At 43.9% G+C, this 252,500-nt stretch overlaps 11 protein-coding genes and 1 non-coding gene across 54 annotated transcripts; 8 read left to right on the top strand and 4 right to left on the bottom strand.

Annotated features, from left to right (window-relative positions):
- The first annotated feature begins 30,547 nt into the window (after positions 1 to 30,547).
- als2a (alsin Rho guanine nucleotide exchange factor ALS2 a) lies at positions 30,548 to 46,653 on the top strand. Of its 6 annotated transcripts, XR_014123422.1 has the most exons (35): positions 30,548 to 30,670; positions 30,939 to 31,036; positions 31,314 to 31,462; positions 32,164 to 33,552; positions 33,789 to 33,933; positions 34,020 to 34,116; positions 34,227 to 34,301; positions 34,422 to 34,601; positions 35,001 to 35,172; positions 35,566 to 35,755; positions 35,947 to 36,012; positions 36,106 to 36,268; positions 36,354 to 36,485; positions 36,684 to 36,812; positions 36,920 to 36,943; positions 38,175 to 38,245; positions 38,613 to 38,679; positions 38,904 to 39,103; positions 39,485 to 39,550; positions 39,658 to 39,756; positions 39,862 to 40,029; positions 40,673 to 40,784; positions 40,863 to 40,940; positions 41,034 to 41,173; positions 41,345 to 41,509; positions 41,633 to 41,750; positions 42,077 to 42,234; positions 42,650 to 42,760; positions 43,045 to 43,221; positions 43,369 to 43,414; positions 43,538 to 43,602; positions 43,725 to 43,874; positions 44,117 to 44,213; positions 44,356 to 44,556; positions 45,907 to 46,653. XR_014123422.1 is itself a non-coding variant. In XM_035521893.2 (34 exons), exons 2-34 carry the CDS (start codon positions 31,020 to 31,022, stop codon positions 44,398 to 44,400), a joined length of 5,061 nt encoding a protein of 1,686 aa, XP_035377786.1. In that variant the 5' UTR covers positions 30,548 to 30,670; positions 30,939 to 31,019; the 3' UTR covers positions 44,401 to 46,653. The 6 variants fall into 6 exon arrangements, 5 of the variants coding, with proteins under 5 accessions (XP_035377786.1, XP_035377791.1, XP_035377793.1 ...); XM_035521893.2 differs by having other exon boundaries at positions 44,356 to 46,653; XM_035521898.2 differs by having other exon boundaries at positions 43,541 to 43,602; positions 44,356 to 46,653.
- Positions 46,654 to 61,818: 15,165 nt separating this feature from the next.
- abi2a (abl-interactor 2a) lies at positions 61,819 to 85,384 on the top strand. 10 transcript variants are annotated; one of them, XM_027011853.3, is made up of 12 exons: positions 61,819 to 61,974; positions 72,846 to 73,013; positions 73,880 to 74,056; positions 74,312 to 74,329; positions 74,967 to 75,064; positions 78,731 to 78,877; positions 80,379 to 80,497; positions 81,080 to 81,310; positions 82,317 to 82,478; positions 82,918 to 83,004; positions 83,455 to 83,628; positions 83,904 to 85,384. In XM_027011853.3, exons 1-12 carry the CDS (start codon positions 61,858 to 61,860, stop codon positions 84,077 to 84,079), a joined length of 1,674 nt encoding a protein of 557 aa, XP_026867654.2. In that variant the 5' UTR covers positions 61,819 to 61,857; the 3' UTR covers positions 84,080 to 85,384. The 10 variants fall into 10 exon arrangements, with proteins under 10 accessions (XP_026867654.2, XP_026867656.2, XP_026867657.2 ...); XM_027011855.3 differs by lacking the exon at positions 82,918 to 83,004; XM_027011856.3 differs by lacking the exon at positions 82,918 to 83,004 and having other exon boundaries at positions 83,461 to 83,628.
- A 4,678-nt stretch (positions 85,385 to 90,062) lies between these two features.
- On the bottom strand, positions 90,063 to 139,744 carry raph1a (Ras association (RalGDS/AF-6) and pleckstrin homology domains 1a). 8 transcript variants are annotated; one of them, XM_081713510.1, is made up of 17 exons: positions 139,397 to 139,744; positions 126,084 to 126,152; positions 122,251 to 122,373; positions 111,727 to 111,846; positions 111,112 to 111,214; positions 110,154 to 110,794; positions 109,245 to 109,319; positions 104,798 to 104,875; positions 102,493 to 102,652; positions 98,958 to 99,079; positions 98,334 to 98,399; positions 98,033 to 98,176; positions 96,705 to 96,815; positions 95,380 to 95,478; positions 95,165 to 95,285; positions 94,941 to 95,080; positions 90,063 to 93,667 (listed from the first exon to the last, which is right to left on the bottom strand). In XM_081713510.1, the coding sequence occupies exons 4-17, from the start codon at positions 111,844 to 111,846 to the stop codon at positions 91,532 to 91,534; spliced, it is 4,116 nt and encodes a 1,371-aa protein (XP_081569636.1). In that variant the 5' UTR covers positions 122,251 to 122,373; positions 126,084 to 126,152; positions 139,397 to 139,744; the 3' UTR covers positions 90,063 to 91,531. The 8 variants fall into 8 exon arrangements, with proteins under 8 accessions (XP_081569636.1, XP_035391423.2, XP_035391421.2 ...); XM_035535530.2 differs by lacking the exon at positions 122,251 to 122,373 and adding an exon at positions 137,790 to 137,843; XM_035535528.2 differs by lacking the exon at positions 122,251 to 122,373.
- On the top strand, positions 138,474 to 142,888 carry LOC113578528 (uncharacterized). 3 transcript variants are annotated; one of them, XR_014123424.1, is made up of 5 exons: positions 138,474 to 138,488; positions 141,121 to 141,280; positions 141,733 to 142,047; positions 142,151 to 142,260; positions 142,454 to 142,888. XR_014123424.1 is itself a non-coding variant. In XM_027011832.3 (5 exons), the coding sequence occupies exons 1-5, from the start codon at positions 141,011 to 141,013 to the stop codon at positions 142,532 to 142,534; spliced, it is 675 nt and encodes a 224-aa protein (XP_026867633.3). In that variant the 5' UTR covers positions 140,996 to 141,010; the 3' UTR covers positions 142,535 to 142,888. The 3 variants fall into 3 exon arrangements, 1 of the variants encoding a protein (XP_026867633.3); XR_014123425.1 differs by lacking the exon at positions 138,474 to 138,488 and adding an exon at positions 138,807 to 138,821; XM_027011832.3 differs by lacking the exon at positions 138,474 to 138,488 and adding an exon at positions 140,996 to 141,019.
- Positions 142,889 to 143,380: 492 nt separating this feature from the next.
- cd28 (CD28 molecule) lies at positions 143,381 to 146,373 on the top strand. The gene is made up of 4 exons (XM_027011871.3): positions 143,381 to 143,536; positions 143,624 to 143,965; positions 144,935 to 145,074; positions 145,378 to 146,373. Exons 1-4 carry the CDS (start codon positions 143,488 to 143,490, stop codon positions 145,462 to 145,464), a joined length of 618 nt encoding a protein of 205 aa, XP_026867672.2. The 5' UTR covers positions 143,381 to 143,487; the 3' UTR covers positions 145,465 to 146,373.
- A 5,258-nt stretch (positions 146,374 to 151,631) lies between these two features.
- On the top strand, positions 151,632 to 155,305 carry LOC113578555 (uncharacterized). 5 transcript variants are annotated; one of them, XR_014123428.1, is made up of 6 exons: positions 151,634 to 151,779; positions 152,767 to 153,075; positions 153,330 to 153,766; positions 153,861 to 153,911; positions 154,042 to 154,189; positions 154,368 to 155,301. It is a non-coding gene; the product is annotated as an uncharacterized LOC113578555 (transcript). The 5 variants fall into 5 exon arrangements; XR_014123427.1 differs by having other exon boundaries at positions 153,330 to 153,490; positions 154,368 to 155,295; XR_014123429.1 differs by having other exon boundaries at positions 151,632 to 151,779; positions 152,767 to 153,079; positions 153,330 to 153,911; positions 154,368 to 155,305.
- A 1,599-nt stretch (positions 155,306 to 156,904) lies between these two features.
- On the top strand, positions 156,905 to 164,008 carry si:ch211-67e16.4 (uncharacterized). 6 transcript variants are annotated; one of them, XM_081713523.1, is made up of 6 exons: positions 156,905 to 157,823; positions 158,173 to 158,592; positions 159,659 to 159,712; positions 159,918 to 160,017; positions 160,178 to 160,337; positions 160,798 to 161,008. In XM_081713523.1, exons 1-6 carry the CDS (start codon positions 157,226 to 157,228, stop codon positions 160,861 to 160,863), a joined length of 1,398 nt encoding a protein of 465 aa, XP_081569649.1. In that variant the 5' UTR covers positions 156,905 to 157,225; the 3' UTR covers positions 160,864 to 161,008. The 6 variants fall into 6 exon arrangements, 5 of the variants coding, with proteins under 5 accessions (XP_081569649.1, XP_026867652.2, XP_026867651.2 ...); XM_027011851.3 differs by having other exon boundaries at positions 160,178 to 160,205; XR_014123432.1 differs by lacking the exons at positions 159,659 to 159,712; positions 159,918 to 160,017; positions 160,178 to 160,337 and adding exons at positions 163,547 to 163,643; positions 163,966 to 164,008 and having other exon boundaries at positions 160,798 to 161,268.
- fer1l6 (fer-1 like family member 6) lies at positions 163,556 to 177,752 on the bottom strand. Of its 6 annotated transcripts, XM_081713514.1 has the most exons (42): positions 175,599 to 175,899; positions 175,401 to 175,483; positions 175,169 to 175,292; positions 175,019 to 175,073; positions 174,762 to 174,893; positions 174,595 to 174,657; positions 174,426 to 174,504; positions 174,192 to 174,348; positions 173,734 to 173,920; positions 173,396 to 173,588; positions 172,838 to 173,166; positions 172,632 to 172,740; positions 172,327 to 172,516; positions 172,118 to 172,238; positions 171,936 to 172,036; positions 171,743 to 171,833; positions 171,515 to 171,634; positions 171,249 to 171,401; positions 170,899 to 171,076; positions 170,615 to 170,739; positions 170,271 to 170,405; positions 169,813 to 169,962; positions 169,487 to 169,585; positions 169,222 to 169,383; positions 168,900 to 169,080; positions 168,648 to 168,766; positions 168,400 to 168,528; positions 168,260 to 168,305; positions 168,106 to 168,150; positions 167,736 to 167,812; positions 167,502 to 167,630; positions 167,234 to 167,365; positions 166,781 to 166,908; positions 166,503 to 166,673; positions 166,227 to 166,381; positions 165,986 to 166,128; positions 165,141 to 165,229; positions 164,948 to 165,046; positions 164,575 to 164,816; positions 164,261 to 164,418; positions 163,952 to 164,052; positions 163,556 to 163,736 (listed from the first exon to the last, which is right to left on the bottom strand). In XM_081713514.1, exons 1-42 carry the CDS (start codon positions 175,628 to 175,630, stop codon positions 163,556 to 163,558), a joined length of 5,493 nt encoding a protein of 1,830 aa, XP_081569640.1. In that variant the 5' UTR covers positions 175,631 to 175,899. The 6 variants fall into 6 exon arrangements, 5 of the variants coding, with proteins under 5 accessions (XP_081569640.1, XP_081569641.1, XP_081569642.1 ...); XM_081713515.1 differs by lacking the exon at positions 168,106 to 168,150 and having other exon boundaries at positions 175,599 to 175,898; XM_081713516.1 differs by lacking the exon at positions 175,401 to 175,483 and having other exon boundaries at positions 175,599 to 175,897.
- Positions 177,753 to 178,217: 465 nt separating this feature from the next.
- On the top strand, positions 178,218 to 181,176 carry LOC113578529 (tubulin beta-4 chain-like). Its single transcript, XM_027011833.3, has 4 exons — positions 178,218 to 178,274; positions 178,553 to 178,661; positions 178,751 to 178,861; positions 179,118 to 181,176. Exons 1-4 carry the CDS (start codon positions 178,218 to 178,220, stop codon positions 180,173 to 180,175), a joined length of 1,335 nt encoding a protein of 444 aa, XP_026867634.2. The 3' UTR covers positions 180,176 to 181,176.
- A 348-nt stretch (positions 181,177 to 181,524) lies between these two features.
- On the bottom strand, positions 181,525 to 187,227 carry prkag3b (protein kinase, AMP-activated, gamma 3b non-catalytic subunit). 3 transcript variants are annotated; one of them, XM_027011835.3, is made up of 13 exons: positions 187,067 to 187,227; positions 186,387 to 186,429; positions 186,025 to 186,137; positions 185,660 to 185,741; positions 184,381 to 184,439; positions 184,189 to 184,234; positions 184,042 to 184,096; positions 183,826 to 183,952; positions 183,555 to 183,720; positions 183,415 to 183,452; positions 183,126 to 183,272; positions 182,734 to 182,827; positions 181,525 to 182,655 (listed from the first exon to the last, which is right to left on the bottom strand). In XM_027011835.3, exons 1-13 carry the CDS (start codon positions 187,082 to 187,084, stop codon positions 182,606 to 182,608), a joined length of 1,038 nt encoding a protein of 345 aa, XP_026867636.2. In that variant the 5' UTR covers positions 187,085 to 187,227; the 3' UTR covers positions 181,525 to 182,605. The 3 variants fall into 3 exon arrangements, with proteins under 3 accessions (XP_026867636.2, XP_026867640.2, XP_026867638.2); XM_027011839.3 differs by having other exon boundaries at positions 186,025 to 186,166; positions 187,067 to 187,220; XM_027011837.3 differs by having other exon boundaries at positions 186,025 to 186,169; positions 187,067 to 187,220.
- A 258-nt stretch (positions 187,228 to 187,485) lies between these two features.
- Positions 187,486 to 198,584, bottom strand: ttll4 (tubulin tyrosine ligase-like family, member 4). Of its 4 annotated transcripts, none has more exons than XM_081713519.1 (19): positions 198,400 to 198,583; positions 195,860 to 197,372; positions 195,470 to 195,552; positions 195,284 to 195,335; positions 194,041 to 194,159; positions 193,626 to 193,823; positions 193,456 to 193,532; positions 193,031 to 193,225; positions 192,842 to 192,924; positions 192,500 to 192,628; positions 192,244 to 192,366; positions 191,953 to 192,051; positions 191,063 to 191,197; positions 190,296 to 190,433; positions 189,968 to 190,070; positions 189,595 to 189,805; positions 189,361 to 189,431; positions 189,188 to 189,267; positions 187,486 to 189,029 (listed from the first exon to the last, which is right to left on the bottom strand). In XM_081713519.1, the coding sequence occupies exons 2-19, from the start codon at positions 197,302 to 197,304 to the stop codon at positions 188,843 to 188,845; spliced, it is 3,528 nt and encodes a 1,175-aa protein (XP_081569645.1). In that variant the 5' UTR covers positions 197,305 to 197,372; positions 198,400 to 198,583; the 3' UTR covers positions 187,486 to 188,842. The 4 variants fall into 4 exon arrangements, with proteins under 4 accessions (XP_081569645.1, XP_026867673.2, XP_081569646.1 ...); XM_027011872.3 differs by having other exon boundaries at positions 193,713 to 193,823; positions 198,400 to 198,578; XM_081713520.1 differs by lacking the exon at positions 193,626 to 193,823 and having other exon boundaries at positions 198,400 to 198,578.
- A 2,767-nt stretch (positions 198,585 to 201,351) lies between these two features.
- si:ch211-67e16.11 (uncharacterized) lies at positions 201,352 to 209,207 on the top strand. The gene is made up of 7 exons (XM_027011898.3): positions 201,352 to 202,130; positions 203,997 to 204,218; positions 204,516 to 204,686; positions 204,963 to 205,094; positions 205,315 to 205,484; positions 206,983 to 207,219; positions 207,362 to 209,207. Exons 1-7 carry the CDS (start codon positions 201,647 to 201,649, stop codon positions 207,533 to 207,535), a joined length of 1,590 nt encoding a protein of 529 aa, XP_026867699.3. The 5' UTR covers positions 201,352 to 201,646; the 3' UTR covers positions 207,536 to 209,207.
- Positions 209,208 to 252,500: the final 43,293 nt, after the last annotated feature.

Here is a 252,500-nt window from a genome sequence, read left to right on the forward strand (position 1 = left end):
CTGAGAGGAGCTGAGCTGATAATCACTGCTCTGATTAGATTTGAGCTCTGAAGGCAGCAGATGCTGACTCTGTAAACAGCCCTATCTTTTCACAGGAATGTGTGCTGATGCATTTAAAGAGGGCATTTAAAAATCTAAATGAATGATTATGATTATACACTGTTTATTTCTCAAAAGGAAAAGTAGCAATAGGACACCAAATAACCACTAATTACTTACCTGAGCCATGTATAGTCTTTCTTTTAGCCCAGTTATGAACACTCCAGAGGGGAGTTTTAGTTAATAGTAGCTCCCTCAAGTAACAGTGAGCCCCCTGCAGGCCAGAAGAGGAACAGCACCCACGTTTCTCAGCATGTGGCCTCAGCTTTTTCACTAAACCCCTAAACTAACACCCCTAATGTGAATGAGACTCGGGCCGTGCGAGGTGTGGATGTCACCACCTGAGTCGCTCCCACAAATGGTTGACCTAGGAGGTGAGGGTGTGGATGCACTGAACCACTTGCGACATGTGGACCTAACACTACACTGAGAGTCTCTGCCTGTTCCTTCAGCTGGGTGGATGCAGGAAGTGCCAACTGTTATCACGCGCCCATTACTGGCGCAATACACACCAGTAACGAAAGGCTTTCATTTGGGGCAGATAGGCATGGTTCATTTAGCATGTGTTTGTAGCAGGAAAAGAAACTCCAAATCACAGCAGGATATGATTAATTTGCCCAAACTCAGGCATTTTACATTGGATTGACTTAAAAGGTATGACTGCACTGCAGTGTGATAATATTAATAACCGCAACGAGATGGTCGAATGTGTTGCACTATTTTGTTAATATCACTGTGCTTTATACCTGACTCCCTGGGACTTTCTGAATGTTACACCACTGTGTCTGTACTGGTCTCCATTAAGCACTGGGTCCTCTGGATCTCTCCTCATTTCTGTTTTTAATCACACAGAGTGATCAGTGCTCTCAGATAACACTGTTTCACCCCCTCTGTGAGGGAGGGTGGTCACTTTAATAAGCCCTAAAAGGTGGGTGTCACACCTCCAAAAGAACACATACGGGGGACGCGGTTATGACACTACAGCACACAAGATTAAAGCCATAACCTATCTAGCTGGATAACAGAGCCGTCTGATTTGATTTACAACTCTGTACTATAAATTAACTTTTTACTCACCAAACTTGGCAACTATTTGCAGTGTTTAAATCTGACCTGGTGTACTGGAGGCATGAATTTAATCTTTCCCACTCTTCCTACTCTTCAAAAGGAAAGGGCGTGCTGAGCACTGAGAACATTTTTCTTTTTGGTATTTTCACACTGTTGCAAACATCATAACTGACTAATATTTAGAGCGTAGACTTTGTGCAGTTAGCCGGGAGGTGAAGTACAAGATGACTATTAAACCAGTGAAGAAAAAGCTATTTGTTTTGACATGTATGCGACCTGGTGACATACTAAAATAATATTGATTAATGGACAGCAACTAGCAATTCACTCCAGAAGAATGACACACAGATGTCTGCCCAGGCAAGGGAGATGATAAACTGGACAGTCCGGCCTAAAACCGGATGTCTGGCCGGGTACACACTACTGTGAGGGTACACATACGTGCTGTTAAACTGAATGAAGTGGATCGCAATGTGTTTGTGCGTGTGTGCGTGCGTGCGTGCGTGTGTGCGTGCGTGTGTGCGTGTGTGCGTGTGTGTGTGTGTGTGTGTGTGTGTGTGTGTGTGTGTGCTGGCTGGTTCTCTCTTTAAACAACATTATCTGGCAGCATTTGATGTAAGCCAGCCTGTCATGCTAGGCTCCCACAGCAATCTGCATTTGAGTGCTGAGCTGAATAATTATGGTGATGATAGATGGGTTTATCTGTCCCTCTATTCTTCTCTATTTCTCTCTTTCTTTCTGAGCCAAACTGCTGATGAGTAAATATAAATATATTCATATTTTTGTTAATTTAATTTAACGACTGGTTGGAATTTTAAATTCTACAGTAATGCCAATGCAAATAACTTCTAGATAAGCTTTAGAGTAGAGGTGCATGTGTGTGTGTGCGTGCGCATGCGTGTGTGTGCGTGCGCGTGCGTGTGTGTGTGTGCTTGTGCGTGTGTGTGTGTGTGTGTGTGTGTGTGTGTGTGTGTGTGTGCATGGGAGGAGCCCAGTCCAGGAATAGGCAGAACCCCTGGCGAGACAATCAAGCACAGGTGTCATGTGACCAGCTGGTGTAGCATTTTTAACCCCTAGCAGCCTCCTGTGTGGCTCCACCCAGCACACATTCCCCTGCTCCGACACCAGCCTGTCATATGCAGGGCTCTGATAGGCTCTGGCCACAGGCGGGACTAGGATAGCAGCACATACAGTGCTGGCCAGGTCAACCTGCTGCAGCTGGTTCGCAAGCTAAATGTGTCACAGACCCTGACTCAGATAAGGATATTAACTAGAGGCAAAGCGACAGAATCTTCCAATTCAAATGAACTTAACTGGAATGCTAATCATATAATAAGATGTATTGCTATCCTATTTTGTAGCTGACACTTCAAACTGAAGAAAGGCCATTATATTTAAAAAATAAATCTGATTCCTGATTCGCTTTCCTAAGATAGTCCTAGTCATGTTCAGGTCAAAAAAAAGGTATCATCCAGGTGTCTGTTTATGCCAAACAAGGCAAGGGTGGTATTGGAGGTGTGATTCCAGTTTTGCATCTCATCACTGGTCACACTTCCATATTATTAATAGGGAGAGCCACAGCTGGCAAATCTAGATCCCTTTACACATTCATCTAACACACACACACACACATACGCACACACAAACATGCTCGTCTATAGCGCTCTCATTCACCCCACACCGCACAAACTTGGACATGTTCAAATAGATACCTGCCATGCTGGGTTTGTTTCATTCAATAATAAAGACATAAACAAACAAACAAATAGAGATGATTTATGGACATGTGGTTCTATATGAATTGTCTGCTGCGACCATGCCCTTTGTATAAGGTGAAATGTTAATTTTACACTGGACACATGTGCTCTGCTGTGGCACGCTGCATAGTGAAACATTCCCATTAATTCCATGTAGTTGCCAGCAAATCCAAATCTCTGTGGTGAACTGTGTGTCCGCCAGTCCTGCCTCACAGCAGAGCTGTGAACTCAATCTGCACGCTTATGTAGCCAAGTGTACCGTGATGTTACACATGAGAACTCTGTGAGGTTTTTATATGGAAGGATGAACTGCATATTCCACATTAATAGTTTTGTTGACAGATTCTATTAAATCTTGAACAGAAGTGTATATGCCAAAGGGAAGCAGAGTCTTAACCACAGCCATATTTTCAGTTTGAGAAGTATACATGAATCTCACAGACTGCCATAATGTTTCTCTCTCTCTCCCTTTGTGTCTCGTGTCGGCGTGTGCTAGAAAGAGAGAGAAATTGTGTGTGTGTGTGGTGGGGGGGGTCTCTCGTTTTCCAGAAATTAATTAGAGATTGCTCTGCCTTATCTGCAAGGCAGTGAGGTGTGATGGTGGTGGGCCGACACCCTGTTCAAAGAAATGTCAGAGAGAAGGAGGATTGTCTGCCTTCGTGCCTCGACTCAGTCTGCCTCCGTTTGTACAACGAGCTGGGGAAGGAACATCTGCTCCACACACCGAAAACAAAGAAATCAACTTTTTCTGCTCAGGGGTTTGTTTGTTTTTCCTGTCACCTAAAATCCTTTATGAAGTTGAATCCCATGGAGAGTTTTCCAGGTGGTCAGTAACCTGGAATGATGCTCAGATTTCACCTAGGGTGTAGTTCACTGGGACCTCCGCCCTCAGATCTCTGCACTGTACTTTGTGTGTGTGTGTGTGTGTGTGTGTGTGTGTGTGTGTGTGTGTGTGTGTGTGTGTGTAATGATCTGCTGATCATCAAACCTTTTATGAGCTGTATCAAGTGTGTTAGAGTGGGGAGATCGCAAGAGTGTGCAAAACAGTCCAGAACAGGGACTGATATAGTTAAATATTGTGACTCATGCAGTCGCTTTTTAATGTAGATATACAGTAGTTTAGCACTATCCAATCTAACCCTTCCACTTTTAGAAAGCAGTCATCCTCCCTTGCCTTTAGTAGAGCTGAGTAGCTGGTATCTCTGGAAGAGGAATAACACTAAAGTCTTTCATTCATTCCCGGTCTGTTTTATTCATGTTAAACCTGACCCAGGCTGCTTGGGTGGTTTTGGACATCATAGTTCATTTTTCTTTCTCTCTCTCTCTCTCTCTCTCTCTCTCTCTCTCTCTCTCTCTCTCTCTGCATTACTCATTGCAGTGATTATCAGTAAATTGAGCTCTTCTTCTTGGGGACAGTTTAGGGGTTATCAGTTTCTCCTCTTTCCTGTTGTTCCTCTGCATTACAGTGTTAACACAGCCTTTAACACTGCAGGCTGGGTGTGTGTGTGTGTGTGTGTGTGTGTGTGTGTGTGTGTGTGTGTATATGTGTGTGTGAGAGAGAGAGAGAGAGAGAGAGAGAGAGAGAGAGAGAGAGAGAGAGAGAGAGAAAGTGTTAAAGGGATGGAAAATGGGAGAATAGTAGAAGGTGTTTTTAAAGGTTTGGAAGGTAGGAGATGCTGAGACTACTGCTATTAGTGTGGAAGATGAATGTTAAGAATGTACATCCTGTGAATTTCCTGTGGTGTGGGTGTGTGTGTGTGTGTGTGTGTGTGTGTGTGTGTGAGAGAGAGAGAGAGAGAGAGAGAGAGAGAGAGAGAGAGAGAGAGAGAGAGAGAGAGAGAGAACGGGAGAGAAAATGTTTGAATTAGATTAAATGGAACAGTATCTTCTGACTTTCAGAGACAAACAGTACAGTAATTTAAAAGGGCAGTGGTTACCACCACAAAACCAAAGCTGGATCTGTACAGCATGCAGTCATTGTATGACAAGTTGTGACTCTTAACTAGGTAGTATTGTTATTATCTTTGATTATTTCAGTTTTTCCTGGTTAATTTTACTGTGATTGCTCAGGTGTGCCAATGTTTGTATTCTTTCAAGCAATGAGCAATCATGTGGCTAATGTGTAGCCTGAACTACCACAATCCATTTTAGGAATATTTCTTTGATGATTGCATGTGTTGAGTTCCTGATCTTGAGCGATGAGGAACCTCTCTGTTTGACCCTTGGGTCCAGGGTTTCACAGCCATCCAAAGGTTAGTCTCATGTCAATATATCTGTCTGACATTTTTCTATAGAATGACCATGTTGTGTTTTGGCAAGACAATGTTGATTTTCTCATGTTAGTGAAGCGTTCATCCTGATCTTGGTGGAGTCCAGAGTGAATGTTGATGAATGGTCACTCGTATCAGGTTTGATGTATCAACGTTCGATCTCTTTGTTTCTTTGTCAAGAGGGTCATTCCGTTCTTCATGTTTTGTGTCTCATAATGAGTCTGGTATGCACGTGGCCCCCAGGCTTGATGCATTTGCTTGACTGTGCTGAGTTCTTCATTCATTTGACTATTGCAAAGTGCTCAGGGTCATCCATGTACCTTTTTTGTGGGATTTCATTGTTCCTCTTTTGATGGTTATTCTACTGGAATTGCAGCACAGTTTTCCACTCTCTCATTCCAGTGTCCAGGAACGTGATAATCATGCCGTTTGTCCTGTAGATCATCAAGACCACCTTGATCCAACTATGTGGGACATTGTCCAATTTTCGTAGTCAGTCCAGGCCATACTGAGGTTGTATTTCCTTCTTTTTGCATCTTATGGCACCGCTTCATCCTCATCCACTTTACACCCTCATGTCAATCCCTTTTGTTCTGGTGGTAGTATATTGTTAGATGATCTAGTTTTCTGAGATCCGAAGGGACAAGGAAGCAAACCTGTCTGGTAATATACCTGTGTCCCTGGTGCCCATGCACAGTGTCTGTGGACAGCACTAGAGCTTTTGATCCAGATCCTCTGTACTTTATTTGGTCCAGGTGCCTTCCAGTTGTGGCCCTCTTTGATGATTTGGCAGAGCTCTTCAAGCAAGAAGTCTGACCAAGGCTTGGCAGTCATGTTTTTGTATGCTGGGGCTTTTCTCTGGATCCAAATGGCCCCTGAGTTTTGATTACTGCCACCCCCAAGAATGTTGATCTAGAAACAGGGCTTTGCTTTTGGTGCAGGTTTCAGATTTTTTTTTCTCTCTACATGGCAAATGTTCCTTCGGTTTTTAACACACTGGCATTGGTCGCACAACAAATAAACTCGCGTTACTTGTTTGTGTTCCTCTCGGGTCCAGTTGTGCTTTTTTGACTTTGTTTCAGATGGAGGATCATTTCTGGCTCCATCTGAGCTAGGCTGCTTTGAGTGCTCTCACTGTGCTTGCTAGCCTTTGTTGCTGGACTTACAGATGCCAGCTTGTTTGGCGATCACCCGGAGACACGCTCCTTGGTGAGCCACATGATGACCAAAGGGGGCATGTGCTTCTTTTGCTTCTTGTTATCTTTTGCTTCCTGTTATCTTTTTTGTTAGCCACAAGCTGTGGCTCCATTAGTTGCATCACTCAAGCAAGCTGGATGCATGTGAGAGGCACAGGAGTGGAGGCAGGTGTTTTGTGACCAGCACCACAGGGAGGTGGAGCTTAGTTTCTTCCGACCTCATTATTATCAGTAGCACCACTACTACTAGAATTATTATTGCTATTGTTATTGTTGTTGCTGAAGTTATAACAAAGATGTTTTTGATAACTCTGCCGCTTCTAGCTGAGTGTGTTCAGCTACTCGGCCAAAACCTTGGTGTTGAATAACCAACCACAATGTTCACTGCATGAGGTCATTCAGCAGTGCAGGTCTTAACTCAACACTGGGGATTTTCCTCTGCACAAATGTGCTGTACAAATTCAGAGATTAATGGTGTGAAGTTTTCAACTACGTTTCTATGCTACCTCCACTGGCCATCAGAATGGATCTGCGGTGGGCCTGGTTCTATCAGAGAGAGAGAGATGGCTCCACTGCAGCTCTGGACATGAATTACATAGTCCAGCCTACCTAAAGCTTTACAATGAGATTATCCCTATTCAACAGATCTGACTGAAAGAATCCTCTGTGGTGTGATGTAATGCATTTAGCGGCAGAAAGAGTCCCCAGTGTGATGGGCTGCACCTGCTGTGGTGGGATTATGTGTCTGATTAGTAGCTGGCAGTGCTTTTGCAAGTTTTCTCTCTCTCTCTCTCTCTCTCTCTCTCTCTCTCTCTCTCTCTCTGTAGGTGTGTGTGTGTGTCTGTGTGTGTGAATGTGATAGTGTCTTCTCTCCTGTTTCCTCCTCAGAACCAACAGAGAGGAGCTTTTTAAACCTCATTGACCAACAACGGAACTCCCCCCACCCCCCACCCTTCTTTCTTCTCTCTCCCTCATGCACACACACACCCAAACATGTGTACATTCTCTCATTCTCTCACCAGCTTCTGGCGGCTGCTTTACTTTCTTAATGTCCGCAGCAAGGTAAACCTGCACACTAAGGGACACAGAGAAGAACACTACAGCCTAGCTGATGGAAGAACACTACAGCCTAGCTGATGGAAGAACACTACAGCCTAGCTGATGGAAGAACACTACAGCCTAGCTGATGGAAGAACACTACAGCCTAGCTGATGGAAGAACACTACAGCCTAGCTGATGGAAGAACACTACAGCCTAGCTGATGGAAGAACACTACAGCCTAGCTGATGGAAGAACACTACAGCCTAGCTGATGGAAGAACACTACACCCTAGCTGATGGAAGAACACTACAGCCTAGCTGATGGAAGAACACTACAGCCTAGCTGATGGAAGAACACTACAGCCTAGCTGATGGAAGAACACTACAGCCTAGCTGATGGAAGAACACTACAGCCTAGCTGATGGAAGAACACTACAGCCTAGCTGATGGAAGAACACTACAGCCTAGCTGATGGAAGAACACTACAGCCTAGCTGATGGAAGAACACTACACCCTAGCTGATGGAAGAACACTACACCCTAGCTGATGGAAGAACACTACAGCCTAGCTGATGGAAGAACACTACAGCCTAGCTGATGGAAGAACACTACACCCTAGCTGATGGAAGAACACTACAGCCTAGCTGATGGAAGAACACTACAGCCTAGCTGATGGAAGAACACTACAGCCTAGCTGATGGAAGAACACTACAGCCTAGCTGATGGAAGAACACTACAGCCTAGCTGATGGAAGAACACTACAGCCTAGCTGATGGAAGAACACTACAGCCTAGCTGATGGAAGAACACTACAGCCTAGCTGATGGAAGAACACTACAGCCTAGCTGATGGAAGAACACTACAGCCTAGCTGATGGAAGAACACTACAGCCTAGCTGATGGAAGAACACTACACCCTAGCTGATGGAAGAACACTACACCCTAGCTGATGGAAGAACACTACAGCCTAGCTGATGGAAGAACACTACAGCCTAGCTGATGGAAGAACACTACACCCTAGCTGATGGAAGATGATGAATAGGCCCAAAGTCATCCGAGGCCCCACATGCATATCAAAACCAGTCTGTGGTCCCCTTCAGCGCGCCAGGGTTATACAACCCTCTTTGTTTAATTTGTTGATGTGTTAATTTCGTTTAGAATGGGTCATTTTGTGTGTGTGTGTGTGTGTGTGTTTGTGTGTGTTTTCTTAGGTATTCTGTGTCATAAATCATTTCATATTTCATTTTGAGTATGGCCCCCATTGCCCATATAAGGTATTGTCTGTGAGCCCCAGAGCAATGAGCGGGGTGTGTATGGATTTACCATGTGCTTTAAGTATTTCTGCATAAACACAACTTTTCTCGTTTGAGCTCTTGGACTGCAGGTATTGAAGAGGTTTCCTTCAATGGCTGAATAGTAGAGGGATCAGCACATTCCTGACCACACACACTAATCCAGTACTCAGACTCAGTTCATTTATAGAAATATTAATCTAAAATACTACAAAAATAGAAATATTACTTTTAATTAATATGAATAATTTAAAATAAACTTACAAATCTTTTTACAATAACTTTTCATATATTAATTTTGTTTTATACTGAGGTTGTCACTTCCATAAGATGACCAATGCATAATTAGGGCATTAGTGTCAGCACATACTTTGAAAAATTTACGCTTTTAAGTCTTACAGTCAAATTCCAAATCTGTTTACTGAATCTAATCGGATTTGTTTTAGTATTAAAAACTCATTAATTTTGCTCAAAAATTAATGAAGCAGCACAAATAAGATTTATAAACACTGACAGCTCTGAGGTGATGATGTGGGAGCGTGTGTGTGAGTGTGAGTGTGTGAGTGAGTGTGTTTGTGTGTGTGTGTCTGTGTGTGTGTGTGTGTGTGTGTGTGTGTGTGTGTGTGTGTGTGTGTGTGTGTGTGTGTGTTTGTGTGTGTGTGTGCGTGTGCTAATTTTCTTCCCTTTTAAAACTCCTAAAGAAAAGCATTCCTAATCTCATTTAACTGGAACCAATTTGCTTAATAATCCTGTTAGAGAAGAAGACACACACACCCCACACACAAAAACTTATTTAAAGGCCTTGATGTGTGATTTTGATAAAACAGGTTTTTTGAAAATGTGAGGCATAGTTGAATCAAGTGCAGAAATACAAAAAAGTATTTAATTCAATCAAGTATGTGTGTCAAGCATGTGTATATATATCACATGTGTGTGTGTATGGTGCTTTTTGTTGTTGGTCCCTGTTCTGGACCTTTGTGTACATAGCAGATTGTAGATACCAATGTTATTTTTGAGTTTTAACCAAAGATTTCATGAAGTTTGTAGAGTTAACCAAATTGTCAAATTGTACTGTATAATTCTCGAAACAAACAAACAGCCAAGATTATTGCTTTGATGAGTGCAAAGTTTTATGGAAGTTTAACGAAGGGTCAGAATGATCGACATCAGGTGGCCATAAACCTCGGAGCTTGGGGAGCGGGTGTGTGTCAAGTGGAAAAGCCCTGACCGCATAAACCAACATAAGTTTATCACCATGTCATCATGTGCATGGGAAGAGTCCCATTTCCGATTCAGTACTGGCCCTCCTGTTTGACTGGACCCAGGGAAGTGGCTCCTGGGATCTCTGTCCACGCTTCTCCTGCAGTCCAGGCTGTGCTGGAGGGAGCACTCAGTAGCTGGGCACTAGACCACCCAGGCAGCTGGAGCACAGAAGAACGTCACGCTACTGGACATTTCCCATCAAAGCACCAGGGGAAGGAAGCAACAGGAACAGCGGGCTGTTGACCGGCGAGATCTTATCGGCAATGAGAGTAATTTTCTTCGGAAAAGTGCCGCATCGTTTGAAGATGTGGGATTTTGGTTTGTTCGCACAAACAGAGGGAAATGGCATAGAAAATAAGCAATAAACTGAGTGGGTAACTTGAGGAATGGAATTACTGAAACTGTGAGTCGTCAGATTGTGTGGCATACGTGTGTGCGTGCATGCAGGCGTGCGGGTGTGTGTGGGTTTTACGCATTTACATGACGAACCTGTCATTGGAGGCCAGCCTGAGAGAATCCAGTTTAAACACCCCATGGACTGTCAGAGGAGTGCGTGAGGGAGCAGCAGTGCCCTGCAGGGGTCTAGTCCTCTCCTACTGCTTACAGATGCAGAACCAAGCTGGGCTCAGAACCAAGCTGGGTTGGTTCTGCATGTGGCCTTCGCACTCCAAAGATCCCCTCTGTTGAGCTTCTCATTTTACTAAACACAGCGAGAGAGAGAAAGAAACAGAGAGATACTGTGATTTCTAGTCAAAGTTATATGATCTCATCCAGTTTGGATTTTTTTTGTAAAAACTGCAAGTTTGCCCTCTCTCTCTCTCGCTCTCTCTCTCTCTCTCTCTCTCTCTCTCTCTCTCTCTCTCTCTCTCTCTCTCTCTCTCTCTCCACCCATTACTAGAAACCTTACAGGATGGTCTTTGTTGTGTCTGTGGTACGAACATGGTAGACACTTTTCCTATACCTATGTGACATTAGCTCTGGTACTGTTATAGTATATTATGATGGACAATTGAATTGTTTGATACAGTTACAATTATATGATATAATGGTACATTAAGATTTGTCAAAGTCTCAACAAGAGTACTGTTGAAGGAGCAAGAATATTAGGAAAAGAATATTAGGAATTAACATAGTGGTTTACATGAGGAAAGCAATTGTTTATAAAATATTTAGAAATTATAATGAAATAATTATTTATTATTTAAAATTAATTATTTATTAATTATTTAACAACAACAAAAAAGCAACTATTTCAGATAACTGTGATTCAGTCATCAAAGACTGTCAACTCAAAGACTGTTGGACAGAACTTATATAACATAGAGCACAAAGCCTACAAGATCCAGAATGCACTGCTGTGCAAACCTGAGCCTCTCCGGAGAAGCCCCAGCTAGAGACAGCAGGAGCAGGGCGGACAGAAACCAGTGCTGCCGCTAATTAGTGTAGAGGAGGCGTTGCGGTGGGTCGCGGGCAGCGAGGGCAGGCCGGACAGGGGGACCGCACACACGTGGGCGGCTCTCGTCCACAACGAAGGGCTTTGGCTCTGGCTTCCGAGCGGGCGAGAGCTCCCCATCACTCCCTCGGGGGAGTCACACATTCCGAGACGCTGAGGCGGCCACACGCACACACACGCACACACACACACACACACACACAGCACACACAGACATCACAAACATACACACACAAACACACACCCAACACACACACACACACACTGCACGTACACATAAACACACACACAAACACACACACACATACACACACATGCACATGCATGCAGATATCTGTCAGGGATGTTTTTAGAAGCTGATATATCACCTGTGGCTGGATGGCTGGACATTTCCATGTTTTTGCTGTGTCAGACTTGCAGTGACACAAACACTTGAATGGTGCCCAGCAACAGTGCTGTGTCAGGCACACGTGAACCAGCTCAGTGCACGCAACCATATCATTACCACGTTGGTGTTTATGCTGTCCAGAAAATAACCCACCAGCTGAATAATAGCCAATCAGCAGTGCTCCTGTAGTCAGACCAGTGATGAATTTGACAAGGAGTGGTTGACAAATTGTGCATGCCCCCACATGGCCTAGAGTCTGGAAATGTAAACCATACACAATCTGTAACAGTACACAAAACACAGTCTGTAACGGTGCACTGTACACAGTTTGTAACAGTACACCTTTATTATGACCCTAAAGAAATAAGGCCTAGAAAGGATGTGATTATTGCGAAACAAAACTGGCCAACATGATCTTCCTAAAATCTGGATTCATACTAGCTGAACAGACAGGGACTGTGAACTGCTAGTGCCAGTATCTGTTTTATATGTGCATACGCGCTATGATTTCTGGCTTTCCCTATTTATATGCACACAAATTCCATTTCGTTCGCATATTTTCATGTGTGTATGCATGAGAGGGAGAGATAGAGAGACAGAGAGAGGGAGAGAGAGAGAGAGAGAGAGAGAGAGACGGACAGACAGACAGACAGAGAGAGAGAGGGAGAGAGAGAGGGAGAGAGAGAGACAGAGAGAGAGGGAGACAGACAGAGAGAGAGAGGGAGAGAGAGAGAGAAGGAGGGAGAGGGAGGGAGAGAGAGAGAGAGAGAGAGAAGGAGGGAGAGAGAGAGAGAGAGCGCATAATCCTCAGGGACTGTTTCCAGTTATGTTTCACAGATTGAGTCAGACAGACAGAGAGAGACAGACAGAGAGAGAGAGAGCGCATAATCCTCAGGGACTGTTTCCAGTTATGTTTCATTTTCTGTTTGCTTCTGATCTTGTGACTGAGGCATTTAGGTGAGAGAGAAGATGTGAGACGTGAGCCTCAGCGTGTCTGCCTCTCTCTGTTGTTACAGCAGTGCTGAACCGACATTATGGCAGCTTGGCTTTATTTTTGTCATGGGCGAACTCATCCTCAGAAGCTTTTTGTTCAGCTACCCCGGCCACGTTTCATGATTCTGATGTAGAAAGGTTATTGGCAGACCGTGGGTCTCCCAAGAGAGGGACTGAAATAGCAATACAGTTAGGTAAGCAGAATCAGTCCAGCAGAGGATAGGACGTATGTATATGATGGCAAGCTGAGAGATATACAGGGATAAGGCAAATAAGGATAAGTTATTAAGGGAGGGGGAGAAAGTAAGAGAGAGCGAGCGAGAGAGAGCGAGCGAGAGAGAGAGCGAGCGAGAGCAATGTCTGGTTGATGTGTTTGGCAGACACACAGACACCCTCAGCTTTGATAACGAGCTCTCATTAGTGCCCTGTGTCTCCCTGCTACACTTTCTTTATTAACATAATTATGGATTCAGTCCCCTCTCTCCACTATACACAGCACATGACTCCTATTTCAGCCCCTCTCTCTCTCCTTCTCTCTCCCTCTCTCTCCTTCTCTCTCTCCCTCTCTCTCCCGCTCTCTCTCCCTCTCCCTAGTATAGTGATGGCTCATTATCTTCAGCATCTGATGAGGCCTGACATATGAAAAAAGATGTTGATATTTAGCTGCAACACATCTAACGGTATGCGTAGGTGTGTGTTTCTTCACACATCACATACACACACACACACACACACAAATAAATCAGTAGACTCAACAGCATACTACATTGACAGCTCATTGTAATGTGGCAAATGCAGGCTAAGGGTTACTGCAAAAAGGTTTTGGTAAAATCAGTGCATTACCTGTCTAGTGCCACACACAGACCTGGACCAACAACTAAAGCACAGCCTTGGAAAGCACTACTCATAGAGTCTCGCTCCTTTTGAAATTCCCAGGAAACATAAATATTGCGGTGTCCATCACTGGCCAGCGAAAAGGTGGCAGCGTGCGTCTGGGGTTCTAACCCACAGTTGTAAATTAGTTCTGTTAATGTTATATTGCTGTTGTGTGAGGGCTGTTCTGTGTCAATTTGATTTAGTTGCGTCCTATAGTAGCGTGGGTATTTAACTAGCTGGTTGGAGTGTGTTATCGTCTTTGGGATGTCTCTCGCCCTTTAGTTCACCTACCCCCTTTTGCCTGTTAGTTGGAATCCCAGTTCTGCTTGCTTTTCTGTGTGCGCTCTTGCAAATATAGAACAGCTTCTGCCATGTAAAATATCTTCCTCGTCTTCTCTGCCGCCACCGCTATGGTATAATGAGTGTTAATTATGATTAAATCTAATTTCAACGAAGGTCAAAAAGAGATTGACTTAATGAAAGATAATTTTTCCACGGATTTTGTGCAGCCAATGAGGCATTTGGCTAAATGTTCTTCCAACAATATTATCATTAGCTTGCATTACAGCCTTCCTGGGTTCGTGTTTGAACATCAAGGGCGCTTGGTGTTATTATAATGCTGCACGAATTGGATCAAGACGTTACGGATTTCACATGCCGCATGTGGACTGTGGGAGCGGAAACGGCGCGTCTGCAGCATCTCCTTAACAAGTCTGGGACTGAAACCCTGAGTGAAGAGCCACAGCCGTGTCAGTGCTGATATCACCCCGGTTACTATTAATGCCACAATTCATCCTACAATAAGACCAATAATGATCACTGCTATTCATACTGAGCATGACAAAGAGCCCGAGTGGACCGAATGATTGAGGGATTGCATATTTTCCCCAAAATGCATTACTCCAGAGCGTTAAAGCCTGAGTGGAGAGAACATGTCCTCTTGACAATAAATGAACTAAGCAAAGGAATCAAGATCCGTCTTACACTCTCTCATGGTTTCAAAGGTGAATGACACTGAGATGAAAAGAATAGTTCGGTCTAGATAAGAAATATGTTTACTGCATGCAGAGAACCCCTTCCCTGCAAAACTAATCATGTGTAGCACTGACAGATGCTTATGTTCTTTATATTGAGGGCCCTCTCTGGGGAGAGTTTGAGGACTGACATGGAGACTCATGGGTGTATATGTCTCTTTGGATGCCAACAACTATTTACGCATTTATTTTTGGAGTGCCTATACATGCATAGCCCCAAGACATCAAAACAAACAGTGTACACCTAGCTGAACCAGGTGTGTGGGTGTGTGGGTGTGTGTGTGTGCATGTGTGTGTGTGGGTGTGTGTGCGTGCGTGCATGCGTGCGTGTGTGTGTGTGTGTGTGTGTGTGTGTGTGCGTGCCTGTGTGTGTGTGTGTGTGTCTGTGCATGTGTGGGTGTGTGCGTGCGTGTGTGTGTGTGTGTGTGTGTGCGTGTGCGTGCCTGTGTGTCTGTATGTGTGCATGCATGTGTGTGTGTGTGTCTGTGTGTGTGTGTGAGACAGATGTGGTTTATGGTGAGATGTCAGTAATGTATTGTGTATGAAATAATAAGTGAATAAGTGGTTATTGTTGATTATTGTTATTGTTGGCTTCAGGCTAACTGTTATCATTAGGTTGATGGTGACAGCTAGTGCCATTGACACAATCAGACTGAGGGCTAATCTAGTGTACTTAATCTAGCCTGTTATATATGGCTTTGAGTAACTGATGTGTCAGTGGCAAGGGTATATATAATCAAAGACATGTTTGTTTTTCTCAAAATAGATATTATACATTATATTGTCTTTTGGCTGCGAGCACGTGTGCTGTCAGCATTCGACGTCTGCAGAGATCTGTAACACCATCAACACTTTCACTTCTCTCCCTTTTCATCTCTCCTCACATCTGCTTATCCCTCGCGCCCTACTTCCCCACCTCCCCTGAAATCCCCTCTCCGCACTCTCCAGCTCGGCGTTCCTTTGGGAACGCCGAGCCAACGCTGTCTCATCTCGTTAGAGAGCGAGCACGAGAGGGTGAGAGGACAAGAGAAAGTGCGAGGAAGGGAAAGAAAGAGAGAGAATGGGATGAAAGGCTGAGAGAACCAGAGGCGCAAATGTTAAAGGGCAAACGAAACAAGGTAAGAAGGACAGGAACAGCTCGCCGCCTGAACCGGGGAGATGACGCACGGAGGTGTGCACGGGTTCTGCTCCGGTTTTTTTTTTTTTCCTTTGCTTTTCCGATTTTGTTTTTTTTTCCTGCACGGCCCTAATTGGCCCAATGGTGTGATGGCTGTGAAATGAGCAGCGGGGAGAACTACAGCAGGCTGGTCTGAAGCTGACTCACATGGTGATCCACCACGCGAGCCACGCTCACAGCGGTAATGATGTTTACCCTGCACATGTTGCCCCCCCCTCCCGCAACCCATACCCCCCCTCGTTCAGAGGTGAGGACGTGCCAGATGCCCGGGGTGCCTTTTTGCACCAGTCAGAAAGGGTTGGTCTCACCTCTTTGCCTTCTACCCCAGTGTGTGACGGAAAAATTCAAATGTCACTGCAGCAAGAACACAAGCACTCTGTTGCTGGTCTCACCCGTCATTTTAATAGGTCAGACAGCAAAGGTTTTTACAAATGATGCTCATTTACTTTTCTGAATGCTCATAACTGTAAATGGCTAATATTTGTAATGGCTTCACTGCAGCTGCTATTTATCACCCTCCTTGCAAACAAATGTGTCAAGATTAAACGTTTGTCCTCTGCAGAATGGTTACATATGCTGTGTGGTCTTTAAGCCACAGCAAGAGTTCCCAACCCCCCAAAGGCAGATACACAATTCACAATATCCAGCCAGTTTCAGCCTGGTCCATTAGGGGAGCTCACAAGCACATCATGCTTCTTCTAAAATGCACCATTTCAAATGCTCCAGAAATAATCATTACATTGACCAATCACCCACAATGACTTCTAAATTTTCTATCTTGTATATCTTGTAATGAATAGCAAATGGAGAGGACCCGAATCCTATTTAGGGATGATTAATTCACATGGGGCAGTCTGTAGATTTATGCATATTCTTTTGGGAGCTGAGATATATTTACATTTCTGTCACAGCCTGATTGTACTCTCTCTCTCTCTCTCTCTCTCTCTCTCTCTCTCTCTCTCTCTCTCTCTCTGCTTTGTATCTTATCTTCAGCAGCCTGGCCTGTCAGGGTGTAAAACTTCTTTCTCTCCAGGAGGTCCCTATAATTGCATCTATGGACAAACAGGCAGAAGGAGAAAATGCTCCGTTAATCAAACAAACTTGCCTCAGTTAAAGGCGTCTTTAAAATCCACAAATGGTCTGTGGTCCCCTCTCGCCCCACATCCCTCTTCAGCCTCCAGCTCCTTTAAGGAGACAGAAGATGTCCTTTTTTTTCTCTCACTCTATGTCTGTCTGTCTGTCTGTCTCTGTCTCTCTCTCTCTCTCTCTCTCTCTCTCTCTCTCTCTCTCTCTCTCTCTCTCTCTCTCTCTCTCTCTCTCTCACACACACACACACACACACACACACACACACACACAAAAGAGAGAGAGAGAAAAAGAGAGATTCAGTTTTCTGAGGTTTGACTCCAGGCTCTCTCCAGTTTCTCACTGAGGAATCTTAGCTGAAATTATGTGAATTTTTCTGTCCCCAAAGGAGAGTGTTTCGGTGGATTTCTGAATGTTAGTGTGAATCTTCAAACTAAAAAAAATATATTTGGACCCTCATCTCTATTTCTTGCTTGATTTAAATTGGTCCTTGACATGTTTGCCTTGAATAAATAAAATGTATTAGTAAATATAAAACACATACCACATATTTCCACAAAGTGTTTTATACACTAACATGACATTTCACAGCTAAAACCAAACAGCAATTTGGATTCATTGGTTATGAATTTACATTAGGTATGTCTATGTCCAATTTTTCACAATTATATTATAGGCTAACAGAGATATACAATGTCATACCTAAAGTGGAGCACTGATTCACGGTACCTTACACCTGTAGTTTTGTAGCCATTTTAATTCAGAGAGACTTCAATAAGGACCTGTTAGCAAGCTGATGTAATACGCAACAGCAATATACATTTGAATGAGAAATAACGAATAAGAAATCACACTCCTTAGACTGTCCATCATTGGAGCTGGAGTACAATAAAATTGCAACTTCGTTCTATATATTTTTTAAAACCCATTTTCGAATATCAGCTGCCCTTTGTCATTTTGGGACATCGCTACATGGTTGATTCTAAAAGTTGTAAAAAGATATAGGTGTACTAGCAGATGGTACTTTTTTTTTAGTTTTCAGAGATACTTCTTATGACGGGGAACAAATATAGACCCATAACTGGTACCCCATACTGTCACTGAGCCAAATCCATTATCAGTACCAAATGGTAAATGCTGCTTTTTGATAAATGCTAAAAAGGCAAAGATGGTGAAAAGGGGTAAAACAAAAAATAAATAATTTTTAAAAGATTCTCTACAATGCAACTCCCTTTTCTGTAAATAGTTCTCTCTCTCTCTCTCTCTCTCTCTCTCTCTCTCTCTCTTATCATGCTGTCCTATGATGTACTTTTAGTCTGGATTTACTGTCTGATTCTAGACACGGTATATCATATCGTGTGTGAACATCATGTCCGAACATATTGCAGCTGCTATGTCATTTACATATTTCTGCTTACGCATCTGTCTTGCTTTGCCATCGGCATATTCCCCTGTATCACTGGATAAAGTGTGCTTGCAACCAAACATAGGCGAGGCAAACTTTGGGATGAGAGGGACCAGGGTTAAGGGAAATAGGAATATTTTTCCTTACATTTGTTCTTTCTTTTCTGTCCAGTTTCATTTTGCCAACACCAAAAAAAAAAAATTTGGTGTTGGACATACCTTATATTTGGCTCACTAAACCACTTGAATTTTTACATTCAAAATTACCTCCTGGAAGTACAAAAATACCTCAGACTGTCTTTTCATGCCCCTTTGCTTTAAAAAAAAACAACATGAATACAGTTTAGATTTGGTAGCTAGATTTGTTCATGCTGGCTCATATGAGCTATTTTGTGTTCTTCAGACATAAATAATTGTAATCAGAAACTGTTAGCTGAGTCGTCAGCCACAAACGATCCCTGGAATGATACAGTAAATCATCCTGACACAGCCCTGCGTGGTTCGTACAGCAAAAGATGGGAAACTGCATAACCAACTCAGAGTTTCCAAGAAATGTTCCATTACCTCTTAGCCAAGCCAGGAGAGACAGCCTTAAACTAGGAGACAGCCCTAAGTCCGAGACGTTTACGGAGTCATGCCCTGCTGCTTTTTACACCGTGTAAAAATAAGAGCGAGTGTGATGTTCAGGTACAAGCTGCTGGTATGTTCCACCCCTCTGGAAGGCCATGGACAAATTCATTTCCCCTCTGTGTTCCCCTGCCTGGCTTCTGCCTCCTGAAAGGAGTGCCCATTATGAGGCATGCCGACACACACACACACACACACACACACACACACACACACACACACACACACTGGATGTCGCAGCGCTTGGGGCACAGAAAGCTTTACAAAGACGCTCCTGTTCACACTGAGCACTCCTGCCAACTCCTCCTCTCCCTGCTCTGTCTCTGTCTCTCTCTCTCTCTCTCTCTCTCTCTCTCTGTCTTTCTCCCTCTCTCTCTCTCTTTATCCCTCTCTCTCTTTCCCTTAATTGCTCTCTCTCTCCTTCCTGCATCCTGCTCAGGGCAAGGGCCTGCTCTAGGTCCAGGCTACGTGATAGATGTGTTCCGTTACACAACCCACACCACACTGGCCTCTCCCTGATTAGAAGAAGATTAGGTGCAGAGACAGAGAGAGAGAGAAAGGCACGTGCGCACACACACACACACACACACACACACACACAGAGGAATGTAAGAGCAGAAGTTCACATTCTAACGTCTCCCTCTTTTCTTAAAAGAGGCGGCATGCTTGTACTCCTCATGTAGACATATGCAACAGCACCACAGTAAGTGGTGTATAAGTATGCATGCCTTCCCTGCGACTATACAGTATGTTATTTTGTTTATCAGGAGGTATTTTAAAAAACAGGAAGACAAAAGCATGGGTCAGCATGAGGGCAGGAAATGCCACAATATGGAGTTATGACAAGCATCCCACAGAATGCCATTAATCGGGTTAATTTCACAAAGTTGTGGTGAACCACAAGACACAGAAAAGGCTGAGCAGCAACAGCAAGGCAGAATCGTGCCAGTCATGCTGATGAATGCCTCAGCTCGGACATCCCGTCAGCATGCCGGACAAAGACGTGCGGGATGCTGTCCCTGGGGTTTCTCTCCACTTCAGCTTCTGTTGTGCCTCTAATACCCTGTCGTGCTGCCAGACGCTGCAGTTTTTATCCAAGGCTAATGTAGAAGAGCTCCCAGTGTAAACATTCAGGAGACGCACCCATATCAGGAGACGCACCCATATCAGGAGCCTGTGTTACAGAGCGAGTGGTGGAAGCCATGGAGTGAGTGTCTGTGTGTTTCTACAGGGACTAAACTCATCATCACTGTTCGATTGTCACCCTCTTATCCATGACCCTGCTCGACCGCTGAGAAATGCCCAAAGCAATCTGCCTGCTTATCCCATCACTGGGATTAGCCCATCACTTATCCCACACTGTGCCAAAAGTATGCACAAAACAGCACGTGCACACACACACACACACACACACACACAGCACAAAGATGCGCACACATTTTGAAACCATGCCCTCCTCCCCCAACTTATGCACGCTCACACACACACACGTGCGCACGCACGCCTACACAGCCACACAAATCATCCAAAAACTCAAACACTCCTTTATTTGCACAGTTGCTGAACTTGTCGACTTTTCCACCCAGTGGCCACCCGGTCTCACTCGATGAGAGGTGGTCAGTCTGAACTTAATTCAAATCATGTGGAAAGCGACAGAGGGGGAGTGTGTGTGTGTGTGTGTGTGTGCATGGGTATGTGTGTGTGTGTGTGTGTGTGTGCATGGGTGGGTGGGTGTGTGTGTGTGTGTATGTGTGTGTGTGCATGGGTGGGTGGGTGTGTGTGTGTGTGTGTATGTGTGTGTGTGCATGGGTGGGTGGGTGTGTCAGTGAAGCTCCACTCTCCCCTTTGCTGGATCAGGGTACTGTTCTGCAGCAGCACTAGCCAAAGAATCTCTCCATCCATAAACACACACACTCACACAATCAGTTACGCTCTATTTACAGAACAGCTGCCAAAGCTCATTTGTGTAACATCAATAGTACATTTTTAAAAATGTAAAGTTAAAAATCCCAATACAGTCCTACAGCCAAATGTTAATATATGTTAATAATGTTGTTACTGACCCAATAAGGTCTGTGCATCTTCATGTTCAAGATTCAGAATATGAGAAGGTGTTTGGCTGTGTTGATGATGCAGCTTTCATTTAGTGCTCACCATAATGATGTAGCATATGTCTGCATATATGTATCAAGCCACATGTGTAGGCAAGTGTAAGTATGTGCGCTTTTAAATGTTTGTTGCTAGGCAGCGATGCGTTTGTCTACATGTGCTGGCTGAGCTGTACGTGTGTGCCCTCGAATGTGCACCTTAGCGTGGTGGCATGTCCACCCTACCTGTTCTGGAATGGCTTGAAGTGGAATTCGGGTGGAGGCGTAATATCCCAGGCATGTCTCACTGGCTAGCTGAACATTCCTGGAGACAGCTGCATGTGAAGCAACATCCTGTCCCGCGTCCGCCTGGGCTGGTGGCACCTGCCTGGTGTCTCCCCTGAAGGCTTGCTACACACTAACAGGGTTCCAAAGCTTGGAGATCTCCCTATACGTAGCGCGTAGGAGCCCACACCGGCAACACCGCCGAATGACAGCAGGCGACCCATCGCAGCATCAGCATGCTTTGCACACACAGAATTGGCCAAGAAAGCACAGCCAATAAATGACATGTGCATCCCCAGGATCACTGCAATTTCAATCCACATTAAACAGAGAACCACTGAGTGTTTTATAAGCTGTTTTTATAGGAGTGTAATTATGCTTTGGTGAGTTTCGATTCAACAGGATATCATTACGTTGCACACTGAGCTGGTCTTTATTTTTTCCTTAAGGCTCGGCTACCTTAGTCTGTTAATTTGGCAGCCGTGATGTCATGAGGAGTAAAATGAAAGCATGTGTGGTCTACAGCCAGTCCAGGAGACAACGCACAGCCAATGCATGAACGTGTGTGTGTGTGTGTGTGTGTGTGTTTTCAGTTGAACTCACGTGAATGTTGTATGTGTTTTATATGTGGTTGTGTATAGATAATGTCTGTTTAACCAGCAAATGCTGGGAACAGAATGACTGTGTAAAATTATATACATATTTCTGTCTGTGCTTCCACTACCCATGTGAAACAGAAGGAGCAGAGAAAGTGTGTGTGTGGGGGGGGGGAATTGTGTTTGTAAATAAACTGTTAGATGTGATGTAGATAAATATGATGTCTATGAACTGAACCTTTGAGCCCCATAGACAGTTGACCACTACACTCCCTCAAGATTATGTGCTAGTAACATATTTTTTATTCATATGCACAGACAAAGAAACACAGCGCACACACTCACACCCTCACTTTCAGTGCACACATTCATAAAGCATTGCTCACTTGTTTTCTTTATTACTGTGCTGTGTTTCTGGACTGCTCAGGTCTATGCTATATTCATAGTGTACTGTTTGATCCCTGTCATCAATTATTGAGAGTGCTATATTTTCCTACAGCACTCTTGTGGGGGGTTTTTTTTTCCCCACAATTCTGTCAGTTTTTTATTAAATCGATGGATATGCACTCAGATTTTACTTGTCCTTTGTGGTTATGGTTATGGCAACAGCAAAACACTTGGCATGGAGCCACAGATCATGTTTCCCTTACCTCCAAGGAAAGCAGAGCGGCTGCGTCTCAGGCACCGCACTGAGCGACGCGCGTCGGCTGGGGAGCCGGGCCCGGGGCCGCCGTATTGTTGCGGCCGCTCTCTGTCATCACCGCTGCTTCATAAACACGGCAGCTGCTTACTGTGTGATTAATGAATGGTGCCTGCGCACAGCTGACAGAGAGAGAGAGAGAGAGAGAGAGAGAGAGAGAGAGAGAGAGAGAGAGAGGGAGGAGGAGGGAGAGAAGGGGATGGCACTTTGAGTTTAAAACTAACAAGCCGACTCCGGCACACAACGGCGAACAACGAAAGTCTTAAAGGCTGAGCTCGACTGTCTAAAGCTGACAGGCAATACACTGCAGCACACAGCAGTGTAGCAGAGCCCTGCAATGACCACAGTAACTTTGGCAACTGCTCCCCCTCTGGTCATGTCTCTGTGCATCCAGAGCCTCTCCTTTAAAAAGAATAACCAAGTACGGGCAGGGATGGAGCAGGAATACCAGAACTGCCACATGGTCTGGAATACCAAATACTGCTAAATAGTCTCCAGCTGAAACTGGGCAACCGACACACATCTTTCATCGGGTCTCATATGGCGATACGTGATTATTTGTTGATAGGATGAATATCCATAAATAAACTGCCGGAAGAAAAAAAAAAACTTCACTGCCTACATATTCAAAAGGCTGCAGGGGCGCTGTACCCTGTTGTGGTGCGTTTTTGTCCATTGAGCCGGTTTTATTTTCGAGAGGCCCCGTCGTGGCTGCCTGCACAGACAGACATGTGCAGCTGCATGTGGAGGCATGCGGACCTCGCTGCCCCCTGCTGACGCTCGGGCAATGCACACGTCTGCAGAAAGCCTGTACCCGTATGATAAGCGCGGTCTCCACATGTAGGCTGCGGAACAAACGGAATCTCTATGGTCCCGGGAGGAGGCCGCGGGCTACAGTGGAAGGAACCGACCCGGTGGCGATGGGAGACTCCTGAAAGATGTTTCTTTTCACGCTGAGAGAGAGCGTGAACTCTTTCACGTTTCGGTGAGACCGCACTGGCCATCCAGATTGTTCACAGTGAATCTCTGTCCAGTGATCCATTAGCCAGCGAGAGCTGGATGAGAGTGTTGAAGGAGTCACAGCCAGAAAGCATCTGTTTGCGTCACTTTCAGTAATTCATTTACAGGTCATCCAAAGACCAGCATTTCTTATCAGTGACGAGGAGTCCTCTCCACTTTAACAGATGGACAAAGATCGGTCCTATGAAGCCTTTCTCTTTGATCGAAAGTTTGGAAATCTGTGTCGTGTTGCTTAATCGGCGTGTAATGGCACACTTGTGAGAAGTTATGCCGTTGTGGAGAAGAAGAGCTTTCAAGGCAGGTCACGGCATGTCTGGTGTTAAAGCGTTCCACTAGCCTCTGTGGGTTTCCTCCCGAGTGTCCACATCCCCTTGGCCGTGCCACTGTGTTATCTGCGAGTTACGGTACAGGGAGAGCAACAGTCTCACACAGACTCAGCTTGGGAAGGGATTGTATGTCTCTTCAGACATAACACCAATGTAATGTTTGCACGCGTTGCCGGTGCTGGTGTGATGCGCTAAAAGTGTCGCTGGAGCCGGATGAATGGAAGCATTAGTGCACGCTTTATATTCTACACACCTGTGACAATATATCCATCACACTTCCCCCAAAAACTGGATCCACAAAGGAATCACACACACACACACACACACACACACACACACACACACACACACACACACACACACACACACACTATCAACCAGTCAGAAATAGGTTATAAAGAGGTCAGCTATGTTGTAGCAATTACTGGACTAATTACTTTGGCGTATATACACACTTTACCGATGTCTGTACTACACAAAGTGCTGAGTTTAGGTGATAAAATCTTTGTGCTTGGATTAATAACTGTCCTCGGTTTTTTTTTCTTGCTTGCCTTTTTTCGCCAGCAGCACTGAACTTTATGATTTATAGTCTGTAAATGAGACGGTCTTGGTTAACAGCAAAGCTGTCACTGAGTTGCGCACCATGTGAGTAGTTGAAAAGTGAATTGAAAACATGCCATGCGTGTTCTTATCTTGATGATGGGTTACAGTAAAGCCCCCGTCCAGCTGCTCTGCCGGGGTGTTTGAAGAGCTCGTAAATGGGCCTTTCCTGGGAAGGTCACATTAAACCTCTCAAAATAAGAATAATGGGCCTGATGACATTACTACAGTGCCTATTCTATTCATTTATATATATGTGTGTATGTACAGTTCCTGCCAACTTATGGGAGGAAAGTGAGCCTTTTATCGAGTTCCAAACATATGTTTTTAATGTACTTGAAAGCAGTAACTATATATGTTCTGGTACCAAAAATCAGACTCCTTGTTTGAGCAGCAAGATTGTATATAAAAGGCTACTTTACATTTAAATGTATCCTCATATGTGGAAAGGTTTGTCATGATAGGCAGCTTCAGTGCGCAACACACTCGTCTGATTGGCCTCTTTTAAGTGGTCAGGGTTTTAGGCCAACTCTGTTTGGTTTTTAAGTCATTTACTGGATTTAAATTTTGAAGACCACTGAGGACCGTTTAACACTGCTATTTTGATGAAACGAGTCCGTACACGAAGGTCTTATATGCGTTAAGTGAACTGCTCATGTCTTGCACTTTACAGTTTCTGTACACAGTGCCATTCTGTGAAACTGACAGATTTCCTTAATGTAGTGTGCACTTACTATGGTGGTCTGCTGCATGGCCCGGTGTGGTCGTCCTTGCATGTTTCGGGCCTCCCTCCCTACTCCACCCAGCATCCACCCCTGCTGGCACCCAACTATAATCTCACACAGCACACTCAGAGTTCACAAGCGAGCAAACGTACACACATGCGCACACACACACACACACACACACACACAAACACACACAACCTACTTTGTGGCATCATAAAGATACAGCTCTCAGGCACAGGCATGGGCCGGGAGTTTACGAGTTTGGATGGAACACTCTGAAACTGAGGGTCACTGGTAGAGAGAGAAATGCACATGAGATCTGCAGGATTTATGCACACCTAGACTTTGATCAGCCCTCAGCAATGGAGCATTCCAAATGCCAAAATAATACTGGGGGTCCAGGCCAGGATTCACAACTTCAGTGGGGTAAACCTTCTAAAAAGTCTTTAATTTGTCAGATGGTGTTTAACAGTTTAACTGCACTGAGTCACTGTGTGAATGGAGTCCAAATCAGAACTGGAAAGTTCTGGTTAGATCTGTGTGCTAATTATTCTAGGAAAACCTTGGATACATGTAGGATCCACAAAGGAAAAAAATGAGTTGACTCTCTGTCTAAACAAAATCTAACCTCAAGTATTTATTACAAACATAATATATGTGTGGGAAACACCATCATAAGTTCTATAGCAGTATTGCAAAACAAAAGGAAAAAAGGAAATCTTATACAACCACTGCATGCACAGATTTAAAAAATAAACACATTAAATACAGATGTATATTTTATAATTGAAAAAGTCTAAAAATGAAAAAAGTGGAGTACTTTTAGCATATGACAGTGATTTCCATTCTCTGTCCAGTGTGTTAACCACACAATGCAATGGCTTCTCAAAAGTCCTCCACCCCAGAAACCGGAACTAGACCTTCAGTATTAGCACGGGAGCACGAAACAACTAAAGTGGCAGTAGGTAAACAATAACAGAGGACAGGAAGCGCTCTTGTGCTGATAGGCAGTACAGGCCAATATAAGAGAAATCAATGTAGGAGAGACCAATATAAGAGAGATCAATATAGGAGAGATCAATACAAGAAAGTTCTTTCTATATCCTCAGGTTACACATCTGCTCAGTGAGATTGACAGAGGGAGACTGACAGGTGATTACATATGGCCACATATCGGAGAGAGAGAGAGAGAGAGAGAGAGAGAGAGAGAGAGAGAGAGAGAATCTCTCATTTCAGGGCCCCACTGCAGACTCTCTGCTTTCATCTGTGCACCTGTTTCTCATTTCCTAGGCAGGCATGTGAGGACCATGCGGCTTGCTATACGGGCTCATCCGACACGGCTGTCAGAATCCGTCACAAGACGAGCGCTCTTCCCCTTAGCGAGGAGCATGGAGCAGAGCATCTGCACACACACACACACACACACACACACACGTGCGCACACACACACACACACACACACACACACACATACGCACTCCTTCAGCTATGGTTGGGTTAGATGGGAGTCTCAGCTACTAAGGACACACCCAAGTTTATCGAGTCCTCATACACACTCCCACATAAACACACATACATACGCACGCTGTACGTACATTGCTCCCACAACAGAAGGCGGGTCAAAGGAAAGTCCCAATTAACCTACACGTACACATACATCCGCCTTTGGTGTCAAACACAAGCAAAAGCGTTTAACGCGACAGCCGCTGCCTTATTGTGCCTTCAGTCCTTTTTCGCACACCCGGAGACGGGGGCAGCGACGCTGCACTCCACACCCCTATGCTACCCTCCCTTTTCCATCCAGCCACCCTCCATCTCCCCCTTCCCGTCCCTCCGGCTCCGTGTGCCGGCCCGCTGCTTTGATCACTCATCCGTCTGCAGTGGGAGCATGATGGGTGCAGAGGCCCAGCTTTGCCACCACTCTCCCACCCTCTCTCCCACGCCCCCCCCCCGCGCCGCACCCCAGCGTCCCTGGGCGGCTCTCCGAGTGCAGCTGCTTCCTTCGCGTGCTGGATGATGGAAGTGAACAGGGGTCGGGGGGGTTCTGCACGTGATCCCCTCACGTTCCCTTCGGCGGACAGACAAAACACAATTGCTGATTCGCCCCTGGGCTTAGTGTGCTGGAATGATGCCTTCTGGGGCTATTCTGGGGAATGATGCCTTCTGGGGACTTCTGGGGCATCAACACACGTCTAAATGCCTCCAGCTTGGGACATCAGAAGGGCGTCTTGATATATGTGCCATAATTCTATTTCTGTTATTCCTCCTAACTTCCTAATTTTTAAACCATCCTGCAAAGCTCTTGCTGTGAAATGACCACTCCATACAGTGACTTGAAACATAGCAAGTGTGGCAGTGTAATAGTGTCCCACTGTGTATGTTACTGCGTAACATGTTTTCAACTGAATGTTTTGCCTCTTTTCAGCTGTACCATGAGGTTTCACTGACACCTGACAGCCTAGACGTGGGATCAAAGCTTGGTCACTGGGTCCAGTGACTAAGGCTGTCATAAGAGTCGTAAGCCATGAAAGATGGATGTGTAACTTTGCTCTTTCTATCAAATTCACTTGCCAAACCTGTCGTCCTCATTCTGTGGCTTCAGGGAATAGCACAAAAGAAATGTATGTGTTTAATTTACTAGAACATAGAGAAGAAAAGAGAGATCAACCCAAATATGGTGGTGATTGAATCTGAAAAAAGCACAACACCTTTGATGATGCCAAGTGTATTGTGTAAGAGTAAAGAGTAAGATGTAAGATGTTTTGATAGTATGTGAGTGTGCATTACCCCTGCAGTCAGACTGCCTCTGAGGAATAGCAGTGGGTCATGACAGCTCCCAGGGCTATCCACACACTCCACACATCCCTACTTTGTCTGTTGGTGAACTGAAGGGTTAAGATACCTGTTCTCTCCATTCATAGGAGCTCAACACTGCTACAATAGCACCAGTGCATTTAGAGTTCTGGTACAGGTTTGCGACAGAGTCGGGTGGTTTTACAGTTGAACTTTGATTTTATAAACTCTTCACGCTATTACGCTTACTTTTAATACATACCGAGTCCTGCGCAAGACCGCAGTCCTTCATGGGAGAGCAGCTGGTGTTGCAGAGTCAGCACCGTGACGGATTAGAAGGCCACACTGAGAGAGCCGAAGGCATACCACAGAGCAATGTGACAGTATGACATGTCGGCGTGGTGGTATGACACCAGACAACTTGATGGATCATGCACAGCTGAGAAAGGGCCGGTGCATGCGTGGCTGACACCAGGAAATGGAGTTGTCCTTCCCAAAGCCTCACTCCGAGACATCTTGCATGGACTCGCTTATGACGGCATGAGGGACACAGAAAAAGGAACATCGGCATTCCTGTGTAACGGGCCCCTTTTTGTAACTACTGAGGGCCTCTGAAAGGTTTTAATTTATTTAACACAGGTTTGTTAAAAGACGAAATAATTAGAAACACATGGTAATGGGTGTTGGACATTCTTGTGATTCCTACACAATGCTTGGCTTATTAAATTACCGATGTATTAACCAATTTCCCTCATTCTGAGTCAACGCGAGAGCAGCTACAGTGGCAGGCCGGGGCCCCTGGCAGACTCGAGCTGTTTTCAAAGCCACAGTCAGATAGAACAGACTAATTGGGCCAACCAGGGCAAGGGAGCACTGCACAAACTAAGGCTGGCTGGAGTTGGTGACCTCTGCAGCCTTTGGGCTTTCTCTATCTCTCTCTCTCTCTCTCTCTCTCTCTCTCTCTCTCTAGCTCTCTCTCTATATCTCTCTCTCTCTCCTTCTCACTCCATTCCGTGCTAGCATTTACGACCACACACACTGAAATGCTGGATCAAAATCCTATGCGCAAAGCCCCTGTATTTTATATAGAAAACATGAAATGCGAAAACAAGCTGAGATCATGAAGGCGAGGGGCAGGATGGCAGAGCAGACAGCGTGCGTGAGAGTCTGGGTCTCTCCAGGCATCCCACAGAGATGCCTGTCCACCTGCCAAGCCTCCACTGGCTCTCTACTTTGCTGCTGGTGGTTTTTCCTCCCCAGAACTCAGATTCTTTCTGCTCTCTGTTCTGTGTTTCTCACTGTTTACATCTTTTCAACCCTGACCAACGTTGAAGTGAGTTTGGAGTCGTCGCAGTGCCACTGTCAGAAGCTCACTCTGGGTTTAGCAGCGCAGGAAAACAACTATTGATTACGGACAGTTCGCTGAATTGCACTTCAACAACACTAGAAGGATTCACAGATAATAGTCACAAAGAACAAAAAGTCATTTGTTTTTCCACTAAAACAGAGCTATTTTAGTTCAGCGATTTTATGCTTCTACAGGACAGAGGGGAAACATTTTAAGCCATGAAGCCATTGTCGCTACTACCAAAATGTGGAGAGTGTGGAAATGAGTTTGTTGAAAAATGGTACTGGTTTGACCTCTGCTGGTCGATATGGTACATTACGTCAATTTTTCACACAAGGAGGGGGAATTGATATCCTCAAGAATCTCACAGATTACTAGCCTTCCTAGTGGAATATGAAATGTATGAGTATGAAATAGGTGGCTGTGCCATATAGCGTCAATAAAAGACTTAGAAGCATGCACAGTACGTTAGGACAGCCTCTAGTTATAAAGTAGGGGGAAATGATGATGATGATGATGATGATGATGATGATGATGATGATGATGATGCATTATATTTATAAAGCTCTTTATATACCCTCAAGGACCAAAAGACAGTTAAAACAGTCAGTACATAAGAAAAGACATTGACGGGCATATAAAATAGAACATGTACAGTATACAGAAATGAAAAGCCATTTAGAAATCAAAGAAAAATAAGGAATGTAGACAGATTTACATAAATATACAAGAGATTGATAAATAAAATGCTGAATCTTCTGGTCCTACTAGTAAAGACACTAACCTTTATTCCAACATTTGGAATATGTAGGGATTTTATACACATATTCTCAGTAGATAATGTCACTCGACTGGTAATGAATTTGATTTTACGTAAGCTAAACTCATATTTACATTTTTACGTTATATATGTATATCTAACATTGTATTGCACGAGTGGGTTCAAGACTAACTTGGCGCTTTGGAGAAACGGGAGGTGGGCGGTGAAGTGTTTTGTCCCTCTGCGCTTCCCGTCACGGGCTGGGCGTGTGAAGGGCAGTAAGGAGTTTTAGTGCCAGTACTCAGCACTACTGACAGCTGAGGGTTTCACTCACGGGAATCGGGTAACGCGTGGCTCGATTTTGGACAGAAACGGGAAAATACGACCGGGAAGAATTGTGAAATATCGTAAGTATCGAAAGACGAATACTTAATGTACTTTCTGCTGTCTAATGAAAGATTTAACGCTTCAGTACTGTTGCTGTTGAAGTAATGGCTGTGAGACACAGCCCCTTTCGGCTCTGCGTTTCGTGTTTTCAGTATTGGCCAGCGGTTTTGTGTGTGTGTGTGTGTGTGTGTGTGTGTGTGTGTGTGTGTGTGTGTGTGTGTGTGTGTGTGAGAGAGAGAGAGATAGATAAGTACACTTATTTCGTCTGTCTCATGTTTGACTTTCAAGCTCTCTGAGGCCAGAAGTAAAAAATGATGAAGGCTGGAAAACTATGGGCACTTTGAGCAGGCCAGTGGAGCAGCCCTGCTGATGGAGGAACAGAGGAGGTAGTGTTACAGTGCTGTGTACTGTAGTTGTTTAATAAAGTCCTCCATTTAAGTGAAATCATAATTAAATCTTGGATATGCGTACAGATTATTTATTGTTTTAAAGGTGAGGCTGTAATTAATTCTAGTGGGCATAGAAGTTGCTCTCTAGTTTGTTTGCTTCTTAAAACTTTTGAAACAAATCTTTATGATAATATGGGCATTCTGACATTTGTATTATTGGGCTTTGTGGTTCATCTGGAAATGACTTTATTTTCCTGCATATATTTCTGTCTAGCTCTGAGAAGGAGAAAACCTCCAGAGAAAGGGGATTGCTCTACAGGTGGCAGGGCTACTCCTGCACCGTTAACCCAGAGAAGGTGCTTCTCCCTAGGCCTGTGTGTCATGCTGCATTGGGCATCAGTCATGGAGTTCTGCTGACAGAGGGTAGACACCAGTCCTGTCTAGACTTGCTTTCAAATTAATATCATAACCTCTTTTCCGCTGTGGGACCAAACAGTTCAGAGGACAGACAGTATCTAATCCAGTCACGTTTCTATATGAACACAGTTCGACATGGATGCTTACGATCTGTCCTCAGCACAGTTTTCTCTGCACAGCTTTCTCAGCACAGTTAGATAACTGTGCTCATAGCCGCAGAGCCGTTCGGATGGGCTGACTGAATGATGTGGGGATTTGCTGATTGGTTGCTTTCTCGTTGTTGACAGCATTCAGCATTTGAATATATCCTGTGGTGTTTTGCACACATAAAAAGAAACACTAAAACACTCCAGACAATTATCCATCTCAACAGACACACCCAACAATAGGAATTGTTTAGTAACATGATTTTGACAGGAATCCATCGCTGCCTGAAATACTTCCTGGTCTTGATTTACAAGCTCAACACTTGTGGAAAAAGAAAACACAGCCGGTTTCAGGAGTCCCAAAGGGCGTGGAACCGGCTGACATGGCCTGACATGGCCTTAGTAACAGCCTTACAAAAGACACCTTAGTTCTGTACTTAATTCTAAGTGGCATTTTATCACCTTAGGAATTTACACTGAAGTCTTCCTTACTTTTTGAAGAAAAAAGGTTGCATTTTTAACACTGATCTGTTTAATGTGTTTTTTGTTTTTTTTTGCAAGATGGGCTTGTCTACAGCTTCGGGGATCTGTACTGGAGGCACAGCTCAAGATCTCAGGCGTTGAGTCCCGTTCTGGAGGGCTTTGTGGGTGGCCAGCGTGTCCTGCGTGTGTCTGCGGGCAGCTTCCACTGCGCCGCTATAACCGACGATGGCGTGGTCCACGCTTGGGGCGAGAATGCCAACGGCCAGTGTGGCGTCTCTGATTTGAGCCTGGTCCCAAGCCCCACCCCTGTCAGCATTGTGGACGACGAAACGGTCCCTCCAGAAAGGGTCTGGATCCTGGATGTAGCATGCGGGGCCCAGCACACCTTAGCCTTGTCTGGCAAGCACGAGGTGTGGGCATGGGGCACTGGCTGCCAGCTGGGCCTTGTTACTAACGTGTTCCCCGTGCAGAGAGCACAGAAAGTGGAGCACCTCTCAGGCAGATATGTGTTGCAGATCGCCTGTGGTGGGTTTCACAGCCTGGCTTTGGTTCGCTCGCTGCCTCCTCTGAAGTCCTCGCGGCAGTCCTCGGAGACGTGTGGTCAGTGCAGGCAGCCTCTTTACACTGTAATTGACAAGGATGACCATGTCATTATTTCTAACAACCATTACTGCCCACTAGGGGTAGAACTAACTGATGAAAAGCAGGGTCAAAGGTCAAACCAGGGCTCCCCAGCTCTGATGGCAAAAACAGAACTCTCAGGACCTGACCAACAGGTCTTCACTGGGCTCTTTGAAGATTTCTGTCCCGGTCAGAAAGCTTTAGATGGATCGTGCCGAGACGACGCAGCTAAGAAGGAAACATTCCATCAGGAACCAGCCCCTGTGTCCGTCACTGACAGCTCAGCGGCGTTGCCAAAAAACCTGAAAAGGACAAAAACCAAAAGCTCCCCTTACCCTGATGAACAGGCTCTTAAAGACTACCTCAGGAGGATGTCTGATCAGTCTCTCTCAGAGAATTTTGAGGCCGTCCCCACAGAGGGTTCGCGGCCTCCAAGCCGCCAGACGTCACTCAAGGACCGATGTAGAGTGGACCAGCATGACAAACCCATGTTTCCTGCTTTAGCACCACTTACCATCAGAGATGTTACTAACCTGTCAGATGTTGCACCAGTGGCTACACAAAGCAGTGCAAGTTCTGCTTTAAGCAGCCAGACTGGTCGTGATGCACTACCACTTGGGGTTTCTGCTTGCGACGATTCTGAAGTTAAAGACAGGGCCGTCAGTTGTCAGGACTCGTTAACGGGTGGTGGCGGAGAGGAGGCTTGTGATGAAAGCCAAGCAAAAAATCAAGATTCAGAGCGGAAGTGTCTGGAAGCCAACAAGAGCGCCAGCCTGAGTGATGTCAGGATCGAGGACACAGATGGACTTGGCCGCAGGAGATCTTTACCTGGCTTGCTCTCAAAAGGTTTTTCTCTCTTTCTTTATGCTGATGACTTTAATGAACCAAAAGTGGCTTTGATTAGGTCTCTGAATTGATTAGTCAAAAAGTTAATTAATCTCTGTGCAGGTAGAAGAGTGGCATAACCTTGCAGTGAATGTGGGTTTTGTGTTCATCAGCAGTTTGCAAATCCATGTCTGGATATTTGTGCATGCTGCACCTTGCTCTCTATCCTAAAGGATCTCCATTGTTTGTACGTCAAGGGTTCCCGAAGAAAGTTGGAGCGTCCACTTTGACGACCTCGGGCGTCTCTAAAACAGAGAATCTCTTCCCTTCTCTGTATACAGAGGTGTGGAGTTGGGGGAGGGGTCAGGATGGTCAGCTAGGTCATGGAGACAGCTTGCCCAGGTTGAACAGCTTTCCATGCATATGTATTTCTAAAGGTTATTGCAATGGTGAGTGGGAAAATAACATTATCCCCTCATCCTTCTCAGGTTACAGCCTCTGTGTATCAAGAGCTTAAGCAACAAGGAAATTGTCAAGGTTGTTGCTGGATCAAATCACACTCTCGCCCTGACAGCGCAATGCCAGGTGTCTCATTGGTCGTTCAGTGCTTCTGGTTTTTTATTTCCCATCTACCCTATCATCCTGATGTTGTTGAATATTGTTGTTGTTCAGTGCTTTCTCTTTCGCCATGTCAGGTTTACTCTTGGGGTAGCAATAAATTGGGTCAGCTGGGTCACATGGACTCATCAACTGTGCCTCACCTTGTGAAGGTACTGGGCAGGTCACCTCCATCTCCCATAACGGAAGTAGCAATAATTTCTGAGTGTATGCCTGTAGCCTTGCACTGAAGCGGGTCCTTGCTGGTGTCTCGGCTCCTTGCGCTGGTGCAGGTGTCTGAAGGCATCCGTGTGTGGGACGTAGCGGCTGGGCAGACACACACCCTGCTGCTGGCTGATGGAGACTGCATCCAGCCTATACTGTACTACAGTGGCAAGCAGGTGCAGGAGGGGCAGGACTCTCATGCCAGCACATGCACCCAGACACCAACCCTGCTACCCTTCTGCATGAATGTTAGTATGCGCTGGGGTTACCACCATGCTACTGTTGCTAGGGGCTACGACCAATAATGTAATCAAGATGGTTATAACTGAATTTACAATGGTACAATTGATTTAATGTGGATGGTGAGAAAATTGGGTGAGGAGAATTAGGCTAAGCAGGACAATAATGTAATCATGATTTTTAGAACTAAATTTGCTACAGTAGTTTTTTTGTGGATTGTGAGAAGATTAAACAGATAAGTTAAACTAATTATACTTATAGGCTTATAAAAACAGCCTATACCTCAAGACAGACTCTACCTCAAGTTGCTACTAATGGAGGTTATTATTATAGAATGTAAATTCTGTGTGTGTGTCTGCGTGTGTGCTTTTTTGCATGGCATCTATGTGCCTTTTTTGCATGTCCAGCTAGGTTATGTGAGCAGTGTTTTTGCCGGAGGACTGAACTGTTTGGCTCTAGCTGATCAGAATGCGATGGGTTTCATTAGCACTCTGCATGAGCTGGCGTCTGCAGAGAGGAAGCTTTACTGCACACTAAGCAGGGTGAAGAGCCAGATACTACGTCCCCTACTGTCTCGGGGTACGTAGCAATCCTCAGAATTCTTTTGGCAAAATGGCCTTGCCTTGGTAGTGTGTTAGGAGCGTGCTATCTAAAGACACAAATAGTTGTTATGACTGTGACAGCTGTTGAATCACAAGTTGCCCATTTATTTCCGAAAGCCTTTATGAAATTTGACACATCGTGAAATAGCACACTTATAAATACAAGTTATTACATGTTTCTTTGAACAGAATTTCTGACTTTGTCGATTTACATACCAGATGTATGTTATATATAAGAGTATATAACACATTTGGCAGGGTGTGAGCTCATCCACTTTCGATGAGAAGTTATTCACAAAATAACACTAATAAATGAATATTAACCTGACCCTCTTTTTTTATGGTCCAACACTGATTTGTCTCTTTCTAGAAAGTGTCAGCTCATGTCTGGGCCAAACCTCCATGCAGCTGTTCCAGACTGTGGCAGGATGTTTCAGTCGTCTGTGCCATCTGACAGGGCAGCATGCCATCTCTCTCAACAGCTTCCTTCAGAACAGCAGAGACGTCAAGACTCTTACCATTTTGAAAAAGGCGGACATTTTTCTAGACACCTATAAGGAGTATGTCTTGTTTGTACACCCTATACCTGCAATGCTACTTGGTACCTAAAAATATACAGTGCAAACAACTTTATCTTCTAAAAAATGCACTGTGCAAACGATTTCACCTATAACTGCTGTTCCCACCACTGCCCGTTTTTTTTGATTAGCCATCGTGAAGGCCGATGTGTTGTCTTCACCTCCATCTGCAGGTACAGTGTGCCTTTAGGGAACTTTCTGGTAATGGGTGGATTCCAGGCCCTGGTCAAGCCCGCTCAGTAGGTCCCTTATTGTCCTCAGTCCTCACTCATCACCGGAGAGGGAACTCGAGATGCCTTTGGCTGATATGAAGATGATTAATCTGTTTCCAGAGAATGTTTTGGGAAGAAGTTGGAGTTGGCACAGAAGCTCCTGGAGCTGAAAGAGAAAGATGCTTCGCCCAGTGATTTGCTGCTGAAGCTGTTGTACATGCCACTGCAACACCTGTGTGACTATGGTAGGGTGCTGCTGAAGATGACTGCCTGCTTTGATGTGGTGAGTGCTGGACCTGGTTCTCAAGCCCCCTCCCAGTTACAGTCCCAGTGGCTGATGTACTGGATTTTTCGACTTTTCCTGTCAGTCCTCTGTGGAGTACCGAAGGCTTCAAGATGGCTGCTTGCAGTATGAGGTCTTGGCTCATCTCGTGAGCAAGCAGAGGAAAGATGCAGAAGCCACTCATTCTTTCTGGAAGAACTTTTCTGGAAAGAGCTTGGTGAGTCTGATGACTACACCTTTACTGTGGTTTGCCACATCCTGAAAATAATAGAAAAAAATGTTTCATTTATATAGGTCCTTTTTTGGCACTAAATTCTGAAGCTTTGGAATGTTTCAATTCCATTTTGATTGCTCTTTTATACAGTAAATTGCTTGTGCTGTTCCTGTGTGTGTGTGTGTTCACTAACCCTTACAGGAGTCTCTGCGGAAGCCTTCTCGGCGGCTGGTGTGCGAGAGCGGCAATAAGGATTTGACTCTGCAGAACTCCGGAAGATTCTCAGTCAACACGTTTATTCTCTTCAACGACACACTTGTTCATGCGCAGGTTATCATGCTTTTTCTGATGTTTTTTTTTTTTTTTTTTCTCCTCTGTGTTGCTGTGAATGTTTGGAAATTCAATGTCCTATCATGATTGTCTTTTTTTTTACTCAGGGTACCATTCCATCTAAAAAGTTTGTAAGTATGTTTTGATTTGTCCCCCAGCAGAAGCGCTTATGTTCCCTGCTCTTAGCTCAGGACCTTTTTTTTTTTTTTTTTCCTTTTTTTCTTTGACTTAAGGTCCTTCACAAAACATTGTACAAGTAACTGTGTGTTTTGCCTCCGTCCTTCGCGTGCCTGAAACCAAATATCTTCCAGGTTAACCCTGGAACATGCATGATCACAGTTTCCAGTTTGATCAGTTTTATTAAAGTCATTGATTGGTTGATCACAATCATTTCACGTTTTAAACAGTTTTGTTCAAGTCTTAGAACAATCATTAAATGGAGTTTAACCACAAGATACCTTGTGTTGGACCTTTATGTCAGTTGGTGAGTAATTTGGATTTGCACATGTAAAAAAAACAACAGTTTAAACCATGTAATTGCCTGAAAAGTGAAGATAATTCCAATCTGTTCCAAGCCAACCTCTCCCTTTCTAACCACTACTGAGATGGTTATGGGTGCCTCTGGCAACTTTTTTCATGCAACTGCACCATCTGATTTCTCTTCCTCGGAACTAAATACTGTTTGATTTGCAACTCGTTCCACTGATTTGCGATTCAGAGTTTGCAAAGCTGGTCTTGATTTTTGGGGGGTTTATTGCGTGAATGCTATTCAAATGATGCAATATGCGGATTGCTTTTTCCTTAAAAGAAAAAAAGCGCTCAAATGAAATCTGCTGTTGATCAGTTCATCTTTTCTCTTCCTCTTCTCTCTGAACTATAATCGTGAGTCATGCAGACTGTCACCCTTGTGCCCAAAGCTCCCTCTTTGTTTGAGTGGATGGCCACTTTTTTGCATTCTCACTTGTGCTGTTGAGTGTTTTGAGCAGCCATGATGTATGTGGATGATGATCTCCTCGGCTTTTTTTTTTTTCTCACTGCTCTACTGCACTGACATTATTCAGATCATTTGCTTGCTTTTGCAGTGAAGCCGGGGTGACACTTAGTCAACTGTGTGTGTGTGTGTGTGTGTGTGTGTGTGTGTGTGTGTGTGTGTGTGTGTGTGTGTGTGTGTGTGTCTGGTGTCGTGTGTATTTTCATGACATGATGTTCCCCTTCTCTGATGCCAAAATGTACTGATGAAATCTAGACAGATGTGGTTTATTTGTATAGCTTCTTGATGCATCAGAGACGGGTTTTGTTGGGGTGTACTCTGGGGCAGATTGTGTACTGTGCTTTTGTTAACACTGTTTGATCCTTTCTCAGTTCTCCTCTCATTTCATCTATCCACTGGCCACACTATGGATAGAGCCCGTCTCAGATGAGAATGTTGGCTTGTAAGTCACTCATTTACTCACGTTTGTCCCATACTGTAGTATCCCCGGCATTCAGGTCTCCCAAACGCTCGTTCATTTTAGTACTACCACACCAGGAACTACCTGTGAGTTAAACATTAAGTCTGGCGTCAACTGACTATAGATACGGCATTCCTCGGAGCGTTTCAAGGGCGTGAGATCTCCCATAGCAGTTAAGTTTTCCGTAGCTCTGCCGTGTAGTGTTTACCCAGCCCTCCTCATAACCCAGGCTTGGATAAGTAGCTGATCATTTGAGTTAGTAGAGGAAAAGCGGTTCCGTGGCCCTCAGAGACGGGGGAACCAATGTGTGTGTGTGGCGGGGTTCCACTGACTAAAAAACTGTTTCCAGGTTAGGGTTGAAGCTGACCACCCCTGAAGAGAGCTTCATAGTGCTGGCGTCCTCCCCCCTGGAGAAGGTAGTCACGCTTGGACCTTTTATGGCCTGAACTTCTTTTTTTTTTTTTTTTTTTACTGAGCCTTGATGTTTCAGACTGTGTGCAGAATTGTTTTTGATCACACCGTACGCTGGTGTTCTCTGCTAGCTTCTGTACCTGATTCAACATGCGGCTCCGTACCTGCCTGGCCGTGCTCCCTCTCTGTGTCTTTCTTTCACTGTTTCTCCCCCTGTCCATCTACTCAGGGGAAGTGGCTACGGGCCATCAACCAGGCCGTGGATCACGTCCTGGGGCTGGGTCAGAATGGGCAGGTCATTAGTCCGAGTGGCAGTCAGAGGGCGGAGCCTCCTGTTTCCCGCACTGCCACTTATACGTTCACTAAAGAGGGCAGGCTCAAAGAGGCCACGTACAACGGCCGCTGGTTGTCTGGCAAACCCCATGGCAAGTAAGTGCACGTGGGATCTTTACTTTGATGGATATTACTCTTTTTTTAAGCATTTTTATTCACAGGCCCATGTCAAGTCAGCAACCAGCCTGTTGAATTGACTGAGGGTTAATGTTCCTTGACCAAGTGTGCCTGACAGGGTATCATAGTATCTTCAAAGCTTTGGCTGTACGTTTAGTTTTTTTGTTTATACGTCCATAAAATAGACTTGCTATGAATGTACACCTGAATGAATATAGGCCATTTATTTTTAGGCAAATTTACATTTATAAAAAAATTAATAATAACTGCCACTTATTTGAGAGCTTTTATTACCTATGTTAGAAAGTGCACTTAAGTATTTGAGTGATTCAAAGCATTGTTTTACCTCTCTCCCAACAGAGGGACGCTGAAGTGGGCTGATGGCCGAGTTTACTGTGGCACATTCAAGCATGGTCTGGAGGATGGGTTAGCGCAGAAATCATGCACAAACATCGTTCACGTTTGCGAGCTAGTTGAAAAAAGATGTCGTCGTCGTCGTCGTCATATTCTGTTTGCATGTTCTTCATCTGTAGGTTTGGAGACTATATGATGCCCAATAAGACCTTGAACAAGTTTGATCGTTACAAGGGCCACTGGAAGGAGGGAAAAATGCACGGCTTTGGGACATACTGGTAAAGACGATGTGATTTGGAGCTTTGCAATCCATGCCTGCATACAAAAGCTCCAGCTGCGGATTTCTGCCCGCGCTGAGTCGGCGCCGTGTGCTCTTCGCACAGGTACGCCACGGGCGAGGTGTATGAGGGTTCGTTCCAGGACCACCAGCGGCACGGCCACGGCATGATGAGCAGCGGCCGCCTGGCCTCGCCCTCCTCCAGCAGTGTGTTCGTCGGACATTGGCTCAACGACAAGAAGGCTGGCTACGGCATCTACGACGACATCACCAAGTGATGCCTTTTGTTACTTTTAAGCTTTTTAAGGCACTGTTGAAATTGGGACGGATACGAGCGTGTTAGTAACACTGGGCAGCAAAATTAAAACGGTGGACCTTCTAGTACTTTTTATTCCAGTCTGTTTTTAGAATTTTTCTAGTACCTTTCTTTATTTGGTGACAAGGCAATACATTTTACAAGTGTCTATAATTTATTCATAACTAAGGCCGTTATTACACACAAAATATGTACAGACGTCTAAAATGTGTGATTTCCCCCCCCCCCCCCCCCTTATATTTGGCCTCAGGGACATCCCACTTAAGTGTCCAGCAGTAGTCTGCTAACAGGTTTTGTTTTTTTTCCAGTATACTCGAATGACATTATGTCAAGTATAGAGAAGCAGTACCAGTAGAGAAGAAAATAAATCTGTGTGATAGATAAAGTCAAACGGGTATTGTTTAGGATATTATTGTGTAACATCCTAAATATTACTCAGTACTTGTCATACGGTTATTCTGCATTAGCAATAAAACATTCTGTTGTATGTTACATGCCAGAAATAAAGGGAACACTTAACATTTTAAACTGCAAATCGCTAAATCCCTTTGTCTGACCTTGCGTCCTTTTCTTGCCTACGCGTCCTCTCCCCTTCACGCAGGGGTGAGAAGTACATGGGAATGTGGCTAGAAGACCAGCGTCAGGGCAGCGGGGTCGTGGTCACCCAGTTCGGCCTCTATTACGAGGGAGCTTTTAGCAACAACAGGATGACGGTGAGTGTTGCCCATCTCCCACTGCGTTCGCCCGCGTGGCCAGTGGCGGCATGGAGCTGAGTTCCCCTGTCCCCTCAGGGCGTCGGGCTTCTGCTGTGCGAAGATGACACGGCCTTTGAGGGAGAGTTTTCGGAGGACTGGCTGCTGAACGGGAAGGTAGCGTGGAACCAGCCGAGCGTGACCGTGCAGTACAAAACCAAACGCGGGAAGCGAAGGTCTGATTCACCTGCTGCGTCGCTGTCTGTGTAGGGTGTGATGCGCATGCCTAATGGAGACTCATTTGAGGGCATCTTTGTGGGCGAGTGGGGCTCTGAGCTAAAGGTTGTTGGTACCTTTCTAAAGCCATCCCTTTACGAGACTGAGACTGAGGTGAAGCAGAGTAAAACCCCGTGAGTATACTGCAGACACTCAAGTGTGCTTTAAATTTGATCCTAATTGTGTATGTTTTAGGTAAAGCGTGTGTGTGTGTTTAATTCTGTGTGTGAGTTTTATTTGTCCTTTGTGTGCTTCTGTATGTTTTTGTGCGTGTTTTGCATATGCTTGTGTGTGTGTGTGTGTAGTCAGGTTGGTCGTTACGCAGTGCCAGCAGAACAGAAGTGGAGGGCTGTTTTCGAGGAGTGCTGGAGTCGACTTGGCTGTGAATTTCCAGGTCAGGGGGAGAACGACAGAGCTTGGGAAAACATCGCAGTCATTCTCACAAGCAGCCGCAGAAAGCAGACAGACAGGTTCACACACACACATGCACACGTATTTCGGACTAAGCCAATACCTGAGCTTCTGTTGTCTCATTGTCTCATTTGTTGCTATGATGCATTTCAGTACTTAGCCTCTCATGTGTGGTTGTGCAGTCCACAGATGCTGAGTCGCTCACAGTGTAAGTTACTGGAGAGTCTGGAGGTGATCCCCCAGCACAGGGGGTCTGTTTCCGCCCAGGCCTATGACATCATCCGCCGCTACCTCATCAAGGTGAGGTCATGTCTCTGATACTCCTAATACTAGCAAAGGTGTGAGATTTTAAATCCTTTAGACAAGAATAAAGTACTCCAATGCTTTTAGCAATACCTTCTCAAAAGTGTCCACGCAATATATCCTTATGCATTCCATATTACATTTTCAGTCTAATTGGAACACATTGTCTATTGTAAGAACATTAAAAAGACCAGCATACATATCAAAGCCCCCAGTATAAACAGTTCCCAGATAGAGATTTGATCGTTTCCTTGTCTGTCATGTGCACACTAAATGCACGGGTTTTTCCTGTGTGTCGTGCACATGCCCTTACCTTACGACAGGCATGCGATACCCCGCTCCACCCGCTGGGCTGGCTGCTGGAGACTCTGGTCACTGTCTACAGGATGACCTACGTGGGCGTGGGCTCCAACAGGAGGCTCCTACAGCAGGCTGTGGAGGAGATACAGTCCTACCTGAGACGCATATTTCAGCTGGTCAGGTAACGGCTCAGGTGCTTTAGAGGACTCTGCAGTTCAAAAATGATTCATTATCCAGTGGAATTAAAATGCTATAATTTTACTGTCGACTTGATTAGGCCTAATCTTAGACTGTAATGGCTTTTGTAATTCAATTAAATCTGAAGTGTAACCTGTGGTATTTAGCTGACTCTTTTATCCAGAGCGAATTACAGTTATGACTGAATGTGACTTGAGGAATTGAGGGTTAAGGGCCTAGCAGTGGCAACTTGGCAGTGATGGGGCTTGAACTGGTAACCTTCCGTTTACCTTCCGTTTACCAGTCAAGCACCTTGACCACTAGGCTACCGCTGCCTCATTTAGAGCTGTTACCCTTTTGACCAGTCAGGTCCTTTTGCATCTTGGCAACCCTGTTTTATATCTTGCGATTCTGGCTAGGTTCTTGTTTCCTGGTCTGCCTGAGGAGGGGGGTTTCATCCCTGAGTCCTCAGAGGGGGCAGGCAGCGATTCACTGAGTGACAGCTCCCAGTCCGACAGCACCCAGCAGGGGTAAGGCCACAACCCCTCCGGGCATATTCACAGTTATTCGGAAACTGTTGCTAAATCCATGGGTCCATGTTTTCATCCTGAACTTTCACCTGTGGCCAGACTTTCACCCTCGGCATCATGTAGGATTTAGACTGAATCATTAATTTATGACTGAATTCAGAATGAACTGGAAGACAGATTGCGTGTATGTTGTTATGTGTGCGCGCATGCGTGCGTGTGTGTGTGTGTTGTGTGTATTTGTGGTATACTGTGTGTGTGTGTGTGTGTACGTTTGTGTGTGGCAGCTGGATCGTGAGTAGCTCCAGCCTGCTACTCCCCATTCTCTTGCCTCGCCTGTATCATCCTCTCTTCACGCTGTACTCGCTGGAGAGAGAGCGAGAGGAGGAGCTCTACTGGGACTGCATAGTCCGCCTCAACAGGCAGCCCGACCTGTCCCTGCTTACTTTCCTGGGAGTGCCTCAGTGAGTCACTGAGCTCACACACACCAACACTCCCTCCGCACTCACTAGAAAAGCCTTTGTATATAGTGTTTATAACCAGATACACCACTGTGTAGGAATTTTCCTTAATTTAAATGTGAGAATTGGATTTCTTTTCCATTTTTTTAGGAAGTTCTGGCCAGTCTCAGTGTCTATTCTTGGAAAGGAAAAAGAGGTGAGGCTGTGGATTTATATAACAGCACAAATGTAAGCAGAGATCAAATAGAAAACAGTTAAAACGTATTGACGTGTATTTTGCCTAGAAGAAACATGTTTGAATAATTCTTTTCTTAATCAGCAGGTGCTGCCTAGCACTAAAGATGCTTGCTTTGCTACTGCTGTGGAGACACTGCAACAGATTAGGTGAGAGAAAAGGTTTGACAGGAACTTGTCAGGAAGGAGGAAGTTGGGCGGTACATGTTTTCAGTGGGTTCCTATTGTCATTGGCTCTCTTTCATATGCTTGCCTTTTCCTCTTCTCTGTAGCACGGCTTTCATTCCCGCAGACAAGCTCCAGGTGATCCAGCTGACTTTTGAGGATGTCACACAGGAAGTGCAGACCATGTTGGGCCAGGACTTCCTGTGGAGCATGGATGACCTTTTTCCAGTGTTCCTCTATGTAGTCGTCCGTGCACAGTAAGCTCTGTGTGTCCGCCAGCATGATGTTCCTCTAACTGCTGCGCACGTGTCTATTAGCAGCAAATCTGAACTGTTTCTTTGGACTGCTGTAGTTGTAGAGGCCTTTCGTTTTGGTACGCGAGACGTATTAAGAGTCCTGATTTGGGTCCTAACATAAGCAAACAACAAAAATGTAAAAGAATGAGTAATGTTTGCACTATGTTTCTCTGCCTGTTGTGTCTCGGTGTGTGTGAATGTAGGATCAGAAACCTGGGCTCCGAGGTGAGCCTGATAGACGACCTGATGGAGCCTGCATTACAACATGGAGAGTTGGGTCTCATGTTCACTACTCTAAAAGTACGACTGACAGGATCATACTGCCTCTCACTTTTCCGCCTCACTTCCTCACAACAAAACATTAAATATTTACATGCTTATGTTGAGTAGTGTTTACCTGAGGCAGCTCTGACACTTTCGCTCCCATTTTCTGACGTGCCAGGCCTGCTACTACCAGATTCAGCATGAGAACACCACGTGCTTCTAGAAGCAGAGAGACCTGCATGCGAGTCTTGTCTCCAGTCTTTGACGCTGGCGCTCAGACAGAGTTTGGGATGCGGTAGGTTTTGAGCCGAGATGACAGCAAGAGGAAATGATGATGAACACGACACGGAGTGGCAGGAGACTGATAGTGAGAGTCCAGGTACGAGAGAACAGCCGGTGAGCCCTTGCTCCTCTGAAGAAGAGATCCCAGCATTTACAATCACTGCTGCCTCATCACACAGTGGCCTATAGGGTGTGAGCAGATTTCATTTGATCCTTTTTTTTAATATACATTATCATTTCACGATGGGGTACTATTTAAGAAAGTAGAAGTTCTTTTTTTTAAACGATTAAAAAGGGAACCTTTTTATTCTCTTTTGATATGAATCAGTTGTTTATTTCCTGCATTGGTTGGTGTTGTGTTATAGCGCTGATATGAATCTCCTTTAGTGGTTCTTAACTGTCTTTAATGTGTCCTTTTAACTTGCACTCAAAGTTGTGCACTAACTCGCCCTCCATTAGTTGTTTGCCTCATCCACACTTAAAAAAAAAACATTTCCACAGGGACTGCTCTGCCAATAAGCAAGCACTTCACTGAAGTGAATGAGATATTTGGTGGCATAAAATCATATTCAATATTTTTCACTAATTTGGTTTTAAGCAGGAATTTATCAGAATGTATCTTTTGTGGTATCAGTACATTGGAACATAATGTAACAACATTTTTATATATATATATATATATATATATATATATATATATATATATATATATATATATATATTATAGCACTGTACTAAATGTAGCATGGGGAAATAACAAATATTGAGATTTCATTTGAATTTAGGTGAATGTTTGTTTGTTTTTTTAATACTAAACAATCTGCAAAATGATGGTTTATGTACTAAGCAAGCACTGGCTAAGCTATAAGAGGAACTATTATAAATAATATACATTTTATTGTTTTATTCATCTGCACTGCTGATAGGTAAACGTCTTTATTCCTAGTACAAAGACCAAGACAAGATTCCAAAAAAGCCTCATTAGGAGTGGCTGATTTAATTCTGTGTATATATGTAGTATATATGTTATCTCTTGTGTCTGTGCATGGTTCCATGGATGTTGACACTGACTCTGTTTGAAAGTCCAGTATTGTTAAAATGTGTCCTAAACACAACTAAAACTGTTCAACATTCAGCATTAGCACATGCTTTGTTGCACATACTAAAACTGTATGAATCTGAAAACAGGGTAACGGGTGCAGAAATAACAAAACTCTGTGTGTACACACTTAAGACTTGCTAAAAAAACAAATAATACATCACCTGCCTGTATCACACTGTTAGCAACGCTGCTCAAAATGACATGATGTCATAGGCTGACTTAACGGCACTGAAACAAACTCCTTATTGCTGGATCTGTAAAAGCTGATACTGCATTGCCCCTTGTCATCTTAAAGCATTCATACAGCTACTTGACTGCCCTTGCGTGTTCCTTCTTCTCCTACAGTGAGAAAGTTGTTGGACGCTTCCCCGGAGAAGCTGAGCTTACACGCAGACCACTGCAGGATAAGCATCGGTGGGCTGTTTGCTATAGTCATTAGTCTAAGAAAGGTTACTGTAACATGGTGGTCACAGTTCACCAAATGGCTGAATTAATGCACAAACATACAAATAAATCTTAGTAACAAAATTGCTGACTGTTTTGTTGTTGACATCTTTGCTATTCACATATCGTAGTACAGCTTTTTAAGATCATTAAAATGTAAAATGATTGCAGAATACAAACCTGTGGATTTTTCTTGAGTTTGTACTTCTAATAGTGCCTGTCGCACTTTTGAGGGTTGTTTGAAGAATCTTTTTTGAAGAACCTTTAGATCAGAGTATCCAAGTATCCATGTTCATCTGTGCGAAGGGGGACTTATTGGACTGTGTGCTGTTTTTTTTTCTTTTGTTTGCATGTCATTTCTTTTTTAACATTTTATATTTATACTTTTTAAAACTTTAACCCTTGTTTTTCAGTTCTAAATTGTAAACCATATTATTCAGTAACTACTGTGACTTATTCAGTCAGTACACTGCAACTATAATGGATGTTATGTAGTTACCAGTGTAAGAGTTTGGACCAACAGGTGGGTCCGTGGAGTGAAAGGGGTTAACTCAGGAGTTTTTGTGTGCTTTTATGAGCTAAATGTATGTTTTGTGTGTGCTGAGTGTGTGTGTGTGTGTGTGTGTGTGTGTGTGTGTGTGTGTGTGTGTGTAACATCAGCAGAAAACAAAGTTCCATTGGGATATGAGGTACATTTATTTAATTATGTTATAACATGATCGTATGTACACTGGATTGGACATCTTTCTGAGGTGAAGGTTTTATGTTGTCAACATTCTTCTGAAAGTAGTATAATATTATGGAAACAAAGATTCTGAACTGGGACAGTCATTAAATCACTGGATTATTTAGCTAATTGAACATTGCATTTTTATTTGTTTTAACTTTTTACATGTACTGTATCTGCTGTCATCTAACAAAATGCATTGTTAGCCCCTAATGGATGTTGTCACCCTGCCTGGACATGTATCTGTTGGACACACCCCGGACCACAACCAAACCTCACCTTCCTTACTGCATCCCAGCCACTGCTAACCACAGCACCTTTTCATTGAAAATGTTAGCAGTAGGGCCAAACGTTAATGGCTGCTGTTTTCATGTCTGTTGGGGTGTTTTCAATGAATAACATCTCACAGGTGATTGAGTGTCTTCTGGTGTAGAAGGGAACCTCTCCTATCCCATATCTTCACTATTCTTCAGGACTTTCCCAGGAGATTAGAAGCTTCTTTCATCTGCACAGAGAATTGCTGAAAAAACACCTTGGACTTAATTGAATTGTTGAGATTTGGTTCCACACAAAGTGTTTGTTTTAACAGTGCCTGAGTAATCGTTGTTTCAACAACTGAAGTTTAGTGGACGACAAACGGGGCATGTTCTTTGGCTTTCTCATTGTAGATTACTGCAAAGTAAAGACTGAAACCCAGCACGTTGTCAGTTCCTTATTCTGCCCACGGTCTGCTGGCAGTTGCACTTCTGTGGCGTGCTAGTGCACTAACCCTCACTGATGTGCTGGCTACGGAGGAAGCCATGAGGGCAATCTATCTCGTGAAGAACACACGGTCTGTTGGCTGCTTCACATGACTGACGTACATTCACTTGCTAGGAGAGGAGTCTTCTTTAAATATCACTTTAATACCTATTGGTTTTGTTATGCCCTGGTCAAGTAACACTAGTACCTGTTGACTTTGTCATTCTGTAATGCAAGATATGATTCACTTCTGCAGCGTCTTAAACCTTCACATTGACTGCGGTTGCTTTACAATTCCTCATTGCCAAAAGTAACTCATATGATATCTGGAACGATTCAGACGTATGAAGCATGGGCAAGCAAAACACACAGATCTATTAAACTAACACACAAGCACAACAGGCCAGAGGATGGTGGCAGTCCAAACGGGCAACCAGAGTCAATCTAGGCAGGAGGAAGTTCAAAATCAAAAATGGTTCAGGATCCATCGGGTAAAGGGGCATTAAAAAGAGATACAGCTTGGAAACATGGATGAAGCACAAGAGCCTTCATGTTGGAATGTTTGTGAACATGGCTTTTTAGAATCCAAGACAATGATCTAGAGGTGTGTAAGGACAGGGTGTGGCCAGTGCTTAGTAGACCGGCGAGTCTGACCAATGGAGTGTACTAGAGGGTGTAGGAGGGGGTGAGACATTATCACATTTATGGCAAATGCATTTTAAATACAAAAAATTGAATATTTCAGATGCTTAAGTTGTTTCTGTTAATGTTAATGTTTCTCAACATTAACAGGATAACATGTCCCATGCTATTTTTGGTGTTTTAATATTAAATATATATAGTGCTAGAGCTTTCAGGCTGTCATTCTGAAATCCCTAATTGCGTTTAACCTTGTTTTTGGTATAAAATACTGCATTGTATCTGCCCTAAAAAGTAGCCTGTAGAATACATTCAACATTTTTTCTCTCATATAAAATGTAGTAATTGTTCTTATTCGTCCATTTGTCCCAACATAAGAGTACTGGAGTGGGGATGTCAAGTCACTGGAACAGCCTGAGTCAACCCTGTGTGGAGGTATTTGCCCTGGCAAGGCATGTGAGTTCTGGTCTAAAGCTCCCGTTGAAAGTCACAGGCTCTGAAATGTTGGGAGGAATCCGAAAAGAAGGAAGGGGGAATGTGGGAAGTCCCCTATGACGATAGGGGTACCTTGGGGCTATGACACCTAAGATGGAGGAGTGGCTCCAAAAAGATACGTGCAATCCTAGTAAAAGCAAAAAATACCGCACCCCACCCTCAAAGTCTCAGACTGCTGGTGGAAGACCTACGTGTGAGGGGGAAAATAAAGACAGTACCGTGCACTGGAGAAACAGGTATATATATTTGTGTGTGTGCGAGGGTGTGTGTTGTGCCAAAATATAGGTGGAGTTGCCACCTGCATGGGGCGGGTGCTCCTTCCGTTATCACGGACAGATGAAGCTCACTCAAGGAGGCTCACTAACACTATTATAGACAAGATTTCTGCACCATGGAGAAAGACGCTACCCTGATGGAGCTAAACAGACTCCCCAAAAGAACAGATCAGCCCGTGGCTATTTCCATAACCTGGAACATCAGAAATTAAGCATTCACCTCTCTGGTGATCTTGAGTCAGGAACTGTAAACAAAATAAAAACAGTCCTAGTACTGTGTTATCACCAACACTCGATGTTGGCATCACTTACATCTGAGGTAGCTCTCACTCAGCTGCCTGTGCACAGTGCTACTCTACAGTACTCTCTTCCAACCTGTGAAACCCCAACAAAATATCTTCCTCTCTCCGTCCGACATGGTCCTAAATAGTCTAATCCACTCAAAACACGGAATATAACGTAACTTCTCCCCAACATAACTCTATCCCCCTAGCTATGTACTCTCAGTACACAACGTAGCACAATACCATATGCTAACACAGAACAATCGGCATACATGAGCCAAAACGCTACCATAAATGCCCATGGGATAATAGGGCAGTAGTCCCAACCTGTTGGAGTTTGAAACACACAATGATTAAACTCTCCTGGGCACATTTATACCCTACCACACACAGAAATCTTCACACTTACCTCTGCTCACACCCTTTGCACTAGGAATCCTTTCCCTTGCTGACTCGAGCAGAATCTCTCTGTACCCCACAAACCTACGTGGTCAGCCACATGGAAACACGCCACATGTGAAGTACTCTATACATTTTTCCATCAGTTATATTTTCCATCAATATACCATATGTACAAATATTTACATATACTGAAGTTCATTACCAGTTTACCTACACGTAATCCAAATTTTATTACCTCTTTCCATCGACATCCAACCAAGACTTCCAATTACACTTCTAGTGCAACCATCAATTCTACTTTTCCACCTTCTATCAAGCTTCCAACGTCACGAGCAATGACGACATCACGCATTTGCTCGCTCAACACCTATTGGTGCACCCATGTTCTGGTTCACGCACACTTCGTTTTTATCACCTGGTTACACTCTCCCCTGCCCATCAGTCAGCGTCCTTGTTGACTGTGCGGGACCTTCTAACCTCATTCACAGCTTCTCTGAAGAATACTGCTGTACCTAGATTAGTTAAGATCTGTGAAACCATTATTGGCTGTATTGAACAAGATCCTACAACTGACCTGGGTTCACGATGCAGATTTGAATGCTGAACTGCATTAGTCCGTTTACTCCTACACGGAGCTGGAACAGGCAACAACTTTGGCTCTAAACTAAAGTCAGCAGTCACTTCTAATGTATCTACTGTATCCGGTTCAGAAAACGTCCTCGATGGAACATCCAGATTAGGATCCCCTGAGCCAATCTGATCCATATGACAACTCATGGCTGGAGGATTTGTGCCTACCAACATCACTCCTTCCTCAAGGTTCTCCAATTCAACCTGCAATTCATCCACAGCCACAGATTCCACCACTTGCTCTCGCTTTCCCCTCCAAGGGACAGGAGTAAGGTAATGAGTGCAGGGACGTTTAGCTACCCGATTAATTCTCTTTATCGGTCCTCCCTCCACTGCTTCCTCAGTGTACGTCGTCCCCTGCACGTCCACTACGCGATAAGGAATAGCCTGCCAGGCATCCTGGATTTTGTTCCTGCCTGGGGGTCGATTCCTCACATATACACATTGACCTACATCAATGGAGCGGCAGTACACTTTGTTCCTCTGAACGGCTATGCGTTCAGCTGCTTTCTGTTCAGCATAAGCTTTGGCTCTCTCATGTGCCTCTTTCAACCGGCAATATTGAAATGACATAGTGGGTTATTGTCCACAACCAGCAAGAACCTCGCGCCCAGCAGATAACTCCTAGATTTCTCTGTTATGGCCCATTTCAAGGCAAGGAGTTCCAACTTCTTGCTACTGTAGTACGCATCATTTTTCTCAGCATTTCTTAACCTCCGACTCGCATAAGCAATCACCCTTCTCACTCCATCTTGCTGTTGATACAAGACAGCTCCCAAGCCCTGACTACTCTCGACTATAAACGGACTCGTAAAATCAGCAAATCCGAGCACAGGTGCACTAACCAGCCTCTCCTTTAAATGATCAAATGAAACCTGACACTCGGTGTTCCACAGGGTTACCATCGGCTCATTCACTCTGGCTGAGGGTCCCATTTTCAGATAACAACCTACTAAATCATGTTTGGGACCTGCGAACTGTGAAAACCCTTTCACAAATTTCCTGCAATGGCTGCAGAGCCCCAAAAATGATCGCCTTTCCTGGGTCTGTCGCTATGCCTTCAAATGAAATCTGATGTCCTAAAAAGACCTCCTGAAGAAAATGACATTTCTCCACTTTCACTTTAAGACCTGTCTCCTGCAGCCGTCTCAACACTGTGTCTAACCTCTCCAAATGCTCTGGAAATGTCCTGGAAAATACCAAAATATCGTCCAAATACACGAGCATTATTTGGAAAATTACCTCCATGTATACCACCGCCAGAGTCTGCTACACTTACGACACCATGCACAAACCTGCCTGGACAACGGAGTGCTTCGGACGCGCTTGTGAGCTCGGGTTTCTATGGGAACCAGGCCTGCAGACCACGGCGTCGCCTGAGTCCGAATGACGGAGGAGGACACACCGCAAGCGATGTGCAAGGAAGCAGAAGCGGGGGAAGCGAGCTGGGGTCCGTGCTAGGCTAAAAGCTAATCCTAGCAGACCAGCTCTACCATCTTTATTTCTCTCAAATGTCTGCTCCTTAATAAACTGGACTGCATCAGACTCCAGCAGACTTCACAGCGAGAGTTCAGATACTGCTGTGTTTTAGTCTTAACTGAAACGTGGCTCAGCGACAGTATTCCAGACGCCGCCATTCAAATTGAGGGATTGGTCTCAATCCGTGCCGATAGAGACAATGCGCTCTCCGGCAAAACACGCGGCGGAGTGTTTATACAATGAGATCTGATGTAAAAACTCTTGTTTGTCATTAAGTGCTGCTCACCGCTAGTGGAGTTTGTCATTGGTAGATGCAGACCTTTTTTTTTTTACCGCGGGACTTCACCTCCGTGTTTACAATCGCGCTGTATATTCGACCCAGCGAGAACACACAAGAGGTTCTCCAGGAGATGTATGGACCGATTAGTGAACTGCAGAACGTTCATCCAAACTGACTGTTTATTGTCGTCGGAGATTCCAGTCACGCAAATCTCAAGTCAGTACTGCCTAAATTCCATCAACATGTGAACTTTGCAATGAGAGGCGCGAACGTGCTGGATCTTGTTTACACAAACATCTTCAGTGTCTACCGGGCGGAGCCCCACCCCCACCTTTGATACTCTGATCACATGTCTGTAATGTTGATTCCTGCATATAGACCGATCGTCAGACGCTCGAAACCGCTTCTGAAGCAGGTGAGAACCTGGCCAGCAGGAGACATCTCTGCTTTTCAGGACTGTTTTGAGCAGACGACATGGATCACATTCAAGGAGGTTGCTACTAATGGTGACACTGTTAACCTGGAGGAGTATAATGCGTAAGTGATAGGCTACATTAGCAAGTGCATTGATGATGTTACTGTCTCCAAGATCATTACACGCCCCAACCAGAAGTCATGGATGACTGCTGAGGTGCACATGCTATTGAGGACCCGTGACTCAGCCTTCAGAGCAGGTGACAAAGAGGCTCTTAGAAAAGCGAAAGGCAAACTGTCACGGGTGATCAGGGAGGCAAAGCGTGAACACACACAGAGGTTCCATGGACACTTCAGACACTGATGACACACGGCGCATGTGGGAGGGCATTCAGGTCATTACGCACTACAGGAAAACATCACTTTCCTGTGATAGTGATGCCTCCCTCCCACATGCACTGAATGACTTCTATGCATGGTTTGAAGCACAGAACAATGTTGCAGCAGAAAAGTCCATCCCTCCACAAAATGACCAGATGCTGTGTCAGTGGCTGAGGTGAGGCGAACTCTGCGTGGAGTTAACCCACAGAAAGCTGCTGGACCAGACAACATCCCGGGTCGTGTGCTCAGAGAATGTGCTGACCAGCTGGCAGATGTCCTGACAGACATCATCAATATCTCTCTGAGCTGCACCATTGTCCCAATATGCTTCAAGACTACCACCATTGTCCCCATGCCAAAGAAGTCCACGGTGTCGTGTCTCAGTGTCTACGGTCCCATCGCACATACATCCATTGTCATGAAGTGCTTCGAGAGACTCGTCATAAGACATGTCAAGACCCACCTTCCACCTTCTCTGGACCCCCTGCAGTTCGCGTACCGCTCCAACCGCTCTGCGGATGATGCCATCTCTACCACACTTCATCTGGCACTCACACATCTGGATAAAAAGGGCACCTACATGAGAATGCTGTTCATAGACTTTAGTTCAGTATTCAACACCATCGTTCCTCGGCACCTGATTGGAAAGTTGACCTTACTGGGCTTGAATACCTCCCTCTGCAACTGGATCCCGGATTTCTTGACTGGTAGACCTCAATCAGTCGGATCGGGAGCGGCACTGAGTACTGGTGCTCCCCAAGACAGTGTACTCAGCCCTCTGCTGTTCACATTGCTGACTCATGACTGTGCAGCAATGCACAGTTTGAATTATGTCATCAAGTTCGCTGATGACACAACCGGGGTGGGTCTCATCAGCGAGGACGACAAGTCAGCATACAGAGAGGAGGTGCGAGAACTGGTGAGCTGGTGCAAGGTCACCAACCTGCATCTGAATGTTGACAAAACAAAAGACATGGTTGTTGACTTCGGGAGAGCAAGGCAAGATCACTCCCTGCTTACCATCAACAGCTCTTCAGTAGAGATCGTCAAGAACACCAAGTTCCTTGGTGTTCACTTAGCGGAGAACCTCACCTGGACCCTGAACATCAGTTCCATTACCAAGAAAGCCCAGCTACGTCTTTACTTCCTTCGGAAGCTGAGAAAAGCCCATCTTTCATTATCCATCTTCACTACCTTCTATAGAGGTACTATAGAGAGAATCCTGAGCAGCTGCATCACTGCCTGGTTTGGAACTGCACCGTCTTTGATCGCAAGAACAGCTGAGAAGATCATTCGGGTCTCTCTTCCCTCTATCACAGATATCTACACAATACGTTGCATCCGCAAAGCCACCAGCATTGTGGAAGACCCCACACACCCCTCATACAAACTGTTCACCCTTGCCATCTGGAAAAATGTTCCACAGCATTCGGTCCCTCACTTCTAGACTGTGCAACAGCTTCCTTTCAGAAGCCATTAGACTCCTCAACTTTGGCTAATTATGATTCCAAACAAATGGACACGTCTACACACACACACACACACACACATAAACACATTATACGGACAAACTGTTGAAGTTAAACTTCACACACATATAATATGCACTCCTTTTGCACTTTTGCACATTCTAGCATGTCACTGACTCCTATGCACAAACCTGCTTTACATATTTCCAGTAATGTACTGGTCAAAATAATGCATTGTTTGTTCATTGTGTATCGGTCCTGTCTTGTATTTATTTTATGGTATTATAGCACTGTAATGTATTGTTTGCACTCATGTAGCGTGTTGTCTGTTGTACTTGTTTTGTGTTGTACCATGGTCCTGGAGGAACATTGTTTCGTTTTGCTGTGTGCTTGTATATAGCTGAAATGATAATAAAGGCTTTTGAAGCAATCCACTGAAACTTTACTTCACAATGCTGTTCTGGTTTCACTCTCTGTACCGTGGACAGGACTCCTAACCGAGTGCGGGGCCTCAACCACCCTGCCTCAGACGAGAGATTAACTACCTGCACTGGTACTGCTTGTCTTTGAGCCCTCACCAGTGATTGCATGACCACTATCCCGCCCGGTAACATGGAACTACCTGGCTCTAGCATCCACAACCCTTCTCTTGGTGACCTAGGCGAGAAACCCTTGATCATAACTGTAGCCACTGAGGCTGCAGGGAAATGTACTAACTCTTTGCCTACTATTCGAGCCATGACTGTACTATCCACTCTTATCATCCTCAGGTCTACTATCATCTTGCTTTACTGTCAGTTGGCTTGCTCACAGCTGGTTGCCGAAAGGCCAACTCTTTTACCACTAACATCAGCTCACGGAGCTGCTTCCCTTGTTCAGACACCAGTGGCACAACATCTTCCAAGGTGCGGTCTTCATGGGCACTGGCCATGGCACAATGAGTCATGCCTCTAGATTTAGAAACCCTTGAGCTTACAGAGGGTTCCCCCCCACTCCACAAATAAGCCTTTTCATGCACTTCCACTAGCGAAGAAGGTGGCCTATCCCTCACATATCTATAGAGCTGTCTTCGCAAAATGGGATCACAATCCCCTTCCACAAACTGGTCTCTCAATATCTGTTTCATGTTAGATACCACATCAGGTGCCCTTTTTACCACCTTATTAAGAGACTGTGACAAGGCATGAGAAAACTCAAGTAGGTCCTCTCCTTCTCGCTGCTTACGGCTATAGAACTCATGTATCAGCTGGGGACCATTATGTCTATCACCAAAGGCTTCCCATAAGTATGTGAAAAGATCACAAACCTGATAAACTTCACTGTTGCTTCATAAGTGAATTTCTTCTAATGCAGCACTTCTCAATAGTGACACCACAAAATCATACTGATCACTCATACTGAGCACATGCTCAACTTCTTCAGTTAAGTCCTCTACAGATCTCCCACTCTAGCTAAATCACCAGAGAATGGTGCTGTGTGTCGTTCCCTTAGCATATAAACATACAACGATCCTGTGCCCTATGTAAAGAGTAATAGTCGCCATGGTCATAGCATGGTTTCTATTTAGTTCTTCAATATGGGTTTGAATGTCTGTTACTCTTTCTTCAGCCATGGCCGGGATTAGTTCCACACCCTCATCTGGATGTTCTGGCATTCTCGAAAGTTCTGTACATGCAAAACTTTGCAAAGGTTAAAGTTTGCGGTGGTCCTCTGGACTCCGTGAGGAAGAGCTTTTGTAGACAACCTCCTCTGTAGTTCCCTTGGCCTCACAGTCTGTGTTACTCCACAGTCCAACGACTGGTTCCTCGCATGCCCTCTTCCACTCGCCTTGGTTCATGGTCCACGTTTGTCTCCACTCCACCTTCTTCAGCACTACCATCCTATTGATCTATGCCTCCCCACACACAAGCTGACACTAGGCTAACTGTTAGAATGACTACCCCAGTCCTGGTACAACTTTGTAGTCGCTGGGGAAAGAAACCACACAGATGGCTTATGAACGCTTTCGGGTCTTTATTCCAACAGATCCCACTGACTGGGATTTTGAATAAGATTATAAGAAGAAAAAAAGGCTAATATCAGAAAACAGGCAATGGTTAAAAACCAGAGGGACAGAAACATCAATAAACAAGAGCAAATTCAAGAAGAGAAAAAAGTTAAGAGCCAAAACACGAGTCGCAACCAGAGAGACAAGGAATATGAATAGCAAAGGAAATATATGCAAGAGTTCGCATTGAGAAAGAGAGTAAACAGGGTTTCTAGATTGAGAATGAAATAAGGAACATGTGACACCAGTTGATAGTCAGAGGAAGCAGTGGCCGTGGCCTCGAGAGGTGAATGTTGTGGTTAAGACTTGATATTGAACACATGAGGTCAACAAAAAGAAGTGCCAAGTCTATCAACTACTTCAACACAATTTTCAAAGGAAATATTGTTTCCTGCACTGTAGACAGTGACTTTACGAGCTGTTCATTACTTGGCTAGTCTGATTCCAAATTCACGTCTTTAGCTGTGCCATAGTTAGGTTCTTCTCTCTTCTGCTCTCTCTGACTTAGGACTCTGAAGGGATTGGAGAGGCAGCCAGGAACATGGAGGCCCAGCACAGAAAGTTCTTCAGTTGTGCGATTGTGAACATCAGACTGCAGGACGCCTTGAACTTCTGGCTGTTACTCAGCATGCCCTGAAGGGGCCACACTGTATACCAGCCAGATGGTTCTGCCTTGATGGCCCCTGATACATATACAAACACGCAAATGCAGACACACAGCCTGCCACAAAGACAGGAAGAAGGGAGATTGAGACAAAGTACTCATTTATGTTCAAAGAAAGGCTGGGATATAATAATTTTACATCCAAAGGTGTTGTCCTAGTCTTTTGTGTTTATTTGTATGGAAATGTTATGGTCAGTGATGTAATGATGTGTTTGTGTGAAAACCAAAAATGGTTATGTGAATATTCAGGGAAATGTTTGTGCAAAAACCAAACAGGGTTATGTGAATATTCAGGGGAATCTGTGTTGCTTCTCAGTGGAGCTGAGCTGTGAGTGTGTGTGTGTGTTTGTGGAAACGTGGTGCTAACCGTGCAGGAGCGCACAGGCAGGGCTCACGCTTGGCAGTATGAACTGCACCAGCAGGTTCTCTGATCACGTGAACCTCTGCCTCCCTAATTTGCTCCTTGGCAGATGCATGCCTGTTTCGATTTAGCACAGGATTAAAAGGCTTCACAGAAGTGCCCTCCCACCCTTACACACTCACACACACATACACACATACACACACACACACACACACACACACACGCACGCAGACACGTTCACAACCTCATCAGTTGCACAACTCCATCTTAAAACACAATGAGCAGAAAAAGAGAAAACATTGTCTCTGTCAACCACTCAGGTATTGTCGGTAGGACTGTAGGTAATTATTCAGCCACTGGTGTTTCCTGTGTGGTTAAGATGAGCGCTTTTGTTGCTGACTGTGGATTAGACACTGCTACTGATGTAGGTGGAGTGCATACCAAACTGGGAATAATGACTTGTTGTATGGTTTTATTATTAATTCTGTTTTGAATTAGACATGCACAAACCTCAATATATGCGTAGTATCTATAGAAAGTTAGTATTGACTAGTAATTGGGAAAACTCAATATTGAACTTAATCATTTTAACAGAACTGGATACAAGTCATTCTTTGATTTGACATGTTTAATATATATGCAGATGATAAACAAATCTTGTTCTCTCCAGTTATTTTTCTGTAACTAAACATGAGATGAGCAGGTGAGTCTGTCCTCCCCATCCTACATTTTCATCCTGCTTCTTTTCAGACTTCCAGTTGAGTTTATAATTTGGTTGTTATAAAGTAGATTATGCTGCTGTGATATAAACTATAGTGTATTTCCTCAAAGCTGATCTCATGTAATGGGTCTCATGTGGAAAGTTTCTAATCACCTACTGGCAAGCGAGAGTGCTTGGGGGGCGTGACTGGATTATGACCTCATCAGCGCCTGTAGGAACTGCGGGAAATGGCAGTAATGGACCCCAGTAATGTGACTTTGGGCTAGTATTGGAACTATGATGGTTGTCTTGTTCATATTCTCTGAATTCAGCTTATTGGGCTGTTTTGCTTTTCTCCTCTTGTCTACCAGCATGGAGTATCGTCCATGCCATTGGTCTGTTTCTTTGCTGCATCAAATGTTTGTATTCATTAAAGAAATTTTGTATCATTGAATTGAGGGTACCTTAAAATACATGTTTTAGGGCTGGTAGGCAAAAATTCCCAGTCATTTTAGCAACCACTTTGTATCCTGCAGTCACTTTAAAAAATAAATAAATAAATAAAAGGAAATGATCATCTACTTTGAAACAGACAATAATTCTATTATTTCATTCTGTCAGTATACAACCCCTTGTAAAGGCAACAGAGAACTTGCCTGATTTTGTAATTGCATGCTTCTGTACTTCTGTCTGGAGAACTGAAAATGCCTGACAAAACAAAAACAAACTTTTCAGTGAATCTAAAAATGGTAGTGATTAATTGGACATAATTTTTTAACAAAGTCACGCCTGCTCTATAGAAAGCCTAAGATGACAGAGAATTGGTATACCGATGAATTGGTCGTGGAGTAAGACTGATTCACACTCTCATAGCACTCATTGTATCTCTGGGTCACAGCCAGACTCTCAGTAAGGTAGAGAGTAAGAGCGAGTGTTGCATCCACCTGATTTAATCCTTTATATCTGAGGATTATTATTTTTTTCCCTAAAACATATTTTAAATAAAGATTTCTCACAAAATTAAGCACAATTTCTCCATTGTGCATTTAGTTTTTCTGTGGTGTAATGACTCATTGACCACCAGAGGGAGGCACAGAGCCACTTCTCGTTCGGGATCATCAACTGCACTTGTGAGGGGCCCTACTCACGCAGACCTCTCACACCGCAATGCACTGGCTCCTGGGTGCTATATGACCCAATTGGGATATGCTTCCATTTCACATCGTTACAAAAGCCCGGCAATATTTCCCCTGATTTCCTTGTGGTGGTGTGTTAGTTCAACACTAATCTCCTGGCCCATGGGTCTGTGGTTCAAATCCCTGTTTGGGTGCAATTTAACTTCCTTGTTTTATAGAGCACTTGGAGCTCTGATACCTGCAGCCTCCAACAGGAAACATCGCCTTGTTTCTGCAAGAGCAGCAGGCAACATGTTTTCCATGTGCAGGAAGCTTTCAGGACACAGGTCGCCTGGACCTGAAGGACATCACGCCACGAGTGTTCACGGTGGCTTCAGGTAAAAGGAGGTGCATACGTTCATTAGAAAAGTCTCTGATGTACCTACTGCTGACAGTAACCACTGTGTCTGTTTTTGGCAGGTGTCTGTGCCCATTATGTCTGAGCAAAGTAAAAGGGGCATCGCTTTCCACAGCGTTTCTGTTAAATTAGCATTTCATTTAACATGTGTCCCACTGATGATTCAAATTAGCAAATCTCTGATTGCTACCAACCTTATGACTAGCCATCAAAGGTTTGTTAATTTGAAAGATACCTTGCAAAATGTGATCAAGAAATGGCAGGAGAAAACATACAACTCATTTATTGTTAACATTTATGAGGCTGTAGTCATAGCTAAACACAGCAAAAAGACCAATATTAAGTGAACTGTTCTGCCCTGCACAATCTGTAAGGTAAAGCTAGCCAGGGCTTCTCTGGCTCTCTCAGGAATCAAAATGACTAGCAAGCCTTCAGTAATGCCAATAAGAGATGAGTGTGATGGTGTTTTAAGTGTGATTGTATGATCCTCTGTGTTTCCAGTGTACTTGGCAGCTCTCTTTTTCTCTCTCAGCAGATGACCAGTGTGATCTGACCACACAGAGCAGTCTACCCTACAGCCACTGAGACACTCTGGTGAGCATATCATTGTTGTCATCATTCATGAGTGCATTCAGTCATCTCAGGATTTTATCCTTATTAAACCTTATCATTAATCAAAGCTGACACGGAAGTGGTTGGGAATGTAACATGGCAGTGCAAGTATGAAAATCCTTCAGCCCTGGATTGTAGTAAATCTGGTTGTAGCCTTATTGGTTGGACTGGATTGGATATTCATCTCCACCAGACCAGATATGGACTACACAGAGGTGTGTGGGTGTGGGTGTGTGTGTGCACGTCTGAAGTAGTAATAATTATTCCCCTTTGTTCCACAGAGTTTTTAATGGCAGTGGAGGTAGATGAGTACATGACATGGGAAATCAGACACTCCAGCCTGAAAATCAAGCAATTAACAGCAAGACTAGATTACAGTGCATTGGGAGGATCACTGTTACTGCAACACAAAACATTAGGTTTGCATTTTAATATTAGCAAGTAAACTTCTTGGTACAAATCTCTATTCAAATTTCACATATTTAGCTGTTTGTCTCTCAGAGGGCTCTGTTTGTCTCTTGTTTTAGTATGCACCTGTCTGTTTGTATACTGTTTGATGCTTCAAAAAAGATATAACTATAGCATTTTTTTTTGTTCCCTTGGTACTCAAGAAGTGGCTTGTTCTTAGTATTTTAGATCCGACCTAACTGAAGATGAATTCCATTCAGAAATCACAGCTGTGTCCCGCACGTGCGTGTTAATGCTTTGAACATTGAAAAACGCACTAAGGTGATCACATGTTGCTTTCTAATGACACCCTGTGAATGATTGTGGTATTGCCACAGCGTAAAAGAAGTGTCATTTAATGACATTGCCAGTACCTTTTTTCAGTGTTTTATTTTTTGAAATAGCTTCTTAGGATGTTAAAAACCTTTTTTTCACAATTTAGTCTTGTTTTGCTGGTTCCATGGTTTGACACACTTGCGATTTGAGTGCTCAGCTCCTCTTGCAGTTTTAGATGCCTCATAATTGCTTGTAAATGTCTTAGAATGATAATAAAAGAACATGAAATTATAATAAATTGTAACCGTTTATCACTTGTAGCAATATTATCCTTTTCATCTAATGGTTCCAGTGGATGGACACACATACACATAATATTAGGCCCAAAAATGATCAAACAAATCAGTGACTGATGAGCATGCCATCAAGCCGAAGACATCAAAAGGGTTGACATTTTAGTTGCTGCTGCTGGCGAACAAGAGTTTTGAAAACAGGCTCTATGCCAGAGAAAGGGTAGCTAGCATACAATGCAAAGGAGCCTTGGTGTCTACATAGGCTCGACTACAAACTATACATATATTGAATAAACTAGAATAACCACATTCTTTTTAATTTAAAATAATATATAGGCTAGGAAATTTTTTGTACATAGTCCACTCATTTTATTAATAACGTGATTAAATGTGAATTACTTTTTAAAGAAAAAAGTCGTGCCATCCATGTCAGCACAATTACATCAAGATCAGGTCAAAGCAACGTAAGCACTGCAACAAAATATGATCTTCTCTAAACGGACGCAAGCATCTCATCACATTTCGTTTCAAGCTCCGATAACGAATACTACAAGTCGATGCTCCTTTGATTTTCATTAAGCGTTTGAATGATGGGAGGTGAGTGATGGGAGGTGAATGATGGGAGGTAAACTGCACTTCCTGTCGCTTCCTGTGAGCGGGAACGGAGCGCTCGTGCATCAGTGTGTAAAAAGATGTAAAGATGGCGGAGCTACAGATGCTCTTGGATGAAGAAATTCCTGCAGGACGAAGAGCTTTGCTGGACAGTTTCACTAATCTTGAAAGAGTCGCTGAATACTGCGAAAGTAACTATGTTCAGGTAATTTGACGAACCCAGTTATAAAGTATTGTATACTTGGCGAAGTCGCGCGGTAGGCGGTTAACTGAGAGGATCAGCTAGCTAACCCACTAGCAGCTAGCTGGTAACGTTTTTATTTCCCTCAGCCGCTCATCTCGCTGGTTGAGTTGGTGCAGAGACATTACTTTGGTGTCTTGGTGAAGGCAAGCACTATTCCCGTCGTCGTCAGTAAAGTTGAAGCTAACTGTTGCAACGTTGTAAGTTAACATGGAGATTCAGAAACTTTGTGAAACATTTTTCTATTCGGTGTGCGCGCGACGTTGGCGCTTGCTCTTGTGGCGTTCCACCGCGAGCAGGCGAGCGGGCAACGTTAGGTCGCTAACTTTGATGCAGTTATCCAACTACTTTACCTGCTTTCAGCAGCAGTACAGGTGCACATATTGTTTAATCTACTTTTTACAATGTAAATTAGTTTACTCTGAGTTTAAATTTAAAATTAAAAAAGAGGGGCGCTGCTCGGTCTAATTTAGTTTGTTTCTGCGCATTGCTAGCGTGATGTTCTGTAGCGTCAGGGGAACAAGTGTGGAAACCAGCCGGCTACCTTCAAATTCGTTTTGCAAATGCAACTTTGATATACTGATGGTTTTACTTGTGAAGATCCCCTTGACCGCTTTGTTTATTGCACTTATTGTTGTCTGTTATAGACCGTATGTGTTTTGCACTATTAGGCATCAGGATTGATCCCTGTATTTCAGCAGTATTCTAGTTCAATGGTATCTTGGACTCCAACTTACTGTACTGGCTAGGATGCGATCTATGAGAAAATGACAAAGCAATTTTGTGAGACGCTCTGGAGAAGAACGTCTGCCAAATAGCGTAAATGTGTTTAGAATTCAAGAGTTAGGTTAAGATGCTTCTTTTAGTTGAAGTTCTGCATATTTAGTACTTGATTTTAAATGGTTTCTTTATTCCATCGTAAGTTGGGTAAACCCTGAAAAATAAATAAACGTAATAATGATATTGACTTCCAAAAGCCAGCAAATGCTGATTTTATACGCTAACGTATTAAAATCAGTATGACAGCGTCTGCATCTGCCGCCCTGCTTTCCCTTGTCCAACCCAGGCCAGTCGGACCGTGGGTATGATGTTTGCTGGACTGAAATGCAGAGGGTAAAGGCTTGCCACACCGCACTCTTTTAATATGCATTCATTTTCTGGCAAATGGTCCCACTTTGGGCATCAGTATAGGGAATGTGGCATTGCAGTGGCTAACCTGGTGCTTGAAGCCTGGTTTATACTGGAACAAAACCTTTTGAGTGGTTTAGAGACGAGGCGGTACCAGCTGTACACTGCTGTTTCCCCTGAGGTCCTGTAGTAAAAGCTCTCTTTCATTCTTTGACACTGTCCAGTATTCTTTGGTACCCAGGCAGGAGATATGACGCATTCGTCACTCACCAAAAGCTGCTTGTGATTCGTAATATAGTAATTTGATGAAAAATAAATAGATATAAAAATAAATAAGGACAGTAAAAAGAAAATTGATCAATTCTAATGTCCTGCGTTACAATAAAGTCTGTTACAGTTCTGCAAATTGCTTGTTATCACATGATTCACTTACACTTAGAAAGTAATGTGCATTTGTTTTTTTCTAAGCTTGTTCATTTTTTAGAAAGCTTATACTTGTACTAATACGCTTATACTTATTAGTCTACACAGCTACACAGGATAGACTGTTCAGCTCTGTAATTCTGTCGGCTAGAGCCCTGTCTTTAAATATTTAGTCTATAGAATTTCAGAACAGAGACTCAGAATGGATGTAATTTTTCAAATTGACAGTTTTCCAATTTCTATACTACTTTGGATGTTCTTTTTCTTTCTTTTGCTGGAATAAGAACACTTGCCTCTTAATGCATGTTCTTTTAGAAGTTGTATCATTGACTTGCTTTATGATGTTTTGACATTAATAAAGATTTAAAAGCTTTTAACATTATTTTTTATATTGGATTGATTCCATTATTGCCTTAATTGCTGTTTTTCATGTGATCACATACTCGTGACTAAAGAACCTTGTAATGAAAGACAAACAAGCATGCACTCACTACTGCTGTTATAGTAATTGGCTAATGCTTCCTTATCACCTCACTTAACAGAAACCTAACAGAACATTTTGTATTAGGTTATATTGGTCTTACACACACAATCTCAGTGACCAGCAGTAAGAAGACCCCATCCAGGCCCCATCAATTTACATTGATGCATGGCACTGATCTCCCAGGGCTTTTTTTTGTTTCCTGTGACTGGACCGGTCATTTGGTCATTTTGTACATGTTGAATATCTGGATTATGTCCAGGTAGGGCGTATCCACATAAAAATACAAGTGTAAATGCACTCAAGATGCATTTAAACCACTTAAGCAGGTGGTCTGAAATGCATTTAAGACAGATGTTATTTGTCCATCCGACTCACCTTTGACAAGCCAATCTCCTCCCTCTCCCCTCATGTCACACAACTTATCTGTCCAAGAACCTACTCCAAGTGAAAATACCAAGTTGCTGTCACCTAACTTTAGGAAATACAAATTTTGGATTTTTGAAGTAGTTACCATTTAAGTGTTTTGCAACAACAAAACAGGATCATTTCTCAAGAGGAAATTTATCAGGTGCTAAATGGCACTCAAATTTCAGTTTAGACACCACAAGAAGACCCTTTTGACTATGAAGTGAAATACATCCAGTTAAAATCCTTTGGTATACAAGAAACTAAAGGGATACTGTTCATTAGCATTAAAGATATAGCTCAGGTAAAATATATACCTTCTTCTTAGAAGTTGATGCAAAAGTGGCCATGAAATACTCCAGTGTAACAGTCTGTCTTCTGTTGTTGGGTTGCGTGGATGTGAGAGGGTGAATGAGAACGTCAGCACGTGGCTGTCCTGCAGCCTTCTAGGGTTTTGGATTTTTTCTGCTTCATGACTGCTATTTTTTGTTGTTGTTGCTTTCCTCTCTCTAGAGGTTATAGGAGGAGCATGGGTGATGACAGCAACCCATTCTGTGTGTGTGTGTGCGTGTGCGTGCGTGTACGTATGTGCGTGCATGTGTGAGAGAGAGCAGGAGGAGGGTGAGGCAGCACCATTAAGTAATGTTCAGTGTCAGCCATTTGCACTATGAAAGGTTTGGAGAGTGTCACCCTGTTCCAGTCCATTGCAGCTGCTTTTGGTTAGGCTGTGCTGAGCAGAGCAGAGTCCCACAGGTAATTGGAACCATGTTTGGCGGCTGTGAGCAATGAGACCTTAAGAGATCTCAGAAAGTGCTGGGAACGTAGGCGATTCTTGCAAGGTGTGGTCTTTTTAGAATGTTTGTTTGGATGACAACCATGGAGATAGTGTGACAGCCATATTTTGCAGCTCGGTATTGGATTATGTATTCTCTTTTGGATCTGTCTGTAATGGATAATGACCTCCAGTAAAAACCTTTTTTTTGCCTCCTGTGAGGAACAGGATACAGATGATTGGAAGTCTTAAAATTGTTTTTAACTTAATTAATCTTGAAGGTATTAAAGCTTCCTGGCCTGGTGGTGTTCAATGTGAATGTGGTTCACCTTGGCTGAACAGATATTTCTCATACAGGTGTCATCTTCAGACATTTGGCAAAACTTGGATTGACTGCTGGAGAAACTGGATTTAGTATTTTTGACTGCATAAAGTCAGACTTTCACTTGAAGCTCTTCTGCATGATGGCAGAGAGATTTCACAAGCATTGACAGCTCAGTTTGTCAAACTCCCCCTGAGCTCCGAAACACTTGTCCAATTTAACAGGCCACATAGGACCTGTAACCTTTTTTCCTTGCATATGAATTGAGTCAGCTTTTGCTGAATACTGACAGCTTCAGTTCAGTTCCCTGTAACAGATTCAGTTCAGTTTCCTGTTAAGGAGTGTGCTCTTAATCCTGGTTTCTGGACATCAAGAACCCCAGTAAAAATTGGGCTGTTTTTAACCTCACAGGGAGCTCTGACGATAGACTTTGATAGCACTGCCCGTAGCTTGGTCATACCACCATAATCACATGAAGAATTTGTCATTTTCTCATTTCAGATTTGTGTCCTGTATTTTTTTTAAGCTACAGGCGTACCTCGGCTCACACACAGTGGGTGGTCGTATGTCTCCCAGTAGTAAGGGAATGGGGTGGTCGAAGTGGCTCTGATTACAGAGTAAACGCAATGGATGTTGTAATAACAGTAATTGTGTAATGTGGCAGCTGAAAATTCATGATTGAAAGATTGTCTCTCAGAAGACAGTGGGCTGAGATTGGAAATTTTCATTTCTTGTCTGGCCAATGAGATTGCTCATTTTGCTTTGAGTGCATAATGAACTGAAAGACCTTCCATTAGCTAGATTGTTCGGCTTTATCTGAGTGTTTTGACTGGACAGTCTTGAACAGAAATGATGATTGTCTGATTTAGGGAACTTAAGTGACTGTGTGCGCGTGTATGTGTGTGAGAGAGATACTGGTCTTAACAACAACATATTGGCTATAGCAGGGTTGGGAGCTTGGAGACAGTACTGTAAACAGAAGGTCCCCTGGAAGAACAGCTGGCCTTTTAAGGTAAGGATAGCAGTTGGGGTCCTTTGTGGTCAGTGGAGGCCTTTTGTGTGGGGGAAAATGTGGGGACTGTATGGGGGACAATGAAGAGGTGCTTTGTTGTTTTTCCCCTCTCAATCTTTTTCACGGTTTGGCGGTTTTTCATCTGATTGTTCAATGCGTGGTTACTAAAGTTAATGGTTTAAAAAAAACATTTTTATTCTTGTGTATATGCATTCATTTTCAGTGTGTAAGCAACTGGTAACAACTGTAAAATGACAATGTAAGAAACAGTACATACATTAGGTACTTCGTTCAGAGAAGAAAGCTCTTGCAGTCATTGGGAAAACACTTCAATCCAAAAAGCAAATCATACCCACACCCATCTGAATATGCTCACATAGTAACTAAACACCAGTCAGGTCTTAGTTCTCCAAATGGGCTTCAAGTAAGCCCACCCCCTTTGTGAGAACTTTGCAAACTTGGAGTCTGCCAGTAGGTCTCCATCACCGTGCTATCCTAGGTCCCTACAATAATGTACCCATAATCACATGATTTTAGTTATACAGGACGGACCAGAGCAGCCTGGTCTGCTGTCATCTGGCATCAAGTTAGTTTCTAAAAGGGTGCTCTGGTCCAGGACTGGTTCACCATCCACTTCACAGTTTTAGACTTGCTCACTTGCTCTGCACTTCAGTCTAGTTGAGAAATCGGCTTGGCACTGGAAAGTGTATTACTGCCAACCACATGCCCAACTGCCTCTTCAGCACCCAGTGCAAAAGGCTTGTGGAGCCCTGAGGTGGAGTATGACTTTTGTTCATACAATTGCACTATACCTTTTAATTTTCTTTCCTTGAGTAGAGTAACAGTGTAGTGGTTGTGAGTAGTTTAAAAAGGTATACAAAGTAGCGAAGACAGCAGTGTTTACTTTAAAGCGCATTAGACTGTTGTTGCTGCCTTGAAAGTGTAATTCGGATGATTCATGTGTGTAAATGCATTTCGTTACAAAAATGCCATTTTGAAAAGGGATTGTTTAATTTTGATTGTAGTTTCATTTTGACATAAGTGTTTATTTGGCTTGTATGTAGACATTTGACACAATGAACTAAACTATGCAACAAGTGTGTGATCAATCGTAAAAAATTGTTGGATTTTACAAAGTTAAAAGAAGCAGCATTGCTTGTTTTAGTGGTTATTCCCTTTATACTTGAAAGCAGTGCAGCTGGAACCCTGATATGCGGGTAATTGTAGACAGACAAAAGGTCCCAGTGTACTCCAGACTGCTCGGAAATAAAGCCCATTCATAATGATTGAGACTACTATTAATGGCCTTATTACTGCAGCCATTATCCCGCAGCTCTGCTGTGCCGCTGCTTTCACAGCTGTGAAGATATTGATTTGTAATTGCATCATGAAAAGAACATGAGTGGAATTGACTACTTGCTGTGCTTGGGGAGCAATAACGTGCATCCAGAGCTGTCTACCTGTAGTGTCAGTCAGTTTAAGTTGCAGGGAAGAAAAGTAAATTCTTTGACCACTTCAGTTTCCCTCCCGATTATCCTAAAACTGCAGAGTCTGACTGGGGGATTTATGGCCCATAGCCTTTTCAGATTTATAAAATATTCTCTGCTCAGAGAGTGCATTTAATTAAGCTGCGTCAACCTCTTCACATAATGAAATCCTTCCCCAGACCCCACACAAACACACTATTGCCATTTTTTTTTCTTGAATTAACTTTTGAGTGTATAGATGTATTTCTAACAGTGTTCTAGAAGTATTTTGTGATTCTGAGAGTTTTGAACACACAAAAGGCTTAGGCTTTTGAGGACATAGGAAGCACTTGATTCATAACAAGAAATGGAGCCTTGTGCAATATAATAACATTTAAGGTAAACAACATTCATGCTATAGAGTACTACAGCTACAGAGCATTCAGAGAACTGTTAATAAGATTTAGCTTGGCCCTGTATGCAGTGTTCTGCTCTGAGTCATATTAAAGAAAGCTTTAACATGTATGTATTTAATCAGGTCTTTAATTTGCAGCTGTCTACTTCCTAATCAAAGCTATTCGTCAGCCCTGTCTTTTCATTCTTATTCCTACATTTTAAGATATTCAGACACTCCTGAAGAACTAGTGTTTCACTGTTTCAGAATACCAGTCACAAATAATGAACCAGGTAGCAATGATTTGCCACCTGATGACCTTTACGGAGCTTGTCTTGGCTGAGACGATGTAGGTGGCTCCACTAGACTCATGGGCACATGAGAGCAAAACAAAGTAGAGGGGGGTTGCTAAGCATTGGGGCAGCAGCACTTGAGGGAACGCACTTGTAGAAAATTGTCCTCTGCCTTTTTTTTTTGTTTGTTTAGATTCATGTGGTTTCTTTTTGCAGAGTCACTGCAGAGAAGTCTGTAAGGCAACAAACTGAGAGTGACTAAGGTAGAATGGGTGAATCAGCAGATCATTGCCCATACCACAGACTTTGTGCGAACCTCAGATTTTCTGCTCTGTGCATAGTCCCTAAGGTGCTAGGGAAATGGTCCCACTTTGTGATTGTGCAGTATTCTCATCTCCTTAGGCAAGAAGAGACACCTCCACCTAGATTGGAATTAATGGAGCCTTAGAGGAACAGTGGAGCAGGGGTCTTAAATGTAAGGTGGAGAGGAGAGAGTTGAGAAATGAAGACTGAGTGAAAGATGTAGAGAGTGAGAAAGAGTCTGGAAAAAAATGAAATGAGGGAGATGGTGGGTAAAAAGAAAAGGCAGGCTGAGTGAACGGGAATTCTGTAGAGGAAGAAAATGGTCAGAATTTGTAACTATCTAGAGCCCGGTCATATACTGCTGGATCATGAGCAAGTTTTTTAGGATTTTTTTTTTCTTTTCTGGTTTTTAGATGTTCTTAAACACTGGTTTAATGCTGAGTTGAAGAGTCATTGAACATGATAAATGATGCTACACCCATATCTCTGGCTGTTTTTTATAATTGAGCTTTTTTTTTTTTGTCTTTATAAGGGGAATTAACTTCTTAATGGGGCAGTGTAACCAAACATAAAAAATAAGGGCTTTAATTCCTGTATGTGTTTGGTGCAATTCTATTTGGCAACCTAAGATGTTTTGTTCAGCTCCTTGCATTGCACCAGGGCATGAATCAGTCCAGTTATTGTACACACACAAATTCTAAGCTGTGGCTTACCAGGTGACTGCAGGATCAAGAGCATGTTCTGAGTGAAAGAAATGACTCGCAGGAACTGAGGATTCTGGGGGGTGGGGCCCCAAAGTGCCACCAAGACAGTGCGTCTCTGCACCTCAGCTGAGATCTGATTTTGGTGCAGAAATCATTAGCTCGTAAGCTATTTCGGGAGAAAGTCATATGAGAGCACGCCTGTGTTCATCACTCAATGTTTTGTAGTTTTTAATTGTAGTGTGAGTTAGTAAAACCTCTCATGCATCTCCTGTGGCACTATGATGCTGATCTGTATGTGTGTGCAGTGATTAACATTCCTGTAGCTGGCCGTTCACTGCTCTGGTAACCAAGTGTGCTGTGTTGCTCTGTTCTCTTCACACTTCCACCTCCTCGCTGGTTCAGACTGTTACCTTCACTGACGTGACTGGCAGATTTCATGTTCCCATCATCTAACTATAAAAACATCGGATGGAATTTCACGTTCCACTGCTTCCAAGTGGTACAGCAGTAAAAATGCTGTTGAGACGACACACCATTCTTCCCCGTGGAGGTTCACTGTAAGCCAAGGTTGCCGTCAGACGTTTCCTTATCTGGTTTCTCTGGCTCTCCAGTGTCTTTTCTCTCACTGAACCAGACTTGCGCTCCTCGGGTATACTATTAGGTAGTGTCGCCGTGGTAACAGCAGCAGGCAAGCATTGGGCTCATGACTGACCGCCTCTGTAATGGGTCTTCTGCAGCTGAGGTGCATGCATCACCAGATCTATAGTTAACATGTAACTACAGTTTCTGCCTCAGTGATGGTATTGCCTTTGGTAATACATCATTAGAGAACTTGTGTAGCAGGATATTTCTATATAGTGAGGACACACAGCAAAAGCAATTAACAGACAACGTATTGTGCAGATCTAGTGCCCAGGTCTTCATGTCACGTGGTGTCTGTAAAGCAGAGATAAGCGGAGCTTCCTCTAGTGTGTCTCTGTTTTCAGCTGCTTATGCATATTGTTACTGAAGCCTTGGTCTGTTGCTGCTCTGTGTAGGAGGCAGTTGTGTGGGTGGATAGTTTCTCATGTTAGTGTCTGCCTGTGTGTTAATAATGAGCTTGAGCATATATTCATTCCCACTGTCCCTCTCTATTGGTCAGTAGATCAGACTCTGGGTATTGGGATATTTTTAGTTCTTTTAAACAGTCTTTAGACTACAGGCGTGATGCACTCAGTGCTGAAAAAAGTTTGCAGCTTTATGAAGTACTAGTAGGTATACACTCTTCTCACAAATCTGAGCCAGGTCGCAATATGATAATCAATATTTCTGTGTCTATATTGAGTGTATATACTCTTTTTCATGTTTGACATAAACATAAGTGTTGGATTGCTTTGATGCTCAGACGTAGTAAGTGTTGGAGGATAATGTGGAACCTAGTTAACCTCGTTACCAGACAGTCATCTTTCACCTACACTTTTGGCTATTTGCAACCTTGTTCAAAAGCTAAGCAAGAGTCTGATTATTAAAGACACCTTGGTCATTATCAGATCTTTCTGTAGTGGCTCTGTTCTGGTCATTGTAGTGTGGCTTTGGTGAGTGTACAGTTGTCATTAGGCTCAGTACCTTGTAATTACCCTGGAGTGTGTGTGTGTGTGATGACGAAGATGGAGGAGTAAATTACTTTTGCCAGCCTTGCTGTTATGCTGTATTAATACCATCAATGGCATCCCCTAGAGAGAAGAGGGCTTTCATGGTGCAGTCAATATTCAGAGTGGAGCAGCCTACACTTGGGGACCCGCAGCCTGTCTCTGATCTGAACCAAGGGACAGCCGTTTGTATTAGCACCTGGGGCTGGCTGACCTAGCAATCTCCATTTAAAAGCCTTCCTTTACACACCTCTTGTACTTCTAAATGAAGTCTGCTGAGGACAGTAAATGCATGGCAATTATTTTGTTGAAGACCAGTTTTTTTGTTTTTTTGTTTTTTACACATTTTTTTCTAATAAAGAGTTGAACAAAGGAGGAACTTCCCAAAGAGTCATGAGGTTGTTTTTCCAATGGAACTTTGTGTGCTGATGTTTGCCCTTGTTTCATGCTGGGTCTAATGGCCAATGCATTTTTAACAGCCATGTCCCCCTTTGAACTGTATAGGTGATGGGCATAGCCAGTGAATAGGGGTTTGGGGGAGGAGGTGGGGTTGATATGTGAATGTCCCTCTCCCCCACTCTTACTGCAGGGCTGTGAGAGTGAACCTACCATGTGAGCAGCTGTGATGTCATGGGTGTCAGCGTTTGGTCAGGTGCCCCAGAAGAAGCACCGCCACTCTGACCTACAGGCCGGCCATGTGCTGGCACACAGGCACACACATGCAGGGGCAGGAGCACTAGCTGTGCTCTGACTCTTGGCAGGATTCTGGGGGACATAGTTATTTTGGTCATATGTGAGAGACTGATGAATGTTCCTGATCAATAAAGCTCTTTTTTTTTTTTTTTTTTTGGGTTTGCTTAGATCTATTATTCTGTGTAACGGGTAATAACGATTATCCATCTTTCCTTTGTACTGAGATGATTGTACTATGGTTCAGGATTTCTTAGAGTGACTCTGGTATGGTGAGGAGTTAAATGTAGATGCGATCATACATGCAGGATTTCACTATCCGTGGCACAGTGAGCCATGGGAGGTGTCCACTCCTGGAACCACTGTTGCACAAAGATGGGCCTTTTTTAAACCTCGCACACACACAGATTCACTCTCGCAGTTCTGAGCTTAGCACAGGACTCAAAGCACCACTGCAAAATGTTGCTGCACTGAGAGAAGTGCTGAGATCCTGACCTTCTTTACACACACCAACCCACACAAAACGGTCTGCTCAAGGCAGTGTGTAACTGAATGCTTTTAAAAAATGTAAAGCTCTGTATCTTTTCCTTCACATTAGTCACTTTCTGAAGGATACCCCACCACATTTTAAAATCAGTCTGATTTGCAAATAGTTCCTCTTTCTATCTTTTTTGTAAAGAATGAAATATAATTTAGATGTAGTGCTGATTTCTTGTGTAAGAAGACCTGATGTTTGTTTATTAAATTTTTTTTGTTTGTGTTCATTTTTTTTGCTCCTGTTACTGACTCCTTGTCTGTATCTTCCCCATAGTCCCCTGACAAGCACAGAGCACTAGAGGAAACCAAAAACTACACTACCCAATCACTCGCCAGCGTCGCCTACCTGATCAACACACTAGCCAACAATGTCCTGCAGATGCTGGACATCCAGGCATCCCAGCTGCGCCGCATGGAGTCCTCCATCAACCACATCTCCCAAGTAAGTTCGTGTGGAAACCTCCAACGTCTACCAGGTTACCACTCATGCCCGAGAGGCGAGAGCTGACACCTGCACAGCTGGCCTGCCTGCTGTGATCTAATTGGGTACCTCCTGATCTGAGACTCCTGCTAAAGGAGACTCCAGGCCTTCAGGAGGATTCCCTGATGATCACTGCGTGACAGAAGGGTTGTCGTCCGGCAGCGCGCCAGAGCAGGATCTTTCGGGCCGTCGGGTGCTGTATGTCTCGGCCCATCTCTGTCGCGCTATCGGCTGGTTTGTTTCTTTACACTGTTAGCCTGAAAGCCTCTTTACTGCGTTACTCTCTCACATCACTGGGTATGGAGCTGGAGGACCCAGCCGTGGTGGCTGACTCCCACCGCCTGCGTGTTTTATCGAACAGCTGTCAACACGGCATGGCGTAGTGGGATTAAGGAGCGGCCCACTGCAGCTGCTCTGAAGCACTCGTCAGCCCCCACTCCTCCAGCTCTTTCTGCCTGAGCCACTCCTGAGGTTTGCCTGAACTGATATGAAGACATCTGCCTAAAGGCATTTGTAGGATTCAGTGTAGCCATTCTGATAAACTTCGTGTGTGTGTGTGTGTGTGTGTGTGTGTGTTGTAGGTGCAGTGGAGGTGGGGGGGTGTGCACATGCATTTATCTACAATTCCATTACAGTTATTCTTAAAGGGTAGCTGGCTACCCCAATACACACACAAACACACAGTGGTTTGCCTGTGGCTTGTTCTAACAAAAGAGCCATACTGATGATGGTTTCTGTACAAACTTCCAGCATGTATAGCCATACTTGGTCTCAAAATTCTCATGTGTTCCCCCCCTCCCCCATTCTCTCTGTTCCTTATCATATAGACGGTGGACATACACAAGGAGAAAGTGGCAAGACGGGAGATTGGCATCCTGACAACCAATAAGAACACTTCCCGCACCCACAAAATCATTGCGCCGGCCAATCCCGAGAGACCAGTGCGATACATTCGAAAACCGATTGATTACAACGTGCTGGATGACATTGGGCACGGAGTAAAGGTAGGATATATAATGCAAGATCAGGTTGGCTAGATCACATTGGGTCAATCACTTTAGGAGCCTACCAATGGTAGGAAACTGGAGAGAAAATCACTTTGTGAAGTGCGTGGTTGTGGTGTTTTCTTACTAACGGTTGTCAGGATTTTGTGTCTACTAACAGACGTTGCGTGGCAGAACTCGGCGTGTCTCTAAACTGTCACTAACCTCTCTGTGCTTCTCCCCTGCTTCTTTTCCCTGCTTCATTCTTGATTTAAGTGGTTGCTTAGGTTCAAGGTAAGGGCTCCCTACATGTCTGTTGTGAGCAGGTCAGGGGTGTGATTGATTTCTTGAAACTAACTAATTGAAGAAACTTTATAGTGATACTTTTTTTCCCCTGCTTAATGCCAATTTGGAATTATATTCTTTCCAGGCAAACATTATATCCCAAGAATAAATAAAACATGAAGTTCTAATAAGCATAAATTATTTATATGGATATGCACCACGTATGTTTCCTTGGCAAAGGGGTCATGTGTTCTGTGGGGGTTTTCCCCCTCCCCCACATTGCTCAGCGTAAATGTGTGGGTGTGCATTGTGGTGTATGCGTACATCTTGGGGCACTGTAACCTATGCCTGCCAGTTGCCCATATGTTAAGTTGCCAGGGTGGCAGAGGCCACTTCCTGTGTCTGCGTGCACGGTTGACTGTTCCCATGCCAATGCTGTGCTGACAGGAACATTCACACTGTGTTTGGGTTGGTGACAAGTAGGGGGAGCGTTAAAGGGCATGCACATGCGTGCATGTGGTGTAAATACATATTTGCATCTATGAGTGGGTAAAACAAATTTACTTAGTGAGCTATGTCCAGGACAAACATTTAGGCTGTTTGACTTAACCTGCATGTCGGCATTTCTCTCTCTTTTGCCTTATAGGTCAACACCCAGAACATGAAGATGGGCGGTCTCCCCCGAACAACCCCACCCACACAGAAGCCTCCAAGCCCCCCCATGCCCGGAAAGGGAACCATAGGGTACGTGCTATAGCGCTTTGGCTATGTCGTGATACTATGGGACAGCCTTGCACCAAGAGGGAGCATGAGCCACTTACATCATACATGTCTCTGATTGTGTGTCTGTGGGTGTTGTCTACAAACGTATGTGTTTGTTTTATAGGTATTTGCAAGGGTTTGTTTGTTTTTGTCCTCCTCCGAAATCATTTGGTTTTGTGCATAGTTCATGGAAGCGGTTTAGAGATATCATTGTAGGTGGAAGTTCTCTCCTTCCCGTTAAACCCATGTTTACATTTAGGTCACACGCCCCTACGCGCGCTCTCTCACAAACATGCACACACAAACTGGTTTATCCATGTCAAGATAGTGCTGTAAGACACTAAGGTTTGTCATGACTCCTCTCCATCTGGGAGAATTCTGCTGTTGCTCTGTGGGTTACATTTCCCTCTCTGGACACTGATGAATTCGATGGTTTAAATTTAATGTCAGTAGTCAGGCAAGTTAAATGAGGACTAACTGCCAAAATTGTCAAGGCGTAAAATGGTACGATAAATGATGGAGATAGCTTGTGCATGCTGCCGTTTCCCCAGCCTCAGTTTATGTGGAGTAGCTTTAGCTCAGAACGAAAGAGCTTGCACCTGCTTCACATTTCTACCAGCTACTACCCAAATATCGCCCTTCATTATTCTCCTTTATTAGTTACATGCCGAGTAATTAGAGATTTAGACATTGCAAACCTAAATATGAGGTGTTGCTGCCTACCACAGTTACAGAATAACATGTAAGCTCTTTTCAGGCTCTGACCACTATACAGAGACGCACTCAGTTCTCTTAAGCACGAGTGTACAGAGATCCTGACACTCTGTGTGATGCATATCCAGCTGTAGCTCCATCAGTTTAGCTGCCTAGATGTTGATGATGGCTAATTTTATTACCCTGGCTAAACTAGTGCTACATAATCTCTGACTAATTAACTTTTTGTGGGGTTGGTGGTGGTGATTTAACCATAAATCAAGCATTTTTTAGACTGATAATGTATGGTGCCAGGTATATGGAAACTGGATCATCCTTGCTCAGTCTGCCTCCACATGTAGTGTGGAAGACCAAGTCACAGAAGTACTTTCATTAGAGCTGTACCATCAAATATGTTTGTGTGAAGAGAATTACCCAGTGCTGTAATAGTGCATAAGGTGTGTGTTGTGTATATGTTGTTTGCCGTGCAGCTGTAGTGACCTGCAGAAGCGCTGCTACATGAAGATGTTGGCATATCCAAAAGGCTTCTTCAATTTATGTTCAGATAAACACAGGACACTGTGCACATGCTGTGTACCAAATGGTTGGATAAAGTGGAACATGAATAGGAGCAGGTGGTGGATAACGTTTTTTCAGCCGTTTAATGAACTCATCATAATTGAGTTCCTTACAGAGGTAGTGAAGTGAGGGTTTTTGTTTGTTTGTTTGTTTTTGTTTTTTTACTCCCACTGTAGCTCACAACACTGAGGTCATTCATGGGTTCAGTTCCCATGGAGCACAAAATGTGTGATACTGATAAATATAAATTAGGTAGATGCCAAAAAAAAGTTAGACAGAATCGTGCATCTCCATGTTGAGTTGAGTTGTTGTTTTACTCAGGCTGGAAAATGCTATGGATCATGAGCTTGGAGTAGTATAAGGTATGATATCTCCCTTATTGCCTCCCTGTATACGTAAGGTCAAAGAGGAGCTTATGACGCATCACATGTAGCTTACAATTAAATAAACTGTTGAGCTGTGTCATAAATAATATGCACAGTTTTTTAAATGTTAGTAATCATCTGCCCTACAATTTCTTATATATGAAATATCAAGGGCATTCCAAGATCTGCTGTAATTACATCGTTTTACAAACACACATTTTGTGTGTGTCTGGAATTAGATGTGCTAAATTTAGGTGGACCTTGAGATTTTTGTGGACCTTCACAGTGAGTAATCTGCATTGCCTCAGTTACATGGATCTCCAGTTTCACTATCCCAGTATGCTTACACAATTCAAGTTACACAAGTCACAGAACTGCCGAAACATGCATACATCGTACCAGTATATCGTAACCCTCTATGTGGTGGGCTTTGTGTAGCCATGACAACAGGGCCTGTGGGCGAAAGCTCACCCTTCTTCCCAAGTGCCCATGGCCTGCCCTGTGCACAGTATTCCTCGAGCTTTCTCATTCTCTTGCGCCATGTCATTATTGCTGTGATTGTCTTAATTAAGTTGGTATGTGGAGTCCTCCAGAACCTCCCCCCTCCTTCTCCCTAGCGACAGGGGTGATCATGCACATGAAATGAATGGAAACGTAGCATAGTGGGTTTTTAAGGTAAAATTATTTGGGGGAAGGATATACTGAAGTGCTGGTTTTATCAGTTTAGAAAAGTGTGGAAGGGTTCATCTCATGGCAGCTATTTTCATAGTGTCACATGTTTCATTTAGATTCTTCACAAATAAGTGTTGGTCTCCTCACTTAGTGTAGGTGTAAGCTAGTGTAGGTGTGAGGAGTGGCATCTCCTTGTTTTAAATAATGACATGATCACTCTGCTCCACGTTGTTAAAGGACCAATAAGTAATTTTTCCAATTATTTTTCTTTACATTATTAAACAACCATTATACTGACAGCTTGGGGCCTGGAAGTTCTAGAGGTTCCTTACTAAATCTATTTTAGAAATGGCCTGCTCAATGTTAGGGACTCACTTTTTGGAGCATAAGCTGGTTCATTTGAGGACTACAAAGCAATCGGTTTCATGTCATGTGCGCAGCACTTTTTGTATAGGAAAAAAAATCACTTTCATAAATAGTTTGCTACTTTTTGGTGATAATTGAGTAAAAAGTCAATTTTAAGTTGCCACTCATCTACTCACATTAGAGAAAACCCACTCCCACCTTAATGCAGCACTGTAGCTACAAGTACCTGTGTTTTGTATCGGTGACATTTTAAATCGGGTAGCTTGTAACTATTTCATCAAATGAGTAGTAGCATTATCACACTCAAATATTACACAACATATATATTTTTAATTCATCACATTAATCAAATCAATTTATTTACATAGAGCTTTTTACAACAGAAGATGTCACAATGCATCTTTACAAATATCGACATCAAGGTTTTGCATCTTTAGTGGTGGTGGTGGTGGTGATGTTGAGCTAAATAGCTTCACAGAGGATACTGGCTGCTAAGTGTTTAAAAGGACAGGGCAGCTTCTTCTGATATTGGGAGAAGAGGTGACCTCAGTTAACCAAATGTCTAAAAGCTGCTCTTCAGGTCAAACAAAATCACACCCACTCCCCTTCACACCAGTGTACACTGATGGCTGTCCCAAACTTAAAAAGATAGAAGTTATTTGGTGTTGGGCTATGAATTTCTATATTCAGTACTTGTTCCTCCAGCAGTGAATGAAGGTTTAGTTTGTCATGCACCCTCATATTTGTCCTACAAAACTTAAGAAAAAAAATAGCTTCATTTTATATATCATTAATATATTTATTTTGCAATATGACACACAATTTCTACCTGATTTTCTGCTGCTTTTAAGTGTGCGTATGTGCGTGCGCGCGTGTGTGTGTGTGTGTGTGTGTGTGTGTGTGTGATTTTATGGGAGAAGATTCACCAAAGTCTTCTTTCAAGTTTATTCAGAATTGTTCTCCCCTTCTCCAGGAGGCACTCCCCCTATAGGACATTGGAGCCAGTGCGCCCTCCTGTAGTTCCTAATGACTATGTCCCCAGCCCCACGCGCAACATGACCCCTGTGCAGCAAAGCCCTGTGCGCACAGCGTCAGTTAACCAGAGGAACCGCACGTACAGGTACCCCTATCCATCTGCTGGGGCGAAAGCCCACCTGTGTGTGTGTGTGTGTGTGTCTCTCTCTCTCTCTCTCTCTCTCTCTCTCTCTCTCTCTCCCTCCCTCCCTCCATGCTGATGATCTCTTTACTTTACTTTATTACCCTGAAGGGAACTTTGGTTGGAATTTCTGGTTTTGCAGGTAGTAGTTTTTACTACAAGCAGGACATTGTGTGTGTGCAAGATCTGCTTGCAAACACACACACACACTTGTATCATCACACAAACAGGCCATTTCCATATCTCTTGGAAATTCCTGTTTCTCTAGCAATGGTTTAAATGTGGCAGAATATGAACATAAGACGAGTCATGGAGAGGAGCTTCTGACGCACTACGAAGTAAAAGATGAGGAAACTGAAGTAGGGCCTAAGGGCCTGGAAAGTAGCATTGCACCAGGAGCTGCCTTTTCAGTCTGTCTGAAGTTGTACTTCTGTAAATGAATTTATGACTTCTGCCTCTTGTGGAACAGCTCCTGTGATTCCACCTCTTCCTTCCAACAGCGAGTTGAAAATGTCTCAACATCTTGAATGAAAATAATGAGCAGACGGCCAAGCTTCAGAGGCTGAATTTGAGAATCATAAATAATGTATAAAATGTGGAAATTCTCTATCGCGATGAGTGGTACTCAGTGTTTACTGCACATGAATATTCAGAACTTAAACATTCTCTTCTGATTTTATTGATTTTTCAATTTGAGAAAGGCGAGACTCTTAACCCTCAAGGCTTGCATTCAGCACTGGGCTTTGGACTCAAGGCTCAGCACCAGGCCTTGCTCTGTGAGGATGAGGCCCAGACTGAGACAGCATTCTCTATAGCTGGTCTCAGTGAACAGTGGGCAAATGTGGATAGTGTCACTGCTAGCTTCTCCAAGCTGCTCTGGCTCACATCATTGGTGGAACACTGCTATTCTGGCCTTTCCTTTTTTAAACTGCTTCAGCTTTGTAGCTCAGTCCAGCCGTGCAGCTCTCAGGCCTCCTTTAGTTGGTCTTCTTTCGCCTAGCCAAAGGTTCTTGACTTCTCTTCAGAATAACCCTCATTCTCACTTGACCTGATCTTTGATTTATGTATTCTCCCATGTGTGCACATTTTCTCTGCTTTCCTGCTGTATTTTGTCTGTGCTTTATGTGGATGAATTTTGGATTCAGCATATGACTATCAGCAGCCTAGTGGAGTTGAGGGAGGAAAAATGATCACATACAAGCAAGTAATTTTACAAGTCTTTTTAGGAATGCATGAAGCCGGGAAGTGTGAATACAGAATGCATACTGTTGTTTCAGAATGCATACTGTTGTTTTGCTACCAGGCACTTGTGCTTGGGAACATCTGCTTCTGAGTTCATTGACGCATCTTCTCTGTCTCATACTTTCTGTACAAAAGAGATTAAAACAATGGTGGATGGCAAAAGGTGTGAGTGTGTGTGTGTGTGTGGTCACGGTGCTGTCTGATCGCCGTCTGTCTCCTGCAGCGGCAGCAGTGGTGGCAGCCATCCCAGCAGCCGGAGCAGCAGTCGAGAAAACAGCGGCAGTGGCAGCGTGGGTGTGCCCATCGCCGTACCGACGCCCTCCCCTCCTAGTGCGTTTCCAGGTAACCATACCCCTACCTCATCCTCACAACTACTTCTGTACAGCAAATGCCTGAATGTATTGTTATTGTGTCATAACTGGTAAACTGTGCTGTACTGGGACAATATAACGATTATAATGTTACAGAGAATAAACAGGTAAATATAAAGGTATAAATATTATCTTGTTCCCCTCTACAGTGGCCATCACATAGTAATTATTATTAAACTGCTGAGAAATGTTAAATAATTTTTAGTTTTTAGTTTCTTTGATCTTGTCCTTGAACTGGACAACTGTCCATAGATGAACAGACTCCTTTTATGTAAATGATGTACCACTTATCTTAATGACCATAATTTGGATGTAATTTTGTGATGCCTTGCATGTAAGCAGTCTCAGATATTTTTTGTTTGTTTCTGCAATGAGAATGACAGCAGTTGGAGCAGGTAGAGGGGCCTCCTGTCTTAAAGAATAAAACGGTGCACTTCCTGCCTGCTGTGTGTCCCTTATTACTGTCTTGTAACCAAACCACAAAGACCAAATGTCTTTATCTTTTGAGTTTCCTCTTCTTATCTCATCACTCTTTCTCTCTTGAACCACAAAGCATCAGTGGCTAGTGCCACTAGCAGCCCTTCTGCCCCACCCAATTCTGCCCAGCCTTTCTTCACCTGCACTGATTCTGCTCCAACCCACTCTTTAACCAACCCTGCTGTGGCCCCTGAGCCCTCCCCCACTCCCCCTACCACCACCGAGGCCGCTCTGGCCCAAGCCGACCCCGCTCCCCCCTCTGAACCCACTGCTCCACCCGCAACTGCTACCAGCACCCCTGTGCCAGGTGAGTTTGCCCTCCCCCACCTAGACCACCACAGCCCCCACATTCTCCCCACATCATGCCTTCGCTTCCCCACCCGCTTGCCTGTACCGTCATAAACAACTGCAGACCTCCTGGTTGCTCCACCTCCCATCGTTGTGACACATGCCACCATCAAACCCTTGTCACTCACCACATCTTCCTTTTGCTTGAAGCTAAATTCATTATGTTCCAGTTACATGTACTGCCAGTAAGGCCATAATCCTGGGAAATGGCAATTGACTACTTGTAGCTGCCGCCGATGTGACCAAACTTACCTGAGAACAGTTTTGTTTTCTTTTCGCTGTTCTGTACATTACTACGTTAGTAATTTTAGCGTAGAAAGTCTGCTTATCATGTCAGTTTGTGATGGTTTAGCCAGTGGTATGCTGGCCAGTTGTGTTGTTCACCTTATACTTGAGATCCACACTGATTAAAACCATCCATCAAAGCACACGTATCTCCCCGCTCTCTTCAGTGTGAAGGCAGTCCAGTTACCCACGGATACCCATGTTGTGTTAATCTCTGTCTCTGTTCCACCCTGACCGCTTCGCGAGAGCTGCGTGTGCTCTCCACCTCCTCAGGTTCCTTCTGTGCGTAGTCGGCACACAGGAGTCGTAAACCGCTGGCCCTCCAGATTTGATTATGGATCATCTGTTCTCTCAAGATCTCTTACTATGTATGATTGTTGACCAGAGGCACTCATCACCTTCTTGCATGTTGCTCAGTCATCACGCCTGCTGGAATGCATGAGAATTAACCTGTCCATGTGATGTTCCCTTTGGGTGGATATAGTACTTCATTACACTACCTTCCCTTTGTCTGAAAGGCTATTGGAATGGGAAGATCGTTTAAATTGCTGGCTCTAATCTCTTTGGTGACAGACTGAGTCACACACAATTTTTCCATCATTAACCCCCTACCATAGTACTTTCATCCCTGTTGTGCTTGCACGAGTCTGTCTGACTTGCAGATCTCTGTGTTGTTGCAGGTATTGCCACCCAGTTCTACAGTATGAACAGGCCTACATCCAGACAGATCATCCCCACCGTCGGGGGGTCTCTGCCGTACAGGCGGCCCCCCTCAGTCACTGGGCTACCTGCCACACCCGCGAGCCAACAGAACGGAGGACCCTTCTACAGCCAGGGACAGGGTAGGAAGATCTCCAGACCAGCGCAGACCGTTAATAACGTTCACTCTCAGCCGAGCTATGGCCACTTTCACTTTTCCTTTACACAGGTCACTTAAATTTCGAACGTTAACCCATGTACATGTTAACATTTAAGAAGTAGTAGTTAACAAGTAGCAGTTAGAATGTAGGTGTATTCCCAATGCCTCCCGCACTAATTAGGCTCTGTCTCTGGACCACAGCCGCTTCTATTGTTGAGTTTGTGTTCTCTCATATACGTTTATAGACGCACTAAACTAACTGCCCTCCCTCTTTCTCCCCCCTCTTCCTTTTGACCTCCACATGTCCATGTGCTTCTGTTCAATTCTTCACACGCACTGGCCCTCACTCGTCCCTGCCCCTCCACCCCTGCGCGCTGTTCCCTCCTGCCTCCCTCTGCTACCCATGTGGTGAGCATCCGCAGCCTCGCCAGTGCTCCCTCCCCCCTCCATACTGCAGATCACCCCCCAGCTTCCTCTGACGGGCTTCGTGGCTCGCGTTCAGGAGACCAGTAAGTGGCTTTGGGCTTCACCATTCCTCCAAGCCTCCCCACGCTCAGCCATACTGCCTCTCACAGCACAACTCCGGCTGCTCCTCGCAGGTCATGATGTCAGTCAGCCTTAAGATGATGAAAAGATGACACATTTGGCTTATGACTGCAAAAGCGTTCTGTTGATAGCAGCAGAACTTGCTGCAAGTGTATTGACTCCTCTCCCTTTAAGGCTCCTGCATGTATGTTTGGGTCTTGTCTGAGTGTCTTGTCTAAGCATGTGCATTCATAGAGCACATGAGGTGTATCCAGAATGAACATGCTTTGCAGTCCTGTTTGTCACTCTCACGGTCCTATCCTCAGTGCTCTTCTGGAACACTCTGCATGGATTAAACTCTGCATGCCATTTTCGTTAAGTGGACTTTCCACCCTCTTTCGGGAACTCCTACTCACAGTTCTTCTCTGCCTTAGTTTCAGATACTCCTCCCCCTCCTCCCCCTACAGAGGAGAGTGTGTTTGAGGAGGCGCAGCCCCCTGCTCCATCTTCAGAAGACTATGAAGAGGAGGAGTCTTCTGTAGTAGAGTACAGTGACCCGTACGCAGAAGAGGATCCCCCATGGGCCCCACGGGCTTACCTGGAGAAAGGTATGGCAAGTTAAGTATGGTTATTTCTCAGGCTAGTTCCTTTTTGATAAAGGATTTGATTTTGAATGTTTTTAAAAAAAATGTTTTTTTATTGCACTTGCTTTTTCATAATTATACAGTAAAATTGCATAATAAACTGCACTGCAATGTATTGTATATTGGCATGAATCAGAACAGGATACTCATTTGGAACCCCCACAAGCATTTAAAGTAAGAAAACTGTTTGACCACCTCTAATATGTAAAATACGCACAAACATTTTCCCAACACGTAAGTGGTCGCGATCTACGACTACACCCAAGACAAAGAGGACGAGCTGACATTCCAGGAAGGAGCCATCATCTACGTCATCAAGAAAAACGATGACGGCTGGTACGAGGGGGTGATGAGCGGCACCACGGGCCTCTTCCCCGGTAACTACGTGGAGTCCATCATGCACTATGCCGAGTGAAGCTTGGGAGCATGGGTCTGCACACACAGCTGAACAGCAGGCCGTTAGGTTCCGAGACAAGCCATCGGGATCTGTGAGCAGAGGGGGAGGAGGCAAGCGTCAGCGGGTGATAAATTTAACTACGACACTTTATGGACTGTGACTGCCTTTCACGATAAGACTGATGAGGGGGGGAAAATACACTACTAGAGTACAATAAAGTATATTAATAACAGTAAATACCAATAATTTTACAGTTTGTTAGATGAAGGATTCAGAGCACAACCACTATTTTCTTGTGTTTGAATAAGAAAACGAGATATGAAGTAGTTTTGTGGGCTAAGTGTGATGTTCCATATATTGAAGTTGAGGTGACCAGAATAACTCCCTCTTTATTTTTGACAAATCGTATTTTTGCCTTTGATCGTCCTCAGCACAGCTGAGGCCTTGGCACTCGTACTGGGGTTGGCCAGTACCTCAGTAACAGAAAAAGACCTGTAGGTTTCTACAGAAAGCAGCTAACAAAGGAAAAACACTACACAAGACGATGCAAGTACATGTCTATAGTAGAATGCAATGAATGGAAGATGGAGTGGAATATTTCTTCATACATATATATATATATAAACATTTTTTAATTTGATGCATAGTTGTGGATGTCCTTTAAAGTGTGTGTACTGATGGTTTTGTCCTTGATTCTGTGATTTTGCCTTAAGATGTATTATCTGTGTATTCAGGCCCAGATTTCAGGCTTAAATCCAACATGGGTATTGAAAGCAGGTTGGTCATTTGAGGGGCAGGGGCAATATTGCCTCAGCTGAATAGCTTTTGTACAGCAGAGTAGTATTCCTGCATAATCACCACAACACTATGTACAGAGGTTTGAAAAGAAAATCAGTTAAACATTTTTGGTAACAATCTTAACGGGCTACAACTGGTCAAAACGGAAAAAGCTAATTATTATTAAGCCCAACTGATGTATTATGTTTAGCGTCTATGACGTTCCTCCCCAGGACTGGCACACGGATGTTACCCTCAGACGCTTCTTGAACTTCATTCCTGAATATATTTCTATAGACATGGTGTATTTGCTGCTTACATATGCCAGTATAACCCATCTCTTATAACAATAAGGTAAGAAGTTGGTCAACCTCAAAACATGCAGTACTACAGTGTCAGTAAACATCAACTTTTCTTTGTCTTTGTTTTTCTTTTTTTATTCTATATTGTGTAGTGATGCTAACCAAATGGCCAAGTTGATTTTTGATATGTTGTGTAGTGCTACATACATTGCATGCTCAATAAAAACAGAACTTCATATTTTAATTCAATTCTTTTCTCATCTTTGCCTTTCAGTTTAATAATTTAAGTGACTTTTATTGTTTCTCTTTAGTTTACTTTTTTTGCTAGGAATTTTCACAACCTGAATATCCAGTTAGTAATAATGAAATTTATTGAGCATATTTTGATGCCATATTATAATGTGAGGTAACGCTCACCAGTTATTCCATCCTTCGTACCCTTAACCACCCTCAACACAGCCCTATCCAAAAGGGGAAAACTAACCATCGGAGACCTAACATGACAATACCCGGAGCTCGATCAGTTGGATCTGATGTGGTTGTATTTGTCCTTTCCATAGAAATATATTTTGAAAAGAGGCAATCCTGTTATGGATGTGTTGCCTATTTGATGATTTTAGAAAAGACAGGATTTGTCTAGGAGGGTAACTCCTTAGCATTGTAATAAAAATAATGTTGCATTTTAATTTTACATGAGGTCATTTTCCGCATTACATACGTGTGCATGTATGAATGTTTGTGTGTGAGTGAAGGGCCATGAGTGCCTGGGACAAAAGGGAGGAGGCAAAGCTAATTATTGGAAGCCCAACTGATTTATTCTGTTTAGCCTCCGTATGAGGTGTGTGCGTGCATGTATGCATGTAAAATAAATAAATACATTTAAAAACTGGAAATCTTTTACAAGATTTCTTAGGAAATTTGGAACAGGTATCAACATTAACTGGAACTTGCACGTTGCCCTGAAAGCCTTTGTCCTCCTCAAATACTTAACTGAACAAGACTTCGCTGCTTGGCATACATGCATCTGCTTTTTCACTCTTGCATAACTTGGCAGATCTCGAGCTCCAGATGGCCAGAGACGGTAAGTATGACTGCCGGAGGGATTCAGACTCTCAGGCTGTTGCCATTAGAAACCCAAGGAGGAAGTGGCTTCAGACTGTAATTATTAGCAGAATTAAAGAAACAATCTCTCAAGCCTGCACTGAAGCATTTGTCCTTGGAGATCATTAAAATTGAAGTATTATACCAGAAGCGCATAATTTTTTTCATTTTTTTTCCCAGTTATATTTCACTATGGAAGTAAATTCTCCTTGCATAACTAAATGTTGAAAACCATACATGCACGCACATACATTCATGTACTGTGTTCTTTCTATATGTGCAGATTGTAGTCCATCCATCCACATGCTGCCCTCTGTCGCCTTCATTCATTATTGCATTGAACAGCAAGCCTGCCAGAGAACAGGGAGGAAAAAGTTGGTTACATTCCGAAATATTTAAGGTAAACCAAGGTAAGACTAAAAATATGTATTTATTCAAATTCTTGGCACTAAATTTAAACAGCGTAGGAAAAAAAATTAATATAAAACCTTATCAAGCTTAATTAGATAATATATCCTGTTACAATGCTTTCTTAACTAGAAAATGTCCTATAAACATTATACATAAACGATACTGTATTTTGCCACAAATGAATACACGCCAACATGAATAAAAGGCAAAAGTAGACAATATTGCTTTTTAATTCTGAGCTATGTGATTAAATGGCCATTAACTTTAGTTGGTTTTCCTTGCCAATTTTCTGTCCGAGTAACATGCTGTAGTCAGGACTAAATTCTTTGTTTTCTTTCAGTGCTTATTTCTACATAAACAATTTAAAGGCTAAATCCAACAGTGCATATTCCTTGCAGTTTTGTGCAGATACAAATACAAATACACTCTGAGTATACAAGAAAAAACAAAAATTGACTCGACTCTCCTAACACACAAAAGACACTATCCATACACAAGCGTGGTTCTACAGGCCCAGATCCCAAGTAACTGGAGCACAATGTTAAATTTAAAGAGGCAACCTTATTAAAAGCTCTGTGTATTTATAAACCTGGAGTTTGTAAGAATGTAATGATGCATCGTGACACGATTGGACGTGACCTATGGTGAAGCTGTTACAATAGCACATTCTGATACAGTAGTGCATTATAAACCAATGTTCTTTGAATTTTCTTTGAATGTTAATTGCAGAGGAATACATTTTTTGCACAGTATTTTGCATTGTTTATGCTTCATAAATGATAAAACATGATATATTAAATAGCCAAGTGAAAGCATTCCTTTATGTTGATTCTACACTTAAGAAATTAAAAAAGGTTGTTTAACTTTGTTAAAATGTAGTTTCAAATATCTTGAGAAAATTGAATTATGAATGTAATAGAGTGAATCTAACCAAATGGTGAGCAGAGGGTATTGTTACAACTCTACTAAATCAGTGCATTCTATAATTTGATATTTTTTATAATTTATACAAGCATCTTACACTGTAAACTGTACTTCTATATACTGCACATACACTGTTAAATGTTCTATTGTTGAGGGTTTTTTTCCCCCAAGCTTCTAGCATACATTTACTGTGAGCCTCACTACAGGCATTTCATTGTATGAAAAAGATGAACTTTCAAACTGTAGTGTTCAAAATCTTTCATCTTAAATGGGAAATTAAATGAATGTTAATTTGAATAATTAATTTTAATATTTTTACTTGTAATTACATTTCACTTGATTTTACCTAAAACTATAATAGAAAATTGTGATCCTGACAGTGTTACTTGATAAGCTTTTTAAGTTGTTCATCCTTTTAAAGAACCAGGGAACATGTTTTCTTATTTTCAGACTAATTTATCAGAATTTCTCCCCTTCGCCCCTTCCTTATGTTGCATAAACATCATTAATTTTGTGCTTGATTTCAGAGTTTGGCAATAATGCAGAATAATAACAGTGTAATAACACTGTAATAACAGTAAGATATATTGGGGTGGGTGGGGGCATCCTCCTCTGGCTGGTAGTAGTAATAATGTATTAACAATGTGTAATGTATTAATACTGTGCAATAATAATTTAATGACATTGGCTAATAATAATATAACTGTAATAACACAATATAATAATGTCACTACATAACTATGGTGGTGTGAGCCCACTGATCTGAGGGAGGCCCCCAAATAACATTTTCCTCTGCCCTGCCTCTTGCGGTGTGTTCCCAGTATTGTACCCTGCGGTTCCAGGGTTTCTAGACTCCAGCCCTGGAGATATACCACTCTGCAGAGTTTAGCTCCAACACCCTTGGCATTATGATTGGTTGGACCAGTGTGCTATATTAAGGTTGGATTTAGATTCTGAAGAATGGTGTGTGTGTGTGTGTGTGTGTGTGTGTGTGTGTGTGTGTGTGTGTGTGTGTGTGTGTGACGAGACCTGGGCTTCCCTTCTCAGAGCTGCTTAGAACATAGCTTTCAGAACGCAAGACGAGCAGGCCTACGGAAGACTGATGCCCTCTGGTGGTTCTTCCATTTTAATGGCGTCAGAATCAGAGCATATATGACTTGTGGAGTAAGAGTGGAGCAGAGAGTGGATAAATACTTCATAAAGTGGTTTAAGTTTTTGTTAAAGAACTCATTTTAAAATACATATAAAGCATTTTGTTCTGGCTAGAGAGGAGTGGTTAATGGAGCGCATAGTTGGAATGCAGAACACTGAGTGAGGAGCAGAAGATTCTTCCACTCCACTCATATACTCTGGTCAGAACATGCGTTTTTACTAAAGCAATAAACCATATTTTATCACGGGTGAGGATGATTTAGGCACAACTCAAAGCAGCAAAGTAACTAACACTGCAATGGTTTTATTGGTTTAAAAAACTGGTGCATTAATACAGAATCTAATGATTACGAGGCCGTAGTTGTCGTAGGTGTGCATGTATCAAGGATCTCTAGTGTCACTAATGATCTTTTTGCACTCGGAGGTCCAGCTGGTGAACTCCAACACGTATGACCTCGTTCTCAAGTTCGGCATAACGGAGACGCTTGTCTCACGGGTCACATGGGAGCCTTTCACAGCTGTCCTTGCAGATGGGGACTGTCAAATGTAAGGCATGTACAGTACATCCCACTGGACTTCCCCAACCCCATCATCGGAATAATACCTACACTATTTTATTCTAACCAGTAACATTGTTATTTGCAACCTATTTTATAGTAAACGATACCAGATAAACCTCACACCTCTGCTCTGTGTGTGTAGACTGAGGGTGTTGAAGGTCTCCGTGCTTCTGGAAGCTTCCTTTCTTTGCTGGGGTTCAGCTGTAGGCCTGGCAGATGTTCCACTGTCCTGGGATCAGTGTGTAGCGGACGTTGTACCTGCTCCAGACTTCTGCTGTAATTGGATACTCAGAAATTAACACAGGAACTACAAGAGCAGTTGCCAAATTAGACACCTTATTACAAATGTTTCTTGGGCAGGTCGTCTTAACCAATGCACCTGTAAAAAAGGATTGTTATACAATATCTGTATCAGTCAAGAGTTGAAGTGTTTGTTTTATGTTGAACTAGGACATACGGTTGTGCAATACCTACTGAAATAAGGTTAAAGAAGTGACAATTAGGACTACAACCATATGCAATTAATGCTCACATGCTTTTTTGTTTGTTTGTTTCTTTACCTTTGTCGAGAAAATATAGGTTATATTCCACATCCATTACAAAAGTGGAAATGGTCTGCACAAATGTTGAGGCCATCATGCTCACTAAAGATGCTTACATGCAAATAGGCATATTTATATTCCATAATTAGATACATAAAGTTTAAAATGGCTGTTTCCATCCAATCACAGACACAGACACGGTGGCGGGGGAAAAAGGGGGCACTGAGTCAGCTCACTGCATGAGGTACACATTTATATTGTTCATTTGAAATGCAACAGACATTTACTTTCTCATGTATTTTATCTAAAATACTCCCGACTTTAACAGGCTTCATTAGCAGTGTGCTCTCAAGTTTATGGCAGTTCAGCTGTTTCCCACTTAGTCAATCTGGGCGAACAGTAGGCTGATGGCAAAATGGTAAACATTTGGGGCAACCTTGGGTAACCTTGGGCAAGGGAGACAGAAAACGTTACGCTGCATCATCATAAGGTGACATCTTGCTCCATTCCTGACCCTAAAGTTCACTGGCCAAAGTTCAAAGGTCAGGTGCTTCGGAGACTGGGAACTGGACTCAAACCAGCCTGCCCCAACTACGTTCATTAAATGCTAGAAAGCTAGAAAGGAGAACAAGCTAATGGCGTACGTGCAAGACTAATGCATGTATCTGGCTCTGCTATAGTAAGAAATGGACCCAGATAGGAGAAGCACTTTAATTTTGAATTGGGAGTAACGGTCGTATGGCGCAATGCAAATTATCAGGGTAACAATACATTTTTCCCCTAATATGTCACAAAGCCACAGAGCTAAGAGTATCTGTTAAAGTCAGGAATAGCTGCAGTATGTACAGATAGATAGCAATGTAACCAACAAAAACAGAACACATCCAGTCCCAGATACAGTCAGGCTAAATAGCCTCTTACATGGGGAGTAGGGTCAGTTTGTCTCAAAATCCGGATGCTAAAGGGTTCTAACCAAAGCAAGTGTTTTCCCCTCAATATTGACTTTTTTTTTCTGTCCGGTTGTGTAGCAGTAATAATAGGATGTCATCCACGTAGGTGCGTTACAGGAGAATTTGAGATTACTTCATTCAGGACATATGCAACCCGTCTGTGCCATTCTTGAAACTCTGGATTTACAGAATAAGAATTAAGCCAAAGGCAAACGGTACCTAACCATTACCTTCCTTCTCCTCTTCTTCCTCTGAGAGGATCGACCAAACCACTCAGACAAAACACACACACACACACACACACACATCTCCATCAACCCTGAATTCTAGTCACGTTTTTAACGCATACAGTCGAGGGTTTAAAAACTAAACTTTAAAATAAGAATATATTTCAGGTATTAAATAATTTCATATAAAAAGGTAAAAGCGCCGTCCCCACCCTTAATTTCCAGATACATCTTTATTATACAGACACATGTTATCCCTTTCCTCAGGCTGGAGTCCATGCAGTACCTACTTTAAAATAACGGCAGTGTCCTTGTCGTCACTGGTTTTGTATAACTGCTTACACGTATTTGCGAAGCGGCACGAACACGCGGAGAAGCTTATGCTCTAGGTGGTTTGGCTTGCTTTTTTCATACTGTGATGATAACTGCGGTTTAAATGAGGAGTGTCCTATATGAGGAGCAGCGTTCTTCACACGGCCCGTCAGTCGCGCGGAGGAACACGGACGCGCCCCGGTGCGCCTCGTCTACCACTCCCTGGTCAGTCTGGTGTTCTGGTCCCTTTTGGGCGGCGCCGGTGGCGGCCCCCGCCGTAACGTTGCATAGCCTGAGATGTTGGCCCCCGCGTAGCCGCCCTTCGTCTGCTGGCCCAGCAGCAGCTCGGGGGGCGGGGGTGGGAGGGCCATGTCGTCCATGGTGGCTACGGGCTCCAGTTTGGCCGAGATGCGCGAGGCGGTGAGGGAGCCGTGCCGGGACATGGACTTCCTCTTTAAAGTCCTGTTGAGGTCCTCCAGGAAGTTGGGCTGGACGGACAGGTTTCCCTTAGGGGAGGTGGGGGGCAGCGACGGCCCGAAGGAGGCGAGCGGGATCTGCTGGGCCGGCGGGGACAGGACCAGCGGCTCGGCGGGGCCACTGCTGCGACGCTGCATAGGCGGAGGGGGCGTCTTCCTCAGCGAGCTCTGTTTCCACGAGGACGTTCCGGCGGAAAGTTGGGGCTGGGGGTTGACCACGGCCACTTTGGGGGCTACGCCGTGCATCTCCAGAGGTGGAGGGGGAGGAGGCAGGAGCTCGGAGTCCGGAGGCGGAGGGGGGAAGTCGCACTCAGGAGGGGGGGAGGGGAAGTCCGAGTTGGGCTGCCGGCCCTGTCCGGGTTTGCTCTGGAGAGCCAGTGGAAGATTGGCCAGGTTGATCTTGCCTGGTTTGGTTGACGCCCGGAAGCTCACGGAGGATTCCCTGGACGGGGAGCCGGTTGTGGAAGAGGGAGTGGAAAAGGAGCTGGTGGGCTGGCTGGGCGGAGCAAACATGCTCACTAGGTCCTCCACTTTTTTTGATTCTTGGTACTCAACGGAGGTGTTCGACTTTATGCTGGAATTTCTCTGCGGGGTCGGGGGAGGTCTCTTCCCTGCCGAGCTGGTTGAAGAGTTGGAGGAGGTGGAGGGCGATTTCTTGATTGGTGACCCTATTTTAGAAGGAGGGGGGCTTGGTACAGGAGGTGGGGGAGGGAAGTCTAGGCTGCTCTCGGGTGGAGGAGGGGGGAACTCAGGAGACTGGGGCTGGGCCTGTCCACCTGGCTGCCATTTGGGCTTGGCTTTGACCACTGGAGGGGACAAGGGGCTTTTAGAAGCATCCAGAGCTCCAGGGAACTGGTTTGCGAGCTGTTTGACCAGTGACGGTGTCGGGGATGTGGCAGTGGACAAAGGTGGTGGTTTTGAGGAGAAGCTGTGCTGCTTGGGTAAGGTGGGTGGAGGCTGGCTGGGACTGTGGCCACCGGAGAAGCTCTCCTGCTTCTTCATATAGGTGGATGATGTTGGGGACAGAGGTGGAGGTACGGGGGAGACTGGGGACAGGCAGTTTCCAGGTCCAGGCGGTTTGGGGGCCGTCAGGGGCAGAAATCCTCCGGCAAACGTTTTGGGTGGTGCAGGAGGGGGCCCCACTACCTGCTGAGGAGGCGGAGGTGAGAAAGACACCGGGGGCAGGGCAGGTGGAGTTGCTGCCCGGTCTTGTGCGAGCGGCGAAAAGTCATAGCTCATGTTGGGAAACTTCTGAGCCAGGAACTGCTGGAGCCCACTGGCACTGAGGGGCGGAGGGTATTGGAACTGCTCCGTGGGTGGTGGCGGAGGAAGCACGCCATTGCTCTGGGTGTAATCGGGCGGAGCCGAGGGCTCGTCCTCTGGAGGAGGTGGAGGGATTAATTGAGGCTGAGGGCTTGGGGGGCCCATCTTAAGGACCGCCATGGCGGATCCTGGTGCAGGTGCTGACGGAGGCGGTGGGGGGGGTGGTGCCGGAGTTGCGTTGTGGTTCATCACTGGTTTCATGGACTGCGGGGGAGGGTTGGGGGGCGTGGCCTGTTGCTGCAGTTGCTGCACGGCTGCCAGCAGAGGGGTCTGCTTGTAGAGCCCCGGCGTCTGGGAGATGTTATGCAGCCTGGCTATGGTGCTGTACTTGGTGAACATGATGGGGTTGGAGTGGTAGGTGGGGGTAGGCAAGGGTGGAGGAGGGGGAGGTGGAGGCGGCGGCGATGGCGGAGAAGGAGGGGACTGGGGCGATACGCTGGGGTAGCTGCCATGGGATAGGGCAGCTTGGGGCAGCGGGGGTATCTGGGGCAGCTGGAGAGGGTAAGAGGCTCTGTTAGGCTGTGCGGGTGGGGATGTATCCATTCTCATCTATAGAAGACAGAAAGAGCAGAGACCGTCAGTGAAAGACTAAAAACATGGCTTACAGATGCTTAGTTTAACATGTGCAAGGAAGTTAGCAAGAGAGGATGAAATGAATTTACATGAAAGAGAGACATAAAAAAGTGCTGAACACAAATCTAAAGTGGTCGGAAATGGATGACACAGAGTGAAGACAGGGACCCTATTGATCAGGTCTGCTGAGCATGCAGAAACACCAAACACAACCGCCACACTCTGTAACAAAATGGCCACCTCTCCATGTGGTCCAACACGTGTTCAGCAGACGTTCAGTACAAGAGATGTTTGACCATTTCCATGGCGCTTACCTCTCTGAAACGTAGTCCTGTTCTCTCAAAAGCACACTTTGTAAATACAAGACACTGCAGTCAAGCTACGCTGAGTTAATCCTACGATATTACGTGGGAATCCATTAAAAGTTAACACAAGCCATAGAGACTCTCACACTCCAACCCTTCCCACATTAGGCAACATTCACCAACACACGCAAAGAGTGAACTGCTGTACAGGAACAAGTGGTTAGTTGTCTAAAGGTTACATGGGGATAAGGGGGAAAAACTCCAGTGTTAGAGTGTGAGGGTTTTCACACCCCTAACCTCCATCCCTGCCAGTGCATGAGGGCATGGCCTTGTGTGACTTGACCCTAAGAGAGGAGAGGAGAGGAGAGGAATCAGCAGTCTCCCAGAGTGCACTGGGTCAGCAACCTCTGATGTCACACCAGGTCATAAATCCTGCAATCACATTTGTCCACGCCCTCGGGGAGGTGCACCGGCCAACATATGATGAATATGGAGTTGCGAAGAGCAGAGCTAAACGGCGCCTTCTGCTGCTATAACATCACACAAAATACCCGTTATCCTGAAAACGTTTTCCATGGTTTTTTACACATTAGGCTACAACTATCCTGCAAATGTACTTTCCTTCACACGGTCGGCAATGGGCTGCCATTAGGAGGCATTCAAATGTGGATGAGAACTGGACCAGAACTGAACTCTGGAGTCCTTCAGAGGCTTCATGATCACCACTGTGGACAGTTATCCCTTCATTTAACATTGGCATTAAACCATCTGCGAGGTTGTATGACGGTGTCCCGCCAAAACAAGAGCAAAGCTCCCGAGAGTTCGTGAGAGAGGAATATGACAAGCGAGTCGGCATAAGAGACGAGTACAGCATGAGGGAGATGAGACAGGAGGCAGTAATGGGAGGAGGAAGGCAAGCAGCCTGCAGTGACGCGTCAGAGCACCTTGGGGTCCTCAGCCTGGCTGCCTCTCTTCCAAGCCTCTGAGAAGATGGAGCTCACCACACTCTGAGCGCGCACGTGACCGGAGGAAACCGTCTCCGACACACCGCTGTCCGACTGGCTGGAGTGGTTGGACTGGGATTCTGCAGATGTTTGCAAAAGGTGGGTCATCATTTTCGGTCCGGCCTTTCCTGAGTCAACAGTCCATGCAGCTTCGGGGGTCTTACCTGGAAGACTGGAGGAGCTGGAGCCGGACTTGATGCTGGAGCTGGAGAGTGAGGACCAGTCGTGGGCAGCTTCGGTGCGCTTCATGGCCTCCTGGTAGTTCACATATAGCTGCTTCCCATACTGCGTGCAAACAGGGCGGTTTAACGAGTTGCGAGTTAACTGCACATGGCAAGTTTAAAACACTCGACAACGTCAGCCACAAAGGAGCCGTTACCTTGGCAATGCGTATTCCGTTGACCCACTGGTGCAGGGTTCGGACATCATCGCAGCACAGGTACTTGATATACTGAGATTTCTTCTGAATCTGAGGGTGCTGCACAATGAAATCAGAATGAACGCTGCTATTCAAGACCCTGGAGTTCAGACGGCCACAAAACATGTGTTTGCTAATCACATTGTTGGGATTTGCTTGCAAAATGCCAATGGACACTTTCCTTTACTGTGTGCCATGACCTTCCTGACCTGCTGCTGCAGGGGAGTGGATGTTTTTTTGTTTTTTTTTTGAGGAGTCCCAGCATTCACACAAATGTACATAAATTCGGTCAAAGGCCATTATTTGATCATGAAGTATCTGGTTCACCAATGTGTTTTTAATATAATACATGGGGAATTGCAAATGCAATATGTAGCAATTTAACACAATATTCTGTCTATATTATGCTGCTCTGATATTTCACAGCTAGAAGAAACTTCAGATTGAGTGTCACTCTTCTGTATTCCTCTAGGTGGCAGCACAAAACCAGGCAGTCAAATTAGACATTAGCTTGTAAGTGCCTTTGCCTATATTGCGGCAATTTGAACAAATAAATAGATTACTCTTAATAGATTAATCATAAGTAATCTGGCCAAAGTTTTAAATGTCTCTTTTTGTGACATGCACATGTCTACACTAACCGTGGTTCACAACGTTTAAACTAAGGAAGCTGAAGAGCACAGGAAGTGTCTGGCTCTTCGAGCATCTCAAACGTCAGTCTCCCTTGGCAGCGGCATTTTCCTGTCTGGTCCACACCAGTAGAAATTCTGGGAGAGCATCTTGTGTTAAAAGGCAGGACTTGACTGTGTGCGATGCACAGCACTTTTACTGTTCCATACGCATTTAAAAATAACGCCAGTTTGTCCCAAACAAAGAGCTCCTCTTCTTCTACTCGAGACTTTGAATTCTAAGATCACAGGCGTCTTAGGTTCTGAGATTTACAGCACAGCACTGGTATGTCAAAATGCCTTTTATGTGCCACATATGTATACATGTTTAAGAAACATCGTCAGTTATCAGCACAGCTAATTAGTGAAATAAGCCACTGTAAGCGCAATGCTCAGTCTAAGACAAATTACTATTAGTCAGCTACTACAGAGAACAACAACAGGGCAAAAGTGTGTGGCTCATAACTTCGTGTATAGGCACTGAAAAATATGGAGCACTGAGTATCCGTTCACTCCTCTTTTTGTTAAATTGTTGTATAAAAGCATCCGCTTAAAGAAAGAGTGAACCAGAAGACAACTACACGTCTAAGGTAACTCTGCAAGGAATACTGTCTTTACCTTCAGGGCCATGCAGTAGTCACTGGGAGCCTTGTACTTGCTGCGGTAGTCCTGACCCAGATAAACGTTCACATGATCCAGTTGTAGGAAGCACACCAGGTCTCTGGATGTCTGCAGGGGATGATGGGAAGTGGGACTTAGGGCAATACGAATATGTTAAACAGGTTCAACTTGGAGCTCAAAACTTAGGCATGTCTGAAAACAAAAATGCATTGCTTCATCCACCAGGGGGAGCCTGACACTCTTGCGATGAGCTCATGAAACTGTCATCCTCCCTTGTATTTTAGTACCATTGTAAACTACAGTCTAGAGAAGCCCAGTATACACAGACAGTGCTGCTGAATTTTACAACCGGTGCAGTCACAGAACCAGTAGCACGACCAACAGACATATGTAAACACGCAAACACACACACGGGCGCACACAGGCACACATGCAAACGTGCACATGTGCCACATGCATGTGCAGACGTGTGCACGTACACATATTAGGGTGGCCAGACATTTCACTTTTAAGCCAGACAGCTTTTCAGATCCCGGTCCTCTGACATGCAGAACGGCTTGACAGACACATATTTGTCATCTTTCTGGAGTAAACTAGCAGTTGCTTTCCACTGATCAATATTATTCACCGGGTCGCATACATGTCGAGCAAATCCCTTGTATTTCATTGGTTTAACAGATTGCCTGATACCTACCAGCTAACCACAGAAGGTCCACAATCTAAATGCTAGTTAGGATATTTTGCAATGGTGTAAAAACACCAAAACTAAGTGACTTTAGTTCTCAGCACATCCTTAGGAAGAGTAAGAAAGAAAATTTCATTCCATTTGTACACCATACCAGACTTAATTACTATAAATAGGTTCCATGTTTGCTGAATAAAACTATACTACAGATTTCTAGGTCTAATTGGTCCGCTCTGTTTCAGGGCTTTTTAACGTGGACACCCTACACAGAAGAGTGATTGCGTTTGGAAGCATGCACCTGCCAAACTGCTCAAGCGCAGTTAATGCAACTACAGGATGGTTATGTTATGTTCAGTTTTAAACTGGCATATGCTTTGGACTGTCATGCTGCACTACACTACTACACCCCTCATTTGCATCTTTTCTGTCTTTCTAACATTATTGCTTTAATGTTTCAGTGAAGCTGTTGGAAAGTACTAAAGGACTCAGCCCTCCTCTGAGCAGACCTGCTAGCCAGTTGTATATGAATGATTTACATGACCATGTGTACGTGTCAGTAAGTAAAGAGGGATGTGTAAGAACAGATGAGAAAAGAATGTATGAAGGAAAGAAGAAATGGAGGGTCTGATGGAAAACTGACCTTGGCTTTGCCCTTTGGCACGTAGTATATTCCAGAGGCTCTTAAGAGGAAATAGCGCTTCTTCCAGGACTTCTTACCGTCCTCTTTCAGCCAGAGGACGCCCTCCATCTCCGGAACACTGATGGAGCTTCCACAGAAACATTCCTGCAGACACACACACACGCACGCACGCACTCGTCTACGACCCCTACTCCAAATAACATTTCTCATGTGACCTAAATAAGTCAATCCATCTGCAGCACTCTGTGCACGTGTGCGTATGTTTCTCATATTACGCGAGAGATCCCACAGCATCCGTTACCTCCAGCAGAGCTTCTTTATTCCTGTCAGTCATCTCACACGTCTCTTTCCGCCCCAGCAAATAGTTCTGATGAGGTGCAGAAGGTTAGACGAGGTTAAAATGGAACAGTCATCGCAAAATCAATACTTCTGGATTTTTCATGACAGCATATAGTAACAATGAAAGTAAAGAGAAATGAGGAAAACGCCAAGTCATGCTGGCAGATGTCCAGCCTGGTCCAGCTACCTACCAGCTGGACACTTCAGCTACCTACAGTGGACAGTACCTGGTCAGTAGCTGTTCTCCGTATGGGTGGAAACAGACCTGTCCCCAGCCATGTCTACTCAGGACATGTCTGCCACACTCACCTGCTCACCCTTCACACTTAAAAGCTACAGCTTACCTTCACTGCCTCACAGTGCTTTAAGAGTTAAATACAGCACTCAAGTCTTGGCTATAGTAATAGAAAGAAAACAGCTCAGCAAGGCCTTCACTGAAACTTAAGCTTTGTGCACACTGATTTTCTTCTTCTGATTTCATTCAATCAAGATGCAGTATTCTGCTCAGGACTGCAAGATACACGTGTGCTATATGAACGCTCCCCCAGAGGTGAACCGCTGTGCTGCGGCGGGAGGCCCACCCTACCTGTGGGTTCTTGAAGAGCGCGTACTTCTCCAGACGTTCGATGAACATTAGCCTGTTGGTGCTGTCCCTGGTCCAGTTCAGCAGGTTCTCCACAAGGTTCTCGTGGTCCTCGAAGATGCGCTCTGGAATAACACAGAAGCAAATGGTTAACGTACCTGACTTAGAAGGGTGCCAGTTCAAGCCATGCCAAGCTGCCACTGTTGGGCCCTGGAGAAAGGCCCTTACCCCTCAGTCTCTCAAGTTGTATTCAATCATAACTGTAAGTTGCAACCTAAATAAGCGTCAGCTAAATGCTGTAAATGTAAACAATAAAATGTGCTGAGTACAGTGCAAAAAAACCAACCTAGCTGAATACAGTATAGAAATATAATCAAGCATTTGCAAGACACATCACAGGGAAATATACATTACTATGAGTCAGCGGTTGTCAAACTAGTCCTTACATATCTTTCACCCAAAACATCTGAATCAAAATTCCATATGCGCTCTCAAAGTCATCAGAAGTCACTCTCTCTGGATGTTGATTAGAGCGAGGCTGGGCGTCCACGCAGGACATCCCCAGGTCTGCAGGGAATCTGGCAGGAACATTACTGTGAGTTACAGCTCTGCAGGCACTCTGTCCCCCTGTCCAACTGCAGTGCTCGATATCTTGCACGCACGCACGCACACACACTGTTCTTGTCTGAGCGCTGTTTAAGCTTTTTATGTGCAGGCGCGTGCACACACGCATGCACAGTTCCCCAGTCTCGTTGCAGTGCTGGACAGCTTATGCACGCACACGCGCACGAGAGGGTTCTACACACCCGCATTTCCTCCTTTTTCAAAATGTGGGAGCACGCGTGCCACAAGAGGTGTTTACCTATATAGACTACAGTATAAAGCATTCATTAAGCGGGAATAAAAACGTGTTCCGTGATGCATGGAAGTGGGAATAATGGGACGGTGCCATTTTGACAGGGCGTGATGAGGAACTCCGTCCGCGCATGTCCAGTAACAGCTAAATACCTGGTTATCAGAGCCGGTTTATGAGAAGCCTGTGCAGTTCGTGTTATATCAAAACGTGTCTGAAAAAAAACCAGAGGATGCCCGCGATAGGGTCCTCAATGAGGGTGAAACGTCTAAACACGACGAATTATAACATTCTCTCTCCACGTGGGTTTAAGAAGCAGGGCGCCAGCAGCCAGGCAGCAGAGATGTTTTACGTTTTCTTTGATATACTAGTACATTATATGCTGCTTTCATGGCCGAGTATCCTCGGATCCTCTCACTGGCGCCCTCTAGTGTCTGACCACCCAAAAGACATGACAGAGCCGCAAAAGTAATGCAGAATCACTTGCAGATCAAGCTGTCCTGACAGCAGATTCAGCTGCATCACACAATTTAAACAAACCGTAAGTAAAAGTACATTGTGAATGTTAACTGTAAAGTATCTTTAGATCTTTAGTTAATTCTTAAGTGAATTAGATGTTTCAGGATGGCGTGAGAGCCCCCAGATGCCATTGCTTGTGACTGCTCCATTTAGACTGTGCTTTCTGTTAGTTATTTATAGTGTTCTCAAGCTTTTTTCCTCTTCATCGCTAGCACTGATAAATACACACACACACACACACAATATATTATATATATTATATATATATATAGCTGTACGTGCAAAAATGTTTATATGTATCTACCTCTCAGACATTGGAGCAGCTACCTTACATTTCACTACTTTTGTACCGGCTACAATTGCACATGTGACAAATAAAAGTCTTGATTCTTGAATTAAACATCATTATCCTCTGACTGATAGGTGTAGTAAAGTGGGGAAAAATCTCATATTAAAGTTTGTGCTCACAGATTGTTCTATGCGCTCCTCTTAATTTCAGACCAAGAGCAAAAGTACTGTCTTACCATAGAACCCTACAAACCCACATACCCAAACCCACTCCTTGTGGCTTTTATATTAGATACATTATATAACATACTTTGAACTGACTCCCTTAAAAAAACTAACAAACAAATGAATTACAAAAGTCTTAGAGTCACAAAGAGGTTTAATTCACTAGAAATCCCATGACCAAATAATCCCTTCAATATGGTCATTTGAAATGTAATTCTGCTGTGATGAAGCTGACTACCATGAGAAAATGAAAGGGGTAAAACCCATAATCTAAAGGGTTACTGCAATCAATCCCTTATGTGCTTCAAAACCTGAGGAATCATCAATCCCTACACTCCAGTCCCTAGTGCAGGAATTAAAACCTTTCATCACTTCATGGAGTAGAAAACAAAGAAAACAAAACTGCTTCACTTGAAACACCCACAACAAAAGAGAAACGGCAAGAGAAGGAGTAAGAAGCTCAGGCCACAGGCTGACCAGTGAGAGAGCTGGTGACCAGTGAGAGCTGGTGACCAGTGAGAGAGCTGGTGACCAGGTGGCCACTGGCTGAGCAGTGAGAGAGCTGGTGACCAGTGAGAGAGCTGGTGACCAGTGAGAGAGCTGGTGACCAGGTGGCCACTGGCTGAGCAGTGAGAGAGCTGGTGACCAGGTGAGGCTGATAATAACCAGACAGAACAACATCTATTTTTGAGATTCAAAAACCGCTTGCATAGGAAAAATAATGTTTAGATGTTTATGTCATTGAGAACCAAAATAAATTTATATATAGTTTTATTTATTACATATTACTTGGTCTTGTTCTATTTTGGTTCTCACTGACGTCTAAGCAAAGTCCTCTGCTCACTCTCTCATGTATAAATAGAGTGCGATCTAGTGAGAATCTGAAAGGGGCAGAATCACGGTCTGTCAGAGCCTTTATGACTGCTGCTACCACAGTCTCCTCTGTTCTCTCAATCAGTTCTCTCTTCTTTCTGCCCTAACAGGCCCAACTGGGTGTGTTCAGCATGTGCCCTGAAGATGCAGGTTAAGGTCACGCGCTTGATCGCTCCAGACCCACATGCAGGGCAGACACGAGCACACACACACTCTGACCTGCACGTGGGTGTGGAGTGATCACACATACACGCACGCATACACATTAGTCACACTGCAGTCATCAGAGAGCGGGAACGGGACACAGGGAGACAGGAAGGGACAGAAAGAGAGAAAGAAATGAGAGAGATAAAGAAAGAGAAACTATGTAGCAGAAAACCAGTCAGCTGATCGCTAGCCAAATCCCTCAACTCATCCAGTCATATTTAATACAGGCCATATAAAATTGTTTTCTTTGAAGTCCAATCCTTACATAACTCTTGGACATGTCCAGTCATTAGACAGTGACCTCCGATGACCCCCTCATCCTCCCACTGATACATCAGCACTCCATGAAATGAAACTGCTCTCCCTCTCCCCATGGCATCTATGACTGTGCTGGATGCCATAGGTGCTTCAGAAAGGCACTCGACCCGATGCTGAACTTCACTGGGAATTCAAAATCTGGTCCATGTACCATGTTTCTGAAGAATATGGACAATGGGAGGATGGTGATGTGTTGACAAAAGGGGGGGGGGGGGGGGAGAGAGAGAGAGAGAGAGAGAGAGAGAGAGAGCTTACCCATCTGTAGTTCACTGATTATCTCCACCAGAGACCAGTCCAGGCTGTAGCCGCAGTGGGATTTGTCCAGCAGGCTGTCCAGCACCTGACGCACCGTCTGCCTCTCGTCCACCATCATGGTTTTAGAGCTCTCGTCAGAAAGGTGCACCCGGATCACCAGCTGATTGGGACAGAAACAGGAACATTAAATCATGTTTTTGTGTCGTGTCACCCTGGTCATTATAGTTTATTCATTATTTAACTCCATATTGAAGTTCTGGCCAAAGCTAGATTTGAACCTTGCTAATACTGATGCATGAAAACATTACTTAGGATTATCCATTCCACTTCAGTCCAGAGAAACAAACTACATTTTCCATCTCAACAAACAATTTCTTTCCCCTTCTCCGAGTCTCAAATGTTGACCTATGATAGCGGTGAACAGACCAACATCCAGGGTCAGTCTTGTCTGCTGAGCATGGAGAACGCTTCACTGATGGACCCAAGCTTTCCAATTCACTTTACTAAACACAGAACAAAATTCAACAGTACTTGAACCAGTCACTCTCCAACATTCCCATCATACACACACACACGATTATTACAAGTACAGGATTAAGAGTCTCTCTCTCTCTCTCTCACACACACACACACACGACTGTCCAACATTCCAATCATACACACACACGATCATTACAAGTACAGGATTAAGAATCTTTCTCTCTCTCTCTCTCTCTCTCACACACACACACACACACGACTCTCCAACATTCCCATCATACACACACACACGATCATTACAAGTACAGGATTAAGAGTCTCTCTCTCTCACTCACACACACACACACACACACAAACAACTCTCCAACATTCCAATCATACACACACACGTTCATTACAAGTACAGGATTATGAGTCTCTCTCTCTCACACACACACACACACACACACACACACACACACACACACACACACACACAGAAAGCACTCAGGTAGAATAATGAAGGATTAGTACAACCCACATACAAAGATGAAAGAATTCATTAAATACCACACTATACATACAGGTCTTGAAATAATTTTTTCCTTCAGACGGATTCTCTATGGGATCGTGATGAGCTTGTGGAATGAACTAAACCCATTTTGGTTTGGGTAAGGAAATCATGTCAGGCTAGGCTGGTAACTGACCACTCGATCCAGAGGCTGACAACACACACCCCACGGCTGAATGGACACATCTCAATCTTGGCATGGCATTGGAGGGATTACAGGGTCCTCTTCCTACCGCACAATGGACGTTCCCACAGCCTCTGCACCCGCACTGTTTTGTAGCCTTACATGCAGGATCATTTCCTTTTTAAACCCATTTTTATCCGACACTATGTTTTACTCCCTGCAAAAACACGAGGTACTAATAAATGCTTCGAAGCAAGATGATCAAAGATGACAGTCTTAATACTTTTAACAGACTAGATTTCATGCACTTTACTCTATAGCTTGCCAGTCGGCTCCTGTAACAGCAGTTAAGAGCTGCGCTGGTAGAGGAGCGTCTCGGTAATGTGTGAAGTCACGCGGCACACAGCCACTCAGTGGGTTCCCAGGCACCCGTGGGCCGGCTGGCAGTTACTGCCGCACTCCCAGCGAGCGTGACTGCATTAGGGGGACTTTAATGTCCGTTTTACAGAGATGCCTCTCTGAGGGAGATTTCTGGACGCGTTGGTTGAGAGTGCGACAGAGTCAATGTGCACATTTCACCTAACACAGAAAAGAACACACAATGTGTCTGGGCAACTGACCTGCACGCACGCACATGCATGCATGCACACAAACACACACACACACACACACACACACGCACACAAACACACACACACACACACATACATACATACATACATACACACACACCTGCAGCCAGTGCACATTAATGCTGCTTAAGAGTTATGTGCAAACACACACCTTGTCCAACTCACATCTGCTGTGCTGTTGTAAGGCACACACCAGTAGCCTGTGCTTACACTAAACCTTTTAATACACCACACAAACCCAATAACTGCTAAATAAAGCATATGTGTTTGGTTTAGTGTGTTCTGTTCGACACAGTTAATGCGCTGCAGTGGGCATTAGTTCTGCTTTTCTTATGCAGCATTTGTCCAAGAGGAGAATTCAGGGTAAAAGGGGATATTCCTACTAGAAAACAACGTGTTTAGAAGGCAAGACGCTTTGGCTGTCAGATGTCACTAGGCTGACGGTACATACTACATATAGTCAGCGTATAAGTACATGCATGTATTCAATACTGTATCCTGTTCCAGAGAAGCTCTCACCTTTTTAACCTGTGCCTCCTTAATCTTCTCCAGGGCAACTCGGATTTTCTCTGCTTTAAGTTTGGCAGCCTGCTCCTCCTACACACACACACACACACACACACACACACACACACACACACACACACACACATATATATATATATATATAAAATTACAATTATTTGAGTACAGTACATAATCATAATGTCCTCATATCCTCATGTCTCCCTTACATTATTACTATACCTGACTTCTCCAGCAAGAAGCCATAGTGACTACAGGTTTAACAAGGCAGGCAGTGTCTCTGACGTGTGGCACCCAAAGAGAACCCGTTCAAGGCTAAAGACCACGTGGCATTAACAAACAAAATAAACTGGTAAGCGTTTTTTTGGTGCCCTCATCATACGCAAGTTGGTCAGAATCCTTGGGTTTTACATCTGGAGGTCCTCTCCAAAGCCCAACTGCACTTTCTTCCTTCTGAGACGACAGGAAGCTGCCGAACTTCAGTACTACATGCCGAAAGATAGGAATTCCCCTTGAAGTGGTGGATGTCCAAACAGGAAGAGCAGTCCACCTCCTTGTCCTCCCTCAGCCCAGGACGAGCGGAACAGCTGCGGAAACGAGCAGAGCTCTGGCCCAGAGCGGTCCGGTGCCGACGCCACTTCCCGGTCAGAAGGAGGGAAGTCTCAGACCACAGAGAGCAGGGAATCCTTTCCACAAACAACGGCGGCAGCCCCGACAGGCACAGGAGAGCTGGCTGGAAAGGCGGGCCTGGCAGGTAATCAGGTCCTTCCTCTCTGCCTCGTACGGAGCCGTCCCCTTTTCTGTTGGAGGCACGCCACAGCTGAGCCCGCTTAATTTTCTCTGGATGACCCAATCAAAATGACCTCCCTTTCCCTTCTGTGTGCATGAATGTGTTTGTGTGTATGTGTTTCCTTCCGGCAGCTGGAGCCACGCCAGCTTGAGAAGCTTTATCCTCCACACCCTGTGGTGCCCAGCCACGCGTGTCTCATCAGGGGACGCACCCACACAGGGGACGCACCCACACAGGGCTAGCCTCTGGAGAGCTCATTCAGCTCAATATCAAGACAAAGAGATAGCATTAACCACACGCTCCACATTTTAACCAATAACATAGATAGACGGACAGATAGGCGGACAGACAGACAGACAGACAGACAGACAGACAGACAGACAGACAGACAGATAGACAGATAGACAGATAGACAGATAGACAGATAGATAGCTTCCTCCACCGTGTGTGCTGTGTGTTATACACACACACAGACACACACACACACACACACACACACACACACACAGGACCCCGATGCGTGCAGATTATGAGCGTAGAAATGGGGCAAACATTTCCATGTACCGTGCTGCAATAACTGGCACACGAAGCCATCAGCGAGATCACTGTGACATGGGTTTAGGAATGGGGAATGACGCATGCCCTGACGCATGCCCTGACGCATGCCCTGACGCATGCCCTGACGCATGCTCTGATGCATGCCCTGACGCATGCTCTGATGCATGCCCTGATGCATGCCCTGACGCATGCCCTGACACATGCCCTGACGCATGCCCTGACGCATGCCCTGACGCATGCCCTGACGCATGCTCTGATGCATGCCCTGATGCATGCCCTGATGCATGCTCTGATGCATGCCCTGACGCATGCTCTGACGCATGCCCTGACGCATGCCCTGACGCATGCCCTGACGCATGCTCTGATGCATGCCCTGACGCATGCTCTGACGCATGCCCTGACGCATGCCCTGACGCATGCCCTGATGCATGCCCTGACGCATGCCCTGACGCATGCCCTGACGCATGCTCTGACGCATGCTCTGATGCATGCCCTGATGCATGCCCTGATGCATGCTCTGATGCATGCCCTAACAAATGTTATTTGTGAAAGCAGTGTGTTCTGAGGATATCCTTTACGAACAAAAAAAGTCACATATCAAAAATCAATCCCAGGAAAGAGGGTGGAAATTGGAGGGAGGGGGCAATAACCGAACTGAACAGCTGGTCACAAACCAGCAGAGTAGCACAGAAGAGGAATGCACTCATCAATCATCTGATTAAAACATCAGTGACATGCTTTGATTTGACCTCTCGCCTGACAGCACACATCCATGCTGTGGTGAAGCTGGGCGTGTGTTTAGGAGTCATCCTAGGGCATGTGCTGGCTGGCGCAGCGCGAGACATGAGCTGCCCTGGACCATGAGGATATAAGTGGCAGAAGAATGCCCAAACGGAAGGTTTCCCGGTTCCAACGAGGGGATCTCGCCCCTGTGTCTCTCACAAACTGGCACCTGTGGCTTTACTGAACAGGCTGTAATGACAACCGCAAGCAAACCAGTCAAGTCCATTTTTCATCTGTGATCGTGAGGCATCTGGCCAGTAGGTGACCTCTGCCAGGCCGGCGGGCTTCCTGTGGTGGGCAGAGTGGAAAGATGCACAGGGAAGGCTGTGTGATGGAATTACACAGGATTAGCAGAGCTCAGCCTGTACCTCCTGTTGGCCTGAGCGCGGCTAACCACACCCCACTAAAGCCGGGCTAACGCTCGTGGTTAATTCCCCTTCGGGCAAGACCCAGCCCACAAACAACCACACTTAACCCACAGGGGGCTGTGTTCACTTAGGAGCACCTGGGCCACTTCAGAGGAGCTCCTAGAGAAAATACCAAGTAACAAATGCCAACAAATCAGAGACACGCACACTCACACACACAGACACAGAGACCCCCCCCCAGACACACACACACAGACACACACACACACACACACACACACACACTTCACCCCAAGCCAGTGGCTCTGATCATTTCACTTGACAGCCTACTGACAGCCTAAGAGCAAGTAGATCAGGCAGACGTGGACAGTCAGCACTAGGCAGCGAGCCTCGCAGCAGGGCTGATCAGGAAGCAGACCCACCCTGCCTGTGTGTGGTGAAAGGCATTAGGCTGTGAACAGCGGGCTGGTCCTAAATCAGATGTCTTGATCCGGGAAGACTGACACAAACAAGCCCAGGCTGCAAAGTCAGCGGAGTGCACCACGACGATCGGTAAGCACGACCGTGCTCCCAGACTCATTACCGTAACAGGCCCAGTTCTGTGCCTCTGGGGACCCAACTGTTCCTCCCCATTGGGGACCAGAGGTGGGCACTTCCCACTTTTACACTCTGCCACAAGCCCATTGCTCAGCAGGGGCACACATTTACCCAAAAGTTTCACATGGTAGATGTGTTCCCCCACCCAAACAGCATAAAGGACAAAAATACGTAAATAAACTAGAAATACAGCCATAAATACAGAAGCTGGGAAAGAAAGAAATCTCATGGCTGTGCTAAATAGCCTGAAGGTGACATGTGAGGACTGTGAGGTGGTCAGTGCTCCGCTGCTGTCCACCCACACAGAAACACTGCCTGCGAGGCGGGCGCTCCGCCTACCGGAGCAGGAGATGAAGAGGGAATGACCTGATGGGACGCACATTTTCTATTAACTGAACCAAAATAACATAAAACAGCATCATCGAAAACATGGCTGAATTAACGAATACCAACAATATGGCTCTAAAATACTAACATGCCCCGGGAATGGGGGGAGGAGGGTGGGATCACCTTCTTTTGATGAACATTTTTCAAACTTGTTCAAACCCTCATGACAATCCCTCAGTCTGATTTATTTATGTAAAGCAACCTCGAGTGGAAACAACAGGCGGAGCGACGTTCAGTCCTGGTTTTAATCAGCTGTGCTTTGCATTAGTGGCTCAGGGAGCCTGGAGCATTACTGCTGACGCATGCACATGCATGCTTTGCACATCAGCGTCGAGCAAGCAGTCGTGGTGCTAGACGACACCAGCCCCGTGCACACGCCCCCGTGCACTCCGGACACCCCGCCGCTGGGACCCCCCCCCCCCCGGTTTTAGGAGGTGGATATCGCGCTGTGAGCTGCACAATGGTCTGGCCCAGCACGAGGTGATGATGACCGAGGCTGTCGCTGTGTCTAGCGCTATGACCACCAACATGACCACTTTGTGATGTCTACAAGCAGGACAATTCCAGGTCAGACCAGTACAATCACAATGTATCCAATACAGGCTTTTATGGGGAGCCACAAGCTTGGCTAGGACGCAAAATTTGACAAACCTCATGCACATCCAGGCTTGTCAAACATTTGCTGCTTAAAACTGCACGAGTCACCGGCTAGACCAGGGATCCGATCGAGATCAAACTGAAAAAGGTTAACGCCGGCAAACACAGCAGGAAATTAAGCAGCGGCACGGAGGGATCAAGTTCGGGCAACCACCTCCCGTCTATACCACTTTGCATCAGGATAACAGCAAGCAGGGAAGCAGGGACACATGGGTAATGGTGTTTTTTTTTTTTTTGGGGGGGGGTGAGGTTAGAAAGGCCAGGACAGCATGCAGGCAGAGAGGGAGATCAAAGGCGTCACCTTTGTCAGCAAGTGAGAAGGCTTTCCTGCAATGTTTTTCAGAATCAGAGAAGTCTCCCTGTCCAGATACGAGTGCTTTGAGCAGGAGGGAGAGAGAGAGAGAGAGAGAGAGACAGGGGACATCAGTGCCTTGGTGGTCAGTGAAAACACAGGAAATCTGTGAAAGCATAGACAATGTAAGCAGGTGAACACAGGTGCATCATCATTATACAGGATTTTAACAATGAAAATCATTTCATAAGACATCTGCTCGTCTTCAGACCTAGAGAGACTGAATTTTACATATCTTAAGGTAGAAAGCTTGTCTCCTGCAAATACATTTTCGGTCATTTACCAAGCCTACAATCTCTCCCTCTCTATAAACACACACTCACACATACACACACACACACACCCTCATATACAAACTGCATAATCTGTCACTGGGAGTCTGCAGAGAGTCGCTCACGCGCACACACACACACACACACACACACACACACACACACACACAAACGATCCGAATTTTGCACACATCTGCCGCCCAGCCTATTGGGCCGTGCTCCTATCAGCCCCTGAACTGCATGCTCTAGTTCACGTCACTGAGAGTGTGTGGACAGAGAGGCACTGCAACTGAGCTCAGCGGTTACAGATTAAATATCAAGGTCAAATTACAACCTAAATACAAACAACTCCCCAACACAAAAGCCTGACGACAGCCCTCTGTGCTGTGGCCAAGCGTGTGTGGATATAAGGACATGAAGGCTGTGGAGGAGAAGGCAGCTTTGCTGGAAACAGCCTTTCTGCGCACACGCAGGCACGCACACGCACTCCCTAATTTACATCTCTGTAACTTCCTAATGGGCTGAAAGAAACCTGCTGATCTGGGTGTGGCCCCTAGTCCGATGAGGAAGGGATGGGGAAGGTTACCTCTGCGACTGGCTCGTGCTGTCCATCCTGCTCCGGCCTACTGGCCTTCTCCATGTCCAGCGAGTCCACGCTGGACGCGGAGGCCGAGTTGATGCTCGAGCGGGACGAGTGGACGAAGGAGAGCGCCTCGTGCTCGATGACCGTCCCCACTGACCCCGTGCGGCGGTGGTGCTGGTGGGCGGGCCTCCGCACAGCAGCGGCGGAGGAGGGGCCGGGGGCGGAGGCCCCTGCGGTGGGCGGGGCCGTGCCCTGCTGCGCCGCCTCGTCCATGGTCTGCGAGGCGCGCTCCAGCTGCGCCGTGATGTCGTCCAGCGAGAAGTTGGAGGCAAGCGCTGGGCGGCTGTGGCCTCCGCCCGCCCGCACGGTGGAGGCCGGCGAGACGCGGGTGCTGCTGCCGCCGCTGCTGCCGCTACTGCCTCCGCCCCCACCGCCCCCTCCGCCCGCTCCGCCCGCTCCGCCCGCTTGCTTCACGCCGTGGCTGCGGCCGGCCGGTGGCTTCTGCCGCACCTTTGCCTCGCCGGGCAGGCTGAGGCGGGCGGAGGCACCGCTGGGTTTGCCGATGGTGCTCAGCTCCTGCTCGATGGAGCACAGGTCTGCCATCAGGGCCTCCAGGTCCACGGCCTCCCCCTGGTTCAGAGCCTCTGTGGGGCGGGGCGGGGGCAGACAAACCCTGCATTACTGACCGTCACCATCTGGGGCATTCGCCTGAACGGTGTGTGCTGCGCCTGCTACTGAGCCCTGCAGTGAGTGCGACGTGTGTGTGAGGCCCTCTCCTCTAGAGGGCTCATACAGTGCTGGAGCTCTGTGTTTGGGCGCCGTGTATTCATACAGCACTTGGGCTGTGGGACAGAACGTGAGAATAGAATATGCAGCAGTATATAGTACACTGCCACACTGCCACACTGAAGTTTACCCGAGTGTGTGTGTGTGTGTGTGTGTGTGTGTGATGTAGACTGACCGTTGATGTTGTATATGGAGAAGCGGTAGGAGAAGTTGGCCATGTTTGTCTCCTGCCTAAGAGGTGCTTTTTGCACTTTCTCTGGCTTTCCATCATCCAGACTCTACAAAAAACACATACACAAACATACACACACACACACACACACACACACATTTTAGTCTACACTAACACACACACTGTCACTTTATTTTAGCATGTCACTAAATTTACCAATTTTTTTTTAAGGCTCATGACTTCTATGAACAGGTTAATATAGAAAGAAGCAGAGATACTAATTTATTAGAAATAAACACAGAGGTGCTAGATGTACACATCCTCCCTGTTGAGGCAGGACTGAGAGAACCTCACAAGCCCTTCAGGCTACGCCAGTGGGAGTGACTGACAGGTACAGTGTGTCACTAAAAGCCAGTTTCACTTTTTTTGGATCATATGCTCAAGAATAACTATGGCATCATTAAAAATCAAAACACACACACACACACACACGCACGCACGCACCCACACACACACCCACCCACACACCCACCCACACACCCACCCACACACACACCCACACACACACCCACACACACACACACACACACACACACCCACACACACACCCACACACACCTTCGTCAGCTTGTCCAGCTCCCCGAGCCATGCTCCAAACATTTTGTCCAGGTCCTGGTCCTCCTTATCACTGTCTTCCTCAGCGGCATGGTCCAGCTCGTCATCAGAAAGCTGCTCCATCTGAAACACAGCCATGCCAGAGAGATTAAGACCAGCCACTAGACTGGACGCACATATCATATCAGCTCCAGGTTAAAGACGTCAGCTGTTAGCTGCAACTAGCTGTTTATGACAACTGAAGATTTGTTTTTGGTTTTGTTTTTTTTTTTTGTTTTTTTGGGGGGGGGGGGGGGGTAGGTGTGGATCAGAACACATTGTGCTTTATGCCATACAAACACAAGAGTACCTATTTACCAATAATATTTTTGCCTTACTGAACATGTACTGTTTGTAGCTTGACTAACTGGCAGTAGTACACTGCCCCCTAGTGTTTGTTTTTTTAAGTCAAGCCCCCTGGGCAGAACTAATGAGCACAGAAGAAGATCCAACACTGCTCATCACACCATGATATGACTCTTGACACCATCTCAATTTCAGACTGATTATTTAACATCTGAAAAGTCTTTGAAGACTGTGTCAAAAGCGTGACTGATTTATTAAATGACGAGAGAAATGACTGTAGTATAAACAGCTAGGGTAAACAGACGTAGCCCGCGTGTGTGCGTGCATGCGCTTGGAGAGAAAAAACAACATGCTCTACTCGAGGAAAAGAGCAGCAGGTTTGAACATCAGCGACTCCAGTCATAAACGGAGTGGAGACGCTGTCACAATAAACAGAGCCATAACTCTTCTGCCACATCAGCTCACATCCACACGCAAACGGAACAGTCACGCGTCCCAGTATTCAAAACAAACAGCCCTCAGCATTCCATCTTTACTGTACGCAAAGACTCACCGGACAAGAGACTACTATCAATTAAACCATAAACGTACGACAGATTACCAACAATTAAACCACACGGGCACTTTGGACCACCCAGTCGCACACAGTTGAAGACCCAGGGACCGCATCGTTTTAGTCAGGTCTCGCTGTGGCCAGGTGAGGAGCAGCTGGCAGGGGAGCCCGCGGCACGGAGGTCTATGAAATCATGAAAGGAGTTCAGCACCGCAAACCACGCCTTCCCAGGAAGAGAACCGCTCTACGAACTCCACAAGTGGCCAGTGACCCACTGAAAGCGAAAGTCTATATTTTAAAACAGCATGTAACCAACACGCAGGGATTGTGTTCCAGATTCCCAAATATAAACTGTAAATCCTAGTTTTGAAGTCTTGGTGCTACATGGCTGAGAGTGGAATCCGTGTTCACCATTCCGTGTTGGTCAGCCTGGCTGCCTTCTGCTCTTGCTTCTGATGTGTGTGTGGGGGGGAGAGAGAGAGAGCGCGCAGCTGAGCAAGCGAGGGAGAGTGAGAGAGAGAACAGGAAGGGAATTAAAGAGAAGCCTTGCAGGCAGCAGCGCTACAATTAGCTCCCTGTGGTTAGCTGCTCTGTGATTTGGGCCTGAATTGGCAAGCTTGGGGCGTGGGATGCTCCCTGCGTGACACACACACACACTCACTCAAGCTCAAACCCACAGACCCACACACACACACACACACACACACCAGTACTCACATTTAGACCCATGCACACACATACACACAAAGATGCACGCACCCGCCCAGACCCACACTCCAATCCACAGGCCAAAAAAGGAGTTTGCTTCAACACTCCCTGCTGACACAGACTAGACCAGCAGGAATGGGTGTGAGTGTGTGTATATGTGTGTAAGACAACCTCTCGCGGAGCCGTGACCTGGGTCCATACTCACCAGCCTTCTCAAAGGTTTGATTACGGACCTCGGGGTTCGCCTTGGCAGCAGCGCCCGAATTCGATGGGATGAGGCCTGGAGTCTGGTTAGCACAGGACAGCGGAAAGGTGTGTGTGTGTGTGTGGGGGGGGGGGGGGGGGGGTTGGGGGGTCACCCTGGCAATCCAGTTTAGAAGTGACAGGGGGAAGATCACTTACGCTCCTCCAGCAAATCCCAACCCAAGGCCTGCAGGAAGCGTCAGACCTGCAGTAGGAAGGCTGATATCGGATCAGCTGTCCCATGCAGATTAAAGAAAAGACATTTCTGACGTTTTGGCCCATGCAGCTGGAAGCTGAACCGTGGCTCACCTGGTGGTACGAGACGCTAGCAACAGCACGGTCACGGGTATACAGAGACCGTGTGATATATGCTGCTCAATACAGTGCACGTAAGGTGCACGTAGCTGTGCTCCACATGTCTCTGAGGTGAGACAGCAGAGGAAGGGTGCAGGGACAAAGTAAACAAGCGAACCTACAGGGCGACGTGCTGTCACACGCGGGGACAAGCCCGCTCAGGCCGGCAGCTGTGCAGCGAGACGGCACGTGTGATCAAAGGCTGGAGCGATGCCTTCAGCCTGCTGCACACTGTGGTCAACGTCATCCCCGCCGTCCCGTCCTCCTCTGGGCAGAGCGAGAGCTTTGTTTCGCCTCGTTTGGGGAAAAGGTTTACGAACATAACTTGTTCGGTAATACAGCACACACAGTCGAGGGGGGGGGAATGTCAGGACACAGCACTGGACATTTATATCACGCATGTCTCTGTGCTGTGGAAATGAAGCAAAGGGCTTTAAGGTTTTAAAATGCTTACAGAAAACCAGCTGGAGAAGCAGGCCTCGCAACGTCCTAAAACTTAAAACTGGGAGTATGTCATGAGAGCCGTTTAGAGGATGTGTGCGTGTGCGAGTGCGCGTAATGTGTAGGAGGACCGTCTAATGTGAACAGGAAATGGACAGGATGTAATGGATTCCTCCTTCTCCCTCATGGCTTTGTGCATTACGTAACACATCCTCTGTTAATGAGCAAAAAGGCCAAGGCTCAAAATAAATGAATAAATAAACACATTAAATATGAACAAATACATGAAAGTATCTTTGAAGTACACATTAAAAGGTAGTTAATTGCACCTTTTTAACAATATATACAGGATTACCCATTGCACTGTACAAAATGTCAGTCCAAAGTGCTGCTCGTGGGTGTACAGCCTCTGAGAACAGCCTCAGACCTCAGCTTCACGCTGGCATGCAGGCATCTTGGTGCAGCTCCGAAGTGGAGAACAGTACCATTGTGCCTGAGCTCAGGGTCAGAGGTCGGGCTTAACAGGACGAGTCTCTGGACGTCTCTGCTCGTTCTGTCCTGGTCACATGACTGCGCCATGCGCCCTGTCCCTGTAGAGCTCGCTTTATGCTCATCCTAAATTCGGCAGGGACGCCAGGGCGCGAGTGAACCGGCGTCAGGAGCGTAGAGAGGAAATAAAAAACGGTAGCTGAACTGCCGGAGTCTTGCAGTAAAGGCCCCAGCCCAATAGGAATGGCTCCAGCCCAATAGGAATGGCTCCAGCCCAATAGGAATGGTTCCAGCCCAATAGGAACGGCCTCAGCCCAATAGGAATGGCTCCAGCCCATTAGGAACGGCTCCAGCCCAATAGGAACGGCCCCAGCCCAACAGGAACGGCCCCAGCCCAACAGGAAAGGCTCCAGGCATCAGCAGCCCATCAGCCTCTCCAGCCTGTAGCCCATCAGCCGATTCACACGCACTCAGAGTCCCATGTACTCTCTGCAAGATGCTAAAAATGGAGACGTGGCAGCTTTGAAGTGGGTTATGACCCACAGACATTCCTCCAGCTGCACATGCGACAGCCTAAACATAACACAAAAAACATGTGTGTGTGTGTGTGTGTGTGTGTGTGTGAGTTGCGTGCTCCTCTCAGCAAAACTCTGTCGTATAGCAAAGGTCTGTGCAGTCCTTCCTCACGCACATCACTCTTCCATACCAGAGTCCAGCATCTACGAAATTCTGGGAGCAAGGCCCTTCCCCAGTGGGCTAGTCCACAACTCTGCCACTCCAAAAACCTGTCCCACTAAGCATGAATGCTGACTCCTGTACTGTGCTCCAATCAGGCTGGGCTCTTTAGAAAAGGTACACGGCCCTGTTCCCGAAACTCCGGTGTGGCGTTTTGATTAAGATTACTGATTAACGCCAATTGTACACACAGCAGAAAGAAAAGGAACAGCAGAGAGCAGTGATATGGCTAAACCAAGGTCTTCTGTACAGTGGTGAGCTGCATGGGCGCGGAGCTAGCCAAGACCCAGCGCTGGCTCTGACCCAGTCACTTCAGCACAAGCAGGACGGCCCGTTCGCCTGCCTGGCCTGCCAAAGTTGTGGGGGTTGTTGAAGCCTGTTGTTCTTCTGCACAAAGATGAGCCTGTCGAAAAAGGCGGCACGCTAAAGACCACTCGCCCTCCACCAAATAGCGCGGCGGCCATGATGGGGGATGGCCTTAAATATTTTGTTTGTGGTGAATGCTAATGGGTGACTAACACTATACAATACCACAATAAGGTACTCACATGGATTACGTTCCAGCCAAGTTGTGGTGGAAACACACACACACACACACACACACACACACACACACACACACACACACACACACACACACACACACACGCACAAAGTGATGGAGACAGGGAGAGAGATGGATCGGGGGAGACACAGACAGGAAGTGAGAAAGACTGCAAATTAGATCCAGATCCTCTTTTCTGCCCTTTTCTTTTCAAAGAGAAAACCAAACGCAGTGATGTTCTCAGCAGTAACTCGCTGGCCTCAGCTGCTATAGGAAAGAATGGAAAGGAACCAAGAGACTCCAGCTCACGAATCCAGTATTCCAGATGTGAGGAGGAGGACAGGAAAAACATGCGCGCGTGCACGTGCGCACACATGCTCGCTCATGCACACATGGTACATGGTGGCCACAACAGAGGAGCAAAAATAGGGAAAGAGGAGACCTGGTCTTCAAACATGTGTTCTTGAGGACTGGGACGAGCCTCTGGGAGCCTGTGGGAGTTTTTCCTCCCAGCACACGTGTGCTCAGCGTACGTTCCCCTCCGTCTTCCTCTCACGCCCAGGGGTAGCGGGATGTGACTCTTCACACGCGTCGCACCCACATGAGACAGACGACTGGGGCGCCTTCCAACCGCGCTTTACTGCAGGAGGCTCAGAAACGTTGTTCATTAGCCATTGGTTTTTTTATTTTCCCAAGAATGTGCGTCTCCACGTTCATTGCAAAACAGTCAAAACTAACAAAACAAGACAAGAGCCGACCTGCACCCCGCTAACCGTGAGCGAGAGTGCAGACGAGTGAGGGACCGGCGCTGCGGGCCGGGCCAACGCAGTGCTCGTAAAACGCACAATCCCTCCATCATTTCAGTCAGCAGCACCAAGAAGATGAAAGGAACCGCTCCAACAACTGCGGCGCGCAGCAGGGACGGCCGGCCAGGCAGTCAGCCAGGTCGGTCTTCGCTTGCTTTGTGTGTCCCGCAGGTCTGTGTGGAAAGTCAAGGGGGGCGGTTTGTCACCGGGGTGGTCGTTCGGGGCTTCCAGAACCCCAGTCAGTCCCCTTTTCAACACCAGGAAGCTCGCAGGGGCGGCGGGAGTCTTCTTGCATTATCCGTTTCCGTGCCAGCAACCCATAACGAGAAGCCCGGAGAGCTGCAGGAGAACAGGACGTCGGCGAGGCCGTACGCGCTTTCGCGTGACGAGGGCGCGACGGGATCATGGAGGCGCGGGGCCGCTGCTGGTTCCTACCACGCTTGGGCGTATGGGAGCAACCGCAGGGCCTGTTCCCAGCATGCAGGGAATGACATAATCTTTCGTCATCATTACTACGCTGAGGAGCCTCAGTGGAGAACAGCAGGCAGTAGGTATTCAATATAGTAGTGAGTATTTTTCTTTAATGGAAAAAGGATGGTTTGTATGTGACTGGGTGCCATGTTGAAAGATGGACGCTTCAAAACGGGAGGATAAAAAGAAAAAGCCCGGCACGGGCCAGCTTGAACGTCTGCGCTGGAAGACGCCGTGCATGCCATCAAACAAGCGGGCCAGCCAATCCCCTCCCCTGTGAGATGTACTTCCCAGCAGCAGTCGGTACGGAAGCCGGACGGGGCCTCCGTCCCGCCCCTAAATGCGTTTTCAACGTGGCCGCATGTTCCCGTTTGTCACCTCACTCCAGAGGTCCTGTACCGCATTCCAGCAGTTGACCTGTCGCCTCCAGGGACGAGCGTGGAACCGCGGCAGCAGCTGAGAGCGGCTGAAGGTCTCGTCTCCCTCCTGTCGGTTTCTGTTCACACGCTTCTTCGTGACCCGCAGCGGTTTGAGGGACTCCCCCGTGTACCATGTTTCCGCCCAGCACGCGGTGCTGTGTTAAACATCTGTCCCAGCATTGAGACAGCCGTGCCCTGCTGTACAGAGCTAACGTACCAGGTTTTGCCCCACAACTCTACAGTGCAGAGGCCTTAAACAGAGTATGAGCATTCATGGCTTTCTAAGGCCTGGGAGTGCCGGTCTAGTGATGCAGCAGTATAGAACAGAGCTGATGAGGGGGTGTCACATTGTGATACTGGAGAAAAACAAACCAGAAACGGGAGTTAAAAATTTGGGGAAAAAATGGAATCATTATTGCAGACATTTCGACTAGAGAACAAGCATAGGTACAAATTGCAGTTGTGGGATGCAAAATATCGTAATAATCATATGATGTCATGGGATTGAGACTTGCCAACATTATTTTGACAAAGGTTATTTACATTTGTTGGATCATGCGAAAGTTATGATTCATCAAATTCACCACAATCCTGTGAAACGCCTGAAAATGGTCAAGGGAGTCACAGAACACACGCTTTCTGTTAGGGGGCTTATTTTCTTATTTATTATACAAAGTCTCATAAATGTTCAAAACAGCAACAATTATACCACGTCTCAATTATTCTAAACCGCAAAACTGTCGACAGCAGCTTTTTTTTTAAACCTCCAACATCAACAAGAAATAAAATATTCAGTAAAACCTTTTCCTTTCGTGTAAAGATATTTCGAGCTCAAAACTCGAAAAGAAGATGACAGCGGAGGGCAGCAACAGGACTCCGTCCGGAACGCCGTCCCACTCGGACAGCTCGGAGCGTCAGGTCCCCCGACCAGCAGCAGCACGACCACATGGACCAGAGCGATGAAGGATAACGATCAAACACGCCCATGCAATTAGATTTTAGAATCATTTATTACAACCCCCACCGTCGGTGCTTTTTTCGCGTGCGCGTTTGTTTTTGTTATTGGTCTGTTAGAAAATAAGGTTTTTCACTTGTCTGATAACAACAAGACCCGGAACGGCTAGAAATTCAGGGAATGTACACATAATGCCACCTGTTTTGGGGTCCTGGTGGCACCCCAAGTCACCCGAGGCCGAGGAATAAGGAGAGTGCCACATGGATAACTCCAACGGAATCCGCAAGATCTCCACTCAATGTTCATTTTTCCAGCGGTACGAGCCGGGCCCTGTTTCCAGCGCTCTCTCAGTGCATGGGCTCAAACATAGCTCTGGCACAGAAGAAGAAACTGCTAGGGAACGCAGAAAACACATGGGGGGGGGGGGGTCTAAGGCTCTTACTCCACTCCTACACTAACAAGGAAGACGGCCCTCATAGCCATGAAAAACAATCTTTCAAAAACTTTTAAATCCTGTCCTCAGGAAACCTTTTTTAAATTCTGTTCACCATGATCAAAATGTTTTCACTTCTCCAAAATGGATGCAGGCTCTTTCTCTTTAAAAGCTATTAAGAGCTATTCGGTAGAATGCAGTCACATTGTCTTGGGCGAGCGTTCGGCGTTGGCAGGGCGGAAGCACTGCTCGTCACCTCCAGACAGGCTGTCCTCAGACGTGACCATGGAGCACAGACGCAGGCCAAAACAAAGCCCTACTGAGTCTGCCTTTGATAAGAGGGAAAAGCATTCACAGGCTACAGACCCGGTCCCGGTCTATGTTGCTGACCTATAGACGTTATAGCACAGGAATCCTTGAACCGTGAACCTCAGGTTTGCTGCCGTGCATTGAAAAAAAGAAAACCGTATGCAAACTACCCAGTCCAGATGCCGACTTTGCAAATCGAGCTCCTGAGCTCGAGGATTTCAGCCGCTCAGAATAGCGCTACAACCCTCGGCTTACGAGTGGCACCATTCTTCCGCACGGTCGTCACTCTCTCCACACCTGATGTCACCTCGGTTTTCCAGATGCGTCACAACACTGCATCCTGTGCTAAAATAAGCCTGGATGTTAATAGTACAGTGTGTATTTATTCAGGAAGACTTGCCTTTCTGTTGCTGCCTTCTATTTATAAATCACCTCCTTCCATAAACAAAGACCCATTCAGTGTAGCTTTGGGGTTGAATGCATGTGGTGATGGACAGGATTGTAGTCTAGCTCTTACGCACACGCACACACACACACACACACACACACACACACACACACAAACACACACAGACACACGGTAATAATAAAAGACCTCTTTACAGTGATTCACATAGCAGATATTTGATGTCCAACAGCCAAAGCCTGTCAATAACGTCTGATTTAGGCTCCAAGATGGTGGAAGAATGAGGTGTTGAGGACAAACTGCACATTGGTGTCCATTTGCTGGCAGTTGCACATACAAGACTCACAGCATCAACTGGTAGGAATACCATCCCTTTAAGGAGTGAGATTTTAAATCTACAGTGTTATCACTCAAACATGTCCTACTTCCCACAGGATTCCAGTTTATTCTATTGTCAATGTGATAGTTAATTCAATGCAGAGCTGTAAGGTTTAGGACAATGGACATCTGGTCTGGTAAAAGTGTGGCTCTGAGCAAAAAAGAACACATGACAAGAAAATGCCATTTTCTTATTTCTCATATTGCAGGATGGAGGTCTATGATGCTGATTTTACAGGTTATGTGAAATTACAATCCATTCACTCAGAGCCAGGAGCTGTGTTAAATCTCCAGAGATTAGCCTATCATCAGACCATATCCGCATTCACACTGCAATTTCAAGACCTTTCACTGTACAAGACTTTGGAATGAGCTGTATGGCACTGAAATGATAAAACCCAAATGATTATGTTAAGCACAACTGTGTGACAACAGGTAATAGAGGACATACAGATGTGGGCATTAGAGGGGCTGAATGCACGCTTACACCTTTCTGCCAAAATTAAATCAAACTATGTTTAACTGCAATATTAGTGGCGTTCAAATTAGAATGAACTTGTGTAGAAAAGTATTTGGTACCTCACTACGCCACACAAGCCAACTAGACATCAATACGGTGTAATGTGGTATGCAGGCACTGCTATGATATTACACCTAAATATTTTGTAAGCACTAAGCAGAACAGTGAAAAGCACAAACAGGGCACAGACACCATTAAACAGTCATAAACTGATATATGGTACAGGCCCAGGGAAAGTTCCAGCTGCAGCCGTCGACCCTGACCATGGTTTAAAACACAACAGGGCCCTTTCCCACACCATCTTCTACCCAAGACGATGAATAATAATCATGGAAATCTACGGATCCTGGTTCGAGGACGCACTGCGGCCCAGTCGGCAGCTGCTTCCCAGCCACCCAGTTTAATACCGGAGCTGTGACTCCTCCAAACATTCCAGCCAGTTTAACACCGGAGCAGACGTTCCTCCAAGCATTCCAGCCAGTTGCCTCCTGTCTGTCATGTGTTTGGCTCCGTGGAGCGGCAGAGCACGGGCCTCATGAGAGGAGGGCAGAGGGAAAACCGGTTTTCTCAAAAAAGGGAAAATGCACTCCATAAATCAGGCATCAGGAGTCCATCACACAGACAGGCAGTGCGATCATATACGAAACCAACAGAGACATTAAGTGGAGAAAACGGGCAGTGGGAAGGAAGGACAGAACGGAAGCCGAGGGCGCCTGGCGTTGCCCGACAGATGGAAGACGGCAAGACTGATGTCCGTGTTCACGCACAGCTAAGCGTTGTAAATAAGCAGCACGCATGCCGCCGAGCCCCTCCAATGGGAGAGAGGATTCACGTGCGGCTCTGCCAATCAGAGCAGCTGAGGGAGGGTGGCCACATGGCAGCAGCATGCGACCAGGCCGCCAAAGGAACCCACGTTCTGAGTGCAGTGATGCTCGGGAAGCACATAACTTGGGTCCCATATAAGGAGTGGATGAGAGCTGATAAACCTGCTTTAGAAAGTCCATCTGCGATTTGCTCACAGCATAGAAAAGGTGCAGAGGACACCGTGGGCACTTCTTAAGCTACATGAAAAGGCTGCACAATATATCGTTGATGGTTGTAACCGGATACTGGTTGTCGTGATACTGATATGGCAGCTTATCTGGAAATAATACAACCTCTACCAAATCAGAAAACCCCGTGCTGCGCACATCCCAGACATTCTGTCGGTTTCTGATCCCAATGAATGGAAACAAATTTGATATACATAATGCAGGCTAATATCAAAATTTCACACCAATAGTTTACTAGTGTGTGATGTTTTGCATGGTAAATCACAATCAAAACATGATGCAGTATAATTGCAGTGTGAGGTTTTGTCCTTATTGTGTGGCACAACCAGAAGTGTACGATGCCCATGTTGGGACTGCCTCACACACGGAACGTGGTTCTCGTCCTCTGGATCATAGCCTGATGTGCTGGCCGTCAGATGCAGCGCCTCCGGCTAGACAGGACAACCGCTCCGGTATGCTCCTCACGGCTAAAAATCGATTTGGTCCAACCTGGCAACGCACAGGGAGGAGCAGAGCACGTTTTCCAGTTTCAGCGCAGGTTGTAGTCTGCGGCAAATAGTCCAAGTTAAACACAGACCAAGACATTTCATAACCGAAACAGTGTGTAAACAGGGTACATCGTCCTAGCAACTGCATATTTCTACAACGGTTCCAGGCTTTCAAATCTACTTTCAGTAAAAATGTAAACTCAAATTTTTTTTTTTAAAAACCACAAAAAACCTGTAAATATTTTAGGAACCTCTCAAACTTCACATGCCCCCATGGACTTCACAAAGGAAAGGAAAGTCCAGGTTAAGACTCTATGGACTCTTAGGCTACTAACGCTATAAACACTAATTAATGCGAGAACCAACACAACAACACAAGCCCTAATGTGAATAATAAACTGCGTGGGACTTGTGGAAACACCCTGCCGCTGTTCACTCTACCACAGAGCAGTCAGTGACCTTGAGATCAAAACTGATGGTCTTGAAATATAAAACTGGGCTAATCCTCTAATGGTCGCACCTCAGCTGGAGTGAAGGTGAAGTCAAAAAAGGGGGGATACCGTCTGGCATAAGGCCCTGGGGAAAATGAGGTAACACTGCTCACAAACACTCGATCCGTGGACGCAGGAATATTTCATGTAATTTCAATGCCCCACCCTGTCCCTTATTCTAACGTGAAAATTTTGCATAGACCAGCACAGCTGGTGCTACTTTCGCACACAGCAGGAGAGCCATATCTGCATGGCGCCCATGCACACTGACATAACGCATCACACGGTAAATCGACGGCATGAGTTATTCCCTCTGTGACGGTCTTTGAGGAAGGAACCCGGCCTTGTGCACAAATTTATAACGTCGTGCGAGAAAAGCGGTACGACCCGAGTGTGTGCAAACAAGGCCGCCAGCACGTAGGTCGGCACGCCGGTCCTCCAAAACCGTTCCCGTACGCACCAAGGGCACCGCACTTTTATGCGGCGCAATAAGATCGAGCGGTGCAGAAAAGGGAATTCATACATGAGGAGTGACGCAAGAAGCTTTCAATCATTGGGACGCGGGAACGGGGGGGGAGAGAAGGAGTGCACAACAGGCTAAATGCACTTGGCAGTCCTCCCTTACCAACATTACCCAGAGAACACAAGCACCACTCCTTCATTTCCTGTCACCATTCACGCGTTCCTTATCTCTGGGAATTCTGAGTTGCAGTGGCAGCCATTTTGCTTCTTAAACGAGCAAGAATTGACATGCGCCTCAAAACACAAAAAGGGGAAATTGCTCTTTAAAGGCTACAAATTGGAATGGATCATGACTAATGAGCTGAGAGGTCTTCTCTACCATCAGTAGAAGCGGGGCCTAGAATGAGAAGTTATGTAGTAGATATATGTATAGAAGCAACGTAGTCATAACACCCTCTGCACCAAACCACTCCGCAGACAGACACTCTGTCGCCATGCCAACTGGCCCAGGCTATGCGGACGTCCACAGAGCCACACAACTCGGAGGCTGGCAGGCTCTCTGTTTCCTGAAAGGAAGAAAGTCGACATCGGCGGGGCCCAGAGACCCAGGGTTCGCACGGCGGCCGGGTCGCATCAGAGCCAGTCAGCAGCTGAACTCCAGGGAGCCAAGAGCAGGGCACGGTGGCATGATAATTGCTACTGCGAAAGAGCGGCACATTCTTCTCCTATCGGGACGAGGGCAATTAGAAACCCGACGCGTCTGCAGAGACACCCAGAGGGAGCTTGAACTTCTGCAGGCAGGTGCTGAAGAACTCAAACACTTCCGTTTGGCTAAGGCTGCAGACACTGGCTCCAATAAGATGCGTCATTAGCCAACCCAATGACGTTACAGAGTCCTGAAATTAGAGAGTTAAAAAACTTTTTTTTTTCTTCCTATAAACCAACAACAGATTTATCACTTTTATAATGTTATCAGCTAAAGGCATGCTTTACTGTTCTCAGTGTCCCTCTATCGCACATCTTTCAAGTTCAACTTTGCCAGCAATCTTAAACTTAAAGCAAAACAACTTCAAAAATACATTTCCCACAAAACAGTGTTGTACAAATGTATCCTCAGACAAGCAGGAGACCTGCTTACATCCCGAACATAGCACCTACACAAACCCTTCTCCCACCCCAACACAGTCCCTTCTCCCACCCCAACACAGTCCCTTCCTCCACATACCAACACTGACCCTTCCCCTACACCAACATTGACCCTTCCCCCACACACCAACATTGACCCTTCCCCCACACACCAACACTGACCCTTCCCCCACACCAACGCTACCCCTTCCCACACACCAACCCTTCCCCCACACACCAACCCTTCCCCCACACACCAACACTGACCCTTCCCCCACACCCCAACACTGACCCTTCTCCCACATACCAACACTGACCCTTCCCCCACACCAACGCTACCCCTTCCCACACACCAACCCTTCCCCCACACACCAACCCTTCCCCCACACACCAACCCTTCCCCCACACACCAACACTGACCCTTCCCCCACACCCCAACACTGACCCTTCTCCCACATACCAACACTGACCCTTCTCCTATACCAACATTGACCCTTCCCCCACACCAACGCTACCCCTTCCCACACCCCAACACTGACCCTTCCCCCACACCAACGCTACCCCTTCCCACACACCAACCCTTCCCCCACACACCAACCCTTCCCCCACACCCCAACACTGACCCTTCCCCCACACCCCAACACTGACCCTTCTCCCACATACCAACACTGACCCTTCCCACATACCAACACTGACCCTTCTCTCACATACCAACACTGACCCTTCTCCCACACCCCAACACTGACCCTTCTCCCACACCCCAACACTGACCCTTCTCCCACACCCCAACACTGACCCTTCTCCCACACCCCAACACTGACCCTTCTCCCACAGCAACTGTGACCCTTCCCCTGCTTATACTGGAAGGGGAAAAAAAAACAACCTCTTAATTACTGTTCCAGGAAAGCGGTGAGCCTGTCGTCAGGCTCGTGCTGTAGCGGCACCCAGACAAGCCCAACATCCACCTCCGCCACGTCCCCTCTCGTTGCCTCCGAGCTGGAGTAAGCAGCTTCAGCCCCCTCAGCGGGGGGTGGGGGCACACTGAGGGCTCCTCTCAGCAGGACAGGACGGGGTTAATAACCGTGGGGGCTAATAATGCAACTGATGGAATCTACGGCCCTTGTGCTGTGACAGCAAGCCAGCAGACACGTGGGGTTGTAATTCAGCGAGATCAGAGGCTCCCGGAGGGGAAAGTGTGCAGAACGCCCTGGACGACTCTCACGTAGCTTCATTTCACATGGAACCTTCAGCCTGACTCAACAGAAAGCATGCTGTGGACTCCCTGCCTTCAGCCTGTGTTAGTCCATATTTTGTTCGGCTTGTCCAATAGAGGCTGATTTTAAAATGGTCTGCTCTGCCTCCCGCACATTATGCTCTTCTCAACACCATCATTGCTCTGTATAGAAATGTTGAAAAATATATAATGAACTGTTTATGGCAGGTAAAACCCCAGACGTCTGAGAGAGCACTTCAGAGAACTTCATCAGCCTACCAGCCAATTCTTCCACCTTCTTTTAAGTCACAGGAAAGGATTCGAGAGCCAAGAAATGACGATACAATTCTCAAGGATACTGAAAAAAAAAGCAATAAAAAGAGTGCAAGCTGGGATTTGCTGAACCTGTGAAGCACTTACCTTTGGTTGAGCTCTGCTCCTGATCCAAGCTGGCCGCGACTCTGGAATGAAAATGTGCCCTCAATCACTCTGTCAAAAAAATAATACAAAAGACGGCAATTAATTCAGCGTGCAATAACTCATGCCTTTAATGTGCTCACAGGCTGAGGTTCTGCAAGGTAAGCAAAAAGCAGACAGCTGTAAATTCTTCAGTGCACAGGAGGAGGTGCACGGGGGGGGGGGGGGGGGGATAGGGCAATGCAAGCTAACGATGTAGCGGTGGAGGGCTCGCACGGACTGAACGTAAAGCAGTAAAACCAAACGTGATCAAATGTTCAGTGTAAACACCCTTTCACCAACAATCTTTGACTACGCACGGCTGTTTGGAGGATGCCGTTAGAAGGAAAAAATGCATTTATCAAACGCAAACGCAGGCCTCTGGTCGCACGCGTGGCTCCGGAGGCAGATGCTGACAGATGTCTGAGCCAGTAATCAGCCTGTTGCCAGTTCTGGACTAAATTAGAGAAGAGCTGCCCTAGGACAATAATCCATGCTGCACGCTTATAGGCTGCCACTTCTCATCATGCGCGTTTGTAAAAGCTGATATCTGTCTGTAAAGTGTCCTTGAGCCTGAGAAAGTGAGAAAGGTGCTATACAAATGTAACTAATAATTAATAATAATAATAACAACAATATTAATCCTGACGCACTTCACCTGAACAGGCTGGCAGATGAGAAACCATCACAATTCTAACATTTGAATTACAGAAGACATTTGATGTTTGAAAGAAAAATAATAAAATCAAACCTCCTTAACAAATGCAGTAATTAGTGTTGTGTAACACAGAAAGACGCTGTAACAACAAACATTTGAGCCAGCAAACGGCTGGAACCTGACACACTCCACGTACACAGAGTGGCCAATGCGCATCTTTTGGTGGCGGTTCTGAGTAACCATGCGTCACGCTGCATTAACTGCCGCGGGGAACATCTGAAGCAGCAGGCAGAAGGGCGCAAGTGGCAAAGGGCTCCCTTTCACATGCGCCGAAGTCAGAGTGAAGCACCATGGAGCGGACGGACACCATTTACAGCAGTGTTTATCCTGGCAGCCGCAAGATGGGCACGCGTGACCCGGTGTCTTGGTTCTATAAATGTAAAACGTGCTTGTCTGTCAAAATCACTTCCTCTCTGCGTCGACCAAGCAGCTGTGCACTAGAAAACTGCACTGGTCATCCATACGAGGGTCTGCCTTTTACCAGCTCCCTTAGGATTGTTTGTTTGTTTGTTTGTTTTTGTGTGTGTGTGTAGAGCAGGAAGTGCATGGTACTAGCAACACCAAAGCCACATAGCCCATTCCACGGAGCATGCACACTGTCATACTGATAGCATATGCACGTCTCTCTGGAGAAGAGCGTCTGCCAAATTCTGAAAATGGAAATGTATTTAAAAGCAGGTGTGATGCTCTATTATACATTGCATAACCTATTATACATTTCATAACAACAATTAGGGATGCTTGTAGTTTGAAACAGACAATGTAAGATCACAAGATAAAAAATGAAAGACATGTTCAAATGTGCTGTTTTCAAATGTTATCTTGGCTGCAGAATTATCTCATTAAAAACCGCCATTTTTTAAACTGCAAAGGTGAATACCACAGAAAGATTTCATTCAAATAGTCTGTGATTCAACTACAATACCATATGCGATCTGCATGTTGCAAAGTGAACAACTCAATAATCCAAATAGTTCATCAGGAGGTACCAGCACCCATGTGAGTGATCTGGGGAGCACTTCTCCAGGCAACTACACCAGTAACACCAGTGCCTACTGTATCATCGCTGTGCAGTTGTGATGTGCTGTTCCAGTGCGGGTCATGCGCATCATTCCATTAACAGCAGCGTAATCTTCCCTGCCTCACAACACCACAGTCTGACTGCACCCTTTTCAGTGCTGGCATTCACCAAGGACGCCTAAGTGACTAACCCAGCAAGGCCACTGCACGACACCTCCAGCCACAACAGGCGCCGTCGTTCGCAATCGAGGAGACCAGAGGGGAGGTATCCAGCAAAGGCCAAGCTCACCCCCCCCTCCCCCCCGCGCCCTCGGCAACGTGAGGTCAATGGAGCGGTTACTTCTAGAAACCACCTCTGTCCTTCTGGGAAGGCCGACGCGCGCATCCGTTTCTGACATAAGTGAACCACTGGGCAGGAGGAAAAGAAGAAACGGGGAGGGTGATTGTATATACTGAGGTATGCATTAGTAGAGGGGGCAGGGGTAAGTGTATATAAGTATACACCGCAGTATACATTAGTGGAGGGGGGATAAGTATACATAAGTATACACTGCAGTCTGCATTAGTGGAGCAGGTAGGTCAGTGGCAGGGGTGGGATCCAGTGTCTGTCATACAGCATCACTCTAGCAGCCGGCCAGGCGGTACTTCACGCGCACGAGTACCGACCTGGGGCTGGGCCTCAGCATGCTGCTCGACCAGCGCACCACTGCTCATCGCTCAGAAAGAGACACGCTTTCATACACAGCTCTGGCAGTGTGGAGCTGAATTCAAAGGGCTGCATGTGCACACAATCACGCACACACACGTATGCACATGCATGCACATGCATGCACACACCTGCTGCCTGTTACATTTGCAAAAGAAAAGTGTGTGTGTGTGTGTGTGTGTGTGTGTGTGTGTGTGTGTGTGACCCTGCAGCTCTCATTTCAAAGCCTCCTGCCTCCCAGACAAGACTACTGTATGTTACCCGAGGCCAGTCTGTGCAGGTAGTGGGCGTCTGGGGTGCTCTCACCCTCTCAGACTGCACCACTAAAGGTGAAACCAGGTTGCCAGCCTGTGTACATACTACATCTCAGCCTTAAATCTAAATATTTAAGCAACCAGACAGCCAGGGAGATGACTGCAAGAGTTCTGTTAGCAGCAGACAGATAGAGTGACCAGGCTCTGGGAGCCTTTACCAAGCCAAAAGGACTAGATCCCGAGGCTAATCCAGCCGAGCCCTGAGCTGCTGCTAGGCTCCAGAGTTGCCTCCATTACACTCATTGTAAACAAAGTGAAGAACAGTCTGGCAGTTACACTCGTAGATGAATTTTTTTTTTAACTGCGCTTCTTTCCCCTCCTTCACGGCCGGCACCATTAGGCATAATGGAAGAAATGGAAGAGGAAGAGCAAAACCTGCCAGGTGGAGGTTGGCACCAGCAGGCAACTTCTCAGACAGCCTCTATGGTCAGGAAGGGGTCTTCTTCGCTCACTCAGCAGCCGCTTGCTTCTCACACCACTTTTGATGCCATTGAGGTCTGCTGTATCTGTTGCAAAGAGGAGGCATTCCTCATAAAATCTGAACAGTTACCATGGTCTGAAACCAGCTGCTATATCAACACAATTCTGAAGTGGACCATTTAGGCAATGCGCGTTACAGGTATGTAGACGCGCGAGAGAGATGGTGCCAGTGGCGCTCCAAAGCCCGGGCTCAGATACAAACTGAACGACACACAGATGAGGTCCAGACATGGGCCATGGAGACTCAGGAATGGCCCTGCTGCCTGGAGCAAGTCAGTCCTCCTGTAGTATCCAGTACCAGCTTTCTCTGGGCACGTTACTCCTCAGTGGGACAGTTATGCATCAAGCTGCTCAGGCATCAACCTGAGGCCTGACTGTTCTCCCCATGTTATGGTAGTGCCACGTCGCTCAAGCAACGCGGTGATGCAACAAGTTATTACACCACCTATTGCAAGGCGATCTCCTGCAGTGGACCTTTGGCTAGCTAGGCCAAGCACAGGCAATCCCAAAGAGGAGAGACACCACAGTCCGAGTTCCTTGCCAGTGTGGAGTTCAAAGATCTCTTGGGTGTTCCCATCCAGCAAGCTTTAATTTGCACACTTTGTTTAGGATTACAACATCACGGGGTAAGAGGCCCTAAAAAAAAAACAAAACCTAGAGAACAAACATTTTTGAGAGAATTAGAGTACTGTGCAAATGTCTTAGGCCATCATTAGATTTGTTGTTTTAGCAATGGTATAATGACCACATATAATTATATATCAGTCTTTCAATTACAATATAAACAGAAAATACAGTAAATATGTAAACAGAATTAAAAACACAATTCTCAGAACAAAATGGTTTCTATAGGCAAAAGGCAGTATTTCTGCATACAAATTTCATGTATTTTCTGGTTTTATTCTAATACAAATACAAATTCTATAAAGAGACTGAGAAATAAAACAACAAATGTAATGGTGGGCCAAGCCTTTTGCACAGTCCTGTATCTCCACAACATGGCAGGACCACTGATGTAACCCAGCTGCAGACTGGACACAGCACGTGCCAAGACGTGCAGCAGGTCGAGTCTGAGCCAAGCCTGCACAAACACTGGGCCAAAGGACAGCAGTTTCTGGGCACTTCAGGGCGGTTTCTTGCTAGGCGGAAGTGATGGGCAGCCGTGGGCGGGCAGCCTTTTTTCTCTCTCTCTCTCTCTCTCACACTCTCTCTCTCTCTCTCTCTCTCTCTCTCTCTCTCTCTCCTTCATATTGATCTCTCTGCAGACTATGTGCTCCAGTAAAAGCACTGTAGCTTGGCCCTTCAACTCCAGCTTCACATCACTGCACTCTTTCAGCTACCCTTACAAGCCTGCTCCAGGAACAACAGGAAATCTGCAAGCAATCGAGAATCGAAAGCATTGAAATAGCATCATTAGGTCTAAAAAAAACCAAAACAAAACCACCAAACCAAGAGAAAAAAAAAACAACAAACAAACCCCAAACTATAAGACAATTATACCCCAAATCTAAGTCTTCATATATTCGTCTACATCTGAATGTAAACAGGCTAAGGAGGGTCAGTGTCATTAACATGTCGGGACAGGAACTGGTGCAACAGAAGAAGGAGAGGCTGCCTGGATGAGGTCTACCATTACGGCCCACACATCCCCACGCTGGAGACTCACACCACAGCCTCCTCTTCTTGACTAGCTTCTGGTGCCACCGTAACAGCTGCCGTTCTGTTCTTCCAGTGCGGGTGTGCATGTACTTACACATACACCTGCACGCCGCACACGCCGCACACGCAGCACACGCAGCACACGTAGCACACGTAGCACACGCAGCACACGCAGCACACGCAGCACACGCAGCCTTGTCCGTTCATGCTGCCTCTCTGAGCAGGTGAAACGTTCTTCACACGCAGCACACCAGCTTCTCCCGGGCTGGCTGCACCTCTGCCACTCCGCCAACCGCACCCCGGTCTCTGCTGCGGGAGAAGAGCCACGTGCTGGTGGAGAGCAGATTTACCACATCCTTACACCCTTACGTAGCAGATTTACTCCACCCTTACATAGCAGATTTACTCTACCCTTACAGAGCAACTTAATTACTCCACCCTTACACCTCCACCCTTACGGAGCGGAATTACAGCTGTTCCGCTGGCTGCAAACGAGCAGCAGCACCGCAGGAATCACCCAGAACTCCTACATGGACGAGGACTTTCGAAGGCAGGACCGGGAAGGCTGCTTGAATTTTGGCTAACATGCATGGTTTCCAAGGAGATGGCGCTGAAATATGAGCCATCACACCGGTGTCGGTGCCAGTTTATCAGCCCAGTATTTAAAGAAACACGCTGGGCTCGGAAGTCACTACTGTCACCAGAATCCACCTGTTCACTGAGTAATTATGAACATTACAGTCAGGCCAGACACTTGTGGAGATCACACATGTCAGCTTTGCTGTTAGTAGGCTGGGCAGCCCAAACTGGTAGGCTGCAAGAGTCAGTTCACGTGAAGGCCTGCTCACAAATATCAGACTACAGATATTTTAAAGCTTTGGGCGTCCGACATAAAACAACAACAAAAATCTGTTGTATGTTTGCTTGGGTTTGTTATGTGATTAAATTGAAAAGGTCTACAGTCTTAAAATAAGTGCCACGCCAAGGGAAGGGCATATAAACCCATGGCAAAGGGTGGAACCGCGGTGGAAAGCATGCATTTAAAGAAACGCTTACATGAACACAGGAGGGATTGTGCTTTTTTTTTTTAAAAGAAAAAGCTGGCAGATGACTGTGCACAACATAATGGGTCACTTCAGGACACCACCTATAACGTCTGATCTTTCAGGGTTCCACCCTCACAAAGAAACAAACCAGAGAGGCCAGGTAGCCACACTGGACCCAAACTTTTAACTTCTTAACTGTAAAACCTCTCCAAAAATAACGCTAAAAAAGGAACCAAGCCACTAGATACAGGGAAACGGGGACTAAGAGCGCAAAACAAGAATGGCTCTGATCAGGAAACAGGAAGGAGAAGGACCACAGAAGGAAGGAAGCAGCATCGTGCTACGCTTGCAGAGAGAAAGGTGGCTCATCTGCACCCTGGTAGCTGACAAACAGCTCGCACACAAACATAGTGGTGGTCCGTATCTACTGCCCTTAGTCCAGTGTTTCCCAAACCCACTCCTGGATTAACTGGATTATTACTGTCTTCCGATATAATGTCGCACGTCTATTTTAAAGTTCTGAAGGACTTGGTGATTAGCTAACGAGTAGAATCGGGAGGGCAAGAAGTCTTTGGAGCGTGTCATGCATGGAATACTGTAGGACTGGGATTGGGTAACAGGTTTAGTAAATTGAATAACAGTCATTACACACTGCCTTGGCTAAAGACATGGGTTTAAATGTGTGAACACACACGTGCGCATGAACACACACCTCAACAGTCAGGAGCCTTAAATCATAGGCAAACAATACTTTGGTGAATACTCATCCAGTCACCTGATTTGGGGGAAAAAAAAAAAAAAAAAAAAAAAAAAAAAAAAAAAAAAAAAAAAAAAAAAAAAAAAAAAAAGAGTTAATGCAATCAGAACAGGGTCTGAGGTCAGAATATTCACCTGAGTCAACATATGGGCCAGTAATGCAAACATACATTAAGACTACCAGAAAAGTGAATCAGCTAAAAAGTGACAATGAACACATTCAAGATCACAGAAGCAAAGTGGTCAATAGAAAGGTTAGTGTGGATACAGTGATTACAATGATAGAAAAATAGGGTAACACTTCACTTGGGTGTTAACTCTAGTGCACAGAAAAACACTTAACAGTTTAGCACTCTAAAGTATATATTGCGTCACTGTCATAATCTTAGAAAATATTGTGATAGTCTTTCAGCCACAATGCCTAACCCTAGCCGAGGGCTATGGAAAAGATGCATTTTCAGTGGGCAATGTCCACTGGCAAAGTAATTTAAACCAAGTCTTAATCTGTGTATGGCATACCAGCCTTGGATAGAAAGGAAAAGTGTTTTTAAGGTATAAAAATGAAAAGGTCAAGAGATGTCACCTACAGGCACACCAGAGACAGTCACTCACTCACATGGAAAAACTCTGATTAAAACACATCTATTCCAGCAATGTAGTATGAAGCAAAATGTTTGGAAAGGCAAGGAAGCATCTGACTAACTTCCATTTCAATCAAAATAGGAATGTCATTTTCTACTGAGTAAGATGAAGGAACTTCCCTTACAGCGAACTCGAGTGACTCAGTCAAGCAGCCTGTATAACCTGATGAAGTGCTGGCTGGCAGAAAACGCAAACATTTCATTGGATGTATAAATAATGCAAAACAATGAAAGTGTCAAAAGCTAAGGGGATGGAGGACATGTAAATCACGTTTAGGCTAATGCACTGCATGGAGGCGCAGGGCTGGGGGTGATGGTGTGTTTGAGAGACTAACAGGGTCAGGGGAGTGTTAAGACAGCTCCTCGGGGCATGTCAAAACAGGGCTAGAGCCCTGAAGCCTAGGATTATCAGATGGAGGTGTGCTCTCCACGTAGTCGCTCAGCCTCTCCTACATGAAAAAAACCCACTCCTGTGGGTTATTGGATCATCAAACACACACTAACATAACTTATCTTGCCCGTCGGCGTTTGGCCTATAGTAAAACAGTACCCGCATCCTGGCATCCACTCATCTTGCTGAACTCTGGTTTAACCAGTCCACCGGGCGTTTTGGTGTGCGTGCTGGTGATATCAGCACCCTGTTTGTGAGAGGTGAGAACTGAAGACTGGCAAAATGGGAAAGAAAACAAACAAACAGAAAAATGAAGACGGAAAGAAAGAAAAGAAAATGTTTGAGAAAGAAAAAAAAAAGAAGAAGTTATGAGCTTAGATTTTCCAAAGAGAAACATTACATCAACTGCGTTCTTGTTCAAATTTCACCTTAAAAGTCCTGGTGTGAACTCTTAAGCGGTCTAACGGACACGAGTGTGCGAGTGTGGATCCTGAGCGCTGAAAAAGCCCAGGCCGAGACGCCTCCGAGTTCTGCTCAAAATAAAACAGGCCAAGACAAAACAACCCGGGACGCTCCGATTACTCCGGCAAGGCCGCGGAGGGAGCGGCGCACGGGACTGAGATGGGAGAGCACGGATCGCTGCTCACAGATCACACGCTCGCCGACGCAGCTGCTGTGACACAACGCGACAGGATGCTGTCTGTCTTGCCCCCCTTTCCATTTTGACCATTACCTCTCTACCTCTATCTAGCCTACCATATCTCTCTCTCTCTCTCTCTCTCTCTCTCTCTCTCTCTCTCTCTCTCGGTGCACGCACACACATGGCGAGCTTTCGACAAACAGGCCTGCCCTGGTCTACTGCTAGCTGCTTGCCACCTGTCTGGACATATGAGTCCATTCTTTCCCAAATGTAACTCTCCGCCTCAAAATCTGGCACAGGCCTGCCAAGTATCTCCTTACTGGTCAGAGCAGAACTTTAAAAAAAAAAAAAAAATTATTCTGATACGTTTCTTTCTCTGTTCCTCTGTGATGTTCTGCTCCCAGCATTCCCACAGGCTACGGACCAGTGGCTTTTTGGTGCAGGTCTTCATATCTTCGCTGTATATAATTTGGATACCATAGGAGCGGCCAACGGGAGCGACTGGCTCAACTGTGAAACAGCGTCCAGTCGTTCACTCAGTAACAGAACGAGGGAGACAAGCTAGATGGACTATCCTGCAACCAGTCCTGCTCTCCTGCTCGCTAACACGGAGCTCAGCGCTCAGAACCAGTATGAGGAGCCACAGGCAGGCACAGCGGGTGCACTTCCTGCGGGTGTCCTGCTGTGTGGACGTAAGCTTACAGGGACAGACTGGACGTGAGATAAAGACCTCATCTCTCTGGCTCGTTCTTGGCCTGCAGTTTTCACATTTTTTTTTTGTTTGTTTGTTTTTTTTAACGCTTGTGCTCTAACAGAAAGTGACGTGAGTAAATACATACCACACAGTCTTGGCACAGAATGTGGAGGAATTCTATGGATGAGTTCCAATCCAGAGGTTAGGATACAATGATTCACACGAATTTGTATGCCTGTGTGAAACAAAGGTGAGTAAAAGGACCATGTACATCACCTGTAGACCCACTGCATTTATATTGGAGTTTGTGAGCTGGTCGCTGAGTTACATGGCTGATCCATGACACTGAACCACGACCTCAGTCAGGAGGCTAATATGTATTGCACTCAAATTGAAACTACATTGTTATATTGACTACACTCATCAACAGGTAAAAGGTGCAAGTGACCCTGGTTTTGTGACCATTCAACAGAAGACAGAATGTAGATGGGCCCAGACAGCTGTTTCTCATGCTGGAGTGGACCAGTTTCATGTCTCTGTCTGATGGGAGTCTGACCTCTGACCTCTGAGCTGTTTGAGGGATTAAAGCCTTTTTCACTCTGACCATTGCACTGGCAAAGGAGAAACCCAGTACAGTGACCGAAGGACCTTCAAATACAATTTATACAATTATGGTGGAGAATTTAGACTTTTCAAATTCAACTTATACTGCAAGTAACTTGAAAACACAGATCAGACTCATGTCCATGTGGCTGTACACACACACACACACACACACACACACACACACACACACACACACACAGTTGGTTGACTCATACAAATCCACTGTCTGGCAATAACCAGTGTTTCTCAGAACCACTGGGTTAGCGGGCATTGGCAGTTTTCATCTCCTACCCAACACCGACTAGTCACAGAGAAAACAAGCACGTCAGAGAGGACATGACACAGGCACCTTCACTGTGAAATTAGCCTCAGTGACTAACAGAGCACCTGGTACATGAAAACAGAAAGTAGAGTGCACCCAGCACTTTATTTCAACACGGTGACAATGGTGTAACAAAACTATCCTTCTTCTGGAAAACAGTAATTGCCCATAAATAACCCTGTTCCCTCTGGACCTGTAGGAATATGCATCACTGACAGTCATCTTTGTGGAGAGTTTATAAGCAACAATACCATTGTGGTTCCAGTGTCAACACATATTGGATTAAAGCCATTACTGAAGTCACTGGTCTACACAAACAGCCTCCAGCATCTGCAAGGGCTGTGAGAACACGGTCAGTCATAATTGGAGTTTCTAGGTGACAGTTATGAGCTTTGGTGTGCCTGGTGTATGGGGTCCCCAGGAACAGCAGATGACTTCAGTGCGGGCACATTGCGTACCATATCCACAAACGATGTGTAACTAAAAGGCAGCGTTCATCTTTTAAGCGCGCACAGTTCAGTTTTTTTTAAAACCAATTTGCCAATTCCCTGCTATCAACATCTGCTCTATCACATGACATACCTATGGTAAACAGGGAGAGGAACTAGGTCATCCATCCTTGCCACGGCTGGCTGTGGGGATCTGAACCTGTGATATTCAAACCACAAGGCGAACCCCTAGACAGCTGCACCCCTCGGGGAGCCCTGATTCGTTATTTTTAATGGTGTGCTGTTAGCATGCAGACCTCATGTAAATTACTGTACTGCAGGTGTTTTGATGCACTCAAATGTAAACCACTTTGGTCAAAATAATACAGACCCATCTTTATTCATGCCACATGCACCATTTCAATATATTCTAAGCCATATGACGCCCTAACATAGTTTGTCTGCGCTGGATGCTGCTGCTCACACCCAGCACAAACACATACGTATGTCAGCACCACCACCAGGTTGTAGATCAGGATTCTGAGAGCACTAGTGTAGGCCATGGGGGGAGGCATTGTGCTGCTTAGGCCCTGCAGAGCACCCAACCAAGTTTCACAACCACATGTCGCCATTTGAACAAACGTGGCCAGCTCTTGAGCGGTGATTCTGGCGCGGGCTACTGCACGTCTAGTGCATGCACGTGGACAGTGAATTTTTCCAAAGGGTCACACTTGACGGGTCCGTCCTGCACAGCTTTAAGTTTATGGCGAGCTCTGTTAGGGTTTGACATCTTAGGTATGACAGCTCCATTGTACTTGGGCCCCTCATGTGCAGGACTTACACTATAATAAGCAGAAGAAGATAAAACAAACTAAACAAAGCCAGCTGGAGTAAGAACACCAAGTATATACTCAATGCAAAAGACAAAGGCAGCTAAGAAAGTTTCAGAGAGCAGAGAACAGTGTTTGCAAATAACAAATGTTCTGGATTTGGCTTCTTCCTTAGTAACAACATTTATTTGTTGTTTGTAAGAGTACTGTTAGATGACACTGAGATATGCAAGCCATTGGGTTGGCAAGGAATTGACATTTCTCCTCTTTCAACCATTTGCCCTGGAGTCATGGTGTTATGCCAGACCTCAGGCCAAGACTGCATCCCTCGAGGTAAGAGCATCAGGGTGCAAAATAGAGCATGAATGTTCAAACATGTTCCACAACAGGTTCCTTATTTCAACAAAAGAGCATCTAACCTGTCAAAGGTTTGAAGCGCCTCTCTGTTTTTGAATGAGGATGGAATTGCACGCCTGCACAAAGAGCAAAATAAGACTGAAGCGCCCATCAATTTCAAACTAAGCGCCTGTGTAACTGGATCAAGCAATAAGTAAAATTATACTGTCAAAAATAACATTTTAACAAAAAAATATGTAAACATCAATCCTTAACTTAAAAAAAAGCAAAAACAAAAACAAAACAAAAAAAAAGGCATGTAGGTATATCATCTTTCAACTCTCAAAGTCCTCCCACACTGGAGATAGAGGGGGAAGCCCTTAGACAGCAGGTGACCTTAGACAGCCTGAGGGCTGGTCAGGAGCCTCGTCTAATGGTTACACCTAGGCTGGGTTTCATAATCTAAACGAGGGCCGTAACGTGAAGGGATGGCTACAACTGCACCAGTTTCACACGGTCGAGTTAGACGGACAGTGCGTGCCCACCTGGATTATTTAACTAAAATCTCAACTTTTAACGCGCTTATTTAGTAGCTATGCAATGTGCATGGAGGCGTATGCTTGCACGCATGTCTACGTCCCATAAATTCGACCCAAATGACACATTCTTGGCTCGGTAACCCTCTCCATCCTCCAGCGCAGCTGGAAAACAATCGGATTTGAAGTAAACCAGCAAAGATTTGAAGGAAACGCGTAACAAGCACTGGACCCATCGCCCAAGAGGTACAACACGTAGACCTGACGACGCTTGAGACAGCTGCATAAACATCGCTTCTGCAAAAAAAATAAAGTAAAAACCCCACGTACAGGGTGCACCGGGCCTCGCGATGTTTACTGCAGATCAGCGGCTCGCGCTGCCGTCACGGCTGTCAGCGTCACGGGCGGAGACTCTCGCGCTCAAAACGATCACGGAAATCAATAGTCCCGGCGCTACACGTCCACTAACGATGCCACAGATTGCTTGGACGTTAGCTAAAACAGGCCGTTACACGGTTAAAACGCAAGCCGACGTACTAGACGCTGGAAGCACACCCAGAGCAGCCCATCTGGCGAAGTGTAGGTTTTGAGGGAGTGCGGGAAATGAAGGCAGCCGATCCCAGCTCGCTGACCTGCTAGGATAGCCAGCGATGTTGCAATTGTGGGGGTTTAAACCTCAAATTTACGTTCGCAGGCCTAAATATGCTGCAACTTTATTCAGGTGTCATCCCTGCAGAATGCGGCCAGCTAATCTGACCTAGCTAGCCGACACCAACCGCCCGTCCGTGAGATACATGCACCACCCAGTAAACCAGTATCCGCCAGCACAATCCCTAATCCAAATCCCAGAATGTGGACAGCGCTTTAAAAGGCGACGGGGGAAAAGCACACGGCGGGGTTGATGTAAACATTTCAAATGTCTGTCTAATTCATAGTTTGTCGGTGGCTACATTATTATTGGCTCTATTCGTTTAGGGTTTATAGGGCTGTGCCTTTCAGGAGCGCATTGCTAGCTAATAAGCTAATGCATTGCATAAATAAAAGACAGATTAAAACGCGCGTTCAGTCTCACTCGGCGTTCTTCTTGAGACATTTTTAGCAAGTCAAAAAAGACAAAAGACAAGACACAAAAAGGGACAAATCCAGCCACTCACCGTTATGGATCCAGTCCGGGTGCACGGGGAAGGCTTTTTCATGGGAAATCAAGCGACAATGGTTTCGGGATGAAAGCCTACGGCTCTCACCAGAGCAGGATGCAGGCAGGCGGCTCCGATACTGGTGCGGTGCTCTCCACCAGCCGCTTTCGACGTGAGAGGCACGTTACATTAACGCTCCCGTTCCCGTACCCGTTCCGACGGGAGCTGGCGGACCGATGCGCGCTCCCGGCGTGTCCCGTTTCCTGTCCAGCCCCGTTACCCTGTCGGACGGATCCGGCCCCGGCGCGGCCCTGCCCACTCAGCGCACCTTCTGCTTGGTATCCTGGCGTTTAATAATTCACGGCAGAGCTGACCCCATAATGCATGCAGTCCTGCTCACACCAGCATTTTAATATTGTGGCCTGGGGCTTGCACGTTTGCAACGCAATACCTATATTTCCAGAGGACGGAAAATGCTGTGGCAAACGTACAGCCTTATGATGAAAAATACATCCTTGTGTTGGACTACTGGGTTTGGGGCACACGGCGGCCGGTGTGTGAGAGGAGGTTTAAAGGCTGAAATAAGAGCCTATACTGTATGTCGGGGGGAGACTCTAGCACGTCTATAGACTAACCACATCAAAGAGACCAGAGCTGGTGAATCACTGCGGCTCGAAACGAAACAGACCACTGGAGATCTCTTATTATTTGTCTGCGCACTCTCTTTTTATAACGCATTTCTTTTCTGTCGTTTTCAAATGTGATGTATCTCGTGTGCACACGGATATATATGACATATAACTGAAAATAACCAGTTTCAAAATACGGACCCCCAGCGTTTAATGAAATTAGTTTGTGCAAAGATCCATGAGTAGCCTGTCACCAAGTGGTTCGTATGTGTCATTGCAATACAAAGCCTGGTGCGAGATGGCTTCATCGAACAGCTATAAACTGTGGTACATGCAATGCTGCTCATTTTAATTTGATTTGAATTTAAATTGACCTTGAATCTTGGTTGAGAATAACTGAATGTGTATTTTTACAATGCCTATTTCTACGAGTATTAAATACTAAAGGTTATGCGTTACTGTGAGTCATTCAATCATAACTAATTACACTGAGCTGATACTGGTTAGTGTTGGAAACACCTTTATGTAAATAACTAGTGCAATAGCAGTAGTCCGCTATCTGTCTGCTATAACACAGGCAGTGAAAAGCCACCCTGAATGCAATAACAGAAGAGAAAAAAACGAACGTAGCTGTAACTTGTTTCAAAAAGGCACAGGAACTTTAAACATACGTCAGCAAAGTTGTTTAAGAAAACACAAAATGAGCAATAACTGTAGACAGTTCCATTTTAAGGTGTTATCAACTAAATGGAAGTATTGGGTAACTGCTGAAAAGTAATCAGTACCCCACACGCCTCCGTTTAAAAAAGACCGTTTAAAGCTCAGTGTGTGCTGCTCTAGGAAATATGAGTTAATCATATGGAAAGCCTGTAAAACCTTTGTCGGTGTTCTGCTTTGTGCTTTATCATTTCTAAGAGATAGGACCTGAAGAAAAGTGGATAACAGTTTTATATATATATTAAAAAAAAAAAAAACAACTTCACAGAAAATAAATTGTAATTTCATGAGAAAGGTTTGTGTGTCTTAGGTAAATCATATTATAAAATTGATCTTGTCTGTCTACCTCTTCGGTAAACTCCTCTGACCTAATCCTGGGTGCCTTCCCATGTGCAGTCGAAAACAGGAACCAGGTGTCTTCTGCTATCACTTCTGAGAGGAAGCAAAGCAGCCATGCTTGACTACTCAGTCGTTGGCATCATTGTGGTTCTCTCCTTCTGTCATCCGCAACTTTCTGAGTCCTCCGTTCTCAGTGCGAATGAGGAAACCATCCAAGGTTTGTGATTGTGTTTTCTTTGATTTTGAGACATTTTCTTACTTTGCGGCAAGCGATAGGCTAATGTTCCCATCTGACAAAGAGACCAAGAAAGATGGTGACAATGTAGTTTGCTTTGTGATGTATCTCTGAGCAAGCTTTCTACCGTAGTCTCCAGAAAGAATTGAGTTCAAAAACTATACTTCAACATTTTCATATATGTAACTTTAAAACTAACGCAGCAACAAATCTGTATTTGCTGAACATCAATAGCAATGAAAAGCTTTATTTTAAACAACTTTATCAAATAAATGGTTTCAGATGTTACCTATTGTGAAAGGAAAAAAACAAATTTGAAATCTATAGTAAAGCAGTAGAGTGAAGCAATAGACCACATCCTGATACTATAAAAATACCCTTCCTCTTCCCTCCCGGACCTCATGAACAAACAACGCTGTCTGTTGTGTTTTCAGACAGGAACATCGTAATACGACGCGTGACTGCAAATGTCAACTCTACATCAGTGCGCTGCCCTGATCTGCAAGATGACGAGAACATCACTGTTACGCTGTACAAAACGGCCGTGCTACACTCAACCTTCTTCAGCAGGATTAAACCACGGAACGAGTCCTCCGAAAAGGAGAGGTTTCAAGTGTCTGTTAATAATAACACGGTCCGTTATTTGATAGGCTGGCCTCGAGCCAATGATACAGGCCTCTACAGCTGCAATGTCCTCACTGGCCCAGATAACAGAACAAGCAGGACAAACACCTTTCTATTTGTTAAAGGTATTGTGTTGTTACATACCTTTAATGGGCAGCAGAAATACAATGAGTGTATATTTGTAAAGGTGGCCCTAGTTTACACTATAATCTGGTTATTGCTCCCTAGATCCAGCTCCACAGGAAGGAAAGCCAGTGACAAGCATGGTCCTGGTAGCATGTTGCGGGCTGCTGGCTTTGTACAGCCTTATTGTCACAATTGTCATGGGCTCTTTTGTTGTGAGTTGTCATGCGCACCAATACACGCATATACACATGCTTGACAAGCCCTAATACTGAAGTGTTTGCTAGCTCTTTACAAACCTCAATATATATGACAAAACTGTTTGTTTCACCATTTGGAAATATTATAATATATGGGATAGGCAACTCTACAAAGTTGTAAAAAATGGTATTTGTGTTTTGGAACTAGTGGAAACTCAAATGTGTGGAGACACTTAATCAAAGTGATTACATCAGCACACAGCCAGGAGAGTTCCAAAGAGTGAAATGAGTTCAGCATCCAGCCGCAGATGCCATCTGGCCACAACAGCACATAACTGACCAAGTGACCATGACAGTCTATCCATAAAACAGCAGTAATCTAGAACTCTATGTTTCAAAGACAACTGTCAGCTATGTATAATCAGTGTGCTTAACTGATTAAGAAACTATAGTTATGTTCTGGATTCTTATTTGCAATCTTGTAACCATTCAGTCTGCCAGAATACTGTGTCATTTGTATTCTATGTTGTAGTGTTGCAAGTGAGATTCCCTAAGTAATGCTCTGATATATGTCATCTGTGCAGCATGTGGATTTGTTGTTTAAGACAGTTGTTGAATAAAGCAACATCTGCTTCACATTGCATATTTCTGTCAGATGAATTCATTAACTATTTTTATCTCAGCATAACAAATTTTGTGCCAATTAATATTAATCATCAATATCAATATCAAAATAAAACCAAAATAAAGCTGATCTGTTCCATTCACTGATTTCCCATCTGCTCACATTTATTTTCCAGCAAAACAATTTTCTGAGGTAAAGCATGCCGCACAGCACGCAAAACTACAGAACTGGCATTAAAAACAACTTGAGCATGCATGGTGCATACGTTATAATAATACAGCTCATGACTTAGCATAACTGTTTCACAGAAATACGAATATTTGTTTCCATTCTTTGTTATCAAAGTTTCATTCTGAGTTAAGCTGGCCTCTGTTCAGGTTTATTCATTTCGCTGATATGTTGCTTTTTTTTTGCACTTGCACATTCAACATTTTCCCATCGGTTTGCAGCAAACGTGCATTACGTATATCATGCAAATGCATAAATTCGAGCTCAGTTTGGGCAGTTACCGTCAGCATGAGGTTTCCTGCCACAGTTATGACGTCACAAAGCTTTCCACAATAGTTTGAAGATTTTCAAGCATAAAAGACAATGGGAAATAGCACCAGATCTACACAATGATTGCCATCCTTTTTACAGTGATCGTGGCCATCCCATTGGGGAATGGTGAGTACCTGTAATGCAATTAATTATGGCATTCAATTAGAAACATATTGACATTTCCTAATATGCCTCTCAACTCTGTTCTTCTAGGTTTGAAAGTTTCTCAACCATACTATGTAGTGGGCAGAGAGGGGAAAGTATCTTTGCAATGCACCTACACAAAGAGGTATCTAGAGGAGATACAAGTGTCTGTGTATAAAGGAATGTATGGGCAAGCAAGGATTTGCAGTGCTCTTGTCAACCTCTCAGACCCCCACATTGAGACAGAAGGTAGGGTCTACTGCAGAGGTAATGTAAGCAAAGGCACAGTGGACCTGACCATCTATGGCTTGACGGGGGAGGACACTGACCTCTATCGATGCCAGGTGGAGTTTTTCTACCCACCACCATACATCAGCATCATTGGGAATGGCACATTGGTGTATATACAAGGTAAGAGATATCTTTCTGTTCTTGTTGACTAGCTGTCATATAGCTATATGGGCCAATATATATATATATATATATATATATATATATATATATATATATATATATATATATATATATATATATGTGTGTGTGTGTGTGTGTGTGTGTGTGTGTGTGTGTGTGTGTGTGTGTGCGAACTTGTCTGCCTCAGTGCATTGTGATTACCAAATTACAGAAACAAGGTCTGTTCATTTTATATGAACAATTGTTGCATTCATTTTAAAACAGAATGTTCAAGTAAAATCCATTAAATTTGAGATAAGGCCGGTTACGTTTATTTTGAGCACAAATATCGGAAATGTAAGCAACTGAACAAAAACCTTCCTGAAAGCATATGGACAGAACAGCAGGGTCTTGCTCTATACTTCACCACAGCTGACAGACACCACTTTTTGTTTTGGTATTATTATATATATATTAATGTGTAAATACTCTTAATGGCATAAATGTGAGAACACGTTTCAAGTGGAGAGATTTTTTTATTTATAGTTATGGAAGAGGGAATGTAACAACTTCCATATCCCTACTTCCCACCTCCTTGCTTAGTGACCATTTTGGAGTGACCACAGAACAAGTCAAATGTAAGGTGGTGTCACACAAAGAGGTACCGTGTAATGACTCCAGAGGGAGCCAGAACACACATTAGGACGACGCGTCTCACCGCAAATCTTAACGTGCAAGCAGAACTTTGAAACCAACTGGAAACGGGGCGTCCCCGACCCCAGAGCAGACTCAGAGCACTAAAAGCGTGAATCTTGCTATTGACGTCAATAGCTGTATGGATGCTTTGATTGTGTTTTTCTTCTCTGAGCTGAAGTGTATTTGAAGTTTTCCATTTGAAAAGGTCTTGCGATACCACAAAATTCAGCGGCTCGCCCGAATTCTTGCGCATTAGCTGTCATAAGGTGTTATCACGTCTTCTCTCTTTAGAGAGTCCAGACTGCCCAACAGAGCGCACAGAAGCCAGAGTCCAGGACATCCCCGAGCCCACGCCCATCCAGAGCCCTTCATTACACATTACTCTTCTCTCTGCTGTCCTCATAACCACCACCATTACGCTCATTCTACAGGTAAGAAAATATTGCTCATGTCTTTTTAAAGTTCTGGACTGTTCCAATATACATTCGTTTGCATATTTTACATATTCTGTACATATGGGCATCCCACCGTCGATGATGATCCATTGGAAATGCTGATGTCACATGTATATTATCTGTATTCCTGCATTTATTGTTACTGATGTACTTGTACAATGATATACTACAACGTAATGGAAGAACGATGATATCTTTTTATTATTTATGGTGAGTTTATTGTGCATTTATGACTTATGAGCAGTTGATATTGATCAGACACTGTATTTTTACACCTAGGTAATGAAGACAGTCCTGAAACAGCAGAAACCCAATCAGATGGCACAAATAGTTTCACAGAAAAGCAATTACAAGAACTTCTGGTGAAATGTACAATATTCATCAGTGATATTCATCTTATTCTGCATTACTGTTTTTTTTTTCTTTAAAAAGAAAGCATGCCTGTTTAAAAGCAGATAATCACAGTTTAGTTATATGTTTTTTTCTTCAAAATACCTGTTTATGCTGAAGCCTCGGTTCCCACTGGGCCTTGCAGATTAGGGTATTGATATATAAAAGATAAAATAATTAAAACATCATTCATAAATGAATTCATATTAGAAAAATATTTATCACTTTAGTTATACAAAAAAAATGACTATATATTCAACTATATATTTTACGTTTAAAAATATAAGTTACAGAGCATTTTACACAAAATAAGCCATGCACTGAACTACATCATGTACTTACTTTTGTGTTTAAACAGAGTGTTTCATTTATTCTATTATTATGTTTCTATTATGTACTAAAACATTAGATGTGATAATTAAGTACTTTCATTTGAAATGTATTCCTAATTTTCAGTGGAAAAGAAACATTACATAGCACGCTGTTTCCTATGGAAGTGTACACAATGTTGAATCTTGGCAGGAGCTGTCTTTTGAATCAAGTCAAGTAAACTGTGAATCTAATTACTTTTGGTTTTTGTAAGAACTAATCTATAAGAACCACTATGTGTCAGTTCCATCCATCATGACATCTCAAACTGAGATTCGAAAACATTGACTCAGGGTTGTAACTCCTGTCATCACTCTCTGTGGTTATTTGATTCAGTACAACACTGTGGAAGGGCTGGTTAGAGCTCAGTGACACACCATGTCATAACAAGGCTACCATGTTTAAGTGGTGTATCACCACCTCAAATCTGTAGATGAAATACAGTAGTAACTCGCTGGAAATTTCCAAGAGGGTTGCTATTAACTAAAGAGGAAAAATAAAACTGAGTTGTCTTAATTACAGTTTACGATGTGAATTTTTCAATTTACATAAAAGAAACAAAACATGAAGTAACTATACCACAAATGCACCCAATAGTCCAACATACAGTATATGGACAAGCAGCTGTAATCCACTTCAGTCTGCTGCTGCACTCAGAGGTGAGTTGTCTGGCTTGTAGCTCATCTCGTGATATCAGCCTGCACTTAGATAGTTGCACGCAGTGCTATAACATTTTGGAGTTGTAACATCCTATCTCTACCCAGTCTACGTCCCTTGCAAGATTCGGTCTGCACATAATTATTAATTTCATGCATGTGTACACGACATTGTGATTTATTTATTTATTTTACTTTCATGCTTTGCCTAACTGTTCCATTAGTGTAATAAGTTGTGTTAGTGTTTTGAGCACTTTGGTCTATATTAGTTGTAATAGTTGTTTTTAAGGTGCTCTATAGATAAATATGACTTGACATCAGGATGCATTTATCAAAAGATGACAACTATTGAACTTTGTCATGAAATGTAGCTATGCTAGTATTTCTGCTCAGGCTCTGCCATACTTTTTTGAAGGTATTATTTTTGATTAATTGACTAAAGAATTTGATTAAGATGGATTGCTGGAATCCAACTCATAAAAGGTAGACATGAACTTTTCTGGTTAGGTTACAGTCATAGTAAGATTAAATGTCAGATGAAATGTCAGTTTAATTCCAGATAACCAGGGACCTGAAAGCCTACTCCAGGCACTTATACATGTCATATCTCACTCTGACTTTCATGTCAGCCTGACTGTCATGTCTCACTCTGACTGTCATGTCACCCAAAACGTCTTCTGTGCTATATTGTCACAGCATTGTATGCATGATTGTATCTGAGGTGTTGTTGCATTGATCACCCTTAGGCATATCTACCAGAAGAGAATCCGCCAACAGTCAGAATCATCAGAGCACCATGCAGCGAAAGTTTAGTCACATTTATCACATTCTGATACAGGCAAGTCATTGTTGATACAGTGTTGATGGAAGTAACAGTGGACTTTGCTGCTCTGATTTCTAAACATGACTGGCAATATGGGACTACAATTTATTCATATTGACTGTGATTTATACCTAAAACTCTTTTGAAGAATAAGCATAACCTTTCATGAAGTCATTTGGATCAAGTGTGATAACAATAAAGCTTTAACAACATTAAAACCAGTATCACTCCGGTAGAAGTGCATGTAAAACACAAGTTTCATTAAATAGCATAAAGATGAAGAAACAAGCATAGAACACTTTTTGTTTAGAATCCACCTCATGCTTTATGTCTGGTTTATATGTATTTTGTGTGATCAATGTAATCTCTCCATTTATGCACATATTATCAGAGGTGACACCACACCTCTAGAAGTGGTTCATGGGGCAAAATTCATGTTAATGAAATCTGGAATAATGTCATGTCACTACCTGCCATTTTGGTTGTATTTAAGAGTAAATTCCCAGTGATTGCACAATATTTTGATTTTATACTTCTTCTTTCTCCATTCTCAAAAACATGGATGAAACGAATAGCAGGCTTGACCAAAGTCCATACAGGCAATTTGTTCATTCGGATGTTATCTTGGCAACATCTGAATTATTTCAAACTGTACAGGCCAGGATCCCGTCTACTTGAGTAGTGAGATGGCATGGTAATGTCTCTAAAGAAGATTTGCAACCACTGTGAAAAAATGCCATAAATAGTTTGTCATCACTGGAATAGCAATAGCACACACAAAATATGTTTCAAGTTCTCCAGATATTATGCAGGCTCAAAACAAGGGGAACTGTTCCCATGGTTGACCAATACAATAAAAGTCTCTTTTAACTGAAGGATTTGCAATTTATGTCATTCAGCTGCCATGTTAAGTCACACTAAATATCCCATTCTGATTTATTATCTGTTTTATTTATTTTTATTTTTATAATTATCTGTTTTATTTCATTACTTTCCATCTTCTTTTCGGAGATTAGGTTTTGAACACAAAATGTTTGCCAGCATCGATATTACCAACATTCATCAATGCTACATTTTAGGATAAAGGAACATATTTTAAAGTCTAATTCTTCAAGAAAATATAGCCTGTCTAGTCTATCTATTAAAGTTTGAAATAATAATAATGATGATTACCTCTGTTTAATGCCACTGATTAAACTCCACAGAAATTATAGGACATTTTCATATTAAGTCCCTCCATTTTCACACACTCAAAAGAAATTGGACAATTGGCTGCCAGCAGCCAAGCCTGTTCTATTATAAAGAAAGAATGCACTGACAAGCTCAGGATCACAAAAGGGCCCGGAAGACCATGGGAGACCATGGAAGACCACGGGAGACCACTAAACTGGAGTACTGCAGAATTATTTTTTTGGAGAACAAAACTCTCTCACAACATGTAATCAAGTCTAGAACACTCTTGAGGAGCTTGGCATATCATTGTTAAAGTCTCAAGGGTTTCTTAAAGAATTGGAATGTTCTTAAGTGGACAAATCAGTCTTCTGACCTCAGTCCAGTTGAGCATGCTTGTCACCTACTGAAGACAGCTGAAGACAGAAAGACCCACAAAAAGCAGTAACTGCAGTACAGGCCTGGCACAATATCTCCAGGTTGGAAACTCAGCATTCGGTGATGTCCATGGGTCCCATGGACATTTACTACAAAGGATTACACCCAAGAATTAAAAATATTATATTAATTTGTGCAATTACTTTTGAGCCTCTGAAAGTGGAAGATTTATGTAAAAAGTTAGGTGTAATTCCTAGATGTTTAATGCAATATTTTTTTTTTATCAACCCCTTGGTGAAAGTTGAAAGCCTACACTTCAATCACAATTTAACTGCTTTGTTTATTTATACAGCTATTTATCAGTTTAGCTGTATTCATAAGTGTTTGCACAAACACTTACCTGTGCATTACTTAGAGTAATTGCATATTAAAAGAATACATTTAACGAAAGGGCCAGTCATGTGTGTTAAAACCTGCACAGGGTGTCGGACTCTGGTATGGTGAGTCAACTAACATCAGAGAACAATAGTTGTGCTAGGAATGGTGGAAGGCTCTTTACAACTGATTGTAAAACGTATGGCACTCTACTGGACACAGGCTATAGACTAGATGTACAGAATAAACGAATCACTCAATGTATATGGCACTGACTTGAAAAGAAGCAAATGCAATTATAATATTCTAATCAGTGCATTTCAGTGCATCTATATCCTGAATTCATACACCATTCACAATCTGCCCAATCTTGGCAAACCAGCCTCTGAGCTTGTCAGCATTTAAACAATATCTTTGAGCCTGATCTAGAGAGGAAGTACATACAAGCTTCAGTTTCTGGGTTCCTCATATAATTCACACTCTCTTCTAAAAACAGGACGTACTCTATGGCTCAAATAATCACAAGCTACACATTTTTAACAGGATGTGAGGTGGACACCTTACATTAATTTTTGCTGTCATCTCTAACATCCTGACCACAACTGGGTCATTTACAGGAAAGCATCAAAGTACCTTATACCACTGCCTCAGATTTCAACATTAAAATACAAGTGAATAAATTAGTGGATCATTAATTACAGAGTCATCAGGCAAAATAAGATACATGACCTGAACAGGCAGGAGAGGCCATGTGTACAGAGCAATGGGGATCCTAGTTTGGAGCATATATTCTATATGATACCATTCATAAGCACTGCCATTGAAGTCTGGTTGCCTTTGATTTTTCAATAGTACATGAAAAATCAATTAAATAAAGTCTGTGATATACCAGTGGCACTGCTGTATAATCATGTTTACATTTAAATATTTTTATTTATTTACTCATTTATTACACACCAATAAAATCATTCAGGGGCATGCCTTCATTTTCAAAACTGGAAATGAACCCCATACCTTTTCCCACAAGTCACTGAATTTGGTTAGGGGCCTTGAAAGGTAGACAATTAAGAACTTTAATAATTTTTATGATAAATAAAATATTTAACAGACATTAAGAGAAACATAAGTAAAATTGGGCTAATGTGGTCCCAATTTATAGCGTTTATAAAAATAGAGCATCTGAACTAGTTGGAACCTGTAGAATTAGGACACTCATGATAGTCACAGTATCACAGCATGACATACACTACAACCTCTACAACTGCTTCTCATTATTCTGATATAACAGGCTAACAGACAACGACACAAAATACATTCCAATAGCTACCAAAGAATTCATCAAAAAAAGATCAAGTCAAGCTTTTAACTCTACAAGTATTTTCCAATTTTATGCACATTTCTACACCCAGTAAAGTATAAATGTCACTTGCTGTGAGTCCAACAGTGTTACTACTAGCAATAATGTCACAGAGATTTCCAAAAGCTTAGAGAAGAATCTGAAAGGATGATGTCAGAGATATCAGTGGGTTATAGGCTTTATATTAGTCCTTAAAACTGGGGACAAAACATATAAACTGCACTACAAAAGAAAGAGTACACCTACTGGAAACATTATTCTCTTTCATAACTGACAATATTGTCTTCAGATTTTTTAAAAATATGTAACTTTTACATTAATAATAGCTTTTTGGCAGAAAATGCTCTAATAAATGTTTCCTGGAGTTCTGCAGAACCTGAAGAGCATACACCTGTAAAAGACATGTGGTGTACACAAAGTTCAATCACTCTAGAAATACAAAAAAAAAAAAAAAAAGGAACTGCAGTTTTAACATAAATATACCTATTAACTATCTGGTAATTAACCATGCTGACTAAATGTTAATTAGATAACACACTGATTAATTTAGTGGACATCTAACAAAGGTAACTTATTTCAGGCAACAATTTATTTCACAGTCCCATTGTTTTTGCACAGCACTTTAAATGTATTCACTAAAGGTGAAACTACATTATTGTTTTTGAGGAGGACATGTAGGAAATGTAGGTGTAGGTGTTAGAAATGGCAGTCTTGTAATTCATGTAATTTCCTTCCACCCATTATCTATTTCAAAAAAGCCTCCCACGCATGTCTACCAATTGCCAGACAGAAAATATGGATATTTATTTATATAACCATGAACATAAATGAATTGACAAAATGATCGATGTTGCATGTTTGCCACAATAACATCTTTTTTATTATTTTTAATTAGCACTAACATGTGCAATATGTCGAGGTACAACTTATCTGTCACTGACATCAGCGCAGCAATTTCCTGCTTTGTTTTGCTGTTGTTTTTTTTGTTTTTTTTTTTTGTTTTTTTTTTTTACTTCAGTCAGAATGCATGGCAGCTTTTCAGCCTAGTTTACCCCACACGTACACACATTTACACACTCACACACAGGACGTCCTCAATCACGGTGACATGTCTCACAAGTTCTTTATCCTCGTACTAAGCCTTTCATTTGAACTTCAGGATGGTAAGTGGCAACGAACCAAATGGCGTATTCCTTTCACTTTTAGTACTTTTTGTGTCTGTTTTTGTGTGTGGAGAAACAAACTTATAAACTGGTAGAATAAACATTTCATTGTGGATAGCGACTGTTCAGACAGGAGTGCTACGATGTTTCTCTTCTGTGATAAGAATTTTTTAGAGGTACATGAAGTAGACTTAGAGAACAGAACTGTAACAGTAAAATGTATTTAATTATGGTTTTTATATGCTGCGTGGCATTTTGAAGTTGAGCGTTTTAATGTCTTGTTTTGTTGTTGCCCTGAATTAGCATGATGTGAGCATAAACTGTGTCATATTATATCCAGACTGAATAACTTTATTGTATGTGTAAATAAAAAGACTGTATTAGCATCATCCTAATAAATAGTGGGTGGTTTTGAAACTCACAGTTCCGCTATATGTTCATGTTTACATTTCATTTTTCAATTGCAATTTGACTTGAATGTTTTACGTAACAGTGACTGACACTTAACAGTGAAGAACTCTGTTCTCTCACTGTTATTGTCAATGTAGTCCGGTTTTGGAAGGAAAAACCATCAACGTTAGGCAGCTCGCTCTACGTAGCACAACATAATTGACTAGCAGTCCACATGAGCTTGAGCCTATGTCAATAAATAAACAAACAAATAAATAAATAACTAAAGCCACAGGAATAAGCTAACAGGGCCATAACAAAATACTGTGCAATAATACCAGGACAAGGGCACAAATTAAGAATTGACCAAAACCTGTTGAGAAGCCTTGAATGTTGAGTATGGGATGTAATAAATGAATGAATTAATGAATTAATTACTTTTTACTTGAACCTCACTGAACATGCATCGTGTAGGCCTATGACAGTATTTTTTACTTTCCAGATAGTACAAAGTACAAATAAAGTAACACTTCTTAAGTAAAGTTACTTTACTGCTACTTTTAATCTAAATTAACTTTTTTGGTTTGCTTTTATCAGTGTGCAGTGAACTCTGTGTGAATACACATCAGCAGTACAGTGTGGATAATATTTTCTGGCCCAATATCACATGTCAGCATGATGGAAAGACAGAATGGAAAGTTCAGGCCAGGCTGATTGAGAAGAGAATCATTTGTGATATGCGCAGCAGACAAACATGTGATTTGTCTCAAGATGGGAACCAGTTCAAATTTACATTGAAGAATACAACTTCCACACCAAAATCCTCAGTGTATATATGTGAGGTTTACAGAAGCAGCCCGGCTCCAGTCATTATTAGAGAGAGCGAAGAATTAACGTTGAATTCAGGTAGGTGAGCTGATTCATGATGATTCCAGAATCAAAGCAATTTTTGAACAACTTGAACAATATAAAACTAACTGTGAAGATCCATCTGAATCTCCTTGGACTTATAATGAGACTTGTGTAGTTTAATAAACAAATTAAAGGACAATATTATCTAAGTGTACACATTTATTGAAACTACAACTTGTTAAAATGATTACTGCAGTTATTTTGAGGAAAACAGAGTTAAATCATTGTTTTTGCATTTTGTTTTGAAGGGTGCCATGTTCCTGATACACAGGCGACGGACCCTGGAAATGCTTGCCTCTCTCATGGCTTTTTCAGCCTTCCTGTCCGGGTCACCTGGGCTCTGATTGGACTAGCGATTTTGTTGTGTCTCTATAGTCTGACAGTTACCATTCTCTATGTCAGACTAAGGGTAATTCAGTAATCTTTTCTCTTCCTCTGATTGAGTGGTTCCTATGAGTGTTTTATGCCATCGTTCAAATCTATTGTACTTAATCAATAGAATTAAATTGGACCCAGTGGTTATGGTAGTTGATGTGTAATCTGAAGGTTGCTGGTTCAAGCCCCCCACTGCCAAGTTACCATTGTTGGGCCCCTGAGCAAGACCCTTAACCCTCAATTGCTCACATTGTACTCAGTCATAATTGTAAGTCGCTTTGGATAAAAGTGTCAGCTAATTGCCATAATGGTAAGGACCCTTAAGATCTTATTAATCCCAAGTGTTGATCATTAATTCTATTTAAAGTTCCAGCCTTTCCATGTCTTTTTGTCTATAACTCCAGATCAAAATGTCTGAAGATCTGTATGACACACTGACATATGTTCCAATGCAGGTAAGACAAAAGTTGTGAAAAGTTGTGAGAAGCTACTGATCACAGAAGTGTGCTGGAGACTGTTGTTCTTTTACCACTGGGCTGAACACAAATATAATTGATTAGAGTCTAAGATACTGACCTTTTTCAGAGGAATGTGAGATGCCAAGTTCCAGACAAGAATGCCGAGTACATGGACATGCGTGTGGTGCAACTTCAGCCGGGCTCCAGCCGTGACACGAGCCATAACTCACATCACCACAGTCCTGTCGGATTTACCAAGTGATTCATTTGCACATGTGAGCATCAAGTTTAATACTGGCTATTCACACAAAAAGACGCTTCTTAAAACAATTACAGGAACGAAAAATTACAGTGAACTTTTGATAGTTTGCTTCCAAAAGCACACTTTTTAAAGGTATTATAAGGCTACGTCTTATTACTGTTCCTTTTCTAATGTTCCTACTCTGCTAACAGGTTTATGGTTTCTGATTTGCTATCCTTTTTTCCCAAATCAAATCCATTTTGGGCATCATCATGCCTAATGTGCCGGACATCATGTCAGACAACCAGATGGACACATGTTGGACATTTTGTATTTTCCTGTATTTTTACAAATCTAAAAAATACTCTTTATTATTTAGCTGCAATAACGTGTTCTGTTCTTATGATGTGATATGGTAAAACAATATCACTTCACTGTAATGTGATAAAGTTCTGTGATTCAATGCGTAACATTCTGTGATGGAAACAATGGCCGCAATTGTCTGCACTAATGTTGGCTAACTAGCATATCCAGACCTTGTACACACAGAGACAAGCCTTATGATAGCTGAACTAACAACAATGTGCAGTAAAATCTAGGAAAAGTAGTATTGTGGTGATAGACAATATTTAATTAATTCAGGCTGAAAAAAGCCAAAATGTTTAATTATGTTTCTCCTACATATTTCATGTAACCATTTCTTTGTGTTGATTGTTTTAGTAAATGTATGCTATTTAATGTGTCTTAAATTGTCTAAAATGTTTCCTCTTTATACACCTATACCTATATACATCTATGCCAAAGGGCATATGTCAGCATTCCTGTAAATCATCATATAATTGTTGGGGTTTTTTTCCGCTATAAGAGCTCAGTAGATTCCGCTGAGAATACAAACTTGTGCAAAAAAGCGAACACATGTGGTGTCTTAATGAAATCATAACCTTCAACCAAAAACCACATCCTTTGTTCTCTAATAATTCCTCTTTCTTGCATTCAAAAGCCATCTCAGCAGAATGGCGACTTTTTTCAAAAAAGGTGCTCAGACCAAAAATTTCTTATATACTATAAGCACTCTACTAAGAATTATTCACACTATCAAGAAAATTTAAGGTTTAATTACTAAATAAATAAAATAAACAAGGATGAAGTTCCCTGTGACGTGTTTCCAGTGTAACCAAGCCACCGTGTGGTCATTCAGAAAATTGTTTTTCCAATTAAATGCTTTCCTGGAATTCTGTTATGCACCTGAAAGGGAGTTCAGACATGGAATCATACAACACTAACAAGGATTTTTTTTTTTAAAGTAAAAAATATCTCTCATTTTCAATAACTATGGTGTTTATTGACATTTGATCTCTCAATCAAAACGCTTTTAAATGATGTTCAATTACTCATGCAAGGACTACTTCACAATCAGTAAATACTTTTTATGTTTTACTACAGAAGTAAAATATAAAATGTAAAACAGAGAACATTATCAAAAACCTTAAGTTATTATTATTTTTATTAGTAGTAGTAATATAATAATAATAATAATAATAATAATAATAATAATAATAATAATAATAATAATAATACATGATCCTACTCTTCCTTTTTTTTGCTGGCCAGAGGTAAGATTCTGGTAACCCTATCAGCACTGGTGCCTGTCGCCAACCCCAGATTGGTACTTGAATCCACAGCATAATATCATTTATAAATATTTCACAAAGTACAGATCCTGGAGAAGATCATGAAGGCAAGTGATGAACTTTAAGATCCTCACCCTCAGAGGAAGAGGATGGGGTGACACCAAACTTACGAATTAATGTTGAGAGAAATATAGGTACTGTTACACCATCAGATAACTGAGAGCTGGTATTTATGTTCTTCAGACAGGTTAAGCGGCGAGGCTTAAGACACATTATGCATATTAATACTTTGTCAACCTGAGCATTAAATGTCTGTGTTAATCATTCACAAGATCTTTTTCACAGATGCTTCACAGATACTGGACATTATCCTTGGCAAGTCCATTTGCAGTTGGGTTGTCTAGTTGTAATAGGGCTGCAAAATAAACATAAAATAAGTAAATACAAAAATAAATAACTTGCAATGGCAATGTATCTTGCAGAATACTGAAATCATTAAAATACTGATCTGCACAATTTTTTAAATAAGTATCTGTTGGGTTATGTGAAATTTTGCAGTGTCTGTGTTTCTAAGGCTAATACCATTATAATGATTAAACACTATCTATTGTACAACCACTGTATCTTAGTGGGAATTATTTCAACCTATATTTAGTTTCAGTCTTCAGGTGAAATATAATCTTTATTTTTTTATAGACCAACAGATAATCCATCTAGTAACCTACTATATCTGGTGCACCACATGCTGTTAAATATACTAGGTCTTAGATCTGAAAACATTCCTCAGAATGGTTGATCTTGATTCAGTCAGTTAGATTTGCCACCAGGGATTGAGATATTATACTTGTTCATAACACATAATTGTGCATCAATAAATATTAACAAAGACAAGGATATAAAGAAAAAGATCAATTCACACAGTTCTGTCTCGGGCTGTTCCGAAATGGATGATCAAATATCATAGTATCAAAACAAATAAGAACAAATATGTCCCAACTAGTTCATGCTAGGAAAGCTCCCAGCCGACGTTGCTCATTGTGTCCAGTAGATGGCAGTTGAATGCCTTTCTGCGCTAAATTTATCGCGCTCTTGAACACGAGAAAGAAGGAAACGGAAGTGGATTACGTCCGGTCTTTATTGTTTTGTTTTCTTGGCTTGTGGCACCTAGACAACAAGGACTTGGCAGTTCCTTTTCAGACAGGTATTTGGCCTTAGTCGTGTACACATGACTGAATTTAACGCCGAAAGTAAAAAAAGGGTACTCTGGCGCCACGTTAAAGAAGGCTGCTAGCAAGCTAGCTAGGCAAAAGAAAACAGCTATCTAGCATATCTACAGCTTTAGCTCGAGAGCTAACTAGCTAGTAACGCTCAGTGTAGACATTTCTGCGGCCTTTTTAGTCTAAGATAGGCTACAGCTGTTATATCTTCAAATATTTACAATGGATGTAAATTTAACAATTTCTCTTATGAGAGGCCAAATGGGAGTTGTCATTGAAAAGGCAGTGAACGCGGCCGTGGAGACGGTGCTGGGAGAGATGATCCGGGTGGTCAGTGTCAAGTTTGAGGAGTTCAGGAGGGAAATGACGGCCAAAGAGCGAGAGAACGAGAATATAAGAAACATGTTAGAGATGTCGCGATGTCAAATGAAGTCCATGAGGAAGTATGTTAACGCCCTGACCGCGAAAGCTAAGCACGACAGACAGACATTCACCAATCACAGACATACGCTCACTCAGTTTGACGCCTCCTCGACGCGACATGTCGGTGTGAGCCACGCCAGAGACGTCGCACCTGCTCTGGGAACGCAGCCGAGAAGAACTTCAGCTAATGTTGGGGCAGCTTGTGAAGCTCAGAGCCCTGTGCCGAAACCGCGTAACGCCGAGACCGGGCTCGCTGACGAGCCAGCGTGGGAAAACCAGATAAACGTGCCCAAATCTCAAAATGTGATACAAGAACCCATCCCAAACGAGAGCTACACAAGTCCTGAGATTGGCAACGAAGATCAAGTATCAAAAATGCATTTGGGATCAGTGAAAGGTATGAAATATCTGTGTGTGTGTGTGTGTGTGTGTGTGTGTGTGTGTGTGTGTATGTATGTATGTATGTGTATGTATGTATGTATGTGTATGTATGTATGTATGTGTGTGTATGTATGTATGTGTGTGTACGTATATGTGTGTGTGTGTGTGTGTGTGTGTGTGTGTGTGTATATGTATATATTACACACACGCATACATAAATATACATACTTTGGGTCAACAGTCATCATCAGTGTTTAAAGTTAGGTGGAATTAGGTTGACTGTTTTGCACATGAAAAACTAAAGATTTGTACATGCGTGTGTGTGCACTTGTGTGTTTGTATGCCCGCGCATGTGTAATTTATAGCAGAAACAGCAAATGCCACTGTGATGGGAAGCAGAGGCTTGGTGGCAGAGAGCAGCGATCCTTTGTGGGGTCAGACACCTCCATCTTCTTCAGAGGTGGAACACACTGACCCACTAGACTCCAGCCTCCTCCCTGCAGCCAATCCAAGGGAGATATTCAGCACGACCGCAGCAGACTGTGAAGGGTCTCCTTTCAAGGTCAAACAAGAGGAAGCTGAAGTGGAAATAGTCCAGGTGAAGGAGGAGCCGGCAGAAGTGGTCAACTCGTCCTCCTCGGATTGTCCCAGGCTGGAGCTCTCTCAGCACGCAGCAGAAGGAGGGCCCAGCTTCTCCCTGGAACTGCCTGTGACCCAGCAGTGTCACCAGATTTCATGCCCTCCCATCAGTGAAGCAGCCTTCATGAGTGTGGACCCGATCACATGTGAGTTGGAGCTGAGCATTTGCTCGTCGCCTCGTAATCATTGCTTTTCACAATTGCCTGCTTATTACAGGATTCTTTGAGTCCATTTTGAACCAGTTATTCATATGTAAACATTTGATGATCATTTGTGCACCTGGTCCTCTCTCGTTGTTGTTGCTGCTGTTGTTGTTATTGAGATGTTAGTCAAGTGAGTGCATTTATTAGGTTATACAAACTAACTGAGCAATCAAAGAGGAATGTTACCAATTTTTCAAAATTTCTACACAATTTGTACCTTGTGAAGTAAGCGGATATTGAAGAAGCATTGTTCTGAAGAGTAATGGATTATTCAAGAGAAGCTTACCACATCAAAATTTTTCACAATCACACTGTGCACACAACCCAGGGGTATGAAGTGATCAAGTCTCAAAAATCCATTCAAAAAGTTATTACATGAAATCAATACGAAAATATTGCCTAATGCACTAGAGACATTTTGAACCAGTTTTGAAATAAGGTTTTGGCCTGCAACATCATTTTTGTTCCAATAGACATGCAGAGCTTTGGAAACAGAACCAGAAGAAAACTGTTTTGTTTGAATTTAGCCTAATTTTAGCATTCTAAAAATATGAATCCCAAGAGGTGTTTGGATGGGGAGACGAAGTATTCCAATATTTTACACAATCAGTGTTAAAAGCAAATAAGGTCTATTAGGAACTAAAACATGGTGACATTTAAAAGTGAATGGTACTAATTACTGTCAATTATATATCAAAACTCCAAGATAAATATTTCTCCAAATCTCAGACATATCAGAAAATATTGAAAAAAATGTGAAGGCCAGAAAAAAAAGAATCAAAATGTATTAAGTAATAAGTAAATAAATGCATTTTTCACGTTGGGTTAATTAAAAAAGCTATTGGTTGGGAATACTTTATTTTGAAATGCATAACATAATCCAGTCCATAAACTAGGTCATTTATTATCCAGATGATTGGCTCATTCCCTCATAAACAATTTTATATGATGCGATGTGAAACCTTCATTTATAAACGGGCACTGACATGAAGACTCTTGCTGGTTTGAGGTCTCCATGTAACCAGGAAGTTTAAGGAGTTCAGGACCAGAGGAAGTAATGGAGGTGAGTGTGACTCAGTATTCTGAATCGTTTTCTTCTAGGATACTGCGGCTGTTTTTAGAATTCAGCACTAGTAAAATACTGTTTTTAGATTAGTATATTTAAAGTTATCTGTTAGAAAATACACATAGGCCTGTCTATGTTCTACTAATACTGAGTGGGTATTGTTCTAAATAAATAAATAAGACTGCACCACACTTGTTTTTAGAGAATCCATTGACCAACGCAGAGAAAACCAGACGATACAGAGAGAGAATAAATGCTGATCCTGTGAGACGGGCAGCCATGCTGGAAGAAAGGAGGCGAAGGTTTACCATTTCGTCTGAGTGGAAGATTCTCAGCACTTCATTATCACTATTATTTCATAGTTCTGAACTTTTTAATGTAAATGTTAATTTTTGAAAACCAATAAATATCATTTTAAAAAGAAATAAAAATTAAACTTGTGACGTTTTATTCCCTCTTCAGGTATCGGGAAAAAAAGGCACAAGAAGGGGTAAAGTCCAGTATCTCTCTTCCCATGGAAAAGAGGTTAAAACTGCGGGAGACGTGGCTAGCAGCCAAACAGCGGCAGAGGAGAAGGGAAAAAATGATGAATGTTCAGGCTCAAGTTTCACTAGTGTTATCTGTCAGTACTTACATTTCACTGCTGCTGCCTGGAAGTGGATTAACCTTTTAAGACCTTGATTTGTACAGACAATAGTTTGTGTTTTAGCAGGCAACTAAATAATGTATTAAATTGTTTTAGGTTTCCTAGTCACATTATGTCCAGAATATACCATATTTTATTGTGACTTTTTTTTTTTTCTTCAATTAAATCCATTATATCTGGACAGACGTTTACTGTGTCTGATTTTATATACATATATTACTTTGGACAGAAATGGATAATTATCATTTGTCTAGTGTTAACTGCAAGTCTACTGTGTATCCATTAGAGATGAAGCACAGAAGGATTTACAGTAGTACTGAATATTTCTGGAGTGTCCAGTGTCTTTCTAGATGAAAGGTAGTACACCCTGTGTACAGGAACTAATTAACAAGGGATCCTCTCTCACACTCCTCCTCTCTCTCAATCTGATTTTCAGATGGCGAGTCCCAACTGGCCATGGCCAGCAGCCAGCGGCAGGGCTGTGTGTGGGCCAAGGACCTGAACATGTACGAGGAGTACAAGCGCAAGCGGACGGAGGTGCGGAGGCGAAGCGAGACGCGGAGGCGCGAGTTGGAGCAGACGCTGCCCCAGGCCCTGCTGGCTGACCTGGTGAAGGAGCGCAGGGAAAAGACCCGCCTGCGGGTGGCGCGCTGGCGAGCCAAGCGCAAGCTCCAGGCCTGCCTCATGTCCCAGGCAGCGCAGCTGAGCGGGCCGCCAGTGCAGACGCTCTGCGCACAGCCCACTGTTCGGAGGCAGGGAGGAGTGGCCACCCAGCAGGGGAGCTTCAGCTTGGGCAGGGCCCAAGGCGATGCTGGGCCGTCCTCCTTGCCACTGCAGGTGGGATCCGGGCCTCTCCTCGTGGCGCAGAGACTCAGCATGGCAGAGGGGCAAATGCAGCCTGGATCCAGTACGTTCCCGTAGCAGAGATTTCCAGTGCCAGTGATGGGGCGTGATGTATACATGAGTTTGTGACAGTGAAAATTTATTTATGACATACTTATGTATTTTGCAGTGTGTGAAAATTGTTTTTGGGGTTTTTTTTTCTATTTCAAAAGAGGAATGGTAATGAGTCTTATGCATTAGTAAGATAATACTGGCTCATACGGGGGCATGTCTTTAAATAACCCTGCATACAACACAAGTTGCAGTGATTGAAGCTGTTGGGAATGCAAAGAGCCCTGTTCCTACTGGAAAGGTTAAGATGGCTGGATCACTGTTCTTCATGGAGCGACCGTCTTATCTCCATTAGGAGAACTACACTATATTGCCAAAAGTATTTGCTCGTCTGACTTTGCATGCATATGAACTTGAGTAACATCCCAATCTTAATCCATAGGGTTTAATATGATGTTGCCCGTTGCAGCTTTAGATCTTCTGGGAAGGCTTTCCACAAAGTTTAGTAGTGTGTTTATGGGAATTTTTGACCATTCTTCCAGAAGCACATTTGTGAGGTCAGATGTTGGATGAGAAGGCCTGGCTCGCAGTCTCCGCTTTAATTCATCCAAAAGGTGTTCTATCAGGATGAGGTCAGGACTCTGTGCAGGCTAGTCAAGTTCTTCCACACCAAACACACTCATCCATGGCTTTATGGACCTTGCTTTATGCACTGGTGCACAGTCATGTTGGAACAGGAAGGGGCCATCCCCAAATTGCTCCCACAAAGTTGGGAGCATGAAATTGTCCAAAATCTCTTGGTTTGCTGAAGCATTAGTAGTTCCTTTCACTGGAATTAAGGGGCCAAGCCAAACTCCTGAAAAATAACCCCACATCATAATCATAACCCTCCACCAAACTTTACACTTGGCAAAATGCAGTCAGACAAGTACCATTCTCCTGGCAACCGCCAAACGCAGACTCCTACATCGGATTGCCATGCGTTACTCCAGAGACCACATCTCCACTGCTCTAGAGTCCACGAGCGGCGTGTTTTACACCACTGCATTCGACATTTTGCATTGCGCTTGGTGTTGTAAGGCTTGAAAGCAGTTGCTTGGCCATGTAAACCCATTCCATGAAACTCTACACACTGTTCTTGAGCTAATCGAAAGGCCAAATGAAGTTTGGAGGCCTGTAGCGATTGACTGTACAGAAAGTTGGGGACCTCTGCGCACAATGTACCTCAGCATCTGCTGACCCCGCTCTGTCAATTTACATGGCCTACCACTTCGTGGCTGAGTTGCTGTCGTTCCTAATGGCTTTGTTATAATTCCACTGACAGTTGACTGGAATATTTTGTAGCGAGGAAATTTCACAACTGGACTTGTTGCATAGGTGGCATCCTATCACGGTACCACACTGGAATTCACTGAGCTCCTGAGAGCGACCCATTCTTTCACAAATGTTTATAGAAACAGTCTGCATGCCTAGGTGCTTGGCTTTATACACCTGTGGCCATGGAAGTGATTGGAACACCTGAATTCAATTATTTGGATGGGTGAGTAAATACTTTTGGCAATATATTGTACATGCACGGAGTCACAAGAGGGGACATAATTATTCTCCTCCAAGCACACCTGGGTGCTCAGTACTGCTGCATAGCTAAAGGGACACACCGTACACATGCACTGAACTAAGCGTCTCCAGCCTACGCAATCTGTTAAGGCAGCCACAGAAAATGACAGGGATTTGAACTGGAGAACAGTTAAAGTGAATAACTGAAAAACTAATCACTTTTTTTTTTTTTTTTGAGTTAATATTCACTGAGTGTTGTGTGTTCTAATAACACTGGCCTTTTTTTGATAGTAGCAGATGAGGATGAATGATGGATATCTGTAAAAGCTTAAATTTAGACAAGAGATTCAAAGTAGTGATTCATGAAGATGATTTCTAGTGTTGATTTCAGGTCTTTTATTGAAAACACTATCAGTGTGTTTAAAAAACATTGTTAGTTATTATACTTCTTAAAAACCTTCACTAATTATATCAATAAATTATTAATAAAACACCCTATTTTCCAGTTAATATTTCCAATGGAAATATTTGTGCATGCATTTAGATAGCAATCTTGTAATAAACAGTTAAACCATATAAATGTAATTCCATTTTTATAACATCTTGGCCTTACATTCATATATTTAGCACAGTAAAATCTGGAGCTTGATTGTGTGAGTAAGATCATTTGGACTAATTCATTAGTGTTTTAATTAGATCCGCTTATTATGTTGGTAATCCCACTCTTTCTCTAGAATGATGGCTCAGCCATTGACAATCCTGTTGCTGATCGCCGCAGGCATGGTGTAGAAGAGTAAGACCAGGAACAGAGCTAAGATCAGCAGCACAAAGGCAATTATAATGTACTTCTTGTAGTTCTTCCAGATCAGATGGAAGAAACACTTAAAGGGGTTCACGAACCAGGAAAAGGTGGTATCTGGTCGACTAGAATTAAAAAAACAACAACAACAAAAAAACAATTTCTAACAACTGTGTAGAAACGTCCTCTTTAATCTCTGTAAAGTATGTAAAAATGTATTTGCTAGACCTCAATAAGAAAAAAAACCCCATTAACACTGATGTTATAGGAATCACCTTTTCAAGCTAATGTTTCCATAGAAATACATCATATGTGGATGTGACTGCAGCATTAATCTTACTTTGGCTTTTCTAGTGGTTCTGGCTCCTTGCGTGCTCGACCAACTGGGTTCTTCTCCGCTTCCTCGGCCGTCACCAGATGGAATTCAGCCTCAACTTTCCCCTACACCGAATCAGTTGAAATGAAATTAAAATCAGTTGAACTCCTTTCAACAATGTACAGTGGTGATAACATTAGACCTCAATTTTCTAACCAGTGCACAACCTTAGAAACTGTTACCTGATAAAAGCATTCAGAACAATCACTTTTAAATTAAACCGCAGATTTAACCAGAATAGAATTAAGCACTTTGAAAAAGAGGTTCACGTACCGTGAGTTCCTCGGCTTTCACAAAAGGCCACCAGCCCTTTGAGCGTTTTTGCTGGAAGATGGAGATGTACTCACTGTTGTCCTTTAGCATCTCCATCTTACAATCTTTCGCTGTTTTGGCACCACGGGGGAACCCGTGGAGGTCCAGCTCTACCGAGCCTGGAGGAACCAAATACACACATGAACTTTATATTAGAAAACTTCATACATTTAATACAGGCATCATATTTTTTATAGAACTGGAAACAGACCAGTCTGGCGAACCTTTTCTGATGGCAAGTACATAAATACGTAGTATGGTTTAGTGCATCATACCCAAGAAATCATCTGAAGACAGCCTCTCAAAGTCCCACACCTGCAAAACTAAGACCGCAGGCAGTTTCTGCTCGGTCTTGTCCAAGGAGAAGATGTTCTCTCGTTTACTGACCACCACCACCTTCTCAGCTGGAAGATAGTGGAAGGGGAACACGAACCGCCAGTTGAAGTTACCCTCGCCAGTCAGTGAGTTGTAATGAACGTCTGTTTCCTGGCCATCGTCTTCCATACCCTTTAGCCACCTGAGGACACAGGTGACAGTAAGATGCAGGCCACATCTCTGCACCTGTTTATTCTCAGAGGTGCATCAGTATACGGGAATGTATACAGACAGGTGAGCTCAGAAGCGTAAGTAGCATGAGTGCCCATTTACCCTTTAATGTAGATGTCACTCGACTGTTGCCCTGTTATGAAATTGGTGTCTTCCAAAATGACATCTTCTGTGTTCCAGATTATGATCCTTAGTTCATACCTTGGTAAGTCAAAAATAAAGGACATCAGTGACTCCAGAGCTCAGAGATATTGTTAAGGATGTGGCTTATTTCTTAGTAAATATGTAACATTACCCTTTAGGTTTGCGAGGAGAAATGTCCACAGGAGGTCCGGGATGAGGCATGTCCATAGGAAACATATCTACCCACATCAGCAACTGACCCTAAAATTTACACACACACACACACACACCAATCTTCAGCTCTGAATTATTTATGTAGCTCAGGCACCATCTGATGATCAACATTACATTGAGATCAATGTGAATCATTCCTGCATTATTTATTTCATTCATCTGATTAATCAGACTCTGATAATGGCTCAGTTAGTCTAGATATTCTATGAAATATGGCACTCCTGAGATCATAAATACTTAGGCTGTCTCCAAGAGAGCTCAAGCTGTAATGCAGCTTAATATAATTTGTAAGACCACTATGATTTAAAGTCTATCCTCTGTTCTCCACTGAAGAAGAATCGGATCCAAGAATCATATATAGAAGTGATACTCAAATCTACCTCAAATCCAAATCCGGTCCTGGATTTTGTAATTCCTTGTAGTTAATTAAATGATTGATGTAATTGGTTGGCCACTTTGTTGTCACACCTGAGTGCTAGCTCTGAATACCTCTGATACTTAGATGTATCTATTTAAAGGAATATGTAAGCTTTGTAGATATATGTATTACAGCTCATATATGTATTATAACTTTTCATAATTGAACAGAATGCTCTGTGACGGGGTCTTCACCTTGTTGAGGAACATTAATAACCTGTATTTAATGGCACTTTGGTTTCTAAACCCATAATGAGGGATTTGAGTACAGCATAGTAGTAAGTAGAAACTTGAGGGTTAGGCACACATCGCCCTATGGCAATTCAAAGGAGACTCATGAATTAGCTCAATACAGATAAGAATCACCTGGTCTATGCCAGGCTTTTCCTTTATATAGAGAGCGCGGGTCTCAATGTGCTCGGGCACCAGCTTGCAGCCCACACCTGGCATTTCTTCCCATCTGTGCAGTACCTTCAGAGCCAAATGCTCATAGGACTCCACTGTTTGATCTGAAATATGAAAGCACATTAACCACCCAACGCTCAGCCATCACAAACTAAGGACATTCAGTTTCATCAGTCTGCTTATTTTATGGGATTACAGTCACCTTCATCAACAAAGACGGTTTTGCCAGTGTAGACTTTTTCACCAATGGTGATTCTTCCAGGAGTGAATTGAGGTTCACTAAGTCTGTTTTCCTTGCAAAGCTTGGCTAGCAGTTCACTCGGCTTAATGGAGTCTCTCCAGGCATTGTAGCCGTCACTGGCAAAACAATAGGGTGGCTGTTAGAACATAAAGAGGTCATGGGGAATTTGAAATAAAGAAAATGACATAAGAAGGGCATCTTTAGAACAGCACGAAGATGACTGAATGGGATCCTCACACAGCATATTCAGCGGAGAGGCCGCAGGTAGCGCGGTGTCTGCTGTAGAAGCGGTTCTCCAAATCAATTTGCGTCTCACCAATCAGATCATCACCGCCCACAAGATCAAAATCATAGATGAGAATGCTCAGTAAAGATTCCTTTGGGAAGGAAGCCTGAATTTCAAAGGACCTGATGATGAGAGAAATGCATCACTCGCACAAGTCTTCTATTAGAGAAATGTCCCATGTTCATCGGGGCAACATCTTTTATTCTTGATTAGGTAGTCAAATCCCTACCTGCCAAACACTGGATTCAGTTGTTTTGGGATGTAGTTGTCTCTGTCCTTGATTTCTGTTTTTCCTAGTTTCAGCACAATGTAAGGATCTGCCTTCCCATCCGGATCAGCTGGGTGGAGGTTGAAGGCCTAACAGAACGTTTGAAGCAGTGTTTCACACACAGCTCATCAATCCCTTTCTGATTATTTGTGGTGTAGAACACACGACATACTGTGCTTGCTACTTTGTGATTACAGTAAGGTTTATCAGAGTGGAATTCAGCTCAGCAGGGCAAACTATCACAATGTAGACATCTATGATTTTTTTCAATACAGAATGAGGAGACTCTTAGTTACCATCTCTAACTAATTAGATTTTAGAAGAAAATGCCTATTGAGATACCTATTATTTTAGTAGGCTAAGTAACTGTTGAGGACATTGTTACGTCCATGAATGAGTTTGGTTGGAACTTACAGAAACAATGTATACTCGAATAAGGACATTGACAGCGGTGTTGGGTGGAACACCCTGGTTTATCTTATACTCTCCCGAGTCCAAACATCCTTTATCATCACTGCCTGGCATCTTATACAAACAGAACCCGCCCTGGAGAGGAAACATTCATGTTTGAACAGAAAATATATTCAAATTTGGTCTAAGCATGTGTCAGTGTGACAGTGTGATGCTATTGTAAAGTTGTACTTTAAGAAAATTTAATATCTGTTATGCAACATTAGCTCACCTTGAATTTCCCAATAAACCTCTCAACGCTAGAGCCCTCTTGCTCATTTGCCTTGCCACGGTACAGTTCATAGGTTTTAACCCAGTCATCAAAAGGGCCAAACTCTGCTTCCAGCTCTTTGTCATATATCTCCAGGGAATAGAAGTAATGGCGTAGGTCATTTTACATCAATTAAGCCACAGACTCCCTGACTAATGATTAAAGTGGTGATGGATGTACTTTAAAAAAAATTACCAGTAATGTTGCTATTTTGGTCTGCTCAGTCAGTTTCTTGAAGTTCAACTGCTTTTTCTTGTCTTTCAGTCCTGAAGCTTCAAGGTACGAGAGAAGCACCAGAGGTAATCTCCTTTCAAGTTATGGTTAACATTTCAAATTAAGTTAAAATTAGTGAGTGAGTTAGCTGAAACAGAGCACACATTTAGGAGAAAGCATGTATGCTCATGTTTTGCATCCTGTCTTATTATTTTAAACTAGTGAGGTCCACAGAGCTGTACAGTACAAGCTGAAATCTTAATGTCTGGCTATAGTAAGTTCTCTTGCCCACCACACAAAAGGAAAGCATACAGTTTAGCATGCAGAGTGAATGTTCTACAGCTTGCCTTACCCATAGTGTTTATTCCATCTGAGAGCAAGTTCTGCAGTGGAGGTACTGCAATACATTACATTACAACATTTGTCTGGGGCCAAAACTTGCTAAACTGCATCATCTCTAAATGTTCCCTAGGGACCGATTGAGTGATGATCTAATGAACTCTTACCAGCTTCATACAGGTTAGGAAATGGATTGGCTTCTCTTTGTTTTACCTACAAATGAAAATGTCACACATAAACATTCAGACTACATACAGAGAAACAGAACAGAAATCTGAATGTACTGGCGAGAAGTGTTTGGTCTGACCATCTGAATCTTCTCCACTGAAGCGTAGTACTTAGACCACCAGTCTATCACGCTGTCTGCAGACTCATCGGCCGGCGTGCGTTTCTTCCTTTTTGTGGACCTTCGCATGCTCTTTTTAGACACCTTATCCTGAGGAAGGGTCACGACTGAGTATATAGGAGCACTGATACATGTGGTTATGTGGGTGTGTTTGTGTGTGCGAGTGTTTTTGTATGTTTTTGCATATGTGTGTTCTCTCTTTAACTCACCATCTTGTCCTGAGGCAGTGGCTTAGTCACTGGCACAGGGTGGCCTGGCTCCATGTCGATGTAAATGTCCTCCCTGGACTGTGCTGTTGTGTGGGGTTGTTGCTCAAGAAGTGGCGTGGCTAGAAATCATCACACATTCAACACAAAAGTTACGAAGTAGTTTCAGAAACATGCTATCACCAGATAAACGTGAAAAGTTGAGATTTTAAAGTGCTGATATGTTATGATAAGTCGTTAATAAAGTGCTGTTACTCTCTCTGCCATGGGGCTCCTGTGGCTGTAGGTTGGGAGGGGGCAGAGGTGGAGGGGTGTACTTGAACAGGCTCAAGTTGTTGATGACGTGGGTCCCCACCAGCGTGCTCCTTCCGAAGGCTCTCCAGTCCACCACGGTGATGCTGAGAGGTGGGTGGAGGTACTCGTCCTCGGGCAGCTCCTGCACAGAGGAGACACTGAGATCACTGGAGTGCTGAGGAGAAGTACCCCCCCAAAACATGTCAACCCAGGACAAAGACATGCAGCCACAGCTGGGTGCAGAAGACAACGAGAACGTTGCTGCTGCTCCGGCCGGCATTACCACATCAAAGGAGTCCACGAGCACGCTGAAGTTCGGGTTGCTCTTGTAACTTTGGATGACTGAGGAGTTGACGCCCTTTCCTGCGCACTCGATGAAGACCTGCGGTCGATCCACAGTGAGCAGCTGAACCCTCTTCAGCTCCCTCAGACCCCAGAACAGAACCTAAAGCACAAACACAGGCCACATGCCGTTAGGCACTACACAAAGGCAGCAGCACCATGCAGTGTCCCAGATCATTAAACCTGGATGTTAATGTTAAACTCACCTCGATTCTGTACCTGCAGAGCACAGGACGGATGTATGAAGGCACAGGGTAGATCGGGCCCTCTGGTTTCTCTGTGGCAGGCAGAGGGTGTTTTCCTTTCTTGGAAACCAAGTGTACATCATGGAGTCAGGAATAATGTGACATAATACTACATAGGCACGGTGCCAAATGATAAAGAAATATTAAGATAATCAAGATAAATGTACACTTCTTTTCACACTTTGAGAGCATTTCTTTTAGCCTTTGGCATTCGTTTGTGTCCAGAGTGGAGAAATGCCATTTAACAGCTAAAAGCATGGCAGCAGTTTGTTTATTTGGGCCCTTACCTGGATGAGCTCAAAAGCTCCAAGAATGTCCCCACCAGACAGGTTACCACAGAAGAGCGGGCTGTACTGCAGCTGAGGGGGGGTGTATGGCTCCTCATTCAGCTGGACCACCGGGATGGCTAGAGTGGAGCCCAGGTACTCCGGCTTACCCTGGGAATGGGATAGAGTGGCATTTCAGAGTGTTGTCTACAAAAACGTGTAAAGATAAAGGGCAACAACTGTATAACAGGTGATATTAACATGCAAACATTCTATTCTGTCACAAGACACGAGCCATATTGCACTCCCCTTTGATCTGCCAAAACTGGAGAAAGGCACTAGATGATTTTAGAATTTTAGACAGACCATCATGAATGACGTTCTTCTCATGAAAAACTGTAAATTACTAATCAAGTGATTTTCAAAATCCATTTGACAAGGTATGAACAAGCCCAGTGAACGGACGGCGCTTTCCTCACCAGAGCATCGTCATCGTAGACCTCGATCACAACACGAGGAGGCTCCTGTTGCAGCTCCCTGAGCACTCCGCACAGTGTCACCTTATTCACCATTAACATCTGGTTCCAGGTTGGGGTTAGGGTCTGGTTAATGATCTAATGGAGACAAGAGGTTTGTTACATTCACGATCTCCGATCTCTCTGCACTCTGAAGCTCAGCCTCAGGTAAATGTGGAAAGAAAGATGTCCCGTTTTCAATTTTAAGAAACTAAATATGCATTACAATAAATGTACCGTCAGTGTGGTTATTCCTTCATGTGTAAGAGCCTGTAGGACATCACTTCTCAGAGTACGTATATGCTTACACTGGTACATTGGGTGTTGGAAAGGAATGACACCCTGGCGAAGGGGTCTGAGAGGCCTGTGCTGTCTGCTGCAATGAGTCCTCGTGCCTGGTACATATGAGCTCTCAGCTGGAACTCATGCTTTTCTGGAGAAACAAAGGGACATGACCATCACTGAGCTACATTAGCATCTTTCAGCCACCAGGGGGCTCTAGTGACCAACCCTTCCCTCAGGTCCACTAATACACTGAAAACTGAAACAACTTTTCTGAATCTGGTAAACCTGTGGAAATTCAGGTCCTTACCTTGGTACCGTAAGGTCTCTGGAGGAGAGACTCCACTCTCATCTGACAATCCCCGCTGAGGCTCAAAGCCTTCTGGGAGGTTCTCCAGCATATGGGAGGTTTCTCTGGAGTGGCCGAGCCACAGGTACACATCCAGCTTAGCCTGCACTGTCCAGCCTGCTCCACGCTTCCCGGGGAGCTGCACAAGAAATCACATGGCATTACAGTTCGGAAACGACATTTCAGTGTCCTAATGTATTTTAACTATTTTATGCTAACTTGCAGTCATAAGGTTGCAGTGCACTTGTGAGGCAGCAAGTGAGCTGGGTCACATTATATATTAAGATATATTTTTTATGTATGATTGGCACCTTAAGGAACAGGGTGTTGATCTTTCCACAGTCTCTCCCTCGCTCTACAAAGTTCTGAGAGTAGAGCAGGTTGCGGGTAGGGATACGTGCATATGCCACACGCTTGTTATTACTAAGCATCCAAACAAACACATCGGGCAATGTATGCTGGGGCTGAAGCCAAAGTGAGACAGAAACCAATAATCTTAAAGGTGCAAAGACACTGAGACACAAAGCTCTGCAACCGTGTACACAGAGAAGAGTGCCAAGGAAAGCTGTGAAATGACCTCTTCAACCAGGAACCTGATTCTCTGAACGAGCTTCCGGGCCTCCACCAACATCTCTTTGACTGTCAGGGCTTTTCTCTTGGGCTCAGTGATGGTTCTTGCTACCTCTGTCATACTCTCCTGAAGAAGAGGGAGCGACAATATAAGTAGGCCTGCCCTAGTACCCTGCCCATCCACCAAGCACAGCTGCATTTCACAACAAGAAACGTGGAGACTCAGACTGCTCACCAGCTCCTGACTGCACAGAGTCAGTCTCTTCTTGTCCAGCATGGTCAGGTTGTTTCCTTTGACCTTCTGTTCCGCAAAATTAATGAACTCCCTAGAGGTGTGTTTTTAGTGCAGTGTCAGTGAAACAAATATCACGACGACAGACTGTGACATTAACTGAGGCATTGGCCATATCGCGTGAGCTTCACTGCACCTCATATCTTTGCAAAATTCTTGCAAGACAGCACGCATAAGACGTTCTGCTCCTGCATGCATCTGCTTGTCTAGCTCTGCCACTTTGGTCACCCCCTTTTCCTGAGTCAGACATGACATGGTCGTAATCTTACAACTCATCAGTCATATGACGTAACTCCCACCAACAGGGTGTTGACTTACAAACATGATTGCTATTCTGTCCAGCATGTTCGAATGGTGAAGGCGATACGTGCGATCCTCCCACCTGCTCCACACATGGACACAGGGCTTCTGATTTGAAATAGGAAAATAAAAGTAGTTCCTGGACAGACAAGAAAATAACACCACATGTAAAATCATTTCGAATGCAACCTTGATCCTGTAACAGGAGTACAGCACAGCAAGTCTACCTGATCCCGTCTCCAAGAAGAGGCTTCTCTGCTCGAGTGGTGCTCTCAGCACGAGTGGGCTTGATAGGCACTGGTGGCTGAGTGTCCAGAAGAGGGGTAGCAGAGCTAGCTTCTTGGCTTACAGGATCAAACCCGACTCTTTTCTTGGGAGCCGGCGGAGCAGCACCGTCTATCAAGTTGCCATTGTTCCCTGGTTACCCAAAGTAACATTTCAGCATGCAATAAAACGTATTAACACATGATCAAGGCTAATAAGACTCACACTGTTGCAATATCTGTTTAAAAATAAATTAAATTATGTGTACCAATAGTGAACTCAAAGCTTATGAGTTTGTCACCGATCTTCCTGTCGATCATGGTTGCTTCAAAAATGGCACCAAAAAGCAGGAACCTCTCAATGTCATCCTCACTGACCTAGACAAATTAAATGCAAATGAAATGCCATCTCATATTGCAGAAGCAGGAATGAGACAAGGTTGAGAAAAAGAGGGGGGTTTAATTCGCTCTTCACCATTTTGGGGGGCTCCACAGGCAGCACCATTGCCCCCAGGGCCTTGGCTCTCTCCTCCTCTCCTCCACCTGGGCCACCTGCACCAGCTTTGGGCTCTTTGGGCTGCGATTTCCCTCCCTTGGCATCTTTAAGAGGTATCTTTAAGGAGAACAATGACTTCGACTCGGCCCCGCCACTCAGGATCTCCACAGCCAGCTCGATGTAAATCCTCCCTCGAAAGGCCACTCCTTCCCCTAACCCTTCATTCATTTCCTGGGTATCATCCATCGTGGAACTGCGGGGAGAGCCATAGATATTGATCCAGGCAGGGCCAAATGTGGGGAGGAAACCTAGGAAAGAAAAAAAAGAAGAAGAGAGAAACAATAAAATCAAATTAGATCCAATTAAATTTATGGCATTTCTGAGAAAACATCTAAAATTATGCGTGAAAAGAATGAGCACATGCATGTAACATGACCAATATTTGATACTACATATATTGTATGAAAATGACATTTTCATCTTTTTTTTAAACAACAGAAATAATCTCTGACGTATGCCATAAACATTGACATGTACCCTTATCTCCATCCTGGTCGTTGGAGATTCTGCACAAATCAATGTAGTGAGTCCCGATGGCCACATCGTTCATGCTGCCCTCATCCAGCACCTGGATCTTCAACCTCTGGCACATTGAAGGAAACATCTCCTTAAAAACCACCTGTTCATTCCACACGGGGTCCGCTGTACTCTTCTGCGTGGATGTCCGTCCCTGTTGGATGCCATTTGAACAAGGCAGAGAGACAAAAATAAAGACCTTGCTTGAAAATACTGTGTGCCCTCTGCACAAATTGAGCTCAGAAAGGGACTGTTCGTTTGGATGAATACTGCTAATAGTGCCTGGTAAACTGACTTACCACCTGGCCAAAGAAAGACACCACCACATATGGATCTATGAGCGCTGTGTTGTCACTAACAAATGCCTTGGTGACATTGGCCATGATGCCGGAGTTCATTCTGGGGAGACCCTCTGCTCTGTAAACTTTCACGCAATAGCACGCCCATGGTCGCATAGAAGGGAACCCATCGGGGAGTAGTGGGTTCCTGGGTCAAAACAAGAATGGTCACTGGAGATGGGTGGTGTTTTGGTATTGTTTACCTTGAGGTTTTCCAGGGAGTCAAAGTAAGTTGACTCTTGAGGTCAACTGAGTCAAACTGTTTCAAGCAAGTACTTACTGTGTAAGCACCCCATAATATAATAACTACAAATATAGTAACTTATAATAACTTACTTAAATCTTCCTTACCCCGTAACCTACTATTTCATACTCTTTAAACAAACAAGCAAAAAATAATAATGCACAATTAAAATTACTTTTCTATTTGCTCTTCAGCATCACAAAACTTCTGAGAACGGGGCAACATATCTCCTTTTCCCGATACACAGATGTCGCACTTTAAGTGACCTTTGACCCCTGTGGCATAGTCTGTGGGAGCAATAAGACCTGCCCACTTGTTGATAAACTGATGACCTGAAAAACAAGAGAGGAGTCATAACTAAGACATTATCAAATACAGAAGTGTGTCCTTTAAATAAGGGAGCACTCACCAGGCTGGTTGTAGACAGTTCCAACATCGATCTTGAATGTCCCAATACAATAACTTTTCATGATCTTTGAATGAATCACCTTTTGGGGGAACATGTTTAAAGCATTACTAAATCTAATCTTGTTAACATATGTAAAAGGAATTATTATTATCTTTACTTATATACTTACCGATAGTTTAATGACTTTGTCAAAAAAGCCATCTCGATGGGCAAAGAAGTCAAACACAAAATACTGCAGGGAATAAACAGTAATGGTTTTACACAATATATGAAACATTCACAGAAAAAATTCTTCTCAGGTTTAGATATGGATGTATACAATAGGGAAATAGTCACCTCATTGTAAAAGGGTGCATTGGTCCCTTCTTTTACTGAGGTTTGTTTCTTTTCATCCCCAATTTCAATCACGACACTGGGGTCAATGTTTTCACCCACCAGTTCCCTAGCCTCTGTGATATTGATGGATATCTTAGGAGATTTGTCACAAAATTAGTTGTTTCTTTAATAATTCCCCATTAGGCAGAGAATGTATACAGTATAACACTAATATACTCTCTTTTCTATGTCAAAGTTCACTGTAAATATATTTCTACCTGGAATGTCTGTGGTTTGCTGTCACTTTCCAAAACCCTGGTCACAGGACTGGATCTATTAAGCCAATGAAACGTTTAACAGCCAAATAAGTGCACACCATGTAGGTAAAACACGTTTTAAAGCAGACAAAATAAAAGAGAACTTGGTACCTCTTAGTATTGCTAGGATTTCTGAAGGCCAAGAAGCCAGATATGTCAGGCTCACTGGGAGCTTCAGGGATTTCAGGGTTTAAAACTGGTGGGTCATCAGAAGCCGCTTCGATCTCAGATTCATCTAAGGGTTTAAAAAGATTAATTCCTCAGGCAACTGCAGTATCAGGGTAGGTCTGAAATTTTGGCGTTCTGCATTTTTACATTGTTTTGTTTGCTTTAAAGGTCGTACCCTGAGCGCCTTTGTTTGCAAAGACCAAAGTCTTACTGTCTTTCTTCTTCTTCTTCTTCACTTTTATTCCAAATACAGTTTTACTGGAAAATATGAAATGATATTTGCTATATGTAATATTAAAATATTTCTATTTTCTCTCTCACACATACATAAATGAACACTGATAAAATAGATTATGAACAGTTCTAGTCTTACCCATGTGCGGAGCTGTTTTTGTCTTTATCCATCCTCTCTCTTCACAGCAAATATGATTAACACAATAGAAAATATTTCTGATGGACTATCAGGTCACAGAAAATAAAAGAGATATCTGTGTGATGAGATGTTCACCAGCACCTACTTACTTCAAACAAAGCAGAGGAACCAATACTCCCTCCTTTCAACGTCTGTTTGATTTTCTGTGGTAAATGAATAAACACGGGCGGCATTTAGTGGTACTGGTATGTTTGTGCGCACTTAAGTAAACTATGCATCGCATGATCTGGCAGTGGACACATTAATACTGTTACCATTACGCAAAAACCCAGTATATGTAAAAGGGCAGTCACTATATGATTAGTGGGCTAAGCCCCCCAGGAGAATGGCAAAAATGCAAACGATCCATCCATGATCACCTGCCCTAAACGCTGCATTGTTTAATGTGAAAGTCGTTTTTAGTTTGCTTTTTAAATAACATGTCTATTTGTTCATTGATTGTCGGGTTTCCTCTGTCAGTTTCATTTCGTATAATTGTAACAGACATTCAGAGTACGTATGTTCTTTCCCTTTATGGTGAAGTTACGCAGTCTTCAGAACATTTCTGACACAGATCCTGGCTAACACAAACACACACTGGTTGAGATTTTAGCAAAGCAGTGCAGAGCGATAGTCAACGGCAGAGACATCAATAGATTTGTGAATGGGGGTCTAAGCCCTCCAGGAGAATACAACAAAAAAACAAGAAAAAGAACAAGCCATCTTTTAACACCTGCCCTAAATGTCGAATTGTTTCATGTAGAAGTCGTTTTTAGTTTGCTTTTTAAGAAATGTTACATTAGTATTTGTTTATCAGTCATTAGAGCTCCTCTGCTATCTTAATGGTATTTTCACTAGCATAGAAATGTGATTTCATTTAGGACATCAAAATTTTGTATTTTCTTTAATTTTATGGTTACGTCACACAGACTTCCGCAATATTATCTGACCCAGAGCTCCTCTGTCTCACACATACTTATTGAGATTTTAGCAAGCTGCTGTCACAGATTGCCCAAACATTAAATCTTTCAGACTCAAATTGGGGTTCAGGTTTCGGGACTGTTGTACAGCAGCAGCAGCTCTCCCAGGTCCTAGTGCCACTCAGCGTAGCTATACTGTGAATTTGGAGACACGGTGGCACGGCTGAACACTGAATGAGAACTATTGGCGAATTAAACCAATAATGCATGATTATTTAGGCTATCCGCCCCGCCCCCAAACGTACCTAATGATGCCCAAGATTTCTAAGGCATCAATTTATGTTATTGGGAAAAAACAATATACAGTTTAATCCATCAAGGATCAGCAGTGGAAATTTGAGTTAACAGCATCAGCAATGTTTTCAAACAACCTTCTATGATAGTTTTTCTATTTGGCTTCTTTGAATCATATTTATTTTTAGTGGAATAATATGAAGCCTATTAACCATGTTCTTGACCGTTCTTTTAGACTTTGACACACTAAGGTGTGCCTAATAATAAAGTCGTAGCCTAAGACCATAAAAGTAGCATATGGCACTGAAACTTGTAACTGTGTTGTTGACACTAGTATGACGGCATTTATGACTGATGTCCACAAAGAAAATGGCCTATTTTAAAGTCACATTACATAACAAAATTACAAAAGTTACATTTGTACCAGTTAACAATAATTATGAATGAATATTTAACCATAGGTACAAATAACTCCACATTTGCTTTATGAATGCATCTGTTAACAGTGATACAAATGATTACTATACCTATGTTAAGGTACAAATATTGTAGGCTATATTATAACATTTCTTAGCTAAGAACACTATTTGTTGAGTGTGACCAGGATGTAAGAAACTGGTAGGTGAACAAATATACTCAGGGTAAACAGACAGATCAGAGCACCTGACAGGCTGAATGTTGTATCTTATAGTCTGTTTAAATATATGTAAGCGCAGACCAAATAAAAACACAATGTGTGTGTAAGAATATTTTAATCCATGTTTATTATAGGTTGATTAACATAAAATTATGTAATTACAATTAGAATTTATGTAGAATCACAGTTGAAGAAAATTTTAATTAATTTGAACTGAACGTCAACTGTTGGCCTCCTCACCAAAGCCTAATTAAATCAAAACCAATTCAATACCACTTAAATTTATACAGAGAGGCTTTAAACTTTAAAACCTTTCCCATTCAGTTCCATTCCATTCAATTCCAAGCTCCTGAATTAGTGGGTTCTTAGACATGTTGAGTTTAACACTATATAAGGTTGAAAAAACAATGCATCATTGGTGATGGGACACTTGTGAAAGTGAAAAAAACTGCACAATGTGCTAGACCTTAATGACCTTAATTAAAGTTCTAACTCAGTGTTTTTGTTTATATATGTTTTCTATATGCCTGTCATATTCGAACAAATGTGGGTTTGGATATCAAATCAAAATACTTCAATTTGAATTTGGCGAACTTGGAGAGACGGTTAAATGCAAACTATCGGTTTCTCGTACAAGGCAGCAGTTGTAACTTCCTGAGAAGTTGAATTTAGACGTTAGGATCTTAAGGTCACTTGTCTAAGCTAATTTCGTCCTTTTCTGAGGTAAAAATGAGGGAGATAGTCCATCTGCAAGCAGGTCAATGTGGAAATCAGATCGGCGCAAAGGTTAGTTCTCGTTATCCATACGTAACTAGCTAACTTGGGTAGTAGCTACGCTAACGCTGTCTAGGTAAAATTAGATATCTGACGCTAAATAATTGGACTAAACCGTATAGGTTAACGAACTAACCCAAATTATTTCACATGTGGATTCAGATCATTTAAGAGCGTTGAAGTGTCATTTCTCAGTTTAAAGTAGACGTTTTGCCCTGTGTTAGCTTTTATGTTACCGTTAGCGAGCTAGGCTAGGCCCGCTGTATGCGTTACTCCGTGTGATTGTGCAGTTCTGGGAGGTGATAAGTGACGAGCACGCCATAGACCCAACTGGAGCATACCACGGAGACAGCGACCTTCAGCTTGAGAGAATAAGTGTGTATTACAACCAGGCAACGGGTAAGAAACGTTGTAGTCAAAATGTTTAAATTCATTAACGTTACCACCTAGGATGTCTGGCTACCTGCCTTTTTTTTTTATTAAATCAGGAGGAAAATATGTCCCTCGAGCCATTTTAGTGGATCTGGAGCCAGGAACAATGGATTCAGTGCGCTCTGGGCCATTTGGGCAGATCTTTCGGCCAGACAATTTTGTCTTTGGTAGGAAATGTTTATATAATATTATTATGACATTTGTAGTAATATGTTTTCTTTATAAGCATGTATTAGGTGTTTTGTTAGCACACAGAGGAAGGCCTAGCGAACTACACTAACCTCTGTGTGTGCAGATCACACTCCTCACTAAATTACCATTATAAATACTCATTAATAGTGTTGATATTTATTTTGTGAACTCTTTCCTAAAAATTAATTCTGTCAAATTAATGATTTGTGTTTGTTTGTTTTTTCTACACAGGACAGAGTGGTGCAGGAAACAACTGGGCAAAAGGTCACTACACTGAAGGTGCAGATCTGGTAGACTCTGTGTTAGATGTGGTGAGGAAAGAATCAGAAAGCTGTGACTGTTTACAGGGGTTTCAGGTCACTCACTCTCTGGGCGGGGGCACTGGATCTGGTATGGGAACCCTGCTGATCAGCAAAATCCGTGAAGAATATCCTGACAGAATTATGAACACCTTTAGTGTCGTTCCCTCCCCTAAAGTGTCAGACACTGTAGTAGAGCCATACAATGCCACTCTGTCTGTGCACCAGCTTGTCGAGAACACAGACGAGACCTACTGTATAGACAACGAGGCTCTGTATGATATTTGCTTCCGTACACTGAAGCTCACAATCCCTACTTATGATGATCTGAATCACTTGGTGTCTGTTACTATGAGTGGAGTTACAACCTGTTTACGGTTCCCAGGGCAACTTAACGCAGACTTGCGTAAGCTGGCTGTCAACATGGTTCCTTTCCCCAGGCTGCATTTTTTCATGCCAGGATTTGCCCCCCTCACAAGCCGTGGCAGCCAGCAATACCGCGCCCTCACGGTGACTGAGCTCACACAGCAGATGTTTGACGCAAAGAACATGATGGCTGCCTGTGACCCTCGACATGGACGCTACCTGACAGTAGCAGCCGTGTTTCGCGGGCGCATGTCCATGAAGGAGGTGGACGAGCAGATGCTGAACGTGCAGAACAAGAACAGTAGCTACTTCGTGGAATGGATTCCCAACAACGTCAAGACGGCTGTCTGCGACATTCCACCTCGTGGGCTGAAGATGGCAGCCACGTTTATTGGAAACAGTACAGCCATCCAGGAGCTGTTCAAGCGAATCTCTGAGCAGTTCACAGCCATGTTCAGGCGCAAGGCTTTCCTTCACTGGTATACGGGAGAGGGCATGGATGAGATGGAGTTCACTGAGGCAGAGAGCAACATGAATGACCTGGTATTTGAGTACCAGCAGTACCAGGATGCTACAGCAGAGGAGGATGGTGAGATGGAGGAGGGAGAGGAGGATATGGGCTGAAAGAGGTTATATTAAAGTCTGGTACAGTTTAAAGTTTCAGTTCACTGCCTTTTCTGTTGGCATAAAAGTTGAAAATATTTTGACATTTGTTTAAAGTAGTACACCAGAGGAGTTCAAATCTGTAAGTTGTAATACAACATTTTTCATTAAAGTGTTGTGATTTTTTTTTTTTCCATAGCCAAGTACTGTTATGATTTTTACACTTACACTCATTGTCATTCAGATTTCTCATCTTTGGTTCACAGATGTTGTACGTTAATAGTATTAGCAATGTCATTGATTTTTGCATATATACATAATTATTTCTGCCAATATTCAAAACTGCAATTATAGTTTACCTTTAGGATCATATTCATTGGCCGATTGTTAACACACTCAAGGAATTTGGTTCCAGCCTTTGCTGATGCTTGCGCAGTATAGACTATACAGACAATAAACAACATAGAAGCAATATAGAGATTATATAAAAGAAACCACACAGTGCCAGTGTATGGTAGTCTTAATAATGCTTCACACAAATGAAATTGTACAAGTATTTTTACAAAACTATTTAGATGTGAAGTAGTAGCTATGGCATAGCAGTGAATACTGGTTGACTATGAGGGTGATGGCATGAAAGACAATTTAAAGTTTAACAATATATTAAATAGGTTGAAGATAGCTGAAATTGGACAACTTGGTAATTAAAATTAATTTTACTGGGTATTTAAAATAGCTTTGATAAGTTCTGTAGTTAAGGTACTTGACTTGTAATCAGAAGGTTGCCACTGTTGGGCCCCCGAGCAAGACCCTTTAATGTAAATGAATACAACTTGAGCAATTGAGGGTTAAGGCTCAGGGGCCCGGCCGTGGTACTTTAACCAATAGGCTTCCGTTGTCCCTTTAGTACTGAGAAATGTATTAATTCTCTGTCTAGTGAGGAAAATTTTTAAGCCTTCAAAGACCCTGATACATTTGAATATGTGAGGCTCAAGCATGGGATGGGTTTGTGATCTGAATGTCATTGAGCTCAACTTCCTAGTTTTATCATGGATAGCTATCAGAGAGGTGCTCTGTGCAGCTCTAAATGATACATTTCATCATTTACAAGAAAGTAATTTTAATAAGGTAGGTTAAAAACTGATCTGCCCTTTCTGTGCACAGTGATGTATCTACTATGAGAAACAGTACAGTGATGAATGAGGCTATATTGATGTGTCATAAAAATGAACTCTAATAGCATTTATAATCACTGAACTGCTAAGGTAGTGCAACAATTTAATAATGTGACACTAATATTGCTAATATCATCTAAACATGTTTTGGTAAAAACCCCTTTGCAGAAAGACAGGTCAGAAAAATCTTCAGAATGAAATTAAATGGCTTAATTTATTTCAAATACCAAGTATAAAGTAAATAAATAAATGTTAATAAAGCCAATAATCCAACTGTAATTCAGACTAATTTTAAAACGACTTGATTGTTGTCGCTAATGAAGTAACAAAACTATTGTCACTTGCATACCTCTATAAAAAAAAGTATAAATGAAAAGTAACTGATTATATTTTGTAAATTACATTTCCTCTCCGAGTCAGTTTTTATACTGTCAGTCTTTGGATCTAATTAGTGGTTGGATGCACATTATTGTATAAGATTCTGAGTATGTACAAGTACACTACATTTTCTCAACTAATAATTCTGATTAATTGAAACAATACAAATATGAACAAAAATGAATACACAAAACTTCTATGCTGCATTATTTATAATATATACAGTTTAAGTCTTCATCCATGATCCATTGCATAGTTTCCTCAGTGTTCACAGTCTGCTTTGCAAGAAATTTCTGGAAAATTCATTAGAAACAACAAATTATATTGATTAGTGTAATATTAGTATAATACTCAATAAAATCCATTTCATTGATATGCTGTTACCTCTTTAATCCCCAATACATTTTAAATTGGGTCTCTTAAGAGACATTGAATCTTGAATCTCATTCAAGAGACATTCAAAGTTCAGCATATGTAAAGCCATCCCAAAGCCACTGTATTAGCAGAGCACCTCGGGATAGAGTACTCACACAAGAAATTATTCCCAACACTAACCTTGGCACTACTTCCTTGATATGCTATTATTAATAGCAGAAGAGAGCAAATCTACCAAACAAAGTGGTCTGACATGCAATGAGAAGTATAGGCATAAAGAAATCACTATTAAAAAAGAAACAATTGTCAGCAGGTCAGTTAACAAACAAGAACCCCATCTTAGATTCTTGGTCTGATCATTCCAAAGGCCATCGGTTGATCAGGTCAGACTGAGATCCTGAAATTAGCTCCCCAGAGTGGTCCAACAGTAGCCTAGCACTGCCCAGATAGGTGCTGCCCACTGACCTGAGCCAAAGAGGAGGGATGCGAATATACAGATGAGAAGAGCAGAAGCAGCAGAGTGCTAATGCAGCGTCTCGACTGGTTGGCCAGAAGAAACTACAGGCTGCCTACCTGGGACAGGGAAGGGTAGTGGCAAGATGGTGGGGAGATCTCTCTTCCACAGGGGCTAAGAGAAAAGAGCATCAATACCTGCAGGAGTAAGAACCAAGGCCTGCAGCAAGTCAGACAGCGAGATGATTCCCCTGACTACATCCTCTTTGTCCACTAGAACTAGACGATGAACCTAGAAAGGAGTTGACATTTCATAATGGGATCAGATGGTACACAAGTGAAACACTGATGTCTTCTGTGAAGAAGACCAAGGTTAGCTTTCAATTAAACATGTAGTCTATACTCATTATATTTAGATACAAAAGCATTGTTATAGCATGTTTATGTAGCTAATAATAGGTTTTTATTTATGTATTATGTAGCTAATAATAGGTTTTTATAATAGGTATTTTGTGTTCAGAAAACTGTTCCTTAGATTCCTAAAAAAATGTTTAAAAATCATTAGTTCCTAAAATTAGAATCTGGCTTACCTCTGCTTCAGCTATGCGATTAATTATGATCTCCAGGGTTTCATGTGGGTAACACTTTAGCACACCTTCAATGCAGCATGAGCGGCCCTCGATCGCTTCTTGCATTGTCATGTTCAGGTTATTGTAATTTTTCTGAGCAGCCAGGTTCTGCAGCCAACAAAATCATTCCTTTGGTCAGACATGGCGGTTTTATTAAAGGAATATATTCTACAGAAAGTCTAGGCTGCTGAATTATTTGTGGGTATTTTTCTATATTTTATATCTGCTGCACAAGTGTTGGTCCCCTTACAATGACATCAAACCGGGAGTAGAGCGCCACAACTTTTCCTGAAGACAAAACGGACACATTTCAAAACTCTATGCTTCAAAGTGGTTTTAACATACAAAGGTCTGTTGTCTCCTTTCTTGTGACATCTAAGCAGAAAATACCTTGTGCATTCACAACGGGCAAGGCTGATACTCGCCGCTCAACAAATATTGATAAAGCGTCATAAACCGTTGCCGTCTCCTGGACTGTGGCGATACTCTTAAAGGTCCCAATTTCCGCCTCCTCAATTCGCTTTTGTAAGAATCTTGGCTTTGGGATCATGGAACCCTGAGGAATGGCCAAAAAGCATTATTCATGTAATTCATATTATAATACCTTTGATGCTGATTTATGCAAATGAATTACTGTAGAAAGATTTTATAAGGCTCTTACAAAGATGTGAAGAAACTTCAGGATGCGTTTGTGGGTCAGTATGTGCAGAACATTCCCCGATTCTGGATCTATAACAGGCAGCCTGTGAATCTTATTCTTCAGTAAGGAGTAAATGGCATTGAAGAGGCTGACGGTGGGAAACACAACTCTCTGTCACTCTGGGACACTGGAAAGAAAGAAAAAAGAAACAAAAGACAGTTGCAGAAATAGCTTTACCTGGATTCAGGGGTGATGCTGATCAGAGAGGTTAGGGAGTACTGAAGATAGACCGCTGGAACAGGAGAGAAGACAGAGGAACTTAAAATAAAATAAGTCTAGTTTGATATAGGAGAATAAATATAAATATGAAGTATACACAATCACCCCTCCAGGTTTCAATCTTGTGCTCTTCCAACTCATAGATCTGAACCTAAAACGGCAAGGCAAAACAAGACCAAATAAAGCCATTCTTGTTTCCTCGATCCACTGGTAATGTGAGTACTAAAAGATTTCTTTTCAGCAAATAATAACTGAGAAACAGCCTCATTTTGGAACCATTAAACTAGAAATACTTACCATAGGTGATTTGTAATATCGGTGGAGAATGTTAATAAAATCTGTTATAGTAAGCATTCCTGTGAAGATACAAGTACAACATAGATAATAATTAATTACATGCACCAGTTAAACAGGGGCAAAGCAAATGCAAAGCTCACTCTGCTTCTGTTGGCATAGCGATAGCTTCTCATTCTCAAAATCTTTGTGGAGAGATGTCTCATGTAGTGACTATTAATATCCCTGGGAAAGGTTCTGGGTATTAGAGCACTGTCCCGCCATGTCCCATCAGCCATTGGACTCCAGAGGTCCCCAACTAAAGTTAGAACTTTGGGACCAGAGTGGCAGAGGGGATGAGTCTGCTAGATGAAAATAAACAGTCCAACAAGTGCTGAACTGTCGCCCTTGGCTTGCTCACTGGGGGCGTTGACTTGGACGTTTGTAAAGCTGCTTTGTGACAACATGTATTGTAAAAAGCGCTATCTAAATACATTTTGAACTGGCATTTTCAAGAGGCTTGGTCATCCAGTGATAGGTTGGAATTTTACAGGTGTTTCTTAACAGAGATACCCTGAGTATTTAGGTATAAGTGTAATAAAGTACATTAATACCTCTGGCAAATTGCTAAGCAAAGCCTATAATTAAGGACATATGTAGGATGGAGAAGCTTATAAGCTTATTGTGGTACTTTAAATATTTAATTAAAATACTTGCTTTCAAAAGAAGCAGGAAAATGAACAAAATGCATAAACAACAGTTATGATTCAGATCGACTCTTTATGAATTGCTATTATGAGTAACCTTGAATTCCAAAGAATACAAAATTGCTTGGATTGACAGAAGCACTGCTGTGAAAATTAGCCATCCATTTTGAATAAAGTTAACAATTTGTTTGACTTCTTTCCTCACAAGGGGGTATGATGCAGAAACGAAGTGGCTTCATAGAGGCTTGAGGGCTCCCCAGTGCACAAGTAGCTAGTAAGTAATGACACAACCACATTATGGGCTATGTTTAATCAAGCTTTGCCATTCCTTGCCTGTTGGAAGGTATATTAAGTATGTCTTGTTTGATCATTAATAGCTTTAAACAAAGGCACAAAAATCACTTTTATCTTGCCAACTTGATGAATTTAATATATACACATCTTCACTTTGTTGCTTTGAGAGCTTATCTGAGAGAAGGATTATCTGAGCAGTAGCAAAGTTTAGGCAAAACATCTGGCTTATAAGAAAGTGACAGAAGCCATATGGGATCTGACCAAATCACCACTGTATTCAATTCCAAACTTGACCCATGTACCTACGAAACACTGCTGTTTGTTGTTCCATAAAGGTGCAGCTCTGACTCCATTAGCAACTAATGCGAAGAACGCCTTCTTTACCTGCATTGACCAAAGAGAAATGTGCACAAAACTGAGAGCTAATATGTGTCTTAATATCAGTGTGATTAAATATGCACATATGTAAAGCTAATATGAAAAATAAAATGTAGTGTAAAACTAACAAACATAACTGTTGTGTTGCAAGTTTAGTTGACTTTTCCCTCCTCAAACTACAGTTAATATAGATGTCTTGAATATTTATTCTACATGTTCTGAATAGTAACGAATAGCAGCCAAGTCACTAGATTGCCTGTGGTATTGCCTGTGGTATAAATTAGTTCACCTGCAGTGTTGTATCAAAAATGACCAGTTTGGAGCTGGTTGGAATGGCATCGTAGCAGCAGTGGCTCATGAAGAACTTGGTGTAGGCGTCTGCATTGGGATCTCCAGCAGGTTCTGCAGGGAAGGGCAGTGGAAGAAAAACCCTGCTGCAAACTGGTCAGTCTGACTCTGCACAAACTACAGTATAGGCTAATACAAATGACAATCAACAAGCTCTGCTCAGCAGCACCTACACACAGCTCTTGGTTTAAGAGAATAATCATTTTCATAAGAAAACAATATAGAAACAAATGGACTATGAATGTGTGGAGTGCTTGTGAAATCTAGAAAAGATGCATGTGAAATTCAGCTCAGAGTAGATACCTGTCATCTTTACTGTAAGGCCCTCAGCATCCATAAAACTGACCTAAGAAGAAGGTAAAGAAATAAGCCACTGTACTACAAGTGGGAAAAACAGTCCACACAAGATGAAGACCAAAGTATTCTTTACTGCAGCCAGTGGGCCAACAATGTAATGCTCACATGACTGCTATAATGTATTGTATCTCTTTAAGTAGATAAACTGTCTATTCCAAAATAACCAATTTGAGTCATGTCAACATTTACTGTGACTGGTTGAACAAAACATATTTCATTCATGAGATACATCCATATACTTTTACCCAACACTCTGGCCCTGAAACAGGGGCCAAATGTCTCAACAGCATTCACCATGTCCAAGCAAAACTATTGTACATACAATACACCAAAAAGACTTTAACAGACTGGGGCAGTGAATTGTAACCCCACCTCAAAGCCTCTGTGATCTGTAGTCAGGGGATGTTGGTCAACATTCATTGAACATAAAAGTAATTACAAAACGTCACACAGCACACTTACATTGCACCCATTTCTTGTTCTAGTACAATGTAACCCAGATATTCATGAAAGCTATGCACTAAAAACCAGTCTACTACCCATTTAAAGGAACCAGACTATAGCCAAAATATTGCACCTGTTGCTGGAACATGCCTCTTACACACACACACACACATTTATCTTACCTCAGGGATGTGGTCCATGTCTGAGGCCAGGGGCTTAAAGACTGGGTGAGGGGAATGGTGAAGGAGAGGTCTTTACTGCCTGCGCTACCACATACTAACCATGTTCCAACTGGTCCCCAGAGCAGCGCAGCAGGGTCTAAATCAGGAGACGACCCAGGCACTGAAGGGGCCCACTCTGCCCAGAGGGGGAGGGGAGCCACAGATGCTGAAGTTACTGACTGTGTGTACACAGCAAAGAGGGTGGGCCACAGGGCTCAAATTCCCAGTCAGGAACTGGTGCAGTAACTCTGGATATGAAAATGACGGTTATGGCCCACTTCTATGGTGCTTATGCAGGCAAATTTCACTACGTAGTTTACAGTGCCAAAAGAACTTAACTCACACAACAATCCCCAAAAATAAATGATATGGCATCCAGATTAAGATTTGAGCCATCTTGAAAGCTCATTCAAGCTTGACCTTTATTAACATGACACTGGTATTTAAGATATTTATGACAACTAAATTCATTTACAGTGCATGGAAATTAAGTAGGCAGTTAAAAAGTATGTTGTTAATATCAAAGGAAGCCTTAGAGAGACACTTAAAACAGCTGTTCAGGCTAAAAAAAAAACAACAAAAACAAAAAACAACAGCCTTGTTTAGTGCATTCTTTGCTTGAAAGGTTTCATACTCAGTTACTGGTAGCAGGAAAGCGTTTTAGAATTTCACTATGCCATTATAGAAGTGGCTATTTTTACCCCATGTGTCATGATGAGTTACATGGCTTTTTGCTTCTGGCATTCGCCTCACTAGCCATCTTTCAGCCTGGCCCAGCACTACAGACTCTGAGCACATTTACTAGACTAAACCAAGCATGAAATCTCAGTGCATTTTCAAGTGCCTGCTGTATACCATTATAGCAAATAAAAAACACACACAAAGTGGACAGCTAGATACTGATGAGTACAATGTAAAGCCATGTGTAGTGATCCTTTATGTCTAGCCACCCCCAAGGAACCAACTATTGTCAGCGCCACAGTACCAAAATACTGACCAGTTGTAAGAGTAGCGACATACTTAAAATAATCAGACCTAGGTATGTCAAAAATAATTACAGGAATTTTTTTTTTATTTCAAATCATTATTTAATTAGTATTATTTGTTGAATTTTTTTTGCTCTCACTAACAAAAAAAACACAAAAAATCCCCCCCACAACCACTAGTTACATTCATTCAAATACTTTTAATATGAAAATCCTAAACCAGAAGTTACTTTCCTTTAATTGAAATGCAAATCATTCATGACTCAATTCATTTCTATCATCATCATCATCATTATTATTATTATTATTATTATTATTATTAATAATAATAATAATAATAATAATAATAATACAACTTTTTTCCTCCAAAAATTCACCTGCCAGTTAGCAGAACTAGGTCCCCAAAAGTTAGGTGGACATAAAATGTAAACAACAGGAAAAGGTATCTGATTGGCTCATGCACACAGGCATGACTCTAGATTCACTCCCCTCAAGCGAATAAAAGCTTACATATATAAACTTATCAGAATGTGAACTCCAAAGACATCTACTAGTCTCCCCTTGAAACACACACCTGTGGTCTTGGAAAAGGCAACATCCATGAACAAACAAACTTGGGTCGGCCAGCAATTTCTAGTAGATTTTTCACATCCAGCCCCTCTCCTCCATCTTCCACCTTTGGACCTCAGATCCCCTCCATAAGCTGTGCTAGTGTGAGAGTTTTTGTGTTTTGTGGTGTTGGCTGAAAGCCCTACATGTCTGCTCTCCTGAATTTAGATGGCTGGCTGTCAGTGACTGAACTCAGGCTTGAGTTCATTGAACCCAGGAGACTCATGTCTGGAAGACTGGAGGTCAGTGACTGAACCTCAGGGTCAGACCAATCCTCCTCCTCCTCCTCCTCTTCCTCCTCGGGTCTTACATTCTGACTCACTGTAACACTGAGACACAGACAGAGAAAATGAAAGCAGAAGCAGATTTTGATGCACTTCAGCAAAACAAATGCAAAACAAATAAAAAGAAAAACAAATGTGAAAAGAAAGGATCTCAATAGGGATGTGTGTATGAATGTGTGTGTGTGTTTGTTTTTTATTCATACCTTGATTTGGTTAGTTCTGTTTTAGCAGATGTGACACTGTGAATGTCAGATCTGTATCCTTTATATGATTTTGAAGACCACTGTGAATCAAAAACACAATCATCAGTTTTGGCAGTTCAGATAAAACTTACTAAGTCCGACTGCAGTACAATAATCCATACTCGAATACTCACACGATGCTCATTGTCATCAAGGTTTCCCAAGTGCACTTGTTTCTGACACAGACTCCTCAACATTTCAATACCTAGACACCAATAAGCATGTGTCATTGATGGTTGACCATATATTCTCTCAGAAGGCATCAAAGCGCATTATGGTAAAAGCTACATGAAATGCTCAAACTTCATAAGACCCTATCCACACCCACAGATCAGCAGCAGATAGGACAGTAAAGGTCACTCCCACACCTTTGCTCCTGTCTTGGCAGTATTTCTGTTCCCACTGGTTGAGAAGGATGTTGAGGTAGCGTGTGTGCTCGAAGAATCTGAGGTAGCGGGACGAGGCGGGGGAGGGGAAGACGCGCTCAAACTCCCCCTGACGACTCAACTCATCTTCACTTTCAGCCAGCACACGCACGTCATTGGGGGTCAGCACATCCAGAACTGTGGAGCAGAAATCCTGCAAGCCCAGTGAAGAGAAACAGTGTCCACCATACACGTCACACAGCGAGCGCCACAGACGGAAGGGCTCCACACACCAACGACACATTTACGCACCATGCTCACGGCAATACAGCCCTGAATTATGAAACCATCTCCTGATCTTAAAAGCTGTGAGTACCTGGTCCCTGAGGCACTGGGTGAGATAGAAGGCTCTCTTCACTTTCTCGTCAGCGGACAGGTCTGATCTCGATCTCGATCTCTCTCGCATTGCTCCACACAAACTGAACACAGCAATGCAAGCAGATTTGATACTTAGTAGTAAAAATTAACAGGAATTATAGGTATAGACATAATTAACAAATTCTATACAAGCATTTGTTCAAATATCTAGTTTTGAATAATAAGAAATATTTCTAAAAATCAAGAATGCCACAACTATATGTTAAAGTAGGTTTAGTTTATGGTCAAAGACACCTAGTAAATGCTTATGCAATACCACTTCTAACCTGCTGGTGGAGCCACCGTCACTGCTGCTGGAGGGAAGGATGTCTTCTTTCTGAGGGAGCACAAAGCCAGCCAGGTTCAGCACATCCCGGATCATCTGGCCCTTAACGCTCACATCCAGCGCACTGTTGGAGTGCAGGCTGTACAGTGAGAAAAGAGCTTGGTTGTAATGAAGACAAAATTTTCCCGAGCCTCACTCCGGGGGTGCTGCACATACAAACCAAGTCCCTGACAGGCCATTGTGCACTCTGAATAATACCAGGTATCCTTTGTACAATGTCAGAACAGACCGTGTCATTTTAAGATATTTTAGACGTAACTTTCAATTAAACATTTAAAAAAGAAATCTTGCAATTTGCATGCTGCAATCACCACATAATTGTTAAGTAATCTCAATCAGACTGGCTTAACTGGTTTCTGAGACTATGACATTTTGTTATCCATAGAAATGGCCCATATATAAAAAACAACAGTATCAGAAACAGTGTTCTTCTTAACATATCATTTGGCACCCCAAAATAATTCCAGAGATAAAAGACTGTGCGCGCGCACACACACACACACACATTGGGACACCAAGGAGGTCTTGACTGACTACATCTTAGCAATATGACAATGAATTGACTGAAATGTTGAAGAAATAAAACACAAATCTAGTGCATGTGAAACTGGGGGGAGAGGCTTGGGCACTGTGTATGAGTGCACCTATATTCTCAGACATCAATCTGAAATATAGCACAAAAAGCTACGCTTTTGTCAAACCTTTTACCTGGGTGAAATGTTGACCTCCAGGACCCATGGCTTTAGGTTCTCATCCAGCATGATGTCAAAGCCAAACAGCTCATGACAGCTGTATGGAGAACGCACGTGCAACTTCACCAGTGTATTCACATATGGGTCTGACCTGGTAATGAAGGGAGGACGCCGTCACATTAAGGAAAGAAACAGCACTTCAATCTGTTTAGAATGGAGCAAACATGGTGGGTTTAAAAGACAGGCAGGCAACACATCAAAGTCAATTCGACACAGAGCTCACACACGGAGAGCTTTGTGTTCATGAGTAAAGCCGAGAACAGGAGGTTTGCACAGGGGAACACCTACACAATCTGCTGTATAAGGGTGTGAGATTAAGTGCTTTTATTTATTTATTTAGTTGTTTTTTTTTTACCTAAACATTTTTTTTTTAATCTGAGTGTGTGGCTAGTAATGTGTTTTGTACTATCCAATCAAATCACTAGCCGTTTCCCTTTAAGGGGGATTTTATACCTCCCTAAAATCCCCTGTCTATAAAACAACAGTTTATGTAGAACCTGAAACATATGTAGATACAAAACTAGCTAGTAATCCAGTCAGCCATTCAACAATCACAAGAGGATTAAGAAAGAAACAGTTGAATACTTAAGATGAGTCAAAGTAAAATGAGTTATGGCTTCACCTGTTCTTGGCAATCACAATTATGTCAGTCATCTGTAAATCTGAAGTGTCAATTAAACATTTTTAGTTGTCTTCACACCCGTTTCCCATGAGCCTTAGCTCAATGTTCAGGAAAATATAGCTGTTCACAAAACAGCAGACTCCCTGTCTCACCAAACAGAAATTCGTTTACAAGGCTAGCACAAAGGCCAGGTGAAAGACACATGCGGCATCAGGCCCACTCACGCAATGATGGTTTTGATGACCATGTCCTTAATCTTCTCCCAGATAAGAGTGGTGTTGATTCCTCTGGAGCCCATGTAGTGCCACAACGCTTTCAGTGCCCTGCAGGCAACAGAGCTGCCATTTAACGATAATCCTAGATCATGATGGTCACTGCTAATAGCTAAAGTGAGGCTCTAGACAGGAGATCCTGATCTTATATCAGCATAACAAGCAAAATATCAGCCTGTAGGGTAAAACATGACACACTGAGAGCTCAAACTCCGAATAAAAAAAGGTTATTTTCTTAATTACCATTTGTGGCCCTGGCAGGCTTTATCATCACTGTTGGTCTGATACTCTGAGTTCTTTTTGTTCACACTGTAGTTTGTCAGGTGCATGAACTTGTTGCTAAGGGTTTTCATGGAAGAGGAGTATCTGAAGAAAAAGATAGTAAAAGGAAACAATACTTATATTCAATTAAACAAAATGTTCTTCAAATTAAGTGTTTTATAAGCTAAAGAAAACCGTATTATGATGTTCATGGATAATTTTCGCTTCATTTACTCACTTGCAACTTGCAAAACGGACAAGTCCATCATTAAAGATGTAAACACGAAGTGGGTCATAAGAGGTCACATAGACATAAACCCGCAGGTCAAATTTATTCCCACTGATGAGGTAGGGTTTGTGAAGGTATCTGTGAGGATAAAAAAGTGCTCAGAAACAGGAAGCCAAAGCAGCTCATTCAAGCTCAACTAAAACTCTATTAATCAACAGTAATGCTCTGCCCACTCAGCAGGTTTCCATCAGATGTTTTCTAATGAGTAAGCTGGCTAACTCATTATTTTAGAAAATACCCTGTCTGATAACTTTTGAAAAACATCTGAGCCTGCAAGCCACTAAAGCTCACTTTTGTACGAGAAGCGGCCTCTTGCGTGGCATTTGACTCCACTTGTGAATAACCTGTATGCCAATCCCTCTGGCTGATGCTGGCTGTGAAAACAGGGAAGCAGCAATTCACCAGTGAGGATGACTATGTGCAGAAATTAAGTGTAGAAAAGAGAAGCAGATTCCCAGAGGCCAGCGAGTCCTGTGGTACCGGTTTGATGATCCACTTTTGCCGGCCCCCTCCGTCCTCCCAGGCTTTCTTCAGAAGCTTCGTGTCCTGTGGGAGGACAAAGGACCGTGGGAAGAAGCCAAACTCCAGCTTGCCAAAGTGCGCCTGCATCTTGGACAGGTTCCGCCACAGACGATCCTTTCGTCCGATCTGAAAGGACCCTGGAAAATGGTTCAACTTCCAGGAAGAAACAGACAGATTTGTAAACTCACATTAAAGAAATGAGTACAGTGCAGTTTGTAAGTAAATGGACAATAGGGCTCATCTTAACTTTAACCTCCTAGTCATTGTGTCATTTCAAATTCAGTGTGCTACACAGCCAAAACAACAAAAGTTCAATGATGTCTACTGGTGGTTTATGTTAGTGGCGGTTAATATAAAACCTAGTCTGATTTCTGAACCATTACCTTCTGATACTTTCGTATGGTCTTGAACCCAGGTGACTTCATATGGTGACCCCAGCAGCCCAGCCAGTCATAACACTCTGGAACAAAGTGCCTTTAAATGAGTCTCTACAAACTCAGGACAAAGACAGTGAAAGGCTGATGTGTGTAGTGGTAAAGGCAATCTGGTATACCTGCACTGTCCGATATAAACTTAAAAATTACATTTCTGTGACAAAGTTGAGTCCATGAAAAATAAGAAAAAATGAATACTGAATTACTCTTGGTAACTTTAAAGTGTGACCTCGCGACAGTGTGCTTGACTATATTAGGTGTGACACTGCTCATCTTCCACTTCAGGAGTTTCCTCTGTTGCAGAGGCAGCAGTTCCACTGCAGGGCACACAGACACACAGCATGGGTAATAATTTAACATTACCACAAAAAAACAGTAGCCCTCGATTTGATTTAAGAGCCATTCTAACCACATCTTGATTTATAATGCACAAATACAATGGAAAAATACACCTGGTAAAAACTGATAGCAGGATTGGGGGGGGGGGGGGCGGACAATGTAGAGGGTGAATGAGATGGGTGTGTGTGTGCTCACCCTTCTCACTGGCAGTACTGAAGTACAGGGTTGGGGGCATGAAGGGGAACAGGCTGGGCACCAGTGCTGGCTTCACCACCCGTTCATCCTCTGGCTCAGAGCTCATCGGCTCCTCAGTACTGCAAAACACACCCACACAGACTTTACTGCTATTACACAGAGAAACTAAGATGACTAACAAACAAGTTTCATAAACATTAATTACACACAGCATCAAACTTAAAGCTCCATTGATCATTAAACACTTCAAAACAAAACAAACAAAAAAACAATAAAAGCAATATGTTAGCTTTATTCTCAAGCCATGTGCCTAAGCCAAAGTCAAAACAAATACCAATCCATTCTCTAGAACCAGGCATGGTCGACCAAAATCTAATTTCAAAGCAACTGTTTATTAGAGAACAGTCAGCAGCACACAGACCACCACCTATGGGGAAAAACCCCTGAAATGTAACTCATATGATAGTCATGTAGAAAGAAGTTGCCTGCTCTGGCTCAGGATTTAAAATGATCAGTACTGACAGACCATAGCTGACAGTTTGAGGACTTTGAGAAGGAAGAAAAAAAAAACCCCACAAACTAACTCCAACTATAACTAAGCCAGCCTATCAGATGGGACATCTCATGACAAGTCCCACAACATCTAGCACAATTGACCTACAAGCTCATTTTCTCATTACATAGACACACTTCCCACTTTCATTACCAATTTACAATTGTGAGAAGTTTCTACTGGCCCCTGTGTTTTCTAGCTTTTCATGCACAGCAAACACCAGAACAACAACAAAAAGTCAAACAGTCCTTGGTGTTTACCATCACCATGGTAATGTAAGAGACTTAACAGAGAAGCATGGGAGAGGCAGCACTGTTGCAATGTATTCTAGTTTAAATAATGAGTTTTACTGTATGGAATCAAGTACATAAACTTTCTTTGACGTTAACTCAAAAACAAACCAGGGAGACAACCAAATACATTAGTATTGTTTTTTTAAAAATTAATGTAAAAATTTAAATAAATAAATAAATAAAATAAAATAAAAAAAGAGCAGGGTAAACATGCAGGACTAATCTAAAATTTTAAGTACTGAGTATCACATATATTTAAAACACAGTAAGCAGAAGCAAAATACCAATCACATAAATTCTTTAATATCACACAACAGCAGAAACAACAGAGTAATGGCAGATGCAGCAATATATCTTTGAGCATGGGAACTTCAGCCAAGAAAAGTGGATAATTTACTTTGTTGAGGCTGCCATAGATGTCGCTGAGAAGGCATCACAATCAGATCCATCTAGGGAATAAAAATAATGATTCTCTTTCACGTAATGCTGCAGGAACAATGACAAGGCTGAACAAAACCAGCCACACACTACATCAAGCGTGAGGCTAAATGAACACGAGCGTGTGTCTGGTGGGAGTCCTTACCATCGTCATTGCCGCTGCAGTCATTCTCCAACTCATCTGGAAAATCCTCCTCTCCAATCTTTAGAAGGGCAACACGCTCCTGACTGAGAGACAGCACACAGTATTAATTAATTCAATACCTTAACTCATCACATAGGTCATGTTAACAACCGTTGTAAAATTACAATCATGCTTATTGAAATAAACCAAACCAGATTTAAATGATTGAAAATGTATGCTCATTTTCAAACCATTAGTTAGAAAGAAGGGAATTACATTCCATTACATCAGACTGGCAACACATTTCCCTCTGCTGAAACCCACTGAACATTGTGAGAAAAGGCCCATGAGCAATAATATATGCACACAGACCAAACAGAACAGAACAAATTCATTTATACGCATACTCACCCATTGACCGCACGAGCATGTTCTTTGTCTTGGATCATAGGGCAAAGGTTCAGGTTCTCTTCCAAGATGTACTGAGACCTCCCCTTTGTGAGGTGTATGGAGGATATCTGATTTGTAACTGAGTAAACAGTGGGAGAGTGTAGGGGGTCTACTTTATGGCTGATCTCAGGAATGGCATGAGTACTGCACTGAGGCACTCCATCACTGAGAGAACTAGAGGGGTATTTTTCAGTTCTGGCGTCTGGACAAATGGCACTGGAAGTCACACTAGACTCTCCGTTGCCGTTAATAAGGCAAGAGGTTGAGGATTTCGTTGAAAAAGTGGCACCTGCGGCTGTTCCTGTTCCTGTCCTGGCTGTGCTAGGACTGCTGTGAGGACCAACGCTGGTCCTGAGGGGTGCACTCAGACCATTTATCATCCTGTTTCGCCCGTGTGCCATGCTTTTCGGGAGGTTTGGGATGGCTGCAGTGAACTCTACCTCAGAGCTGACCTTTCTCATTCTCAGAGGTGCTTCACTGGTGCCATGGCCCACACAACATTCCACCACATGTGCATTCTCTTTAGTGTCCTCAGCCACAATCTTCTCATACTGAGGCCATTCACGAGCGCCAAAGATATGGTTCAGAGGCACATCTGGGCATTTGTCCTCCAAATACGTGGACTTAGCTGTACCTCCTATGCCATCTCCCTTGTCTCCACTATTACAGTGAGAGGCAGACAGTATAGTGCTTTGCTTCTCCAAGTCCTTTGCTTCTCCAAGTCCCTCTAGTCTGACATTCATAGGCACTTTGGCAGTGGATGGTTGAATAACCCCTTTGCTGCTACTTTTAAGCTTGCTGTCCGTCCATGGATAAGACTGGTTTGTGGGCATGATCTTCTCGACTATGACAGATGCCCTGTGAGAGGAGGACTTGGGTGGAGAGGGACAAGTCAGATAAATAGAGAGCTGGGGTGAAAAGGACCTTTTCCCTAAAAGTTTTGACCTTAACCCGAGTGGGTTCAAGTGCCAGTGTGACTGATAGCTTGAGACAGATGCCTCCCGGCAGCAGGGGCTATGGCAAGCTGTAGAGGGGCAACATATATAAACTGAGCTCTTTGAGACCACGTTGGCAGCTCTTGTATCAATATTACCAAGACCGTTAGGAGGACGAGCAACTGCACTCCTGTCATGCACGACCCGTGTTACAGTGGTAGGTGCTGCAGGCACTGACGGATAGGCACACTGTGAAGAGATCCCTGAGGTTCGAAGAGGCTGGTAATACGCCACTGTCACATTGGGCCGCGATACAGAGTCACCGGGGGCTGCAGGGTGATGCCGTTCCTTCTCAGTGAGGCTGGAAGACACACGAGCATTGAATGAATGCACAACTGCAGACTTAGCTTGAACGACGAGGGCTGACCGAGATGCCCCACTCCTCAAATCTTCAGCTCCACTGGAGGCCATGAACTGCCATCGTACACTCCCCTGGTATGGATTCTGATACTCAAAGTGAAGGAGAAGTGTTCCTATTACTGAGACAAAGAGGAAGTCAAATCACAAAATGTTATCATATTAGATGTCTAAATAACACTGAGCAAACCCATAAAGCTGTGCTATCAATCACATAAATGGAATTCTCCTGAAATTAGTTTTTCAGCTCAATTGTCAGTTAAATTCCTTAACAGTATAAAAAAAAGCTAAATGATGCCAGGCAGTTGTTAAAAAATACTCATTTTATATGGCTATTTAAGATAGATTAAACTGCCTTGATCCGATAACCAGCTTCATTCTCATCTAAAAGTTCAAACGAACTTCACACGTTGTGCCAACTAGCTACTGTTCTAGCTACACCGTAAGCTTCTTAGCAAACTTACTCAAGCCATTAGCTAAATAGCTCCTCTATGTGCAAAAATTAATTGCTAGACTCGATTAAACATTAATACGTAGCCAGCTAATTTCAGGGCTTGACAGCGCTCACTTCTCTTCGACATGGGACTAAAGCCCCGTAGGCACTGGCCATGTGGTACTAACCTAGCTGTATGCAGGTAGCCCAACTAGCTAGCTAGCGCTACGCAAGCGGACCTAGCTAGGTTATCTTATCTTATCTTAGCTAGCGCACACGGACTGTACATTGTATCTGCCCTCACTAATCCGCAGAGCCCATTCACTGGGTTACACCGGCAGGCCTTTTTGGGCTTGAGTGAAACTATCATGGCTCAAACAGCCTAGCCAGATAGGTTAGCCAGCTAACGCTAGCTATCGTAGCTTTCTGAATGCTACCGATACCAGAACCCCCCCCCCGAAAGGTTAGGGAAAGGCAGAACTGGGAAAACACTTAACGCTAGCCATCTTAGCTAGCCTAACAGTTAGCTAGTTGTAATTCGGTATTGTGTGACTGACCGCTAAACACTCGCTTGTAGAGTTAGCTAGCGCTAGCTAACCAACCCAGGCCCTGTGCTGTGAAGCGAGGCTAAGCTAGCTAGCTATCTAACATTGTTTTTCTAAAACTCTTAACTTTACCAAAGCGAAGGCACAGCGGTTCGTACGATACCTGCTTACCTCAGAAAAACGACTAAATGTGTGTCTCCATTACGGAGAAGGGGCTAGACGTGCTGCCTTTACATAGCAACATCTTGTTCACGAAAGCCGCTTCCTTTTTTTTGTCGTCGCAGGCTTCTGTCCGCCTCCTAGCAACCACACACCAACACCAACCATACACCCACCATACACTAACCCTACACCAACCGCACACCAACTGCACATCAACTACACACCCACAGAACACGGCAGGCAATTCACAGCAGTGTTTTCCGCAATATTATGTAGCTACTACCTAATGCGCACTTATTTTAAATATTTGTATTTAATAACATAATTAATGGTGCAGTGGTAATGTCCAAAATGCTTTGCCTTGTGAATGTAAAGAGGGAAAAAAAATCTTCAGTTAAAGGATTATAACACGAAAAAGTCTTACATAGGTTAAGTTTGCAGACAGCTAACTAAACAGCAACAACAAGGCTACTAAAACTCGTTAAACAAAGAACACTGGAGTCTGTATGGCAACTTTAAACAAATGACCTAGCTAGATGTCTGGAGAGCTGAATTTGTTAAACAGAGTTCAATGGCCAAAACCTTTCAATTAGATGCCTAAGAAAGAGTTTTCTTTCTAAATAACCAAGTGCTATGAATAGTCACCCCTTGAGCAGAGTTCATACTGCCAGGTGCTCTGGTAATTAGTTGAACGTCCCTGCTGCAAACTCAACAAAGTCGATGTCCTTGTTACAGAACCTTTACTTTAAACTGAAGTAACCCAGTCCTACAACGTCTCATGCAATAAGAATGAAATATGCATAGTGGCAAAGGACCTGCGGTTCAAACTGTGTGGGGGTCATGCCACGACATTAACAACTGGCAATTAAATAAAAATAGTTGCCTGCTCTCCCACCTCTGAATGTATATCTGAACCACCGTATATTCTTTTCAAATAAGTCCATAAAACACACTCTCACAGGCCTGTATGGATTTGCTTAAATAAATAACATGTGATTGCTCAGAGAACATGAATGGACTGAAGCAATGTGTTTTCAGTTGACATGGGATACTAACTGGATAGGGTTACTTTTCAATTGCTGTACACATACTGTGGTTACACTGCCATGGAAAGTTGCCAGAGGGTTGCACACCCTCCAAAGTCGGACAGAAACAAGGGTAGCTTGAGAAGAGCTGATCTTGTCATGCTGTGTGAAGAATAAAGCGAGCTGACTTGTCACATATCTGACATAGTTACAACGATACTAAAGATTACAAAGCAGGCGTTCCAGAGGCAGCTTTTCACCTCTTTGATTTGGAGCTTCGATTATGTTGTATGAAACATACAAAAACTAACCACAAAGTCTTTTGGAGGTCATAGGATAGCATGATATTTGCCCTATTAACTCTGATTGGGTTATTTAATAAAGTTTCATTAATGATGCAGAACTGGGCAATCATATGAGACAACGACTCTGCTCTTACTTATACACACATGCAAAGAGGATGTTATAATTATTACCAAAATCCCTTGCTAATATTGAACTTCATCCTTATTGAATGAGAATGTGAGAACTGTCATTAGCTCAGAATGGTTTCTCTACATTATGTAGCAGTGGGAACATTTTGGGCCAGCAATAAAAGCTTGTTTTTCTTTTTTACTACACAGCAATAAAAGCTTCTTTACTTTTTTTACTACTGCTCAAAAACTATTAGACTACAGACAATCATTTGTTCATATAAGAAAACATTATTGAACATTATAAGGAAATCTTTTTTTATTCAAACATCCATGTTACAGTCGATCGGAAAATATGTATGTAGCACGAAACAATACACACACACACACTATATATATATATATATATATATATATATATATATATATATATATATATATATATATATATATATATATATATATATATATATATATATATATATATATATATATATATATATCGGCTCCTACACAATTAGGGTTTCAGCGTTTTTATTCGTTTTTTAAATGATTCATTATATTCCTGGCTTTCATAGTTTTTAAATTGTATTCTCCTCAGTTCGTGTCTGTCTGGGACACTCTGCCGCTCTGTTCGGGCCGAAATGAACTCAGGACTTTCCGCGTCGCTCGGGTAGTATGTGTGAATCAGGCGTTATGTCAGATTTAGAGGATTTACAAAACCCGCCACGGAATCTGCTCCATAAAAACACGAATTAACTTATTTGCCTATCATGAACACACCAACATATAAAATAATAGAAATTAAATATTTTAAGTGTCGTATTTTGCTATTTGTTTGAACACGTCTGCAACAACTGTGCTTATAAATGATTTAGTTAAACATTACATTGAACCGGTGCATAGTCCACCCCAATTCCACTATTATTGCGCCCTCTGCTGGCCCCGGTCAGAAAATGCCGGTCGTATGTCAAATAAAGGCTTTCCTTCGGTTTGAATGGAGTGTAGTCAGACCCAGAGAGGAGAAAAGTCAGTTTAGTTCCACAGGTTGTGGTAAGATTAAAAGTCGATTTGACATTTCTTTTACATAATATGTTTTCTTTCACATAAATAGTAAATTGCATTACTTATTTAAAACTATTTATAATTCCCAATGATAGGAAGTGAATGAATGTGAAATGTCATGTTAAAGTTTCTACAGACATAGAAACCATTTCATCAGTGTCATTTTTAAATGGACCTATTTTATTATTTTTATTGCATTTACTATCTACTTATCTATTGCCTAATCGGAGTTCCCTCGTTCTCTACAACGTCGCCCAGTTTTAATGCTGACTCCAGAAAATCAATTGCCCCGCTCTGGCTTTTTTGCTCAGCGCACACGGATCTAAAAAAACACCGAGTAAAGGCCACTTGGAGTGTCTGATGGCATCTGAGTGACAGGTAGGATCATCGCCGTGGTGTCCTCCCCCCGCGCCAACTCCCCAACTCCCCAACTCCCTCCTTCCCCTGTTTACCGGCATGTCAGCGCCTGTGGGATGGAGTTACTGTTGCAGATTACTTTCCATCTGGATGCGGCTCTGACCCCTTTGATGTCCCATTTAATGAAGAAGGCTGCATCTATCCAACTTAATAACACAGTCTATAACCGTCGACACTGTGTCCAGCACAGTTATTTCCTCATCCGACACCAACTCCAGAAGTTGAATATTCAGGCTGCCTATTTTTAAAAAGTTGGTTCCTCTAAACAGACAGCAACTCGGCAAGTCGAAAGTCGAACGGGCGTAGAGGTTATCGTCGTCTTAAGCTGCCAAAAGCATGAAGGTGCAGAGCGTGTACTTTTGCTTTGCGATTTTTGCGCTGCTTGTCGGAGGATACCACGGAACCCAAGTAAAGTTCGGACAAGTGGAGCGCTGGGTGAAAGCTGGCTTCCAGTACCTGAAGCTCAACCTGTGCCGGAGGGTGTCTTTATCGGAGAGCGAGTGTAAAAGACTCTCGCACCTCTACCTGAGTGGGGTAGTAGTTTACGTTTCTGAAACAAACTCGGGAAAAGTCCTCGCCATCCTGCCGGATTCCTACTCAACCGGGATGGCGGCATCAAAGCAAACTAGTTATGCGGTAGGTACGGTTATGGATGAGAGCAAGATTAACCAAGAATATTTCCCCGGGACAAGTGCGCACGACGCAGTGCTTGTACTGGACCCCAGCCCGGAGGAGAGCTTTGGACACCCGGTGGTTCTGTTCTATGTAGACTTCAACGTGACCAAGAAAAAATGTGGCCACATGGATGGAATTTATTTAGGTAAGTGCTCCGTATAGAATCCGTATAGTTTTAAAAAGAGAAAATCTTAGGGGAAAATGATAATATGGGCAGTAACTTATATATAAGTTATACAGTAAGTTTTATGCATGTCACTTTATAAATAAATAAATAAATAAATAAATATATGTATGTATAATTACTGCTGATATGGCTGACAGAAAATGAAAATGAAGTGAGATAATGTTTCTAAATAGATGAGGAAATGTAGATAAGGCTTTTATGAAGAACTCACAGTGGCAGGCAAAGTTACCAGATGTATAAGAACATGCATGAGCGGAAAGATCTCTATTACTACATTTTGTTTAGAACTGGTTACTTTCGTCCTTTGCTTGCATTTCAATTTGCCTTATTTATGTTCCTGTTAAGTGTTGTTTATAATATCTGTTTATCATTTGGGACATAGAAGGTTTCGTAACCTTTGGAAGAACTGAAGACAAGTTGGTTGGATTTGTGAAAGTGAGAAAGAGGGTAATAAATACTGGTACCAAGTACACAGACTGCTTAAGAATTTTTTTTAGTGCAATCATCAGACGCATAAGCGCCGGTAACTACGCCGTAAGAGGAGAATGGCACAGACGGCGTATGTCTGCAGGCCATGCTCCCCCTGGTGGTGGGGAGACTGAGCTAAGGTTCATGCAATAGCAGTAGGAACTGTCTATAATTCAACACGTGTCCTCTGCCGTCAGATTCAGTGCCAAACTCACCCTGCTCATTACCCAAAGTCAACTCCAATCAAGGCTTCAAGTTTGACCCTCTGAGATGCTAAGCAACATGCTATCCATCAAAGTGGACAGCCTGTTATTTGTGTTTTCTCAGTCACATTTTAGACATTAGCCTGTAAAAAGCGCTGCAATCAGTTTTTCAAGTTTTAATTAAGAGCTGACAGCCTGATAAACTATCAAATAACTGTAAACTGTGATTGAGTGAGGGCAGCTTCTGGGTCATTGTTCTAGGGCTTTATGTCAGAAGTCATTTGTCACATTCGGTCCTCAGAAAGGCAATGTTTTCAGTATAAAGAACTTTAAGAATAGGAAGGAAAAGCAGTTTGAGGACGTCTAATAATTACTGAATGTGACAGAAATAACCAAGACAAAGGAAAAAGCTCAAGAATAAACTCCAGAAGAAAAAGCCTATTATGTGGCTTGTGTTTCATTCAGCGTAGCCTGAATCTGGAAACATTTTTGGGTTTGAATCTGTCCGAGCTTGACCATCTAATCTGAAGATGCGTGGCCGAGAGGAAAGAAGACAGCAATTTGCTTTGACCACATTTGAAATCCTCCCAGGTCTCTTTGTGTGATTGTAATGGGAGCAGAGAAAATATGTGACTACACAAAAGAGGAGAGAGACAGGGAGAGAGACGTTACTGCTTTTAACGCTGCCCTAGCATGCCCAGGAAACATTTAATTGTGGCAAGGGCAATTTTACTAGTTATCTGGAATTACGTTAAGTAGATTTATAATGGCTTCTGATTAGTCAATCTACTGGCACTGCCTGGTCCAAATTCCAGTCTCAGTTACCTGAAATAGAAGGAGGCTGCATGGCTGCTGTAGCCCTGCAATCTTCTCTAAACTACTGTGTGTCTGGTAATCATCCAGAAGCAAAGAACTGGATAAATGGTAGACTTATAGCAGATGGTGAAAGCAATATATCCATAGATAGATTAGAACAACTCTTTGCACGAATAGTACTGCGTATACGCCCTTTCTGTCCTAGATTTTTGATTAATACAAGTTATGTATCATGTACTACTTTCAGAATCCTCAGACCCACTTTGTCTGTGAACCAGAACAGACGACTGTAATACAGTGTACGGTTAGAGGCCATTGTCTTACTGTTGTTGTGCAGGAGAAGAGTGTCTAACACTGGCCCTGAAGACTCGCTGTCAGAACCAGCTGAAACGCAGGCGGAGCCGCAGCGAGCGAATGACAGGCCGGGCGCGAGTCCGCCGGAGCGCCACGTCCAGAGCGGGTCGCGTGGAGCGCAGCGGGGGCCTCTGCGAGATCCATTTTCTGCCGCTAGTGGTGGGAGTGAGGGACAGCAACCGGACCCAGCGCCTGCGCTGCGTGGGTGGGTCGATGACTGAGTGAGACAGATTTCCAAACACGGGCCAGGACTGTGTGTCCTTTGGCTAAGTAACACTGCCAATGGGAAATTTTCACTGAAAAACCCCAGACGTAATTGGTATTCGTAACACTGAGCCTAGAAATTGCTTTTTACTGTGGCTGACTGTGTCCGGCTCTAGGTTGAGACGTTTCAATATGTTGTCAGTCTGCCTAATAATTTTCAGCGAATGAGGGAGGGAACGCTAAATAAATAATCAAGCCTTGATCATGAACGGTTGCGCGCTGTCACTTCCATGAACAGATCGTCCCGAGTTTGCCAGATGCGCACAGCTCTTGCCTTCTACCAGTCCCAGCATGCCCGTCTCCAGCTGTGAGCTCAATAAAAACACACGCCGGTGCCACCACCAGCCCCTTGCCACACATCTCTCCTGCCGCCTTTACCAGACCTGTGACCACGCAGTTCTGCTCTCAGGTAAAACAAACAACAACAAAAAACACAAAGGGAAAAAAAAAAACACCTCATCTTTTGTATTTCTGAACTAGTCTGCTTTGTAGCACATATCGTTTCGGGTCAGTGTGGACAGGAGAAAAACCCGTCGGTTATACAGTGTATATTTGGTTAGCACGGACGGTCTGTTTATTACCTGACAGAAGCCAGACCGGTTGCCAGAGTCACGCTGGAAGCACTCTGTGGTGAGGCCGTTCTGCCTGAGCCCTCTCTGTCTCTGCTGGTTACTTTCGTGTCCAGGTGGCTGGCAGGAGCAGATCACATACCAGCGGCATGCACAGAACCTGCTGCTCTTCTACCAGATGCTGAGGAGCAACGGCTTCCATAAGGACCACATCAAAACATTCTTTGCTGGAAATGGACAGGTAGCAGGTGAGAACTCAGAGCCAGAGTGCACATATCTGAGATATGCTAGAGAGCGATGGAAATTAATAACTACACTACTTTCCGGGGACCTTGCTTGGTTTAAAAACGCCAATCGACTTCCTTCCATTAATCTGTATTTTGAGACTTGCACAAGCTGTTTTTGTAAGATATGAAACAAAACAGCGCAGGAAAAAAATGTATTTCACAATCCATGCTTCACTTGTAGCTAAAGAGGCCGAAGGGATGTACCCAGCCACAGAGAAGGAGGTGATCAGGAACCACATCTCCTACATCTGCCGCAAGCAGCACTGCGCTGACTCACTCGTCCTGTACCTGAACAGCCCCACGCGCAACGATGGGACCATGCTGCTCTGGGACCGCAACAACAACGGCATCGTGAGTGTGTGGGACCCCCAACACCCCCACCCGCCCCACCCGCCCCCAGCACCAACAGGACTGTAAAAAGGGGCTGCCCGATGTTGAAAGTATTTATGTTCAACAGTTCTGCATCTCTTATCGGCAGAGGAAGAGACCTATCAAAAAAAAAGACTTCTCCTAAGAGCACATCTGCCTAACGTATATGGCAGATGCTGTTAAAGAACTGCTCAGTGGCGCTACGAAAGTACGTGTGCTGCAGCAGGAGGTCCAAGCAGGAGATCGAGAGGCAGATGTCAGGAATGCAAGAATGATCATCCTTTATCTTCCTGTTAATGAACCCAGTGCGACCCCCCCCCTTTATAAATCAGCACAGCCAAACACTTCAAAGTGCCTGTTGCCCAATCAAAGAAGCACAGAAACACAGTAAATGTCTCCTTATGGTCCCCCTCTCTCTCCTTATTCCCTTTCTGGAGTAGAAAAAGAAGGGGCCGGAATGATGCCCCATCTCTGGTGTTTGGGAGCTTATCTCCTTGCCCTCGTATTTGTGCTTGTTCTCTGTGCCACAGGTGATTAGACGACACGCTTACATTAGAAGCGTGTGATGTGCTACATCGTCCACTCAGCTAATACCCACAGAGAAAACACAGGGCCTGGTCAGCATCATTCTTTAGGCTGAGTTCCTTAGAGTTACTCACGGTGAAACAGTGAGATAAGAAAGATTATATTAGATGGCAGAGAAATATGGTGAGAGTCACTTTAAGCTTGAAAGCTTATTAAGCTTCAGGCAGACATATCTTAGTCCACGACAGATCTGCTATCCTTCACTTGTTAAAAAAAAAAAAAACCCTCTCTTTCATCCATCACTAATGATCTCATTTCTGAAAGCACGAACACATTTCATTGTATTGCCTTTTAAAAGTACACTTAACTGACCCCAGTGAAATCCCACCTTCCCTTGCTCAAGGTGGTCGGTAATCCCGGCCATATGCTCGCTGGGCAGGCGGAAGGGCCCAGACTGCATGGTAAAGCCCTTCCTTCTATAACAATAGGCACAGACTCTCTGGGGATAAATGTAACAACCTGATCCCCAGACAGCGATGGCAGTGACAAAGGGGTGGGGGGGTTTGAGAGACAAGGACCACACAGGATCAGGGCCAACAGATGCTCTGCTCCCCATGAGAAAGCAGCTCCTCTGGCTTTGAGGGGCCCTTCCTCGGGATAGCTGGTCTTATCAAATCAAATGGCATTTCCACTTAAGCTAAGTCAACTCTGATCTTAACACAAATCCTCTCCGCTATAATTCTACTGTAAACCCCCCCCCCAAAAAAAAGCTTTAGATTAGCCATTGGGTTTAGGAATGGCCATTCTCCATTACATTTGGTACGTGAGGAGAATTGCTCTAAATTAGCATACAAAAGGTAGGTTTTCACTTACATATTCTGTACACACAGCTTAATTTTCTGCTTTCTGGACTGTCCAGCCCTGCAGCTCAAATGAGCTTTGTCTCTGTGTGCAGGCAGACCTGAAGGAGCGCTACTCGGTAGGGGAGTTGCTGGCTGATCTGGCTGGCTGCCGGGCCAGTCGAGTGCTCCTCTTCGTGGAGCAGAGTTACACCGGCGTCCTCAGCAAGCGGCTAAGAGGCTCCCCAAAACATCTTAACGTGGTGATGCTCAATGGCCTGCACTGGGCGCAAGCGTCCCAGGCCTGGGCCTCTCTGCACCCGTCCCACTGCCTCATCGACCACCTCAGTAAGGTACGGGCACGCATGCCACGGTCCTGGCCGTCCCTCCGCTGACCGATTCGCTGTATTTAAAGAAATGACACCTCCACCGGGTGGGAGTGAATCAAACACAACTCTTTTCCTTTCCGCACGCCTCTTTTCTGACCTTCACCAGAGTGCCATGACGCACGAGGCGAGCTTGCTGAACGTGACGCTGGCCGGTGCTCCCTGCAACTCCACCCCACCACTCACAGAGGCCGAGGTGAGGAAGGAGTATATGGGCTGCCAGAACCTGCCCACAGCCCTGTGGCACCAGGGCCGCCTCAAGTCCCACGACAGTGAGAACTGAGAGAGACCGCATGCCTTCCTCCTGTACACCCCTCCCCCAGTCCGGCACTCCACTACCAGTACGTCAGATTCGCACTGGAGAATACAGACCAGCCATGGCTTTTGGGTGATCTTGGTTCTTAGTTCTCCTCTGTGGCACTTCATCTTTAGCTGTAATCCTAGTTTCAGAAGGTTGCTTTAGAAAGCCAATAGGCAAGAATAGGAAGAAATAGGCATATAAATGACATGTTTCTCATGTGCAATTCAAAATGTCATTTAAACAGCTGCAATTAATGTTACAGCACCTGATCATTTCTGCCAGTCTTAGCCACCGGACTTCAACCTCTCCCTTTAATCCTTTGCCCTCCATCCAAATCTTTCACCAAGGCCCCTCCCTCCAAAGATATGCATGCTTAGTGCTTAGCCTACTCTTCAATGTGCTGCATGCACATACAAAAATAACTGACAGGCAGAAAGGACCGTCTCTTTGTAAAGGAGTTTTCTGGTTGGCTAAAACAGCTGCACTGTGTTCAAAGTTTGAGCTGCTGATTTCAGAGCCCAAGGTATTCACAGAGGCTTTTATTTTATTTTATTTTTTTTTTGCACAGCAACTATTTTAGTGATCAGCTATCAGCATGTAAACACAGTTTGGCTGATACTTTGTTAAATAAAATTGCTTACAGTAGCTTTAACTGGATTTGGTCCAGCCAGCTCAGTGCATGGACCAGGGTACAATACGAGCAAATAGAGACCCAGATCTGTAGTGAATAAGGAGAATGCGAGAACAGTAGGAAAAAAGTTAAGAAAGTGGATGCTGTCCTCATTCTGAACACCAGCTCTCTTGCAGCGCATCCCAGAGTCTTTGATCTTTTCGGTGCCTGCTATGGGGATTCAGCAGGCGGGCAGGCGGGCAGCCCCCCCCCCATTCAGAGTGCCCTGCCTTGGGTCAGTGCATGGGGCACGTTTGGCCGATGAACACCGGTGGCAATGCCACCCCGCCACACACCTCATGCCTCACGGCCACATTTCAGGAGAAATCTACGTCCCCCCAGTCTGGCTCGTTGAAAGAGCAGAGGCTTGGCCATGATTTCGTAACAGGGAATGTTTCATCAGTGGGCCTGTCCATCACAGGGCCCCTTCACAGCTCTCTCCTGCGCAGATGGGCTCTTACTGACCACTCTGAGGCCCTCACCCACACCACTGGCACGCTGGAGGAGAACAAATTGGAACTTGAGTTAAGGTAGCTGTGCCACTGCTGACTGCTGGGACACCAGTACAAACTTTTAAACATTCAGAAAAGCCAGTGTAGGTTCAAACTTATGAGTCGATATTAGGGTTTCGACTCCTGAAGCTTACAGCTGTGTACAAAACCAAGTTGGCTGCTGCTCATCACATGCCTGTCTTTTTGTTCTCCTTATAAGAAATCCCATTAAACCATGTTCTCGGTGCATTACCACTAAAATAGTTTTAAAGGCGATATCTAAGTCTGAAAACCAGTTAAGTGAACAAATGCTCTTTCTTGTATAGACCAGAAATGTGTTTTATTTTGTAAATATCTGTTGTGCTCTGCTAAAAAAAAAGTTTGTTTTAATGTCAAAAAAGGAAATAAATATCCAAATTTCTGTTGTTTGTTAAACCATAGCATGTGTTAATTGATGTAAATACTCAAAAATAAATTAACTTTTGTACATATAGTTTATGACCAATGAATATTTTCAGAAATACCATGGCAAACAAACAAACAAACAAAAAAAACCCCATCAGCATTACATATGAACATTCTATTTTTGTTAGTTAGGTATCAGCTGTGCGTTTTGTTATTTATGTTTAGTACATAGTCGTACATGTGATAATACATACTTATCCTTTGCTTTATTATAACAGTCAACAACATATGCCCATCACCTAGTCAATGATTTCAGTGAGATGATCAAAGGCATTCTGTCAAAATGCACAGATCAGCTAAAACACAAAGGGATACAGTATCACGTCCCTTGGGAATGTCTTCAGGTTAATTACCAGAAAGTAACAGCTTGGGAAAATAACTGCTACGCACGACTTACTGCACCTTCTTCACTAAGTTCCTGTGCATCACTCCAGACACCCAACTCATCAGTGTTATCGTGGACTGCGGTCAGCTCTCCTCTGTGGTGGATCAGGTGAGGCTCTCAGCCTCATCATGGTCAGCGGTTGTGCGTGCCTGCAACATCAACACAGAGCCTTCATGGGGGGCAAACTTCATGGGTCATGGGTCAAACTTCCTCCTAGTTTTCAGAGCTCACTTAAGGGCGGTTCTCAGGGGTCGTCACGTCTTTCTCTGAGATTTGTTCATACAGAGTCTCAATTAGGATGGTCACGTCAGGGTCAGATCTGCTGTGGTGGCGATTAATCTGTGGAGAAGGGCGGGGGGGGGGGGGCAGAATACTCTCCTCATTATGGATTCTCACCCCAGGAGGTATTGGAAATGAGCCTCAAGAGGGATGTGAGATAGATTTGGCTGCCGTAACACACTCTCAACTTTGATGAGTCTCAAATACAGGGTACGAATTAATAACTCCCCCGTGGTGTTCCGACATAACCTTCATTTCATTCCACTTCCTGGACTGTCTTGTTTTTGGAATGGCTACTTGTTCCTGCAGATGAGACCCAGTCTGTGGATCAGAGAAGGTGTTTCAATTAACTTCTCTTTTCTAAAAACATTAACCCTTCACCTCCCACCTCTCTTCCTGTGTGTGTGTGTGTGTGTGTGTGTGTGTGTGAGGGAGAGATAGAGAGACATTGACTGAATGAGTGTGTGTGTGTATTCTGATATTTAGTTCCCATGGCTTAAAAGCCTGTGTGTGTTTACATCACAGTGTCACCCAGGGATAAATGTGTGTAGGGTGTGGGGTTACATCCATATTGCCTGTGGCAGTGTGCATGGGAGTGTGTATGAGGATGTGTGTGAGTTTGAGGGAACTCGTATATCAAAGGGCAGTGGGACAGAACTTTGTCCGTGGCATTTGCACTGCGGCTGCCTGGGAAAAGTCAATGAAAAAGGCCATTAGCAAAGAAGTGTGCGTGGGTGTGTGTGTTTGTAGGGTGCTTAGTGTTATCAGTTGATCAGCCTTAACCTGAGGGCTGTCTGAGTCCATGCTCATCTTCTCAGAGACAGGATGTGGTCTCTCAGTGGCTGAGCAGGCTACACCCTGCTTATTTTGTGGCCCTGCCTCACTACAGCTATCACCCCCAGGGTGCAACACACACAGACACTCACACACACACACACACACACACATACACACACACACACACACACACACACACACACACAGACACACACACACACAGACACACAGACACACACACACAGACACACACACTCTTTCTGATGTAAGAAGGAGGCAGTCCTGCCTTTCTCTCTTTATAGTGACGCCAGCACCACAAACTCCACTGCACTGCACCAAAACAGACAGAAACACATGAACTTGCGCATCACTATGACTGAACACTTAGCTAAACGCGGCTATCCATACCAACCGCGCACGCGTACAAACACGCACACGCCTTTTAATTTTGCGACCCACCCTTCCACAGGTCATCTTCTCACACAGTCACCCTTCATCTTCAAACAAAAGCACTGAGACTTCTTTATTGATTGCCACCCCTACACCACCCGCCCCTCCACACAACCACCACCCCAAAACAGATCAAAGTGGCACCGCAGTCTCAGAGGCTGGACAGGATCAAAGCACGCAGACTCTCATCGTGATGTGTTTACAATTTTCTGAGGGAAGAAGAAATGAGAGAGAGAGAGAGAGAGAGAGAGAGAGAGAGAGAGAGAGAGAGACGGACAAGTACTGTGAAGATGAAAAAGAACACAGGAGAGGCTGATTGAAAAGATTGTAAGGAAGAGAGAACGAGCAGAGAGAAGAGGACAGACAGCTGGGGAGAGAGCGTGCTTGTGGGGTGTGGAGAGGGAGGAAGAATGTTGCAGTCAGGGAGGCAGAGACGAGAGAGATTTGGGAAGAGAGGAAGTGAGAAGCAGCAGTGCTGGTGTCAAACGTGCTTGATCATCTGATCATCTGAAATCGATCATTTAGAAAGATGAAAGATTATCCATCTTTGCTTCCTAACACTGCAGGTACTAGATACTGTCTCGCTGTGTTTCACCTCTCGGATGGGGGCAGTACACTCCACGGACCTTTCATTTATCCACAAATTCCCAGGAGAAGTGACGTCATTTCGAGGGCAGCAAGTTTAAGGACAAAACAGATCGATTCAATTAGCAAGATCTTCGCTGGATTGCCATGTTGAATCTCAGCAATACACGATTGTATCTGAAGGATAATGCTGTAGATTTAGAGCTGTTGATGGAATAATTTCTTCTAGTTGTATGACTGGGGTTACAACTAGCCTTGGTCACATCAAAACGCATCTTAATGCTGCTCACCTGTGCTCTGAGCACTCCAGGATCCAATGGTCATTGCTGCGAGAATGCTTACCTGGGTTCCACTAAGATATGGGTCCTGTTGGCTGTGGGTCCAGTGTTGCAATGTAATATTCTGTCTGTGTCAAATGCAAAAGCTATGATGTAATGAGCAGGTCTTCTTCTGGGAGCTAGGAAATTTTACATGTTATAATTGCTCTCATTTATCAACAGAGGCAAATGATGTAAGCCCCAACCTTTCCTAAGACAGCAGTGCTGTGTTTTTAGCATGGTGCAAGCAATGGTCAACCTCTGCTTCTCACATTCGCTCAGCTTCACACCCTATTCCCTACCTGCATGTCAAATCCTGGGATAGAAGCCCAGACAACTGTTCCTCACACACATAACAGCGAACATCCCTGCTCCCCTAAATCTCCCGGTCACTGCTTGGCTCTGAAATCCCTCCTTCACAATCTTCATAAGAGTATGTAGGTTTAAAATGGCCAGCATTTGGGAGTGAAACATTTCAACAGATAACTGCGGCCAGTGATTGGCTGACAGTAGCAGTGCATCGTTTGGTTTTCACAGGATTTTATGATGCAGCATCCTGGTCACTGGTGCTGAACGGCCCATAGTGTGTGTTCTCTCAGATGCTGGTGTTGACCATGATGCATAATATCTTCCCTACACACAACTGTAGTGAGTAGCGCATGGACAAAGCGACTCAAGTTTGGGTTATTTCGAGATATTCTCCAACAAATGTTCAAGTACCATAAACATGTGTAGCTCAAAGCTGTGTAGCCTTTTAGCATCATTTAGGCATCTACAAATGTCTTTAATGAGAGGTAGAGGCCTGACAAGCACAATGTAGAGTCCAAGAGAGATAATCTATAGCGTTGTGGTCTATTTTTCTAGTAAACAATGATGTCTACAGTAACCCCAAACAAGTTGAGCAGTTAAAACACTGACAGGAGTGTCTCAAACTTTTGAACGGTTTCGGGGGCGGGGCGGTGCAATCTCCGTGGCCTTTGAAAGGTAAGCAGCCAGGTGCTGCGCTGCGGAGGGCTCTTTGGTTCTGAAGATCTGAAAACCCAATTATAAAGCAGGGTGACAATCTCCCCGTGCGGGCCTGTGGTTGGGAGGGGCACTGGTAGGAGATAGCCCCCTGCCGAGATCCAACGCCTGCCAGACGCTGTGAGCTAGTGCCAGCTGACATCAAGGGGCCCCGAGTGGCAAGGAGTGGAGGAGAGGAGCAGAGAGGGAAGATGAGGGTGGAGATGGGCACATGGGTGGAGATGGGCACATGGGTGGAGATGGGTACAGTGTGGAGAGAAAAGCATGTGTGGATGGTTCTGCTTTCTCCAAGATCTACAGTACAGCCTAACCTTAACCCCACACAGTTCAACCTAACTTTAGCCCCACACAGTACAACCTAACACAGTCGAAAAAGGGTCATTTGACAGCAGTTTTGACAGCGGTCCATAAACTCCAGAGAAACCTTGTAATTTTTGTTTGTTTGTTTGAAAAGTTTTTGTTTGAGGTCATAATGCTGTTGGGTATAAAGTGTAGGAGTCATGAGGCCCTGAACTTGACCTCAGCCCCTGAAGGAAATGTGCATCAAAACATTTGAAAAAATTGGATTAGGAGTTTAGAGTTTATTCCTGTAGTTTCTAGTACCATTTCTAGTAACCATTTATCATATCACATGTTCCTAAATTTAGATATTAGGCCGAGCTATTTATAATTCAGATTAAACCACAGAGATTTCATTTTCCTGAGGAATGGGCACAGTCTATTGCTCCAAATTGTCACCAATCACAAACAGACTTTGAATTGCATAATAGCTCAAAATGGAAAGAAAATTTTAAAAATGAATACAGTGATCAAAATTATTTAAAAATCTAAATAATACATAATTTATAAAACAAAAGGTACACAATCATATCATACAATTTAGGTTTTAATACCAATACACACACACACACACACACACACACACACACAAATCATAAATGAATTAAGGGCAGTTGCAGAGTACCATCTTACGTGGAGACTAGACACAACAGAAAGCACAAGATTCCCAAAATCAATATTCAATTAAAGCAGATTAGCACTGTGATTCCAGTTCAAGATAACCGAGGAGGTGACAGCACAAAAAAGATGAGTCTGGATGACAGAATCTAAACTCAAATCTATATTATTCCCTGGACCTAATCTGGGCCCTCCTTTGTTCGCGTGATTATCATCCCATTGGTAAATCCACTTGACACAAAAAAACCCAAGTACATTTTCACCGAATGTGATTTTTCATTGTCGTGCGAGAATGTCCGTGCCTTTCAGGTGGGCATGCGCCGGGTCTGCTCAATTACCTGGCCAGTGATGGAAAATATGACTTTACTCCCACTGCGGTGCAAAGAAGGCCCAACGCCTGCACGATAACTGCATCGCAAATCAAGCGTTGCCCCGCTTAAAACGGGTGCTTTAACAAATCCTTCTCGTCACATGGCTGTGTGTGCTCTAAGAAGCTGCAAACATCCACACTGGACGGCCCCTGACTAACACCGAACCAGCAGTGTGGTATCTGACATAGGCGCACACTGATCTCAATGAACAAAACAGATCTGCCAAAATAGATCTTATTTGGGGGGGGGAGCTTTTTTTGCTCAAAAACACACAGCACTACAACTAACCATGGCCACTAAAAGAAGTTCAGTGGAACCTGGTCTCAGATCAGTGGAGGAGCAGCAGTATCACGGCCACGGTCCCGGGGGGCAGGGGGTGCCGGCCACTCCACCCGTCCCTACCACCATTAATCCATGTGGCGTGTGGAAGCAGCCTCAGCCTCTCACTTCAAACGCCAGCTGAATTAGATCCCCTTTTGAAGTCCCCTTTACCCCTCTTGTTTATTTTTTGCCTCTTTCCCCAAATGCTCTTAATTCAACATCCTTTCCATTCATCTTGCTTGCAAAAAAAAAAAAAGTCAATGTCTTTAATTTATGAGCTAATTAACATCAGACTGAGCTGGGTGAGAGGCTTACTGCAGCCATGTGAGACACAAATGGCTTCCCAGGTTTTTTATTCGGGAGAGGCATCTGTCCCCTTACAATGGCACTTTTATCCTCAGAAACATTAGTTTCACTGCAGTTACCCCTACAATACCCCCGCTGATGTTAAGCAGACAGACTCTTCTTGAAAAGCTATCACATGCTTTTTAAATATTTAACAAATGATTGTGTGAACATGATATCACATTTAGAAAACTGGTCAGAAATATAAGATGCTTATGTTAATCGTTGTGTTTGGAAAGTCCGCACGCACTTTTAGGAGTGCCCTAGCCTGTAGGAAAGCATGCTGAGTTTTTGGCTTCGAGTCCCTTTGCACTCCCAAGCTCTCAGAGGCAAATCGATATTGTTCAGATATGTTATCTACTGTTTTCTTGAACTCTAATTACATTTTGATTGCGCTCGGGTGTTTTGCGCCGCTTTTCTCGGTCATAACCGGTACCATCTGGTTCAGGCAGTGCAGACGGGGAACCAGCCAGGATCACGCACTAGAAGCGCCAGATCCCACTCCTGCCCTGGCCGGCTGGCTTGCGGTCTCTCTCCCTTTCACTGTCTATATGTCTGTGTCTCAGCTTCTTTCAGAATGATTAGCACACAGAGGCCTCCTCACAGATGAAACACTTTAGCAATAAATAAAAAAAACTAGCCTTTTTAATGTTAGCATCCTTAAAGTCTTAAAAAGTACAGGGGCAAAGTAAATGGCAGAGTAACATTTGGGAATTCACGGATAACTTTAACTTAATTTGTAAGCTCGCTTTCCTCCATTGAGAGTTCCTTTACTAGAGGCTACATGGTGACCCACATACTAAAGATCTTTTAAAATCACACAGGCCATTTGCAGTACTACAGTACTACGGTGTGGTGTAGAAGGAGCATGTACATTTCACATATGAATTCAGGAGAGCCCATTTTATAAGCGTATTTATATAAGATCTGTGTACAACAAATGCAGTCACATTATAGTGAAAGAATCAAAAAGTTAGTGACGTGTATGAAAAGATATTACTGTATATGAAATCATGGGAAATGATAATAATGATAATCAACATATATAAAGTTAGAATCATATATGATTTTCAGACCGTTGGTATACGGAGGATTTAATTATATGGGGGCCATTTGAAAGTTCAGTTGAAATTTCACAGATAATTTCTTAACTGGTTCAACAAAAGACATTAAGTCTATTAAGAAGTAAGTAAATGAATCAATACAAGAATAAATAACTTAAGAATCTGTCACTTTTAGTGATGGTGAGGTCGAACGATGGCATAAAATATACATATGTGTATTTTCTACCTCAACAACTTTGACTGCCTATGCTGGCTATTTCATCTCTAAGGGGATGAGTCATGTTTTTGAAGCCTACCTGAATACGTTCACATGTGTACACTATAGAGATATGCAATCCCAAATCATAACTGACTGTGTCAGATTCTTGCAAATCAGGGGTGGAAAACAGAAAAAAAATGGCATAACTGATATGCTAAACATAACATGCTAAAAAAACGTAAAATAGGACCCACTTGGCTGGATCCCTGCTTGGGTTGCCACATAGTTCTGCCTTTATGAGCAGATGTGAGCATCCGCAAGGGCTGGAACAGTTTAATTCTTCAGGCACAAAATGGCTGACATGGAACTTCCCATGTGTGCCCAACCTGGACCAAACGTACGGAAAGCATCATGCTAACACAAACCTCCACACACGGCTCTGGTTAACACTTCTCAGGCAGTACTGCAGACTCCAGTCTCTTCTGACCAGCTCTTGTTGAGGGACTCTATAATGAAGCGCAGCACCACCAACGCTGGAATTTAGAAGTATTTTTGCTCCTCTCCTCTCTCTCCTGCCCTCTGTCTCCATTTCTCTACCCCGCTGGTCCGACACACCTCAGTTGCTGTCTTTAAACTTTCTCTTATTCTAAAAACCAGAGCCATGTCGCCGGCGGAGACCTCCAGACCAGCGATTCTCCAGTGACTGCCCGCATCTGTCCCAGAACAACTGCCTGAAGTCATTAAATGCTTTTATGAAGTGTTCCATAAACTGGAATATGATGAACAGGCTTCAGGGTCTCAGCATGCCTGGTCATAAAAGCAGAAATCCTGCAGTGGCTTAAATGGGAGCCAGGGAGCTGCACTGACAGCGAAACTGTTGGCATTCTCTGGACGAAACAGTTTTCCACACATGGATTAAGACTAGGCAGTGGGCATTCCCAAGGGGAATACTGCCTTTCTCGGTCCATAAATAGGATAAATCCATGTCGAGAACTGGCATATTTCTTCGAGACACTTTGCATGTTTCCTATGTACTGGGCATGCTATGAAGAAATGCACACTCAGCCATCTCCTTTGCACCGGATCAGCGCTGTGGACACTTCCAGCAAATCCTCAGCCCCAAAGAAGCAAACAGCCAAAAAGATGAATGAGGGACCAATCACATCATGGGGTGTGTATGTCTGTGTGTGTGCATGTCTGCGTGTGTAAGGGGAAGCGGAACCCATCAGCTGTCTACGTGGCGGCTGTGGCCCACTGTGCTCCCTGCTCTTCCAACACATTGGACAACTTTGTTTACCATCAAAAGCCCCCAATAGTTCCTCTTAAAAAGAGCATTTACAAGTGTCCAAGGCTTCTTGTATGAAAATGTTAAATATTTCACACTGCTTTCATCTCGTAAAGTGTTCCATCTTTCCCTTCAGCCACAGCCTCTGGGTCTCCCTACTTTGCTCTTCTGAAATCAGGAAGTTTGTTTTGTAGCCGGCATGTGTGCCCCCCCCCCGGATCTCCAGCTCCTAGCGTTTTCACACTCGGTTCTGGTGTAGAGTTACACACAAGGCCTGTCAGCGAGTGCAGACAAGCGGGCGTCATCCGCACGCCGAGAAGGCTGGACCGGCAAACTCCGCCAGGAGGAAAAGAGCCTGGAGCTGCCCACATCATCAAAAGCCCTGGGAATTAACATGCAGATCCATTATTTCCGAGTAGGCTCTTCCCTGAGAAATGAGCCAAGGGAATAGCCAACAGATGTTTCCCGCTCAAAGGTGCTGGAAGGTGCGTGGGGAACACGGTGGTGAGGGAACAAGCTTGTGCCTGACAGCAGTTGGAATCAAGCATGGCTTGCATTGGGGGAATAGGGTCAGAATTGGGGGAATAGGGTCATGACAACTTCCTCTCTATGTCACTTAATCTTTAAAGTAAAGAAAGGATCTGGGAACAGTGGGAACAATGCATCATTTACTGTAATCCCACACAGGACACAGGCAGAGTAGGACAAGTTGCCCAACCTATAAGACCTCCCTCTTTGGGAGGTACCCTCCAAAACGGAAGCTGGCGTTCAAATACACGATTAAAGCTATCCTATGTGTTTATCGTCTACTCATATATTAAACGATCTGATCAGGCATTACTAACTAACAGCGTTATAAAATGCAGTGGGGTGCAGTATGTGCTTGGAGCACTATGATGCCCCAGTGTGTTGAACTGGACTGTTCAGGATGAGCGGCTGAAACGATGACAGCCGCTCCGCTGCAGCGACGTGTTCTCATGTCTGCTCTGCGAGAAAGGCCCCTCCTCGGGCTGCGTGCGCTGGCACGGCGAGTCCACCTCGCACGTCCTACTGGGCTCTGTGCGCACATTAACACACCAGGAATGTGTGACTCGCTCAGGCCACTGGCGCACATGCGGACCGCAGAGTTCTCATGGCCTCAGCACAACAGGGCGGGGACGACAGTGGAAGAGAAAATGGAAAGGAAGAAAGACTGGGTAGCGAGTGGGTCGAGGAAGGAGGGCCGCACTTTCTAATTCCACAAGCATCCGCCCGACTATTTTATCTGAAGCGCAGGCTGCCGCCTCCCTCGCAGCTTCCCTGAGCAGTCAGGCCTCACTGTCTCCTACCAGAGTCCTGACTGTCTCCCCGTCTTTCCCGAGGGGAAAAGCCAGAGGGATTACAGTGCAGGACTGAATACTCAAAGGCACTGCCGTAAGATTAGGAAAACTGCCACTTTGCTTGTGGGCCCGCATCAAGCGAGCAGGACAATTAAACAGTTTTACCCCTGACATAATTACAGCATGGTTCTACTCTCACGCCGATAGGTGTGTTCTGCTGTAAACAGTCATTTCGGTTCATTTGTAAACAGCTTTAAGGAACTTGGTGAGCCAAGCTAACACCAATTACGTGAGGAAGGGCAGATGTGAGGCAGAGGTAACTTAGTGTGTTTGGGTTGGGGGGGAGGGGGAGGGGAAGGGGGATCAGAGAGAGAGACAGAAAAAAAGAATCAAATGAGAGAAGGGAGAGAGAGAGAGAGAGAGAGTGGGAGAGGGAGAGGAAGAGAGAGAGAGAGAGAGAGAGAGAGAGAGAGAGAGAGAGAGAGAGAGAGAGAGAGAGAGAGAGAGAGAGCAAGAATCCAGCCAGTAGCAGCACAGTAGCTGAACTGAGCAGCTGTCAGCAGACAACAGAAAATTGCACAGCTGGGCCAACCCTCCCTCCACCTGGTGGAATAAACGCTGCTAAAGTTATATATTCATTATTTACCAGCACCACACTCTGTTAGAAACAGGAAAAAGGTCCGTTTGGGTATGAAGGAGACACTAAAGAAACCATTTGCTGTCTGCGATGATTCTAAAAACTGCTGTAATTACAAGTCTTGAACATTACAAAATGTAAAGCTTTGCGGTTTGGTGTAACATCACTTCAAAAAGACATAATTGAGGACTTTTACTTTGTTACTGAACACAGGCAGTCAGCAGAGTGGGACAAAACCACAAAGTTGCTCCGAAAATCAAAGGCAACCCTATTCTGTCTGCTAAAACCACTTATTCTGCCATTCAGACGTTGAGAAAAAAGGTAAGTTGTGCCACACGCTGTTGGTTTTAGAAGTCGGCACAATTACTTAATTTAAACTATTCAAAGTGTTCAAAGGCTTGCAGATTTCACATCATTCATTATTGTAAGCATGTCCTATGCAGATTAATTAAAGTTCCCGTTAGGAATCATTATAACTAGCTGTGCAGTTTCGGTTAGACAGAGGCTTTTTAACAGCAACCATGCAGGACCTCAGAGCTGCTGCTGGTTTGGTTCTATAATGCTAGTTCGGAAAGCGTTGATGGAAGCTTTAACTCCTTTAAGACCCAAGATCCCTCTTGTTACAAGAACCATTAATAAAAGATATATTACATGTAAAACAGTCATTTCAAAGTTCAACAATGGTCTGGTTAATCTTTGGTAAATATGCAACGGATGGTAAAGGAAACGTTACTGTCTTCGGTTGAGAATGACAAGTTTCCTATCCTGGAGTTTAAGGTGGACTTTCTGAATCGGTATGCAGTGTCATTACTACTAAATGAAAGCCACTTTTCAGCACTTCTGCTTCACAATGAAAGCTGACTCTGTCCTTCCTGGCCCCTGGAGGCAACACCACTCCCTCAGCTAAAACTCTAAATCCCTAAAAACATTTTGCCATGGCTGAGCAAACATAAAGAAAAAAAAATACTGCCCAAATGTTTTCGCTCTGAAACAAAATACTCTGGTTTAAATTATTTAGTTTGAAATATCATGATAAAAAACTTACAGTGGCAATGTACTAAATTGCAGCTAATACCAAACCCAAACTTTGATTATTCCAATAGCTGCTCCTTTATTACCATTAACAATTTGTTTTTTCCACAATTTGATATTGCAAAATTTGTTAGACATCTACACCCCAGAAACCTTCTCATAGCCCTAAGATATTCCTCTTATGTAAAAACATACACTGATAACGGCTAAAAAGATCAGATCTGTGCTAAAGAGGTGGACATTAGAAACCCTTTGAAGAACACCTCTCCTGTGTATTCAAGAAGAACCTGACACTTGTGAACGGACATGATTGAAACACAAATATAACTAAAGCGCGTCTAGATCAGCTTCAAAGTGAACCGATGAGGTCTGGTCTGAAGGGGACAGGTCACACAACTCCAGTAGGTCACTGAGCCCCAGGGCAGTAGAGACGTGCCTACTGAGACTGCTCACCTGTGTTCAACCATGCAGTGCACCCCCCCACACCAATACGGAGGCAGTCCTGTTCATCATAAAAACTGAACAGTAGACGGATGTTGGTGCTTTTGCCTGTCCCTGGCTGGCTGACCTGGGGCAAGATTCAGTAAGACTCAATTTTCAACATTTTTTTCCTGTTTCTGAGGTCTGGCTAATCTTTTCCCCTGCAAACTTACCAGTACTGCTGTCTCACCAGACACCACCATGTAACTCAACTGCAGACATTCAGAATAATGCTTTAAGGAACAAATATTTATTCCCCTAATCTTAACATTTTCTACAATATTTGCATATTTTTGACCTACATTTACATGGAAAAAAGCCACAGGAAACGGAAAACTACGGGAACTATGGGAGAGAAAATTCCTTTATACCAAAGTAGTCACAGCTGCAGTGTTGCTAAATGGGCGGGGGGGGGGGGGGGGGGGGTTGGCAGAGGTTTCTGAATCCCACTCTCCCTTCAGGACAGCTCAGATCTGCTGCCTTTGCCTGGCCTTTCACCTGGCAGTGAGAGGATCCCAAGATATGAGAACCAGGCACATGACTGCACATGAACAGCCCACAGGAGCAGGGCAGGAGACACGGAACTGTCAGAACACAGTCACCGTCCACAGGACAAAGGCCATACTACCTGGGGCGGGAAGCGTGCGAAAGGAAAGGAGGCGATCTTTTTGGAAAATAAGGGGGATTTAGGCCCTTCCTGAGTGGAAATGTAAGAGTTAACCATAACTCAACAGTTACAGCTCAGTCAAACATCTACAAAGGAATCTGAATATCCAGTAAGGCCTTTGTTTCGATTCCATCATTACCATATCAATGAGATCTAAAGAGGCTTTCAGTGTTAAGCAGTCTTGCCGGGTGTTGGTTGCGTGTTTTTGTGGAGAGGTTTCCCACTGGGGGGGCTAAATCCTGACCAGCATATTACATGCACACGCACACACATACGCACGCACACCCACACCCACACCCACCTACACACCCACACACACACACGCGCACACGCGCACACACACACACACACACACACACACACACACACACAGACACACACACACAGACACACACACACACACACACACACACACACACACACACACACACACACACACACACAGCTATATAGAACCTACTCACTATCTATCTCAAGCTTTGGATTTAAAATTTTTCCTCAACCCACTCAACAATCTGAGGTCAGGAAGTGAAGGACTCTTTGAATCTTTGAATGTCAGAAGGCTGTACTCTTACATTTACACTCTTCACATTTACACAAAGTCCTTACACTCATACTCTTCTTGTGACATAGCCTCAACCTTTATTACTCAGCAAGATAGCCTTCTGTATGGAAAATTGTTTGCTGAAAGCTTCTCTATGGTACAAAATATCCATGTATTATAATAATAATAATAAAAATTATCATCGTAGTCATCGTCATCATCATCATCATCATCATCATCAGAAAACATTACATCTCTTATCACTTTCTCCTGTGTTAACAGCTGAAACATGTTACCCATGTATGCTTCAAGAGGAAACGATAACTGACTTATGAATATCCAATTTCTTGCATCTTTTCATTAAACTTTTTGTAAGTTGTTCTTTCATCCTGAACCAGAGTAAATGGTCAAATGGTAAGATGAAATGTTCCTTCATCTACAGTATATGCCAAAGCAGTTTAGTGGAGCATAGAGCTCGATAATATAGATCCTAAAGAGAACATAAGTCTACAACCTAGAGGTCAGCAGTCACCCACTTATAAAATATTTACAACCCTATATAAACATGCATACAAATTAAGCATAAAGCAGTAAAACTCTCCAGTTCTCTCCAGCCCACAAATTGTGAGACTTACAGTTGTGTGTGTGTGTGTGTTTGTGTGTGTGTGTATGTGTGTGTGGATGTGTGTGTGTGTGTGTGTGTGGGTGTGTGTGTGCGTGCTTGTGTGCGTGCGTGCGTGTGCGTGTATGTTGGTAAAGGGTATTAACTCAGGGGAGTAAGAGTGAGAATAATGTATGAAGCACCTGGAACAGGTCCACTGTGACTATGTACAGAGCAGAGCTCCTGATCAGGCCCTGGGTTTCATTCAGCAGGGCCAGAGAGGCCGTGCTCCTCCGCTCTGAGCCCTGTGAGCCAAATCACAACCAGAAACAACACACTCGCATGTCACTGCTGTCTGATCATTCTGTCACATACTGTTTATATTTATCAACATACGAATGCTTTTTTTCATGACTAGACAACTTGCCACTCGCAACACATTTTTTAAATACAGGACTTGCCTAAATGACACAAATCTTCTTAGAATGCTGGACATTCATGACAACTAAAAAAAAAAAAAAAAACTTTAGCAAAACCCTCTGAGAAAGGGACTGAGACTTAAAGACCCAATTTACACTTTGACATTTCCGGAGTCTTGAGCATCCGGATTACATCCGGATAGGGAATATCTGCACTAAATGCAGACAAAATGCTTTTCAAATGGATTTAAATTCAATCAACAAACCATGGGAGGTTGCCTGAGAAGCCTTTAAGCCAGTCTTTTGAAACTGTAAGTAATGAATGTTGACCAAACAACTCCCTAAAGTGATTTCCGTCATTACTTGCATCAGATAAATACAAACCCTAAGCCAGGGTACCATGTTCACTTTGAAGGAGAAGTACAATAAGTGTGAGAACTGAAAGGTCAGGTGCTTTGACGATGACATCGCAGACCCAGATTACACTCGATTGTTTCATGTACCAACACCCTTTTTCTCATATCTATACGTACATTGTGATTTTTGATAGTGTTTTTAGTTCTCCCGAAGTTAGACCAAAGTTTCCCACTTCGGTTTTCTCACTTTGAGGTAGTCACATTGTATGACGAGATTAAAGGGGGATAGGCTTTTGTTGTTAATGTGGCTCTGGGAGACGGCTGTGTTTACACTTGTATAACGTCTGTCTTAAAGGCTTCTCAGACCAACTCCCGAAGTGGTTTGAATGATTGGATTTAAATCTGTTTTTAAAGCGTCTTAGGTGCTTTTACACTGCCTTGGACATAGCTTCGCTGGCATCTCATTCCTGTATTTTGTTGTCCACTTAAGAATGATGATTGTCAGAACTGGAAACACATCATAAAATTAACCCAACACCACAAGAACCTACCAAGACAAACCACAAGAACCTACCATTCTGTAACCTCTATTTACAATAATAATAATAGAGCAATGGTTTTCTTTGGGCCATTAGATCTCTGTACTGAGCTCAATGCAGCAGAGAACTGTGCAGATGAAGAGGCCTAACCAAGTGTTGAAATAAGACACAAAGTAGTCAAAGGTGATCGCGACCGTCACCTACTGATGGCAAGAAGGCAAAACAGTCTAGTTGTGGGAAAAGGTACAAAATTTATCATGGTTCGATCTTTCTAAGGCAATCTATGGCAGACAATTTGATACAGGTGACTAGTTTCATCAAATCAAGGACCCGAGAAGCATCTTATACATAAAGTTGGCACAGAGATGAGCAGCTGGAGACCTGAGGACAGTGTGCGCACCTTAACCTGCAGGCCTCAGCGGCGGTGGCGTGGTTGATGCGCTGCGAGACGGCGCTCGTTCTGTGGTGCCAACGCAGCAAGAGGCCGTACAAGCACTCAAACAGACGCAGATGCCCCGCCTGGCCAAAACCGCTTTCATGGGAACATGTTCCTGTTAAATACAAGGGAGCAAAGCTCTCCTTTCTTTGCTGACAGGTTTTAAATACAACAGAGGTTCTTTCAAATAAATAAGTAAATCAAATCAAATTGCAAATGACAACTTCATACGCTTCCATTACTAAAATCACTGAATTATACACCATTGTCAGCTTACAGTATATTCTGTACTGAATCTCAAAAATAAAATCTGACTTCATCAGTTTTTTTACTCCTATTTCTATCATATTATTTTTTATAGTTACAAAAACAAACTAATCCACATAAAAGTGTACAGTTTAGGAATGCTCAAAGTGCAATTACGAATAATTAATGAGCAATGTTTACTGTTAGACGGAATCAAACTATATTAGTGTAGACACGAGAGGCCCAAGAGAAGGGCAGTCAAATATATAATGTAATATCTATTTATTAAGGCTCATGATTACGAACAAAGCTCATACTACTCTTAGTATAAAAATGTGGTACCGTTTTACAATAGTTGTACCACTGATTTGAACTCTACATTGATCTTCACAGGATAGTATCCAAAAAAACCCAAAACAAAACAAAAAAAACAAACATTAGCCTCTTGAGGGCTCATGTGCGTGGTGTGTGGTATGTGTTTGGATTGTGTGTGGAGTGTATGGTCACTTTAAAGGCTTTGGCTCCACGCTGGTTCCCCCAGCCAGGCGGTACACTGCCAGACTTATTTCATATGCCGAACCATCTGTACCCTCCTGTGTGTCAGCGCCGGCGTATACTCCAACTGTGCCCTCGGTGCCTGAGGGTCTGACAAAGGCACGCGCTTGTTTGTGCTTCTTCACCAGAGCATCTATAGTGTCCCGGAGACCTGCTGGCGTCTTGTTCTTGCTGTGCTTTCACATAATTGATATGTAGTTTAAGAACATTGTGTAATTTTTATGAGGGGCCAGAGGAGAAAAGCACCTTCCAGATACATCTGATGAGAACCAACCAGTCACAGTAAAAACAAGAGCTTTTTTAAAAACTCCAGCTGAGCAATTTCACATCTTAATGGCCCAGGCCTGGTACAACTAAATACAATCCTGGAGTAAACCTAAACTGAATCTTTCTAAAGGGAACAAAATGTACATAGCCTAAACTGGACTGCACTTAAAATGATTACTCCAATCGTTAAAGTTGCAAAAAGATTTTGTACAAAAACGACATGACTTGACTGGTGTAGTAGGACACGTTTACCTACCTCCCCTGACCACTATTTATTTGTTGGTTCAAAGGAGATTTTTTTCGCAGCCTGAAACATGGTGTCCCACAATACTCTCCTTTAGGCCTCTTAACGTTTTACCTTTATATGAAGCCAATTGGCTGTAACGTGCAAATATAATGGTGACTTTCATTTGAACATTGGTGATTGTTATACTTATTATACTTATCCAGCAACACAGTTTAACAAAACACATTAAGCTTCATCTTTTAGTTTTATACTTTGTCGTATTTGGATATTTGGGATATTTTTTATTTACTTTAATGGCTAATCTTTCTTATGGGAAGCATAACACACACACACACACACACCAGACAACAAGAAACCATTAAATGATGTTGTATGTCCTACAACAAGCAAACCAGCAAGAAAATCATTATAGAAAATAAGATGAATCGAGGCCATAAAGACTTATTTTCTATAGCATAGTGATTTTAGTTGACCAAAGCTAAGGAACAAATGTCTAGACTATATTAAAGGGATGCATCACTACTCTAGATATGTGTCTAAATATGGTAGCTCAAAGTGGATTCAATCATTTATCATCAGAAGTAGTGACATTTAGACTTTGCAGGAAACGTGATAAATTCAGAATCAGGATAGCAGATGCAGGCCACGGGTGCACATACCAGACATCTTAGTCTTAATTCTTCACCAACCACAGCAGCATGGCAAGGCTGTTCTCCAACAGGACGAGGTTTGCACTGTGGGAGATTATCAGCAAAGGTCATCACTAAGATCAAATCCCAAAAACCCATTAAAACCAAGCATAGACGGATCCTAAAACTCTCACTATTAGATTTGGTGTAAAGTGCATGTACCAGGAGCCCTAGACGGGAACACTGGATGGCCACATCGTTTACATTAAATAGCCAAGACTGTACTCTGATTTCTGAGTAAAGAAACAGATACAACAACATCAAAGCCCATCATATGTGAGACTGAGGTAAGGACCTTGGTTGAAGACTCCCCAGTTCAACTCCGTGCCCTTTTCTCACTGACTTATGCATGAGCACAGAGGAGCCGCACTAAGGATGATGCATCAAAGAGGGAGGGCTCTGGTCTCGCCTGAGAGAGAACGCGACCCTCTCCATTCATTTACATTCATGACCAATTTGATTGTGCGCTCAGAACCAAAAAAGGGGCAAGAGACGGTGAAGGAATGAAGAAAGCATGAAAAAACTAAAACCTACGAAGAGGAATTTCCCCACAGTGAGAGCAAACACTTTTCCTCTCTCTTTCAGTCAGGATGGCGCGAGAGCTGATTTTCAGCCTTGGCATGGGGCAGAGGGGGCCACAGACAAAAAGCCCCTTGTACCAGCGTGTTAACTCTGCTAAAGGCCCTTAATGCCCTCTAATCGTGACTGGCAGGGTTGGTGACCTCCCCTATCACCCCCACCAACCTCACTTTGCCTCACAAAAGGTCGCTTCTCTTGCCGCAGTGCTTTCATCTGACGCCAAGCGCAAAGCCACTGTGCCCCTCTGACCGCTGAGTGGACTGGGGAGCACGTCGCCGCTGTTAACCTGGATCTGTCTCGGAGGGCGGGGGGGCGGGGGAGATACGACACACGCTCGGTAGAGGCAGAGGCCTAATTAGTGATGATACTGGCAACGAGGCACGGGGGAGTGAGGAAGAAATTATATTCAGAGAGAGGGGAAAGAGGGAGGTGTGTTGGAAGGAGGGAGAGAAATAGGGCAGAGAGAAACAGGCGAGCAAAAGCAAAAGAGAAAAAAAGGGTGAAACGGCGCCTTGAGCCATGGAAAGGTTTAGCATAGCCGGGATTTGGGCCGCGTTTCCTTTGTAAGAGTCAGATGCTTTTCGGCCTGGGAGAACGGAGGGCTTTGACTTCGCGGAGGGGTTTTGGGGGGCCGGTCTCCCATCCAGCTGGCCCAAAACAAGGGGCTGGGAACGCTGGACAGGGAGGGGCAAGGAAAATACCCTGCGAGTACCCCAACACACACACACACACACACACAAAACTGCTTCCATGTATGTGTCGCAAGACAATCTTTTGGTTCATTCACCTTCTTGTTCTTCTAGTGTACACCTATAAATCACTGATATTTTTTTATTATTTAAGCAAACTGATGCATAGAGCTTTCAAGCCTTATTACAATTCTGCTATCGGCATCATGCGATTTACAGGCTTTTCCTCACCTACACTGTAATTGCATTTATTAGTGGGCTGGCCAATGCTCACCAAGCGTTATAACATACCAACATGTGACATACTCACAGCGTGACCTAAACTCATAAGTCTGCTGACAAGCTCACTGTATCACTCTGACCTCTGTGAATTTGCCACTGGGTCTTAGAATGCTGCTTTCATCTCTACATGCCATGCAACAACGCCTTGGTTTAAAATTGTGTGCTTCAGTGCTAGTGCAGTGCCATTTCTCTGCAAAACAAATATTAAATAAATCTCTCAGCCATAAAATTACACAACCAGTCACATGCACATACCTGAGGAAAACTGATGGCATCAAGACTTCCTACCTTAATTTATTCTTCTTCCCAAAGAAAGGTCCAAGAACCCAAAACAACAACTGCCTCTATACAGAATTGGAACCACCAACTGAAACGTTGGAATGCCCTGCCACCTAGTGTTTAATTGCATTAGCACAGAATGAAGTGCCAGTTTGAATGTGCTCTATGTAGCCTGCACTGTTAAACAACGCTCTGCATTCTCTAGCAGTGCCATTGCAGGGCTGAAATAAAGAAAACTGCTACAAAATAGGCAAAGACGTAGACTATTTGGCCAAAAATAAATCACACTCCTAATTATTGAACACAGGTGTTTCAGCCACACCCATTGCAAACAGGTCTATAAAAAGCATATAGCCATTGCAACCTCTGCAGATGGACATTGGAGGTAGAATGGGTTGTACATTGACTTTAAACATGACAATGCCATAGGGCGCCATCACTGCTAAAAGTCCTTTTGTGAAACTATTGTTCTGCTAGATCTGCCTAACAGCACAGTAATGACAAGTGCTAATATTTAGAAATGGAAGTGTCTATGAGCAACAACTATTCAGCAATGAAGTGGTAGACCATAAGAGCTGATAGAGCAGAGACAACTGCTGAAGTGCATAATAAGTAAATGTCGCCTATCCTGTTTCATCACTCACTAGAGTTTCAAACTGCCTCCGAAAGCAACATTAGCACAAGAACTGTGCGTAGGAGGCTTCATGAAATATTCCCATCGCTGTGTAGCAGCACACAAGCCTAAAACCCCTATGTACGATGCAAAGCATCTGCTGGAGTGCTGTAAAGCATGCAGCCACTGAACTCTGGAGCAGTGGAAACGCATCCTGTGCAATGATGAATCACGCTTCGCTATCTGGCAGCCTGACGGATGAGTTTGCGTTTAGCGGATGCCAGAAGAACACTACCTACCACTAATGCACAGTGCCCATAGTGTAGTTTGGTGCAGGAACATTTATGGTTTGGGATGGTTTGGGCCAGGTGTCCTGGTTTCAGTGAAAGGGAATGATAATGCATACAAAGACATTGTAGACATTTCTATGCTTTCAATTTTGTGGCCATGGTTTAGGGAAGGCCATTTCTGGTTCCAGCTTAGCTGTGTCCAAACAACAAGGTCTATAGACATGGTTTGATGAGTTAGGTATGGAGGAGCACAGACCTCAACTCCACTGAATACCTTTGTTATGAACTGAAATGTCAGTGGCTAAACTGGCCTTCTTGTCAAACATTAGTTCCTGACCTCACATACACCCCTTTGATTGAATGGCCTCGGTTTCCCACTGACAAACCTCAAATTCATACTGGAAAAGCTTTCCAGAAAAGTGTAGGCTATTATAGTGGCGAGGGGGGTTGGGAGTCAAGCGGTTTGGGGATGTCCAACAACCTCATATAGGTGTGACGGTCACGTGTCAACATACTTTTTACTTATCGGTCAAACCATTTCTGTCTAGGCGACTGATCAAACCACAAACTCTGTTTACTGAACAGCTTAAACAATATAGGGAAGGGGTAAAATCACTCAAAGTTGACAAATGTATGCATTCTTCTGACAGGTTGTTTTACACAAGCGGGAAACCGCAGTGTAACTCAAACGCGTGTCATCTTAAGCCCACCAATAATGATAATGCTATTGTTGATGAGGTAGGGACGGACGTACATTTAAAGTTGCGCCTCTTCTTTCCTGCCATTTCTGTAACATTTGCTTGCCATTTTTGAGCACTGCGCAATATAGCAGTGTCTAAACATATCTATTTTGGGTCATCGGTGCCACAGCCAGTCAAAGAAATCCCAGATTTCCCGAACATGTCTATCTTCTAGTCTGAGCGGTAGGAGTGAGCTAGCTATTCTGTTCTTACGTGTTCGGGTACGTTTTTTTAAATATAGAATAAAATCTTACAAAACGGATGGTGAAAAGTGAAATAGATATAGATGAAAATATATGAAATATCATACAGCGCAGTGTCAGGGGTTGGACAAAATAACCTCTGACCGCTGCAGCTACTATCTTACAGCCTAACGGCCAACAACGCGACCCTCCTGTTTCAGTGACGTCAGCACAGCAGTCTGTATGGGATGCCAAAAGGTAAAAAGCTCGTTAGCCGTTTTAAATGTTTAAACATCTAGCGCAATTCGCGTACATGTAGACAAGAAAAAATGTTATTTATTCAGGATGGAGTTTTACAAAAAAATGTTTTACAAATGTATAATATAAATATATATTAAATTATGATTGTTTATAAATATATAATAAACAATTCATAACAATATATAATACAAATATAAATAAACAAAAAATATTTATGTTCCGGGCACACAAGAATATGGAGGGGGATAATGTATGCAAAGATGGAGGTGTAGATGGTGTTGAGACACTTGAGGATAGTGTTAGGCAGGTCGGGGTTGGGTGGGGTAGGGTGGTGTTAAGGACATAAAGGATGGGTGGGGATGGTGGTAAGGATGTTGGAGAAGGGTGGTGTGGGGACAGAATTTTTTCTAGTCACAGTTCTTCATAATTATGCATGTACGTAGAAGAGAAGAGAATAAAGTGTCTTGTTACAATTTTGCTGATGTCCTACACCAGTGTTTCTTAACCCATGCTTTGGGGCACACTTGACAGTTCCATAGTTTTGCTTTACCCAAGTTCCCAAAATATCAGGTTAGAGCAAAAATGTGGAACTGTCTGGAGGACTTTGAGGACTGGGATAGGAAAGTTAACTTTACAATATAGCAAACATTAGCAAACATGCTGGTAGTATACACAGGCCCAGAAAATATGTAAATTGTCATTGTAATTGTGACTTTTATTTTCAAGGGTATTATGAAATCTAAATGTCTGCATATATGCATAATCATTGTGTAAGGATAAAAAAGGATTAATGTTTTGACACACAACACACACACTATCTTGAGAACAGATTTAGCTGTTAAAGAAATGGGATCAACGGTGGATAAAAGGAACAAATCTCCACTTCCGTGGCCAATGTGCATGCACATCTTCGCAACGTCATCTTTGTTTGCAAACTTTGACAGAGATTTCACATCCCTCGTTTACATTTAGCGTTTATATTTAATATTTACATTTATCATTTATAATTGTAATTTAAAAAAAATGTTTTAAACGTACAGTGAATAGTAATAGTGTTTTTTTCATGAGCTAAATGTAAAAATAAATAAATAAATAAATAAATAAACAAACAAACTATAACTAACCTTTTACATTTGGCACCCCACAATAGTAAGCTATGTTATTGTAAGGCTACCTAGGCTACAATCGCACACGTTTTACGTGGTCGTTTGGCCGCTGTGCCAAAGATGGCTGCAGAGAGCTGGATTTTATATCTCGCTTCCAAACCTTAACAAAACGGAGTCAAAACAGAACGGTGTAAGCGAAGCAAAGGAAAAGTAGCAGATAGCGATAGATACTGTGTGAGTTTGTGTGAAGGTCGGGAAAGAAAGTCCAAGCGCGCGGTGAGATGGGAAATGTTAGCCTCTCTGGCTCACAATTGGCAGGTTTCTGTGACGGGGCAGTTACAGATCTGTCGGATCTCCTCCTTGCTTGTGTGTGTATGTGGTAATGGCCGTCCGATCTCCTCCGCGCTTGTGTGTGTGTGTGTGTCATTACGGGGCCTTTTGTCCCCCCGTGAGAATCCGCGCTGTCCATCACGCAGCTCATCTCGCACCCTCTTTGTTGTGCGCGCCCGTTCTTATTGCCATGCCCAGTGGGGACGCACAAAACCGCTGGAGACTCTCCATTCAGCCGCGCTGATTTACTCTCTTTGTAATCCATCCGAAACGGCAAAATGCAATTTAAGAAAGAAGGGAAAGGCGAAAAATATGAGGTAAAAAATCAATTTAATCCTCCCGGAGACTGGTCCTCTGGGGAAAATGAGTTGAGCCGTTTGGAGAGATGATTGGTATTTTCGATTCGGCGCAAGACACAAAAAGGGGATGGGGTTTATTCGATCTCAATCGCACTGTCCATTCTGGAGTATTTTTCCCCCTTACCCTGACACCCATACAGTACATTATCTGTGAGCTTTCACAGCAGTTTTTACATCACCGCGTGGGGGAACAGCACTCGCAGCACGGTGCTTCATTCTGATGCTCTCAACAGCCCGCGAAGCACCTGTTGCTGACTCGCACGACACCGGACTGACTGCAGGAACAGACCGCTCACGAATAGGTGGCAGGAAAACATTAAACAGTGAAACCATATGACTGCGAGCGTGCGTGCATGTTCGCTACCCTCCACCTAAGAGTCACGACATGAAAGGACAGGTTATAACAAATTTAGGTGCATCTTTAAGAATCTGCGAGGTAGGGGTCTCTTTGAAGGAGTGGTAGTTTGTGCTCCACCTAGAAGAAGACCTCTGTCCCTGACAGTGTGGAGGTTTGACTTTTAGAATGTATGTGCTCAAGTGCACAAGTAATGTGTGTGTGTGTGTGTGCATCCAGGGCCTATTTCTAGGGTTCCTGCTGGAGTATTAGCAGCTGGCAATACGGAGGCACTTTCACTGAAGACACGCAGCCAAGAGCAGTGCTCTCCACATGGAGCCCCGAGACGCCGTACTCTGCTTGGTGCCCGGTGATCAATAAGCACACACTGAAAGTGTGGAGAGAATGAAAGGCCTCCTAGATGCACTGTTCCCTATTTTCCCCACAACCCTTTGTGCTTCAGTGACGGCTGAGCGGTACATGGAGGCCGGCAAGATCAAATCTTTCCTCCATTTGAGAGGAACAATGCGCTCTCGGTGCGTGTCCGCACACGCACACTTACTAACACATACATTTTATCTGCTGCTGCTGACCCACTCCGCAGCATAGAAAGCAGAAGAGAGCAGGTTATCTCTGATAAGCAACATCACATGCTCCTGACATGCAGTCGGTGGGTGCTAGGTAGAGTACAGTGTTTGCTGGTGCAGGATAAGATCTCATTCTAACCACAATGAGCCTCTTCTTTAGAGTCCATGACCTGTCCTACAGTCTGCTGTGCAGTGCTTATGGAAGTAGATAACATCAGGGACTGTGTTTATTAACACATCCGACACATCTGCGAGAGTGGAATTTATCCGCACTCACTCTGCGCACCTATTTCAGTGAAACAGCCAGCGAGCTGTGATTGCAACAGTACATCCACCTCATACGGCCATGTCATGTCAAGACGGGGCAAGCACAGTTGTCTGACCTCAGATCACATTAGCTGATAAAAGAAGAGATCTTCAAAGACATTTCCATTCTCTTTTGTAAGATTATTTCTTTGGCTTGATTGCAGAGGAAGTATTGTGTCACGGTTGAATTCGGACCGCGCTGGGGGAAAAAAAGTCACCTCCGTGGGGGTGTTTTTGTGAATTACAGACCTGTGTAGTGGAGCGCTGGTGTATTTATGGAGCTACCAATCACTGCTGGTTGATAACATCAGGAGGCTGATTGCAGAGCTTGTCTTCAAATTGGCACAGTATCAGGTATCAGTCAGAAGGGAAAGTTTGTGGAGGAAACCTAGTCCACTAGGGGGCAGTCTAATTCTACTGATGCAAGGAGAGACGGCTGTCATTGCTTTCTTTAGCCATACGAGTGACCCTGCGGAAATCCGGACAAAGAAGTCACAAAGGCCAGGCTGTGTATCAGCTATTGTCTCTAAAGGCATCCTCTCCCTGTGCTGAGCCGGATATCCGTATAGATTTGATAGAAAAATCCAGTTATCTCTGAGGCAGCACTGGTTATGCAAAGAATTATTTTTTCTCAGAAAAAAACAACTAAGCATCAACACTATCAATAAGTCAAAGACTTCTCAGAGGAGACAGAAACAGAAGTCTGCTTGTGATAATTAGTGTAAAGGATCCAAATGAGCTTTTTCCTCAATTTACAACGGATGTGTGCTTGATCCCTGTTGACTCATTCTTCTCCCTCTTGGTCTCTGCTGAAGTAAAGGACAGAAACTTTTGTGGAGAACAGTGTCGGAACAAATGGCCGGGCATCTGGAGAGGGGAGATGGAAGCGGTGATGCTGTTTGTTTATCTGCTCGGGAATTTCATTTTAATTAATGATCTGTTTTCTGCCTGGTTTAATTAGCTACAAACAGAAACACATTCCCATCGAACCCGTCAGTCGCGCTGTCTATGTGGCCTCCTACCCTCTCACGTCAGCCCCATTCGCGCTGCTACTTCGGCACTCCACAACTGAGGCTGTTTCTTCACTTATCGAATCGGCATTGTGAAGCAGACAGCAAGTGTACGTCTTCAGAAGCTCTGCCCCAAGAAGACATAAAGGACGATCATTTGGGGAGATATTGCACCAGTGGCTGAATGGGACCGCACAGCTCAGATGAACATTCATTGTAGCATAAAATTATTAATTTGTGGTCAGACATTCTTTTTGGTTGGGCCCATTGTCACTGATCTCTTGGGAGCAGCACCAAGGCGTGTAATATGAAGCACAAACCGAATGCGTCCTTCGACGCGGGGACAGAGAGAGTTGTCTGCGCTCACGTGCTAACCGGCCACGTTATTCACAGCTGAGGTAACACGTCCTGGCAGAAAGCAGCTTCGTGATTCATTTTCATATGAAGTGCTCACCGATTCCCTTGGGATGGCCTTTTGGAAACCCATCCATTCATTTGCGTCGCCGGTCTGTCAGGTTTGGCCACCGTCAGACCTCGGAGGAGGCGCACGCCGCCATCCGAGTGCCGCCGCCAACCTCCAGCTGCTGCCACGGCAACCCAGACCAGCTCGCTGCCTGTCTGAGTGAGTGACGGCCGCTCCCCCAGTGCACGGCTGATTGAGGGCACTGGCGTGGGCGATGCTGATAAAGGAGGCGGGCCGGCGCGCACATCAGAGGCACACGCCCTCGCGCTCCGGGCCTGTCATCCTGTCTGCTAAATAACGGCACCACAGAAGTCAATGCGTAAACGTCAACAATGCAATACGCGGAGTGCCCACTCATCGGTATATTGCCTTATTTTTTTGTTTATTCAACCGGTGACACTTTTGACACGATGGACTGTTTTGAAAAGACCATAGTGACATTTGAGGAGCACATTTCAATATGCCAATACAAGTTTGCTGTGACAACCCATTGATGGATTGGCCTTATGTGCATTGTGTCAATCTTCATAACTGTCTTCATAATGAATATTCGCAAGAAACAGACCCTGAGCGGGGAGGGGACGGAGGAAGTGTTTGCACGTGTATTGAAGGTAGGGGTGTGTGTGTGTGTGTGTTTGTGAATAAGACAGCAGGGGTTCCAGGCCTTCCTGTTCCAAAAGGCTGGATGCTGTGTTCGGGACGCGACACGGGGTTCTGCACTCCAGCACTTGGCTTGGCTTTATGGCAAATATGTTGCCATGCCTCCTTGCATGCAGGACTTTCTTGAATCAAAGCACTTTCTGCTTCAATCAGCAGCGTGCTGCAGTGACAATGGTCCAATGAACGATGGCCTCTCTTACAGTGGGCTGCAGTGGGAGATGGACATAGATGTCACAACATGCTCCCAGCATGTAATACCCAAAACACACACACCTGTATACGCTCTCCACTTACTCGAGTCAACACACCTTGTAGGTGTGTATATATATTTATAGACTAAAGCCGGATTGTTGCCATGCGGCTGGCGATAGCTATCTGCCATTCCAAACACAGGACTGCTGTTGGCTGGGTGTTTCTGGGTGGCAAACCACTCAACCCCACAGTGACACTCACATGTGTAAAACCTTCAGCAGTACTGCTCTGCCCGATGCACTTATACCAGTGCAAGAGCCACTACCATGCCACTGTGCTGTCAGTGTGGCGCGTGTGTTCAGAATGCTCCACCATCCACATTATTGCTGGTCAACAGCGGTCCGGTGGTTAGAAACTAACTAGAGATGAATTGGTGAAGAGCGGCTGACAGAGTGTGCATGTCAGCAGATGGACTGCGGCCTGGAATTGTACATCCTGAAATTGCACGTATAAGATAAGGTGCACCCGATATAGTGACCAGGGAGCGCAGGTCCAAGGTAAGTATTACTAACAAAGTGGCTGGTGAGCACGTGCAATACTGCAATTTATTTCTGAATGGCTTTCTGTCAGCAGTGGGATTGAACTGGTTAGATTACAGAGCTTTGGCTCATATTTGACACGTGTAGGCTATGATACGGGAGTCCCATATGCATGTCAGTTCCTATAATAGCCCAGTAGCAGCTTTGGGAATACACAGGTAGACTGACAGTAAACAGGCTCCAAATGAGACTGGGTTTCATTCAGACTCAGTGCATGTGCTCAGAGTGCCATAGGCTGCTAACTGCAGGGGTGATGGAAACGATGATGGGATGCTATTGTGGCTCAAATAGTTCACAGCAGGCTGTTGCCTCTGCAAGCTGCATAAGGCATAATGGGAATACAATCATATCTGGCCATCATTCGGTACCTGTGTTGAGCACAGCGCCACCTAGCCTCTTTCGGAAGGAGATGATTTAACAACGACAATCCGGTCTGCGTTGCAGCTTGGCGGCTATTTGCATACATCCAAGCCATTAAACCTTAACCCTGAAAAATATCAAACACAAAATGCGACCTCAGATCCCTGTAAAATGGAAAGTCCTGCTCACATTATGCTTTCTCCTATCTGACCAGCGAGTCATATCCCCCAAAATACAGCATGCTCTCCATTTGTGACAAAGTGGCTATCAGCTTCTGTTTCCATAACAACCATTGCTAGGTGTCAATTACTTAAAAGAGAGAAACATGAAAAGAGCTTTTATAGAACAGGCTGTTTGATGCTATGATGGATGTGACAATTGAAGAGTTTTGTGGAGGACAGAGCTAATGCCATGTAGAGATCTAACATCCCCTACAATGCATCAAAATTGAAGTAAACTCAGCTATGGAAGCTTTTTATTTCGATTCTGTGAAAAGGTCATTGTCACACCATCTCACACGTACATTTCATGGCCGCAATGACAGTATTTGACAAAAGCAAACTTCGAAAAGAGAGCGAGTCTGGAAGTTTGTCATCGCTTTGGCTGGCTTTGAGCTGTGTGGTGCAGACCGTGCCATGCGGGGGGGCTTTCTGCAAGAACTCGGAGTGCAGCCCCGGCCCCAGCTCAGATGAGATTTAAGGGGACTGATAATGAAAGGGGGCTTGGAGTGATAAGACAGACAGAAAGAAATCCTGCTTGCCTGCCTCCCCTCAGGCCAGGATCAGGCGGTTCTAACGATACCCTTCCCCTCTTCACAAAGACACCTGACGGAAGTGAGGAACGGCCCTCTCCGACCCGCAGTCCGTCTCGCTAATGACGCTTCTCCTCAGGTGCATGCCGTCGCATAATCCAAAACCATGATGAAGTTTAAATTAGCTGAGCTCCCCGAAGGAGTATATATTGACCTTTCCTGTTCAGAGACGCCCGAAATGGTCCCGATAATTGATTTGGAAATGAAAAACAACGGTTTCACATTGGCAACAGAAGCAGAGTAATGCCTCCCTAAGATAAGGATGGGGGGTAGCGTCGGAGCATGCGTGGGCCTTTCAGAGGAGGGGGACGTGTCTACATTACGCCGTAATAATCCCCACTTCTCTCATGGGCTAGGGAAGAGAAAAAAATGCTTGACTAGCTAAGAGGAAACAAGTCTGTCCGTCTAACTGCCTCTCTCGTTAGCATAATGACATATGATTTATTAACGCCCCTCGGTGAGTCACGCCGAAAGAATGATGCATGAAAAGGATGGGACATTACTTCAGCAGATCCGGTTTGTTTGTTGTTCTTGGTCCCCAGTGATTGTTTACAGAGGAGCCAGACTTCGTGTTTGATGCTGAATGCAGCTGTTGGAGGACGCGTGGAAATTCGCCTTTCTTTCAGGAGCTGTTCGGGGATCCCTGCTGAATGCAGGATAAAGCACCTAGGAGTGTCATGCCATGTCCACCATCCAGACTGTCAGCCCCGTCACATGCGAGGGGCCTGGGCCTACGAACCTGGATGACATCCTGTTTTTAGGGATTTTTATTTTTAGAGATTTTCTAAAGAGTCTAATAGTTATAAATCTTTTTAAGGTTGCTCGCTTTCAGGGGAGGGGTAGATGGTGAAGTCAAGACAGAAGAAAATACTGCATGTGTTACGTGTTGGTGTGTGATTATCCAGTAGCGTCTGATAAAGCCACTGAGAAAGTCAGACAGTGTGTGCTACATTAAACACCGAGTTTGTCTGCCTCGTGCTGGAGCCCTGGTGCTCCGGGCCTGCTGTTCGCCTGAGGTAAACGCCCGCAGCCTGTGGGTCCCCATCTGTGTCTGCGATTGAAATAACTCCATCAGATCATCCCGTCCAACCGGGAGAGCGAAGGCCCTCTAAAATCTCCGGTCTTATAGCCAATCTGGTGCATAGCGGAGCGAGTGCAGCCAAACAGAGCACAGAGCGAGAGAGCGCTTTAAAGCTCCTGGCTCGCCGCTGCCTGGCCATGGCCGAAGAGGAGGAGACGTGCTGGACTTAGCAATTCTTCACGGGAAACAAATGACGTCAAAATCACAAACATGGCTGCTGGCGCTCTGAGCCATGGAGATCCGCCTGTAGGGGCTTTCAGTAGGACTGCAGCTCAAAGCCCGAGACACATGGAGGATCTCCAAAGAGCCGCCGCATAATCTGACGCTTTGGTGGGAGCAAGGTTCCTTTTGGAACGGGCCCGTTAATCACACAGAATGGCGGTTCGCGGGCAGGGACGGGGCAGGTGCATTGGCAGGCTGAGAGGGAGCAAGAAAGAGACAGAGAGAAAGAGACGGAGGGAGAGAGAGAAAGAGGAGCCGGGGTCTGACTCTCGCTCATGCCTTGTATGGGGAGGCGTGTCTGTGAAGCGGCCAGGCCAGGCCGTGCCGAACAAAGCAAACATCAAAAAGCCCGTATGTCCTCTTGTCTGTCTGTCTAAAGGGACTGGAGACGTGTCTCGTCTAAAGGAATGGCGTGCCCGCCCCGTTTTGTTCCAGGAAGTCGGCAGCGGTGCTGCCATAAGCATAATGATCCCTTTGAGAGAGGGAGCTCCAGATAAGGAGTGAGGAGAAAGAGGGGCGGGCGCGCCGGATGGGCCCGTGCGGGAAGCCGACACGCCGGAACGCTGAATTATTCCTGCCATCCTGATCAGCCTGAGAAATGTCTGCTCTTTTCTTTACCCCGTCTGTTTTCTGTCTTTGTCTTCCTCTATTTCCTTGCTCTCTTCTCCCCGCTCTGTCTCATATGTATGCCAACCTTCCTTTGGCTGTAGGTATAAATATTTAAAAAGCAATGCCGTGCTCTCATCAGTCCGGCAGTCAGTTGCAATTACTGCGGACGACGTCCTGATTTCCACCTGCTAATGGATACCGAAACTGGTGTGAGGGCCTTCTTTCCATCACAGTTCTTCACAAACACACACACAGACACACAGACACACGCACCCACCCACTCATACAGACATTCACACTGAAGGAGCATAAAAATTGTGTGCTCTCCAATTAAGACTTGTGGCTCCATTGCTGTTAATCCACCCCCCCGGTGCCGAATGGTGCCATCCGGCAGCACAGACCTTAATAAACGTGCCGACGGCAGACTGCAGTGAAATGTAGAGCTCATAAGACACAGAAGAGGTGAACAAGCCAGACGGCATGTGAATTTACTGCAGAGCAGACCGAGCAACAGGCAAGAGATGCCACATATCAGAACCGCTGAACAAATCCTCCACAAACCCAGGAAGAAAGAGAGAGAGAGAGAGAGAGAGAGAGAGAGAGAGAGAGAGAGAGAGAGAGAGTCAGGGATACTGGGAAACGCTGAATAGGTGATAAAAAGTCTTACTGAATATAAAATTACATAGAGCATGTAGGTATATAAATGCATAATGTGTCCTGACAAATATTTGAGTGTGACAGTCTTCATGTCTTGGTACATGTAAAGGATAGTGCTTGCTCTGAGCATAAAACGGGACTGGCAATATTAAAGTCTGCAGTGAAACAGTGCCACTCTGAATGGGAATTAGCCCCACAACTCATGTTTAACTGAGATCAATAAAGGGACAGACTGTAGATTTGTACTCGTTGCTCCGGGCGGGAAGGTTAATGCTGGTTCATAAGACTGTCAATACTGAGTCTTGTGACACCCAGACGCCATTACAGTTAATATACATATATGCAGCCATAGTTCACATGACCACCCACTGACAGCAGGCCTTTAGGTGACAGGCTCTCATCATTTTCAGTGAACTTCAGAAGGCCCCTTCCATGCCCTGGAGTCATAAGCATTTGTAAACCTTGATAATACATGTCCAGGAGGTCTCTCAAAAGCGCGTGGAGGAGTGTGGGAGGTGTCTCGCTCACGCGAGTGTCAACTTTCACCTCCACCTCCTTCCTCTCCTCCTCCTCATCATCATCACAAAAACCTTAAGGGCATTCCTTAGTGTCTGCAGCCACTCCCCAGGGCTGCGGTGTGAGGTGAGCAGACGTGGAGGAGCTGGGAGATGGGGGTGGGGGGTTTGGCTCCACAGCCACCTGCTCTGGCTCGCACGGCTGCCGCACACATGTCCGATAACTCGTCATGGAACGGGAGATGCGAGGACGAGAACACTTTATCCATCATGTCCTCACACCACCTTTCATCTTCTGTAGAGGTTTTAGGAACCCTGCATTGTGAGGTGGGTATGTACCGACTTACCCTGGATGTGTGTGTGTGTGTGTGTGTGTTTGGTTCTCACAGGTGTGTCACTGTTGCTGAGTACATGGCTTTATCTAGAGGCTTGCCCACTTACTCAGACTCCCTGGAAAGCCCCCCTGACACCAGGTTCCATAAAAATACGACTCCTGTGAGAATTCTCCCCTGATGCATATTTCATCACAACCAAACTTTTGGCGCCCTGGAAAAGGGAAATCACTTATTGATTTTTTTTTAAAAAGGAACACCCGAGTTATTCCCAGAACGACTTAGTGGAGGCTAACGACGTTCGAATGTAAATGTGGCTGTCATGCAGCTCTTCTCTGGCCTGAAGGGAGGTCACCACGTTGAACTTTCAGCAGCAAAACACAGCCCTGTTTATATTTTAATATCCCTCTTATAATTCTAAATGCTTGACTCACCTCTAGCAGGAGGCTGGCGAGGGACTGCAGCCCACGGCTGGAGCCCCGACCGCAATCCCAATTAGCTTCTGCTCCTGCTCTCACACACGTCCAGCGGCCTGCCTCTGTGGCTAACGTGCTAACCATCGAGCGCTCGGGGAATCCAGTGTGAGTGAAAGAACTGACCGACGGCATCTGTCCGACCTGTTCTGGAGAGAGCGGACAGGGGTCGACAAGGTCCGCCTCACGTCGGACGAGCAGGTACGGAGGCGAAAAGGGCCGCGTGAGCACGGAGGCGTGCTCGCAAACGTCTTCTGCCTTCCTCTCGTGCCCCTGACACCCAGCCTGAGCCGTGGGGAGCAGTCGGAGGGGAACGATGGTGGGTGTGCTGAGGATGGGAACAGGTTAGCTCTGCCGGAGGCTTCACACCGGGCTGCCACTGTTTATTAGATGCATTGCCATTTACGCTCAGACAGTTTAATGGAGCCCCCTGCAGACAGTTCTGACTCATCACCGCAGCAGTCTAACGAGACACTCTTAGCTATGCTTACTGCACTAATGTTACATCGTATTACGGTGCACACTTAGGGCAACCTCGGTTGGAGGGTCCAGTGTCAGAATGATTCTATTAAATCACTTTAACATAATAGGCATTTTTCTAGGGATTTAATAAATGCATTTGTAAGGTACCACTGAGTGGAGATCACAACAACAACAGCAAACATTAAATCAATAAAAACAACAAATAATTCAATTACTGGTGTTGTGCTGCTGATTTTCACTGTGGCTTTGATGACAGGACTGCGTCTGTCTTTAGGTTGGGTGCGCAGAGTTCACGTTTGATACGGCAGTTGTTGCAACTCTGGGGGGGATTTCAATCTCGGCCTCATTATGGCAGAGCAGATTGGTCAGGGCATGATCTTCGCGTCTGGCTGTCTGGGTCACTTGAATAGTCAGGACTTGAGAAATAAAATCTATTCCTGTGATCGGGTGCCTTGTAGGGTTTGACCTGTGCCAAACTTGGTGTGATGTGGCTGACCTGTCACTATCTTATTATAGCAAGATTAAACCCAAGGCCATGTTCTCTGATAAGTGCTTATCTTAAATGAGCTAACTTCTCATTAATGGAACCTGGACCTCCTCAGGTAAATAGAAAAATGGATCTCTCTGCTCAGGGTGCCCCAGCAAAAAGATTGGTGCAATTGTATCAGATCTTTTCACCACTAGGCTTCTATAAGCAAATTAACAGAATTTAGTAACAGAATAATTCAATACTGGTCTCAGGTCAGATGATGGGTACTCCCTGTGTGACCCCTTAAACAAGCTGCTCCTTGGAACTGCTCTACTGTCAGTTTGATGTGTCACTGTTTTCTCAATTGAGAAAAAAGTAAAAGTCTCGCCTGATTCTGGCCAGGCCACAGATTCGAGCGCCCTCTCTCGTCAGCCACGAGGGGCGCATTGGTCGGCGTGACCCCGACCGGGCACATGGGTCTGCCCCGCTCCCCTTCAGACTTCTCCTGCTGGTCCCACGTCAGCCCTCCTGGTTGCACCTTGGTCGTGGGCTAAAAGCCCGAGCCTGCTGGGTCTGCCGTGTCACTTGCTTGTGCGGGCTTGTGTGGGAGGCCCACGGGGCTGAAGGCAGCTGAGGGTGTCTCTCGCAGGCTGTCAGCCTGGCTCAGCCATGGCAGAGGCCCCCGCTCCGCCCGTGCTCAATACCCTGGAGTCTAATTAGTGCTGTAGCCACCTGGATGTCTCGGTGGGCCGTGCATCCGCCCGCACCGCCTCCCGAAAGAAAACAGCACATTTACCAAAAACAACCTGCTAGTGCCTGCCAGGATCATCACACCGGAAAACAGGGAAAGAAAGCAAGACAGTGCACATCTGCTAGCGTTTAATAGTAGCTACGCTTAACCGTGCAATTTCATCAGTAACTGTATATCCAGGTCCCACAACACACAGATACGCACACACTCACACACACACACACTCACACACACACTGATTTACCTCCCCTACTGACGTTATGTCGTTAATACACACTGGGCAATTAATGTACACAGTAACAACAGGTCCATAAGGGATGAGATCAGGTAGGTCAGTGACACAGGGAAGGGTAAATCTGTGTGTGTGTGTGTGTGTATTAGTGTGTTTGTGTGTTTGTTTTTGTGTGTGTGTGTGAGTGTGTGTGTGTGTGTGTGTGTGTGATGGCGTTGTAGAAAAGGAAAACACAGCTGCGAAGGGAGAGTGTAGAGGTGTAAAGGGGAGGCGAAGATAATTGTGTGTGTTGCTGGGCTGCACTCTATAAAGCCACAGGGAAGCCCAGACCATTCAACCAATGAATGCTGGAGGCCTATATATTTCTCACCATGTGGAAGGCATCAAAAATACACTCACTTAAACACACACAGACACACACATGCACATGCACACACACACTCTGACAGCTACTGTAATAGCCAAAGAGGAGAAATGAGACAGTTCCTGCCTTGTGTTTCAAAAGGGCACTTTTCCCACCACAGGGTATTTAATCTTCCATTTTTGCTTAGTCTACTGATCTCCTTCTCTCTCTCTCTCTCTCTCTCTCTCTCTCCTCTCTCTCTCTCTCTCTCTCTCTCTCTCTCTCTCTCTCTCTCTCTCTCTCTCTTCTTCAGACAGGTCTTACACAGCATGTGTGAAATCACCTCTCTGTCTCTCTCATCTCTGATATGTGTGAGGTGTGTGAACTCACCTGTGAATTCCTTGAGCAGCAGTCCCCAAGGCTGAGCACTTGAGTCTCAACATTGTTGCAGAGTCCTGTGGGCCATACGTTTGTATAAAATGTGTACATTTGAAAAGGTAACTGTGCAACTATGTATATCTAATATCTTCATGAGCAAGTGTGTTATATTTAAGGTTAATGTACTGTGTGTGTGTGTGTGTGTGTGTGTGTGTGTGTGTGTGTGTGTGTGTGTGTGTGTGTGTGTGTGTGTGTGTGCATGTATAGGGCATGAAATATGTGCCATATGTAGAGAATCTGTGTGTACTTAGTATGTGTATGTACTGCAGGGCCAAACAGCTGGGGTAGTAATAAATCCCCTCTTGGGGGGGCAGTTATCCTGCGGTTTATAGGACTGACTAGAGCTCCCCACCCTGTCTGTCATACCAGAGTAAACCACACAACACCTAAGCACCGCCACAGAGTATCAACACACACACACACACACACACACACACACACACACACACACACACACACACACACACACACAGAACTGGCTTTGTCTAAGCCAGTTCATCACCCTGTGCCCAGAGGGAGAAAACATACACTCTCTCATGTACGTACATGCACACACACATATAGGCATGCATACATACAAAGACACCCACCTACACACACACACACACACCCCACCCCCACCCCCCCACACACACACTCCTTAGTGGGGGTGGATCTTTTGGTGCAGAGCAGCAAATCTAGCAGACTGTGATTGATAAAACATGTCATGAAGTTTAGGGAAGAGAACCACAGAGAATTATGGTACAGGGTAAGACTCCCCTGCCTGTGGAACAAATCCCCCTCAGCTTTACTGACACAGCACAATGTTCAGAACCAGCCTGTTAAACGGTATGGAAAGTGTTGAAGTGAAAAAGAGTAGTGTGTGCGCGTGTGTGTGTGTGTGTGTGTGTGTGTGTTTTGTTTACAATCTGTGGTGTTCTGCAGCTGCTGTCTGTGGCTATGGATGCGCAAACAGGGCTCTTAAGATGCCACACTTAAGGCTTTATTAGTCCACAGACCGGTGCAGGAAATGTCTGGAAACAGACTGTGAACACGAGCAAGAAGAGAGAAGAGCTGCCAAAGGTCCTGAGTGTGAGTGAGTGTGACTGTGTGGGTGGGTGTGGATGTGTGTGTGTGTGTGTGTGTGTGTGCACGCACGAGTTTAAGGGTTCAGTGCCAATGCATCTGCCCAGTGTATCCGATCTCACCATCTGTTCATCTTTGCCAAAAAAGCTCCCCTACCATTCAGATCAAAGCTTCGGCTCTTTCAAACACACCCCACCACACATGCATACTTTCTGAGTTTCTTTTGACTTTTTTTTTGCCATTGCTGTTGTTGCGTATGGTAACAGTAGGACCTACTGAGATAGACAATCGGGAGCGGCTGGAGTCCAAATTGACTGAAGAGTCACAGCATGGGCCATATGCTATTGAAGGGTACATCCATCAAACGAATTAAAAATAATTGCAGCACACCCTTGCTGAAACCTTTAGGGCCTTTTCTGCTCAGAGTTTGGCTCATAAATACCATCAAAAGTAACACCACCTGAGATTGTGTTGAATGCTTGTTTCAATGCCAGTCCTAACCCGAATCAGAAAAATGATTGTCAGGTCTCCTGACAAGTCAGAACCCTACACTTTGCTGAATTTGCTGACCTAAGCTACTACCAGAAAGGCTGCATCTGATGCTAAATTTGTGCATCATGGTGACTCATCTCAGAGGAATTTGGACACAATAGCTAACCTCATAAAACTGGAATTAGAGCGAGCAACTCAAAAATTAATTCATTCAAAAACAAACAAATAATATAAGTGAATTAAATAATATGCAAATGAGTAGGTTAAGTGTAATAAATACACTGTTTAATTTTACAGTGTTACTTTATGAGGTAGTTTAGCTATTCATCCCCTCATAGATTTCCTACTGAGAGAAAATAAAGCACTAAAATGGCTGGGAAAGTTGTGAGAGAGTTACAGACAGAGAGATGAAACTCACACTGAACTGAGAAAATAATCATTTCCAGAATGGCTGTCCAAATGTCATATAGAGAATTCTGAGATTTCACTCTAGGGCAACTGTAATGCAGACCACAAGTCACTTCTCCCCACAAATATGAGTCCCATTTCTCTCTCTGATCTGTTCATACCTTCCATGCTTCTTCTCTCTCTCTCTCTCTCTCTCTCTCTCTCTCTCTCTCTCTCTCTGGGGTAAGAAAAGGGTAAAAGCAATGAATGTGATGTCTAATTCAATCATCCCAAAGTAACACTAACGGAGAATAAAATGATGCATTATTTATATTGCAATTAAGCTCCCCTTCTAAAAATTCACTTCTATCCCTCACTAGCACTCGCTCCTCTTTTTCTCTCTCCCTCTTTCACTTTCTCTCATTCTCTCGCACACAGTTATTTTCATTACTTTTTAAGATCTGAATTTGATTATCTTCTGAATAAATAATCAGCAGAAAAGATCATTTATAATGCAATAATAAAAGAAGACAGTTTTACAGTTTCAATATAACAACTGTTTTCTTTTTATGAATGTCTCGAAAAATATATTTCCAAAAGCACAAATCTCTACAAAAATAAACAAAACCCCTTCACCACAATGGAAAACAAAAAGTATATAAACATCTAGAATAATTATTTTCAAAGGATCCTAGCAGAAATGAAGAGAAAGGCATGCGTGCACTGTGCCAAAGCTGGTAGAGTCAGAGGCTTTTGGGAAGAAAAGAGTATTCAGCGAAAGAAAAGAGTACAGATTGGATGAAAAAAGGAAGACTAATTTCCAAATTTGCCATTGTTTGAGAACCATAACTCACTTTTCCCATTATTCTTTCCCACCCACATTTACATATAGAACAATGGCCAATCAACAGCCGCATAAGGGAGGCAGTGTGCCGTGGCCGAAAATCTGGGTTCGGAAAGTAGTGTTGTAATGAGAACTGTATTACACAGCTCCTTTAGGGGACTGATGTGGTAAGAATAATGCATGGTTGGATCTCTTTTCCAGATGCTTTGGATCAATCATGGAGACCTGGCTCAAGCACAAGATCTAAACAACACGGAAAACTCAAACAAGCCCATCACAGTGTTTACACAACGTCGATGGCAAAAGACAACATCGCTTTTCCTTATAATGAACAGCGACGACTACAGATGACCATAGATGACCACAAGCTTGTGCGTGCTGCCTTCCAGCTTTGCACCTCCAAACTTTCCATCATCCCTTGTCCCGAATGGTGGAGAGCACATCACCTGTCTCCACCAGTCGGCTACCACTGGCATCCTCGAACTTCTGAATGTTTCCACCTGTTGTCAATTTGTATTTATTTCCTTCTTGCTCATGTATACCCTGCCTTCTCTATACTGTGTTTTTTGGATCTGACCTTTGAACCTCCATCTGTGTACCTACTCTTCTGGACTGTTTATTCTTCGCATGTTCTCCTGGCTGTTTGATCACTTTTTTTGGTATTGACCTCTGTCTGTGTTTTGACTATGTATTTGGTCTGCCCTTACACAAGTAAAACACTCAATTATTTCTTTCTTTTCCACCATCTGACACGCAGGTCTCAAGATGTATCTCAGCATGCTTGACTGATATCGCGTCATGGAGGACAGCCCACCACTTGAAGCTCAACCCCAGCTTCTGGTCATCCCAGGTACTCCCAACCCTTACCATGACCTCACAGTTTCCTTCAAGAATTCTCTGGTATCACCATCTGAAGCTGCCCATTGCCTGGGCAGAACTCTGGACAACCAGCTGTTGTTCTCAACTCATGTTTCTAATCTAACCTGGTCTTGCAGATTTCTCCTTTGTAACATACGAAGGATTCGACCCTTTCTCTCGCAGGAAGATGCCCAGGTGCTTGTGCAGTCTCTTGTGATCTCAAAGCTAGACTACTGCCACTTGCTACTTGCTGGTCTTCCTCTAAGAGCCATCAAACCTCTACAATTTGTCCAGAATGCAGCAGCACAACTGGTTCACACGTTGTTCCACTGCTGCGCTCCCTTCATTGGCTCCCAGTAGCTGCACGTATCAGATTTAAAACCTTGATGCTTGACTACAAAGCCAAAAATGGACCAGCCCCTTCATACATGAGGTCAGTGGTCAAAGCCCAATCCGTACCTCGAGTACTTCGAACCTCAACTACGGCTCGGCTTGAAATACTTTGCTTCAGGACTCATGGACGACAAGCATCAAGACTATTTTCTGTCCTGGCTCCAAGAGGGTGGAATGAACTTCCACTTGCTGTTTGGACAGCAGAGTCCCTTGCAGTCTTCAAACGCATCTATTTGCAGAATATTTAAAGGACAATTGACACTGCTCCCATATTGACTGACAAATTTAGTACTTATTGCAGGGTATTGTTTATGTTGTTTAACAAACTCTAGCACTTATTGTTTATTGCACTTATCATTTTTTAAAATAGACCTTATGTATTTTGTACTTCTAGGTATCAGCATTGATTCCTGCATTCTAGTTCACTGGTATGTGGGACTCTACCCTACTGTACTGTACTAGGATATTCTATGAGTAAATGACAAAACACTTTTGTAAGTCGCTCTGGATAAGAGCATCTGCTAAATGCCGTAAATGTAAATGTAAAATGTTGTTTGATTTCATACACAAGCGTCTGCCTGATTCTGTCATGTTACACATGCGGCAAAAGGCATCTCCATTTATTCTGCCCACTGGAAATAATGACTGTGTATCTGTTATGGCCTGCCAATTTTCTGTGGGTTGTGGTTAAAAACACAAAAAAAAGAAAAAACCCCCAGGAAATTTAATTCAATAGAACAGTGCTCTCAATCAGAAAGAAAGAAGTTTACGTTTCTTTTTTTTTACCTCAAATGGTAAAACAGAGTATCCTTCTGGAACATTCCGGAACCTATTGGTACTGGAATAACATACAGGAGACCTATTAAAAACTATACAAGCTAGCCAGTTTTTCATCACCACTTCTAACCCAAATGAAAACCGTGTGAAGAAACCATGAGAATCAAATTCCATTTTGAAAATATATAAAAACAGGTTTTATGGTGCTAAAATGGGCCATCAGTGGAAAGATCCAGTTCCTTTGTTTGTTGGATCTGTTTTTCAGAGAAAAAATTTTAAAAGGGAAAGAAGCCCAGCACTTTGAAGTGCTTATAAGTGACTGGCAGCGTGTGGATTTTGCTGGAGAGAAAAACCCAAATGCTGTTTCGAGCTGACCTACATAGCCAACATCATCAGCAATGGCTTTCAAGCAAAACAGAATCTATAAACCACGGCATCATTTGCCCTGAAATCAAGCGATGGCGTTGAGGAGAGGGGAAGGTAGAGGCCTGTCCAAGAGGAACTGCTCAGCAAAGACACTACAGACATTTCAGAGTCTGGACACCGATGAATGTCTCTCTGCTAAAGTCATCATCATCATCATCATCATCTCTCTCTCTCACACACACGCACAAGCAACACTGATCTGTCATCAGTGGCTGATCAATCCATCTCTCCGCCATCTGTGTGACTGGGAGATTATTTGAGCTCTGTCCAAAAAGAATCCCAGTAGCTCTCTGACATTCTGCGCAACCACAACTCTTTAGTCTATAATGAAGCACTTATCTGTATACAAAGCACACCTGATCCAGCTCTCCTCAAACTCTGTTTGTCACTGTGACAGGCAACAGAGTTATTTGTGGGGGGAAAAACTAGTTTCCTGCCTACATGTTTGGATTTGATTTATAACGTGATGCTTTTAAGGCCTCTTTCAAATCGTGTTTGGAGAGAAGCAGCCTCTTCGTGAAGAGTAGGCGCTCTGATGGAGAGAGACAGAGAGGGAAGGAAAAAGGAGTCTGCTTTGATCTCTCCTGAGGCTCATCTCCTCCTGGGTAACTGCCCGATGTTCAGAAGAAAGGACTGACACACAGACTCAAAGTGCCGCGGATGTTTGAATGGTGAGCTGCGTTTATGGAGGAACCAAACGACCCGCTGACACAGCAAAGTCCACCGAGTGAGCCCCTACCCGGGGTCATATAGCTCATAGGCTGCCATGCGTCAGTTATACAGTGTAATGTACTCTGAACTCGGGCTGCTTTTAATATACATTTATACGATAAATGTTAGTAACCCAAGTGCTGTTCATGCAAACACTTAGGAATTTAGTAACGGCTACCTTGCTGGGTCCGTGCAGAATTGAAACGGGCGTACAGGTCTATATTCACAGTCGGATCTCATATTTCAAACTACGTGAAAACACTATATTTAGTTGAAGTGATGAAGTTTAGGCGATAAAGTGCTGTTTACCTGGCCTGAGGAAGAGGAAGGAAAACGGCACAGGTTGCTGGTCACGTTAAATAACACCTTATTTAAACACAAGAGGCCGCGACCGTTGTGTCGTTCGTAAAATATGAAATAGGAATACGAAAAATATTAAAATGGTTTTAAAATGTGCAGTTTGTTAGTTTACCTAGCCACATAACCTTTAATGTTAGCTATCATAAGTGAATGTCGCGTTACCAAAGTAGCTAAGCACGTTTTGTAGGTAGCTTAGCTTATTTTAGCTAAATTAGCTGGAGAGCTGTGGTCTTGAGTATGATTACAGCCCTACAAACAAAAATAGGTTACATTTTATAGTTAAAGCTCGGATTTAAACGTTTATAGCCTTTACTTGTTACCTTTTTATGTATAATATAATATAATACTGTGAAATGAATGGGATAATATTTGAACATATTATGAGAAGAGGCAATTGATTGGGGAAGGACAGTTATGCTTGTGATACCTGAAGGAAAAGAAGGAGGTGGATATGAGCATGACCAAGCCATGAAGAAGTCTGAAGACCCACTCATGCTGGTTTAGAGGGCCCGTTTTTGCAATCTCCATAATAGTTCATCCCAATTGTTGGTCAAGAGGGCCTAGTTTTGCGATCTCCTTTCTAGTGCGACCCAAAGGCTTTTATTGGGGTTAAGGTCAGGGCTCTGTGTGGACTTGTCAGGTTCTTCCACACCAAACTCACCCGACCGTACCTTTATGGACCTTGCTTTGTGCACTGGGGCACAGTGATGCTGGAACAGTAAAGGGCCGTCCCCAAACTGCTCCCACAAAGCTGGAAGCACACGGTTGTCCAAAATATGTTGGTATGCTGAAGCGTTAAGATTTCCTTTTACTAGAACTAAGGGGCCCAGGCGCACCCCTGAAAAACAACCCCATAGCATTATCCCACACAGTGCAGGCAAGCAGGTAACTTTCCCCTGGCATTTGCCAATACTAGACTCATCCACCAGACTGCCAGATAGAGAAGAGTGATTTGTGACGCAACGCAACACGTTTCCGCTGCTCCAGAGTCCAGTGACAGTGTCCCGTACTTGGCATTGTGCTTGGTGGCATAATGCGTGCAGCTGCTTGGCCATGAAAACCCCCTGTTTCACTTTTCAGTAACACCACTCACTGTTGATCGTGGAAAATCCATGAGGGTAGAAATGTTATGAACTGACTTGTTGCAACAGTGGCATCCACTTACAGTACCACGCTGAAATTCAGTAAGCTCTTCAGAGTGCAAGCATTCTTTTACAAATGCTTGTAAAGGCAGAATGTTTGGCTAGGTGTTTGATCTTATTTATGGCAAAGGGACTGAAACACCTGCATTCTGTCTCAATATGTTTTGTCCATATTGTGTATATGTATTAAACAACAATTAAATAGCACTAATAGGGTAGCCTGATTTAAAAAAAAATAGTATTATGGCTACAAAAAAACATACGCAACATTTAAAGGACTTTTCACAAATATCCTATAATAACGTCCTCTGATCTTTTGGTGACCCTACAAAAAACGTTCAGAGAATGTTTTCGGTGTACATCCAGGGCACATCCCCAGGGCACATTTGTGTTAGCTGGATAGGCATTTAAAAATAAATATCAGAAATACCTGCACTTTTTTTTTCAAAACAAATATATAGTACACAAAAGTTTAACGCCTCTTTCCTTGCCTTCTGAACAGGCTACATCCTGAAATAGCACCATGACGTATATTCTATGAGGACCAAACTCAACAACAACGGAAGAACTTGTCCTTCCCTACCCGGGTCATGTCGGATTAGAAAAGTGTTTACTGGACAATCTGTAAACTAGTTTATTAGTAGCCATACACTTTTCTTGTTGCTGACTCTAAATAACATGACCTTGCATAATTACTATATTATAAACATACTATAGGAATTACAAAATATAGCACATTGTAATCATTATAGTCCTTCAATAGTATATTTCTGTAATTTTTTCTCTATAATACTACAGTAATACTACATTCTACAACAGTATGTCTTACATTACATG

This window comes from Electrophorus electricus, chromosome 4, assembly GCF_041902795.1.
Source record: "Electrophorus electricus isolate QZ-2024a chromosome 4, ASM4190279v1, whole genome shotgun sequence".
NCBI classification, from domain to species: domain Eukaryota; kingdom Metazoa; phylum Chordata; class Actinopteri; order Gymnotiformes; family Gymnotidae; genus Electrophorus; species Electrophorus electricus.

Bases quoted from the DNA above. Each gene is read 5' to 3' on its own strand.
- als2a (XM_035521893.2), top strand. The intron at 41,751-42,076 runs GTGAGGTCATGT...ACCTTACGACAG, and splicing joins TCCGCCGCTACCTCATCAAG to GCATGCGATACCCCGCTCCA. The intron at 43,603-43,724 runs GTGAGAGAAAAG...TCTTCTCTGTAG, and splicing joins GAGACACTGCAACAGATTAG to CACGGCTTTCATTCCCGCAG.
- abi2a (XM_027011853.3), top strand. From the start codon at position 61,858: ATGGCGGAGCTACAGATGCTCTTGGATGAAGAAATTCCTGCAGGACGA. The intron at 78,878-80,378 runs GTACCCCTATCC...TGTCTCCTGCAG, and splicing joins CAGAGGAACCGCACGTACAG to CGGCAGCAGTGGTGGCAGCC. The intron at 81,311-82,316 runs GTGAGTTTGCCC...GTGTTGTTGCAG, and splicing joins TACCAGCACCCCTGTGCCAG to GTATTGCCACCCAGTTCTAC.
- raph1a (XM_035535526.2), bottom strand. From the start codon at position 139,438: ATGAAAAAGCCTTCCCCGTGCACCCGGACTGGATCCATAACG. The intron at 109,320-110,153 runs GTAACCTTCCCC...TCCTGCTCAAAG, and splicing joins AGCACGAGCCAGTCGCAGAG to CACTCGTATCTGGACAGGGA. The intron at 102,653-104,797 runs GTGAGAGCTTCT...TGTCCCAATCAG, and splicing joins AGGAGGCACAGGTTAAAAAG to CTGGTGATCCGGGTGCACCT.
- LOC113578528 (XM_027011832.3), top strand. The intron at 141,281-141,732 runs GTTTGTGATTGT...TTGTGTTTTCAG, and splicing joins GAATGAGGAAACCATCCAAG to ACAGGAACATCGTAATACGA. The intron at 142,261-142,453 runs GTGAGTTGTCAT...TTTTGGAACTAG, and splicing joins TTGTCATGGGCTCTTTTGTT to TGGAAACTCAAATGTGTGGA.
- cd28 (XM_027011871.3), top strand. From the start codon at position 143,488: ATGATTGCCATCCTTTTTACAGTGATCGTGGCCATCCCATTGGGGAAT. The intron at 143,537-143,623 runs GTGAGTACCTGT...CTGTTCTTCTAG, and splicing joins GGCCATCCCATTGGGGAATG to GTTTGAAAGTTTCTCAACCA. The intron at 145,075-145,377 runs GTAAGAAAATAT...TTTTACACCTAG, and splicing joins CCATTACGCTCATTCTACAG to GTAATGAAGACAGTCCTGAA.
- si:ch211-67e16.4 (XM_027011847.3), top strand. From the start codon at position 157,226: ATGGATGTAAATTTAACAATTTCTCTTATGAGAGGCCAAATGGGAGTT. The intron at 157,824-158,172 runs GTATGAAATATC...TGTAATTTATAG, and splicing joins GCATTTGGGATCAGTGAAAG to CAGAAACAGCAAATGCCACT. The intron at 158,593-160,797 runs GTGAGTTGGAGC...TCTGATTTTCAG, and splicing joins GAGTGTGGACCCGATCACAT to ATGGCGAGTCCCAACTGGCC.
- fer1l6 (XM_081713514.1), bottom strand. From the start codon at position 175,630: ATGGATAAAGACAAAAACAGCTCCGCACATGG. The intron at 173,921-174,191 runs GTAATTTTAATT...GTTTTGACCCAG, and splicing joins GCTGAAGAGCAAATAGAAAA to GAACCCACTACTCCCCGATG. The intron at 167,366-167,501 runs GTGAGCTAATGT...TTTCCTCTCCAG, and splicing joins GGTTTATTGGGAAATTCAAG to GGCGGGTTCTGTTTGTATAA.
- LOC113578529 (XM_027011833.3), top strand. From the start codon at position 178,218: ATGAGGGAGATAGTCCATCTGCAAGCAGGTCAATGTGGAAATCAGATC. The intron at 178,662-178,750 runs GTAAGAAACGTT...TTATTAAATCAG, and splicing joins GTATTACAACCAGGCAACGG to GAGGAAAATATGTCCCTCGA. The intron at 178,862-179,117 runs GTAGGAAATGTT...TTTTCTACACAG, and splicing joins GCCAGACAATTTTGTCTTTG to GACAGAGTGGTGCAGGAAAC.
- prkag3b (XM_027011835.3), bottom strand. The intron at 183,721-183,825 runs GTAAGAGCCTTA...GCCATTCCTCAG, and splicing joins TGAAGTTTCTTCACATCTTT to GGTTCCATGATCCCAAAGCC. The intron at 182,828-183,125 runs GTAAGCCAGATT...ACTCCTTTCTAG, and splicing joins ATCGCATAGCTGAAGCAGAG to GTTCATCGTCTAGTTCTAGT.
- ttll4 (XM_081713519.1), bottom strand. From the start codon at position 197,304: ATGGCCTCCAGTGGAGCTGAAGATTTGAGGAGTGGGGCATCTCGGTCA. The intron at 195,553-195,859 runs GTGAGTATGCGT...GCTGTCTCTCAG, and splicing joins CATGCTCGTGCGGTCAATGG to TCAGGAGCGTGTTGCCCTTC. The intron at 189,806-189,967 runs GTACTCACAGCT...CTGGGCTTGCAG, and splicing joins CCCAGTGCCTCAGGGACCAG to GATTTCTGCTCCACAGTTCT.
- si:ch211-67e16.11 (XM_027011898.3), top strand. From the start codon at position 201,647: ATGAAGGTGCAGAGCGTGTACTTTTGCTTTGCGATTTTTGCGCTGCTT. The intron at 205,095-205,314 runs GTGAGAACTCAG...CTTCACTTGTAG, and splicing joins TGGAAATGGACAGGTAGCAG to CTAAAGAGGCCGAAGGGATG. The intron at 205,485-206,982 runs GTGAGTGTGTGG...CTCTGTGTGCAG, and splicing joins ACCGCAACAACAACGGCATC to GCAGACCTGAAGGAGCGCTA.